General features: G+C 40.2%; 4 protein-coding genes across 4 annotated transcripts; 1 reads left to right on the plus strand and 3 right to left on the minus strand.

Moving 5' to 3' along the window:
* Positions 1-34,876: 34,876 nt before the first annotated feature.
* On the minus strand, positions 34,877-37,519 carry LLPH (LLP homolog, long-term synaptic facilitation factor). Its single transcript, XM_042816081.1, has 3 exons — positions 37,463-37,519; positions 37,201-37,384; positions 34,877-35,406 (listed from the first exon to the last, which is right to left on the minus strand). The coding sequence occupies exons 2-3, from the start codon at positions 37,379-37,381 to the stop codon at positions 35,243-35,245; spliced, it is 345 nt and encodes a 114-aa protein (XP_042672015.1). The 5' UTR covers positions 37,382-37,384; positions 37,463-37,519; the 3' UTR covers positions 34,877-35,242.
* A 485-nt stretch (positions 37,520-38,004) lies between these two features.
* On the minus strand, positions 38,005-45,789 carry TMBIM4 (transmembrane BAX inhibitor motif containing 4). The gene is made up of 7 exons (XM_042816080.1): positions 45,658-45,789; positions 44,103-44,211; positions 42,784-42,889; positions 41,180-41,213; positions 40,282-40,399; positions 39,416-39,461; positions 38,005-38,864 (listed from the first exon to the last, which is right to left on the minus strand). The coding sequence occupies exons 1-7, from the start codon at positions 45,749-45,751 to the stop codon at positions 38,658-38,660; spliced, it is 714 nt and encodes a 237-aa protein (XP_042672014.1). The 5' UTR covers positions 45,752-45,789; the 3' UTR covers positions 38,005-38,657.
* Positions 45,790-81,866: 36,077 nt separating this feature from the next.
* Positions 81,867-95,761, plus strand: HELB (DNA helicase B). The gene is made up of 13 exons (XM_042815696.1): positions 81,867-82,053; positions 83,557-83,928; positions 85,283-85,506; positions 86,356-87,228; positions 87,909-88,080; positions 88,904-89,045; positions 89,324-89,454; positions 90,222-90,306; positions 91,237-91,296; positions 91,847-92,051; positions 93,390-93,524; positions 93,756-94,187; positions 94,690-95,761. The coding sequence occupies exons 1-13, from the start codon at positions 81,867-81,869 to the stop codon at positions 94,777-94,779; spliced, it is 3,108 nt and encodes a 1,035-aa protein (XP_042671630.1). The 3' UTR covers positions 94,780-95,761.
* Positions 95,615-201,034, minus strand: GRIP1 (glutamate receptor interacting protein 1). The gene is made up of 23 exons (XM_042815873.1): positions 200,926-201,034; positions 197,175-197,255; positions 172,845-172,980; positions 171,773-171,918; positions 168,882-168,965; positions 168,175-168,250; positions 166,675-166,820; positions 142,503-142,650; positions 140,713-140,882; positions 130,424-130,610; positions 129,511-129,656; positions 127,813-127,893; positions 123,103-123,172; positions 122,720-122,865; positions 116,927-117,071; positions 115,727-115,866; positions 115,360-115,548; positions 112,175-112,331; positions 110,765-110,965; positions 108,288-108,399; positions 105,243-105,476; positions 99,581-99,727; positions 95,615-97,347 (listed from the first exon to the last, which is right to left on the minus strand). Exons 1-23 carry the CDS (start codon positions 201,032-201,034, stop codon positions 97,111-97,113), a joined length of 3,288 nt encoding a protein of 1,095 aa, XP_042671807.1. The 3' UTR covers positions 95,615-97,110.
* Between the last annotated feature and the right edge of the window lie 87,324 nt (positions 201,035-288,358).

A 288,358-nucleotide genomic window follows, 5' to 3' on the forward strand; every position in this document is an offset into this window, starting at 1 on the left:
TTCCATAGCTTCTGTTGCACCTCCCATTCATGTGGTCAACACTAATTTTAGTTAAGTACAGCAGAGTGGAGGGGGCACTGATGTCTTTTGCAGATAACAAGAGATCAGATTCTCTGTGGTACCAAATCTTCATTCCCAGATTTCCCCATTTTCCCCATTGGCACACTTTTCTGAGTGTGCTCATGCTGTCACAGCTGAGCATTGTTGGAGTCTCCCATTTCCTTGCTTCTTACAACCACACGGATTGCCCCCTGGTGAGAGGTCCCAAATGAGAGTTTCAGTTATTCCTGCAACATTGCCTTCTTCTGCCAATTGTTTGCTGCCTTCTTCCTCCTATTCTTCCTCCTTCCTCTTCCCCACCACACCTGCCCTCTTTTTCCCTATTCCCCATAGTGCTCTTTCATTTCCATTTTGCTACTCCCTTCCCAAGTAGGTAACCCCCACCATGACAAGGAGAGAAATCAGTGTGGTGTTTGCCACCATCCTGCCCAGCAGACGCCGGAGCCTGTTGAGCCTTGCAAGCTGGGATGAGGTGTCAGTGCTGTGATGCACTAGTATGGGACTCTCTGCAGTCTTCAATTCATGGTGGACACTGGCAGTGAGGTGCCAGGTTGGCTAATAAAGAGGGCTGTGGCCACATCCTGGTGCTGTGTACTTGCATTTCCCACAATCTGAGTGGGACTGTGATTACAAGAGAAGCTTAACTTTAATCCCAGCATTCAAACAGCAACACAGGCACAGCCTCAGGGTCCTGGATGCAAGAGAGCATCCCTCTGGAGGGCTCATCTCATGTGCTGAGAGCGCATGCATCTCTCCACTCATCCCTATGCTTATTGCTGTATCCTCATGTAGACAGTTTGGCTTTAATATCTGTGAAGCACTCTCTTGCCAACAGTTTGGTATAAGTGACAGCACTGTTCTCCAGCCGTACAGTACCAGCTCATGAAATAGCATAAAAATCCCATGTGGAGAGCAAGAGCGAGTCGGTTCCCCCACAGACCAGACTCCCACCGGCCTCAGAGGGTGTGTGGATGCCAAGTCTGCGGGAAGATTAAATGCAGAAAGTGCACAGTATTGATATGCTCTTGCAATATATGCAGTGCAGTGGTATGTCACCCAGCCCGGCTGCACCCCATTATTTATAACTGCCTACGTGGCTGATTCATGTCTCCTGAAAACTTACTGCCACAGCCTTGTTTTGAAAGGAATGCAGTGTCCCACTCCCCCAGCAGCTCCTGCCGGACCTCTCCTTGTCTCATTTATTAATTCATTCCCTGCCAAGAACAGCATGATGATGTCATAACTAAATGTGCTTTGAAATCAACATGATATAAAGGACTTCTGAAAGGCTTCAGGCTGGCAAAGCACTTAAACACACGCGTGACTTTAAGCATACGAGCGGTAGTCCCGTTGGTTTCAACAAAGCTACACATGTGCTTAAGTGCTTTGCTGGACTGGGGCCCACACTTGACAGACAACTCAGGTTATGCTTTAAACAAAGGACCCCTTTGACACAGAATTTTCAAAGAAAAACACAAAGTTTCACATAATCCCTCTAACCGAGGGTAGAGCCAATGCTGAGCCCACAGAAGCTGATAGCAAGCCTTCCATTGATTTCAGCAAGGCCAGGCTTGTCCTCCAAGACCTGGAACTGGGCACATGTTGCAGCTGCTCCATCATTCTGAGCAGGGAAAAAAAATGACACCGTTAGTTTTTCTCCAAGAATCGAAAATAGAAATAACAGCTTCCATTGGTTACAGGCCATGGATGTGGTAGCTGGTGTCTGTGCAGGTTTTAACTGTGTTTTTCTTGCCGGAAAACCGAAAGAAGTGATCCTCTTGTCTACAAATATAGACTTGTCAAGGTTGGACAGCTATGTTCAGTGTCACCGTAAGCAAAACTGACATTTTATTTACTCATTTGTTCCACTGGAGTGTCAGCTCAGCAATGATTAAAGCTGTCAGTAGAATCAACAAATAGTGTAAAAACACTGAGCTGCCAGTCCAAGTTTCTGTTTCATTGAACATGTTAGTTTGAGTGAAGGTTTGCCTGAATGTTTTGATGGTTTTGTGGCTTATTTTCACTAATTAATTTGCTTGACAAACAATGTCAATGGAGGCAAACAATGTAATTGACAAATAAAATGTCTCTCATTCATTCATTTCTCCAAAGGAAATCCTATGCAATTGGATGTGAGCTCACAGCTGATCTGCAATTTTGACCAGAACCCTTTCTGTGCTGTTCAAATTTCTCTCAAGGAGCTGAAAGTCATCCATCAAAAGGAGAGATTAATCCAGATCTAATCTCAGGACAATAATGTGCATGAAAGAATCAAACTGCATGGAAGGACATACGTTTCAGAGGTTGTTAGAATAGCAGCTGGCAGATTTTCCTCAGTCTGTACATTAAGAAGGAAGAGAAACGGAAGCAAGAGAGAACAAGGGGAAAAACAACCCTGGGTTTTCAAGCTTAACTGCAAACCTCAGAACTTAGATCAGGTTGGTCTGCAAATTTTATTGCTTTGTTCACACACAAAATTAAGCTCTGGAAGCCCTTAAAAGCCAGGTTCAGAAAAATAATTTGTTTTTGCTGCTGGTAAGAGAAAATAATTTTTTTCCTAGATTACATGGACAAAAGGTGTAGTTCCAGTGAATGCAAGATGTGTGAAAGGACGGATGCAGTGTAATTTCTCAAATTGGGATGCTGGCATAGTATTCCTAGACAAAGAAATAACACTCCAGTCTGTGTACTGTAATAAAATAGCTAAGACTTTCTGTGTGACTAGTTCTAAATCACTTCCTATTGACTTTCTTGACAGAGGAGCCAGCCAACAGAACTAGAGGAATGCCAGGCTTTATACAGAAGAAATGTACTTGCTGCCACACATTTGAGGAGACGTTACTTAGGCAAGCATCATCACAATCAATAAAGCAAGGCAGTCTGCATTCAGGCAGGCCTGATCCTGCAGGGGAGCACCCTTGCATAGGGACACGGCTCTCCTGGCTGCTTCTGTAAGGAAACCTGGATGCTCTGCTCCCCATAGCACCACCAGCATTGGCACTGAGCCTCCTTCGTGTGCCTACACAGGACCTGTCCATTTACTATGAAGCTGATATCAGTCTTGTCAAAAATAAATCATTATTACCATGGACTGTCTGGTGTTCACAGGCTAGTTTCCACTGTAGGAACTGATAAGATTTCTATGATCCCAAAGGGTTGTAATGCATTCTTGCATCATTCACAGACAATCATATGTCTAATGCTTTGAAAAACTCCAGAAGCCATTAAGAATTTAATTTCTTTCTAAGAGTTATCTGAATTCTTTTTTCCATATAAAATACCCTTGCAATTTCTTATAGAACCATAAAATCATAGAATCTACAGAGTTGGAAGAGACCCTTAAAGTCACCTAGTCCGACCCCCATGCAATGAGCAGGGACACCCACAGCTACATCAGGTTACTCAGAGCCTGGTCCAGCCTGGCTTGCAGTGTCTCCAAAGACAGTTCATCCATCATCTCTCCAGGCAACCTGTTCCAGTGCCTTACCACCCTCACTCTAGAAGACTTCTTCCTTATATCTAACCTAAATCCCTATGATTCTATGATTCTATGAGCCTAAATCTCCCCTCTGTTAGTTTGAATCCATTTCCCCTTGTCCTATCACATCAGACCCTGATAAAGAGTGTGTCCCCTTCCTTCTCATAGCTCCCCTTTAGATACTGACAGGATGCCCTCAGATCTTCCTGGAGCTTTCTCTTCTCCAGGGTGAACAGCGTCAGCTCTCTCAACTGTACTGAGGACTCCATATCTGGACACTGTACTCCAGGTGAGCCCATACCAGTACAGAGTAAAGGGGCAGGATCACCTCCCTCAACCTGCTGGCCATGCTAGTAAGCCCCATGCTTATAAGATCTAGAGGAACAAATAAAAGCTATCCACATATTCTAGAACAGAAATCTCCCGTTTTACTTACCAAAGTTTACATAAAATTACTGAATGAAGTTATATCTAAAAATTCTTTCACATTTTGTAATTAAGGATCACTGTTTTATTTGAATTTTTGTCCACAATCCTGCCTCATATTCTTGAATGAGAAAAGTTTCAACAACATTTAAGATAGATAAGTGGTAATTTTGTCTTTACAACTGAGTGTGCAAATATACAGTGGCAGCATCACAGAGTCACAGAATCACAGAATGACCTGGGTTGGAAGGGACCTCAAGAATCATGATTCTCCAAACCACCTGCCACAGGCAGGGCCACCAACCTCCCCATTTAATACCAGACCAGGCTGCCCAGGGCCCCATCCAACCTGGCCTTGAACACCTCCAGGGACGGGGCATCCACAGCCTCTCTGGGCAGCCTGTGCCAGCACCTCACCACTCTCTCTGTGAAGAAGTTCCCCCTGACATCCAACCTAAATCTTCCCTCCCTCAACTTAAAACCATTTCCCCTTGTCCTGCTGTTATCTACCCTTTCCAAGAGTTGATTCCCCTCCTGTTCGTAGGCTCCCTTTAGGTACTGAAAGGCTGCAATGAGGTCACCCTGCAGTACCCCGTGTCACCAAAGGTGTTTCGAAAGTAACTTCGGGTGAAGGCTGAGCACAACATTTTGTTCAAGTTCCTCTTTTAATTCAAAGTTTCATTTTCTTTTACTGAAATAATAACAGCTGTAATTCTTCACTTTGTACAGGCAAGAAAGCAGATAACTGCAGACCAGCTGAAACCATAGCAATCTGGTCACAGCAGTTCATTGTGTCATCTGTCATCAAACCAATGAAATGCCATGGAGCAGACACTGATAAACCTAATTCTCTCATTTAAGTGACACCTATTTGCTTCCAGGACACCTTCTTCTTTAACAGAAAACACCCTCCTAAGCCCATTTAAAAGATATTCTGTCGTGTTCTATATTCTGTGGTGTTCTATATGTGATTCTTCTGCCCTCTTTGTTCTGTTTGTATCACGCTTTTGTGCTGTACAGAATGTGTCTATAACGGCACTGTTCAGCAGAAGCAAAGTCCTCAGCAGATTCCTTCCGTCCTCTAAGTCTTCTTTCTGTAAGAGATCGTGAGTGTGGGTCTGCATTCCTCTCAGAAAAGAACAGGATCCTATTCATATTAAAGAGCCATTTACTAGCATGTCCTTTTTATGTGTACTGTTGTTGTTTTTCTTTAAAGAGACAAAAAAAAGCTGGAGAAATTATTTAGTCTAGCAAACGCTCTAACAGGACACACTCAGCTTTACCTTAGGTGACCACCTACTCAGTAGGTATGTAATGAAGCTGAGGTACTGGGGGAACAACATCTGGCAAGGCTTGTGAATTACAATTTTCTTTTGCAAGTGGAAAACCATATCCTGCACCAGGTCTCAGTGGGGTTTAATGCTGTCAGAGCATACAAGGTTTGTTTTGATCTGTTATGGAGTAACACACATAGCTTTCAGTTCACACTAATAACATCCCCGTGCCTGGGGTATACACCAATCCAGAGGCTACTAATTAAAGGTTAGAATTAACCAAACACAGTTCCTCTACCAAACATATGAAACTTATTAGAACATAAAAGTGACGGCTGGTTCTCAATATAAGCAAAGCAAAGAATGCAGGAGTATCGTGGAGGGTTATTTAAGCACATTTTATTTCAGCATATTAAAAATTTCCTGTGTCTGCCAGTTCAGCACATAACATTTTAATGTTTCATGTGAAAACACAGCAAACTTTTAAAGAATCAATTATCGGTCCTGCATATCATAAAATAAATTCTGTTTTCAGTATCACCATAAAGCTTTTTACGCTGTTTTCATCCAAAAGAGGCTTTATAAGATTCAGGTTTTTAAAAGCGGAGCAGCACAACAGGGTTGTGAGATGTGCTTTATTTAAATGATCAGCCCAACGTTTTGGGACTCACCAGCAAATACGAGGGCTCAAACTTCAAGCTTGCACAGTAGCTATGACAGCCCATGCTACTCTTCCACGAGGAAGCACAACCAGGCACACCAGGCTACAGAACAGTGCTTGATCCACAGGCAGAAAACTTCTTTACAATAAAGGGAGCACTATAACCTTGTAGCCTTTACTTCTTTGCTTCCATAAACCAGTAAAGAGGATATGAGTGCCATGCAATTTATGTGTCCACTACACACTACTATTTACATCTTAAAAATACACCCTCATTAAGCCCTTCAGTGTTATCTGTGATCTTTGAAGCAAATGCTTTGGGTGCTGATACGCTATCTCTGCTGGCAGAGCCTCCTTTCCCCAGTTGTGAGTGTCTCCAACACGTTGCAGCCTGTTTGCTCAGCCTGATAATGTCTTCACATAGGACTTAATGAACTCATTACCCTTAATGCCATTGTAACAAGATAGCTTGTAAATGTACTTATTTTTAATTAGGTCTATTCAGCTGTGCGAATTGAGTTATATAAGACTAATTAATTAATGTAATTGAAGACTGCATAAGGATGGGGTTTTCCAAACCAGCAAAATACATGTTTGCCAAATTGTTCTGTTCCCAGGATTAATTAAGGGAGACCTGGAAATGGCAACTTCAAAGCTGGTAGAAAAACTCAAAATCTGTTCAGGAATAATAGTTACTGTGAAGGCGTTCTCTTTAACAGTGTCTGTCTCACTACTTCACTTCAGTACAAAGAAAATAAAAGGTAAGACTACAAAATCTGCACTTGTAAGTTGTTTAAAATTGGGTTAGGGTCCTATAGCTTCTAATTAAAAGATAAGAGCTGAAATCACTGAACATAGATGTATGTTATTAAACTGTGCACGTGTTGGTTTATAGCCAACACAAACCTTCCTCCCACAGGCTGCTTTTTTTTGATCAAGCTGAGACATTATAAAGATCCCACCGCAGCACATTTGTGCAGCTCTGAGCACAACAGGGCTGTGCTGCACAGCCAGGACTCCTGGGCACTACAGCTAACCTGAGAGTCCACAGGAACAAATGCTCTTAAACTGACTTGTGTTTCCAGACCTGGCCCCTAAAGCCCATGGCTACAGAGCCCTGAGGCAGACCACAAACATATTGAGCTTTGGTGTAATTTAGGTGGTATTGCATACATACAGTAACATACACTGTGAGGTTGGATATTAGGAAAAATTTCTTCTCAGAAAGAGTGGTGAGGCATGGGAAGGGAGGTGCTGCCCAGGGAGGTGGCACGGTCACCATTCATGGAGGTGTTCAAGGAATGTGTAGATGTGACACTGAGGGACACGGTTAGTGGAAATGGTGGTGATGGGACTAGGTGATCTTAGTGGTCTTTTCCAACCTTAATTGTTCTATGATTATTTGTTTGTTGCTTATTGATAATTATCCTCATTTCGCCTGTAAGAGTGTTTTTCAGAAGAAGGTCTGTGCTTAGGGCAGTTTATGCCCAAGTAGGACGTAGGAGAGAGAGAAGGAAGGTGAGGATCCTGTAGCCGTGCCCCTTCTCTTTCCTTCCCACTCCCAGTTCAACACAGGGACACCTCGCCACCTGTTCTGACATCACCTCATCCTTCAGATCAAGCCTCTGTCTCACCCTGGGTAATAAAATGTCACTGAGGTCATTGTCTAATTGGGCGCGCATTGCCAGCTGATTCCTGGAGACTGCTGATAGCCATCTCCTAGATGGACTGCGGACAAAGTGTTGTGTGACTGAGGAGCAAGTTTCATCATTTTAAAGAAAGTGGCAATATAAAAAGCCATTTTGAAAGTGAGTCCTACAGGCATGAGCAGAGTTCTAAGGTCTTCTGCTTCTGGCTTTCAGAAGGACACAGATACTGTTCCCATTGTATACCTACTGTAAATTAATATTCATATGATGTTGCAGATATGATTTTGTGCACATACATCTTAGTATCACATATATGTAGTGGGCTGGAAATTAGTGCAGAGCTCTGATGAATGACTGCTCAGTTTCTTGAGCCCATCTCACCTTTGAGAGCCACGCAGAACATGAGTTTCAGCTCTCTTAGCTAGAAAACAGACACTGTATTGTGTTAGAAAACATCAGGAATACACAGCTCTGGAAGCTTTGATTACCACAGCAGGGAAAGCCTAGTTCCCAAGTGAGATGCTGCAGACAGTGCACACCTGGGGTGCTCTGGCCAAGCACAAAGTATTTGGCACAAGGCTTCCCTGGGCACCATGTTGTGGTGATGGTTTGGGTGGCTTTTCTGATCAAAGTGCCCAAAATAACAAGCATCCAGTACTGTAGCCTGCCAGACTTGTTTTTGCAGCAAGACATAAGGATGTGTCCAGTTGCAATCCCATGGCATCATAGGAGGGTGCATGGAGATGTGTTCAAAGGTTCAAAGTTTCCTTTGATACCCCTATGTGAAAGAAGCAATTCTGGCTAAATAAACTCAGTGAGATTTGGATAGGTGAGAGTCTGACACAGTGACAAAATACTGGGCTCTGTATTAAGTTCTGCCATTTTCCCCACTTACGCCTTCTTGTATTCCAAAATGTCTTAGTGGGGCTGAGTACAGAGTACAAGGTTTGTTTTCTTCTCCGTCCTCAGCAAAGAAAAGAGAGGTTTATATATGAAGTATTAGTTATTATATTGCCAAATTTTTAAGTGCAAGCAATTGATCACCTGAAGGTTAAACCCTGTAATAGGTAATAGAAGCTGAGAACCCAGTCAGGGTCTTTCTAGTAATGGATCAGTCATTTTTACCTGCAGTGAGTTTCACGAGGTTCCCTCCCAGATGCTGTCAATTACGTTCTGGGAAAGTAGCAGGCGTGTGTGGTAAAAAATATGTCCTTTCTGCACCCGAAAAAAAAAAAAAAAAGAAGAGTATTATGATAAAACAAATGCCTTCTTAGCCCATATAAAATCCAATTAAAAATTGTTATGCAACAGCATTCTAAGCCACCATAACATGAAGCAAACTACAAGGTAAGGTAATGGTGCCTTGCTCCCTTTCAGTCAACACTCTTTCTCTGCCAAATATTTAAATGTCGCAGGAATGTAGTTCATGTGTTTCACAGATTATGAGCTACTTTTCCCACTGCTTTGACCACCAGACACAACAGCATCCAAATGCAACACAATGGTAATTCAAACAAGACTGCACTTCCTTTTACTCTATAGGTATAACACCAGAGTGGGAACAAAATGGATGTGTGACCCCTGCACTAGTCCAAAAACCACTGTAATGATTTTTACCATAGGGAAAAAAAAAAAAAAAAAATCCAGGCTGGAGGAAATAAAGTAGCAAGATAAAAGGGAAAGACAATTAGCAGGGCTGAGCCTCAAATCCCCCCTGATGGATGTAGCTTATCTTCAGGATGGGCTCTAGATGCCCAGCTGAGTACACAGTCTGTAAGTCGTCTGTCATTTTGATTACTTTGCAGACAAGGATGCCAAAACCTCGTAAAAATTTCATCTGTAGAAAGGACACTTCTAGCTGAAGCTACAGGCTACATGAGCTTCATGGTATCTCCCCCGGAAAATCAGTGACGGAAGAAAACTGGCTACAGACACGGCTTTCCTGCAGACCTGCAGTGCACTGTGATTACTCTGGCCACCCTCCAGGAAGAGCACATGGACAAATGCTTTCCTTATTATCACAGATAGTTCCAAACATGCTTTTCAATCACTCCCGTAATGCAGAAAATACCCTTAGCTAGAATTATAGACACAAAATACCCTCTTCTGGGATTGTATACACAAATTTTAAATCAACGCAATTTACCACACAGACACCCAACCAATCATGGGAGAGAACATCCTTCAGACACTAATAATAAAGACCGCAAAAATTATTTTTCCCTTCCATATCTTTATCCTGATTGTAAACTTTCCACTTCTAAATGTGAATTTCTTGCCCTTCTGTTTTCTATGAAGTGCACTTCGAACCAGATCTTGAGCTGCAAACACATAAAAAGTTTTTTGTCAGAAAGGGCTTACCCAAATGTCTCTGGATTTAATGTAAGCTTGCCTGCTTAACCTCCTAGAGGTCAAGATGTTTTGTAATAGCTAGATTTCAGCACGAAGAAGAGGTTGGGTACAATGAGGACCTCAGGATAAAATCTCTAATATCGTACAGTGCTCAAGGGACGGGGAGAGAGGGTAAAAAGACAAGCTCGGGTACTTCCAGGATGAGCTCTAAATTCTGCAGTGCTGTAACTCACACTGCTCTCTATTTAAAACAGTGTTATAATGGCTGCTACCAGGAAACACTGGAAAATATCCAAACATTTAAAGAAAGTGAAATGAAAGTTATGAAGTAGAAAGCTCTTGTGGTCACTTTTGCATCGCAGGAAATAGCAATCATTTCACTACACTGAAGTCATGAAAGTAACTGGTATCATTTAAAAGATGTACTTGCTGATACACAGATCAGTGATACACGGATCAGTGGGAGACAATGAATGTGGGCTTGATTCTGCTTTGTCTGGAGAATCCCATGGGTCTCCTCCAGAGGAGGAGCTCCACCAGGCCACTACACAAGGGTGCTATCCCAACACTTACTTCTCTGGGTGGCCCAGAGTCCATCCCTGACTATCATCTTGGCACACTTCATTCCTCTGCCATGGAGTTAAGAACTTACTTACTCCCAGCTTTCAGAGAGTCTGGCACTGCAAGATTTCCTGAGGTGTCCAGGGTGGCACACAGCAGAGTGCACATCTCAATTTCTCCTCACCAAGGCTGTTTGGACTTAAGGAGATGAAGATATGTCCTCTTGTCTACTTTCCTGACCTTTTGCTGGTAGCTCAAGGCAGCTCAGTAGATGCAGTGGGGATTGGTGAAAGAAAGGAGTTAAGTTAAGGTCCCTGGCTCTGCTCCCCATTTTGTTTTTATTTTTATCCACAGATTGAAATAAGTTTATAAACATTCCTGGAAGCAGGGACCAGACCAGCAGGAACCCTCAGTTCCAGTACAGACCTTTAACTGAAAAATTAAGGAAATAAGTTCTCTTCAACAGGATCTTCTTCCATATCCATGAGTTATGCATATCTCTGTGCACCTTCAGCAGGATTCTTTGTTCTATAATAGCCCAAAACTGGTGCCCAAAGCACTTGCCAGCTGAAGTTCCTCAAATGAAGGAGCACCTGGAGCACAAATCTTGCTCCTTCCTAGGAAAGCCTCTGAGCCACGCTGCCAAGAGGGACGAAGAACACCAGGGCTTCCAAAGAAATCTGTGATTATTTCAGAGCTTATCCCTAAAAAGTTGATCACTTCTGCAAACGCGTGTGAGCACATCACCAAGAGAGGTGCCAGCATATTTGCAAGAGAAAAAAATTCAAGCTCTCCTCCCCCTTTTGGCATTTTCCACAGTCAGCAAGTTCATTGCCACAGCTGTGGTCTGGTCACCCATAGCCGCCTTCTTTTCCCTTTTCTGGGTAACTACTGTGGTGCCCACCTCAGCATCATGATGGCTTCGCCTACTGCACAGACATTTCACCATGATGCCAAATTGACAGCCTGCATGAGTTCCCAAAACAGGACCATGCCAGAAAAAAAATTGAGGCTTTAGATGTTCACTGGAGTTGGGGAGCAAGGAGAAGTTGTCACGGATGTAATCAGCACATCAGCTCCTAGACTCATGCCTTCTAACTTCAGTGCTTAACTGTGGTGCCTAAGTTATGAGCCCTGTCTCTTCAGGGTCCCTTGACAGCCCCCAGAGAGAGAGGGAAAAGGTGTGTAGGGGGCTGCAGATGTTTTTCTCTGGTCAATGGCTGTGGGGGCCAGAGGGCTCTGCCTTCCATGTTTGGGAGCCACCATGCCCCTGTTCAAGGAAAAGCATCATGAAGGTGATTCTTGGAACCCCTCTGAGCCCAGCATCCCCACTCCCATGCTCCCCCAGCCCTTCAAGCTGAAGATCCCTACCCCACAAATAATCTTGTTTTCTTCAAAGGAAACTTTTCTTGGGATAACAGATGCTTCCAAGTAAGTTAAGTTAGTTAAATTCAATTCCAGTGAATAAGGGTATGCTCTCTTTGGGGGACAATCAGACTGTTCTTCTAGGGAAAGGTGCACAGACAGGCTTTCCGCAACACTCTGCCTCTCTGCAAAAGTCTGGCTGAAGAGGACCCAAACTTCCACAACCCAAAACATTCAGATAATTATTCAGGGTTTCCACCAAGGCCCTACAGGGTGGCGGCCCACCACAATTTCATTTTTTACCCCTACACATTTCCTTCCCAGGAAGCCTCCACCCACCATTAACTTTGTCTAAGATAATGCCAAAAGAAACAAAGTTGTCTTTTTTTTATATATAAAACATTCAAGCTTCTACCACAGAAACCACCTGATGGCTCAATTTTCACTCTTCCTTAAAAATCCTGTGTGTAACTCGTGGTAAATACAAAGGCAAGAAATACTGACTACTACATATAGAAGACACGGATCCTGTAGATTTGCCTTGAACTGGCTGTTTTCTGTCACTACTATTTTCTAAGGAAAACAGCACAAACAGGTTAAAACAAGGAAGATTTTTGCTGGTGGTAGAAATTCTGAGTGGAGGATGAGCAAACTCCTACCAGCTACTGAAAATAAGCAGAGCTTTCTCAGCTCTGGCTTAGTGCAGGGAGTGGGTGTAGGTGGAGAATCAGAGGGAAGTAGCGTAATAGCCGGTAGTGTATTAGTAATATGTACTTAGAAATCATAATAAGGCTGAATCACAAGTTACTCAGCACTTTACCCATTTATAATCTTGAAAGCTTGTTATGACTAATGCAATAGGCACTGACCTGGCTCAGCATATAGCTCTTTAAACAAACACAGACATTTCGGGGCTAAATCACCACGTGCCAGGGCTCGCACCACCTAATTTGAGATGCCTGTTGTGGATGTGGGAGTCTAGACCCTTTCCCTGGGTGCTGAGCTGCAGCATATGGGGGGAGCTGGAGGTTTTTGGAGGTGCTCCAGAAAAAAAAAACAACACAGAACTGCTTTTTGAGAAGAGAGGGCTTAAGAGGTGTGTGCCACGGCTCCTTCTCTTTTAATCTCGGAGGACTGACCCTCCTCTTCCAGGCAGAGCAAACCTGCTTTCTTACGCCCTTAAAAGCCAAGAGGTAAGGGCAGATGTGCCTTTTTATAAAACATTGCAATGGCAGAAGCACTCATCATATGGGAGGCCTGATTTCCCAGGCTCATACCCCTCTGTACATGGAGAAGCCTTTAGGTAGGCCATATAATCAGACAAGATGGGGCAAAAGCCTGGATTCCTCCCTTCTGAGGAGCACTAGGATGTACCAACTCCTTCTGCTAGACATAAATTTCTGCTGTGATACAAAAGAGGAAGAAGAAACAGGAAAGCAAATGCACTACAATTACAATTAATAACTAAAAGATTCATTTAATTTCAGTTGATGCACTTGCAGGAGAAGGGAATGAATGTTGTAGTCTAAGCATACTCTTCTCATGGAAAAATAAATAGGAATTTCTGTGCTTTGCCACACACACACTTAGCAGTTCAGTGGACACAAGCTGAATCTATTTCTACCACATTCGTTGCTAATACTTCATTAATATTTCATTGCTAATACATGCACAGTCTGTACTAGTGGAGGCATTGGCTCCAACAAAAAGACCGCAAGGAACCATTTGTAGTGCACAACTTCAAAGAGGAAGGAAAGATGCTAAAATTAACCTAGTTCTCTAAGAATTTACATTGTCTACACCATCATAGCACCTGAACAAGAAACAGACGAATTTTTTTGTTGTTCTCATAACATCCTTATGGGGTCAGGAAGTTCTATTATCCTCTTTTTTGACCAAGTTTCCTTAGGAAACTAGTTTAATGCATCCACGCTGTCTATCAATCTGTCAGTCTACCTACAAACAACTTTTGGCCAATTTCAACCAAATTTTACCATACAACCTGTAGGTAACCTTTGCTTCAATTGGCACCATGTCCAGAGATAAGATGCATTTTTGGGAGTGACTGAGGCCCAGGAGTCTAAAGACTGTGGACAATCAGCACAATCTTTCTCCACAGCTTGACTAAAGACTGCAACTAAGCATAGCCTTGCATCCACAAAATGTAAGTGTAAAAAGAGTTCAGTGTGTGCAGGTGAATGCAGGCATACCAGCATCTCAAGCAGTGAGTGCCATGAAACGGAAGATACTTGTAGCAGAACTAGGAACTGAGCCCACTTTTTAGCATTTCTGATCAGTGGCTGAACCGCAAGCTCAAATTGTTTCTACTTTTATACACTGGAAATCAAATAAAAAGACGATGATAAAATGATTTTCTGTGGGGACATCTTTTTATGCTTCATGTGCTTAGAAATCATCGTGTACTTGGTACACAAAGCACCAAAAGGAGTAGAATGTCTACATGCAGCTATTTAGAAAATAACATCAAAAAATATTCAACCTTCAAGATGTTCATTGCTTAAGTCCTCAAAACTTCCACACTGAGAAGTGGTGTATCTCCACTAGATCTTACTGCTCCTCACAATCAAAAAGCACGCATAACTATTTATGGATGCTACTTTCACCTGTTAAATGGTACAACACTTCTCATGAAGTCGCCAAAAATATGCAACGATACACCTCTAGGATGTACTCAAAAATGAAGCCTTTCTTCCTACCTTATTTCCTCATGATAGCATGGCTAACATGCACTACAAAAGTATTCTCTATCCTAGCATATGGATAAAAAGAAGCAAATGTTTTGACTCCTTTTGGAGCTCCACCATGTTGTGACTATGAGTTTTCTGCTAACAATCGTCTGAAGATTAATTCCCCTCTTTTGTCAAGAGAGTGCTAACTTGACCTGATGGAAGGGAGGGGAAGATCAGACCTCCTGAAGAAGGAAATTGGTGAGCCATAAACTAGGAAGAGGCTTAAGTGTGAGTCTAATTGGTACATATGTGGGAAGATACATAGATTGTAAAATTGCTAAGCGTTTGTTTATAGTAAATGAGTGCTTAAACATGTTGTGTTTATGGAAAAACAGTTTTCTTACATTTTCTTGTATCACATACTATAGCTTTTGTGTAGTTTAAAGCAATTCACTCATACTTACTCAGAAATCAATAAGCTTCTAGCTGGGGGTCTCAGAAAAAAAAAAAAGTCATTTTTTAACTTTGCATTTTCTATTTTCTTAAGAGCTTAAATGTATTTAAACAGTCAAGAAAGGAAGTGGAGTCTGAACTTGTTAGAACATATTTCCACTTAATGCAAATAAATAATACTTTAAAATATTCCATTTGTTTTCCATTAGGAACTGACCCATTTGGTTTTATGGGATGATTCAGTTATAACTCACAAAACATACCAGTACATTCAGATTTTATTTTGAAGTAGGAATGGCCTCTAAAATATGGTCCTTTCTATGGCTTGCTTGTAACTTTTTTCCTTTCTTTTTTTTTGCAGACTGCTTAGAGTTTCTTAAAATATCTACTGAAAAGCTTCCCCCCCACACACAAAAAGGAAAAGCCCTAAAGATTTGGTTATATCTTTAACATCAGGAAATGCATGTAGTAAGAGCATAATAAGTAATAAAATCAGTGTTGATAGAAAAATAAATATAGAACTTTTGCCTGGGTTAAATGTCAGATGTAAGGAAGTGCTGAGCATCTTTACTTCCTATAGAATCACTCATCCTTCCTCTACTGAGGCTGTTTCCAAAAAGGCTGTTATTAAGTCTGGGAAAGGATGTGGCAGCAAAAGATGGTAAAACACTTGAACACGTGTGCACTGTAGGTCTTTCTACAATGAGCAGTATTTATTCAACAAAAAGAGCAAAAACAATGCTTGATAAAGAAAAGTAACCCACAGATTTCCATAACCGTAGCAGGGCTTAGGTAATGCACTATGCGGCGTTTGATTTAAAATGTTAAAATATTAGAAGAAGTTTTCTATAGCATGGTGTTCCTATCAAAGTGAAATGACTCATAAGAATGCTAAATTCAAACCAGATGGGCATAAACACTCACTGAAAAAAATCAGATATTTAGAGGTCAGCATGGGTCTTCATAAAAATGAAGACTTTGTCTGAGTTACTGAAAAATGAACTTCAGTGATAAAAAAGAAAACAAGAAAAAATATTAGTGATTTTATTTTAATTATACAAGCCACTGCCAATTAGGAGAACTAACATTTACAAAACTTTACATTGCCATTTTAATTTGAAAAAGATGACTGTGGCAGTTTCAGACTTCACATAAACAGCACTGCACTGTCTCTCAAGAAGAAAGGGAGGGCAGGATGCATGAGTTTGGAGTGCCACAATGATAGCCTGTAAGAGTCCCCTTGCTTCCCACTGAGGAGAAACCTCAAAGTACAGAGTTATACGGCATAGAAATCTTCCATCACAGCTTGGCAGCTTCATGCCGGCCTTAGCTTCCCTGTGAACCAGACCAGAGATATGGAAAGCGTCTCATTCCTGCTATCATACCAAAAAAGTTTAACAACGCTGCTCTGTTGTTAAAAGTGAATGTTGTTTTGGGTTTTTTTCCCCATTTTCATTCCCATTGCTCTCTCCCATTTACAGACTGTTTTCAGCATTTACTTATTTTAAACTTCTATACCCTACTAGAAGAAAAATATGTAGGCTCAAAATTAATATTGTTTTTGACTTACGGTGAAATTCCAGTAATGTTTAACTTGGATCACTAGACCTGTGCATTTTACAGAGAGCAGAAAAGAATACTCCTTCAGCCAAAATGTGTAAAGGGAGTTCCCTACTGTTTTGTTGCCGGGATCTTGGACAACAAGAAAAATGATGAGCACGTAACTTTTTCCTTTTGAAAGACACAGACCAACTGAGTGGAGAAAACAAAGATTCTACCCATGCCCTAAGCTGTGAAGGCATGTATCTCTGTGAAGGTTTGTATCTCTGCTCCCTGATTAATTTGCTAACCGCTACCATTCAACCTCCTAATAAAAAATGGTTGTTCAGTATATATTACTGTCAACGATTTTACATTCCAAACCATAATCTCTTGAGACACAAGTCAGCACAAGACACGTGTGGCTTCCATCGAGTGGAAGCCCATACAATGTCATGGAAACTAATGTCTCCGGGCTTCTGGGGCCTCCTGTGAAAGGACCATGATTTTACTCTGCAGAAAAGTTGTCTATGTTTCACTACCATTAGAAGCATGCTATGACTGAAGGTAATGGGTGAAACTTGGCCCCAGCAGCAGCAACATCATCCAGAGCTTTGCTGGTGGCTTTTTAGAAGTCAGCATTGCCTACAACGTGTACAGTGGGGCTGCACAGGGCAAGCTACAGAGAGTCATAGTATCATAGAATCAAAGAATGGCCTGGGTTGAAAAGGACCACAATGATTACCTAGTGTCAACACCCCTGCTGTGTGCAGGGTTGCCAACCACCAGACCAGGCTGCCCAGAGCCACATCCAGCCTGGCCTTGAATGCCTCCAGGGATGGGGCATCCACAACCTCCTTGGGCAGCCTTGGGCAACCTCCCTCAGCGGACCCTACAGCATTCTGAAGGCTGCAAAACACAGATATTGTGTGTTTTCTTCGGTGGCTTTTTATGATTGATTCTTTATTTGACAGTGACTAAAAACACTGGAGATTGGACTTTATTAGGCTTTCCTGGACACACCTAATAAGGGACTTCACCTTTGAAATGCTTGAGGTTCTAGTAGGTCTCTCCAAAGCTGTGCTGAATGCTCCAAAGGAGCACAGAGCCAGCATTCACAAAAAAAAAAAAAAAAGGACGTACCTTAATACTGTATGCTGAAATCTTGCAACAGCGAACTGCAAAGCTGGAGGAAAACTGTCGTACTCTGAGCAGCCACTGGAGTGTTCTTTGAGGTCTGAGAGACTGTACTCATCTTCTTCAGAACTATTATTCTGCAAAGAGGCCCGTGTGTGCAACTGTCATGGATGCAGTGTTTCCTGTATTTGATCTTAGAAAATGTTTTTGAATGTTTCTGTGACACTGGATATTGTTTGCATTTTCTTGCTGCAAACTTAAGGGAGACAGTCCTCATTCCCCAACATTCACCATGCGATTACCCATTTATTTCCTAAGGCTCAGCTCATCTACATGCTGCTTATAGTCCAAAACTATTAGCCACTTCCTATCAATATTATTACTATGGTTTAGAACAATTATTGGCAAATGTTTTTTAGCATCCATGTCCTTTCCCCACCACAGAGTATAGACTATCAGAATGACAACAAAGGAGCCCTCAGCTCTGAGCAGTTGTGGTGCCAAGAGAAACCACAGGTCTTTTGGCAGTGCCTAAAAACCAGACATCGTGTGTTCGCTTCACTATGTCTCACTGCTGGTTTCTCAGCTAGTACACAAGCACATATGCCTATATGCATATGAATACATATGTGTGCACCCTGCTGTAATGAATACTCTCTTTCAGCATCTGAGATGAAGAGGCAGGGATGCAGGGGTAACATCCAGGAAGAAAAGACGTCAGCACTGAAGAGGGAGAAGTGCTGAGAACTCCAGTGCCAGAGGAGAAACTTGGGGTGGACCTGCTCATCAGGTGTGACAAAGCTCACACAATGCAGGGAGAAGCCTGCAGCACAAACAGCTGTGGGAAACTGCACTGAAGCATAAAATCCCAGTCCAGCCCTGGGAAAATGCTAGAAGAGCACTCTTCTGTCACCAAAGATTATTTCCTCCATTTCTAGAAGAGGAGCTCCTTGGAAGGCATTCAGAAAAACACTGTGATATAGAAAGTTAAGGAAAAGTTTGTACAAGTTGAAATACCTGGACATCATCAAGTGCAGTACATAATCATTGCCCTGAATGAGAATTAGAGCATGCAAGGTATCTTCTTGGAGCAATGCTGAAAGCCACTAGAGTCAATCAGAGCAAAGTTGACCATAATGATGCTGAAAAGATAGAGAGAAGAGCGTATTAGGGAACGGCTGGTGAAGCTGGCCCACCACAGTCCTAGCAGGACCAGGAGGAGTCTCACACAGGCTTCAGTGCTCCAGAGAACAAAGACAACTTCCAAGGAGACAGGCTTTAGTGGCCCCACAATGTTGGGCATTTCTTAGCAACAGCTGGGAAGAGCCAGCCAGATTATGGATACTGAGTACTGAGATGGCTGCAAACTGTAGTAGTTTGGGTACAACCACTTAAAAATCTCCATTAAAAACCCAAGCCACTACACAAAACAGAGGCAGAGGAGTTGCAGGACTCATAGCAAATGGAACAGCGACAGATTTAGCGCTGTACTGGAGACAAAACCAATGACACATGGAGAGTCTTGTAGGAGATATGCAGCACATCTGAACACACAAAGAAAGGCAGATTTACAGATGGCCCCTGCCACCTCCCATCGTGGTGCAGAAGAGATAGGAGATATGGGTGGTATGAAATTATGGGAGAGCCAAGTGGGAAGACAAAATCAGAATGAACCTGCAGCACCAACGTGGCACAGAAGAGGCAGGGACAAGCAGGGAGTGGTTGGTGGGGAACTGGTCCTGTCTGGTCCCAGAGAAGACACAACCAAGAATGATGGTATAAGAGAGATGTAATAACCTGGCAGTAAAGTGCGGGTTGCAGGAGGGAGGAGATACCAGGAAATCAGCCTGTTTGCAGAAGACTAGCAAGTCAGCTATGCTGGCAGTATCTTCATAAATATTTATCTTAATGCTGAAGAAGTTTAGTTTTATAAGCATGGGATCCTCTCATGTGGTTACTGAGTATGAATCAAAGACGGTTGTGGCTCGACACTGCCTTGTTTTTCATTTGTTTTCCTGAACATCCTGGGATTGCACAGACCTGCAAGCACAGCAGGGGTGTTGGCTGGGGCACTCTCCCTTCCTTTCAGTCCCTGATGCCCAGAGCACCAGAAATACCCCCAGAAAGTGGAATTTGAGGAATAGGATGAAGACCATAGAGGTCTTCCTCTGGGGGATGCAGGTAGAGGAAAAGGCCACAGCATTTGGGCTCAGCAAGGATGGGATACTGATGGTATCCTTTCCTCAGCCCCTTGTCTGCCCGGCCCCCTGCAGAGGCACCGCCCTTCACTTTGCACCAGTCATCCTCCTGCTTCTCATCATCATCCTCATGTTCCAAAATGCCAGGAGCACAGCTACGAAAAGGGAAGGCTGGCAGGGCATACCCAAAGGACCGTGGGGACAATGCCTGAGTGAAGAGCATCAGCTCTGGGACAAGCAGAAAAGAGAGAACATCTGCTCTGTCTGATTCAGAAAGGTAAATAATGAAAGCAGGCCATTCATTTTTACTTATGTATCTGTCTGGTTTCATTTTCTAGTGCTCCTGCCACAATTTTTGAGCTACAACTAACGGGGATTTTCCAAACCAAACAAAACAAGCGAACCAAACAAAACAGCCCTGCAAGATTACCACAATAGGCAAGGGAGGAGAGGCAGCCTTGTGAAAGGGAAAGAGCTGGTCTGCAAGTGCACTGCTTTTACCTGCTCTACTGCAAGATGATTTTAACTCTTTTTTTTCTTTCTTCCTTCTTTTTAGGGTGGAAAATGGAATACAAAATAGATTTGAGGATGGGCTTATTTCTCAGTTCAGGTTGCCAACAAGTAGCAAAGAACTCTCCAGTTACTGTGACCAGTGTGGTAGAGCAGGATGTGATCAGGAAAACATTGGGGTCCCCGAGGTGAGATAGGTTTTGCTTTGCCCCAGTGCAGCTGTGTCCAGAACTATGTATTACACTTAGAATCATAGACTCATAGAATTACTAAGGCTGGAAAAGATCTACTAAGATCATCTATGCCAACAATTAATCCATCACTACCAAACCACTAAATCACGTCCCTCAGTGCCACATCTACTCTTTTCTTGAACACCTCCAGGGACAGTGGCTCCGACCACCTCCCTAGGCAGCCTGTGCCAGTGCCTCACTGCCCTTTCTGAGAAGAAATTGTTCCTGATATCCAACCTAAATCTTCCCTGGCACAACTTAAATGCATTATCTCTTGTCCTGTCACTGTTACCTTGGGGAAGAGGCTGACCTCAACCTTGCCATAACCTCCTTTCAGGTAGCTAGCTGAAAGCAGTAAGGTGTTCCCTGAGCCACCTCTTCTCCTGAACAATCTCAGTTCCCTCAGCTGCTCCCCATAAGACTTGGGCTCCAGACCTCTCACAGCTCCGCTGATGTCTTCTCTGGATGCACTCCAAGGCCTCAGTGCCTTTCTTATAGTGAAGGGCCCCAAACTGAACAGAGTACTTGAAGTGCGTCCCTCCACGGCTGAATACAGAGGGATGATCACCTCCCTGGTCCTGCTAACTACACTATTTCTGATACAAGTCAGGACGTCGTTAACATTCTTGGCCACCTGGACACACTGCTGGCTCATGTTCAGCCAGCTGTAACCCAGAACCTTTTCCTCCATGCAACTCTGCCCTAAAACTGTAGCAATGCACGGGATTGTTGTGGCCAAAGTGCAGGACCCAGCACCTAGTCTTGCCAAAGCTCACACAAATGGCCTCTGTCAATCGATACAGCCTCTCCAGATCCCACTGCATGGCCTTCCTACTCTCAAGCAGATTGACACACCCTCCCAGCTTGGTGTCATCTGCAAACTTACCGAGGGTACATTCAGTCCCCTCAAGCCTAGGGAAAAAAGATGCTCCAGGCCAGGCTGCATCACTTGGGCAGATGCTCTGCCATCCTTCCAGAGGACGGGAGAGCCATGCTGGTGGGACAGGCTGCCACCCCACACATGCTTGTCATCGCGCCCTCTGCCAGATGTTATTGCTGCCCCAGACCTGCAGCAGGGCCGCTCGCATGAATGCTCCCTAACCTCTGTCAGTCAGAGGGAGACACTTAACATAAACAGTTTGAACAGGGGCTTGGTGCAAGATTAGCTCGGGGGACTGGGGCTGCCTGTCAGCAGAGCGCTTGCCTTGCCTTGCCCTCAGAGTAGATGCACCAGCTCACCCTGCAGCAAGCATTGGCCCTGCACATCCAACAAAGTTCCTGTGGTGCTCAGGCCCTCCCCACCGCTGTGTTGGCAGCAGAAAGAAGGACTTACCTGGAAAACTCCAGGCCACACAGCCTCTGCAATGAAGTCCTGGCCCTGGCAAAGCCCACACGTGGTGGGGCTCTGTACAGCATCGGTGGAGACTGAGGTTAAACCATCCAGAAAAAGTGCTAGATAAAGTTCAGTACATGTCTTTGTGTGATTTCAGATCATTTTTAATGTGCCTTATGAAAGTGAATTGCCTTCTAAAAAAAGCATTTGTACATTTCACACCTTTGTGCCTGTGTGTGTGTATACGTGTCTTCTGTTATTTAGACTCTACAGATGGAAAAGCCCCATTATAGGCCATCCCATGCTCCCTGCCAGCACTATGTTGTTCTCCAGCAAGCATTTATTATGGCCTTGTTTAGACTAGCTTCACATGCTCCAAACAATGAGCTTTCTGCCACTTCCCAAGGGAGAGCAGTCAGCAAGTTAGCACTGCTTGCTTTTCTCTTGGTTTTCTTCTCCATCAAGCTGAGGGACTGTGCAAGCTGCCAGTGCAGCCCCTGCATTCCCCCAGGCTACCTGGCTGAGCATTCTCCTCCGTACACTGACTTCCCCCTTCTGACTCTCTCTTCCCTGAACAATTCTCCTGCTTGACCACAGCTTTCTGTTAATCCCTTGCCTGGAACACAAAAGCGATATTGCAGGTGCGGTCATACAAGGAAAGAATTACTTCCTCTGCTCATATGTTCACTGCCTCTTTAAATAGAAACCGAAATTGCAAAGGGAGTTGTGCCGTCATAGCACACAATAGATTCACATCTCATTTACTGCCAACTGTCTCCACAAATAGTCCCTTGATGTTCCTGTTTTCTGTACTTCTACAGCCCATGGAACGTGCTTCAGATTATTTCTGCCCATGTCATTACTTGGGTTTTTCTAACATAGTATGGGTTATAACTTTAAAATTTTAAAACTAAAAATCAAGTTGTCTTTAATTGCTTTATTTATTGCCTGTAACAAGCAGTGAGCTGAGAAGCAAATGAGTCCTACATAGATAAAACAAGAGTCTATAAATGTGAGTGCAGGCCAAAGAGTGTAGTTTCTTCTTTATCACATTTGAGATTTCCCAACAGTGGACAAATAAGATAGATTCTATTAAAAAAGTCATCTTGAGTGTCAAACTATAGAAGTTTGCATTCTTCAGTTTATGTTACGGAAAGTGGTGCCTGCTGTTCAGAGTGGAAAGGGGATGGAAAAAAGAGTGGCAAGAAAATTAAGCACTTCTCCATCAAATTGAAATATAATTAGTGAATCTGCACTGAATAAGACATCGCTTTTCATGATATGCACTGCACATGTTAGCACAAGAAAAATGTAAGAAAAACATAAAGAAATCATTTTCTTTGTTTCACAACAAATTACGCAGAGCTGCACTCCTTGGTAGTACTATTTATAAAGGAAAATAACACAAAGTCAAAGCTGGCAAATTGAGAATACAGGGAAATTAAGACAAAAGCTAGACCAGTAACCACAAATGGAAGGGATCATCTCGTCAATCGAGAAGAAACATGAGCAATGTGAATAACATTTTTTTCCCTAAATGCTGAATGCCAATGGCTCCATCGTGCTTTAATTCTTTATACTTACACATGCCCTGCTCCACACACTTCCAGCATACTTTCACTTAATTTCAAAGTGCAGTTTCTCTCTGAAACAGCACTGTAAACATTTCATTGTGGGGTCCCACGCTTGACGTCTGTCAGTGATTTCCAAATGCAAAAACATCAGTTCACAAGTTAAAAAACAGATTTGTTTTTGTTAATTTCCTGTACGCCACTCTGCAGTACAAGAAGCAAACCCAGCTCTTCCTCATTCACACACCACCCAGGGGAAGGTCTGGTGTCTGGGGAAGGGCTTGTGGGTGAAGGAGGGGCTCGGTAAGAATCTGGCTGCTTTGCCCACTCTCTACAGTCACCACAGCTAACAGCTGAGCTTCTGTGCCACTGACCTCCAGCTGCTGAGCTGCACCTTGATATGAAGTGATCATCTATGGAGCTCTGCTGGCAAAGCAGTAGTTTCAGCATTCACCAATCCACTTTTATGCAAAATCTACCAGGTTAGCTTAGTTGGCTTCAATTGAATTAGCCTTGCTGCTGTTGCCTAAAGATCAGGCTTATATCATTTCTCCAGATAGAAAGCATAGTTGAGAGTGTCAGAGTACAGTAGTACTCATGTCAGCAGTCATGGAGAGACCCAGAAATCATCACCCTGAAGTCTTAGCTTTTGATATGTCAGGCTGCAGCACCCAGCTGGATAGCCCTCCTCTACTTGTCTCCTCATTCCTACAACATCGCTGTCCCCATATCTCCTGTGAATATTCCAGACTTCAGTGACAGGAACGAATTTGGAGAAGAATCAGGAAACTAAAACCCAGAGAAAGAAGGACATGTGGCCCATGGCCACATACTTGACAGAGCTAAGCTGTCAAGGACCAATACTTCCCATCACAGCAATACTACTCACAAGTCTGGCCAGCTGTTAAATAATTGGTGTCCTGACTGTTCTCCAAGACAAACAGCTATCCCGAGTGTAGAAAGGGAGAGGAGAAATCACAATGTGGAGGAAATGGCAGCTACTGGTAGAGAAAGAAGGTCAGAGAAAGCCTTTCTGTGATGGTGCCATTCTGCATTCTTGATAAAGTTGTCTGCAAGGCAAACAGACTGATGTTAGTCTTTATCCAGCTACTCGAGCATTTGCTCCTATGAACTCAGTTTAAACATATGCTTACAGAACTCACTGAATGAAGTCCTGACTTTCAAAGCACTTCGGCTGCAATTCACTACGTAACTTAAAACACGCTCCCAAGCATTGCGGAGTCAGGGTCTATGGTGGACTTGGGCTTGTGATGAAGTACTGTGCTGAACCAGAAAATAATAGTATTACATGTCATAGTGTTTTATAATGAGAAATTGTGTAACATGATGCAAAAATTAAAGACGAGGAAGGAATTGAAAAGCTTACCTCTCTAATAAGGAGTGATGTTGCTGGTATTAAGGTAGATGCTTCCACCTAGTGTCTTATAGCAGTAGCTTATAGATTTCTGCTTTAGGAGGCTGGACGGCAGCTGCAGCAGAAAATAGAAGTATAGAAAATACCATCAATCATCTGTAGCCAAGAAGAGATGCAGAAACCTACATTACAAAGAGGTTCTGTACATTCTGACACCAACAACACTCAGAGCCTTCTTTCTGCAGATGACACTAACCCAGCACATGCACTGTGGTTCACCTCTGGACAGATGGACACCCCACTACTCCTGGATGCACCACTTATCTTCCTGTCCCCTTCAAGCTGATATATGGCAGAGCAGGAAGGATGTCCCTGTTGTGAGGGGGTGTTGCTGATGTCCTAGCAGTAGCATGGTCATGAGAGTTGGGACTCCATCAAAGGTATTGCCAAACTTTCCTTTCAACTCTGAAACATGAGAGCTGTAGTTTCTTGTATCCCTCAGCTGTGCAAGTGCACGTGTCCTAGGTCTGCTTGCTCATGTATTAGCAGCAGCTTCAGAGCCCCTTGTTGTTATCTTTCTCCTCTGTACCTCCATATTCCTGAGGCTTCATATGCACCTGCACATGCAGAAGTTACTGTCTTGAGCCCTTTCAGCAACAAAAGAACTCCGAAGTAAAGAATCCCTTGGCATTAAGCTCCAGGATCTGAGACTTCAGCAGCAATCGTTCAGTTTGGAATGTCCAAAGACTCTACACAGTAAATGAGTCAGATTCTGCTGAACAGGAAATTGTCTAAAACCAATCCCTTCCACATCAAGGTGCATCCTGAATCTTGTCCCTCCCTGAAATATCCAGAGATAACAGGAGGTGTCTGCTCATCCAGAACTCACAGTCTGAGAAGCTCTCAAGAATGTTGGCTGCCAGTTACGTCCTGCCTCCCAAAAGTTCATACTGTTGTATTTTCAGGCATGGATAGAGGAGCAGATCTAGCAATAGTTTTCAAGGCTGATGCTAAGGATAAACAAGCTCTGATTAAATTGACTGACCTAAAAAATCCGAAGTCAGAACAAGAGAATGCTGCTCTTGCTCCCAACCGTGCTTAAGGATGTCCTACTAGAAGCATGGATATAGGCATTTGTATTATATGTATACATCAATTGCAATTATAGCAGAAGTGAACACTAGTGCTCAAGAAAGAAACACGGAGGAAGTTTTGGGGACAAATAGTGGATCCTTTAACATTTTGAAGCCCTAACTTCATAAATTTTTTCCTCAGTATTCCTGATTTCTATTGAATCTCATTTTTCTTTGGCTCTGGCTTTACTCCCCATGGTAATTATGGACTGACCTGCAAGGCAGTGAGTAATCCATGCTGAGTAGATAAGTACAACCTTATCTCGAAACTTGTGGTTTACCCCTTTGAAGTTAAGTAAGTATCTGTGTATTTAGCTGTCTCAAGACCTAAAATAGCCAGTGCATGGCATTGACAGCAGAACAAAATAACCTCCACTCCCCTGGGAAAGAAATTGAGGCACAATGGCAAAGAGAACAGCTAAAAACTGCTCAAAAATAATAATAAAAAATTTAAAAAATAAAGCATGAAATTAGTGGTGTGCCCAGAAATATGGCAAATTTTAAAAAGAAAACAGATTTACTTGCTTTGTCAGTGATGTGATATAGCTTCAGTTCTCACAAACTTCTCCAACAAAGATAATTCCCTTGTGAGAAGGTTTGGTACACTCCTACCATTTTAGTGTATTTCCTATTCTCTTACCGTATGGCTGTGGTAGTCACAGTGTTTATACTCTTGTTTCTATGTTCTTTCTCATTAATTCTTTACTGATCAGACATATTTATTAACTTCTGATTTGTTAACTAACTCTGACAGCTCAGTTGCTGCTCTAGATCTAGTGGAAGATGAAAATAAGGGAAAACACCTTATCAGCTGACAACTCAGAGCTATTTCATGGAAATGGATTGTTAATCTCAAGAAGTAAAATAAAGCAAAACAAAGCAAACCCCAACCAAATAAATACATACTGCCATCAAGCACAGGCAGCTTAGCACAAGTGTACTTAATTCAGATTCTTATCATTAATTTCTAATTCAGCTGGGAGACAGGAAAACCTTCTATCAACCATGTAGGTAAGCAAGGGCTCTGGTCATCTCCTCTCCAATAGCTTTAAAAGACCCTATATCTATAACCTCAATCTTCTGAACTACCCAGCAGCTGTGAAGCCAGCTGGAGTCATGGCACTGACCCCATCACCAGCAGGTTGTGCCATTCAAGTGACTCCTGAGGAAGAGATGAAGCATTTCCCCGAAGCCCTCATTCTCCCAGGTTTAGAATTTTATGCTATAATTTTAGCTACACACAACGAAATCTCCATATTTCATTGAAGTAAAATGTTTTAGTTGATACTACTGTGCAGGTACACACACATGTGCACTCACACGAGCACAGGCAAACATGTGCTGTTGCAATTTTTACGCAAATCTCTAAAAACAACATTTAATTTATTGAAGTGCAGAAGCCCAATTTTCCCGTCTCTGACAGTTTCTCTCTCGCCCACATGGTTTATATGAATGATATTTATAACGGACTTGGTTTGATCTGATATAGCCTCAGTGAATTTACTGCTGCTTCTACCCCACTGTGACTGAAACTGACAAGAACCAGAAGAATCCGCAGTTTTATTTTGGGCTTTATAGGTTTTCCCTCACTCCCTTTTCTCATGCCTGGATGGGGTCAGTGGCTGAATGAGCCCCTCGCGTTCTGCACTGACGGGTAGCAGCGAGGCTGCATGGTGAGGTGAATTGTTCCTTTGATCAAAGAGTCAATCTCTGCCAACTCATAGTTGTCTTGTCAAGAAAAAAAAGATGCAGAACAACAGAATTTTTTGTTTACAAAAGAAACATAATCTTTCCCTGCATGTAATTAATAGTTGAGTGTTCACAAATACCATATGCAGCACATAATCACTAGCCTTGCTACACTGAATACACTGCTGTATTTTCCAAGAGTTTATAGGGGTTTGAAGAGGGATGAGCGTTTCCTCCTTGTTGAGACAAACGTGTGTTTCTGTTCCTGTTTGCATTTTCTCCCTTGCTTTACATATGAAAACAAAAGGACTGCCCAAGAGCTCTGACTGGTTCAGAGGAAAGATAAATGGGATTTAGATCTCATCCCGCTGCAGAGGAAAGCCATTCAGGCACCCACCTGATGACTGAAGTTGCTATTTTAAGGTAAGCACTTGGTAGTTACAATCAAATATAAAACCACCTCTTATGGTTTTGCTTTTGATCTTCTCACAAGTATTTTTACTTGCTTAATACATATTTGTTGATTGCAATCAAACACAATCCTATTGCATGGAGAATTGCAACAGAACCAAAACAAAAAAAAAAAAAAAAAACAAAAAAAAACCCCACACTAATGGAAAGCTTATGCCATACACGTTCCTTTTTATTAAGTTTTAAGGTGCTCCAAATTCAGCTTTACTGTAGTGCATGAATGAAACTGCAAGAAACTCCCAGTAATTCATACTCAATCCAAATACAAGTTCTTTTTCAGAAAGCATCCACGTTTATTAGCAGTCGCCAGATGGGATCTCACTGTAACCTCAGGGAAGAAAACTAATGGCTTTCCCATCGAGTCATATTTGGACACGATCCAGTCACTGTTAACATATCCCAATTCATTAGTAGCCACTGAATCCCAACCCTGTCTAATGCAAAGAGATACTTGGGAAAGATCATTTTGGAAATTATTTAATTTCCTTCCACAGCAAATTCGCATTATGTCTGAAAGCAAATGAAAGCTGTGGGTCCTCTGTTTCTCATGAAACCACCTCTGAGGAGCTCTGGGCAGAGCGGAGGCTGCGTTCGTTGGTTGCTCTTTGTGTTAATGACTCCTCTGACAGAAACTAGATCCTGAAATGTAAAGATTGGAAATGAAAGGGGACACAATCTAAAAAATTTTTGTTTCGAATGTATGTCAAAATTGGATTTACATTTCAAAAATCTGTGCCAAAACTCTTTTGTACTTTTTATTTTCATTTGTCATTTAATGAGAGAGGGTTCCGTTGGGCTGTTGGGGATTTTAAAGCTTGAATTGTTGTTTCCAGGCAAACCAACAGCAAAATCTCCATTTGTTGAGATGCACCAGTTTAGATACAATATCAATTTAATTTTTTTGTATTGATTTTTGCAAATCAAATCTAAATGTACCCTACTTTTTCAAAAGTGAATGCATTTCTCCAAATGAAGCAGCATTTCTTTTCTTACAACATAAGAAATATTTTTCAATTTCATATGTTCACCCATAACTTTACATCTCAATCCATCAGTTAGCTCAACTGAATCCTTGTGTATTTGTCTGAAGAATGACTGCTTATACGAAATTCCTTCTCCAAGTTGTTATTAAAAGTGAATCTCATACTTTTAGAACGTATCTCTGATACGATGCTAACTTGTTTACGTCTTACTCCTGAAATCACTAACACAATTTTATTTTCCCTCTGCTCCTCCAATAGCTGCAGGAAGAGGAGCATTTGTTGCAGCAGGTTTTGTTGGTGTAAGAACAGAAATCGATTTGTATGCTTTCCTAAAAATAAATGCACTTTTTGTGTGTGTGTGTGAACATATACGAAACACCTTTCAAAAACTTCTTCTAACCCACCACACACCGTTATACTTTTTGGTGTTTCTCGACTCAATTATAGAATAGTTTTTAAATCCAATTAATTTTTAAGCGTGGAAAACTGCTGTTTTAAATTACAGCACGTCGTTATGTTTGGGCAATGCAAACAACAGAGGCATTTTCCCTTGTCTCTGCTCAGCCTCACTGCTGGGTTCCCTGACACAGCGCCCCGGCTGGGACCTCCACGTGGAGATGTTAAGTCCAAAGAAAGCAGCACATAGAAAACAATGCTCTTTCTCTGAGTTCCCGTATTTTGCATTGTTGGTTGATACGGGGTTTACGAGAACCTTCCTTGGAAAATTAAAAACAAACAAAAAACACAACATCAAGAAGAAATTGGTTTATTTATGCTCTTCTCTGGAAAAAAAAAAGTAGTAATAATAATGGGAAAAAAGTGTGAGAAAAACAATAGATTGGGGAAGCATTCACATCGAGGGGTAATTTCAGTGCATTTTTCAAAGATAAGCGATTTTTTTGTTAGCAACGTTAAGCGACTTTGCATATTTAAGTGATGCTCTTTATTGGCACCAAATACCCGACAACAATTCCAATGGTTTTCCTGACGGTCAGGAAAACGCTGAGCCTGGCAGGGCTGGGAATACCCCTGCAAAAACCCCACGGCAACTAGAAAACGCGCCGATATGTATATATTTAATTTTAATTTGTCTTATTGAATGCGGTGGTATCGCACGGGACGTTTCAACGCCATTCCCTACAGCGACGCCTGAGCCGGCAGTGCTCCGAGGGGGCCCCGCTCCCCCCTCCCGCAACGCGGGGCTGCCCCCGCCCGACACCCGCTGCCCGCTGTCCGAGCTGCCCCTCTGCTGGACGGCAGCTGCCACTGCAGGGAAAGAAACCTCCCAGCACCTCCCTCAGCCCGAAGTGATCAGGATGGGGACGGCGGGCTAGCAAAGAGAACAGAAACATGAAGTATTGGGTGCTTGAAGGGTTAGCAGTTAGCATTCGTTTTAAATAGCAAGCAAAATTTAAAAAGAAAAAAGAAATCCACATGCAATTTTCTCCCTCGAGATGGAAAAAAATCTAATGCTTCACATTATCTCATGTCTTTACTGTAATGTGTCTGTGTGGATACGCTCTACCCTGCATTGGAGTAATGGTTGCAAAAGGTCTTGGATCAACAGATCGACCTACAACCTTTCCCATGGGCTGTTTCACACCATGGATTTACACTAAATGAATTCAAAGTTATTTTCTATTCAACACAGCAAGCACTGACGCTACGATGAGCAGTGCAGGGAACTCATCTGCCCACAGACTACAGTTTGTAGCAGTTGCTCTACAGCGAGCTTGTGTGATCTTCCCACTTTTTACAAGAGCTCACTCAGCCCTCACAACTTTTAAGAGACAAAAAGGAACCAAGGTGTCTGAGAGCACTGGGCTGGTGCATGGGCAGCCAGCACTCAGCTCCACTACCATGAAGTTTTTCCACAACGCAGTTCCATTGCCTGTTGTCCATATAACCTGGCACAACCCAGCCTCTGGCTTTGTCCTTCCTTCCAGCACAACCTTTGCTGGCAGCACAAGAAGCTTAGGAAAAGGAATGTATTGGGGTTAGCCTTTTTTTTTTTTCTTTCCTATACAATATCTACATTAGACAAACTAACTTTAATTTTGGGGTAGGGGTGTTAAGTAGCAAAAACAGTGATCATGATCCACAACTGAGTCTCTATGAGTGGGTAGCAATTGATACACAGCTCTCCCTCTAATCCTTCATAGAAATGTTCTGTATCCAACTGTGAAACAGACTGTGGCTCTGATCTGCTTTGCACTGAATTCTGTCCCATTCTGCAGAAGCAACACCAACAAAAATTAACTGTAAGACACCAGGCAGGAAGCGCAGTCAATAGATCTGAACATTTCTTGCATTGTACATATGGTCATAAGGATTTTTGTGTGGTCCTGTGTAAAGCCAGGAGTTGGACTCGATGATCCTAAAGGGGCCCTTCCAACTCAGAATATTCTATTATTCTATTAATGTGTACGTTTACCATCAAAGCTAAATTTACAGTATATTTGCTATTAAACTAATGCAAAGACTCCAGGTAAGAAACCATAGCATGAAATATCTGTTGCAACTATACATTATGAATTGGTCAGTTTTCGACAAAGATGCATTGTATTTGTTTCAAGCAACAACTACTGGTATGTAGCAGAAGGGTCAGTTGCCCACAGTTGAGTGAATAGTACTGAAACAACAAATGTGCCTTTGCTTTCTGAAATACTGTCCACAAACCACATTTCTGGTAAAAGGGAAAAGTTACAACAAAAAACAACAAGCAAACAATACTATCAAATCTACATTCAGACTTCAGAAGCCTTGCAAGAAAATTTAAGTGCAAATAGAGAAAAGATGCAAAATAATATTTTTTGCTAACCAGAATATAGTTTATAACCTCAGCCTCCCTGAACTACACTGAAGTCAGAGGAAAACAAGCCAGTCATTGATTCTTGATACAAACCTCTGCCTCCTTGCACACTTGTGCACTCTGTTAATATTTCAGACCTTTTATATCAATATATGGGCAAAATATAATAGAGTGGGAGATCTGTGAGAGGGAGGTTGAAGTGATTGGGAAGTACTTGGGAAGGAGGAAGAACAGTGCAAAAGTCATCCCCTTCCATTTCTGCCTTTTCATTCCCTTTGAATAGTGCAGCTGTTGACAAGTGAAAGTTGGAATCAGATTGTTGAAAGAGCACAAGGAGGAAAGCAGATGGTGGGAAGAAGGGGGTTGTCACAACTGCATACTGTTTATTAAATGGAAGAACGCTGTACATTCTCTCTCCGACTTTTAGCTCTGAAGAAAAAAAAAAAAAAAAGAAAGGAAAAAGGAAAATCCCAGTAACTATTTCCCCCAGAGCAGTAAATAATAAATTGGGTAGTGCAGCTGGAGAGGGGAGGTAGAAAAGTTGAAAGAAGAGCAGACATGCCGCTTCCTGCAGCAGCGAGCTATCAGATGGCTCAGTCCTCCCCTGGAAACTCACCCTGAGATAAGTTAAAATTGATGGCAAAAACCTGGCCTGGACAGAGGAATCCGTGGCTGTTCCAGGCTCTCATCATCCCCACAGCTGCTGCAGGCTCCGTTGGGATCGTGCCACCCAGAGGAGCAGATTGCTTTGTATCCCTCACATTTCTGCCACGCTAGGGCTGCTGTCATTAATACCAGGTAAGTTCATGCTACAGCTCTGATGCAAATCAGACACCCATCAAATTTAGTAGAACCCATGTGAGTCTTCAGGCTGCAGGAGTATAAGTTAGAATAGTAAAAACAGATATACAGTACAAGGATTTTGTATAGAAAGGGAGTTACTTTTATTTGAAAACAAACTACCACCCTGTTCCCAGTCTTGTATTGCCTCCTGCTGACAATGGTTTCTGAACAGTACAACTGTAGACTGTCCCAGATGGAAGAGAAATTCAGAATACCTTAGCTAGATTAGCTTCCCAATCCATCTGACTACACAGTGTAGAAAAGAAGTCCCACAGCAGGAATGAGTGACCAGGAAAGCCCAGCAGCTGCACTACCACCACTTGCGCAGTGTGAGGCATCTAAAATCGTTCACTTCAAAACCACACTGTGCGTGTTTGCACACTGTGTCAAGAAGCATAGACCTTGTCAGGAGACTGCCAATAACCTATGGGACATTCAGCAATTTGCTAATGATGTTTTTATACTGCACACACACACACACACACTTAGTGCAGTTTCAATACAACATCACTTGTTATTTTGGAGAAAAGGCTGACCCCTACCTCGTCACAACCTCCTTTCAGGCAGCTGTAGAGAACAATAATGTCTCCCCCGAGTCTCCTCCAGACTGAACAATCCCAGCTCCCTCAGCTGCTCCCCATAAGAGTTGTGCTCCAGACCCCTCACAGCCGCATTGCCCTCCTCTGGACACACTCCAGGGCCTCGATGTCTTTCTTGCAGTGATGGGCTGGGTTATACGTCCGCTGCACTTTCAGCCAGATTCCTGCCATGTGCTCATGAGTGAGCCTTCAGTCCAGATTATGGATCCCACCCAGCCTGGCTCTCCAAATCCATCTGGTGCAGAGACAGTTCTGCTGCACCACTGAGCTACGCAGAAGTACACAGGCAGTACGTTTATTCCTTTCTTGTCACCTCTCTCTGTTCAAAAATCAAACTGGATATTTTAAAATACCTGGAGCTTAAGTGAGCCTGTTTGACTTTATCCTCAACACGTTTGACTTTATCCTCAACGTGAAGGAAACACCTCACACAAGCAGTATCATCTCAGCTGGTAGGAAGCAAATGCTAAATAAAAGATGACCATGGGTTCTGCTGTCTCTCATGTAAAAGTCAAATCTCCAATCTGGTCACAAAAGTAGTAGACTAATACATTTCTACAGCAAAATTCAGAGCTGGGTCATAAAAGCAGAAATGTAGAAAGTATTCAGTTGCACAGATCATTTTCTCTTAGAGAGGAAAAGAGCAGAGGCAGAAGAACGAGTCCAGAGAGAGGAGAGCATAAGGCAAGTACAGAAGTGGCAGGCTTGATTAAGACGAAAGACTATGGTCGTGCACCTAGAAAAACAAAATAAACCAGCCTGGCCATGAACAAAGTCATACATTTAATAGAAGCACTTTGTCAGTTTGATCATCTCCACTCAGGAAAAATAGTGGATGAAGCCACACAAACGGCACCTCAACAGACAGCACCCTGCAGGACTGGTAATGTACTTACTTGCAACCTTGAAATGAGAGACTTTTTAAAAATAGGTTTTCTGGTAACTAATTCTTTGATCTCTCTTCATGTTGTTGCCAAGTGACACACAACCAGCTGTAGCCACTCACACATAAGTGGCATCTGCTACACTATCATGTCTCCTATGCCCACACTATAAAGCATGATAAATTAGTGCCATTTTATAAGAAATATAAAGCTATTAGCAATACATACAGAAAAGTAAATTCACATTTGCTTCAAAAGGAACTTGGGTAACATCTTAAATAAAACTTTTTCCTCAATCTGTATATCTGCATATGCTCAGATTAAAAGAACCAAATGTAGTTTTGAAGAACCATTATGCTGTTCCTACAGTCAGGTGAATGAGGAAGTGAAGAACTTCATTTCAACAGCTTTCTCCTTGGTCATGTTGACATCTTTTGAGTTTTACTTACAGAAAATCTCATGAAGCTGGGGTGTTGATTTCAGTGTGTAATCCCTGAAATTACATATTATGTGCTCATTTTCATTAATCACCAAATGTTAAAGACAACATAGATTAGCAAGACGAGTCATTGTACAGAATTTAAAAAATGCACTGAATTTACAGACTCCTTTGGTAAAATTTACTATAGAAGAGATACACTGACAAAGTACAAGATGGCTTACACAGCATCCACAAAATAAAACACGAACAGCCCCTTCTCCATCCTCCCTCCCCCAAAGAAAATTGATGAGCAGACATTCCGTCCATTCAAAGGCACTCAGCTTGCTTTTCTGCTGTTTGGTTGTTAAGTTTGGCAGATAGCGACTTGCTACTGCTTTCATCACTTGCTGGCCAAGCAATCTCTTCAAAGGTTTACTTAACACAATAAATCATACACCGTGGTGAAGCACAAAAATATACATAGCTGGTACAGAATATTTATTTTGAAAAGTGAAATATTCACAACCTCACAAAATTTGAATCTACCAGGCTAGGCCTTTGGCTAACTTTGATTTTTTCTTTCCTTTCAAGCGCTGTGCCTTAAGCTTCTTTCTCTGCCTGGAATTCATCCATATTGGGTACTGTCCATGTTGGTCTAGGAGAGTTTTTTTATTTCTTTTATTATCTATGTCCATTTTGCAGTCATCTGAAAAAGAAAGGCATTTATAGTCAGTAAAACGCATGAAAAGCTTCACAGAAGCTATTTTCTTCAAGATTCACAAACATGATGAGATCTCCATAAACAACACTATTTGTACAGGAAAAGCAGAAGGCTTCATACATTGAAAGCCCTTTGCAAACCAATATAACTGCAACCCAGGAACTTCAACGGCTGATAGTAAATACGAAGAATTTCTCCTAAAGGCCCACAGCTGGGCAAAGCAAACTTATTCTACAGTCTGCCTTATGTTCTAATATCGCATCTAAAAACATTGCCTGTGGTCTCCACCATAAGCTACAAGCTTAGAGGAAACCAGTGGCTTACTACAACATAAGTTCAATTAAACACTTTGAAGTATAATGCTTGAGATACAACTCATTGAGATACAACAACATACAACTCTAAAAGCTTTATCAGAAGCTTAACTGAGTGGAAGAAGATTTTTTTAATGTTGTGTTTGTTTAATGTTGGAAAATGAAGTTCACGAGGAAAAGGCCAACATACTGCTTCAGTAGTTGAAGAATGCTGACAGTCTACAGGGATCTGCACCACAGAGGTGTGTTTAGGTGCCCTAAAGCTGGGATAGGAATACACGTAGCCTGCAGAAAACCAGCACAGGGGGCTACTGTCTGCAAAGGTGGGCACACAAAAAGGGCCCAGTCCCAAAGACTTCTCAAGACATCAAAGAAACACAAAGTCTTCATAACAGCATGGTTTTCCAAGTGTCATAGCTGGTCTGTCCCAGACCAAAGATCCAGATGTTGTGAGCAACAGCTAAAATATGGAGGGGAGAAAAGTTTCCACAGACCTGGAGAATGCAGAAACAGGCAACGAGAACTGCTACTGCTCACATAAACTGCTATTGCTTGGCAGTGCAGAGATATAGCATCACTTTTTTTTTATTACTACTTCTCTGAAAGAGTGGTCAGGCACTGGAATGGGCTGCCCAGGGAGGTGGTGGAGTCACTGACCCTGGAGGTGTTCAAGGAACGTTTGGATTTTGTGTTGAGGTTTAGTGATTGGTGGATGGTCAGACTGGATGATACTGTAGGTCTTTTCCAACCTTGGTGTTTCTGTGGGTTTGTTTTTTCCTCTAGTTACAACAGGAAAAAGAAAATACCCATAGTACCAAGCAGTACACAAGTAACGTCTTGTAAAAATCTGCTGCATGTAAGTCAAGGAATAAAGCAGAGCTATTTGATATCCAAACTTTCCAAAAAAAGTAAAAACCACAGAAATAAAGCTACAAAATAGCTTGTTTACAATTTGGTTTGACTTTGCTGTCAAACAAGTAATTCCTAATTTCACACATCATTAGGCTGACTTTAAAAGAAGTCCTTGAACGCTATCTCTGAATATGTGTATTTTTTACATAGCCTCTATTTCCAACTTTAAGATGGCTTACAGGTTCTGCTACTCAAACGTATAACCCTCCTCTGTCTTTCCTAAGCCGATAGCACTGCCTGTGTGGCTGACAATCACTACTGGCAGTATTTCAGATCCTCGCTGCGTCCATGGCAACACGCAGTTAGCGCCACGTTAGGCTGTCAGGAAAAGGGGGTACGGTTTAGTTTGGATTGCAACTTCGTTAAGATGCCTGACCACTTCCCAACATGCAAAATCTTCGTTCCCGCTTCCTGTTACTGATTGCAGCCCCGGAGCCGACGCGCAGGCGGCTCACGCCACGAGGAAGGCGGGCAGGGGCGGGGAAGCGGGCCGGCCGGAGCTCCGAGGGCGGGCTGTGGGCAACCGGGGGCCGGCGGCACCTGTCCGACTCACCCTGCTTCTCCAGGACCTCCTGGGCGGGCAGCACGGTCGCCACCTCCTTGACCTCCTCCATGACGACGTCCGCGCCAGTCCGCAGGATGCTCTTCAGTCTCTCCAGCTCCTTGGGAGCGTTCTTCTTCCTCTTCTCCGCCCGCATCTTCCTCTTCCATTTGCTCCTCAGGCTCTTGGCCATGTCCTGAAGGAGGAAAGAAGCGGGGAGCGGTAAGGCTGACGCCGCGAGGACGCCGCTAAAGCCCCAAGGCCCACGGCTCGCCTCAGCCCCGCGCCAGCACCACGCTCTGCCCCACGCGGCGCTGCTCTCGCCGTCTGCGCAGGCGCGGAGGAGAGTCACGTGATGCGGAAGTCCCGCCTCTTCGCGGGTTCTACCGTAAGTCTGCGAGTGCGGTGGCAGCAAGAAACTCACGGGCGCAAGGAGAATAGTCGGGATTTTATTTGGGCTACTTCTACACATTTCTTAATCTGTAAGACAGAAAAATCATCCCGCTCGCCCGTTATCGCTATACTTAGCAATATTCTAAGCAAAGTGCCAGCATGGAAAGCACCCGCTGTCCTTGCTGCTGGTAGGAAATGGAATGCTTCTTAGGCGTCTGGGAATCTTTCTGCCAGCACCTCACGGGATTCCAATGCTTCGACACTGAGCAAGAAGAAAGAAAAGACTTCAAAGCTGTTACGCTGCCAGCTGCTCCAGGGCTCCAGCAGCTCTGTATGGTGCCCACGTGCCGCTGCCTCACCCCAGCTGCAAGAAGTGGCCTAGCAGTGGGAATTACGTCTTCCATCCATGCTCGGCTGCAAGAATTGACAGAAGATTTTCTAATTTTTTTATTGAGAGACCATTAACCTTAGCATACACAAGAATCCATCTTCAAATGATTTTCCAAAACACTGAAAGATAGGCAATAAATCATCCTTAATGAATGCAGAACATTCCCATGAAGCGACCTCATGATCTCCCAGCTCACATAAGGGCTCAATATAGAGAGCAGAACCTCCCTTTCACAGACAGCATTCCATTTTACCAAACCAAGACTAGAAGAAATTTTAACTTAGTAAAACACTGCACAAACATCACTTCCATCTGCCTTTATGCTGCTTACTCTGCCAATCACAGAGGAAATATTTCCAGCAGCTACTGAATTACAGCCAGAGACTTTCCAAGCATGCTCTGGAGCAATCAGAAATTGGCAAACATTTTAATCATGAATTACATCAAGTGCAAATTGAGTAAATAAAAAATGGAGTGTAATTAATTGGATACACGACATCAACTAAACAAAATACATATTCTAGAGAAGAACTTAGACTGAGAGCTTCCCCCTCACCTCAAAGGAGGGATGAGTACCCATGTAATGAAAGAGAAATAAAGATTCAGTCTCTAAAAGATGAGAGCACACAGTTTGTAGATCATCCAAGCCAACACTATTCAGGTTCTTCAATCACATCCCTGTTTATTACTTTTTATTAAATGCCTCCAGTAAGCGTAGCAGGTTGAGGAACAGATTGATGATGTCCAGGTAAAGGTTGATTGCAGCCAGTATGTATTCTTCAGGGGATAACTTGTGCATCAGCAAGTGAGTATCATAAATAATAAATCCACAGAAGAGAAGCGCTCCAGAAGCAGCAAACACCAGCTCCATTATTTCACTATGAAAGAACAGCTGAAGACAAAAAGTAAATTTCATTTTCTTCTTAATATTAAAATTTTGCATTGAGATATGCCACACTTGAAACATAGATACAAACTGTCCTTTCACTGCTATGCATACACACAAATAGAGTAGTAAAATGACATTACAATATTCTTATGTCATATAGTTCCCAGTCATACAGTCTCTTTAACTAAGTGAAAAGTGTCTTAAGAGAAACCAAACTCTGTTCTCCAGAATAGTAACAACAAAAGACAAATTAAAAAAAATAATCTGATTGAGACTCAATTCTCCTTCCCCTTTCCTCAGAGCAGTAGTGCATCTCAACTGACAACACTGTCAATCAGCTCAACCACCACTTTAATATCAGCGAGACCAGCATCCACCAAAAATATGAATTGGAAATGAATAGTTAAAAGATTACCAGCATAATATAAAACAGCAATGGATTTACCTGGGAAATTTTTACAAGAAAATATTTTTAAAATATTTTAGTTATAGTAGAAGTTAGTACAGGATTTAAGCGAAATAATATTTTTAACTTTGATCAGAAGGTATCTTACCATCAAGAAACATGAGAAGATTAAAATCCACAAGCAAGCAAAGAGCCTGAAAAAAAAATAATATCTGTGAGCAATAACAATACCTTTTGTTTTAAATTTTATTTGAAGTCTCTTCTAGTAATTAAAAGGATCTTATAAGTAAGAGGGAAATCAACTTTTTACACGGATAGGTAGCGACAGAACAAGGGAGGGATGGTTTAAAACTAAAAAAACAGGGAGATTTAGATTAGATGTTAGGGGGAAATTTTTCACTTAGAGAGTGGTTGAGGCACTGGCACAGGCTGCCCAGAGGAGCTGTGGTGCCCCATCACTGGAGGTGCTAAAGGCCAGGCTGGATGGGGCCCTGGGCAGCCTGAGCTGGTGGGGGGCAGCCTGTCCACTGTAGGGAGTTGGAACTGGGTCCCTTCCAACTCAAGTGCCATTCTATGACTCTCCTCCCATAAAACCAACCTTACAACATATTTGGTAAATGTCCAAAATTCTTAGATGCCAACTGTTCATTGGCATTAGCTGTAGAACTCTGTTTTATAGAGCTCTCAAAAATTATCTCCTAAATGTACTGTTAAATTTGAAACAGCTCCATTCTGTATTGGTGAAAAATACAGCTAATCTGGTTTTCTAGTGTAAATATTATGGTTACAAGAATCATAATAATTGTAAGTGTGCTACACTAAAAAAAAAATAATTATTCAAAAGAACAGAGCCAAATAAAACTAATAAATTAAGATGATTAACACCCTCACCATTCTCTTTCACAGGTTAGCTACTGACCTGTATTCTTTACTAAATCTGCAAAGCTTGCTTTAAAAAGGAAAAAAAAACAAGCTTAATAAAAAAATAAAAATCTCATTGCTAAGAGAACATACCCTGCTCCAAATTTGCTGAAGTCTCTCTTTGACTGCAAGGTGTACACAGTCAGCCCAAGAAATACAGCGGTCGTAAGAATGAAGGCTTGCAAGACGATGGACACGTCATAGAAACTCACTATAAACAAAAAAAGCAAACTGTCATTTAGAGAACACTACCCTATGCATTTGCTAAGTTATCTCAGCAGTGGAACTACTGAATTATTTCTTTTCATCCTGTGATTGTTTGCATTGTCCGAGCAGGAAGTGTAAATTATGCCTCAACTTGGTTTTCTGCTTCAGGTGACCACATGATTCACAGACCCTTGCACTAGTTATGGCATTTATAGCATAGTTGTAACTTCTTAAATAAAGATAACAGATCTTCTGTACTCACAAAAGAAAGGGTAACAAAAATTATTTTGTATACTGCAGAGTGACATCTTAAGTAAAAAGCTAGCTGAACTTTTCATTGTATTCAAAAAAACAAGTTACAAAACAGTCCTCCAAAAAAACTCCTAAGCATTATGACAAGGAAGTAAGAGGGAAAAGATAAGAAGTGGTTGGATCTTTTTCTTTCCTGCCTTCCTTTTTTAAGTACATTTCCACAAATGATATTCTTATTTTTGCCACTAGCAAGTCAGCTCTGCTGAAAGATGCTTTATAGGGAAGCACTGCTAGTTACTCCAAAAGAATGGATGGAAGTTTATTCAAGTTCATACAGCTTCAGTCCTGGGCCAGAACCCAAATTTCCTATTCTGATATACCCGGGTTTTTACTAGATTCATATCATCATCATTTAAAATTTTTAATCATCTTAATATCTCACTGAGGAATCTCACATGACAATTAGTATAATATAATGGATTCCTTTTCCAGTTTATTTAAGGAATCAGAGAACAGGATGGCTATCATTTACCTGTAATGGCAACTGTAAGTGCTTCCAGGAGGGTCTACAAAAAGTAAAAACAAAAAATTACATGAGTAAAATAAAACACCACCACCACTTGCACGGAGACTTCACACACACTAAGATCTATTCTGCTACATAATCCCAATATGTATAACACAGATCTCCTGATAATTTCTATGCATGATAACATGCTTCATTTTCACCAAGGAAATGACAACTGTATCGTCTTACTATTCTGGATGTTGCTATGATATGTAACAAGAATTAAATACAAACTGAAAATGAATGCATGACAACAATTGTGGAAAACTGCCATCCAGGTTTTCTATTCAGAGCATACAGCATTCTTACCACAATCCTTACAATCTGTTCAAGGGGGCCTGAAGATTTCTCAGAACTGCTATTAGAAATGAACTGTTGCCACCTTTCTGTATACTTTTCAATATTCAAAATACTTCCATCAAACACTCTCAGTATCTTACTTCACAGCTTAGTGTCAAGTTCTTCCCCTCCTCACTCATTAAGCTAACTTAAAATCAAACATATTAGTGATGCCTGGACCAAAGACTGCCACGACTCCTGAATTTTCCTAAAAGGTAATTTCAGTTTAAGTTTCATTACAAGAAAATAGGAGAAAGTATCTGTGGCATGAACTAAAAGATCAGAAACAACAGCACTTTTCACTCAATTTATCACATGCAATTTTTAATCTTCCTGTCCCTGTACAATGTCGTGCTTCAACTGCCATGCCACAAACTGCCACACCACATTTCCTGAAACTCTTACAGCACTCCCCCTTACAGTTGCAACCATTTAAATTTGTTTTTTCTATTTAAATAATAAAACAATAATTTTAAAAAAAATTACTCTCCGGAAAGAGATCAGACTTCAGGAAGAACACAAACCTGATATAACTAATCCCCCTATAAACTTACACAGAAAATCTATCTTCCCATTGTATGCAGATAAAATTTAGGCAGCCTCTAAAGCATCAAATTCTGGTGATGGTGCTGCTGTGACTTCTTTTCAGCAGACTGATTTGCTCCACAGTCCAAGATGTTCAGGAGCAACAGTTAGCCTACACCTACCATCTGCAGGCAGGAGACTGAAATCTGAGGATAGCTTTGTTTGACTTGCTTGTGTTGGTTAAGAATTAAGCATTAACACATACAGCTGGCTTATATGGTCCTCTGCTGGAGGCTGCCCACTAAGCAAATAAGGCAAGCTTTCTTCTTCACTACTGAGCATACTGAGCAGTGTCTTAGAAACTGATAGGAACAGAACAGTGAGGGTAGCAAGATAAATACAGATATATAAACAGGAACACACATAGACAAAAATAAATCTTGTCCATCTGATTTCAAACCCTAACTCTGTTCCTGAAAAAAAAAAAAAAAAAAAAAAAAGTGGTAGCCTCTAATTCAGGTTTCTTGTACCTAAGAACAACCTATAAATATAATCTCAAAACCAAAATACCCTACATATTCATAAAGGTCTGAGTTGTTTTCAAGGAATACGTGAAAAATAAAACAGCTACTTGATACAAGAAGTTCACTTGGAAAGCAGATATTCTATAGACTATTAACAACTGAATTTATAGCAATACTTACAAATCCAAAGAGCAGGTATAAGTTAACAGGATGCTGGTGTCTGTAGAGGGCCAGTGCAAAGCTTATAGCCAAACATCCAAACACAGATATCAAAAGCAAGGCAGGCCTGTAAAGTGCCATATGAAAAGGTCATCAAAATTAAAATACCCATTTGACTACAAAGCAGTTTATATAAAACCAATCTCTTCAGTGACCACCTAAATGGAGACTGCTCTGTAGATTCAAAATACAGTGAATTTTAAAATAAAACTGTTCCAAAGCATATAAACATAGAAAATCAGTTGTAAATGGTACAAGTAAAGGCACTTTTTTAATGCTGTAAATTGCCCAAGAACCCAGCATCTATATGAAGAGAAAATCCATCTGAACTTGAGTACTATTTTCAAAGTATACAAAGTATTTTGTCACATCCAGAGGGAATTCTGCTATGTTTTAATTTCTTTATCATAAGCACCTGAAAGCAACAAACATGGGCACTAACTGTACCAAAGAAAATCAGTACTGCCCAGTAAACATTGCCATAATTAAATCATTCAAGAAGCCATCCAAGCAAAAATTAGACTAAAAGCAAACACAAAAGCACAGTGGTTCTAAATGACCAGAACAGTTTTTAAAAAGCAGATGTAATTACAAAACTGCTTTTATAATATCTACCGCAAACAAGATAGCTTATACAGAAACTCATCTAGTGGTTGATTCTCCTTTTATATAAGGGGTATGAAGTGAAAATAAATGCAAAGTTTGGAAGTGCACTGGGGAGAAAACTAAAACTGGACTCAGTGGTCTCCTCCATTCCCCATTTGCTCTTCTTCCCTACTGTTCACTGCAGTTTGGAGACTTTGTTTTTCACAGGGCAATCTGAGAGGCAAAGAGAAACAAACCCACAGAATTCAGAGAAGTCTGATTTTCAGGAAAAAAAAAAAAAGGACAACGAAGAGAAGATGGGGAAGGAGGGAGAAGAGTATGAAATGACCCAGCTCTCTGGAACAGACACGCAGGAACAACAGCATTCCAAACAAGAAATGTCAATAATTCAGATGTTCTGCAGCTGATACTGTAAATAGGTAATCATACTGTAAACATTTAAATAAAAACTATTAGTGAAGTATTGATTAAAATATACTTTAATGACTGTAATTATAATAAATTAAACTGTGATTTGAAAATGATTTCCTAAAATGATTTCCTAATCACTTGCAAAGTTTCTATTACAGAATCAAAACACAGTGCACGATTAGGAATACAGAAGTGCTCCAGAACAACTATACAAGCTATACTTAACACAGCAATGAACAGTGCTGTTTCATTATGGTGCTTACCTTTCATGAACAAATGCCTGTACTCCAGTGGAGTACAGAAAAATTGCAGATGTGACTGTGGTCAAGAGAACCTGAATAGACAGAATGCTGTAAACTTTTCGTAGAAAGGCTAGAATAAAGAAAATAAAAATTGAATCAGTTTTCAGTTGCACCTCGAAAGCCCAATACTAAATCAGACAGAATTTTTTTTCTTTGAAATAGACCATTGGAAACTCCTTATTCACTGAAACAGCACAGATCAAAATGGTAATAAGCCATTTTTCCTTAAGACATTGATAGAGTAGTCCAACAAAATTACACGTTTTTCTTGCTCACTGTTAAATAAGCAATGATGACAAAATAAACATTTAGGAGGAATTCACTTCAGACTCTTGGCAAGAAGTGCATCTAACTCACTAGAAAATTACTAAAAGTATGCATTTTACATCAAGTTATTGGTATCCAATGGAGCCAATAAAGAATAATTACCTTGGAGGTTGTATGGAGACAGAAAGAGCTATATATTTTTTTTCAAGGCAATTTCTTTTTGTTATTTTTTTTTTTTTTTTCAATAAAAATGTATTTCATTAACCTTTTGCTATATTAGATATCATTTATCATCATTTCCAACTTGCATTGTGCTGGGTGGATCTCTACAGATACAAGCTGCTAAAAGGAATTCCTCAAGTAAGCTAACAGGCTTCATAATTCCTGAGAGTGGTTCAGGACTCTATGATACAATATATCATACAGATAGCCCTGTTGTGAACGGAAGGAGATCAAATCCAGTAGGTAAAAAACTCTGCAAGGAAGAATAAGCTTCCAGTGAGAAGCAGCCCGTCTTTAATAACACAGTTTAAACAAGCGTAAGACCACATGCTAAGAGAAACTGAGTTAAATTTGGCAGCTCAACCTGCCAGATGGAGCAGTTAAAGATCTTTGTAAGGCACGAGGGAGGGGATCCCACTTTGTTGCAGCAGAACAAACCCAGGAGCAGCCTGCTGGCCGGCACAGCCTTCCTTTCCCCATTACGAAATGCATCAGCAGCTTTGCTAATGGTGGTAGCTCCCTCATATTTTTGCTTTTGCTTCCAATCAAAACTGTGCTTTTTATGGAAAGAGATCTCCTGTTTGACAGGAATGGCTAATAAAAAAATCTGGCTAATAAAAAAATCCACAGCATGCAGCTGTTTTTGCTTTCAGGTGTATCCAACAACAGATTTCAGCCAGAATTACCGATGAAGATACCTCCTGCAACGCAGGGCGTATAAGACGTGCGCATTAACAGCAAAGCAATATTCCACAGCTGCTCAGGCACCCAAGGGCTTACGCCGGGGGACAATGTTCTGATACCTCTCAGAAGACATTAAACCCCTCCAATCCCATCGGATGAACTACTGTCATCACGGGCACCGATGTTAACATCCATACACGTAAAAGCAATTCATTTGGGCTTCAAAAGGCCCAGCCCAGCAGGGGTTAACAGCAACGGGGGGACCCAGGGGAGGAGGAGGAGGCGGCGGAGGCGGCAGCGCTGGCTGCGGGCACCCGGGGGCCCTCACCCACCCCAGCCCTACCCATGCGGATGTGGACGCTGGCCGAGGCCACGTTGCTGCCGTAGTTGAAGTCATCCTCGATAGAGCTCCGCGGATACAGCTGCTCCGCCGCCATCGCCGCCGCTTCGCAGCACTCGCTCCGCTTCCGGGCTCCGCAGCGCCCCGCAGGGCTCCCAGCCGAGCGGCCGAGCGCCTCGATGGCGGCAGCTGCCTGCCCGCGGCCGCTGTGGGGCGGCGCTGTGTCCATCGCTCCCGGCTGCGGCGGGCTAGTGCCGTTGGCTGCCCCTCTGAGGGCCGCGTCGCTCGAGCCCTTCCAGAACGGCCCAGTTCCACTGTGCCTCACAGAAGAGCCTTCGGGCGCTTGTGTTCATTGGCTCTGCCACCTGTAGCTTACATAAATGCTTCACGCAAAATCGAATTTTGTTAGGCTTTCCCCTGATTATACCATGTGTCCCTCAGTGTAAATTGACTTTATTTCAGTAGACCGCAAAGATGTTGGATATTTCCCCCACGTTACCAAGGATTTTGAACAATTCACCTTTGTAGGCGTGGAATCGCCCCAACAAAATTACCCAAGGTGGTAATTCCTATGCAGGAATCCACAAATGATACGAGTTTGGGTTGTGGGGCAGAATGCAAAGTGATATTTTTTGACTTGTGAATGTTATCCAAAGTGTTCTGAAAAACTGAAGAGCTAGATAGACGCTTCAGAAGTGTGTGTAATAGATTTGACTCAAAGTGCTTTTAAATCTGGAACATTGCGGCCTCTACTGTGCTCAGATCCTCAAGGGATGAGTAAATAAATTATATCATTCTGTGATGAAATAATTTGGAGCAAAGATCTTCTGCTGGGCTGACCTCAGATACTAAGTGGCAGATAGAAAGAATTATGAATGTTACTTTATATTCTGGGAAGAATTTATGATTTTCATAATGCCCTTTCGCATTTTTAATTGCTGTAGAGTGGAATCTGCCAGCTTTAATCCTGAATTTGGAGATTTATGCATTGTTTGCATTGCTGAATAGCAACTGTTTTTGAAATAATTATGCTGTCTGCTCTTTTGTGTCTGCCTTTGTTCTTCCAGCATTTTCTCAGTGCTGGATATTAGAATCATAGAATGGCCCGGATTGAAAAGGACCTCAATGATCATCAAGTTTCAACCCCCCCGCTATGTGCACCAACCACCAGACCAGGCTGCCCAGAGCCACATCCAGTCCGGCCTTGAATGCCTCCAGGGATGGGGCATCCACAGCCTCCTTGGGCAATCTGTTCCAGTGCGTCACCACCCTCTGGGTGAAAAACTTCCCCCTAATATCTAACCTAAACCTCCCCTGTCTTAGTTTAAAACCATTCCTCCTTGTCCTATCACTATCCACCCTTGTAAACAGCCATTCCCCTTCCTGTTTATATGCTCTCTGGCCAGTGAAATCAGAGCTGCATGGCACAGGTCCTCACAGGAACCGTCACCTGCTGGAGCTCTGCCAGCTGGGCCTTGGCTGTCACCTGCAGCTCTCTGGTCACTTCACAGGCACTGAGAAAGCTGTGAGGAACATGGTCTTGAATGTGTGCATGCAGCTAAACACTTAGGTGATTAGGCCTAATTAAACAGTAGTAAGCTAGAGTCAGCTGAGAATTACTATTGTGGAATGTTTTCTTCAGTAATAAAAATGAACTTTTGCTATCAAGACAAGGATGAGCTTCACTGGAGCTGCAATTCCCCCTTTTGATCTGAGAGGCTTTTTATTCCCTGCTTCTGTGAATTAAAAGGGCTCTTCCTTCTGTATTTAGATAACAAAGAATATTTGCCTTTCAATATCTTGAGTAACTACTACAGACAGCATGCTTTTTTTCCAGCTAAGGCTGGAAAAAGGTGCCTCTTTATAATGAAGTTGGAAACTGCTGTGTGCTGTCTTAACGATAATTACTATTTGAAAGTCTCATGAAAATGATAGATGGCCTCAGTTCTGCACAAGGAACAGAAAATTTCAGAGTATCACAGTGGAAAGGGCTTGAGCAAATTTGCAATTAGTCTGAGCCTAGTGGAGACTAAAAGAGAGACATAATAGTCTTTAAATACTTTATAAAGGCCATAAAAGGGTTGCAATTCTCCAGCTGTGGAAAAGTATCAAATAGGAAGCAGTGTTGTTTAAACTGCAGTAAGGAAGATTCAGAATGAAAAGTTGAGAACTTTTTTTAGGAGTAATCAGAATAAAGTGAAGAATAAATCAAGCTGTTAAATAGCCTGGCATTTAGGCACAGGAGAGAGGAGGTTGCAGGAAACTGACACGTGCACCTTTGCACTTTTGACCACCAACTTTCTGTGTGGAAGATGTTAGTCTGTTAGTCTGTGTGGAAGATGTTAGCCAGCAAGAAGCAGCAATGGGCTTATTCAGATAGAAAAGAAACAAATGATTCATTGATGCTGCAGTCTGCCAGGGTTGTCGCAGATGGCAGAGGAAAATTACTTACATCTGCAGAACTGATAAATGCTGCAATTTTCATCCCAAAGAGAGCATCGTACTGATGACCCTTCTGCTGCTTACATGCACAATGCGCTGGGCATGAGCAGTGCTTTGGAGTGGAGCGGCTGTCCTGAACTCTGTTTAGTAACGCTGAGCCTCTGCCTGCTGAATGCCTTCAATGTCTTTGCAATTTTCCATCCCTCACTTGGGAAAGTATACCTTATAAAATGCTAAGTATGTGTTATAAAAAGCAAAGTATGCTTTACATTGTCTTTCTTCTTGTATTTGATGTTTCCATAAACATACCCCCATTCACAGTACTTTTATTTGAAACCAGTCCCATGGTGACTTGCTTAGGACTGGCTGGACACTTCCATTCTGCATGCATGCAGGGGTCAAAGAGCTTTCTATTCTCCAGGCTCTTGTGTGAACTCCTAGATGGGGAAAGGAAGGTCTTTCTCACTGAGCCCATTGCTGCTTCTTGCTGACTAACATCTTCCACACTAGAGCCCTGGTTAAGGACCATGGACTCCTTTGTGCCTTTTGACTGTTTTACATAATCAGTGGCCCTGCTGGAAAAATTCCATCTGGTGCTCAGAGGTACTTGGGAAAGGTACTAGGAACATTATCAGGATTCTGCTTCTATCCAGAGGTTTTGTTTTAAGCAATTATGCCAGAGTCCCTTTGCTGCAGCTTCGAGCAGTGTTCCCACAGTGACCCCTCTCAGCATCACTTTGATACACATCCGTTTATCTTCACACAATCATGCCTGTTGTGAAGTGGGACGAATTGCAAAGTCTGTGACCCCTGCATGGCTCTGCACAGACAAGACATGACTACTATCCTGTTGCTTGAAGGCAAGGTGTGCAGGCTCTGGGATGCATGTTCACACCCCTGTGACTGCCTGCCAGTGTTCCAGCAAGGATGTAGCATTCGGTTGGGTTGTGTGCAGGATACCACTGTGTAAAGCATGGTTGTAAAGCACTGTGGGACAGCGAAGGAGAGATGTTTGGTCAGGTAGGTGCATCTGTCTACCTATTAACCGTTAATTTATCCCCAAATGAACCTTATTCTCTTAATTTCAAAATAGATGGCCTATTTCTATGGGGTAGAAAAATAGTTTTATCCAGTGATGAAGAGAAAACTTAATTTGAAGAACTATATGTTACTGTGAAATCATCCTTATGTTCAAGAAATGAAGTTCTCCTTGATAAGTAGAGACAACCTCACAGTTGCAGAGTTCTTCCAAATTAAATTTCTAATTGTTCTAGTAGCTATAAAATGTCATGATGTTCTTAGAAGGGAGGAAAACAACAAAGAATCTCAAGGACATCTCCATCTGTTGCTCTAAAATCCCTAGTGGTGGATCAAGGAAAGATAGTTTATCTTCTTTAATACTTACAGTTTCTCTAAAAAGGCTTCACTCTATCAAGCATGTCGCCAGGCTAAACTTTCATTATTCCATGATGAAAAACCTATCTGAATGTCCCTGCAATTTCCTAGAACCCTCATCTTTGCCATACAATCCATATTTTTTTCCTAACAAATCCCATCTGTGTTCTTTTTTGTTTGTTTGTTTGTTTGTTTGTTATACCTTACTGTATTGTAATTTGTCTCCTTTTTGTGCATGTGCAATGTTGATAAGACACACTAGGTTAGTTGTGGGTTTTGGAATCCTAAAACTCAGTTGCAATAAGGAGTGGGTTGGCGAGCAGGAACTGAGATTTTTCTGGCACTTGTCCATAGAGATCTGGGGAAGGGACACAGTGTGGGAGTTAACTGAGTGCACTGGCTGGACACTTATTCTTAGGACTGTTAACAGCTCTTAAGCAGACTTGTTGGTTTGAATAATGCAATTTGGTGAGAGGTTTTGAGTAGTGTCAGAGGGAGAATGTTTCCTTTTGAGTACAAGACTTCAAGATCAACATATCTCTGCAGTTAATGGATCTGTGCTGATAGTTAATAAATTAATCCTAGCATTAGGACTGTAAGGCTACTTGCAAACTCCTGTAATCCCCCAGACAAGGTCATGGAAAATAAACCTGAGATGTTCAGTGTCTTTTTGCATCTTTAGACAAAAGTGCTAAGATTAGCAAAGGGATTTGGGGCCTTAAGGTGCTGTTGCCCATGAAGGAGCCTCCCTCCTTTTCTTCTCCCTCTTTCTCTTCCAGGTCCAGAAAAGAAAATAGGGACTGTGTGGGCAGACAAGCAGCAGGCTGAGCCTGGGAGCACGGGTGGAGAAATGTGTGTCACATAGTGTCTGTGAGAAAGGACTGCTCTGCTCAGATTTACCTGCCTCTTCAGATGGACATTTGAGACCTGCAGATGAGGACGGGGAGCTCCAGGGCCTGTACGCTGCGTTAATGAATGGGAAGTGGATGCAAACTGTCTCCCTTCAGTACAAAAATTGAGTCCAACTGCCAGCATGCATTCAATTTCCAGTGAAATACATGGCTTTCTGTTGTATGCGGTTTGGCTTTACTCTCATTGAACTCGAAAGGATGGTCTCAAATTGTCCTTTGCCCCAAGGACAGCCTTGCAACCCTTAGTTTTCCTACTTTTGTTTTCCAAGCAGAACAATTTTCAAGACACTTGCTGATGCTTTACAGTATTGAAAAATACAGAGAGAACTGCCAAGGTGATGTGAGAGGTTTATTCTGGTTCTGCTGGAACAAGACTGTTGGCAGCCTCATGCAGCTCTTTCGAAAGTGGGTCAGTGGCAAATCCTTTACTTACTCAAAAGATTAATTATTTAGTTGTGTGAAGCAGATCAGCATTAAGTCTCAGGATACATATGCCAAATATACAGTTATTGCTTATTTTGCATGAGGCGGGAACAAAGCTTCACATTCCAAACATAGCAAAGCAATTCCATGGTCACATAAAGCTACTTTTCTGTAATAGCAATTCAGAAAAGTTTACTAGAGAGCCCTAAACACCATTCTTGGTCCAGGCTATTGCAGCAGATGAGGAAAGAGCTAAAGGCAGGTCTCTCACCTGAGAGTTTTCTAGCGTTAATTAATATTTAAACACCATTTTTATTTTAAGATCGTTAGTAAGTCTCACGTAGTCTTGACATTCTCACAGACTAGCAGGAAGAATGGTGGTGGTTTACCAGTCAGCCAGAGATTTGGATGAACACTACTGAATTTTCAGCTGGATATTCCTTTTAAAAATTGGTTTTGGAGACGTGCCTCAGAACTGCTGTTCATGCATATGTGGTACCTTTGCAGAGATTATGATCTGGACAGTGATCTCTGTTGACTCTAGCATTTTTTTCGGCACTCTTGTCAGCATCATCTCCATTCATCCTGGTGAAGATGTTTGGACTTTGCCCCCTTTAAAGGGCAGAAGTTTGCATCCAGTCCCCTTTGAAAAAACTGCTCAGCTGTTTCTTGAAGTGGAATTTCCAGTACTTTTAGGGTTGAAATGTGTTAATGCTAATGTTAATACTGTGGCTTGACAATCAGAAACATCTCTATACCTGCAGCAACAAAGCAGCTCAGAAACCCCTTCTCAGTTAAGAAGAATGGATTATATATTTTCTCTGTGTCCAGCTTTTGCCTATAAGGACTGCTTAGTATTGTTATTAGTAGCTTTACCTCAATAAAATATTTGTTGCTGATAATGGTCTGCGGTGCGGCCTACTTCAGAAGAATGTCTGCACTAAGAGATGAACAGATGGGAGAGTGGATTTGCAGCAGTGATTTCTGCGGTGGCTGCCATCAGGGAGCAAAACGTCCGCACTTTGATTAAAAACAGCCAATTTCAGGAGATGAGCTGGCTGAGTTGGCTATGGCATTTGGGCTCAGGGTCAGTCAAATCTCCTCTGCTAAGACACTTGAGCCCTGTCTCTCCTAAACTGAGACAGCTAAGTTCTGTAGCAAGGGAAGGGGCGAGTCCATATTAAGACACACCCTAAATGTCTTTTACGCGTCTGCAGGAGAGCACAACCATATTAAACTGATAGGTCGAGTACATTTATTTAATCTATTTGAACATATCTTTTACAGCAGCACTGACTTTTAAGCCTGTTTCAGAGATGGGTGATACTGAGTATGCAGAAAAGCAGCTAGAGCAATATAGCCCTTATGCTAAGAAATTGAGTGAAGCAGATAAATTTCCAGTTTAAATCCCTAAGCTTGTTCTATTGTCATCTTTGTGAGATCTTACTGATCGTGTTCTTAGCATAAATCATTGGAAGCACATCTGCATTATATTACATCCTACTACACTTATGCAATACTGATTTTTACGGATCCTTGCTCAAGAAAAATATATTTTATAATGATTTTAAAAGATAGTTTCCTCTACATCTTAATGAGTCAACCATTAAAGTGACTGATTCATTAAATATAATCACAGAATCACAGAATCAGAGAATCTTCCTGGTTGGAAGGGACCTCAAGGATCATGTAGTTCCAACCCCCCTGCCTAGCAGGGCCACCAAACACACACATTCAGATCAGGTTGCCCAGGACCCCGTCCAACCTGGCCTTAAACACATCCAAGGACGGGGCATCCACATAATACTTGGTATTAGATACCTAATGTTATTAGAAATCTAATCTCTCTGTTAAAACATGGAACATATTCATTAGCACCTGCCAAAAAAATAATTGTAATTATAATTGAACCCTTTCTATAGTGTCTTCTTGTTTCCTGGCCAAAATAACACAACTGTTCTGCTGTTACTTTCAAGCACTATAGCAATATTTTAAATCTTAGCACTTAATGTGAAAATCAATGCTGAGGTAGAATTCTGCTTAAATTTGGGAAGGAAAAGACAGATGTATCTGTCAAAGTATCACTATAATTATAGCTATTTATTAGTCTTCTTGTAACCTTAAGTTTGGGGAAAACTAGCCCCTTATACTCAAACCTTCATTTCTCCTCTTTCAAAGATAAGTTTAGCAAGGAGAGAGTAATCTGTCAGCTGGCTTCCAAAGCATCCGTGCCAAGATTCCAAGGCATTTTCTAAGGACTGGAACTCAGTCTGAAGGCTCTTATGCTCGGTATATAGTCAGACTGAAATGTCTGCATTTATGTGGCTGTGATACAAGTCATTCCAGGCAATAATTCCAAAAACGGTGACAGGCAAATTGTAAGCTCTCCAGCAAGTAAAATAAAAAGCTTCTATAGAAAAAAAAATAAAATCAAATAAAAATCAAATATCTTAAAAAAAAAAAAAAAAAAAAAATTTAAATTTTAAGAAAAAAATAATTAAGTATTAATTTTAGAAGATATTGTATGAGCTTGGGACTGAATTATGACTTTCATCTCTTCTAAACTGGTTCTCTTGTTTGATTTCTATGGAATGATTTGTTTACAGCTGAATGTTAGCCTAGGTTAGAAGTAATGTGCGGATGGAAAGTGTAGCACATCATCCTGAAGAACTTCATTTGGGGGTTTTTCCAAGATAGATTTTAACAGACAGACAGACATACTTTGATATAAATTCATGCCAAATAACTTGATGTGTAGATCTTAATTGGCATGAGCTGACCTACATGGGAGCAGCTGTATGGGATCAGAGCAGGAGAACAATGGGAACACCGTGGCTGGTGGGAAGGAGTGGGTTCTGCCTCTTTAGGTGACAGCCTGTGTTCAAGCAGCTCAAGTTAATTATAAAGTCACAGCCTTAAGTAGTATTTGACCTGTTTCCATTGTGGATATTGCTTTAAAATGTTATTTGGAACAAAAATTAGTCTCATTAGATCCTTAGCAGTAGAACTGGAGTTATGACACGTGCCAGGGTGTTTGTAATCAGTCAGGTCCTAGCATAACAGTCTGTGGCTCAAGGTACACTGCAGGACCAAATGCTCCCAGCTATGCTGTGCCACCTGTTTGAGTATTGCTTTTCCAGACTCGGAAGTATGTGTTGTGTTATCAGTAAGTTGTTGCTGACGTTTTGTATTGGCTTCTTGGTTTTGCCCAGAGATAAAAATTCAGATTCAACATCTGAATGCTTTGTCTACATTGAGTGGATGGCAGAGGTTAGGATTGTGATTTCTCCCTTAAGCTTTCTCCAGAATTGCATTGCTTTGCTACTATATTCAAATGTGCATTTACTTGGCAGGTTGCACTGCTGATTTTGTGCTAGGTAAGCACTTAGGAAGCAGTTGAACATCTCAGTTCTGTCTGAGAAAATGTTGGGGAAGAAATCCCAGAGCAGAGCTCCTCCATCTAAATACACATCTGGAACATTTTCAAAAGGATATGATTTTACTGAAGAACTAAAGAGACCAAAAATCTCTGACCTTATCATGGTTTTGTCTTTATAAAGAGTAAATTTTGCAGTCTGGAAAGTGCTACCTAAGCATTCTCTGTACCCTGTGTTCCAGGAAGTAGAGTGCACTATTGTTCTAATTTAAGTTCGTGTTAATGGCACGTTACAGCAATTCAGTTCTTAGAGAATGTTCTTATATTCTACAAGGCACTGTGGAGATACAGTATCTGCATAAACTAGACCAAATATTCTGCTCTGTGCGTAGAGATCAGTAGAGACAGAGGTCGGGGCAATGGAAGTTCTGAATGAGGTACCATTCGTAGCAGAGGTTACAGTGACCTGGCTGCTTGTAGACAAGAGCTTTCCAGAGGCCAATTTGTAATGTACACCTTTTTTTTTATTATTATTATTATTTTTTTCATCGGTTCTGCTGTGCTGAGTTTTGTAGAGGGATTAGAACACTGAGGTAAGCTATGAAGCTCCAACAATGTGCTGATAAACATACATGAAACTCAGTCGTTTGTTTTCTCCTTTTCTTTTGGGAAGCAATTAGCGCAGGATGCACCCTGAATCTCATCATTAAGGTAAAAAACATTCAAATATGCTTTGATTGATGGTTTCTAGCAGCCCTGATGTGGGAAAAGATGTTTTTCTTCAGCCCCACATATAATTATAATTCTCATTGAAATTCTTTCTGTAAATAGGCTGATGCTGGGAATATAGTTTGAGACGCTCACATGCTTTCCTGAAATTTATGTTTCCCATGATGACAATAAATTACAAAACTCATGTTAAGTGCCTTCTGGTTCTCAGAATGCAAATGTAGATTTTTCCTTCAGACACTTACTGTCATTTTGCATCTGTGAAATTTGCTACTTGAATGAATAGCAGAAAACTGCAGCATTTTTGTAATTTTGTACATTTTAATTCATCGATGACCTAGCAATATGGAGATACCATTTATGGTAGCACTCTTGTTATTTCTACATACAGCCTAACTTTAGCACAGTTTTGTTTTGGCTGTGAAACTAGATTTTCATCTCTCAGGCTCCATCAGCCCAAGAAATAGATGCATACAACTCTGTTCCATCGCACTGATACCACTATCTTGAAGTAACAAAGGATCAAACTTCCACTTTAATCTAGTAAAAAAAAGTAAATCTCTGTGACTGTGTTTTCCTGTGACACAAAACTCTTTTGTGTGAGAAGTTCTTGATTAATAAAACCTCAGCCAGTTTTCTGACAATGAAGTGGTTTTGTGTATCAAAAACTATTGCTTTCAAATGCAAAATATTTTAAAATTAATATGGAATAATCACACAGGTTTTAAATAGAAAAAAAAAAAAAGAAAAAAAAAAGATTTTCCTTTCCTTGACAAGTCCATTGCCAGCTCAGCAACATCACTTTTGTGACAAGGGGGGGAAACTGGCTGCAATAAATCTTTGTGGATCCACGCCCAAGAGACAGAAAATCATCCACTGTACCTCTGGTGACATAAAAAATTAAACAGCAATAATGCTAGTTTGCTTACATTACCTTATTACTTAACATTCAATTATTTCTAAAAAATGCATTACCAATTCATCATTACGATTCAATTTTGTCTTAAACCTTGTTTCAGCCTTAGGAGAGATTGAAGAAGCATTTTTTGCTGCTAGAACTCTGCACTTTCTGACAAACCATAGTTTGACACCATCATCACTGGAGGTATCTTGGGATGGTTAAAGAGATTAGAAATGAAGTAATACTCAAGCTGACACATTAGGCTTTGCACCCTGATAGGGAGGGAGATTTCCTTCATGCAGAACTGCAGGAGCAATGCCAAGCTGTCAAGTCCCCAGAACACATTTTCTCATGGACAGACTGTGCAATGAGTGGGAAGAAAATGGAAAAACAGAACTTTCCTCCAGCTACTGTCTATTTGCTCCAACCCTCAATAGGCCATGAGAAAAGTGAACATCAGAGCACCTCTGAACCTGATCTCCTTGGGGGTAGAGGTTTACAGAGAGTTCCAAAATGTGAAGAATACAGAAGATGCTTAAAGTTTCCTGTATGTCTTCAACCATATTCCTGCTGCACTGCCAACTCTGGAGCACGGCGTTGCTGTTCTGAGTGATGGCATCTGAAGAGCAGGAAAATCCCCACAAGATTCTCATATTTCTCTCTGCTGCCTGGATCCCAGAGACTAGATGTTATTATTCAGCATCCTCATATCCCCCAGTTTTCAATTCTTAGCTTTAATTCTGTGGACACAGCAGCGTAGAGATCAATATTCAGGAAAATCTTTGTAGTTAAAGAGGAAAATTTCTCTGATGCCCACAAAATTGTACTTAGAATCAAACATTTGTTTTGTTTTGTTTTGTTTTTGAAGAAGTTGTAGTCTAAAAGTAATGCTGCTGTATGAAAGCAAGATATTTGCTGTACTAAAGTCTTACCCAATATTTCTTTATCTTCTATGTTGAAACAGTCTCAGCTTTCTCAGGAAATGCATGTAGCAGATGGATAAGCCAGGGCTTCCAAGGAATGGCTTAGTGCTTGAAGGTGTTGATGAGATATTGTGTTGTTTCTGGCAGCACATTTGATCTGTACTATACCTTTGCAATTTTCAAAGATTTCACACAGAAATTTCCATTATATGTAACATTGAGTTGTGGCAATAGAGTCCAAAGTGTGTAAAAAAAATACCAATTTATATAACTGAAATTGTTGTAAAGCTGAATTTACATTTAATGTTGACACACTTTATTATACTTTTTAATGATGGGTATGTGCATATCACTGCTGAGTTTCTCTCCTCCTTGATGTCCAAAACATGCATTTTTTTGCTCATTTCCATTCAGGAAATACATGTTTTTTTCTAACTTTCTCTATTTGTCAGTGCTTAAGAGTACAGAAGCCTACAGATTGACCTTACTTATAATTCAAAATATGTTAAGGAGCAGCTTGAACATCTTGGAAACAGTATATGTTTGAGCTATATTGTTTCAAACATCCTGGTCATGTTGAGGTTTGATCTGAGAACGCTTTAAATAACAGTTGTTTTCCTGAAGGTCTGGCTGAAAGGAAACATCCTGAGCAGGGCGATATTAAATAATACAACTTTTCTGAAATTTTGGGTAAATGTATCTATCAATAAATACAAATAAACAAAGAGACTTTGAATCTGCTCTGTCCGTCCTGTGTGGAGACTGAGATCATTAAACAGAAATCAGTAGAGAGATGCCCTCATATTCCACTGTGTGTCTGTGCAATGTTTGGGTGAGAGTAGTGGCTATCCCTCCAGTCCCCTCACCACCTTCATTGTCTTTCTCTGAAAATGCTCCAGAACCTCAATGTCTTTCTTGAAGTGAGGGGCCCAAAGCCAAACGCTGTACTTAATGTGTGGCCTCACCAGTGCTGATTACAGGGGACAATCATTTCCCTGCTCCTGGCAACCTGTTTCTGATACAAGCCAGGATGCTATTGGCCTTCTTGTCCACCTGGGCACATTGCTGGCTCATATTCAGCTGAGTATTGACCAACACCCCCAGGTTCTCCATGCAGTCTTCCAGCCATTCTGCCCCAGGCCTGTAGCGTTGCCTCAGTTTGTTGTGGTCGAAGAGCAGGACCTGGCACTTGCTCTTTTTGAGCCTCATCTCATCGGTCTCAGCCCAGCAATCCAAACTGCCCAGATCCCTCACTAGGACCTTCCTACCACCAGGCGGATTGACACTAAAGAACAGAACAGAAGAAGAAAGGAAAATTAACTTGTCAAGGATGTTACTAATAATTAATTGGATAGTGATATAAAGACATCAGAAATTATGGAAGGTGTCTGCACATGGTTTTATTTGATTTATGCACATATGGTAACACTATAATAATTTTCTTGTGTTCTGTTATGCAGTGTTATCTATTACAGTTTCACAGTCATGACTAGGAAGCCAAGCTCCCTGCTACTGAAGCTGAGGAGGCATAAACTATTTGTGTGCTTTTTCGTGGCTAGACTTTCTGTCAGTCTGACTTCTGTTGAAGATCAAGCTCTAATTAATATGTAACTGTGGAAGAAGTGCTACTAATTATCATGTGTGTTTTCCCATGGCATGTAGATTATTAGGATACAAAGCTGCAGAGCAGCACTCTCCTTTAAATTCAATTTCCTTTCATTATGGTCAAGAGTGTGCATTGGATCTCTTACAGCGGTGCTGGAAACTCTCCAAACACAAAGTTCTCCTGGGACCCAGTGCTTGTCTACAAGAGAAGGGAAAGGAAAAGTCTTTGGTGTCTTCAGTGTCATATGCTTATTCTTACCTTTAATTCTGACAGACACACCACTTCCTAAGCATTTCTTCCTGGCCTGAGTACTGCATGTAAGTGAAGTAAATGACTTTGCATTCTCCTTTTATGATAGAGGAGTTGCATCCTACATTATGAAGTTTTAAGAATATATGTGCACTGTAACTCACATATTGATTATATATGTTTCCTGGCTAGTATATAGGCAAAACATATGAAGAAACTGTGGAAACTCCTTCATTCAGAACTTGAAGCTTTGCAGTTGTGAGTTGATTTTATGTTTCAGCTTTTCCTTTTCACATTAACTTCTTGCCAAGCTGCATGTAAACCTTCTTTGTCTAGAAAATGTAACCTTTTCAAGAGTAAAATATTCCAGGGGTTAGCTGAAACTGGTCTTAACAGTGCTGTTCTCCTGGCTTCGTGCCTATGAAAGTGGTTAATGGTTGGAATTTATGTCACAGAACACATAATAATTTGTTAGAAGAAACTGGATTCAGTCACAGCACAGGCATTTTTCTCTTCCTGTCATTATATTTTGTGAGGACTTACTTATTTCCTGCAATTCTAGCTCGTGTGAAGAAGAGAATGATAAAATTTCTGAATATTTTTTTTTTTTTTTCTGAGAATACATTTATACTCCAGATGACCTTTGGAGTAAATTTGAACTATTAGATTTTCCCACATATTTATAGCTGTGGCCATGCATCTTTGCCAGCAAATCTTACAGATTTTATCCACCAAATATTTATTTACAGTTAAAAGAAACAATTTGGATTTGGAACACTACAGAAAAATATGAAAGCTGTTACATTTCAAGTTAAGCTTTCTTTTATAGATTTATTTTCTTGTGCTCTCATGAGCCAGTGTTGTATTTGTTTAATTCCTTTCTGTGCTACTAACTATCATCTGTGAAAGTGATTCTTCTAAGACTGTACTGGCATATGTAAAGTGCTGTGCTATTTCTTTCTACTGAGAAATCACAAATTCAAAATATGTCTTACGCCTAAGTTTCTTCCTCCGAGCTGATTTGAACTGGATGGATATGTTTTGGAGATGTGTTGTTCTGCTTGGTGTGGCTTTTTGTAATGTGCCTTTTTTGAATAAACATCGATTTGTAGGTCACTGTACAATGATAATTACTCTGATAATGAGTGCTCAATGTTAAGAAAAAACAATGAGGAAAAAACAATGAGGAAATCTTACGTTACAAGTAAGTGCAGGCAATTCCATTTTGTATCAGATTTTATCCGAATGTTTGCTTTTGGTACACATGATATCCTATTCTTGACTACATTAAAATGTACTCCCAAGTAAAAGTGTTTGCTGGTGAAATGTGACCAGAAAGAACTCTTGGTCTGAGAATTTGATCTGTGTTTGTGCTTGGGGTTTTCTGTCACCGGTTGGGGCTACACATTTATGGAGCTAAGTGCTCAGCACATATTGCTGTGCCATGGGGCTCCAGGCCTATCCCATGCATACTGCATGACTTCCACCCTGGACAACATCCATGTAAGCCAGTTCTGGGCGGATGTTACCACATTATGATCCCAAGGAAAGCTAGAACATGGAAGAAGCAGGACCACTTGTGTAAGTGCCTTCCTTGGGCAAAGTGTGAGCATTTGAGGAATTGAAGGGCACACTCAATACCACAGCTGTGTGCAGGGCACTCAGGCAGAGGAAGTGCTGCTCTCCATAGGTCTGCATGAACTCACGGCTTCCCTGGGCAATGACCATGAAAGTACTAAGGTCCCAATTCACTACTCCCATTAATAACTGTTCGTTTTTAAACATGCCTTTAAATCTGGTCACAAAATATACATTTAAGTGCTTTGCTGAACTGGGGATTAAGTGTAACACCTTTATTATCTTTTACACTGGGTTTATACTCCACAGGCATTCAAGAGGGTCAAATGGGAGATCGTTAATCCTAATTACTGTGATGTAAGAGGAGCAGAATGCAGTAGAGAGGCAAAAAATCTTTAATCCTGCTATGTGTAGAACAAAAGCATATTTAATACCCTTTCAAAATGTGTGATGGTGTATAAATTCCCAGGTCTCTGTCAATTCTTTTTATAACCATGCTGAAAATGGATTTGCCCTGTCAACATTAGCTGAGAAACCCTCGTTGCCAATAATTGAAACATGAAATAGCAATAGATTTTTTATAAGAATAAATGGGCTTTGAGATCCTTCAGTATAATTCAGTGTAAAATAGTCTCTATTATCTGCTGATGTTTTTACCAGTCCTATTGCCTCAAAGTCTGTTTTAAGCATTTCTACTTTATAAAAGTAAGAAAAAGAGTACACTGAGTGTCTTGGTACTGCAAACATATTTAGAAAGTGACTGCACTATAGACTACAGCACTGCAATTCTGTTAAAATGTTTTCATTCTCAAAAGTTTGGGTAATAAATAATTTCCTGAATATTGCCTATTTGGCTGCGTTTGTGAAGAATTCCTAGCAATCCTAAAGGTGTTGAAGTGACCTGGGGCTGCAGTGGGGGACCCCAGTTCAGGTCAGTGGAAGTCATGGTGTACTTGTGTATGATTCATTGCAAAATAAAAAAGTGAATTTTGTAGTTTCATCCATGACTGAAACTTCATGGCTAATTTGAGTTACGTGAATTTAAGAATGGAGCTAGATTTCACAGTCATCACTTCTGTCTTCTTTACGTAATGTGAATCCAGGTGAATAGATTTTACAGGAAATAATGTATGAGGCAATGTATTTGGAAATAAAGGCCTGAAAAGATTTTGATTTTAGAAGCTGCAATCAGATGAAGAGAGAATTGAAAATGGAAACAACTATTTAGGATACATTAGCAACTCACTACAAGTAATAAATACTGAAGAGTGCTGTTTGGCACTGACCCAGTGTATGCTTACTTTAAGCACCGGCTCATATTGAAAAAAAAATTAAGAAATCTAACAGACAGTGATAGAGTTTTTCAGCTTGTTTTTTCAGCGCATACATAAAGGAGATTGCTTCACTAGACCTATATGCATGGTAAAATATTCATCTAATGAAAAGGAAGAATGTGATGCATTTGAAAAATGTAAGCATTGAACTTCCTTCCCCTGAATTTCCACCCTCCTTTCCACACTTCTCAAGCCCTTCTCCTATCTTTTCATGTAGCTGTGTCTTTACCTGACTGTCTCATGGTGAAGAAGCTTTTCCATGTAGCCAGTGTGAACCTATTCTTTCAGCTTACGCATGTTGTTCCCTGTCCTCTCACTGTGTAATGCAAGGAAAAGCCTCTTTGTCTTCTTGATAGCCTTCTCTGATGTACTTGCAAGCTGCTATGATATCCCCTAAAGCCACCTTTTTCTCATGCTGGAAAGGCCCCATGTTCCTCAGCCTCTTCTTATGGGGTAAGTGTTCCAGGCCTGACCATCATGGTGGCCCTCTGCTAAACCCACTGCAAATCCTTAATACCACCTTGCATTGGGGACCCCCAAAATAGGCACAGAATTCTAGAGGCAATCCAAAAAGCATTTGGTTTCAGCTGGATCTCTTGGACTGTGTCAGCTGAAGAATGAAGAAGCACTTGAGCAACACTTGGCAGCACTACCCCAGGAAGGCAGCAAGGAGGACCAGCCTGTGCTTGTTGGGTTTTTGCAGCGTGCCCTGAATCCACCTTACACCATTAGTGTTCAGTGGCACAGCTGGAAAAGATGTCTGAGCTGTTTACTCAAGGCTGTCCACAAGTTCAGTTTCTTCTTGCATTGGTAGTGCTCTTCAGGAACTTATGAGCTTCAAGTTCCCTTTTCCACCTATGCTCCAGTTTTTGAGCAACCCCTTCAACACTGGGGTTGTATTTCCATAAGAAAACCTCAGGTGGCAGCAGCATCACAGCTTTTGTAACCATTCTTGGTATTCACACAATTCTTATTTGTTCCATCGGTTATTATCACTTGTTAACTTGTGCTTTGTGCTTAACAACATTATAAGCAAATCATCAGCCCGTGGCAGAGTGAAAATGTTCATTTCTGGCTGATTTAGTGGCGTGCACATCTCGTTTGGAAGTCCTTCTGTATCCTTGTTCTATACATTCATGCAAATGATGCATATGTTTATGTATTTGTGTTAAATCAATGCACATTATTGGCTCTTGCTAGGAGCCAGACATGATTGTAACTAATTATTTTGGGCTGATAATGTGATTGAGCTGAGAAACATATGAAAGTCCTCTCTGAGATTTTGTGCTTCTCTTTGTCTGGATAATGGTAAACTTGCTGTTACCATATGTAACCAAAAAGGATTGAGAAAGATACTCAAAGGATCCCTATAAAGGCAGTAGGAAAATAGGGAGCAAAAAAAAGCAGCAAAATTTAAAAGGAATCATTACAAATGATGTTGAAAATCAGACAGAAGTTGCAGAAGGGAGGAGAAACCTTGAGTCTGACCCACAGCCCTTTTCAGGACTCTTGAACACCTGCACCTTCCCTGCTTGTGTTTTAAGACACAGCGTACTATAAAGATTATCTTTGAGATTTTTTTTAATTCCCACTTTGTCTCTCAGTCTTATCATTTTTTAGGCACAGGATGCTAAAGTATTCTCTCTATACTTTGAGTTTCACTGCCATTCAGCCAATATCCTTAAACTCTTTCACACTGTTTCCTCCTTCAGCCCTCTTCACTGAAGTATACTTGTAGAAAATGATACTCACCATGACTTTCTCTTCTCTCCTCCAAAACACGTAAGTGAACAACATTTCAGCAGCAGGACAGAAAAAGGAAATAGCTTAAGGATCAGCAGATCATATTGGTTAGGCAACTAAAGGTCTGAGAAAGTGGCAGTCCTGCTATCTGCTGCTGTGTTGTTGCAGCACAGCAATAGTGGGTGGAGTAGAGAGCTCCAGCCCCGTCTGTATTCTCTGTGTTTAGGTGGGAAATAGGAGAATGGTTTGCATCCACATATACCAGCTCTTATTGTATGGGAATGGGTTGTAGACTGCATGCTTTGGTGCTGCTGTTTTAGGGGCTGCAGCCAAGTGTGGGCAATGCTGCAGCTCAGCAGAGTCCATTCAGGAAGCAGAGAAATTAAGATGATGTGATGCTGTGTGGTGTTGAGATGCTGATGGCACCTCAAGCCTGGCTCATTTTTCAGGGTGATGGCTGGTCTCCCAAGTCAGCATCTTGCAAACACCACATCTCATCATGCAATAGAAGAGCAAGTGAGCAAGGTCAAATGCAAGGGATGCTCTTGGAGCAAGGATCATCTACATTGTGCTGTGTGCTTTCTCTTGTTTGCCAGAAGCAAGATCTCATACTCAATCGATGTCATTCCCAAGCAGCTTGGATCCTTGCTGCTCGGAGAGCCAGGCTTTGACCAGTGAGAGATCTCACAGACATCTGTCCCAGGGCACAGCACAACCTGGTCTGGACCAGGGCTGCTGAACCTCGGTGCTAGGCAGAGCAGGGCCTAGCTGCAGTGCCCACTGCTGAGGCTGTCCTCCCTGAGCACACCAGCGTTATTGTCACAGCTGTCTCACTAGAACCACCTGTGGTGGTGTATAATACATATTGTCCTTGGACAAGGTAGAAGGTGATTTCATATCACTGGCTCATTATATAAGGCTCCAGTCATATCAACGCTGGGAAGAATGAAATGAAGAGATTAAAACCTTCCACTAGAACTTCTACCATAGTAACAGTTTTCTAAAAACTTCAGAGTTATTTCCAAGTATTATACATATAAAATAGCCCTTTTAAAATTAATTATTCACCAAGGATGATTTTATGCCATTTAATGAATCCACAACCTAATTAAAATACAATTGCTGGTCTATTAAATATGTGATTTACCTATGTTTCTTTGTGTTTTATTACCACAAAGCACAGCATTTTCAACTGTGAGTTGACTTCAGCACAGGATTTATATTAATGTATAATTGTTACTTTTACTTATGCCTGTGAGGAGCATTCTGATATTTCCCTGGACAGATTAACAGGTATTTTGTATAAACTGCTTGTCTGCAGTGTTAAGCTTACATATCTTCTTCCAGTTTTGGAAGAAATAATTGCAAAGCTTCTGAAAATGTATGCACTCATTAGATGTGAACTGGCACTTTTATTCAATTTGGGAGTCATGTGAAGCGGTCTGTGCTCCCACACCCTGTATCCTGTTCTTGCATACTTTGAAGGAATGTTGCTGTAAAGCATTAAATGAGTCACTGTAAAATATGAGTCAGTCTACACAGGCTTGGGAGTTTTCGGAAGCGGGGGAAGAACTTACCTTCCAACAAGAAAGCTAAACTGATTAGAATATAGAAAAGAGAAGAAATTGCTGGTTGAAGTGACTAAAATTGAGTTCTGGCAGGTTTTTTTCTGTAGCTGTGGGAGGACTTTGGAGTCACAAATGAATGTAAAAATAGGAGCCTACAGCAAAAGTTGTTTCCTTGTGACAAGTAATGGGAAAGATGGGTGAGGAAGATCAACACTTCAGGCTTTTCTTCAGCGAAAAGTTTCCACACCACCTTAGCAATGTGGAAACTGCATTTGTGCTTAAAAGGGAGCAAGCATTGCTGCAGACAGACTTCAGGTGCTTTTACATTACATCGTGGAAGTCTGCCCAAATCAAGTCCCTTTGTCCAGCAATCCAAATCTGCTCTGCTTCGGGCTCCAACAAAAGGTACTTCAAAGGGGAAAAAAATAGAGAATCCATACTGTCTGATGCAGAAAGCCCATGAGACACTGGGGGAACTGCCAGGAGTTAGGTGTGTGATCAGCTCACATTTAAACAGCAGATACAGTGTAAATGAACCTTCAGGCCAGTATGACCTAAGAAACCACACGGCCAATTCCAAACATGTAATTTCTGATTTCAGCAAGGCTTTGCATGAGATTCATGTTCCGAATGTGTCTTAAGTGTATGTCGATGTCACAAAATTCTGTGAGCTTGACATCTCATGTATGGCTGATTTGTGAAAGAAGTGTTGGAATGGCCAAGTGGTTGAGTAGGCTCTACTTTTCCATCCTCTTTCCTGCGGGGAAAGGAAACATTTCTCTCCAAGCAGATGTGGGTGTATAGTCTATATTTCAGTAGTGGTTGGAATGAAGCAATAATGCACACATATACATGCATTTTTCCCCGATTTCTACAGTTATGCTTAATTTTTATAAATATGCAGAGAAACAGTGAAACTGCAGTAATACAGCACAGAAAAATAAATGTGTCATACAAAAAATGAAGCACTGTGAACCTGAGCCTAAAATAAGGGGTTGCTACCAGCATGGAATTTCATGAAGATTGCACATACATTCTTTGCAAGACAGGATTTTAAATAGGATGCAGTGGGAGGGGATCTGGTGGAAAGGAAGACATAAGGAAAAAAATCCACAATAAATTAGAACAAAAATTAGCACAGCACAGAGATCGCTGTGTGGTAGAACAATCTATAAGAGAGAAGAGAGTCAGCATGTCAACATGTGACAGTTACAAAAAAACACTGGGGAAAAAATAGGACCTTTCTGAAACCTGCAGATATTGGAAGATATTGGTGAAGCTTTCACTAGCTGCAAAAGTGAAGTGGACATAAATGCTGGCAAGGGCTTCATTGTACAGGACATGTTGTGGACAAAGACTCTCAAAGCACAGTGCTTCAGAGAGTTTACAGCCTAAATAACATAAGCCAAATGTTAGAAAGCAGTCTCTGGACCACTGAAATTAATACAGGTTTTGCACTGGTTTCAGAGAGGCTGAATATCAGCCAGGTTCTCCAAGCACTGAGATTAGCAGATCTGAAGCCCAGATGAGGCCTGAAGGCCACTGTGTTATCTGTGTCTTCTTCGTAGTGCAAGATTTAGGAGTTCTCTAAACCCTTCCTTTAAAACCCATTAGCTGCTATTGACCTGATGTGTAACTTTTGACAAGTGGCCGTTTTTAATACCTACACTTCTAATGGTAAAGAACTCAATGCATTCCTTAGTCTGTTCAACAGAATGTTCCCAGTTTCCATCTTGAAGTCAACAAGTGGTTAGGCCATTTAATGCATGGCACTGGCATCTCTTTAGCTGCTCAGCCAAAAACGTTAGGCTAGGTTATAAGTCATACAGATATTTACATATATTACTTTAATAATTATTAAAAAAAAAAAAAAAAAAAAAAAGATAATCTGTAAGATTTAGAAAGAGTGTTTTTTTCCTAACGTCCATTTTGATTGCACTGACAGTGGTATCTTGCAAATCAAGAGCCAAAAGTTGGTTCATTGTTATGAAAGGCCAAGCAACCTGCAGACCAACATTACTTCTTGAGGTCTTAGAATGTCATTTAACAATTATAGTATCTTCTGCCAAACACTGATAAAATCTACCAAAATCAACAGAAAATCCTTTTGATCCCAAGCACCTAGGATGCTTTTTGACAAAGAGTGCAGGAAGAAACCACCAAACCAATTTTAACCCTACATGAGGAAAGGTTGTGGATCAGAAAGTTATCAAGAAAGTCAGTCGCTTTGACTTTCAGAATGTCAGCATTGACAGTGGAGCCCTGGAGAGTTTGCCGAGGACAAGACTTACAAATGATGCTGTTCCAGAGCAAGAGAGACATGGAAAAAAAAAAAATCAAAATCTCAGACTGGAAATCGTATGATGTCAAAGTGACTCAATAAAAAATAAAATTTATCTTGATAAAAGATAAAGAATGATGACATTTCAGAATTCAGAAGAAACTTCAAATTAATTGTGTGCGTTTGATTCCATATCAGATCCAGGCACAGAAGATGAGCTGGCACTGCTGGATATGCCTAAACCGTGCAATTGAAGAGTGCAACTCTTTGAGGATTGTCTTTCAAGCTGAGAAATCCAGCTTAGATTCAATCCATAGTAGCTCCAATCTTTGTGTCTAGTGTGGGGAACTCACTAGCAAATCTGTAACAGACTTAGGTCTGTGCATGCCTGAATGTCTGTCTTATACTACAATAGAGGTTTAAGAGGATACATACAAACTAAGAATATTATATGTCATTTACTATTAAGATTAGATAACTCTTCCCATCTAATGTGTGAAAAAAAAAAAAAAAGATTCAGCTCAACTGAAAACCAATGAAGAAAGAAGCCCAAAATAATCCCTAGAGAAATGCTATGGCAGTGTGACAGAAGACTGAGAAATCATCCATTTGCAGTCCCAGCACCCAAAGATCAAACAGAAATGGTGCATACTGGAGTAGATAATGTGAATAACAAATGTAGCTGGTGAGCCATGACTCGCATGCTCTCCATGCATGGCTGGGGCTTGGCTCATGTGTGCTGCTGAGCCTAATGCTGAGGCAAAATGCTCCCATCTTCCCCCCTCACTATCCATCACCACACCCTGGAAGTTTCAGGACTTTTAAGATTTTTGCTGTCCTTGTTTATTGGCAGTCATGATGCATCTCCACAGCTCAACTCAGGGGACTGCTGGAGGTCCTCATTTTACATCAAGAGCATCTGTGAAGAGTTCAACACAGCCTCCGTATCTTCATTTTGAATGAAATACTGGACTTTTATGCTACCATATTACCCCTGCATTCAGTTAATAGGTGACTAATGCTTTTCAAAAGCTACTTCAGATGTTTTTACACAGGTAAAAGAGCTCTGTAAAGGCACTCATTTCTGCCTCTTTCCTGAGGTAGATACCACCATACTAAAAGAAGATGACTTTGAAAATTGCAGTTATTTTCCCTTTGTGCTGCCTGTGGTGTGCATTTGAATTTCAAAGCAACATTTTATGCAGCCACTTATAAATTACCTTTCCTTTGCCAACACCTTGGTCAAAATGAAGTCCATTTACATGTTAATATTTTCTTGTAATAAGCATTTTGCAGTTCTTTGATGAGATATTGTATCATAGATTAATATACTGTCATTACCTTGAAAAACCCGTAGCAGCTACAATGGCATATTAAATAGCTATAAACAGGTAATATCCAGCTGGCCACAAAACCACCAGAACTATCATGGAAAATGAGCAAACAGAAGGTACTGCACCAGAGATCTGGATTCCTACCAAGGTGATGTTATGGTTATAGGATTATTGATGGTTATATGGTTATACTGATGGTGTTACGGTTGTACAGTTACATGATGTGTTGGTGACATGTTGGCTAATGATTAATGCCAGCCATCTTCTAGTCACAGCTGGTGAGAGTAGCACCCAAACGTCACAACCTGTTGTCTCTCCTTTTTGTAGCGAGTCACAGGATCACATCAGAAACAGGGTAGAAATGCATTTGCGTACCATGAATTTTGACTTTTCTTTTCAAGTTTTGGTGAGGAAACGTGTGAGAAAGTTATGGTCAGTGTTTATCTTTGCTGATCTAAGGGCACAAGGATGTTCCAGCACAAAAGACAAAGGATTTGGAAGGAAATGATGAAATGGAAGGACATTGGGATCTACCAGGGGTCATGGGCCTTGGTTTTGAGTGCAAGTTATATGATAGAGAGGACTTCAAATAGCAAATGAGTGTGCGTAGTAGAATCAGACACAGATGGAAGATGTCTCTTTGATCCAGAGGTGTGGCTTTCTGCTGTTTTGTTTTGTTTTGGTCTGTTTTTGTTTTGTTTTATTTGTTTGTTTTAACAGAGCATTCTCTGACAAGAACCTGAAATTTCTATCACAGCAGATCATGTGAACCATTAGTAACATTGTAGTAATCCTACGGAGTTGATAACATGTTCAAGACCATGTATCACACTTCTGTGAATGTATATTCATTGGCAGAGCAACGATAAAAATAGGATTCTGAGCTGGGATGTCAATGCTGGACTGCGTATTACTGTGGGCAGTAGTTAGGGCTGTAGAGATCAGGCACATATCAGGATCTACTCTGTGAGGTGCAGATCTTGCCTATACAACAGAATCATTCCCCCAGAAGGAGCCCTCTGCAACCATGGTGGTTGGTATCCATCCATCCTGACAGCCCCAAAGAAGGAACCTGAACAAGTTTCCTTCTTGTGAACCAGAAGATACAGAATAAAGAAATGCATGTATGCATTATTATCAGACTGGAAGGTAGATGTAATATTTGTCACATTCCAGGGAGCTTGTAGATGCTTTGCGGAGCTGAGAGGTATTTCTATGACTGCTCGCTGTCCTAAATGTTGAGTGTGCTGAGAATCATTTCTAATATCACATTGTTCTTATATGTGTATAAATATTCTTTGGCTTTGGCCACTTCACCACACAGGAAGACAATCCATGCTTCCCTTCCCCCACTTTCCCCTCTCTCATCTCTACCAGCACAGCAGATTCCAATAATAAACTCATCACTGTGAGAGCCGGGTGTCATCCAAGATCATTTGCTGCAGAGTTTGATCTGTCTACTGGTTTAAGATACAGGTTTCAGAATATTTATGAGAAGAGCTTCATAGCTTTGTATCACCAAGGTATTCTGCAGCATTTTATGAGCTGCATCTTATAAATTTTCATCCAATTTTATATCTTTATAAAATACAGAATATTTTAGCAGCAATCCATTCTTTAGGAGCGCAACCCCAGTACAAACTTGCATACGTATGGAATTGCACAGAGAAAATGAGAGTGCCCTCAAAACACTGTTAACCTTCCAAGGGGCCTTTGCTGGGTTATTTGTTTTGTGATGGTACTTCTGTAGTCCACAGTAAAGATTTAAAGGGATTTATGGCAGAGGCTACTATGGCTATTTACCTTTACAAAGCAGAAATGTCTCCGCTTATTTAGTATCCTCAGCACTGCAGAGCATTTCAGGAAGGCCCACGTGCTGAACAGTATCACCTCCTCCTCGCTGGGCTCCCATCTGCCTTTCTGAACAAGCATCTTCTCTGTTTCAGGTCCTCTTAAGCACTAGGCATCCCCCGTTTGGCAGATGGATTGTATAGGTACAGCTCCTGTTCTGCATTTGCAGTTTGTCTTCCAAAATCACACACTTGCTATGCTAGACAAAGCACACTGCATACTACCAGAACCATGGAACCCACAATCCCCCCACAGTTTTCAGGCATCTTCAAGGTACCAAAGAGCTCGTTCTACCAGGGATCAGGGCATCAAACAGTTAACAACCCCCACAGGGAGCAATAAATTCAGAAGAGGCACCTGAGAACTGAGGGAAACAATTTTTGCCATGGAAAAGGAACAAAAAAAAATGTAATTTGTTTCAGTTTGTATCTAAATCTGTGCACAGGTACAATGCTTATCAGTTTCTCATGGCCAAGGAAGAGAAGGGAAGGGTGCTGTAGGGTCCCCTGCATTCACACAGAACAGGGCCAGGTGCTGAAGGGTGGAGCACCTCTCTGAACCAAGTAGTATGGTTGGGTCAGAAATGGATAGACTTTCCTGCCAGGAGGCCCACAGGTCACTACCACCTCTGTTCTCCTGTCTGTGTCTGCTCATCCACACAGAATCACAGAATCATAGAATCATTAAGGCTGGATAAGACCACTAAGACCATCCAGTTCAACCACCAGCCCATCACTATCTTGACCAACAATCATGTCTCTCAGTGCCACATCTACGTCATTCTTGAATGCGTCCAGGGGCAGTGACTCCACCATCTCCCTGGGCAGCCTGTGGCACTGCCTCACCACGATTTCTCTTCCCATGTGTTTGGATCGAAAGTGTTAGTTGTGACTCCCCAGCAAAGCAAATAGCAATCACTCAAGTGCACTTCAAACCAGGAGCAAAGAGGCCCTGTGCAGCTGCAGGTGGGCATCTGGGACAGCACATCTCTGCCTGCCACTTGGGCCACGTCCTGCACAGCTTAATGCAGGAGATTGCCTGGGTCCATTTTGTAAAGTCTCTATGAAATATTAACTCTATGTTTAATTTTTTAAGTCACTTGTCATTTGTTTAATGGAAGCTGAAACAGTGCCACAACTGTTGGAGCTACAGTGCCTTGCCAGATCTTTTTGGAGTTACAGAAAATGACAATTTTCGTACTTGCATTAAAGCAGCAGAAAATAAAATTGAACATGGCATTTGTGTTTATCAGATGGAAATTCAGATCACTGAAGAAAATACAAAAGTTATGTAGGGCCCTAACATTTTATACTTACTTTACTTCGCTGGTGGTGTGCCATGCCAGCTGTTTTAAAGGATGTGCCCTCTTAAGAAAGAGAAAAATATCTGAAGAATAAAATCTATGTGCTCCAAAAGAAAGTTAACAACAAGAAAGCCACATCAGAAACACAAGAAAACATTTCCTCTGTTAACCAAGGGAAAACAAAACAAATGAAACACCTCAGGCTATTTTTTAGATCATTTATTCCTAAATTGTTTCCTGTCTGTTATTTGTAGAGTTACTGCTTTGGTAACTTCTTTTTTTTTTTTTTTCTCAGGCATCCATTCACTACTTAATTGTGTCAATGAAACATGGAGACCTCGAGCAATACATACTCCTGTTGAAACACAATATAACAAGCCTTCTTTTCTAATAGCAGAAAATCATAAACTGTGTAACAGGAAACCGAAAATAAAAACTGCACTGCATTAAATGTATGGTTTAGGTAGTCATCATATTTCAAGCAGAGATCTACTCTGAGATCTGCTGTGCTTACAGAGGTCTGATGAATTTTGAATTTTGCTCATCTTCACAGCCCTTGAAAATTTCAGGAGCAATTGTCACTGAGATAGCAGAAGTCTGAGGAAAGAGTTTGAAAAAAACCAACATTTCTGATTTATTAATATATCAAAGTGAGGCTGATGGCTTAAATAAAAGAACAGCTCTGACAGCTGCTGAGCTCTTACAACCACTATTTTAAATTAAAGAGGGAGTAAAACTACACATGAACTCAGTGACAAGTAGGAATCTGTAAAGTTGGGTGTGAGAACAGAGTAAAAGTGACACATTACTGGGAAGAAAGGCAAGAAGGAGCAAATCACTGTTACACATAAGGATGAATGTGTGATATCATGCTTTTCACAATACGTGAATGGAGAGTTAACGCTGATTTAGGTAGGACAACAATCCCAGTACCGTTAGGCTTCTGTTGCTTACACCATTCTCAGTTTTATATGAATATTTAATCTTCATTAGGCTTTTTGATTGTGTGCCAGTAGTCACCAAAGGAAAATAGGCAGTCAACACATTCCAGGAGCATACCAACTCTAGTAGGTCTGGTCATCAACTGGAGGGTTCTGCAGAGAAATTTGTGCTGTGCGTCCAGCTGGCAGTGGGGCAGAGCTCTAATGCCTGCTTCCTTTGTGTTATTGCAGAAGCTGTCTCAGTGCCATTAACACCATAGGCCTTTCCTTACTCCAGCTGAGAAACAAACATAAGGGACAGTCAGCATTCTGAGGAGGCAGCCAGTGAGGGCCATCCAACAGGGCTGCTCAAAGGCCATGACACCCACATAGATCAGCTTGGAGCTCAGGAAAGAGACTTCAGAAGCTGATCAGGCATTAAATAGCCACTGAAGGAGGTGTCTGTGGAGACCTTGGTGCTAGGCTGAGATCCCAAGACCTCACTTCCTTGGACCAACCAGCCTGCAGCACCAGGCTTTGGTCCTGCTCCTTTTCCTTTCTGCCTGCTAATTGTCATTTAATTGTACTGGCATTTGGGAAGCAGATTTCATGCTGGATTTAGGCAACTTCCATCTCTGGATCCTCACTGGCCTTTGGGCTATTCAGATCAGGGCTGTGTGCAGAGACTTGGAAAGCTTTGCAGTAAATGAGTTAGCTACCCAGGGAGTTTCAATTCTTACAGAATAAGGGAATTACAGAAGAGTTTTCAGTTGTAATTTTAGTTTTATGGGCCTAATCTCTGCTTAAATTCAGGTGCCTTCAAATTTTTGTAATTTAATTTGAACCACACAGCTGTGAGCTCTTTCCTCACTGTCAGCTGAAAACCAAGGGCTCTGGGAAGTTATCTAGGGAAAGGTAAATCTTTTCTATCACACTGAGCTACTGTAGATGCCAAATAGAATGAAGCAGCTTTAAAGGATTTTCCCAGGTCAGCTCAGAAAAAGTGATTATATAGGATTTATGAACCAGCTTCTCATAAATTTAATAATGACTCATGATTTCCTTCTCTTGCTGGATTGCTTAGCACTGATTTCAATGCAGTGATAGAGAAGTATTAATAAGAAGCTGTGTGATTTACCTTAAGATGGTATTTCATCTTCTGGAGATAGTTCAGATCTCTGATGTCAGAATGAGAGAAAATAAAGCTTGCATAACAGAAGTTAGAAATATGGCATGGTCAATAAATACATTTAAATTGATTTTCTCAGATTTGTTTCAAATGAATTGAGTTTCTCCCCTACCTCTTATGACTACCCAGAAGACAGGCAAAATGTTCTGAGCTTAGACCCAAATCAGGCAGTCTTTCTAAGGTGAGAGCATTTAGGAAGGTTTCACCTCCAAACTATTCTGTCTGCTCTCCTCATCATGATTAGTGTGACTGCACTTCATCTGTGTCATTACAAAACCAGGCAATTTAGCTTAAACTGCTGATGAAGCTTGCTAAACAGATCTCTTCTGCTTTGCACAGGAGTAGAGGAGTGTTCTTGATTCACCTGGATGGATACTGGCAGAGCAGGAGAAATAAATGGGCAGTGGTAACACCTGGCCTGCCTGCATGCAGCCTGAATTCTTTGCTCCAACTTTTTTCCAAATTACCTTCATGCAACTGGACGAATGTGTGTCTTACCAAGATGCAGAATTGTGACACAAGAAGCATATCAATGTATTGTATACTTCTTTCCTCTCTTTTTCTTTTGACTGTTTGCATCTTCCCCCATACTTCCTAATATGCTATCTCCAAATATTCTTGGGCTTGCAGTTCAGGTAAGGTTTGCCTGTGTTGGCTCCATCGCTCCAGTTCTGCATGCTGTTGGGGCACAGCACCACTGGAGCTGCTGGAAGGAGATTCCTGCATGATGCAACCACCAGTGCAAAACTTCCATCATTTATGAGAGAAATCTTAGCTCAGATGCATACAGTAGAGCTTCACAGCAGACTCAGTCTTCTGTTTCATCATAGTCTCTTTGCTATATGTCAGGTTACATTTTATGCTTCAAAATAAATGGAAACTTCATTGCAGAACTACAGCAAACAAAAATTGGGAAACAGCTCTGCAAGAAAACTGCAACTCACTACCTGTTCACATTCCTGTGTGTCTACAAAAGGGGCACAATTGTGTTAGTAGAGAAAACAGGTTCCAGAGTCAGGGTCGGGAAGAAATTGTTACATTCAGTCAAGAGTGAAATATATTTTAAGTTTTCATCTTATTATGTCATTTCTCACATATGACAAAGTCCTGGCCTGCAGTAATCACTAAAGACCAAATACATTTCCAAAGGAAAAGGATATTAGCTGCAGCTCTATATCAATCCCAAAACACTTAGTGCATTTCTGCCAGTTCATAATGACTCTGACATTTTGGTCTGGAAAACTTAATTTTCACTCTATGTGAAGACCCCAAAGGGAGCTTTATTCTTTATTATTTCTCTCTCTCTTATTTTAAAATAAAAAGGGGGTTGAGAAATCTGTCTGCCGTATGTTCATTTTCCAGGAGTATCTTCTGATGCATACTGGAAGCATGACCCAGCAGAGTATTATATGAGCATTTGAACATTTTATTAAGTTCAGAGTAGCTATATCACTCTTGCCAGAACTACTTCCATTCTCCGGGTGTTTAGTCATTTTGGTTGGTTGGTTGGTTTTATTTGTTTGTGTTTTTTTTTAAATGATGAAAGCTTGTCACAAAGAAAAGTGATTATTTTCATTCTCTCCCAATGGATTTTTAGTTCTCCTGAACACTGTTTTCATTGCTGCTTGACAACATCTATCAACAAGATCTTTACCACTTGTCTCGTCTTTCATTCACAGAACCTTCATATCAGAATGCCTTACACAACAACAAAAGGGTTGTAGTCTGTAATTATTTACGCAAAAATAAAAGCAGTTGCAAGATGAGTGAGAAAACTGTGAACTTCTTTCCTGTAATGCTGGACTCTTAGTGTCCCTCCTCTGCTCCTGCCCCTTTCCTTCTCTGCAAATCCACCTTGGTACCCATGCTTTTCCAATAGGAATACCTATTGGGAATGGCTGTTGGAGGAAATCAGAAGAAGGAAAGTTAGTGAGAAGATAATTTTTGTGTTCATTAATTTTGTTTCTACAAGAGATGAACACTTGCATTTAAGCAGTATTTAGCTGTAATCCTAACATTTCCATCTGGTCATTCTGCTTGTAAGACCACCTGAAGAATACTGCATGAAATTCTTTACCAGGAAAGTACACAAAAGTTAGAGGAGCAGTAACATGAAGGGTTAGTGCACAATAGTGATTTACTTATGAAGGAAGATTAATAGCTAAACTCAGGAGCCCAGCTGAAGGAAAATAATTGGGAAAGCTCTCAAAGGAGCCTGTGGAAACTGGCTCAGCCTCAGACTATGAAAGTCCTTACTCATTTTTATTTAGTCCTCCTTCAAGAAAAGTTCCAGTTTAAAATTAAACAGTGGGAAAGTGGCTACAAATATTTTCCAGATCTCAGTATCAGGCAAGGCTTTATTTAGTTGATGTGAGCAGAGGTCTTTGGTGGCATACAGCTGGAAAGCAGAACTGTTTGTAGGTAAACGGCTTGTCTTGGGAAGCTCTAGTGGTTACCTCTAAACTAGAGAAGATAACATCTGGTCCTGAAGATAAACTGTGAGAAGGGAGGGGAACACATGCAGGATCTGGGCATCTTCTGGAACGGTGCTTGTTTGTACAGAGCTAAACATGCCAGAGTGCACACAGCTGAGTAGCGTGGGTGATGGCACATCTCTGCTTCAGCTGCTATTCTAATGCTGATTAACTTGCACATGATGTAAACAGAGCCCAGTAGGACATCCCACCAGTCACACAGCCATCGTGCTGGCACGAGGGTGTCTCTTCTGCTTAGGAAAATAGCAAAAAATTACCTTTTAGGGCTGAATATACAAAATCATTAGTGAAATCCTGAAGGAAACATGCCCTCCTTTCATTTTTCACTGTTCAGACAAATAGTCTCAGAAAGCAAAAATGAACAAGTATGTAAGTGCTGAAAAAAATATTTACTATTTTTTATATTTACATTTTTTATTTACATCCTTCTGTATGATTTAATCAAAAGAGGCCTCTCTTTTTTAAAAATATATTTTGATTTGATTTGATTAACTAGGTCTTTGCTGTTTTATTCACTAGAAGTGTAGAGATGATCATACCATTACAGAACAACATAGCTCTGTATGCTACAAGCATGAATGAACAGTCTTAGATTCTCCTGCAAAAAAAAAACCAACAACCCAGGTTTCTGCAGTTCACAAACCATTTCTCCTCCAAACCATTCATTGTGACAGGACCCTCAAGAAAAAAAGCTGAACAAAACATTATCCCATGGTCATTATCACCAACTTTCATTACAAGCAGCACTGGGGGATTTCAGGAATTCCATAGGAAGGCTGTTCTTTCATTTTCAGTGATTTTTTTTTTTTTTTTTTTTTTTTTTTGCTTTCTCCTTTTCCTTCTGTTTTTCTTCAGCTTTTTCATTAATGGAACACACTGGAATAATGTGGATTTTTTTAATAAGCTACCAAGATACAGCTGTTTGAGAAACAGCGCTGCAAAGTATTATCCACAACAAAATGCTGTAAAGGAGGTTTTATCTGTTCCTGGAGAACTGTATAACAGTTTCAGAACTCTCTCATGAGAGATGCAAACCTGTAAGCATGGCAAGGAGTCTGCTGAATGAATGGAGTATATTCAAGCAAAAGTCTTTGTAGAGATACATTTAATTACAAAAATAGACTTTTTTATGTCTGTAGTAACAACCATTCTATCCAGAAATTTTTTCTTGTCTGTTAAGGGGGCTCTTTTTCTCCTGTCAGACGGAAAAAAAAGAAAACAATACCAGCTTTTAATGCTCTGCAACAGAGTGCACATACGTTACAGGGTAGATGATGGCAGGACAAGGGGAAATGGTTTCAAGTTGAAGGAGGAAAGATTCAGGTTGGTTGTCAGAAGGAAGTTCTTTACTATGACAGTGGTGAGGTGCTGGCACAGGCTGCCCAGAGAGGCTGTGGATGCCCCTGGAGGTGTTCAAGGCCAGGTTGATGGGCCCCTGGGCAGCCTGGTCTACTATTAAATGGGGAGGTTGGTGGCCCTGCCTGTGGTGGCTGGGCTGGAGATTCATGGTTCTTGGGGTCCCTTCCAACCCAGGCTGTTCTGTGATTCTGTGAAGAGGCCTTCTTTCTGTACAGATGTGCCAGGAGTGGCCAACATTTTGTGGCCTTAGGGAGAAAGAGGAAAGAGACCTCTCTTCTTTTTTATTTGATATGGTGATTCTGGCTTTTATTTTAAACCTCATGTCCCCCTGAGGAGATGCTGAGAGACAGCACAAAGTTATGAAAAGAAGCCAAAGCACAAAAATAGTAATTGCTGAACTTTTAAAAAGGGATTTCTTTATGGAGCATTAAATGGAGGACTAAATGGACTGTAGACTTTATGACATTACTAACCATGTTTGCTTCTCCTCTACTTTTTAGGAATAGATCTTTCAAAGTAGGATTTTAAGGTATCTATTTCAAAGCATTTGCTCTGCACGTGGCATCAAGGCTTTATCTGTGTTCTGGAAAATGAGAAGATTGTTTTCATTTTTAGATTTTTCTGAAGCCTTTAATAGGCAGTGGTCCTATCCCTGCACATTGAATTAAATGTAAAGAACTTGTTTTGCTTCCTAAAGCTCTGTCATGCCAGGCAAGTTTTCCAAGCAAAGTTGAATACTATTACTAATGGTATGGCTTATGCTGGCATATTTTCAAGTCAAAACACTGTATCTGCCCTGGGCAACAAGACCTGTCCTACAGTCCTCAAGTTTTCTGAAAGCCTCTTTTCTGTATGATAATTAAGCATGCTGTAATACAAAATTCTTTTAACAGTCCTATTTTTTCCCCTGATGTTACATATGACTCAAGCCCTGCTACCTCAATTCATAACACAGCCCGTGAGACAAATATAGCTCATTTGCGGACTTTTTTGATATCTTCTGAATTTCCTTGTCTGTGAAAAAGAACAATGTCTGTGGCAGATGTGAAGAGAATTCACATGAGAAACACTGTTAATTAGCAACTTCAATGTATCTGCAGAAAGCTAAGAGCCACTTCCCACAAGCTACCATCCACCAGAAGCTCCTGTATGTTGGCATCTGTTTAAGGGAGCCCTGTGTCCCAAAATCCACCTACAGTTAGATCATTATAATAGTAGCTGACAACTTCTGGGATTCCTGTTGTCTTCCAGGGAGCTCATTACTAAAAGCATGAATGACTCAGTGTTGATCGAGCACTTGAATCAGCATCTCAAAAGGCAGCTGCTCTGCTGTCTGTAATTGCCCTTCCTCAAAAATATTGATGTAGGGATATTTCCTCTATGGCATTCTGACAAAATAGAGGGAAAAAATGAAACCCTTCCATCCCATGAGGAATGAAAGTTCAAACCTCTCTCTGCTCCTCCTCCCTCCTACTTTCACACACCACATTCTTTCATGTGAAGTCTTGCAGATGCTTCTGGATGGTAAACACTTAGGAAACCTTCTCACGTGATTCCAGACACTGGCATTAACAAAAACATTCACTACGCACTCCATCAGCTAAATAGAACCTTAGAATCCTAACTCAGAGTGGCAGAAAGACTTCCACAGACTATTAGTCAACATAGTCAGTGGCTTCTGGTGAGTGATTTAACTCACGCTGTATCAAGTACCAGGGCTCAACTCATTTGCCTGTAATTAGGTGCCTAATCATGTCTCAGATTGCTTAGAGGGTTTCCAAGTTAGACTGGCAAACAAAATACAGAGTCCAAGGGAAGACTATGCCTTTTGGAATTATTATCAAGAGGTAAGGTGGGGTGGATTGACTTTTTACACAGTCTGATAGTGATAGGACATGGGGTCTGGCTCCAAACTAAATGAGGAGAGATTAAGGTTAGATGTCAGGAATAAAATTTTTATTCAGAGGGTGGTGACACACTGGAACAGAGAGGTTCCATTGCACAGAGAGGTTAAAGGATGCCCCATCTCTGGAGGCATTCAAAGGTCACTGGGCAGTCTGATCCAGCAACTGGCAACCCTGCCTATGACTACCCTCCAACTAATAGCTGTTCTAAGATTCTATATAAATACTATGAATGTCACCTACCAGAATGTTCTGAAAATCATTTTCAGAGTGGAATTTCGTGTATCTATTTAAAGGATGAGGGTTTATATGTGCATTCTTTTGATTAAGGGAAAACTTGCTACTGTATGTCAGGACATGAAGTAGGAAGGGGCAGCACAATGGTCTCTCCTTGTTCATTGTGGCTGCTTTGGTGACGGAGACCAGCTCAAGACTTGGGGCTTTGGATTTTTTCCTGCTGAACGCAGCAATATTGAATTCAAATTTATAAATATATCTTTCCCCATGGAGGGAAGAGTAATAACCTCTTTAGTGTCATGTCAGATTATGCTCTGAGAGTCATGAATTATCATGGCAGTGATATTACAGTGCATTAGGAGGTAAATTCATAGGGCTGTCAAAGCGTGCTTTCCTTTTACTATATATTCTTGGCTTTTGGAGTAGAATTTAAAGTGAGACATAATGGAGGGATAGCCAGACCCAAAGCTGATCTAAGATTTCAAATATTTTTCAAATCATTTTTTCAAATGATTCAAAACCTTCACAACAGAGTAATTTTTGACTGAATTTCCTGGTCTTACACTCACCTAGTTTTTATTGCCAAATGCACATAGATGTAAATGTCTACATCTATACAACTGCTCCCTGATTTTTATATTTTTCAGTCTTGCAATAGGACTTTCTGGAGTGAAATCCTTCTTGTACCATTGAGTTCATAACATAAAGAATTTACTCTAGTTTCTGTCTCTTACTGCACAGGCAGCAGTATTGAGTAAGGGGAGGAATGAGAACCAAACAGATGTGGACCTTAGCTTGGCTTCACCATGAACAAAATTATTTTGTCCCAAATTTTCCAAAAGATCCTTTGATTCTGAGCGCTTCAGCAAAACTGATCTCATTTCACCTAAGCAGCAAATAGTTACAGTTTCAAAAATCAAGGCTGACATATCCAAAGCTGGGTAATGGTATTTCCATTAGTCAGGGCACTCAGACATGCAGTTTCACTTTCACAAACATAGAGCTGATTGTTTTTTCCACAGGAAAGAAGTATTTTAAACCACCAATGTATCACTGTATAACACTGCTAAGCACTTCCCTGAGCTAATGCTTAGAATTGTTTAAAGGAACTTGAATGTGACTGTCCTGACCACATAGGTCACTTTTTCTCAGCCTGCCAAATAATGGAGTAATTTCATTACCTGTGAATTTAGGCTGGATAAAGAACACTATTGTTTAAAGTTGACTTGGACAGAAATCAGAAAGGACTATTTCAAGACAACTTGCTGGTTTTCAAAATCTGGAGTCTTGTTTACAGATCTCTTTCTTTTCTTAGACAGTACTTGGCACAGTAACATAGGCAGTGTTTCCAGAAATGGGGAAGAGGCAGAGAACCACAGAGGGACAGCGTGTGATGGAGCTGGAGGCTCCTCCGTTTTCTACAGAGGAAGAAAGCAAGGAGCTTGTTGGCTGGTTGTGCTGGTTCCAAACCACTGTTTTAAGCAAACTCAGTGTAACTCTGATGAAAACACCTATTCACTGGATGAGGTGAGCAGGCAGTAGTGAAAGGATGGGGCTGCTGTTAAAGAAGGTGTGCTACATAATAACCTAGCACAGATAAACATATTAACTAGTAAGTAGTGGTAGTTTGCTTAGAACATCATACACCAGCTGCTTCCAGCAGGGAATAGGGGGATTTTCTGCCGGTATATAGGACCTGTGTGACCTGTGGTAGGGACCATGCTTTAGCAGTGGGTTGGATTCGATAGTGTCTTGAGGTCCCTGTGATTCTGTGGTCCTGTTAGATCGATGGTGAACGTGTTATGGCTCGGGATTTTCCTCCACGACGTGCAACGAGCTGCTCTTCGGCGAAGTTTCAGGAAACACAAAGATCTGCGTTAAAAGTGAAAGCGAAACCTGGAGCCGCCATGTATCCCGGGCTGCACCACAGGGACGTGCAGGTGGCTTTAAGCGAGGATCTCATGAAAAACTCGCACATCGGTTATGCAAAACATTATCCTGCGTGGGGGAGGGGTGCAGCGAGGTGAAATGTATCGGATACGGTGGAGATCTCAGGTGAAGACCCGGCGGTTCCGCGAGTTCCACCGCCGCAGGGAGGGGAGCGGGGCCGCGCACCCCGCACTGCCCGCCGTCCCCGCCCCGTTCCTTTCCGCGGCGCGACATGGCAGGCACGGGGCGCGGGGCGCCTGCGGAGCTGTGGGGGGTGCTGCTGCCTCCGCGGCGGGCGGCCGAGGGCTCGGAGGACGAGGAGGACGAAGAGGTCGAGGAGGAGCCGCACTTGGCGGAGGCCGCGCTGCTGGAGGCTTCCGGGAGGGAGCTGGCGGCCGCCCTGCCCCCGCGCCGAGCCGGTGAGGGGAAGCGGGAGGGAGAGCGGGAGCGCCGGGCTGCCGGCACGGAGCTCTGGGCGATGGAACGGCAGGCCCTGCTCCGGCATGGCGGCGGCGCGGAGCCTGAGCGGGCAGCCGTGCTGCTTGGGCCGGGCTTTGTGGTGACTGCTAGCTATCACCTGGAAAGGTAGCCCGTCCGGGCTCACTGTCCTTCCCCGGTTTCTGATTTCGTAAGGAGGCACAGTGCCTTTTGCACTCGTGTGGGCCTGTGCTGCACATAACGGCCAATTAATTAATTACCGTAATGACGTGGAGGAGTGATATAGGATCGTTTGAGTCGGAAGGGACCCTTAAAGGCCATCGACCGCCCTGCAGTGAGCGGGGACACCTGCGCGCCATGGCACGCCCAGAGCCCCCCCAGCATGACTAACCATAGTTGGCCTAAGGTCTGCTCCTCCTACAGGTGGACGTCAGAGCAACTCCTTCCCATTAGACACTTATGCCTATACTGTTTGAAACGTTGCTAAATTCTTCTGAGCAGCAGGGAGGGGAAATAAATGGAAATGTTGTCTTGGAGTCGAGTTCTGATGCTGTGGCTGAACGAGGAAGAGTTCCTGCTGAGGGAGTGAGGGTGGAGAGAGGAGCGCAGCGAGTGGTGAAGAATGCCACGGTTGTTTTAAGCTGGTGCTTGCATGCGTTTTGGTTGGCTCACATGCAGGAAGTATTTGGCATGCAAATACATGAAAAGAGCATGCAGGCATTGTGGTATGTAGAACCATAGGATCACCAAGGTTGGAAAAGACCTCCAAGATCACCCCGTCCCATAGCCATCTACCACCAGTATTTCTCACTAAACCATGTCCCTCAGTACAACGTCTGAAAGTTTCTCCAACACTTCCAGGGTCGGTGACTCCACCATTTTCCTTGAGCTGCCCATTCGGCACCTGGCTACTCTATCAGAGAAGAAGTATTTCCTAACGTCCAACCTGAATCTCCCCTGGCACAGCTTGAGGCCATTCCCTCCAGTCCTGTTGCTCTACGGTGCTTTGTGACAAAGCTTGTCCAGAATTTCAAACTGTCTTGGTATATATGGTATAAGCTAGATGTTAAACTATATGTTAACATCTTTAACTGATTAGAAAAATATTCTTGCACTTAATTTTGTAGTTCTCACACTTAGAGAAGCCGTTTTAGTTCTTGTTTCTCAGGTTGGTTGTAATTTCATTTTTAAATACTACCGACAAGACTGACATTAGGATTTTCATGAAAACTTGTGTTTCTTTCCTTTTATTGCTGTAATTTACTGTACAAAAGATAAAAATAATCTTCCTGGACAGCTTGATCTAGTGTCTGATTTAGTGGGTGGCAACCCTGCCTGCAGCAGGGGGTTGGAAGTAGATGTTCTTTGAGGTCCCTTCCAAGCCAAGATGTTCAATAATAACCAAAACTCTCCCAACTAAAGTAAACTTTTATTTTTTACGGCTAGCAGTAACAGTGCATTTATTTTTCTTCTTGATGTTTCAGCTATTATACAAGAGAGCTCCAAAAAGGAATATGAAGTAGTTGGACGTTTTCCATTAGTTGGCCCCTGGTGGACAGTTAATGTTAAAGTTAAAAAAGGGGGGTCAAAGTATTTCGTTCAGGGATATCCATCCTATTTTCTTCGAACCAATATAGAAGACAACAACCGAGAAGTCTTCTCACTTTTTCTCAAGGAATGTGGAGTTCCTGAGTATTTTAAGAAGTTGTTTTTTGCCTGGCTACCTGCAAAATCTACACTAAGTTTTGAAAATCTTGAAGAAAAACTAAAACATTTCCAAGTTGCGCACTTATCGACAGGGAAGAAACAAGGAGACACTAAGGATTTTGATATCTTATACTACGTTTGGAAATCAGGTAGGTATATCATGTGATATTTTGAGTTTTATGAGCTAATGGGTGAATTTGAACTCCTCCCATCAGCAGGCTGGGGAGCAAAGTGGGGAAACACTGGAGTGTCTCCACATGGAGACATTTCAGGCGTACTGAGGATCCTGGTGGGAATGATGATGTTGTGAGTGTATGAGTGTTAGTGACTGAGTCAGTTGTGTGCTTCTGAAGCAAGCATCTATTCTGTTCCTTCTGATACTGTGATTCAACTTCAGTGTTCTATCTGCACACATAAAATATGCAAACCACTAACAGGCATTCGGTGTGTGGGACCAGACTATAAATGAGATCTTCCACTACTTACTTGGTTACTGGACTACAGGTTGGAGGTTACAGTTCTGGAAGTCAGGTCGTGTGAGATAAGAGAGTTCATAGCTTCTGTTAGATCTGAGCTGACTTTCCTCCAAATCATGTACGTGAGGAAAATTTTCACAATTCTGTGGACTTTTTATTCTGTTTTTGTGATGATAGACAAATTCTTAGTACTGCTTACAGACTTCACATCTTTCCATGACTTTGAAGATATTGGCCTGTGTACTGATAGGAGCTCTGGTCTGATTTCTGATCATAGAGCTCTGATCTAGAACTCTACATGAGTTGTCATGGGATATATGGATCACTTCTGATTGTTTAATATGTTGGTACTTACTTGTGAAAAAGATTGCGCAGTGAGCATAAGTATGCTGTTCTCTGTTTTTGCAGTTGGCAGATTTTTCCCTAATATCCGACTTAAATTAGTTTGTTACTAATTAAACTTTATTTTTTCTCTATATTTGGGCAACAGAAACAACTACTGCCCCACTCCATAGGTCATGTTGCTACTATTGTAGTTCATTCTTCAAGCCGTGAAGTGATTACTTAAGTTTGGGGTCATTGAGAAAACTGTTCCCCACTGCCTTTCCCCACTGGCTTTCCTAAGTTTCTGTGCTGATCTGATATTACAAACTTAGAAGCCTGTTTTCTTGTTCTGGATTTTAAACATTCTTCTGTACACGTGTATGAAAATTGCCCAATGAGGTCTGAAAGGACTTTCTACAAGATGCCATTGAGCGTGTAGTTTAAACCAAATGTATGATGCGCATTTTCCAAACGAGTACATTGAGCTGTAGTTTTTATCTGTTCACTTTTTTTCCAAAAGCAGTTCAGAGAGAACAGACTTAAAAAAGAATTTGAAAGGGCTTACGAAGAGTGAGAAACTGCAAGAAATTAGAGATGCTTTGGATATATGGGAGGCAGAAGGATAAAAGCCAGAGTCACTTTAATCTATCTTTGCAAATATTTTTGGATATTGCTTCAAATTTATGGTTTATGGTGCCTACAGTTGCAGGGAAGGCAGTGTTGGTAGCCCTGACTTACCCTATGATACTGGAATTCTTGCCTACTCTTCTGCCGCGCCATTTTTGCTCTCTTTTGGATACGGTGTGCTGGCAAAGAAGGACTGAAAATGATGATACGGATGGTGAGACGGTACATTTTGAAGATGAGATACTAACAAAGTTGGATGAAATATTAAAAAACGAGCCATGGAAGCTTGGATTCAGCAGGGTAAGTAATGTTAAGAAGGGTAAAAAATGCGGTGTTTGCTACATTACATCTTCTTTAGAACACAGTATCCTTTTGATGATGTTCAGTTTATTAGCTGGGCATTTCTGGGAGCTAAGCTTAGTTCATTTTGAACTGCATGATTTACTGTGCTCAGTTTGAGCAGTTTTTTTTTTCCAGTTGTTCTGTGGTTAATCAATCTGAAAAGATTTAAAAATCTATTATGTTGCAATGTTTTGCTTAGTCCTTCCAATAGGAAATAGAAAATTAAGTCAGGCCGAAAGTGAGAACTTTAAGAACAATTTAAAATTCACAAATCTGCTTTCCAAGTTTATACCAGCAAGTGGAGTTTTTCTGTTCTTAATGCATAGAACAAGAGCATGCTTTCATAGCAAAGGTAGATAAGTTACACTTTAAGAGATCATCTGGTTTGTGGTACTCTTCTTTTTAATATTATGGGACTTGTGGTCACCTCTTACATTCTTGGTGTCCTTCACTGGCACCAACTGCACTTGCTGTGCTACTTTGCCGCTGCGCCTTGCCTTAGTGCACATCTACTTTAGATGTGAACTAAAGCTGAGTAGTTAAGAAATGTGACTTGTTAATCTCTGCTTCAGCCCCACAAGCTTTTGCTCACATCTGTTCTGACTTGTCTCTAGAAACCTCCAGTTTCAGAGACTCAGCTACCTATCCAGTCTATTTCAGTGTGTCACATCCTTTCCACCAAGAGGTTTTACTGATGCCCACTTTGATTGTTTTGCAAGTTGCGTATACTCAGAGGAATGGTAATCAGCAAGAGTGAAAGTAATATATCTGAAATAAATGTTTGCTTTGATTCTTTTGGGGGAGAAGATTACTTACAGGGAACTGAATCTTTCTTACTGTGAGGCAACGTGGGATGCCTTCCGTCAGTGTGAACACCTCCTCTGGAAGATTCCTGACTTGCAGAAGAATGCTTTGATTCTGTATAATAAACTCAAGAAACACTGCAGAGAAATGGGACACACTTACGAGGATCAGGATGAATTAACTCGTTTTGTATCGGAAGATATGTCCATTGAGGGTGCTTGGCAATCTCTGGAATTTCTGAAAGATGAGAATATAGTGATTAGGGAGAAGACACTGGTGTTTCTGCCTCATCTTTACAAATCTGAAAAAGACATTGCGATGTGTATAGGTGATCTTCTGTCAAAATGCTCCTGGCAACTAGATGTTGATGTGAGAAAAATACTTAACGCTTCTGAGATGTCAAGAGAAGTTGTAGACAGCAAAACGAAGGGTATCCAGGCTCATGAAGTGGAACATCTGAAGGAAGATAATCCAGACAATCATCACTGTGAAAATCAGTTCCCTGAAAGGGAAGCGGCATCTACATCTGGTACCCAAAGTAAAGCAGAGGTAGACCTAGATCAGGTGATCGCTATAGAAAAGATTTGTTCTAATCCTGTCACAATCATAAGTGGGAAAGGAGGCTGTGGGAAGAGTACAATTGTTAGCAGCCTTTTTCGGCACTTAAAGCAGATAGAAAAAGAAGTGGAAGCTGCTTCTAAGGACTTTGAAGAAGACCTGGATGTGTCTGAGGAGTGGGATACTTTTGATCGTCGTTGGGAGTCAGAGGACACTTGCTCAAAAAATCCCTTGAATGTTCTGTTTACTGCACCCACAGGGAGGGCAGCAAGCCTTTTGAGTGAGAAAACCAAGCTTCCTGCATACACTCTGCATCAGGTGAGGATCTTTTCCTCTTTTTTAACAACGTCACAACAGACCTATAGACACTGTTGATTCTTGTTTTGGAAGAAAGCTTTTTACTGAAGTTTCCTTAAGAGTTTTTAGCTATTAGTGATGATGTTTAGGTACAGCTGGCCAGCATCTGAATATCAGTGTAACATTTTGGGAAACCATAAATGAGGCATTTGGAATACATTGTTTGCTGTAACTTTTTTCTCTTTTACATGTATCAAATATGTGCCTTTCTAGGGTATCTGGTCTTTTTAGCTCCTTGTTTTATCATACAGTTTTATAGTCTGTTTCAGATGTAAGAACAGAAATACCTCCTTAGCTGGCAAAGCTGTTTCCCAATTGCAAGCAATCCTATTAATACCTGCACATATGTGAGGAGATGAGCAGCCTGGGGTTGGATGATGAGATGAATTTCATTTACACCGTTTTCTTACTTACAGATATGTACCGTAAAACTTTATTTTTATTTTTTAGAAAGCCAACTGTTTGTTAATAAATTTAAGTCTCTGTTGTCCAAGCTCACGACAGGTACCAAAAAGTTCATTTCAGAACTGAAGGCAATAGCTCTAAATACAAGATTAGAATATACCACACTATGGCTATCTTTATAAGACAGTTCACAGCTGATTAGTGCCAGAGCATGATTTATTTCAATTTGTTTCTAGATCATCTATAGTTTTAAATCATGGAGGCAGACTGAAAAAGAAGTGCCATGGAAGTTTTCTACTGTGACAGTTCTGATTGTGGATGAAGGAAGCTTGGTGTCTGTACACATTCTTAGCTTAGTTTTAAAGCTGTTATGTGAGCATGCTCAGCTTGCCAAACTTATTATTCTAGGTAAGTGGAAAAACTAAACAATTAGGAATAGACAATATTTAATATAATTTAATAACGTACAAAATACAGTAGAACTATCAGAGCTGAAACTAATCTTGCTGACTCTTTAAAAGCCCAGAAGGTTACACTGTTCTCTCCTTGGCTATTTCTGCTCGTGCATGAAGTCGAGTTAGAACAATCAGACCCCAACAGTTTTCCAACTCAACTGTCAGTACGAAAGGATCGGTGTCTCTGTTATCTGTTTAGCAGTCTTTTGTCTGATTCTGAAAGTATTGTGACTTCTATGTGGTGGCTTATCACACCTTGCAGCAGGGTGCAAGAGTTGTAAAGAATTGAAAGAATTGAAAGAAGATAGTAGGAATCAGATGTTAGGAGACAAGTTCCATAGGGTCCTTAACACTAGCATCAATTTGTTTTGATTCAGAAGGAAAACAAGTATAAAATGACAATTTTCTTCTTTCTTACAGTGCTTTTTTTGGTGGTCATTTTTAAATAGGTAACTTTCAAAATGTGTCTGGACAAGATGTGATCATGGTCATAATCAAACGTGCTCCTTTGGCATTGCTGAATGGGGAAAATGTAAGGTTTAAATTACACCACAGTCTGATTCCCCAGGCATGAGGTTCTTGGATTCATTTCATGTGAACTGTGGACACTTGGATTCCAAAGTGTCACACTATGTTGAGGGCTGAGTCTTTGAGTGCTTCTCTGGTTGTTTCTTTCCAATACCATAGGTTTTTTTCCTGTTTATTTTTGCTTGTTTGGTGGTTCTGTAGATGTTCTATTGATACTCCTCACAAATACTAACTCACATTCTGTTTAGGTGATACTAGGCAGCTACCAAGCATTGACCCTGGCAACATGCTAGCTGATATCTTTAATAGTTTAAAATCAAGAGGCTTTTCTGTGGAACTGCGAACTAATCACAGAGCTGAATCCCAACTCATTGTAGATAATGCAACAAGGTAGGATTTCCTTGTGGATGTAAGCTTTCTTGTAGTAGAGCTGGTCCTTTAACTGCACTCAAGTGCCTAAAGAATCTGTAGCACTGTTTCTGTTGCAGTTTCTCACTGAAAATTAGTATCTATATCCATATGTGCTGCATGCATTAGGATTTATTCCACATCCCTATGTATTGTATGGCATGTGGGCTAAAATTTATAAATGATGAACTTCAGGCCAGAGGAATACTTCAACTGGAAATAATATTTCTTTTCTATTTTCCCTCCTTTCTGCTGTCCAGAATCTCTCTCCGGAAGCTTCCTGAATTTGATGAAGTGCTGAAATTTTCTGGTTGGAATAAAGAGCTGGCAATGCCAAGCCCTGAGAAGAAATTCATTTTTATTGCTTTGCCTTCTGGTGGGGGTTCTGATAGTACGTGTGTACATTTTGGTTGTGATCTTGACTTTCCCTTTGGTAAAACACTGGCTGTTAGGCTGGAATGAACGTTTTGGGGAGATTTTAGTCTTGTTTAGCTTTGTGTATGGTGTAAAGGCTAGATTCATACTTTGAAGTTTGCCTTCTGTAAGTGCACACAGCAAAACTCATGGGTGCAAAGGATCTGCTGTAGAGCTCCAGTTCACCAGTTGGGTTTCAAATTGGGTGTAATGCAGCTTCCACACTGACCCTTATTGGGTAAGTGGCATGAAGGCCTTCCACTTGATACACATAAAAAATCTTCAGTTTGCGATTTGGAAAAAAAAAAATAGTGGGGAAAAAAAACCAAAAACACCTCATCTTGCTTTAGTCACTTCCTCAGCTAACAGAGTACTAAACATACATTTCTTCTGTGAAACTGAAATCTATAGTGCCCTGGTTTTAAGATGTTCTATCCACACCTCTCTTATGCACTGTATAAAAACATGATTTTGCATGAAATACCATGTATGCAACTACTTTCTAGAAGAATAAGATTTTATCTGTTGTGTCACTCCTGTCTCCCATTTTTGGGATAACTGCATGATGCTTTTTGAGAAGATATGTGTGTGTGTGAGTGTATGTAAATACAATTTAAACATTGTGCATTCAAACAAGTAGAAATGAGGCTGAAACAAGAAATGAGCAAAGGCAATTTCATACTGAATTATGTTTTTCTTAAACTGTTTGTTCTTCATCTTTATCTTTTATGTCTTCTAAATCAGACTTGCAAGCTGCCATAAAGGCTTTGCTTAAAGAAGGACCAGGATTGCAGGATGCCACGCAGTCACAGTTCCTTGCTTTCAGAAGGTAAATGGGCACATAGGCAAACACTGAAAAATCCTTGCTAGCAGCCACAATCTAAAAATAGCTGAATGTGTTGAGCTGGAAAGACTGGTGGTAATGTCATAGAAAGTGTTAGAAAAACAGACCTGTGTCTTTTCTTAAGCTTCTTGCCCCCAGTCTCTTCATGGAGATCTGCTAGATTTTCCTACAAGCTTCACATTGTTTTACACCACACTTTTTGCTTTTATGTTTGTCACAAGGACAGACACAAGCAGTGACGTTTTGCAGTGGATCCTATGAGACCCTGGCTGTGATGCTGGCAACGAGGCAGTGTTCTTTTGTTTTAATGAAGTATTGAATTGAATTAATGAAGTACCTTTTCTCAGCAATTAAAAATACTATTTGCAGGTTGCCAGTGTGCAAATAAACTGATTTGAGCATTTCAGCTAGTTCACCTGTTGCCAACATCGAATAACTCTGGAATCAGTTGTATCTCTCCAGTCTGCATTCAAGTAGGAGACTATTATTAATGATTCTTCTGTAATATATTTTTAAGTACTTAATCTGTGTTTAAAAGTTAAAATTCCAGGTCTCTAAATGGCAAATATATAAAATGAGCAAATCTCCTGGCTAGCTATAATACACCCACCACCAAAAATATTTTACCTGGCTTTAGTTTTTCTTCAGTTTCATCTGAACAGTGAATCACGCTAATCTAGGTATGCATTAAAAGACATCACTTTTTTTATTTGGAAGAAACTGTACTGTTACTATTTTATCTTTAGACTCTGAATCAGTGATTGTTTTCAGTTGATGGTGGAAGATCACAGCTGAGATGGACTTTCTCCATTGCTTTTTAATTATAACGTTAACGTGGTGTTGCATGTAATTGCTGTGTGTTTCCTGTCCTTTAAGTACATCATGATTTTTCCGTGTTCTTGTTTTGCATGGTAGGCAAGATTGTGATCTAATAAATGAACTTTGCTGCCAACACTATTCGAACCATTTAACCAGGTAAGCCACTGCTTGGCAGTTTTCATCTCACTTTGTTTTTGTGTCACAACAGGCCACAACCTGAAAGAAAATTCTGAAGCATTTTAAACATTTTTGTTTGTCTCTAGACCTGATTATTTATGGTAGAGGTCGTTATATTTCTTTGATAGGTCTTTTAATTTTCGTCCTGGACTTTGAAAAGGGAGAGGATAAATTGTTTGCCTGTTGTTTAAATTGTCAGTGACTTCCAAGGTTTTGAGTGAGTGATTAAGTAGATAAAATTGACATAAAAACAACTCTGAAGAAAAACGTTAATTATTCTTCATGTTGTGTTATTTCTAGATCAATACTGAAATGTATTGATTTGGGAGCAGCATTTTGGTGTTTGTTTGTTTGTTTGCTTGAAAGAAGTTTGAGAAACGCCTTTTAGATGTGAGTTGTGTTCACTGTTTTGAGTGTAAGTCAGATCTGTATTCTGACTCAGGTACAGAGAGGAGAAGGAGTAGAAATACTGACTGATGATAAATGCATATGTAGTAAATATGTCTCACTTTTTCTTTCTCTGACCCAGAGATCATAAAAGACGACTTTTATTTCAAGTTGATGACAAGATTTCCTGCATGAGAAATACGTACCTCAAGGATCTCTTACCAGACCCTGGTATTGGACAGGATCCTGACCACCAGAAATACAGAAATGGAGAAACCACCCTCAGTACAGAGACTACTGAGGAGGGCAAACGACTGTGCAATGGAGATATATTTTTCATAACACATGTAAATTGTTGCTGCAGGAATGTGTGCAAATAAATAATGGTATCCGATCCACTCCTTTTTGAGTCCCCAGAGCAGTGCAATTTTTACTTGAAAAGTTCAGTCTATAATAGATACCTGATGGTCCTGATAAACTGTTGTGAAATGCTACCTTCTTACGAGAAAGAGGCAAACTTGCAATGGAATTGCAGAAGTATCTCTGTCATTTTTGTAAAATGTTTTTCAGTTGGTTTCTTTTGTTCAGCACTGCGAGTTCATTTTTTTGTTCTAAATTCTATAAATATACATTGTGAATGCATTGTAAATGAAATGCAGTCTTCTTGATGTAGGTAGAAACAGTCTTAGGTAAAGAATAAGGCTAATGTTGCTGCTTGAGTTCCCAGCAGAAAACTAAGCTGCCAAATAAACATACCAACACAAAGCCCATGTATTTTTCTCCTGGATTGTGAGTTGAGTTGACTCAGCAAAAGGGGCACTGGAAGCATCAGTGTTTGTGCATAGGAAGCAAGGACTGTGCAGGATTGGTGGAAGAAAGCAAGCTTGTCTCCATTTCTGGTAGCAAATGGTTAAGAGGGCTTACTGGTAACGTTTCATGCTGTCCTGGGATAATCTTAGTTTTCTGGGTATTAAAACTTCATATATAGGATTTTTTCTTTTGCACTTAACAGGACTCAGGGTAGGCCCTGTACAGTGCAAGCATTTTCCTTGAATGTGGTCAGTGGAAGATAGTGATCTCTTGGGCTTAGTGTCTTCTGAAACTGTTTCATTTGGTTGACATTGCAGCTACCTTAGTTTTGGAGAAATACAGACTACAGACACACACACAGGTACACAAGTTAATCAAGATGATCAGAGGGCTGGAGCAACTCTCCTGTGAAGAAAGGTTGAGGGAACTGGGCTTGTTTAGCTTGGAGAAGAGAAGGCTCCAGGGAGACCTCATTGTGGCCTTTCAATATTTGAAGGGAGTGTATAAACAGGAGGGAGAATGACTGTTTATGAGGGTGGATAGTGATAGGACAAGAGGGAATGGTTTTAAACTGAGACGGGGGGGGGGGGTTAGGTTAGATATTAGGAGGAAGTTTTTCACTCAGGGTGGTCAATCACTGGGAACAGATTGCCCAAGGAGGCTGTGGATGCCCCATCCCTGGAGGCATTCAAGGCCAGGCTGGATGTGGCTCTGGGCAGCCTGGTCTGCTGGTTGGTGACCTTGCACACAGCAACTGTTGAAACTGGATGATCATTGTGGTCCTTTTCAACCCAGGCCATTCTATGATTTTATGGTTCTGTGATCAAACTGATAATACAGGCTTACCACTGAGTGTTGTTATGCTATTTCTTTAGGATGTAGAAATTAATAAGCAGCGCTTACTGACCATCAGCAGCACATACGGCTCCACGTACACTGTGAACTATAAGGCTCTGAAGAAGCTCTGTCATATAAAACATGCATGGGCCAGAACTATTCACACATTTCAGGTAAAAAAAAAAAAAGACAAAGCAAAACAAAGCTATCAGGTGGTAAAACTTTCTCATGCTTTTCTTCGTGGCAAGGCACTTAATTTTCACTTGAAAGTCTCAAAGCAACTCAAATTCTTTGGATGCAGGATAAGTATCTCCAAGTTCCCCGTTGTTGGAAGCTATCCTTTTTATTTTTTTATTCCTTGATGGAGATGTTCATTTGCTAAGGCATTCTTAAATGCATTTCAGGGTTCTGAGGAGAAAACAGTTGTCTATGTGGTTGGCAATCCAGGCCGTCAGCACTGGCAGCACGTGTACACAGCTGTGACCAGAGGACGCTGCCGTGTCTACGTTATTGCTGAAGAGATGCACCTCAGGAAAGCAGTCACTAACAATAACTTTCCCAGAAAAACTCGCTTACAGAGGTTTTTGAGAGAGGCAATTGCAAATACAAACAACTGCCTGACACAAACACCCTCTCCTCTGAAAACGAGCTGGCCAGGTCAAGAGCCTGGGACCCAGCCTGTTTCTTTAATTCGAGATGTTCCTGATCCACCTGAACCTGGAACTGACAGGATTCAGCTAAAGAGCTCAGCAGATCTCAATAAGGAGCACGTGGGTAATTCGCAGCAGATAAGTCCATGTAAGAGACAACAAAGCCACGCAGAGGATTCAGAGGATGTAAGTATCTCCTTACTTTTGAATGTATTTGAAGTTCAAATATTGGAAAGCTTAAAACAAACTCTTGTGTTGTCTTTCACCGCTGCAATTAGCCTGGATACTGTTACGATGGTTCTGCTATTTATAATTTCCAACATGGGCAGAGTAATATGTGGCTAGTGAGGAGAAAGAAGTTATCATCTAATAGCAGCCAGCTTATGGATCGTGTTGCTGACTGCAACGATCTTTTGGGGAGCTTTATCCTTCCTGCACAGAAGTCAGCTGTTAGGAGCTGACCTGCTGCGATACATTTATATACAGTGCCATCAGTGAAGTAGGCACATTTCAAATTGTCAAATATTTTAATGGGCAAAATACACGCTTATCAGTTTTTTTTAATCTTCCTGTATCTAATTTCTGGGAGCTGTCATGGGTGCAGACCTTTCGTTTTTTTGAAGCTGTTTTTGGTTACTGTATTTTAGTTCTGGTTCAAACTCTGATGATGTGTTTTTTCCTTTGACAGCCATTAGGAAAAGACTCCCCACTTGGGACTGCCAGACTCAGGAGCCTAACTTTGGAGCAAGTAACTCCCAGGAAGCTTTTCAAAAGCTGACCTACAATTAACTGTCCTCTTCATGAGTACATCTGTTTTGTTTAAGGTTTCTGGAAAGGAGAAGCTGGGTATGCAGATGACTTTCAAAAACCTTCCTGTAACTGCATTTTCTCTTCGGAAAAATGCATTTTAAAGCGAGCCTTTTATATTTTCAGTGTTTAGTAGAAGATTCCTTGGTGTCAGTCCTCAAAAATCATTACAGTCTTTTATTTTCCTAAAGAAGGAGCTCTCAGGATCCAGAGGTTCACCTGAATAATACACGGGCATTCTTTTGTTTGAGCACTCCAGGCACAGCTATCGGTTTTATCTGTATCTCCTAAAGCTGCAGTACTGATTAGAATCTATGGCTGTGCCAAAAGCTGCAATTTGCTTTTCAGCCAAATAATAAGTTTGCAAACAGGAATTCACATTTCTCTAATGTGGCAGAACTATGGGCATTAAGCTTTGATGGTTTACGAATTTTAATCTTGTTAAAATGAGAAACAGAAAATGCAATCAGTGACACAGCTACTTTTTCCCACTCGGTACTTGAAAGCAATGCAGAACTTGCTGCTGTTGCTTCCCACCTGCTAACGTTCTTGGAAGTAACATTCCAAGTCAGAACCCAAATAACGTCGCCACTTCCTTTTTGTTGTACTGCATGACTTGAGCAACTGTCATGGCTGTGATTAAATGAGCTGAACATTTACTCACACTTCAGACAGACTTTACTAAAATTTGGAGGGTTTGCTTATTACTCTTGATATTTTCTTCTCACATCAGGAAAGAACAAAGCAGACCAATACTACCTTTTTTAACGCCCTTAAATCACAGTTTATTTCAATTTATACAGTTTTTTTCCATACAAATATTTGCAACAGTTTGAATTTCAAAAAAACATACATAGACGATAAATATCATGCTATTAAAGTATTAAATTTGTACAAAAATACTTTACAGTTTAATACTTATTTGTTACAAATAAAAATACGTATTTAAGTGACTTATGGACTTTTTTTTTTTTTACATGACTCAGCATTGAATGTTCCTCTGACCTTTTGTGGCAGTGCTGCAATATAAATGAGACAGTTGTGTGCGGGGGGCAGGTGAGCTCGTTCATGGATTGGAAACAGCAATAGGGATACAGATAACAGTTTAAAATGACCAGAAACAGTTCCGTAGGGTGATTGCTTGGATGTGGTGACTCTACAAATGTACAAACCCAGTATCTTTATATTCACCAAGAACAATAATTACCAATAACAACTTGAATACTGGAATAAACCAAAGCAGCTGCTGGTGGGCATATAAAGCAACTGGCAGTATTTTATTGCTTGAGGGGAGTGGAGGGAATCTGTGATGTTTGTAAAATATATTTACAGTTTTAAAGTCTAAAAACGTGTTGTAGGGGGATGTTTATCATAAAGAAGGCTGAGAACAAAGCATTTTAAATGGGACGCTGGTCCCCCCAAGAAATCGTTTGGCTTAAAAAGCTCATGTAGAACAGTAGAAGTTGATAGGTTTATGGATCATTAAAGAACTTTTGTATCAATCTTCCACTGCTATTGTTTTAAAAAATCAATTTTCTTTTAAAACCTTTCTAATTTGTCTGAACATTTCAGTTTTACTCGTCAGTAATCCTCCTTCAGAGGTTTTTAATCCCGCTAAAAAAGTCTCTACTTAAAAAGCCTTGCAGGCTGCAAGACCTGCCATTAAATATGTCATTGCATAGGGAATAATAACATATGATCTAATAAAATTTATCCCAGTTGTTGGGGAGCAGTGTTCACCACATGCCGCAGCTTCCTACAAGCATTCTGTTCAAACATCTAACCCGTGCTTTGTCTACAGAGTGTCCCCTGCTTGCCAGCAGGACGCAGGTCCCCAGAATGACAATGCTGGGCAGCTAACGAGAGCACGGGCTGCAGCACAGCATTCTTCCTCAGCCAGCTGACACTGACTTCCTGATCAAATGCTTTTAAAAATCATGTAACCTGGACACCGCTGTTAGGAGTTAACTGCCCTTTTCCCCTCACACAGCTGCTGCTGCTAAAGGGAAAGGACTGTTTCGTTTATACCATGTATAAACATCTCCCCAGTTTCCTGTATGGGGGGGGAAAGGCCCTGACGTTCCGTTGCTAATGGTAGATTGTTTAGAATGGAATGATTTAACAAAGAATTAAACTTCTAAAAAAGTGATCGTGAATTAATATAAGCCTTGAGACGGACAGACTGACCTCCTGTGCTTTTTAGTGCTATGTTGTATCTGAGCTTACCCTCAGAGAAATCCTAAAGGGATTTAGCACCATAATTGTCTTTCATTACCAAATGTCCCACTAAAATGATTTTCTGCTATAAAGTGTTTGTGGGATCCCGTGTCTCTGTATTCATGTTACCATGCTCGGTCTGTTGAAGAAAGGCATTATTCTGCTTGCTCCACTCCCCGCTCACTGAAGGCTGTTGGTCTGAGCTTCCTTTCTGAGATGCCAGTGGGTTTCTGCTGATGACCAGTTCCAGCTTATTGCCAGATTCTGCGATCAGGGGCACAACCAGACAGCAGTCAAAGTCCCTGGTACGAACGTGGTTTACCTGAGCAATTAGAAGATTGATTTTAGGTAGGGTTTTAAGGAAAAGGAGACCACAAGAGAAACAGATTCATCTATGAGACAATGAAGGCTGATTTAAATACTCTTGGTAGAGAACAGCCCAGTACAAGACTACTTAACCATAGCATCTGATCTGAGGGTACAGGTGAAGTTTTCTACCATTGCTTTAACAGAATGAGGCCGAAGCAGGCTTATTTGCCCTGCTTATAGTGGTTAGCACTGCTTACAATGTCTGCTCCATAAACGATACTTAACAGCACATTGTTTTTCCCACTTTCACAGCTTTCATAGTATTCACTGAATGAAATGCCATAGCCCACAACTAAAATTTCAATTCAGGTTTTCTCTTGTGTTAATACAAAAACATTTTAATAGACTAGCTGACCAAAAAAAAAAAAAGTTTTTTCCTCCCAGTCCAACTTGGCACTGCACAGATGTGGTCTATAAATGCAACATTACAGAGAAAATCTGCCTTTAGTTCTACTGCATAAAAGCCCAGATCATCATGAGCTGCTGCATTTTCCTACCCAGTGCCCTAAAGGATTTATTTGGCGAGTGGCACAGAGAATTAAGATCATTTTTCCCCTTTTTCCCATTTCCCCCACATCCTTTCCCAGTAGGTACACAAAATAACAACACTGCTTCTCACTGAAAATACAGTAAGCCCCGTAGAGTGTTTGGTCTGTAAGTAATGCCTCCTATTTATTTCCATGGAAACTACAGCAGATATGAAGAGCCCAGTAACACTGTTTGATTGAGCAGATTCACATCAGCTACAAAACGCTATTTTTCAATGTAGTCACCACCATTAGCTATGCATTTTTGCCAGTGATGAACAAGAGCCTGCATGCCACTCTTGTAAAAGTCTGTACCAGAAGTGACCCACTGTCTCATGGCTGCTATGACAGCACTGCTGCTAGGAAAGGTTGCCTGTGCAATCCATCTTTCTTCAGCCCAAACAGATGGAAGTCAGATGGTACCAAATCTGGTAGTGTGGTAGGACAGTCCAGCCAAGACTGGCAATGTGCTCCACGGTCTTCAAACTAGCATGGGGCCTGGTGTTACCATGTTGCAATAGAAAGGTTCTTCTCTGGCCTGACTGGAAATTGGAGCCTTCAGCTTAGTTAGCATCATGATGTAGCGGTCAGAATTGGTGGTTTGTCTGGGATCCAAGAAATCCAGAAGGATCACTCCTTTCCAATCCCAAAAGACCCATCACTCTACCCACCGACTCTTGAACATTTTCACTGATTGAGAATTCATGTTGCTACTCCATGGACTGCCATTTATGAGTCCAACTTGGAGTGGTGTCGTCACATCTTGTCCCCAGTAACATTGCGATCCAGGAAACTGTCACCTTCAGCTCTAGTTCAATATTAGTTCACACTAATATTAGTATGTTCATACTAATATTAGTTCAACTAATACTAGTATTAGTATTAGTTCAAAACACCCTGACAAACTTGAATATAGTGCTCTTGCTGTTCTTCTGTGAGCATTCATGGGACCCACCTGGCTCAAAGTTTGTGATATTGCAACACTGTCATCATAGTTTCCAACGCACTGAAGCCAATACTCAGCTCTGTACACAGTTCTCTGGTCACAATCCACTGATTTGTGCAGATGAGCTTATCAAGATGCTCTTCATTTCATGGTGCAACAGTTGTGCATGGCCATTCAGATTGTGGCTTGCCTTTCATGTTGCTGTCACCACTGTTGAAATGCACCACCCCCTGCCTATCTACACTCACACCCACTGTTTGCTCTCTATAAACATTCAGCAAGTGTTGCTGAATGTCAGTGGGTGCCATTTTTTCCACATGGAGGAATTCAGTTTCACACCTTTGTTCTATCCACACTTCCATGTCAGACACCGTTGTGTCAGACTGTCCCTCTGCTGCCATCTGTCACACAGCAACAGCATGTAGCAATACTGGCAGGAAGGTTCAGCCCCTACTGCCATACCACCAACATCTGTCTCAGATGTCATGGACCAACATAATAAAATAGGAGGCATTACTTTCAGAGTGGCCCTCATAGACAATAAAGCTGTTCCAATTGAGTGCTAACACAATTTTATGCATTTTTGTGCCCACACATCTGTGTACACAGATGACACCCAAACACCATGCAGTCTGGTTACAAAACTTTTTACAGAATGGACTTTTTATGTCATGTCCATTCACAATAAACCTGAGTGGTGACAAAAACATTACCTGTAGAAGTCTGTCATATGGTTTCAAACCACCCAGATCACCAGGGCCAGCTGGTCGAATGTTTTTAACGTACACTCCTTTTTCTAATAAACCATCTGAGACACTGAACCCAAAGTCTTCTCCATCAGAGTCCTTGTACAAAGTTACCTGTGGAGGTAATTGACATAATGATACGGTGGGGAAAAAAAGTTTGTTCTCATCTCTACAAGCAGTAGGCAGATCTCCTTCCTACGTTTATTTCACATTACAGCAATCACTTATTTACCTACTACTTGGTACTTCTACTGTATGGGAGTTGGCCCCATTTTTATGATGATGATCTTTATGATGATCTTAATGGTCTCAGCGTGACTGGGAATTGATTAATTAACTGTCACCAAGAATCTCAACTCAACTGCAAGGCTGTGAGAGCTGTTAACAAGACTTGGCATTTCTACGGTGAAGGCCAATATGCAGTGACAAAGAAAGACTTGTCCTAAACTAAACCTGTGTCATATCTTCCAAAATACCACTTGCAACTTGAGCCACATCAGCCTTCTTTCTCACCAGGTAGTGGTCAACCCTGTAAGGTCCAGTCCCAACAGTGCTCAGTATAAGAGTTACAATGCAACCTTCTAAGAACACACAAACACAGCTCCTACATAAAGACACTGCAGGAAGGGTATTTTGAAGACAAGCAATTGTGTGATGCCAGCATAGATACGTTAGTTACACAGGCAAGAGACAGCCATTCGAAAGTAGGACATGGATGCTAACTGTGTTAGGAGAATGAGGTTTTCTATATGTTCAGAGAATTAGTACTGTGAGAATAGTTCTGTGAGTTCAGTTATTTGCTAGAAAAGGATTCAGAGACCTCTTTGTAGATGTGCCATGTGTAGCTTTTGATTTCTTAAGGTTATTTTTTAATTTTTCTTGCTTTGCTTCTCTCTTACATTGGGCAAGCAGACCTATGCAAGAAAATGGCATGGCCTCTGATTGACATGTCAGTGCTGCCAGAAAGTGTGTGCTAATACAGACACATACCCAAAATCATGCTCTTACTAATATCGTTCATTTCACTTCAGGTTCAAAATTCTGCTTCAAATTATATCTTGGCTGATGAAATGACAGCATGGAGTGCTCTCTAATTTTATCATGGCTTGATACAAGCGAGCTCCAAGTACTGCAACCACTCGCATGTGCCAGCCACTAATGCCATGCCTAGTGGGAAGCAGGTTCTGACCCCTTTGACCACTCCTGGTCTGGAGCCATCTCCATAACATTGAATTCATCTCTGGTGTCTCTGAATCACAGAATCCTTCCAATTAGAGGGGATACTGGAGGCCTCCAGCTCAGTCTCCTGCTTAAGGCAGGGTCAGGACTGAGCTCAGAAGAGGCTCCAGCACTCAGCCGGTGTTTCACAGACGAATGCCAAGGCACAGCAGGGTTGGGCACCATGATAGTTGATGCTGTTCCAGAAAGCTTCTGAGACTCTGCCTTAAAAACCATTGTGGAAAGATAAGCAAGGAAAAAATTGCCTCAAAACAGAAGTAAAAGATTTGGTCAGACAAACAAATGGCACAGATGGTTGTGTTTTTCTTTTCAAGCTCTCTGCACTTTTCTTGAATTTACTCTGCTTCAGTGGTATATTAACGGTGCTTTAACCAGGGTGAGAACAGACATCTGGTTGTCAGATCACAGCATGTCTAACATGGGTTTGATCTGAGGTATCCCTGAAAGTGCCATAAGGCTAACAATACAGGAAGATGAAAACCAAAAGCAACAACCAAAAAAAAACCAAAAAAAAACCAAACAGAAACCAATATCAAACTCTCCAGGAAAACTAAAGCAGAGAGATTTATTTAATTTATTAATAGTTGTGTGCACTTCCTGACAAGACTAAAAACTAATTAGCATTGCACCAAGACACAAATCTTCTTTTAAATAACCTTTTCTCCACACTCTCACAAAGATAGGAGGGCTTCTCTTAACTGCTTCTTAAAGAAGCCTTGAAAAGCAAATGTGGAAACATGATACAAAGCCTGAGGGGAGATGAGATGTAAAATACTGTGCTGTTCTGGAAGAGATGTTACATTTTTTAAAAGGAACTTCCCACTCATTCCATTTATCTTTCTTTCCTTTTCCTTAAGGCACAGGCATTAAGTGGAGCAGGATTCAACCTCTGATGAACAACTTCTAGACCATATGAAACTGGGGTTCTCTGCAGCCATTTAGGCTGCACTCTTGCCCTAAGTTTTTTTGGGTCAAACTGCAGCTAACCCATTTCTGAGCGATCTGTCCTGCTTCTTGAAATCTCCAGTGAAGGACACTCCACACTCCATTAAAGTAATCGCTGCCAGTGCTTCAGCTATTTCCCCCATGTTGAAACCAAATCTCCCTTGCTGAGACTTAAGTTTGCTGCTATCCACAAAGAACAAGGAGAGTACTTTATTCTCTCTTTGCAGCTATGTGAAACAAGGACTGTTTCTCTATAAAGTATACTCTGCAGGACAATGCCCTTCCTTACCTTTCAGACCCCAAACTGGGCAGTTTGTCCTACAGTCCAGACCTTACCAAAGCCGTGGCAGAGCAGACAAGATGTGATTCCAGAAGGGTATGTATCAGAATACTACCTAATTTCTCTGGTTCTTCAGGTCTACAGATCATAAAAGAGTTTTTAGAAATGGTTTCCCTCACGGCTGTATTTTTTTTTACTTTCGACTAGTTTAACAGGAATTTGGAAATTAACGAAACTGACAGCTATTTATTCAAGGGATGAGGTTGCAATTGAACACTGCTGTGTCTCTGACAGCTGTCTCATCTGCAGAGAGCATATTACAGGTCATAATATTAGAGCCACCTCCTTTTAGGGCAGCATATATTTCCAAAAGAAAATCCTCAAGTAAAATCAGTGCCTGATTGTTATTTAATAGTGGGTAATGGCAAAGCTTTCCCACACGGGTTTTTCATCCTCACTTGCCACTAATGCAGCCTGTCTGAAGGGTGTGAGATTGTAGGCAATCCACACAATACCTAAATCATGCCATCTTATTTGTACTTGTCATCACACCTGTTTGGAAGTTTTGATCTCAGTAGAAAAATCTTGCCTGTAAATGATTTGTTAGACTTTTAAATTTGCATCAGAAGCCTAAGGGAAAAAGAAAGCTGAAACGGAAATTTAATGCATATTTCATAAGCAATTAAATAGTTACAAATTTTGAACAGAGGCTTACAGGTTTTGAGTTTGTTTCTGTGTCTCCCCTCCCTCTCAGATATATGGGAAAATGTTTCATTTAAATTCATACATTGTGCACAGATTAGCTATTGAGAGATTTTAACCAACGGCAATGTGAGGCTAATGCTGACATGCAGTAATACTGATGTAAAATTATTTTGTGTCTGGTGTATATTTTTGTTCTCAGAGGAACGCTTGCTCTGGGAAACTTTTCAAATTGGTCTGCTATGATTTTAAGAAAAATATTAATCTATTCACTTACCTAAGTAGATAAAATCAATTAAAGGCATAAATTTAATTTGGATACCAATACAGCAACATAATACCCAGCTAAATTAAATATTACTGATTAAACCATCTAGAACAAACACTGTGACAGATCTGTATGACACTTATCTCAATCCTAGCTTTCTCAGAACAAAAACAGAATAAGTATTTGATGAAATCAATGCAGTTAAGCAAGAAATAGCAGTGAGTTCACATTAACTTGCTGCAAAGTTTGCAGCATTAAGCAAAATAATTCTCAGGGCTGTGTTACTTTTTTACAGAGAACCATGTGAGAAGGACAAAGCTGGTAATGTCAGCTGCTCACCCTGCTGCTCCCCTACAGTTACTCATTTGCGTTTGTAGCCTGAGGACTTTTATCCAGCCTTTTTCTCTCTGACCCGACATAGTGGGACATTCGCCTGCAGAGGGCAGAGCACATTTGCCAGCAAGCCCTGCTACAAAAAGTACTAAAGGAATTCCTTTGGCAGTGAATCCAGAGTCACTCGTAAGGCACTGCAGCTGTTTTGGAAAACTCTAATTGGACAAGTTTTCCTGAGAAATAGAAACTGAACAGGTTATTCATGTTAAACTAGAGGTCTAACATGAACAGTAAGGAGGGGAGAGAAAGTAACAGACACATTTCTACAGAAGAACCAATCGGAACTTACTAAGATTGGCATGAATACAAAACCAGCCCTTGATGCTTGGGTTAACGTGCATAGAAGCATAAAAATTTTAGAGTTGGAAGGGACTTTTAAAGGTCATCTAGTCCAACTCCCCTGCAATGAACAGGTATATAAGCATATTTTGGTGAGCTGGACCATAAGATCCAGGCACTGATAGCTATTTTTCTTAAAAGATGGCTTTTTTTTACTGCCTAGTCTTAAGAGCTAGCAGCTGTAAAACAATACTGATTCATTAGCAGAAGTCTGACTCTTCCTGTCCAGCAAAGCATTTGCTTTATCAGTCAACACAGACTTGTTTTATAATCCATAGAAGAAAAACAGTATCTTTGCTAGGTGTGAGCACACCATGAAGTGCCTGCTGGCGTAGATTTGTCTTCTATCTCACAATTAATTTCCTCTCAGGAAAATGGAGCACAGCAACCAACCCCATTAATCTCTTCATATCAAGATGGAAATACAAGTAGCTTTAAACTATCACAACACGTCCTATTGACTGCTTACACAGGCAGTTTATTCCCTGTCCGTATGTAAGACCCACTCTCCAGTATCTTCTAGAAGTACTCACTTAGCACATACTTGGTGAGACCTTACCTCACCACATGGAAAGAGTTATGAACTGAGCCCAGTCAGAGCCACAGTGAACGGAAAACAAACCAACTACCCTGAGATGGACAACATGCGACCTCTTACAGAAATTTCTCCATGCTTTCGGCCCCTTCCTGGGCAAATCTCAGACCTTGGGGAGGAAAAAGGTGTACAAGATGGGACGTTCATTCCCATCAAGGAGAACAGCACTGCAACACTCCCCAGAGTTCTGGAAACTGGTTGCTGTCATGGCCTTTTGGGATTTGAGACTTCAACCAGCACGGTGTTTCCTGTGCAGATAAGAAGTTGCTTTACCCGTGACTGCCTTGGGGTGTAAAGCCACCTTAATATTAGCCTGTGTTTTCAACAAGTCTTGAGCAGTGAAGCTGCATAGACTGTACATTTTATATCCTTTTTAGAAAAAAGGAATTACAAAGAGAAGTGAAGCAATAGTTAATTTGAAGGATTCTGTATTGTGTACATTGAGTATCATATATTTGATTCAAAATTAGTGTTAATTTGAAGAAGGACTACTGGGAGCCCAAATCTCTCCTGAGTAATTTTCTAAAGAAATGTATTTTCTAGAAATTAAACTTTGGTTTCTTAATGGACACATTTTGCAGAGATGAGTTATTGGTATTGTCAATTCAAATTAACAGTGGTTCCTCCTTGCAAAAGAACAGTCCCTTTTGAGAATTTGTTGTAAAAGAAAACAGTAGACAAGGATGCATCTTATTTGTTTGCTTTCCCCATAAGGATACATCATTAATGTCTTTCTAGGAACTAATATGCACGGCCCCAGAATTACATCTGTGGAGTCATTATAAAAAGTGCTTACTGTATTGCCATATAATTAGATTCCCTACACTGAATATATTATTTCAAAACTGTCAGAAGAAAAATTACAGACCTTGTGTAACTCCACAGGAGTTGGTGACATGATTTCTTTCATTTCTTGCTTAATTTTTCTCATAACCATGGACTTTCTCCCCACATCTGATGGCAATGTGTTGCTACGAGAAGCTTGACTGTAATGTGGCCTTACAGTGCTTCTTTCCTGGAAGCTGGCTTGTCTTCCCAGCTGGCTACGAGGCTGTGGGTTTTCATGATTCAAACTCAGTGTACTTCCTGACATAATTGTGGCCTAGAGCATTAATGAACAGGTTAATTTTTAACACAGAATGTGGTTTAAGTAAGCGGTTAATTCACAGCAGTAGGAAAAACTTATCTATTCTTTGTTAAAACACAATCACTCAGGGCACAGCAAAAGGCAAGAGGACAGATGTTCAATCTGCTTGCAAGTCACTATAAAATAAAGGACCACAACGAAACACAACAAGAATAACAGAACCCCATAGGGAAACGTTTTCAGATGGCATTTTCAACTAAAATACTGAGCACTGGAATGGCTGTGCTGGTCAGCTAGTCCCCTGGCAGACTGGACTGAAGAGTGTCTAGTATAAATGTTCACTTCAAATATATTTTACATGTAAATAAAATGATGTTTAAGTTGCAGCCTAATTACATTTGTTGGAATTGGATCTATAGGAAGGTATTTCTATAGTCACAAAGTCACAAGACAGACTGTGAGAGCGAGGTTTATTAAAAAAACAGTGAAGTCAGCAGAACGTGAAGGTAGCTCTAGAGCCAGAGCTGGCAGAGCCACTGCCTGGACACTGTCCCAGCCTGGGAGAAAATCAATGCAGGTACACTCACTGCTTGAAAGAAATTATGCATAACGTGCACACTGCAAGAGCAACTACCTTAACCAGCACTAGTACTTCAGAGATACCAGCCTCTGTCTCACTGCTGGTTTTAGTCTCAGTAAAAGCTAGACTTTATGTTAGATGAAAGAATGCTCAAAGCATGAAATCTCAGAATCACAGAATAACTTGGGTTGGGAGGGGCCTTAAAGCTCACTCAGTTCTAAGCTCCCGCCGTGGGCAGTGCTGCTACCCACTAGATCACATTGCCCAGGGCCCCATCCATCCTGGCCTTGAGAGCCTCCAGAGGTGGGGTGTTGAAAGAAGACAATAGAAGTCACCTCATCCACTGGGTGCAATGTACTGACACCAAAAGTACCCACTGTGAAAGAATTCCTTCTTCAGAGAATGGGAGGTAAAGAGTGCTTTGGTACAGTCACCACACAGGAGTGCAGCCTGCTGCTGGGATAGGATGCACTGAATTTCCTGTTTATTCTCCCTGGTACTGATGGACATGCAAAACTGGAAACTACGAGTTCAGGCCACAAGCTGAAATCTGACTGGGACAGGATGCAGACAGCCTGCTTGAAAATGAGAAAAAAAGGAAAAAAGGGGAAGAAAAAGGCAAATGAAAGTTTGCTTCTGTGTCTACTGACCATACTTGTCACACTCGTCTTTCTCCCAACTCCAGCACTACTTTCACTATGAGATAATCTAGTGTACTTTAATAGTTTCTCTTGTGCTCACTGACTGCTATTCGTCTCTGATGGAGCAAAGCAGCTGGAGGACTTGGCAAACAACAGGTTTTTTGCTGTTTGGCTGAAGACCTTGGAATGAAAAATGAGAAGGAGTCCTTGGCTATGCGATGGTACTTCATAAAATAGAGGCATCGCCATTCTCAGCTCCCTGTCATGCTAGATGAGTCTTGCTTTCTTTTCAGATCTGCGAGCTGTGCAAGGAAGAGATGCTATAAATGTTACAGCATCTATGGCTCTGAATTTCACTTTTGTAAAATGGAGGTGGCTGTTTTTGTAAAAGGCTGAGGAAAACTCAACGTGTTGAAGTAACTGAATTCTGAATGATCTATTTCCATTTCTGAATTACTTACTTCCATCTCCTTTTATTGTGCTCTGAATATTGAAACTACACGAGAAGCCTGCAGTACCAAACTATATCTAACTATGGAATTAAACCCATATAACATGTTCTCCTTCTTTTCTCTGGTTTGCAATAACAAATACACGAGAATCACATTTTGCTATCCATACATGCAATACAGAAGCTGTAAATCTGAAGGAGTAAATTAATCTAGGCTGAAAAACTTTCACTCAGTTATGCCATTCACATTCCTCCTGGCTGCTAAAGGTCTTCAATGACATAAAAATGAAAATGAGATTCTGCCAGTTTTGCAGCTCCAGGAATTTAAAAGAACATAAAAGAAAATATTTTAGGACCTTTCGTTCCTCAACTTTCAGCATCAGCATAATTTTAACTGTTCCAATTAGAGAACTTACAGTAAAGGTGATTAGAAAAATAGACTCAAAGTTACTCTGCCTCTGTCCCTTTGCTTCACCCCCACACAACCTGCCATGAAGTTAGATTTGCAATTAATTTCAGGATAAAATATGTTGCACAGTGGAGAAATTGCTGTACAACCAACATTTCTCATGTTAGCAGGGTTTTTTTTTGTTTTTTTTCTTTTCAGAGTGGTAAGGCTGAATTCAATATCTCGATAACATTATTTTCTTTTATGTTCATCTTAATCACATTAAGTTTCAATTTAAAAGACAACCTACAGCATGCTGAGAAAAGCTGCATCAAGCGGCTGCAAGAGAATGGGATGCGCTGCCGCAGGGAGGCTATGCCCACTGAGGAAGTTCTGCACCATTTGCTGCCTGTGCAAACAGCATCAATGGGACGCACAGCAGAAGCTACAAGTCAAAAGCTCTGGGGCGAACACGTTCATAGAATTTCAGTTGCATTGAGTAAAAGAAAATAGCTCTGGTTAGGGGTGGGGGAGGCAGCTGCACAAGCAAAAAGATAAACGTAAAGGGTAGGTACCAAGAGAGTCATGTTTCTCAAACACAGACGCCTGTCAGCCTTGTCCTGTGGAGAGGGGTTAAAGCTTTTAAATGAATTGGTGCGATTAGTGCAAATTAAAAGAAAAAAAAGGAGAAAATAAAATGAATGTAAACCAAACCAAAACCATTATATTTCTCTATAATCGGAAAGAAAGGTTAAGATCGTTCTACCTCTAGTTCCCTCAGAATTCCTGACTGGCCACAGGTCTCTAAATCCTCCAGAGCCTGAGACCAGAAGTTTTCCTCCTGGTCAGCCTCGGTGTTATCATGGGTACCTGTGAAGCTAGATTTACAATGAGAGGTTAAAAAAGATGGATTGTTTTCCCTTGAAAATATATTTTACACATGTGCCTTGCCACAGATTGCAAGTTGAACGACAGAACTTTACATTAGGTAGGCAGGAGTGGGGAGGTCGCCGGTCGGGAGAGGCCGGATGGGCATGCAGAGCACATGGCAGCCAGGTCTTCAATCACCTGGCGGTCACGAGCAGCTGGCAGGATCTGAGCAGGGTGTTGTTCAGGAAGGAGACACATGGATTTCAAGAACAGTTGAATATACATTTCTACTGATCTGAAACTGGGTCCTCCCTATGCAGATTAACGAATCAACCAGGGAAGAGCTGCTCTGTGCAGCAAAATGTTTGTAATAAAACCTTTCAACCTCACAGACTTCTTTCAGGGAAATATGAACAGCTCTCATTTTGGCAAACAGCATTTTGCAAAGGAGGGATAATGGTGTTTTCACTGATTCCTTCAAACTAAGCTGCACTTATTATCAATTTAACCCCACCTGAGTGCCATAATAGAAACTGCTCCAGTAATTTTATACACAAACACAGAGAAACCTTCAGAGATGCAACTGGCTTGCATGGAGACCTAGATCTCTGAAGTTTCATAAAAACACTGAAGCATTATTACTAGCACTCCAAAGCAAGCTGTTAGGGACAGTGATGCTTAGGAAGGTTGCCCAGTAAGAAAGGTCAGACCAAAATGCCAACAATGACTGCAGAAACACAGCCCAAAGCAACACTGCCACTGTGTGTGTGTGTGAGGGCAGAAAGCAGGAGTTCTTTGCTGCCTTAGCAAAGGAGGTCAGCTCAATGAAGGTTCACACAAGCGTCAAAGCAGCTGCAAGGGAGGGGGCTGCTGAAAGGCTGAGGGGGAAGATGAGGGAAGGAAAGAATGAGAATTAGGCCTTTTGGTGGCAGCAAGCTGTTACTTTGGAGCAGCTACCCATGGACTGCAGCTAGTGGTGTTTAACATCACATAAACAGAGCAAACAGTATAATGGAAGCATCTGAGGCCTTGCTTGACAAACAGTGTTACTGAGAATAGCATGAATGTAACACGGTTAATGTGATAGCTTTTAAATGGGGGAACTGCCCAGCACAACCGATGATAGCTTGAATGCTTCACACGCAGGATACTCTGCCTCAGAGATGCTTTCTTACAACTACTATCAGTCAAGCAGACAATGGTCAGCCATTTCAAACTCCTATTGCAATGATTCTCCATCTAGCATCAGTGTCTCCTTTAAGATATTGCAATAGATACAGCAGTGGTGAGAATACCTACTCAGATCACAGATGCAATTCCTCTCAGGCAAGATAAGAAAGTATTTAAAACATGATTTTAGAAAGATCCTTGATGTCTGAAATTAGCTCTTTCAGTCAACCTAGGTAGTTATTCTAATGGCTAATGTTGAACATCAACTACTTTATCCAATACCTTTCTTTATATTGGATAGTAATACTGTATTGTAAAAGAGAACCCGAGTTAATGAACAGGTTTATATGTCTATCCAGCAAAGACTGGATTTACTAGAACAGGAGGTCCATTCCTTCTCTAACTCCTATGAAATCTGAAATTATAATGCTTGTAAGTCTGGACATCTTTTTGGCCAGAACAATTCTTCTCTCTGCCCTCACCTCCTCTTTTGCTTTTTCTGAATCTTATCTCCTGGCATGTGAAATGCTCAACATTTTCACCTCCATTATAGCCACATTAATAAGCGGATTTGTAGCCAAGCAACTGCATCAGAAAAAAGAGCTTCCAAAAACATTTCTCATCTATCTTTTTTTCCTGAAACAAATCTGAGAGATTGGTTTTATGTCACATGAAATACTATTTGAGCTGAAGCAAATAAATCTGTCTTTCTGATGCTCATTCAAAGAGCCATCAGGAATTCAGAAATACAAACATGCCGAGGGTACCGGGACAGATATGAAGCCACAAGTGCCTATGGTTTGGCTCTTGTTGCTATAGAAGAGAGCAGATCCTCTCTCTGTGTTCCCCTCCCTTTTTTTTATCTCTATCAGGAAGTGATAGGATGCTCCAGGATCTGGCAGACTCATTCCTGTATATAAAATCCTAATGTGCAAAAACTTTCTTTGGAGTGGGAGCTGTAACTGATTTATTCTGTCTGTCAGTGGTAGGTAGAAACAAGGCTACGGAGCAGCTTATGCTCTCTGGTTTCACTCACTTCCAGCTGTAATGTTATCATCACTCAGTGGCATATTAGTGACGTGCTTTCTGCTTTTACCCATTTTTCTCCTCTTTCTCATTTTAACTGTTTTTACTTTCTTTCCTCCCTCCCTCCTCCTCAGCCCAAGCCCAGTCAGGTCTCACTCCTGTGCACAGTTTTCCTACCTGGAAGTATTCCACTCTTCCAGCTGTCCCCCACCTTTCCTCTGCCCACCAGAGGCACCTTTCCACAGCTTGCCCTCTTTCTTCATGCTCCTGATATTCTCTCCCCCTGACCTTTCTACAGAAGTTTGCTTTAAGTGATTTTCTTGATTCTCTCCCAATGTCTCAGTCTCCTTCTGTTGCCACATGTTCTTGGAAGCTGTGCTACACAAAAGAAAGGTAAGAAAAATTACTTTTTAGCGTAGAGAGAAGACAGAGTGCTTAGCTAGAAGCATAGAGGTTCTGGAGTTATCTTTCACAGGCTGGAAGAACAGATACATCCTTCTCTAATACTCTAGCACTTGGCACAGGAGCACTATGAGGTCTGGCATAATTCATTTTACAAATACAATATTAAAATAACCATTATTTTAATTTCTGCTGTATCTCTCAGGTGTAAGTAGAACAAGCCACTTTAATGTGCATACTTTTTTTGAACTGTGCTTTAAATTGGTAGCGGAATACATGCTTGTAATGTAGAATATTCTGCATTTTACAGTCTGGCTTTCTGGTTCACTGCTCATCAACTTTTTCAACCTATTACTTATGTAATTGTAAAACAGCAGGTGATCTGGAATCTGAGGCTGCACCTTATCTGGGAACCAAAAGATGAGCTTTTAATGTGGATAAAAATACTGCTCTCACATTAAAGACAGCACACTTAATAAAAATGGGAAGGAAACAATTATTTCCTTTATTAAATGGTTTCCATTAATAGCCTATGAAAACTTCTAGCATATTTCTGGCCAGGGACCAGAGGAGCTGGACAGAGGCTGAGTATTCACACTTGTATCATCCTGACAGACTTGTCCCCATATAAAATGCCATTGGGCAATCTGCTGTATCGGAGGATTTATCAGTCAGCTTCTGAAAAGCTGCACAGTCATCTAAACCCTGCTTTGATTTACATTTCAAAGCTAACTGATTTAAAACTTACGGATTTACTTATCCAGCAGGCTTATAGAGGAAAGATTTTCTGCTGTACTAAACTATAAACTGAGACTTCAGGCTCACTGTGATACTACACAATGTGCAGTATCTCTAGAATGTGTGTATTTCTAGTGAAGGATGTGCAAGTCCTGACCAACAGGTACAATGAGTACTGAAATCTTTGTTTTGTTCTGTTTCTGTTTGTTTGTTTTTAAGTAACTGAAAATAAATATGTGCCTTGTTTTTGGCATCATAATCTTCCACAAACACCATTTATATACTCTGATAAGTTTCATTAATCATAAATACTATAACTCATATTTAGGGAATGAGCTGCTATAGATGAGTTAGAAAATAATAATTTCATTCTATACAATAAACGTCCTTATTTGAGGCATTAATGCAGCTGAAGATAAGAAAAGAAAAACTTGAACAAGAGCTTACCTGCTTGCCGCAGGTCGGTCCCATTCATCATCGCTCAGTGCTGTGTCATGAAATGGGTGGTTTCGTGGTCTGCTTGGAGGGGACAAACTGCCCCTCTGTTTAGGACTCCTCCATTCATAGGCATTGAAGTTGTATCCTGAAGCCTGATAGCTGGGTCCTAAAAAGATGAATTGTATATTCATGACACTGTATATATTGTAAGGACAAAAAAGTAGACCTTTAAAACTAGGTTTTGTAGAACTTGAACGTGGGCTGATAATTATTGCTATTGTAGTAGTAGCAGTAGTAGCAGCAGTAGCAGCCAGATATTTAGCATAATAAATTACCTCATTTGTTCCCCAAATTAGCAGTGCTCTAAAGCTTCTTCTGTGAAAGTTATCAAAAACAAAATCTTAAATATATCCAACTCAGATTTTCTATCCTTTGTCTCATCTTCTTCCAACACTTTGTGCAGGACATTTCCACAAGTTTATCAGTTTCCAATTTGACTTGACTTTGAATATTAGCGAATAAGTTACGAATGTCCACCATGTGTTAACTTGATCATGTATGAAATATCCAAAACTTAATCTATTAAGGAAAAAATACTTCAGATCTATTAAATGGAGTTTGAAAGGATTCATTAAAAGAAACATACAAACTTGAATTCTTGGAGGACAAGCAAGACAGTTTTTTCTTCTTAGTAACTTCCTCAAATTTGGAAGCAATGCAGCCAAAAATTAGGGACGTATTAGGATCAATTTTGCACACTGCTGATCTGCATTATGGCTATTTAGATGCAAAAGTTGGTATGGCACAGAGGCTGGATTAAGTGCCCCACCAGGAAGGAGGTTGATGGGGCAAGGGATCAGTAACACAGGTGTAGGACTGTGCTGTCACAGCCGTCACAACTCTGTGTAGCTGTGCTGCTTTGAGAAAAGACTCAACATGCACGACCTACACAGCACGACCCTTTAGGCAGAGGGGACTTGCTCTTGTCAGGGCTGTTGCTTTTCACTAGGAAAGCTGAGGAAAGGCCCGTCTCAGGAGATGTGCACCTGGGAACAATAAACACCCTTGGAAAGCTCAACTTGCAGAAAGAGACTTTTCTCTCAGCTATTTCCAAGTGTTTCAAGGCTGTGCAAGTGGCATTAGACAGCCTCGGTATATGAAGAGTTTTTTCTGCATGCTTTTATCTTAAAAGCAACATTAGTGGTAGCTGAATAGCTTTTCTTTTACTGAATTAATTCTAATTTAAATTGCAAGTAGGAAGCCAATGGAGTCCAGCTTTTAAGCAACATATTAAAAAGAACATATGGATTAGCTTGTCACAATCTGATGGTGATCCGGTACACAAATTGCAGTACAGTAGAACTGCTGTACATACATATTTCACCTTGACAAATTCCTTTTTCAGTCTCTGTAGTTGGCATTTTCTGATGTGTGTTGTGTATTAGAAAATTCTGTTTTGTTGATGGCTAACCCATACCACTGCTGTCACCTCTCTAAGGAGGGCAATTCACTTCCATATATCAGTCCAGACCGGTCTCCCTTAAATCCCAGGCAACCACAGAATTGTGTGCTTTTTTCCAGCTAACTGACAAACATTAACGGACTCCTAATTTCTATGAAGGGTTTTGAATGTGAAAATGTGACTGTTGTGTGGGGAATCCTCCAGATTACTAAGGCACACATAGCAGACAATGGTACAAAACAGGGTGTCAATTCAAGGAGAAAAAGGATGTCTCACCAGCACTGAATTAGCAACTAATAGGATAAAGCATTATCTGGAGCTCCAGAAACATTCCCCAAACTCCTCATTTTGCTTTGCCTGTACTTACTCCAAAAAAGGTTTGGAAAGAAGCCAAACAACTTGACAGGTCAACACAGAATGAACTTTAATAGAAATGTGGGTCACAGTAGAACCACAGCAAGAGAGTTGCACACAGTAAAGTGCAACTCTGATTACACACAGGCTGCTTAAGAGAAGTACTGTGGACCCAGCCAAGCATGGGGTGATTTACTTAAGGGAGACATGAAAAACATTTTGAGACAGTGGTTTAATTTTTGGTATAGAGTCTGAATGACCGGGATTTAAGAGAGCACTCTGGACCTCAGTTCTTTCCACACTTGAATAATTTGCCTCAGATGTAATCAATTCAAATACAAAATGAGAGCCATCATGTTCTCACTTTCTCAGAAATATATTCCCTACAACTTTAAACAAAACAAACAAGCAACAACAACAACAAAAACAAACAGAAGAAACTCTAACATGATGTGTTAAGCTAGCCAGAACAGTTAAAAACAAAAAAGGCAACAAATTCATTCCAATTCTAACTCCAGTGAAATACAAATTACACAGGAGGAGATCAGCTCATTACATTGGGTATAAAATAAAATGTTATGTGTAACAGTAAGTTAAAAGTAAAACGTAGAAAACAGGAGTTGTAATTAAGAGTATTGAGACCATCCCGTGGAAAGGAAAGTTTATGACAAAATACGTGCAGTAAGGCTAAGAAATATTTAAAAGTTAAAGAACAAAAAAAAATAGACATTAGCAGTAACATCAGCTACTTCTTGACCTTGTTTCAAACAAACCATTCTTATTTAAAAAAAAATACTGAAAATCTTATTGAAACAAGTCAAACAGAAGTATAAAACTTAGTATAAAATCATGTCTTTCAACTGAAAAATAGTTTTTGAGGGCTGAAAGTTAATTGTCCATACTGCAGTAATGAGGGAGAAGCAAATTTTACAAATCATGAGCAATGTTTAAATTTCTCCCTTCAGCATTTTATAATAAATCTGTTGTCTGTTAAAAATTACTGCCTGTGGGTATCAAATTCATGAACACCTTTAGAGTGATCTGTGCTTTGCATTGATCTATATTTGAAGGATAAACTCATTTAGTTGTGTCTGAGCTATGGACTGGGCTATTCAGATGTCAGAAAAGCTAACAAAAGCCTGTTAATGTATTGATAAATGCTTCATAACACAGCACATCGTCATAAAAGAATGTATTTGAGGCCAGCCACGCATAAGAAATCATGTTGCCTGCCAAGGTGTGTGGTTATAACACTCCACCGCATTACAAAGTAAAAGGTTTAAACTTAGTACAAGCAAGGTTGTCTTCAGGGCAAAGGAAGGTCAACCAGGAAGACAATAATTTCCACTTTAAACACTGATAGCACTCTTGATAGTACCTTGATTTCCAAAGCTGGTATCAATACCAGAGCCATCCCATGACTCTACAGCGCTGTCAACACTGGGGACTGTAGCAGAATAGATGTCTGAGAGTTTGCCAGATTTCTGTGTAGCAGAGGTTTCATCTTCAGCATCACTCAGTTCAGTTATATGACCCACAGGGACAGAAAACTTCTTGGGACTGGTAGCTGAACAGGATTATTAAAAAACAAAAAACAAAAGGGTGGGGGGTGGTCATTAATGCAGTTCTAAGAGCATGCTTTTTCTGCTACTGACCTGACATCTTCTCCGGAGACAGCCTAAACGCTTCGTAATCTGTAAAAACAACTCATTAAAGATCACTGATGCTACTTTGGCCATACTTACCATCTGTCTGCTTCTTGATTTTCAAGGTGACAGTTTCTCCTGCCATCTGTAATAAATGAATGGCTTCACTCAAAGGCTTTCCTTTTAGGCTGCTACTATTTATTGCTAGGATTCTGTCGCCTATGTGGATTGCCCCAGTTCTACAGCAAGAGAGAAATTAAACATTAGAAGAGCAGCAAAAAAAAACCCAACCAAACAAACAAACAAACAAACAAACAAAAAAAAAAAAAAAAAAGAGACCATTTCTTTGCATATTTGGAGGCATTAAACTCTCATCTTTCTCTTGTTTTGCATTCATAGTAATTCTATTGTTAGAAACGCTTGAAGCAAGTCACCTTTGTTGTGGTGACAACAGCAGAGCCGAAGGATGGAGATTCAGATTTCAGTGTTACTGCAGTAGTTAATAAGCTGTGGATGATATTCATTGCAGTCCATCTGAGTAAGAATAATCTCAGACAGTTGGATAGATTTTGAAATTAATGTAATGTTTCTAGAGTCACAGAACAGATAATGGCAGCGAGAGCAAGCAGCCTGCTATTTCACCAATGTGGCTTTCCAGATGGATTGCATCACAGGAAGAAAACAAATTCTCTTTGTGTAAATGCACTCCTGTTCTGGCTGAGCAAAACAATCGTGTTTCGTGTTCTGTAAAACAGTTCTGTTGTGTTTTTTTCTCCGAAACAACCATGAAACATACAAGTTGCAATGGCTCTACCTGTCTTAATGGTGACAGGTGACAGAGGACCTTAGCATTTCAATTACTCTCTATCCATTACTTACCATGAGGAGAGTTTCTGCTCCTCAGATAGCTATGGTATAAGTGAGTGCGTATACAGACACTGCGTGCATACTATGAGAAGAATGTTTTCAGATAAACTTAGATACATTTAGTGCTTTCCTCACCTGTCCTAATACAAAAGGCTACCACCTTTAAAAGAATGTTCCTGTGACTGAGTAGCTTTTCCAATGATATCTGAAATACAGATCACAATTTGCTCTGATTTGCGTAGTATACGCAAGAACATCCTGTTAAGATATTCCTCATGTTCCCAAACTCAGTAAACATCACAAAATGACAGCGAAAATGTTATAAACTCAGATCCAAAGAACTGCTAAAACATGAAAATTAGCATGGTAGGGTCAACAAAATTAATCTTTATCTTGACAAAAAGAATTAAAGTAATTTGCCTTCCAATATACCTTTCAGCTAATCCTCCTTTTGTAAGGCTGGAAATGATTATGGGATCAAAAGGCTCTTCTGTACCAGAGATTGTAATTCCAAGAGGTCCACCATAGCGCTTGAGCTCAACAGTATAAATAATTGCTCCTGAGCTCTCCTGCTCATCTGCAATAAATGCCAAACAGATGCAGTTGGTTTCTTATGAAAGAGGGAATGAAAAAAACAACACATTCAATCTAGTGACTGGTAATCAAAAACATTTTCAGGATTATATTTCAGTACACTTCTTCATCACACTCTACTGGATTATTTAGAAAGAAAACAACCAGCTTGTGCAATTTCTTCTTTATTTCTTCTTTATTTATAAGAACATGCTTATATTGACGTCGCTAAAACAACTCTCCTTACTGTAACAGGACTTTTAAAATCTTAGTATCTTCTTCCTATTAAAATGTGACGTCAGGCTATTTTATTAGAGAAGAAATACTTTACTAATGGCTGAACTGAATGGGAGGTATTTGTAACAAAGGAGACTTCAAAACTTTTTAAAACTAACTTCCTTAAAAAAGTTGTGGGAACGGCCAAAAGTCATCATAAGATGAACATCTGTCTTACTAAGACAACCTGTAATACATCCCCTCTTTTTAATGGAGAAATTTTAAGCTTTCATAATTGAATAAAAAATAGCTTCTGAATTCTGAATTATTTACTGAATGGAATAAGAATTCCATTCAATTTTATTTATTTCCCTATTTGCCTGACTTTTGTATTATTTTGAAATTTTAGTCTCACCAAATAATCATCATAAATGTAAAGAATTTATTTCTGGCTAAGCTAAGTGTATTTTCTGTGAGTGGTACCTAATTGGTGCTGCATCAACAAGAAAGGTTGCTTTATTAATACAGAGCATGTCCTTCACATATTATCTAAGATGTACCACAGTAGGAGAGAAATCCACTGGAGTATCTTTTAATTGTGAATGTATATTTTAAAACTTTAGATGTCAAATTTCTCCTATTTCTCCTCAGGTCAAATGCTCCCTTGCCCATCTTATGATATTGGTATTCAGCCAAGGTGTGTGGCCTGGCAAGCAACATTTTCTAGATCCGTGGGTAATGACATTTTGAATGGTTCAGTAAGTATGGAAAATGTCTAAGATGCACAGTGAGTAAATGTGACTAGAACTAACTTCAGACAAGTCAGAAAATTCAAATGCTCACATTTTTGTTGCAGTCAATGAAAAATTTTAAGAGGAGAAAAAGAAAACTGCGTCACTCCATAGATTCAAAGTATTGCTTCCTTCTAACACTGCATGCGATATTTCAGCAGAGCTGGAGAAACACTAATATCTTTGATGTTAGTTTGCTTCTTCCCAGTTTGCAGAAAATTTAGGTCTAGTTTCCCTCCATCCCAAATCCCCCCTATTTCCCACTTGCTATTGTGAACAGAATCATTCCACAGAGTAATCACAGATTGGTTGGGGTTGGAAAAGACCTCTGGAGATCATCCAATCCAACCTCCCTGCCAAAGCAGATTTTTCTATAGTAGATTGCTCTGGCTTGCCTGTTGGAGTGTTCCTGGGGCAATGACAAATCCTCTGAGACCTGACGCTGATAATGTTTACACAGGTGTGGCATTGACATGTTACAGGACTTCAACAGAAGGATGAAGAGTAATACCCCAAGCTAATTGAAAATGCAATAGCCAGCATCTACTAGGGACTGACACAATGCTAACATTTCTCTTTTACCAATGGCAAGTGGATAAGAAGATATTTATCATGCAGCAGTCCTGCCACATGAGAGTTGGAAGTTTATAGATCTTAGTGACTGACTAGAAAGTAGACCAGTCCATTTTGCCTTTCTTCTGGAGAGCTCTAGTTAAGAAAATTAATGGTCGAATGCAACAAATGTCAAATTGCTACACTACTCTCTTTGGTGTTCTTTCCAGGCAGTACAAATGAAAGCTATTAAAAAAAAAAAAAGGCCTAAAAGTGGCCTGAATTCAGAATAAAGGCCAGTTCTCCCATGAAAGCAAAAAATTCTGATATGCTAAAAAGGCTGGTAGCCATTAGGTTATTCAGGAGATAAAATTATCCTCAGAATTGGAAACTAGCAGGAAAAAAAAAAAGGAAAAATTGCTCTGAAAACATGCTTCTACCTGGGGAGGAAATGCAATCAAATTAAGATGCTGGGGAGTCTTATGCTTTTGAGAATTTCCTTCTTTCTTTTCCTGTAGTGATGCAATTGTGGATAATTCTTTGAATATTTCTCATATCTTTTCTCATTATCATTTCATATATATTTCATATTCTCATATCATTTCTCATATCATTTCTATATCTAAAATGATCTACAGAAAGGTGGAGTATAGAGAGAGCAAAGAAAACCAAGAGTAGACAGGAGTAGACAGCTAGAAGCTACAAATACGTTAAATGAATACCAGAAGAAGGTAATACTAGAAAGACAGAGGGGAAACAAGAACCTAGGGAGGAAGAACTACTCCTCCCTGCTTTCCTCTCCTCAAAAAAGCACATGTGGGAGGTTAGCAAGAAATCTGTCTTTGTTTTGCACTGGTCATATTGAGATGAAACGATCTGCTTTCAAAAGCAGCTGAAGGAGAAGAGCATTCTGTGACAGAGGCTGCCAGACCTTGTGTGTCCCACAAACTACTACCCACTGCTGCTGTTTCACATAGGCACCAGTGACACTACTGTTAGTAACCTGAAGAATATCAAGAGGGACTACAAGGAGTGGGAGCAGCAGTGAATATTAAAAAAAAGATTGCATTTCTGTGTCAGCCTACACCTACCAGTAAGCATTTAAAGTGGCTGAAAGGGTTTGCATTAGTCCCAATGCCAGTGCTAAATGCCTGTTTTTGTAAAAGCGAGAGAACAGATATTTTTTTAGATTATGATAAAGTAAAATGTAATGGGCAGCATTCTAACATAAACCTGCTTTCTTTACTTTATTACAAAGTACTGAATGATAACAGCAATCAGAATGGAAAAGATAGCAAAAAGTGCAAGAATGACAGCAGCACACACTTGGTCATTCTGTGACCATTGTGTCCTTGTGGTTTGCACAGTGTCCTTTTTGGTGCTTGTTGATGATTCAGTCCTCTGAGAGATGAATAGCACTGGTGAGCTGTAGGGGCCTATCAGGACCTGGCACTATCTTGGCACTGGCAAATGGCACATACATGAAAACAATATTCATAGTTCAGCTGGAGGCCTGGGTATTGGAATGATACTTCAAGGCAGCTGGAACAGATTTGGGAGTGAAGAACAGGGGAGCACAGGGAATCTTCTCATCAGTGCTCCTGGTTAGGGGAATGGGAAGGGAAAGGGCTGATAGAATTAAAAAAAATCAATGGTTAAATGGTTAAGGGGACGGTGTCATGAACAGGAATTTGGCTACTTATATCATGGAGCCAGTTTTGAGAAATCTGGTCTTCTGGGGTACGATGGGGTTTATCTCTCAGTGAAGGAGAAAATCATCTTTGGCAACAAGCTTTCCAATTTAATCAGGAGGGCTTTAAGCTAGATTTGCTAGGGGGAGGATAATCAAACCATCCCACTTTGAGCCTGGTGATGGTAATGGTTGCCCTGGACCTGGAGTTGGATCACAGGTCAGTACCTAAGGTGCAGGATAAGGGAACTCCAACTGATAAATCAGCCTCAATGGTAGCCCAACTCAAATGCCAGTATATTAACGCATGGAGCATGGGGAACAAGCAAGAAGAGTTATGGGCAGGACTGTGCTGCCATTGGCATCACTGAGACATGAGGGGATAGCTCTCATAACTGGAATGTAGAAATTGATGGTATAAACTCTTTAGGAAAGACAGGCAGGGTAGAAGGAAAGAGGGTTTTGCCCTTTACATCAACAACCAGCTGGAGTTCATAGAGCTCCACCTGGGGATAGATGATAAGCTGACTGAGAGCTTATGGGTTAGGGTTAAAGGGAAAGCAGGGAAAAAAGACATTGTAGTGGGAGACTGCTACAGGCTGCTTGATCAGGAAGACCGAGTGGATCAGGCCCTCTATGAACAGAAAGGACCTGCTTCATATTCACAAAACATGGTTCTCATGAGAGACTTCAACCACCCTGGTATCTGTTGGAAGGACAATACAGCAGGGTACCAGAAATCAAAGAGGTTCCAGGAATATGTTGATGATAACTTCCTCTTTCAAGTGGTACAGAAACCCAAAAGAAAAGGTTCTGTGTTGGACTCTGTCCTCACCAATGATGAGGGGCTAGTGAGTAATGTGAAGCTAAAGGGCAGCCTTGGCTGTGGTGACCATGAAATGTGGAATTTGAAGATCCTTAGGGCATCTAAAAGGGTGCGCAACAAGCTTGCTACTCCGAACTTTAGGGGAGTGGACTTTGAACTCTTCAGGAAACTGCTTGGCAGGGGGATGTGGGATAAAGCCCTGGAGGGAAGAGGAGCCTAAGAAAGCTTGTCAGTATTCAAGGACCATTTCCTGAAAGCCCAGAAGCAGTGCATCCCAAGAAAAAGGAAGGCGGGCAAGAATTCCAGGACATCTCCATGGATCAACAAAGAGCTCCTGAACTTACTTAAGTACAAAAAGAAAGTCTGTAGGGAATGGAAGCAGGAACTAAAGGCTGGTCACTCTCACCTATGTCTCATCTGTGGCAAGATGATGGAAAAGATCCTCCTGAAAGCCCTACTAAGGCTCATGGAAAATAAAGACAGGGTGATTGGAGGTAACCAACATTGCCCCAGTATTGCCCCAACCAAGGGCAAGTCATGTCTGATGTACTTGGTGGCCTTTTAAGATGGAGTTACAGCATCATAGATAAAGGAAGAAAAACTGATGTCATCTACCTGGACTTCTGCAAGCATTTGACACTGTTCCGCACGACATCCTGGTTGCCAAGTTGGAGAAAAATTGATTTGATGGATGGACCACTCCATGGATAAGGAATTGGCTGGATGGTTGCACTCAGAAAGTTGTGATCAATGGCTCAATGTCCAAGTGGAGACTGGTGATGAGTGACCTTCCTTGGGGATCAGTGCTGGGACCAGTGTTATTTAATACTTTTGTAGGTGATACGGGCAGTGGGATCAACTACACCCTCAGTAAATTTGCAGTGACACCAAGCTGAGTGGTGCAGTTGACATTCTAGAGGGAAGGGATGCAATCCAGAGAGACGGGCCCATGCCAACCTCATGGAGTTCAACAAGGCCAAGTGCAAGGACCTGGGTCAGGGCGATCCCAAGCACAGATACAGTCTGGGCAGAGAGTGGCTTGAGAGCAGCCCTGAGAAGGATTTGGGAGTGTCAGTTGATGAAAGATTCAATATGAGCTACAATGTGCTCCCGCAGCCCAGAAGGCCAACTGTATCCTGGGTTGCATTAAGAGAAGCATGACCAGCAGGTCAGTCCTAAAAGTAGAGAAAATTTCAATATACTGATAAGGGAAAGATCAGCTTTCTATGTTTACACCTGAAGGGAAATTGCCTTTGCAGAAAACCAAAGATTTCTTTTTGCAGCTCAGCTTCTGCAGGCAATATACCACTTAGATAATACAAAATTGTGTGTGTGTGTATGTATGTGTATATATAAATATATATGTGTATATATATATATATAAAACTACTACATAATATATAATAAATACTAATGTAATGATAATATAATAAATAATAAATACATATTATATATATATTTCACTTTGGCATTAGCAAAAATCTGCAGTGTTTGGCAAAACCATTTCACTAAAATCTAAATGCAAAAGAGTAAACCTGCAAATACGTAAGAATCTGAAATAGGTTCATTGTTAATACCAGAATTATCTTCATCTTTACGGATCTTTAACTTCACAAGGTCCTCACAGTGCTGAAGGATCTGAACAGCATCTTCCATTGAGCAATTGTCGAGTCGGATGTTATCTATTGCAAGCAACTTATCACCCAGTTCTAATGTCCCGGTCCTGTGAACAAGTAAATAAGATTACATGAAATGCTAGTAATATTAAAGTATTTTAGAAAGTATAAACACTAATAAAGAAACAGTATAGCTTTTTTTTTAAAAAAAATATTTCTTAACACGCTGGACGTTTCACATGTAACTGCTGTGCACTAAATAAAAGCAGAAGGTTCCTACAGGTTTCCTCTGTTTGAGTCTAGCTGGCTATGCAGTGGAAACAGATTTTTACTGGATATCTTACCTGTGAGCAACACTTCCTTTCTTGATATCAGAAATAACTAGAGGGTCCCCTGGTTTTCTACTGGATGGAGCTGTAACAAAGAATAGATACAAGCATCTGTTGTTATTTTTATAAATGCACACAGGCTAAAATTATATCTTGAAATCAATATTTCCTACACATTATTTATCTGCATTGTATTTCTCCCCTTCCTCTATTCTATAGATAGATTAATACAAATGGCAGCAGCATATCACCAAGACTGCAAAGTCTACTTTTTAAAAACTAGAAAATTCCAGAACTAAGGTGACTAGTGCAAAGAGAATTTAATCGGGTATGTCTGAATTCTGGATTAGGCCAGGACTCAACCATGTGAAGATACCATGACACAGCTACATGATACCTCATAAAGTAGCTCCAACATACAAGGGAAGATTGGTGTCAGCAGATCCCAAACAGAGCTGTTCTGGCAAAATTTCTAGATTGGGCTATACCACATTCTTTACGTCTGCTCTTATCTCATTCAGTGTTTACAGCAGAGGCATGAAGATAGCGCTGCCTGGATGAGAAAGTTGCTATCTGCTTTTCAGTGAATCAGATCCTGTGGATAACTGCCACACTTAGGCTGGGCTGACACAGTCACCACATCTACACAGATATAGGTGACACCATGTGGATGCTTGCTTCACGATGGCTCATTGCTTCTTCTGAAATAAATGTGTCCCTTTTGTTGAGTAACATTTCTCCTCTGTGCTGCTGCTGAGCATTAATCATTGAACACTTCTGCCCACTTTGGACAGTGCAATGAACCACTGCAACTCTAGTAATATTCAAGTTAATACCTCACCTCTTCTTAGAAGTGTCTGATGTTATTCTCTATTTGCTGACTGTCCATCATCATTAAAATGATGCTGTGCTCTACAATGCCAGTCACTGCCGTTCTTTAACTACTTGCGCAAAAGCATTTGCCAGGTTTCCCTTGGCAAGTTCTGCAGGCCGTTCACAGTGCAGCTTAGCAATTTCATTTGACTTTTGGATCTCTGGGTTAGCTACCCCAGAGGAAGAAAAGAACAATGACTGACTGCATCCAGAGGACTGATTCTTGGCTCACAGCTTCAGTGAGTGCATTGCTTTGGACAGCTGATGGGATGCAAGCAGTGGGATCAGAAATTGAGAACTGGTGAAAGACACGTCCTTAGAGAACGCTGTGTCAACTGTCAGGATGCACACCACCTAGAGCTGCTGAGGTGAGAAAAGAGTCCACAGCCCGACTCATGATTCTTCTCTTTGGTAGAAAACAGATCCACTTCTACAGCAATCATGAGGTGTATTAATAAAGACATTTCCAAAATAGTGCTCTAACAGATCTTCTTAATGCTGGCTGCCCTGGCTGAGAAAGCCTCTGAACATCCACAAGAATTGTTTAAATACTGGTGATGTGCCATATTTCACATGTAGCATCTTGAAAGTGCAGAAGACAGAAGTCTGAAAAATTTCAAGATCTTTTAGAAACTTCTCTAAAACAGCAGGCTTTCAGGAAAGTGCATATGTTCCAATTTGAGAACAGCAGTTAACTTTTTGCAAGATATCTGACTTTCATAGCTTCTTTCTCACACTTGCATGCCAGAGGTCAAATATGTCTTATATGTCAGTTCTATGATTTACTTGAATACCTTGGGAAAGCCTCCCAGTGGTGTCTCCCAGTTGGTATCTTGTTAAAATTCTGAAATATCTCTTTTGTAAACTTTTTCTTAATACAATGTTTTACCTTCTGTGTTGTTTCATAAATCTCTGAGGTCACGTGCAAGTACAATGCTTGTTCTTTGAGATTTGTGTGTTGAGACACTTTTTATTGAACTGATTTAAAAAATTATCAGTACTAAAGAAAACAGTCCTTTATTGTTCCAAAAAGAGAAAAAAATCAAAAAAGGGCAGAGAGAACACTCAAAATGTGAATCCACAGAGTACATAGGGAGACAAAGGATGAGACGTTGTACACAAACTTATTAAAGTTTCAAACTGAAGCAGCCTGAACCAGCTGCATTTTGTCAGTTACCCTGTAGTATTGTCTAGTGGATGAAAGTCATTTAGCAGGAAGCAAACACAGCTTGGTGTGAAACGAATTCCCCTACGCTGACAAGCCCTTAATAAGCAGCTATATCACACTTTGTAGGTTTGTTCTGGTAGTTCAATGTTCATGACAGACTTAGTACAAACTATTTAAGTTCTGTTGCACAGATAAGATCTTCAGTTGCCTCCTTAACTTTTGTACTGCACATCACTGCTGCCTAAGACTGTTTCCCAAACACTAGCAAATAGACTGTCCCCTGCAAGAAGATTGAGTAGTGTTTTCCTCATTTTATAGATAAGGAAAAGAAGCACAACAAATTTTAAGTCAAAGTACGACCATTTTTCAGTGAGCAATTTGAGATATCCATGCCCTAATTTCTTACAATAGTTTGTATTATGTAACAGTTTCTATGTCCAAAGCCCAACTGCTGGCATTTTCAGCAACAGTTGTAACTGCCCAGCATTTTTTCAAGAGTGACTCCAGGTTCTCCAGTGTTTCTCCACAAAATCAAGTAGTCACGTGTGGAAAAAGTCTTTTTTCTCCCTCTGTCTTTTTCGTTTTCCCTGTGAAATGACTGGCATCACAGCACAGTTCTATCACAAGGAAAAGGAAAAAAATAATTTCTCAAGGGTAGCATAAAACTTTCTTGACCGCGAGATCACCTCCTTTTGCTTTTTGCTGTCTTCTCCTCATTCATTATGCAGCCTTCATCCCCTCTGCTATGCAACAGTTTCATTTCACCCCAGAGAGTGGAGAAGGAAGAACAAGAAAGCAATATTTGACCACTGAATTAAGAAAGGTATCCTCACAAATTAACACAAGATGTTTGAAGTGACACTATATGACCTTAAGCCTCTAGTTTTGTTTCAGTTCAGAGTTACTTTTGATTTTAGAAAGCATTTAAAAACAATCACTATCAAACATCAAACACTATCAAACCTGTACTTGTAAAGACCAAAAGCAGGCATAAAAAAATTGAGATCCAAGTGCAGAATTACATGTGGAAGAGGACAGGATGGAAGAAGATAAATGTGCTGTTACTAGAAAACACTGCAAATTAGGAACCCTGTGGTCTAGTCCTGGGAAGGGCTCCAGTCCCTTGCATAGTTAGTCAGTCTGCTCACAGTCCACATCAGATCCATTTTACTCTTTCTTTCCTTGCCCATGCCAGAGAACAGAATCACAGAATCACAGAATCACAGAATCACCCGGGTTGGAAGGGACCTCAAGGATCATGTAGTTCCAACCCCCCTGCCTAGCAGGGCCACCAAACACACAGAACGAGAAGCCTCATGCATGAATATGCATCTATCTTCCTGACATTACTTTCTTTCCCCTGCTTAACAGCTCCTTGTCACATCTGCTTCTTTTCACTCACCTTACTGCTCACCCACATCCAGCCCTCTTGTTACAGTCCCAGCATCCCCATCCCATTATCACACCTCAATCTCTTCCCTCATCTCTTGTCTCCCTGTTATGGCTCTTCTCAGTTTCTTTCCTTGTCCACCGAAGATCTCACCTTTTCTCCTCTGATCCAGTTCTTAGTCTACTTACTGTTGAACTCCTGTGGAGATCTTACAAAATTTGTGTGATGAACTACAAGAGGACTGAAGAGTGCATAAAATTGTAAATTCATCACTGCAGCTAGAATTTTGATCTTCAGCAAGTTCTCTCTTTATAAATGATTCTGTGATCCCACTTATCAGTCACAGGCCTCTATTCCACTTGTATTGGTAAAGACACACTCAACTTGCCTATTTGTAATTCCTACTTAGATGTAAGTTCAGTGAAACATCATCAGTTTTGTAGATCAGTTTTGTAGTGCCATTATGTTAAAAATTAAAACCTCTTCCTTATTTCACTGTTAACTCAAATAAAAGAATATTGTGACTTAAACACAGACTCTGAGTGGCTTTTCACCCAGCCAAAATCCCTATAATAGGCGCAACCTATCTTCAAGTTTAGCAGTTCTATTAAACTCCAAACAAAAAACATCTTGTCTTGGGACAAAAAATATTTTTTATACAAAGCCACTTACCCACAAGCCTGGTTAAGTGGAATGGAGTGGAGGAGAATGGCTTGGCATGGCATGGCATAGCACAGAATAGAATAGTTCAGCTGGAAGGGACTTTAAAAGATCACCAAGTCCAATTGCCTGATCAAAAGTTATTTAGGCCATTATCCAAATGGCTCTCAAACACTGACAGGCAAGGGGCAGCAACCACTTCACTGGGAAACCTGTTCCAGTGTGTGACCACTGTCACTGTAAACAAATTTTCCCTACTATTCAGTCTGAATGTCCCCTGGTACAGTTCTGTGCCGTTCTCTTGTGCACATACCTAATTTATCTAATTCTACCGACATTTAAAAATTTATTTTACTTTAATGAGATTTACATATATATTACACATGAAGGAATAGGTCAAGCCTTAGGTCTAGCAAACGTATGGCCTCTATAAATGTTGGAGAGGATACAAATCTGTTACAAGATAATATTTCATCTGAGACATGGAACTGCTAACCATCTCATTCTAGGAAAAGAAAAAAGAAGTTTTTTACCAAAACAAGAATGAGCTTATAGCTATCCACAAATCTATAAGGATCTACTGTCTGCATATTATTCCATCACTGTGGTCTTAAAGGCAAGCACTGTCACTTACAGCTGATGGTGATGCCAAGTTCCACGTTATGCTTCTTTGGTAGTTTTACATGAAATGTTCCACTGCTTGGTATAACTGATTCTGTTTAAAAAAAAAAAGGTACAAAAAACAACTTCAAATGTTAAATAATTTATAAGACACAGCAATTCTCATTTCATGGAATGACACATGTAAGTTAATGAAATCACATCAGCATTACGAGTCAGCAGGAAATATGGGTGCTGAAGTGAAGAAAGTAGGACATACAAAGTATGATTTATACCTCTATTGGTAATTTCACAGTAACTCAATTTATTTTCCCAAGGTTTAACTGAATTTATGGAGATTGCACAGACCAGCAGTCAGCTGAGACTGCATGATTTTAGCTGGTATGCAATTTTTGTGAGTGCGCATGAAAATTTTAGGACTGGCAGACAGATTTTAATTAGAAGGAAAGGAGATCAAGTCTTAAGAATTTCAATTCTTTGTTGCTGTAGGTCTAATATATTTTTAACTGTTTGCTAAGGCAACTGCCATGGATTTTACATCCACTGGGAAGAAAGAGATGAAAACATCACTAATGAAGAATCATCTGAAGATGACAGAGCCAAAAAAAAGCCCCACACAGCACTGCATTTGAACTCTGACTTTCTGCGTTACTGCTTCTAAGTCTGGGCCCTTGCTTGAAAAGGAGGTAATTAAAATTACAGCTATGTAGGTATGTAAACATATAGGTTGCAAGAGAGTCTAATCATCAGTCTGTTATGGAGCAAATGGGAAGAACACAAGTCTGGGAACTGAAACACAAACCTTACAGTCCCTGTGACTTCAGGTATACTTAGATGTCATTTTTTTTGTTATTTTGTTTTCTTACTTTTTAGTATTCCAATTCGTATATATACAGAAGCACATGTTGCATTTGGCCTTTTTTTTTTATAGTATACTAAATATACTGAAAAATCACAAGAATTGCTGTAAGGACATTTAGCCTGCTTTTGGCATCATGACTTACAGTATCACTAACAATAACTATACTATGGAAAATACAGCACATCCAACAAGACTTCTAAGGAGCTACTGTCAGACGAGCACATAAGTCTTAAAGTTTTTACTATTTACATAGTGGGATAATGCACATGGACTAAGTGTGCTTGCTTGATTTATACAATTTGTGGTTACACAGGCATATTGTGTGCTTAAACACATTACAGAAAAATGTAAGAAAAATGTAAGAAGTAATAATAAAGGTTCACCAGTAGTATTAACAATGACTTTTCTAGCTTTTACTAATGCAATTTCTACAGTTTTAATTAGATTGTTGATTTAAGATAGTGTTAAGTGAAACTCTCCAGGACTTTCTGCTTACCCATCCTATTATAATACTAGTAACACATTGTCTAGCAACACATTTCATTAGCTGGCCTGTCTTGGCAAAGCAGAATATTTCTACCTCAGGGCAGAAATATATCTGGAAATAACTGAGAGAAGAGACTGTCATCAGATCTTTCTAAGGACTTGTCATTTCTATTTGTGTTCTGAAGTATGTTGCAGGGCTATGTGGAATGAGAAAGCTGCACAAAAAGACATGTTTCAAATAGGTCACTTGAAAACTCAGTGGTGTGTTTGAGAAGTCCCCATCTTTGATACCTAACACTTGCAATATACTTGGGATTTATTCCCATGATTTTCTTGCAAGACAGAATAACAGTACATTCATACCTGCAACATCAAATTCTATTTCCAAAGTGACCTTGTTGGTGATGGAGGAGTCTCTGAGCAGTTGATTGGCCTCATCAAAAGTGCTGTCTTCCGTAGGGATACCGTTTATTGCCACTATTCTGTCTCCAATTTGCAGGACCCCACATCTTGGTACACAATGACAAAACAATCATCAGATGTGCGTGTTACCAGAACCAGAAATAGCAGACACACTCAGCCTAATCTTAAAGAAGAAGTGGCAGAGCAGCACCACAGTCTGCCCAGGCACTGGGAGATACCAGCTGCCACTGCCCTTCTGCATCACGACACTATCAGTACCACCAACAAGGGCTGTGCTTCTCAGGTGTCAGGGCCAGGAGGACGAGCACAGCTTGGTGCCTCCACTCTACCCATGGACATCAGCTCAGGCTCTGCCTCTAGGCTGCAGGTGTTGCAACTCTGCCATGGAGGCTCAGAGCTGCCTATGCAACTCCAATGTTCTGCATGATCTCGTGGAATGATAAACAACATACATAAAAATACAACTGAAATGTTGCAAGGAAATAATTACTCAGACAGAATTTTCTCAGATCTTGTTAGGCAACAAAACTTAACAGAATGGGATATGGCATCTCCTTGTTGCACACTGAATTTTTTTATTTGTCTTTTAATATCTTTTTAGCTTTTGAATGAATACAGCTTCCAGTTTTCTGCTGGAGGGACTCCTCTGGATGATAAAAGCACTAGTGCTTGCCATTCTTCTTATGGCTGATCAAGCATGTGAAATATCACTATCAGAACAGACAGATTGTTACTTGTCGTTCTTCCATTGAGCAAAGCCTTGCAGTTTCTCACAAATTGAAAGCAACAAGCCCAAACCACCCCAAGGAATGCTCACCAAAATGCACTTAGCAGTCATCTAAAAGAACCTCACCTTTCTGCTGGACTGTCAGACTCGATATAGGAAATGAGAGGAGGAGAAGACAAGGTCTCAGTAGCAAACACGCTACCCTGGAGCTGTATCCCAAACCCTACTACAGGGTCAGCTGTCAGCACTACTTCTGTGGTTTCTGTGTGGACGACCTGCCCAGCCAAACCAACAGTGCTAGAGGCTAAAGACACTACAAAAGAGAGCAGACCAGGAGGAAAGACATTCAAACACGGCAGAAATTTCATTGCTCTTCAAAAAAAATTGATGTGTACAATAAATCTAGTCAACAAAATATCCCTTTTAAATTCAATTTAGGCTATGGTTTATACATGACATACAAACAGTTAGGAGTTAAAAAAGAATAGAAAACATCTGGTTATATGTTACAATACAAAAAGATAGTTTATGCACTGAGCAAAATACATTTGTTTGACATTCCCACCCAAAAACCTTATAACACCCCTGAACTCTGGTTGCATTAAGTTTGAGGCATGGAAGAGCGGAGTTTCCACAATCGCTAAGGGATTTGAAGGCACAACCCCAGCTGTTATTTAGGTTGATTCCCATGAGCTCTTTTGAACGTCTCACAGCAATGCAATGTTTTTAGCAACAAGGCACACACTCCAGTCTTGCTTACAAGAAAGGATTCCTTTTTCTTGTACACTTTCTTGTACACATCAACTAACACATGTTTACTACATGTCAGCAATATGCCAGGCTAACTGGGTAATCTAAGCTGAAGTAGCCTCTCTGTTTTAGCAGCACGTAACTCTAAAGAGATTGTGGGGAAAAAAAAAAACAACTTCCATGGGATCTCTCAAAAGGAACTGGGGAACCCTCCACTGAAAAACATGGGCATCTACTTCTATATTTTCAAGATGCCTGTACTCCTTATTAGTCCCTTTCTCTATTCTCATTCTGAATAGGAAGTATTACAGAATAAATCCAAATAAAATTAACATCGAGATTCAATGCAATTATGTATGAAATAAAATTGTTTTTGTTTGTTTGTTTTGCCTCTTCCTAAAAAAGGTCTTGTTTGAATCACTGTTTCAATTCCTCCCGTGACAGAATACTGTCTTTTCAATTTGCCGTACACAAAAAGTTACATTTTCTCCCATTCCTGCTCAGACAGGAACGTTACAGTACTGTAATAACAATCATTAATGCTGAAGAAGATATTTAACCTTCTCATGTTATGAATCTATGCTATCACCTCTCTAATGTTCCTCAAGACCCACCGTTGCCTGTATTAGTTACCAAGAATTACATAAAAGCTTACGTTTCTGCTTTTTTGTTTGGTTCTTTCTTTGTTTTTAAATGTTGTTTTTGTTTTGTTTTGTTTTGTTTTAGGTATGGAAGAAAAATTGTCCTCCTTTTTACATTATAGATAACACTAGCAGAATTATACAAAGATTACAGAGGTTCTGTGAATATTTATTTGGGACTGCAAGTAATGGACTTGCTCTGAAATAGTACCAAGTCTGACTAACGTGGAACAGTCAGCAATGATGACTCCAGAAGTTTCACTTGGCAAAATCTCATGAGTTTCAATCTTCTCCCAGCAAAGCTGCTTTCATTAATACAATTGACTCTGAAACCAACCATCTTTTCCTTACTAAATTACTGTGAATTCTCACATTTCTTATATTATTTTTCCTTGGTAAGAATACTGCATTATTCTTTTTAGTCAATAGTTTTTCCTTTATCTACGCTAAGTAAGATACGCAAAAGAAAATAATAATCTATTCTTAGACATGGCCATTAGGTTTAGCATTTTCTGCATTTGAAAACTAAGTTTATCAAGTCCTCAACGCTGCAATGGCTAAGATATGACTAGAATAGATCAACTGAGAGCTAATAACAATAGGTTCCCTAACCCACCTTCCAGAAATATTGAAATTTAGGGCATTTAAACCAGAAAGTTCCACTCTCCATGTCTTTAAGATTACACACAAATTCCTTATTAGCTGAATCTTTGTTTCCTTTCACTTGTGTGTCCATTTGTCCTCTGCAGTAGGCACATAGATAAAGCTAACTTTCTTGCTCTTTTTCTAGTGCTCTACCAGGAACTTAAAGATCTCATAACTTTCATTGAAACCTTCAGGACAGTTGTTCCAAATTAAATTGTGAAACTAAGTTAATTCCTGTGGGATTTAAAACTCACCCTGACCAATATTTTGGTGATGAGGACACTTGCAAGTGACCTTTAGGAACTCCTCCCTCTCCCAAAGAAAAAGTAATAAAAACAGCAGAGATGAAAACACTCTTCCCAAATCACATAACAAAAGCTATCTTCCAACTCTCCATAGAATGTCACAGATATCCAAAACCACAACTTAAAACTTACTGGAATTTGTAATTCAACAGTGACTGCAGCAAGAAACACTGCCCTGTTTTTTTAGTGCACATGAAGCTTCAGTCACCAGGGAGCTGCCTTTGCCAGGAAACCCAGTGCTTTAAGAATGGTGCATGAACGGGTAAGGGGCTACAGTGCAGCTGTCTGCTAGTGATACAGGGTACATTTTAGCATCTTTGTATCTTTGTGTATTTAGCATATTTGTATCTGATTCTTAGTGACAATTATATGGGCTGGTTTACTGTATCCATAGAATATGTAAATCATAGTCTTTAATGTGAAGATTATGTACTTGTTACTATTATTCCTGCAGCTGTAAGAGAAGCAAACATGTTATCAAAGGTAAGTAAGTATACAGTGTCCTACTCTGAACCTTGGAAAACAGAAGTTGTTACTTGTTCCTCCTCCTAGCAGCTGGCTTAGAAGTGCTGAGAAGTATACGTGCCTAGTAACTATCAAGTAAGTTGTTATAAATTTATGTCTGACTTTCAAGTATTATTACAAATACCTCAGGATTTAAATTTTAACCAAATAATAGTCTAAGCATTTTCACAATGAGTACCATTTAAAATCAAAAAAGCAGAGGAAGAATAAAGATGGGAAACAAGTGGCACAAATAAAGCACATGACAGCAGGGCATGCCTTCAATTTATACAGCCACATAGTTGGAAAGATCTGCATAATTAATGCAATGACTGCAACTCCTGGCTATAAAAGTGCTGTAAGCCTTCTGTACCGTCATGCTTCATCATTATAAATTTTGGGATGATCACATCAATTTATGCAGCTTTTCCTAAATAATTGGCAATGTAAACTTTACAGCACTCTTCATCAATACATCCTTTTCTTCCCAAATGCCATCCAAAAGATTTATTCTTACCTTAAAAAAATCCTCGACTTTTTAACAACAACAACAAAAGGATCACTAAAATTAAGAGAACGTGCTGTTCCTTTTCTATGAAAAGGACAGCAGTCAGTGCTACCTGGCTTTCACGAGTCTCCCGCAAAGGGAGAGGAGTAACGTTTGCCAAGCCTTGTTGATAGGTGGTGGAAAGGAACAGGACCAGTCTTTCTCTGTCATGGTCACTTGTAGCACATTTACTCCACTGAGCATCTCTTAAGCTGGTTGTTATTGCAGGCACAAGTACAGGCAGAAGTCTAGTAACAGCAGTAAGGAATTCCACGTAGGCTGAAAAGCAAGCTCAGACAGGGCAAGCAAGCCTGGGTGGCCAGCCAGTTCCTCTAAAGTTATTTCTGACTCAGGGTTGTTAAGGGAATCACTGCTTACAGTAAAGCACAGTCAGACTCTGCCCAGCCAGTGACAGGGCTAGTTCCACGTATTTCTCAATGCTGCATATTCAGATCTCATGGTCAGGCAGATACAGAATAAACCACTCCACAATAAAGCCTATTCTAAAATGTGCTAGCTAGAGATTTGTTTAATCGTTGCATACTCTCATCTCCAGAGACTTCTAACCTTAAGAACATCTGAGGTGGGCTGCAGTGCTCATATGGCTGTCTCGTTTTAATCTAATGTTATTGGCCTTCCTTTGAGCCTTTGCAGGGCAACAAATTGCAGGGTACCAAATGAAAAATATCTGAAAAATCCAACAACATAAGTAACAGCTGTCTCCAAGATGCATAATATTAAAATCACAGAAGGATTAACAGTCCCTTATTGTAGGCAACTGTTACAATAGAGCACAGGCTAAGAACTGTATTTTTCATCCAGCATTATTTTATCATTCATATAAGTTAGGGTAAGTGAAAAACTACTGCTGTTTCTCATACGAGGACACGTAAGAGCTGGATTTCTACTGATTTCTACTGACTACTCATAGAATGGATGGACATGCTATCTCCCCATGACATCAAAGGATGCATTAGAAGCTATTATGTCAAAATGAGTTGTGATAAATGGCTGATCAGAATAAAATAAAAAATGCAAGTAAATGTAAAGTTATGCAAAAATATTTGCTTTACAAAAGAAATAAGAACAAGCAAACAACAAAAAAATGCAAGAATGCAAAACCTCAGTTCCTCTCTCAAACTCTTCCTCTCATTTCCATAGTGCCTGGGCTTGGTTGGAGACTGCTGTTCTGCTCTGATTTTGCTATGACCATGGGAAATCTTTAGTACAGGGCAGCAGCAGTGTAATGTGCAGTAGTTCAGTTTTTCCACAGTGGATCTGTGAACATTATTAGATGCATCAGATGATTACACAGTATTTTGCACTTCCTTGTTCTGAAGAAACTGAGCTGATATTGATGCTGAAGGTCACAGGTTGACACATAAGCAAAAGGAGAGATGACTTGTACATGGAGCCTGGGAAACTGCGCATTTATACAGCTGTGCTCTTGGCCCAGTGCATGCTTCCAATATATCAAGTGGAACAGACTGACATATATTCATTCTGGCTTGAGAAATCATTGACTCACGGGAAATTCATGCTTTGAATTTCATAGAGTGGCCAGAGACAATTATTTCGTTTTCACTGTTATTTGTCACTCTTTCTCACAAAAATGATTGTACCTGATGTGGTGCAGATGATAACATCAGAACTACCAATAAGGTACAGTGGCAAGCTCTTCTCATTTTGTAATACGATAGCTGAACTTACCAGCAATCTCTTTTTGACTGTTCAGCTATGAATTTTATTCCCCAATGAAAATGGGAAGATTTGAAAAAGGAATTTGAAAATCACTTCAGTAACAACATGACAAAGCATTGCAGGATTGACTGAGGGAAATATTGCTTTATGTATTCCAGATGAGATAGTTCAGCCATATGGCCTCTACTTATCACATTTTAGCTTTGGAAAAATATTTTTATGCTGTCTTTTCCCCACATCTAAAAGAAACACCAATTGTTCTCTTTTCTGCCTAACATAAATTAATTAAAGTACTTTGTACCTTTCTTCTGTATCTTCCCCCTCCTCCACCCATTATTGCACATTTTGAGCAGTTGCTGTTACCACCTACAGGAGCTTTTGAAGTCCTTCTTTTTCATCCTCCGCCTCATCATTGTCCCACGTGGGCTGGTGGAGTAGAGGCTGCGAGGTAAGGTCCCCATGTTCAGGGAACTCAGGCTGTATGCACTCATGGAGGTAGGAGAGAAGGATGAAGACACCAAAGCTGCTGTAAGAAATCAAACACTTGGCAAACAGCACTCAACCTTCACAGAAGAGTGCGGCACATGCCTGTAACTCATCAATGAATCAAACAATGTGTATGATGCACAGGAATGGTTTGTGCACTTCTGATAACAAAAACATTAAACTGCATAGGTGACCCTGGGTAAAAGTACAGGTAGCATACAATGAAAATACCTGCTGAAAGCTAACAAAGATACTGTAGATACAGAAATTACATTCATAATACACATCTTTCTTCAGGAGAAGTATGTTAAATCAAAATTTTCAACACATATCCATGAATTGATGCAGACTACTAGATCTAGATATACTGATGTTAGAAATGTCTTTCTGTAGTAGGTAATTTCTGACAAAAGATTTGTAAGCTATGTTTTGCATGCAAATATTGCATTTTATATATACTACACAAACCTAATAGTCTACTCATAGAGCAGAAGAATGAGTTCATCGAGAATTGTCAAGCCTTTTCATGCCTACAATGGCTGTCTTGTTACAGAAAAGGCATAAAATGTCAGAAATAACCTTAGCATGGCTATGAAAAAGTGTAGCATCCATAAGACTGAGAAGATTTTAGTGCCTGAAATGAGAAAACTATGAGTAAAAGAAGTGAGAAAGGAGAAAGAAGAAGAGGAGAGACTACGTCAGCAGGAAAAGAAGTGGAACATTACGAAGGCTTTTTTGAGGAGACGTTTTCTGGAATTTCAATGCTGGCATCCTGCAATGGTCAGGGTGGTAGGTGTTATAATGGTGGTAGGTGAGAAGACTGCTGTGGCTGTTGGCACACGAATCCCAGGTATGTTGCCTGTTGCTTCTTTCAACCTTCACTGCCCACATGAAGGGATGATGGGAAATCAGAAAACAAAAGGACCAGAGAAGAGGGAAAGGTAACTGAATTACACAAACAAACAAAAAAAGTCCCCAAATGAAAATGAATTGAAAATAAAATAAATGAAATGATTAATAACCTGGTCTTGTCTTCTTACAGGAGATGCTATCTTGGGGAAAAAAAATAACGTTTCCTCTAAGAATAAATACTTCTGATTGTTTTTGCTTGCTTTCTTGTATTCATTTTTAAAAAGATTAGTGTGGAATCAGTTTCTAATTTCCTTCTGGCTTTAGGAGCTAAGGTTGCAAATTTCTTTAGAAAATACTGAAGTATCATCTATGATCACTAACTGGAGATTAGTAAGTCTCTATATTCAGATACCATACTCACACTATGTGACAGTCATTTCAATTTACTGCACTGGCATTTTAATTTTGACAGCATATATTGTTGGCAGTAGACTCTATGAACTCTATGCCACAAAGAAGCTCCTTGGCCCAGCAGCACAAAAACGCTATCCTGGAGCCTCATCAAAAAAGAAAACAAAAATCCAGAGCTCTTATTTATTATTTGGATGTGTAAATTTTTCTTTTAACTTAGTCTTTGAAACATTAAAATACGTTTCTCTGGATAAACAGGTTTTGATTGCTGATTCTAAGTATGGAGAGTCCATACGCCAAAGATGAAGGCCAGTATTTACCAAGAAGACTGGAGGTATTTCAGCTGATGCGTCAAATATTAGAAGAAAATGACTGAAACTCTCCTTCATTAAATACAATCTGGTCATTACTCAACTCGACGTAGTTGTGTTCTTGCCGAACCACAGTGGAGCACTATGAACTGCGAACTGCTCACTGAATTTTTGTCTTTAAAAAAAAAAAAGAAAAAAAAGAGAGGTGCACCCATATGGAGAAATCTAAGCTATCACCTATAAGGCTGCAGGCACACAGCAACCCCATGACAGGCTTTAGCAGTAAACTGCAGTCTGTCAGTTAAGGCTGGAGCCACTTTGTGTTCATGTCTTGCTTCATGACACAGTCAGGGGAAAATGGAAGCTGCAGCAGCAAGCACCACACAGTGCCAGAAGAAAAGCTACAGTTTTGTTTCACTTTATACTGCAGGAGCAACGATTTGTTAACAACCAGAATATGTTAACCATTTGCTGACTGAAAAGCCAGGCCTGACACAACACTGTAGAATATGAGGGAAAGGAGAGCACAGGGGCCCACTCCATCTTCGTGGCTTCATGCCTGGGGCTCCATGGGCCCTGGCATAACATGGCCTAGACCCAGGTCAGGGTGCTCTGCATCCCTCCCTGAGGGTACCCCCTGCTCCCACCCTCCTGGAGCTGCTCTGATACGTGCTTGAAACAAAGGAATGAATATCTTAATATTTATTTTCCTCAACAGGTAACAAATGAGGTGAGGGTGTCCCTACAGGAAGGGATATACGAGACACCTGTGGCATACACCAGCCAGCCTGCCTCTCTGAGTGCCTCATCCTCAAGGACTTCAGGAAATCTCACACGTCAAACAAATCCCAGAAACAGAGGCAGAAGCCTGACGAGGCACTGTGTATCTTACAGGCTTATCATATCTTCTCAAATGAAAATATCTCTCTGATTATGTATACAGGCATCGAGATTGCTGGATTTAACTATGGTATAAAAATTAAAATCTGATAAGAACAACGTGGCCAGGTGGATTTTCATTATTTTCAAGTTGCTGTGAGCCTTGTTTAATTAAAAAGACTGCTTCCAGTAGGAAGTCATCCGGTAGTCTTTGATTTTTTTCATGTTTTATTTTCATACTGAGAATAGAGATAAAAATGTCCTACAAAGCAGTCAGGTACACAAATTCAGTTTGCTCAGCTTGTAGAAGGATAATCCCAGCTCAACAAACGTTCTGTAAAAGGAAATCCTATCTTGTGTAACAGTAGTAATTTACTAGTAATTTGAGCCATTCTAAACCAGGGTTGTATGCAGCCAACATAAAACTAATGGGGCGGCAAGAGAAATGAATATTAGCAGTACAGTGGAAAGGAAAAAAAAAACACACAAAAAAATCTGATATTTTATAGTGCTCTCCATTTTATTTAAGGGCTAAAATTTCAATTTATTTTATATACTGACTTCCCTGCCCATTTTAAATTCCTAACATGTTCCCAGAAGTCCAATAACTGAGCTCAACAGATACAGCCTTAATGACTCAGCTTATCCCAGACACATAAAGGGAGCTTTTCAAATTCTGCAGCATCTAGGCCATACCACACCTGATGAAAGGTTGTTTCCAAAAGTATTCTTGCTTCCATAAACCATATTACCTTCTGAAATTGTTGTGATATTGGAGCAGCACCACCTGGTGAGGGGCTGGAAAGGGCTGTAAAAATTCTAGTTATGTCAGCTTACTTAAGAAAGCATTTTTATTACTGTAGGGAGATTTTTCCCCAAAAGATACACTTATGTCATCTTTGCAGACCCCCTTGATTTGATATTTTTAACAGTTTACACGTCTGGCAAGAGCACTGTTCTATCAAGCATCCTCATTAGTTGAAGACAACTAGCAGGTAAACAGCAACACTTCAAATTTTTGCTAAGAGGCAAAAGGCTTCAGGAAATACAGTCAGCTAAACAAATCTTTGGCCCTAGAACTCATCTTCCCTAAAGAAACCCTATTAAAATGTTTTTCTCATTAGCCCAAGTTTGAACGTGTGCTGTCTTTGCTATAAAAAAGGGAGGATCTGTTTGTAGCATACTATCAAAAGTGAAAAGGAACTATATCACAAAATCTGTTCTCTGTATTCTGCAGTTTCACTCCCTGCTTCCTCACAGGAGCCTAACTGAAAAGGGGAAAGAGATGCAGTTAACTAATGGAATAACATGGTATTGCAAGGGTTACTTTTTGTTCACCCTAGGACAAACTAGAATCTCCTCAACAGTAGCTCAATATCCAGCACTGACAAACCGACTAGAGCATTGTTTTTCCAGGGACAGCCTGGATAGCAGATAGATGTCCAACAATGTTTATCAACACTAAAATTTCTAGGCCTCAGGAATCTTGTGTTGGTCTAGAGGAGGCAGAGGCACAATATTAAAGGCTCAGAAATTGCTATCACTTACTCATGCTTTAACACAGGTACCTATTCTCTGTGTATTTGATAACCTTTGTTACTTCTTTGACATCAATTATTCTGATATTTTACCGTGAACTTATGAATACTGTGAATTATCCACTTTTTCAGGATTAGTTAGAAGACAAGACAGGTAGCTCCCATTTTCAAACTTCAAACACTAAGACATTCTACACATATCTGATTTGAAAATGGAAAGTTATTCTCTTTAAGTATGCTGTTATGAAATAGGCAACATGGTGAAAAAGGGCTGGGATCTCGGGAACTGTTCCCAAACAAATCTTTTTCATAAGAACTGTCAATTCTCCCATGAAGTAATCTCAGAAGTATTTTTAAAAGATGATGGCAATGAATAATATTCCAACAGCAAGAGAAAATAATTATTTTTGAAGCATTTCAAGGGAGAACAAGTAAACTACTGAAGAGGTTATAACAAATTATGAATTCAGTATGCTGAAATCAATCAGTGTCCCTCCCTTCCTTCTCTAATTTGAAGAATCCACTCAGAGAATCATCCACTGAAGCACCTAGTTATCCGCTCAGTGATTGCAACAGTAGAGTCAACAGGTGCCTGTATGTACATTTACAAGTGTGCAGAACCATTTATCTGTAAAACATTTCCTTCTCTATCTGTAGGAACTCAGAAGATACATTAACACTGAGAAGACACAGAGCTGCTCAGAAACTGCAGAAGCATAACCTGGGGAGATGAAGCAACATCTACAGACACGATTGCGATCATAGCTTTCATGGCCATACAGCAAGTGCAGACAAAGTAAAAGACAGGAAAATAAAGTGGAATTTGGTGTTACAGATTCTCTTACCATGCTCTGGGCCTTTCAGTGCTAGCCGTGTCTGGTGGTGAGGAAGGATCTCAAGTTTCACATTATCCGCTGCATTAGCAAGAAACTGCGTTGCCTCTGCCAGCGTACAGTACTCCATGCTGGTGCCATCAATGGACAGAATATGGTCTCCTACATGTAAAGCACCACATCTATACAAAAGGGGAAAAACTCAGTATGATCAGGCATGCTCTCTGCTGGGAAAATGAGTTTTACTGCCTTCAAACTGGTCATGACAACTATGAGCGTTTTCTTTCTTTTTCGAGAGAGATTTGTTTTGTAGGCACTGTCACTGGTGAGACTTAACATCTATTAGTACAAACCTTAAAAACAATTCAGTTAATACAGCATATGCCAAGACATCACTCACAGAACTGCAATGGGGCAGCTGACTACTAAAATATATGCAAATGGCGGCAGAATAAATGAGAAGAACTTAAGGAGACTCAAATAACTTGGTCACATATCCCTCACACAAGCACCCAGTTCATCATTTTTTGAGTTATAATTCAAACATTTATTAGTACAAAAGCTGTAAATGATGATGAAATTATGCAGTAGTCAAACAAATAATGAAACCAGGGCTAGCATGGTGACTTAAGGAGTTGGGTGGGGAGGGGACTATCTGCTAAATTTCGCTGCACTCAAGAGACTGGCTACTGGATGAGTTGAGAAATGCAAACACAGCAGTCAGCATCCCGACGTACCAGTCAAGTGGACAGCTCCTTTAATTGGTTACCCCCTGCGAAATGGGAAAAAACAGAGGGAGAAAATTAAAGCATCCTGCACCATTGAACTGGAGAACACCCCTGGATCAATGGCCGTCACTCTCAAAGTTTCTACTGTAGGGAAAAGCCCACAGAGGAGCTGTAGACTCACTGCTACAAGTGGGTGCTACCCAAAGCACCATTGTCAAAGAGGTGTTACAAGGTAGGGTGACTGGGAACATGCAGGAGGAATTTGCTGAAACGTAATATTTAGGGAATTTTTAGATAGAGGTATGTATATAGAAACATACTGTATATGTAAGAACACACGCACACACACACACGCACAGATAAATAACCCACAGCTCTGCTACAGTTCTAGATCACAAGGGAAAAAATACTTGCATTTTTTCCCCCTCAATTCTATGTACAATCTGAGCTAAACACAGTAGAATGGAGTTTAAATGAAGTTGAAAAATTACAGCAAAATAACTCTGAAATACAGAAACCAGTCTTCTTAATACCTCAATTGTATTCTAAAATGTTAATAAGAAAATCCAGACAGAAGTTCGATTTCACTGTAACACAAGAATAAATGGTATATTCTAAAAGAACACTTCAAGGTTGCAAAGCCTCAAAATTTATTTCCCTTGACAGCTGTTCCATATTGTGAGCTTACTTTATGAATTCCAGTGGTGTATTTATTTCTTTAAAAATATTAATTTCTGCTGCAGCATTATATTTAAGCCAGAACAGACCTCTAAACTTCTGTATTGTACAGAGCAACCAACAGCCATGTATTACATTTGGTCTCGCTTATATAATTGAAAACTCTGAACAAGCTAACGTAAATGGTGCCCTGAAACTCTTAAACTCTGCAGTATGGAATAATGATCTGACAAAGTGCTAATTTTAAGACCTAGCAACCCTGATAACATATGGCTCAGTCAAATTCATCAAAATAAGGAAAAGTTTCTTCAAAACAAAACCAATCAAAGCAAAAGTAGGAAAAAAAAGAAAAAAAGAATGCATGGATCTGCAATGTCAGCTCTATGTCACACTCACCTGTCTGCAATACTTGCAGATTTGATTTTGTCTATGACAATGACCTGTTTGTTGCAGCACATCGAAGTGGACAGTGCAACCCCAAGAGCAGCACCAGGAGTTTTGGCAACTTCAACAAGTAGTGGTCCAGACGCTGTTGAAACTGAATCTGTTAGAATTAGACAACAAAAATTCAGTACAATACCAATGTAGTCTTTATGCCATTTTCATATTTTTTTTCTCTCCAAATAAAATTTCTGTTCATTCTATTTCTCTTATCAGACAATCTGACACACACAAAAAAATTCTGGAATGTCCCCAGTTTAGGCATCAAGAACTGTCATGGGATAAAGTAAGGGTGATGGAGCACTGGAACAGGTTGACCAGAAAGACTGTGAAGTTGCCTTCTCTGGAGATGTTCAAGACCCAACTGGATGCCTACCCTTGCAACCTGGTCTAGGAAGCCTGCTTTGGCAAGGGACATTGAACTAGATGATCTCTAAGGTCCCTTCCTAGAATTCTGTGAATCTGTGAAAGTACCACTTTCCAACAGGTCACCAATAAGTAGATGACCAAACAGTGAAAAAAGAAAGCAGAAAAAACAGGCAGCAACAAAACCAAACCTTAAATCATGATCAAGACTAATGACTGTGTTGAAGAACTATGCTCAAGAGAGACAAGAGCTAGACAGAACGAAGGAAGAAGACAGCAGGCTGCTTCATAAATGTCAAAATAAGGCATTCAGTGATAAGGGTGAAGCGCATTCTGAAGACTGCCTGATAGTACTTACCAGCTGATCCCATCTATCAACAAATGACCTTAGTTACATACAGTAAGTGAAGGGGTCCTGTAAGGATGTAAAAAGACTGAGGCAAATCATAGAAGTAAATGACATCAGAAGACTGAAGATACTTATGATCAGAATAAAAGAAAATGTAGAAGTAGAGACATGCTGGAGTAAAGCTACCAAACGTTCTACTACACGACAGTAGATTTCATATACACAGGGTACTGGAGCCTGCTGTAAGAATGCAAGGAAAATATACACCTGTGACATCTCTCAGAAGCTGTAAAAAAGCTGCAGCTGGAGCATGCAAAAGTTAGGGATCAAGATATTGCATGCAGTCTTGAACCTAAAAAAAGTAGTCCAAAAATGTCATTCTGTCACAGAAGACTGTGAAGCTGTATATTGTTGTACAAATTTAACAAGCTACATATGATGATACAAGAAACGAAATGACATCTTCAACAGTCATGTGAGGTGTTCTTCACAGCTGGAGAGTAATGTAGGTAAACTGGACAGACATGAAGAGAAAAATGTGCTTGGATGGAACATACAATACAAATAAAACATCGGTTAAGAATTACAAAACACAGTTTTCTCCCACAACTTCAGACAATTTTTACAATCCTCGTTTTTTTTCCAGTTAGAAACTTGAGAGCTAGAAAGAGAGACTCAGTGTTTTTCAAAGCACCCATTAATTCTGAGGTATTTACTTTTCAGCTTGTCTGGGACTGACAAAGGCTGAACTTCCACAGATACCATCAAAATAAGGTTCTCTATAAATCTGAACCAAACCTTAAATTATGATCCCAAAAGAGAGTCCACCCAGAAGCACTACTGTCTGGTTCTTCAGATACTAATAGATTTAGAGCTGGGTGAACGGCCCTCTGCTGCTACCTGTCTTCTTCCAGTAATTAAAGAGGAACCCTTATGGCAATCAAACAGATGGCTTAGATGTTTTGGTTTAGTGCCTAAGTTGGGTAGGGTGCATACAGCCAAATAAGCATGTGCAGCAGAGCAGAATTTAAGAATTCCCAATTCCTGTGCTGAGGAAGAGTTTTTTTTCTTCTTCAATATTTCAGCATTTTCTGAAACTACAAACAAGCTCATATTTACAAACATATGGGAAGAGGTCACTAAGCATGCTTGTCATGAGTACTGCGACAAAAGTTTGAACTCAGATGGATCCAGAAAATGATAAAGCTCAGGTTGTTACTGCTCATCACAGGTCTGTTCCATAGCAATTGCCTTGAGGAGAGGGAGGGAAGCTATATATTCAAATATAATCTGTCAAGAATGAATAAATCTTTCAAGATGTCACTACAGAATTATTTGAGAAATGCACCATCAGCTTATGCCCCACCATTATTTCCCAGGTGCCTGTTAAAATGCACTGGGAAGGCAAACGAAGAACGACAGGATGAATAAATAAGATAACTACATTAGAAACCAGAAAAGAAGAAGTGGAGTGTGTCTAACTGTGGATAATAAACACAAGGAAGAGAAATCAGAGGGCAATAATCAAGCACACATTCCCTGACAGAGAGGGATTAGTTCATCATGTTGAAGTAAAGCATAGCTATGAAAAATGAATGATACAGGTATAAATTATTCATGTGTAAGGATGTTTCAGTCATTAAGATATTTACGCCGTGACTGAAGCACTTACAGACTACGTTGATTTATTGGCTATGTAATTACATAAGATATACTGATGAATGTTTGCATGAAAAATGCTCCAGATTTCTGATTTTGTTAATAATTTTTCTCACCTTTGAGCACTGCATCTCAATCAGTACACAAGGCGTGATTAAAACCTCCCATAGGTAGCAGCATTGCCTTCTGCATGCTAATACATTTCTTCTGTTAGCAAGCAGGACATCTTTTTTATTTGCCACGTTTAATCACTGGCAGCAGGAGGTTCTTATGGGATATAAATACGCTATACGATATACAAAAAGTTTTGTATAAAATAAGTGTGACAACCTTTGCTCACCTCAAACAAAAATCACAAATTATTTTGAAGGTTAAAAGAAATTTTTTTTAAAGCCTGATTTCCAGTGGATAGGAAGCACGCTTGGTCACTTTACATATATATGTTCATATACTCAGAAACGTATGCATCTACTAACACTTGTATAGCCTCATGGCTTAATTGTTAAATCCAGTTCAACAGCTGGGAGATGCTGGAGGACAGAAAACCACTTTAGGACTCACACAGTGGGGCAGGCCAAGAAGAGAGAGCTGTCTGCTTGAGGCAACAGAGAAACTACTTGGAGAACAGTGCTTACAAAATGCCCTAAAATAGGAAAAGGCTTCAGGGATAGCTTGCAATCAAAAATGACATAAAATCCACAGGAAATCAAACTCTCTATTCTATTATGACTTTTCTTTTTTGTTTCATTTTTTTTTTCTTCTCCTATAAAGCCCTCTTGTACCTCAGTGTGGGAAGTACTGATGTACAGAGAGCGTGTTCTTGTAGGAACACTGAGTCCTGTTGCTACTGTCTGTGTTACATGTTTCTCTAACTGAAAGATTTCTTATGCCTTCTTTCTTTTTTCAGAAGTCATTCCAAACTACCAATTTTTGGAGTGGCTTTAAAGAGACAGACAAGGAGGCAGTCTGACCTTAAAGAGCTAGCTGAACCAATTGAACCACACATCTCTACAAGACTGCCATTGATCTTGCCTGGATGCTGCTGTATCTTCTAGCAATAACATAAGTGAGAAAAACTGGATGCCTTACTATCTCATACTAATTTCCTTCTTGCTGAGCTTCCTTCCTATGACATGTAGGGCTAATAATCTTTTCACTTTAAAGCTGCGTATAGCAGTTCCATGTAGCCTTCTCTATTGTTGTGATTCTCTGACTGAAAGCAATAAATATTTATATATCACACATATATATATATATGAGCATATAGCAAGTCTGCACTAGTTCACATCAGTAAATAAATGTATAGCTCCTCAAATATCACAACCCTTCCCTTGCAAAGTTTTCATGTTTTTGTAGTAATGCATTAAGAGATCTAAATTTATCTCACTTCTGTCACAAGATAAGCTAATATTTCATTGAAATAATTTGTCTTGATCAAAAAACTGCTCTTTCCTGTCCCTCACATCTTTTTTCATTACCTTCACACGGAACTTTTGCAACCCACAGAAAGCAAATGGAGCATTTTTTCCAGATATGGCTCAATATTTCAGGTGTCAGACATACCATAGGTTTACATCAGGAAGGGCTGAAGTATTTGCCATTCCTTTGGAAAGCTACAGAGCTGAAATGTGAAAATCAAACTCAATACATTTTTTGCAGGGCACTTAAAGTCCACGTCTTGTTGTACAGATTTAAGCCTGGATAAGCAGGCAGAATTTCTAACATGCTGGATGAGTTTTGTTTCTAAGACCTGTGGCTATAGCAGCAACACTTTCCATTGAGACTATTTTGCAAAGCCCTTTACAGCACTTGTTAACTGAGGAGGAAGCAGTGCAAAAAGCATTCAGGGATGCTACATGCGTTCACATCCACTCTCCTTCATTAACCTACAAACTACTCATTACTGTCAAAGAGCATCCTAAGCACTTCATGAAACTTGTCATCTTTCATGTGGTTTGCTTTTTGTATTCCTAAGGACTACTTTTTAAAAATGAACATCATCTCAGAAAGAGCATTTTTTGTGTCCATTAAAACGTCCTCTCTGTAAGACTTAAAGCTGCCCAAACTCCTGACAGTCCAGTGGCACCATCATATCCTATCCATCATATCCTGTCTGTGACAGCAACACTCACAGTAGTCTGTCGTACTGTGACCCCTCTGGTTCCCTTCTCATGCTTTCCCAGTGGGAGGTGGTTGACCTTCTCCAACTGTCTGCCTTTTCCATGGCCTCAAGCAATACAGGAACCAAACGCACCAAGCTCAGAAATGGCTAGTTCTTTGTGGAGCACAAGAGAAAGACTTGCTGAGAGTGGGGAAGCTTTTCTCCACCTCTATCTTCCCTCCATATTTCTCTCCACTAATACCTTTTCATTGTCCATTTTATTGTCCAGTTGGTCATAGGAAGAGATTTTAAAAAAGCCAATTTTGGTACTGTTCTTCATTGCTTGTGTACTGTACCAAGCAACACCAGACCAGTCACGTGCTAGAATACGCCTTAGGCTATCTTGCTATCATTTTTAATTTCCTTCATTGGGGCATTTTCATTTGCTCATGTTTAACACCAGCTAGATGATTACCTAAGTCTCCCTTGCACACATGTTTATTTAAATACTAACATTTCGGAGGTGGGAGACTGCTTATTGGTGTCATCCACTTTCCTTGTACTTTAAAGACAATTTGATCACAACAAATTCATAATACCAATATAAATTTTGCAGGAATATTGATTACATATTTTTTAAAATGGTAACAGAGAGCAGAATCATAGGTCAGTGGTTACAAAAGGGGAAGCAGCAGTGAGGAAGAGAGGTAAGAAGAAAATTTCTGCAGTGTCTGAAAGGCACAGCAGGAACATCCAAGGTGCCCTACAGCTGAGTAGGCCAATTATCGTTCATTCAGAGCAATATCATAATATCATAAGTAAACCACCCACAGCATAGAAGCATACACACACAGTGTTGAAGCACAGTCTTGGCTTCAGAATTCTGTTGTACGAATATTGCATAACATTTGCAGCCTGGCTTTGTTCATGCTTCATTTAGGGGAGTAACCTTTTTTCATCTCAGATCTTATGGGAGAACTAAAATCAGTGCCAGTTAGCAAGCTCTGATAACGATGGCTGAAAAGCTCAAAGTCACTGACAGTGTTTGTAATTCTCTCTGGGTGGCTGGAATACAGAAAATATTAATAAGCTTAATGACATGTGAGACTCTACCCTAAAATATGTTTTGGAAGAGAATAAGCCCGCATTATACACTGCCAGCAATATTCAGGGAGCGAGAGTAGTAGAGAGTGCTAGTTTCTTTAATAATAAAACAACTGTTTAAAAATTAAATAATGTTCTTGTTCAAAGGGTCAGTGGCAGTCTCCAAGGCCTGACTTACTTTACAGTATGCTATAACATATGTGGCTCCTACTTTTCCATTGCCCATGGAGTACCTGCATGTTTCAGGCCACAGAGTGAGCAATAGTTGTTCTTATTTTATCTGGCTCAGCTGGAATTAGAGGGTTAGAGGGACAAGAACAGAAATAAAATAATTAAAAAAAAAATAGTAATGTCTTTCTTTATTGCCAATAACAGCATGGCACTGGAAGCGCTGGGCTACTAATTGGACAAAAGCTCATAGAATTCACAGAGAAAGATGAAACTGCTGTAAAAAATAAGAAAAAAGCTTCTGATGGCATTTTACACACTCACTTTTAGAATAATCAACTTACAAAAGTAAGAAACAGGAATAATTTCAAGAGGATGCTAGCAGAATGAGTGACAATGAAATCAGAGGGACCTCTCAACCTCCAAATGGAAAATGAAGACATGACAGTCTTTAAATGAATGCATTGTCTATCTCCTCTCCAATACACAAGTTATTTCATATTCTTGTTAACTGACTGGCCCAATTTTTTCGTTTTCCTCTTTTCACCTAATTCCTGCAGCTCATTTATCTGCCACTAATGCACTCATGCTCTGCAGATCAAAAGCTTAGGAGCTGCCTCTACCTAATTTCATACTTTGCAACCTTAACTACATCAGCTTTCTCAGCTCAGAGCTGCCTACCAGCCAGCGAGGAACCACCTCTCAAAGTACTCAAAACAGTGTGGGTGGGGATTTACTCACAATCCATGTGTGCACTTTTCTCCTCGGGTTTTCACTCATGTTCAGACTCCAAGGCCTGCCTAAACACTTCTTGCTTAAAAGACTTCCCTCGAGACTTGAGGCACTCTTTCTTCTACTAACACTGTCTCAGGCTCAGACATCTTTCATTTTTAACTAAATCTCTCCTCCACTCAAAAGTTGCATTGAATCCCATTCTCCTCATTTATCTCCATCTTTTTTTTTTCCTTGCACTGTTAATCTAAAACCCGATTTACCTACTACTGAACTTAATCCAGTGAGGGGAAATGGTTGATAGAGCCTGTGCAGATGACCCTGGATCTACCTCTTTGAGGTTAGCCTGAGTTCCAACCAAGTCTGGGCTCTGCCATTTCTTATCTTTGTTACCTGAAAAATGACTACTTCATAATAAATTCAGGTGGCATTGAAAAGAGCTACTGAAAACTCAAATCTCCATCCTCTGGTGTCAGCACAAGGATTCAGAGCTCAGGAGTATATAAACACAATCTGACAGCTTGTTTGGCAACTTGGGCCTTAGACATCCAATTTCTACGGAAAGATGGCTCCTGAAAACTGCCTCAAAACAGCACAACTGTGAAATGTCTGCAGACTTCTGCCTGCATTTCATTCCAGGAATGGAACTCCAGAACAGTAACTTTTAAAACTTATCTCCCAAGATAGGACAGACCCCCAAAACAGTGCAAATAATATGCTAACTCTTCCACAGAGATCCTGCAATACACCATTTTTCCCATTGCACAATACATAGATGCACAGATGCATACATACGCACGTACAGAAGAGCTTCTTATGCTTAGTTTTTCTTGTAGGTAAGGCAGGAAACTAAAATAAAGACTTCTGATTTTTTCCAAAACACTCCAGTTTTTGTACAATTCTGTATCTGACTAACCATAACAAGTAGAACAAATAAAGAAAACATAGCTTGCATCTCTGTCTGCAAACTAAGATACAGCTGTCGTGTCAAACTTTACACATGCTACCCATGAAACCTTGTAAGACACTACTGTGAACTGTTGCAGTACCCACAAATTAAGTCTATTTGCCATAATGACCCTAAGTTTCCTCTTTCAGTAAGAATTAGTAAAAATTAGAGAGGAGCCGGATTCTCTTCAAAGGCCTGCAGAGCAGAAGGACGTTCACTGTCAGCACTTGACAGATGGCAACAAATGGTACAGACATCCAAACTTTATGCTGAGCTGACAGAATTCCTATCTGCTCAGGGATGTAATGTGGTAATGATGTAGCAGATAACCCTAGAAGCTTCTGAGCAAAGGTGTGCCCTGGAGAATTTGGGCGTCTTGATAAAAGAGCTTATGTGCACATGAAGCAGATAAGGCAAACAAGGACATGCCAACATCATGCAATGCAATGCTGTAGTAGTGAGCTCCCTGGCAGGCCCCAGATCCCTGCCCACATGAGCAAGGGGCAGGACTGTGACAACACTTTCTGGTTCTCAGCAGGTAGTTGAGCCATGTGCTGCCATACAGCTGGGCACTCGAGGTGCACGACAAGACTTTGCTCAAGATCTTCTGTTCTGAGCCACAATGCCTTATACACTCATCGCTGCTTTGCACTTGCTAGCCACATCTACACATTTAATAAGCACTGTGCTCTGACTTGCAGAACTGGCTTTGGGTATACTTCTGCTACAATTAAACTGCTTGGTTCAATAGGCAGGAGGTTTCAGACTTGTCTAAAGATCTGCAAGGTCAGTTCAGTGAGTAGAAGAAAACAACAAAAAACCCACACCAATAAACAAAATGAAAACACCTAAAGTGATATTCTACTCCCAAAGAGAGAAGAATTTCTGGTGCTACAAGTAAGCACCATCAATACAATTTTCCCCCAAACTTTTATTTGCTTTCAATAGTCTGTACTTTAGCACAGCTCTATAAATAATTGCTGCATTGGCACAACGACTGTATAAAATGCTGCCATGCAGAAGGATGGAGCTGAGATCTGACCTTGATATCAACTCACCAAGGAGCACAGTGAGAGTTCTGCAACAGTCTGGGTTTGCCAGAAAGGGCACAGAGTATTTTGTCATTTGATGCCAACCACTCATGAAATGAAAATTTGGCAGAATGAGACAGAAAACAGTTTTATTAACTGCTCTCTTTCTACTATAGTATTATCCAAGAGCAATTCAGCAGAATAGTTTAAAACAAAACAAAACAAAAAAAAAAAAAAAAAAAAAAAAAACCCAGAAAAATTCAGGTAATTCACATTCAAACCCAAAACAGAGGCCATAGTTCTGGTTCTGAATCTGATCCCACATTGCAAAAATAATCCAGGATTGCTCACATGCTATCTGCTTATTTCCAATTTTTCCCTCCCCAGCACTTGTTATGAGCTATACAGAAACAGAACTACAGGGGGTATGCATATACTCGAAGTAAAAGAAGGACGTCTGAGTATCTCCTGTTCTCTGCAGCATATATTTCTAGCAGAAAAAATCCAAACCAAACAAAACCAATTCCCCATATCTCTCAAAATCCCAGCCAAGCAATGACTTCCAGATACCCAAGTACCTGATAACTGCCAGAATCCCAGCAGTGAGACACGTATTCCTCCCTGTGCCTCCTCTGCTGGTAGGCTCCCTGCCTGCTGCAGGACCACCTTTGGCAAGGCTTTTTCTTCTCTTCCCTTCTCTTCCTTTTCCTTTTCTTTTTCTTTCTCCTCCCCCTCCCCCTCCCCCCTCTCCTCTCCTCTCCTCTCTTTTCCTCTCCTCTCCTCTCCTCTCTTTTTTTTTTTGACCAGTGAAAATCCACCTCATTTACCTCAGTTGTAAAGACCTCAAGAAATGAGAGGCTGCAGTGCTCAAAGGAAGGTTGTTCTGCTCAACACTGCTGAGCTGACCCTATCAGAAAGACTGTGCTTATGCAAATGGTTAAAAAAATAATAATAAAAAAATCCCAAACTGACACAAACAATTTAGGAGCTGATTAAAATAAGTAAAACACATAAATTATTATAGAAAGGAGCGCATATTAAAAAAAAAAGAAGTCATCTACTTACAAACAGTATAACATTAAAAGGAAAATATTACAGTCACCATGTGGGCACAGAGCACTTCAAATTTAATGAACCCCAGAATGAATATTACCTGGATGAACTTGCTTTTACCTCTCTTCTTTAATTATATACTCACATAATTTTCTCTCTTTGAGAGCCTAATGTAGAAGTGCCTTTTTCACTTGTAGCAACACTTCTACTTTTTTTTGTAATGCTCATGCCTTACTTACAGAATACTCTTCTCATCCTTACCTGTGCAGTACGGGAAGGGGAAACTATTGGATGGTATAGCATTACAACACAAGTTTATTCATGATTTTATCTCATAACCACCCTTCAATGCATAAACAGTGTTTTCCCCACTGTATAGAAAAACAAATGAAGATCAGATAGTTGAAGGTCAAAAGCACCTTTAGTCTGGAGAGACCAATCTGAGACATCCGCACTGGGATTCACTGCACCAAAACGCAAGCATCTGTAGAACAGACCTAAGGGGTAAACGCCCTCTGTAGCCATTGGAGAGAATCTGGCATTTAAAAAGTGCTTCACCTGACCTATTTCAGGCACCAGCAACAGAATGAAACAAGCTGTTCTTTAGACCATTTCTCAGCTGTTTGTCTTTCAAATCACCCAGTATCACATGAGTGACTGATGAAGAAAAAACGTATGCAATAATTACAACTAAAAACAGTATTATAATGCATATGCTCCACAAAGTCTGAGTAAGGTTGCATGGGCATCTTTAACTCTTTCCCATCCCTGAAGAGCTGAGCTGAAAGAAACTTTGCAAAGGCAAGGAAAACCATGCCCCAATATGTGCAAAATCTATTGAGAAAGTCTTCACAAAACACTGCCTCTCCTGAGCACATTGAGCTACACTCCTCCAAAGACATCCAAATACAGAGAGGATGGATGTTCACTGGGATATACAGAAGAAGAGACTTTTCTAAAAAGGGCTTTTTTTCCCTCTACCACTAGGAAAGTGCAGGTCTGTATTCCAGTGCTTCAAAAAGGCTCATCTTCACAAAAAAAAGATTCTCCAACACTCTCATCAAAGGCAAAACAACTTTCTCTAAGCTCATTCCCAGAAATGGCAGAACAATTTTGCCTGGAAATGCTAAAAAGAATAATTCAGATCTGGACAGTTAGCTGGGGGAATTTGGAAGGGGACCAGAAGAAAAATCTTGTCATGAACTGCAGAAGTTTTCATAGCTCTTAAAAATCAGGAGGTTTAACTGTGAGGTGGTTTCAGAAGTCTCAAGCAAACAGTTCCTCCTGCCGAGGATTTCATAAAGAAGCACAGAAAGGACACGTCCTTTCTTTTTTGCTTTTCTTTTGCTGTTGTTTTCTATTTTAAACATAGCAGATAATACTGTCCAACTAAAGAATAGCAGAACGTGTTGAATGAGACAGACCGGCAGCACCAGCGCCTTGCTGGGATTTATAACACTGACCGTTAACACTTGAAATCTGGTCTGTTATGCAGAAACCAAAATGCAAATCAAAATAAATGCATGGTGGTTGTTAATCCAAGTGTTCCTCTTGTAGCCTGTGGGATGGAACGTTTTGTTGTGATCTTATCACAGAACCAGTAACACCATGCATGCTCTGTTCCCATACTAACGTTGAAGTACCAGAAGAGAAAGATCTTTGTCAAGACAGAAAGAGAAAATGGGCCTGGCATGTTCTCTTTTCATGGGTAGAATCATAGAATGGCCTGGGTTGAAAAGGACTACAATGATCATCGAGTTTCAACCCCCCCTCCTATGTGCAGGGTCTCCAACCAGCAGACCAGGCTGCCCAGAGCCACATCCAACCTGGCCTTGAATGCCTCCAAAGATGGAGCATCCACAACTTCCTTGGGCAACCTGTCCCCAGTGCATCACCACCCTGTGTGAAAATATCTAACCGAAACCTCCTCCATCTCAGTTTAAAACCATTCCCCCTTGTCCTATCACTATCCACCCTCATTAACAGCCATTCCCTCTCCTGTTTTATGCTCTCTTCAAGTACTGGAAGGTCATAACGAGGTCTCCCTAGAGCCTTCTCTTTTCCAGGGTAAACAGGCTCAGTTCCCTCAACCTTTCCTCACAGGAGAGGTGCTCCAGCCCTCTGATCATCTTAGTGCCCTCCTCTGGACCCGCTCCAAGAGCTCCACACCCTTCCTGCACTGGGGGCCCCAGGCCTGGACGCAGTACTGCAGATGGGGTGCAGATGGATGCAGATGGATACACGAGCTGAGCAGAGGGGGACAATCACCTCCCTCTCCCTGCCGCGAGAGGACTCAGCAGTACTCGGGTGCAATTAAACAGCGCAAGGAGCACTGTTATTAAACAGTGTGCCTAGAGTTAGCTCCTTATAATACAGGCCTTGTCTACACTGCAGAGTTGAATTCACTATAGAATTCCTAGAGCAGATATTCTCATGCTGGTAGTGAAATCAAAAATAGATTCAGAGGTGCAAACTGTGCTGCAAGTAGAAGCCTTATGCTGTCAGGAGGCATTTTTGATGGTATCAGCTGGGTCTCTATTTCAGGAAAACTAGGGGGAGCGCAAAGAAGCACAGCTCTGCTGTTTATTTCCCTAATGGCAAAGCTCTTCAAATGTAGGACAAGAGGTAGATTTTTCTCTTCTGGGTTCTATTTTAACTGCAAGCTCAAGTCACTGAGAGGCTTTCTACTGAGACAAATGGGCTTGGACCAGGCCTCAGTTAACCTTGTGGAAGGCAGCAGACGGCTCACCTATGGATCAGTACTGCTCTCATCTTGAGCGCCTCAGGGCAGCACTCTGCAGCACTGCTGTAGCTGGGGATTAGATCCAGCTTCATGTGCATGCAAAAGCTGGTCAATTTTGTGGAGCGAATCAGCTGGCAGACTGCATTTAAAAATCAAAACAAAATGCATTTAAGGACATTAAATACCTGAATTAAGATATTTTCTTTTTTTTTTTCAAATGAGTATGTTAACAGTGATTAAGAACAGCAAGTTTTTAAGCTGCTGGTGGACTCCCTGAGACAAAACACGGCAGGAGAAATTGCAGGGATAATTTAGTTTAGATTTTCTTTGCAACTATTGGGAATATCGTGCCAGAACCATATTAATCACAGTGGAGAAACCAAAGGTTCAGTGTGTTTGCAGCTCTGGTTCTTTTTCTTTCTTTTTTTTTTTTCCCTCCTAAGCTGCTTCAGATTTCAATTAAGAACTCGAGCAGGATCAGCAATAGCTTTTGGATACAAAATTAAAGGAGAAAGAAAAACCCATCTAGGAGTTTTTGAAGAAAGTGTGGAGGAATTTTCTAAGCCACATGAAGTAAGTCCCAAAGTTCTTCCTCAAGGTGAACATACGCCATCCTTTTATGCATAAGACTTTCAAATTATATGCTCAAAAAAAAAAAGAAGTGAAATGAACACTGCAATTCAGAGGCAATACGGGTTATTCGTGCTTGTATGTAATGCAAGAGGAAAACACATCCCCGAAAGCTCTTTCTTCCTCATTGTCTTCCCTATCTTTGTTCCTCCACTGTCTGTCTTTTTTATCCTCAGAGACTTATTGCCTCTGATGCCCTACAGTCACTTGTGTCTATTAGCAAAGCCCTACTCTGCCTCCAGTTTCATGCAGGTAACCTGAGGATCTGGGTCAGCACCTGACTTGACTCATTTACAAGAAAGACTATTTCTATACTGGTGGGGTTTCAGGATGTCAAAATACAACTTTGTCAGGGAAGAAATGTCTGGAGGCACAAAAGAGGGAAGACGCAGCCTCCACTTGCCACAGCTTTACCTGCAGCCCTGGGAAGCTGTCTTATCCTTCACTGCTCTCCTCAGGAGGGCTCAGCACCTTTTTTGGCTGCAGTGAGTCATGACTTTCCTGACCGTGTCAGATCTGCTACTAAAGATGAAACTGGTGAATGATTTAGATAAGTACTCTTTCTAAAATCACTTCCAACTCCTCCTGCCCTAAGAAGCAAACAGGTCAGGTGCTTGCCTTTGGTTTATTTGGAATGCGTGTTCACAGAAGCATCGTTTCATTAGAGTCCTCCAGCATCTACACTGTAATAGCAACATGATCAGTCAATAACAGCTGTCAGAATGTTCTGTCCAGTTTCCCTACAAATGAAAGCATGACACTCACAGAAGCTCAAACATCACTAGTCACTAACAAATCCATTAAAAAAAAAAAATCCAATTTTTTTTTTTTTTGGCTGAACACAGGCTAACATATGGAGTATATTTTATTAGCACTGCTTCCTCAAACTACTAAATATTGAGTTCACAGGCTGTGAAATGATCTCTTTAAATGAACTAAGCATGGTAAACATGTATTTAAAAAAAGATGCAAAACGAGGTTATTATGGGTTTTTAGAATTACTGTAGGGGAATGTGATTTGAATAGCAAATACACAGAGTGTAACATTTCACTCATCATACAGTGGAGTAACAGTCTTGGAAGTCTAATCCAGCGCAACAAAATCACTTTGTAAGAAATGCCACTGGTGCAATTATCTTTGAGTATCTTTGCTGATTTCAAGATAAACCATTCAGCTCAGACATTGATTTTTCTCTCTACCTACATTTCCAGCTCACAAGTCTCAGTGCTATCTTTTCTGAGCAGCACACATCTCCCACATGATGAATACTTGATGGTGCAGCCTCAAAGGATCTGCTTCAGATCTCGTTCATACCAGTTTTGCACCAGAATGCCATTAATTAAGACATTCATACTTAGGCAAAATACCTAAGAATATTCATATTTTAAGATCCATCCTTTTTCAGTGTAAGTGTCCTGTAAAATAAAGAATAAACCATGAACCTTAGCGAAGAGGGACGAAAATCTGCCCTACTGCATCCAAATGTGATCCAGGAAATGAATGAAGTGATTCCCAAGCTTTGTCCCCTTGACCTAACCCATCAGCACTGTCTGGATGCATCATGTTGATGACAAAACATCCAGAGGATGGACTAATTTATTTCTGGATTATTTAAACACCTCCCTCACGGAAAGTCTTGGGAGACACACAGTGTTTTTCTCTCCCTGAAATACAAACAAGATTGGTTCCTTTGCTTCTGCAGCTGTTTCCTAACAGATGGGCTTTTTTAGACCCAGCTTCTAGGGTTACAGCCCAAGTTTCCTCTAACATACAGAAAACAGAATCTGTCCTTTATTCCTCAGTCTCTTGGATGACTGCAATGCCACTAAGCCAAACCTAAGGTTGAATTTTTTAATTGGATTTTTTTCTGATTACCGAGTTACTCTTGCATTGAATTGCATAGTACATCCAGAAGATCCTTTAATCTCCAGGAAGCTTAATTATCATCCTCTTTGTAAAACTTTCACACCTGCCCTCTGAATTTAAGTACTTCAGCTACTTGCTCAGTTCTTTTTTTTAACAGCAGTATGAATCAGGTTACGTCATGATTCTGGTTAGACTGCTGTTGACCAGCATACTAAGTAACAGAAAAGCCAACTTAATGAAAGATCTCTCAGCTTCCTTCTGACCAGAGGCATGAGTCTGTAGCAGAGACGGTAATTTTTTCACACAACATTTCATGGCACATCTGTGTAGCCCTCATGCAGTGTGGAAAGACTTGATCAATCCTTTTCTCATCATTAAGCAAATGTACAGTAAAAAGCTTTCTTTGCAACAAACCAGCAAGAAAAACACATACGAGGTTTACTGGCTCCACTTGCAGGATGGTGGAGAAGTCAGCTTGTTTTCCTATTGCTTGTTTTTAATGCTTACTAGAAGAAGCAGAATAGCATTTTCGTTTATATGCAGAGGGGGATTCCTTTTGAGTGCCTGTACTCCTGAATTAACATCTAGAGATTCAGACCACACGCTCTGTGGGGAAATGGCATGACAGATTCAGAAGGCTCTACTTTAATCAGTGTCTGTCATGAAATACATTACGTGTCTCAAACTGATTTTCTGAGTTGTACTTTGTTCTAACAGTACCAACAATATACAAGCATAGGATTCACCTTCTTGACAAGTCTTTGAAGACAGATTTGTCCATTGTCAGTATTCCAGCAAGAAAATGCAGAATAATTTCATACAAGTGGAACTTGGAAGAGAATGCCCCCCAAGCCCTTCTCCTAGCTATTCACAACAATTAAATTGTATTTTCAGTTTTCAGTTATAGAGACATCTCATTTTACCTTTCAAGTTTTTTCTCCTGTACAGAGCAATGTTTATTAAGCTGCTTCTAATGAGTCCATAGTTTCAAAAGCACTAGAGAGAAATGTTAATTGGAGCTGTTACAGTCAGTCATAACTTATATAGTTCTACTAAACTCCATTTATTTGTCTTTAACGATGATCAAGAAGTTTGTAAGGAAAGAAAAATCTGTAAGATTTATAAATGCTTATAAAACATGACTCTCCCTTTATTTCTTTAATCACCTGGTAGGAACACGGCTATCAAACTGCAACAACAAATCATAAGCACTCACAGAAAAGAATGTAAAGAAAAAAAGATAATAGGACAAATATACTTGGGAATTATAGCTCTTCTTAACACTGCCTGACTGTTCTCATTAATTCACCTTGGTTTTAATTGCTTACAGCTTACAATCCAGCCATGGATTAAATGTTTGATATCATTTTTTTCTTATGATGGTTGCCTGTCTCAGACTGCATTTTCTTCTTCCCTAAGTTATTTCAGCTGAAACAGGTTGGCTGTGTCTGAGAGCATCGTTAGGGAAAACTGTATGTTGCCATTCCACACAGAAAATTCTGTGGGCTTCATATGGAAAATTCATGTTCCCGGTGTGTTTTCATTCCCTGACAGATCTGGCACTGAGAATCAAGAGGAAAGCCAGGAGAAGGAGAGACTTGTCCTTCTTGGGCAAGAAGGAGAGGAACTTGGGAAAGAAACTAAGATGAGAAGGTTACCAATCTGAAAAGAAGATATAGTACAAGGAACTTGGGAATGGACTGCTAAAATACAAGGACATCAGAGAATGCTAAAGAGGGATAGGCATGAAAACTGGAAAAGGATTTTATGGAGAAATCAGCAGTGTGAGAATGAGAAATGTGTCAGGAAATTCCTTAGACCTTACTTGGCAAAAGACATGAGAAAACTGGGCTGTAACAAGAGAGCATGTGGGATTTAGGATTTTCTAGAAAAAAACCCTCATATTAGGTTGGTAAGGAAAGGGAAATTCAAGCAGCTGTTGGGAAAAAAAAAGACAGTAAACAACTAAGAACAAGCATAAGAACCAAAAAGACAAAAAACTGTCACATTTGCATGAAATGGACAGCAAAGAGGGATCATGAACCTTCATGCTTCTTTGCTGCCAGCAGCCAGCCAACTTCTAAACCTGCTGGTCTAGGTCTGTCAAGTCTTTTCTTCCTGATCTGCAGAAAGCATGTATGTATTGTGCTGGACAGCTGGTCCCAGCTAACAGGGAGCAGACTGGAACTTAAAATGGCCTCATTCATTTGAGAATCTATTAGGATGCAGATATAACACCACAGAATTTTTCCTTCTTGACTCCTTCCCCACAGAGAAATGGTAAATAAAAATATGTCAGTGCTCTTAAGGATGTAAGCTCACACACATAATAGGAAACAACAAACTGACAGCTTCTTATGCAATACAGTCCATTACATAAACATACATGTGTATATTCTTGCAAGGGCTCATTCCATACCTTTCACTACCTAGCAGTCCTCATGGTGAAAAAAATATCTGACCCATAAGACAAACAGTTTAAGTTTAGAGGAAGTGAGAAATGAATGAGACGAATGGGAGTTAAGTAACGAGTAAAGAGTGAACTGTAAGAAAGGCAAGAAGTCAGTACTCAGTGCTGCTTTGAAGGTGCAAATTCTCATTCTGTCACAATTTCTCTAAAGTTTGAAAAAAACATTTAATCTGAATTGGCCAATTTTCATGTTTTACTATCTGCAGTGAATGGCAGAATCTCCTGATCACACTAAGCACTGGAAAATAAAGAACTGAGATTTGAAGTTGCAAGACTAAAATGATGGCTTTTTTTTGGTTAAACCATAGTAATTATTTATCTTAGGTTTCCACAATATCCACTTATCTCAAGAGGTCTTAAAAATGGTAATATTTTTCTTTTAAACCACGTAAACAGAGTAGATGAAAGCATGTTAAGCAAGCAGGAACTGATGCCTGACTGGCACATATCAGTTTGCTTATAGGCAAAGATGAAACTCAGGGGAGTTAGTATGTATTGTATTTGTAACAGCATGAGATGAAGGGTTTAAGGGGATAACCCACTTACTATTGTGAAAAAGCATTTTTTTAAGTCAGAAAACACAACAGCAGAAAAAAATCACAAATCTCAGATTTCTCCAAAGAAAACCTCTTTTGGTGCCAGGGATAAGTCACATTCCAACATACATATCTTTCTGTAGATGAAACCCTTAAAAGCTACCACAGCTGAGAGAGAACTTTCTTATTGTATGCATGTGTTCATTTCAGATTGGCAGCTCATACTAATGGCCCAAATGTAGGCATCTGGGCACTGACACTACAGAGCACAAATTGTGTATTTGATAAACAAGGAAAGTGCACAGTAAGATAGGAGAATAACATGCCATAGCGTGTAGACCTAAATATGTGCTTACTTTCCACAACATGAACATGAATTGTGTCTTGGCCTCCAAGAGAGACCAAAACCCCAATATGGTTTTCCTAGTGATATGTCACTGGATATTTCTGAAAATGTTGGAGAGAGGGATGCCTATGTCATCTTCCACTTTAAGGAAGAGCCAAGAAATTTAGAATGACCTTGGGACCCTGAGATTTTCTCCTTGAGATCTGCACATGTAGCTGGACATAGACCGAGCAAACAATCTGAGTCCTGATATTTCCAAACTGGCACTCAAATTTTTATCTTCAATCATTGTCTTCTGGCATAATATATGTATGTTTTTGTGCAGCAGTATTTGAAGAATAGTAGTATTTCAGCTACATCTATTATGACCTTTGCTTTGCACACAAATTTTCACTCAATCTGTCTCTAGAGCAACATGAGACAGGAACTGTTCTTTAAAGGTTTAACTAATTTATATTTAGGATTTCAAGGGATGTAGGTTCATCACTCTGTGACAGTCAGGAGACCTGAAGTCACAGTGAAATGCTAAAGCGCAACAACGAAGCGTTCTGCCAAAGACTTGTAAGAGACAAAGGAAATGTTAATTTTAGGTTTATAAAAAATAGAAAGAAAAGGCAGCGTGGAAGACTACAGGCTTCCTGTCTTTTCTCCAGCTTTCAAGGTCTTGCAACATTTACAACATTTATGAGGATCATGAGTCTGCTCTTGGAGTCTCTGGAGCTCCTGTTCTCCGGTCTTGTAAAACTCAATAACACTTAAAGGTCTCCACAGCTCTGGTTATGCTTGAGTTATACTGCTTTATGAAACATAAGGGACAGCCCTTAGAGTTTGTTTTTCTTCAACCTTTCTCATCTTGCAAAAATCAGTCAAAGTCTACACTGGATCACAGATTACATCATCCGACTCTTTTTGTCAGGCATTGAATTTTTGTGATAATTATTGGATGCTGGGGCAGATTTCTGTAAATAGAAGTAAACTGTAAATTGTAGTCACATAAAATTACTGTCCTTTTTTTCTTTTTGAATGGCTGAAGTTAAAGGCAAAAAGCTGGACTGTATCTGTCAAACTGCTGTCATTACTACCAAATGATTGCATGAATAATTCCCATTCTGTGAAGTTGCATCAATGTTCAAAGTGTAGAATTCAGAAAACCAAGGGTGCTGTCCTAGTTAAAAATGAGTGGTTCTGTGTCAGCATGATTCTGGCAATCTAGGAGTGAAATGTCAGTTGAAACCATCTTTGCACAGAACAATTACAGGATGACACATTTCAGTAAATCTTTTCTGGCTCAGACAAGTGCAACATTTGTTAAATAAACCAGATTAACATATGGAATTAGAATGAGCAATATGTTCCTTCATTCCTGAAGATTACAGGCACATGTGGCTTGAACAAAGAAACACTCAGTGAAAAGTGAAAAGATGACATAGAAAGATCTCGTGTCTCTCAGATACAAAAAGTTAACAACAACAAGGCTTATTTTTATGCTGAAGTTCTGGCAATAACCACAGAATCACAGAACTGTAGGGGTTGGAAGGGACCTCCAGAGATCATTGAGTCCAACCCCTTGCCAAAGCAGGTTCCCTACAGCAGGTCGCACAGGTAGGCATCCAGGCAGCTCTTGAACATCTCCAGAGAAGGAGACTCCACCACCTCCCTGGGCAGCCTGTTCCAGTGCTCCGTCACCTCACTGTAAAGAAGTTCTTGCGCACATTTGTGCGGAACTTCCTATGCTGCAGCTTTTGTCCATTTCCCCTTGTCCTGTCTCCACTCACCACTGAAGAGACTGGCCTCACCACTATGACCCCCACACCTCAGATATCTATAAACCTGGATCAGGTCCCCTCTCAGTCTTCTTTTCTCAAGGCTGAACAGACCCAGTTCGCTCAGCCTTTCCTCATAGGAGAGATGCTCCAGGCCCTTCACCATCTTCGTGGCCCTCCGCTGGACTCTTTCCAAGAGATCCCTGTCTTTCTTGTACTGGGGAGCCCAGAACTGCACGCAGTACTCCAGATGAGGCCTTACCAGGGCAGAATAGAGGGGGAGGATCACCTCCCTCTCACCAATAGTGTTGATTAATTACAGGATCCTTAATTCAAAGATTACCCAAACAAGAACATTAAAGATTTAAAAAGCAGATTTCTAAAAGGCTCAACAGCAGCAACTGATGAACTAGAGCTATGCAAAAATGTTATAGGCCAGACTTCAAGCTCAGGACAGCCACTACTTTTGAACCTTCCTGAAGGCTCCCTTTTAGAGTAAACACGGAAGATTAACCAAGGAGATGTCCAAGCAACCTCAATTACAGAGAATACAGACAATCCAGATACATTATGGCAGCTTTTGGAAAATCTGAAGGTAAACTGCATTTTCTCAATTTCCACATGAGTGTAATGATAAGCTTCTTTTTCTCATTTTATAAGGGGACAGTGTGAACCATTGCTTGCAGCTCATTATTACCATCGTAGTCTATGTATAGACTATAAATTAGTCACTCACAGTCACTTCCATATTGGGAAGCCCCAGTTTCTTAGAGAAGTGTGATATAGAGCTTATCCATTCTATGATATAAGACATTATGAGATTCATGCAGCTAACTAAAGTGAAAGATGTCTAAGTTCAGTCCCAAGTTGATAGACATCTACGTCAATGCCAGCAGTTGCTTCAGTATAAGATGGTAATTCTTTATTTACAGTGTTTTTACCTAAAATCAAGTCTGTAACAGGTTTACAGATTTCAGAGAAACTAGATTCTTTGTACACACCCTGTAGAAAATTTCCTCCATCTGTTATTTCAAAAGCCATTTGACTGCATACTTTTCCATACTGAACACGAAGAAAAATTTCTTTACTGTGAGGGTGACAGAGCACTGGAACAGGCTGCCCAGAGAGGCTGTGGAGTCTCCTTCTTAGAAGACTCTCAAAACCCACCTGGATGCTTTCCTGTGCAACCTGCTGTAGGGAACCTGCTTTAGCAGGGGGGTTTAGAGCAATTCATCACACTATTTCCTCTGAACACACTGAAGTATTTTATTATTAAAGCTTCACAGAATTTTAAAAAAATTGCAAGTAGACTCCTCTAATACCTATAAGAAGTAACTAAGCTGCTTATGATTGGAGGAGGTGTTTTAGAAGACAGAAACACATATGGAAGACTACCACAACTGCAAATGTAACTTTCAACTAGTTACAAAAGCTTTCCTCAGAAATTCTGTTTTCCTCTTTTCTCCAGGGACCCAATTTGACAAATATACTTCCTAGGACCCAGTTGAGCAAGATACTTCAGAATATATATAAACAAGCACAACTGCAACCCCAGAGAATTTTGTGGAACTAGCCACATCTCCTACATCATACACAGAACCCCTTGATGCCTTTTTTTTCCCCTCAAATTTGTCTCAGTTCCAGAACCAATAAAGCATACAAGCTTCCCAAGTGACCTCTTGAAGACTTCAAGAGAAGGAACAAAACTTAAAGAAATACAGCACCTTTGAAATGGCTTGTGCTTACAGGAGTATAAATGTCAGCAACACACCACAGAATTGTAGCTGAAAAATAGCTCAGGATTACTTTCTTCATCTTCTGTAACCTTTTCAAATTAAGTTCCAATTTCATGCTATCAGAATATATTTTATGGCTCTTTCCAGTTCTGGTCACACGAAATGTTACTTTACAGGATATAGCCATCTTCTAACAGAAGAGAAGATTTTAAAGCAAATAATGGTACAACTACATCTCTGGGAGTAAGTTGTTCTACTGAAAGTTTATACTGGGAGGATCCTGTAGAATAGAACTTTCGGGTTGTTGCTTTACTCTTAGTAGGCCAGATTATTAAATTTGTTTCAGTCAACACTATTTGATTAGAATAGAATAGGATGAGTGATTTCCACTCTCTGGGACATGGTCTACTCAAAAAGTAACTGCAAATAACAAATAAAGCTTCCAAACAGAAATTGTTACAATACCACTGGAAAACTCCACATGGTATACTCACTGGAAAAAATAATAAAAGAGCTGGGAGATTGATAAAAATCTAAAAAAATCATAACTTATTAGAGAGAGAGCCTAACAGATCCCTCCTTATTTTTCTCACTGACACTGCAGAACACTATCACATACATTTCCCAGTGTGTGGTTCCCTTCTCTTTTTTTCTTTCTGACTTCACAAGTTTCATGCTCTTTCACTTCCTTCAGTTTCCATAGGATAATGGATTAATTATCCTATTAATTACCAGCAAGGTAGGAAGAAAAGAGAAATTTAGATAAGATACCGGGGGCAAATTTTTCATTGAGAGGATGATAAGGCCTTGGCACAGGCTGCCTAGAGAAACTGTGGATGGCCCATCCCTGGAGGCACTCGAGGCCAGGCTGGATGGGGCCATGGGCAGCCTGAGCTGGTGAGGGGCAGCCCTTCCCCTGGAAGGGGATTGGGAGTAGGTGATCTCTGAGGTTCCTTCCAAACCAAGTCATTTCATGATTCTATGATTCTATGAAATGCCCTCAGATGAACAATAAATGAAGATTTGTTACTGAGAACAAAAGAGAGGCAGCAGAATTTATTCAGAGAGAAAATAACATTAAGAGATGAATAGGAAGGTACTGCCTACACAGTTGTAAGCCCACAGTTCCCAGCTAAGACCCTCCTGCATTGAGCTCTATTTGAATATCACAGAAAAGAAGGTTTCTGCCTTGCGCAATGTACTATCTGGAGCACAACAGAGCTTCTCATCAAATGATTTTCTCCTCATGAAACCTGCAAAGATGTCTATAATATCCTCACTGAAACTGAGGCTGTCTCTCTGAGCTATACAAGAGAACGAGGATGGGAGTTTTTTCTGTAATAAAGGCCTAGCTGGGAACTTTGACTGTCTAAAGTCAGGGATTCATTTAAGAAATCTCTCTTTTAGAGAAATTGGAGTTATTAAGAATCTGTTTGAAACTTTGATGATAAATAACATTTGGTAATTCACCACCTTCCAAAGAAAAAGAAGAATCAACTGAAAACACCTGAATTCTAGTCTTCTTCAGGTTACAAGATCACCTGCATTTCATTTTCCACACAGGAAGTTCCTGCCCACATGCAGAGCTCTTACTATGCTTCTGGACGTGAATCTTGCCTGCTAGACATCAAGCAAAACTGTCACTCCATTCTGGGTAGTTGAGTAAACAAATATATGTATTATAACAAAAAAGACCCATGTGTTGGAAAGAGCAAAGAAAGCTGTTCAAGAATAAACAAATATATCATCCTTCTAAGTACTGATGTTTCCCAAGGCTTTGAAGTTCGACAGAGCTGTTTCAGAAATTCCTATGGGGTCAATTTTCTACTAGACTCAAAATCTGACTGTGGAACTGAGGAGGAAAAGAAGAGAAAGATCTCCAACCAGAGAAGAAATGCTTTGGTCTGACTGGTGAGTATTTCTATTTCTTGCTGCCCTTCCTTGCAAAAAAGGAAGGGATGTGATGCTTTCCAAAGTCACACGGAAATAACTAATTCCCGAAACTGAAAAATCATCTGCTCTCCTTCACTTCCCAAAAATCCTCCAATATCATTGGTAAGTTCAACAATAGTTTGTACGAACTGCAAGCTCATTTATCAAGTCACGACTTGCTATCTCTACATTTCTTAACAACTCTTCCCCACTGTGTGGCACTTTAGTGTCTTTTTATCATGCCTTGGCTGCTAACTTGCAATGGCAAAAGGTAAAAGAATTCCTGTAAGGGCAAGTAAACCCTCTTCCACGTGACACAGAAATCCTTACACTTCATTAACCTTTATTGTAAGTTAGTCACTGGAAAAGTTACTTTACTAGAATCCATACTATGGTTTCACTCTACAAACCATGTCAGAATGCTAAATTGCAGTAAAATACTGCTCACCTCTTTATGAACCCAAGATTAATGATACGGCGTGGAAGGGAATATCATTGCTGCTAGGAGCATAATAGGTCACAATCAATTCTAAAATAGCTCACCAAGAACAGGCAGCAAAACAGCACAAGTGGTTCCCACTCCTCAACATACCCATTACTGAAACATCATATTCCACCAGCAGAGTCGCCTCTTGTCCACACTGTTTGAGAATACTCATAGCTTCAGCGTGTGTTGTTCCAAGCAGTCGGATCCCATCAACACTCAGCAATCTGTCCCCAGGTTTGATTGTGCCCTCTCTGAAGGGAAATTAAAAAAAAATGATCTTTATTAATACAAGACAAATTGATTTGGAGATAATACCGTTTATGAAAAGCAATTCTCTCACACCCTCTCTTGACATTCATCCCTCCTAACACTTAACATTTACTCTGACAGTGAGAACGTACAGAGGGCACAGTGGAAAGAAAATTGCTTTAATTGGAAAGTCACCGACTGGAAAACAGCTTAACACATAGCTAAATAATCAAGTCATGTTAAATAACAACCACGTATAGCTTCTGCTTCAGCATATGCTTTGTTTCTGCCTTGTCCACACAAGTCTTCTTTCATACACACACAGACACATATTTTGATATTTTCAGATATTTTCCTAGAAATATATACAAGGTATTACAAACACATGAGAAAAGAAGCAGACTGCAAAATATGAATGTCCATTTTTTTTGATTTTCTTTAAAATATCCCCTACTTGAATAGCTTCATTTTCCTTTTCCTCCTATCCAGAAGAAATTTGTCTATAAATGTTCACTGTCTCCTAGGCTTATAACATACTCAGAATTCTAATGGAAAGTGAAGTACTAATATTGCTAGCTTAAGAATGAGGGAGAAAAACAAGAAGGCAAGGGTGATGAAAGTGGGGAGATAGGGGAGGGATAGAAGACAAAAGCTCACTTGAAACATTTACTTCTCAACTAACGTTTCCAAATGCAAAAATGTCAACATAAGCTATAGAATACCAGGCTACTTTAAAACAACTGCCAATTTCTTTAATGAATTAAGAACACAAATATGATTTTTTGAAAATATGAATCAAACACGAACATAAAGTGAATATTCTTTCTTTACGTAGGTGATATTATACAAAAATACATTCTTTGGGCCAAACCACACATCTGCACTCAGAAGTTTTCCAGGCAAAGTCACGTATGAACTCACATGCAGATATCAACAAGAGTATTAAAACAATAGCACAACAACACCAAAGACATAAAAGTATTTTTCTGGAGTGCAAGAGAAAAAGATTGTGGTGCTCGTGTATAAAAAGCATAATTAAGATCTTCAGCACTTGTTTGAAGGCTGCAAAGATTGTGCTCTGACCTATTACAGAGATTTCTCCTAACAATTTTAGGTTAATTTTTGCATGAGTAGTCTTGGAACATGCAAGATGCTTTGTTAACTTAAGTTCACACCACACTGTGATGTGCTGAGCCACTGTGGTTTTCTATTACTGTTATTACCACTACAACTAAATGCATAGATTTCAAAGGGACAGGTTTGAATACATCTACTTCACATCTTAACTTCTATCCCAAACAATTCACTTTTCTCTATTTCTCTTTCACTTGCGTTACAGGGAAAGATGAATTGTACCTGTCAGCAGGCCCTCCGGGTCTAACACATGTTATTACAACAGGACGAGATTTATTTCTGTCATCGTGTGCTCCACCTAGAAAAAGAAAAGTGAGAGAAAGCACACCTTCATTTTACACATTTTATGAAAGCTCATTTCCAAATGCTAAGGTTTACAGCTTGCACACTTAAATACGGCCTAAAAAGAGCAAAAAGTGATGAAGCAATTAATATGAACCTCCCATGATTTTTATTGGGAAAAAAAAAATCAACCTATTGAATTGTACAGACGATTCTTTATACGATGTTTCTACAGAGTGACTCTTATTAAAGGTATATTACTTTCTTAGAAACTTTACTCTCTAAATTTGATCTCATTGTGAAAAATTAGTGCTCTGTAATGTTTGCTGTGCTGAGAAAAAAATACCCGTACTTCATGTAAGTGTACAGAACAACTTCCTGCAGATTTTGGTGGCAGCAAAACCTGGTGTAAAATGAAGTTGTTCGTGTTCTTGTGGCATAAAGAATTAATTACTGCTGTTCCATAAACAAAAATTAGAGCAGTTCATAAAAGCAGTACATTAATGAATGGAAGAAGTAGTACATGAATCACAGAGATTTTTTTAACAAACTGTAAGTCATAAATCCTGAAATAATTTCTAAGTGCTATGGAATCTTATTGCTTCTTTTGCTGATTTCGAAAATAGTGTTCACATTCAGTAACTCACCTCTTATTACAAACCCAAAAGTGTTCCCCTCTTTATGTAAAGTAACTTCCACAGTTCTGAAGATGACACCTGTTCCTTGTACAGCTAAAAAAAGAAAAAATCCACACTATTAATTATTATTATTATTATTAAGTTTAATTTACACCTTTTCCAAACCAAGCTAGCTGTTTTATTTGTGGCCACACGATTGGATTCTATTACATATCAGTCAGACCAAAGATCTGTCATTAAAACTCACACTTTATTTTGAGATAATTTTGTGCTAGATACTTTACAGGTCAAGATTTTTAATGTGTTTGATAGAATCATAGAATGGTCTGGGTTGGAAGGGACCTCAAAGATCATCTAGTACCAAACTGCACAATGCACAAAGATAGAAACAAAAAACAACAAACTGTATAAAATGAATGCTCTGTGAGGTGCAGAAGTAGTAAAACATCCTGCAATGCCCCAGCCTGCAATAATCCCAGTTTCCAAGGTCCCTGTAACAACTGCCCCTAAGTGCATGCTGACAGCCTATGTGTGGCCCCAAAGACCAGCAGTGCCTTCCTGACTCTTCCTGCCTCTCCCTTGGGATGCTTCCTGCTATGGGATCCTTCTGCCCAAGTGCCTACCTTCACAAAACATGCAAGAATATAGTTTTTTTCTTGGAGTCTTTCAATCCCCATTAAACTTGATTAACCATAACCAGAAAATTTTAAAGTTACTGTAGGGAACCAGAAAAACAAGCCTATGAAATCACATAAATCTCATTTCCTTAGGAAAACAGGAAATGACTCTCCAAAGCACTGCTTTGTCTTGCACTAATTTTTGTTACAACTCAAATATCAGAATGGTGTTATCAACATCCACACAGTTCACTTTCAGCTAGAAACCCTTCATTGATAGAAAAGGATGAAATTATGGAGAGAAGATGACAGCTCTTGCTTTATCCCTATCAACTGAAAGTAGCCCAGTGTACAGCACGAGCTGTATCTTCACTTGCTGTTTGCTTGGTGTGGCTCGTGGCCTCCTCTGGGGAAAGGGAAGCCACGTAGCTCAGCAGTGAGGAAGGGCACACAGCATCCTTCCACCTCAGCAGTGACCACTCAGGCAGCTGTACTTCCACACCAAGCTCAGCTTGAGAGGTGAAAAAAGCCCTTAGCTGTTAGCTACAAGAGGAAGATGCAAGGCAGACAGCTCATGCTCCAGTTTGAAATGCTGAGGTAGCTTGTGCTGAAAATAGAAGCTGGATCCCCCTGTTGTGAGCACTGCCAGCCAGGGAAGGAAGCACTAGGGAGAGTGGGATTACTAGTGCTCAGCCAGATGTAATCCATCATTATTAATGTACTGACATTTCCCCACTCAGAAACCAAAACAGTCCTCTCTCTGAGGGGGAACTGTGACAATAGCAGTAGAACTTCATTATATATGGGGCAGGGAAGGAGGTGCCAGTTCTTCCCCATATGACCTATCAAAAAACTTTTGTTTTTAAGAAGTCACTTTGTCTAGCCTGTTCATCAGATTTAACAGGAACAACTAAACTCCTGATTATCACCAACATTATTAGCCACGCTTGTATGAAGGAATCAGAAGTTCCAAGGACTTAACAAAAAGGTTATGACTACTACTGCAATTTACTGTTGCAAACTCCTGCTTCTGTAGATGAGAGTGGCACATCAGCCAACAGCGGTGAAAATGAAGGAAGCCTACTTAAGTGAGCGCAAAACAAATTATTCTCATATGACAACTACATCTCTAGCAAAATAATTCTCTAGCAAAATAATTCAGTTGAGTTCATCACCTCAAACACTGTGTTTCTGAACAGGAAGTTCCTTTACCACAGGCACACACTAATCAACAGCAAACATTCCAAACATTAAGGCGATTGTCAGGAGGTCATAAAAGCAACCAAATATGTAATTAGACTAACTCTCCAGCTGCTACAAAACAGTGGGGAGTACATTCTCTTCTGAGCACTGATGGATTCTTTGGCTTTTACTGCAATCAAAGTCTTTATTTAAGGATAGAAGAGCTTTCTAGTTGGCTTTGCAGTTTTCTTCTGGCCAAGCACCAGAAAACCTCATCTCCTCCCCTCCAGTGAGCAGCATGAAAGAGCATGCACACTTTTAAAGGTTTTTGGTTCAGCCCCTTGGAGCCACCTGTCATTTACTCTGTCATTTTAGGCCCAGGTTTCCAGCTTACCATTACTCTGGCTTTCATTTAATACCTGAGAGCCTCAATTCCTACTGATTCTCTCCCACTGTGCCAGAGACATAAACATAAAAAGAAAGGGCAAATAAGAGGGAAGGAAGACATTCAACAGCACTCTTTCACTTTGCTGTCAACTTATATTTGCTCTTGAAGACAATCCTGCTCAACAAAAAGTCTTCATTTCACTAATAGAATTCTTGCAGATTTTACCTATCTCTATAGACTACTCCACGGGATCTTCTGTCCCAAAAATAAGATGTTGCCTAAAACTGATGAGAGAAGTGACTGGAAAAATTCCAAAATACGTCATCTGGGAAAGCAGAAGGTGTTGCAAGTGGAGAGAGGGAATAAAGCCAGATATTGATAGGTCTCACCTCAGATCTTACTCTAACATGAAGGATTGTGTTGCCTTAGAATCCACCTAACCTAATTCTCAGTACTAGAAACTGGAAAAAAATAGTGGAAGTTGACAAGACTCAGCTTTGTCATTGGCTGAATTTATGCTCCTAATCTCAGAGCACCTTTGAGAGCATCTCCCTGTACTGCCAACACTTTTTGTATTGTATCCGCATTCTGCAGCCAGAGGAAAAAAATATAAGAAAATCACTAGCAAAAGAAGACCATGACCACATCTACCTCAGTGCTGACAACACATCTGTTATTCTGCATAGGTTTCAGTTTGCTCTGCTTTTACTTACAGACCGGAGGGAGCTCATACTCCACTTCTAAAACAACCCGCTCGCCAACATTCTTCAGCAGACTGATGATCTCATCATGGCGAAATTTGGTCAGGTTGATGCCATTCACAGATTTGATGTAGTCACCTACATCCAGCTGGTCACTCCTAGGAAAAGGTACATATTCTTTTCATTAAAGACAGATCTGGTGGACCAAACCAATTACCTTAAATTATTGTTTAGTAATGGCAAGAAACAGCTTTTTCTATTCACCTAGATTAAAACAAGTTGATCTTTCAAACAGAAAGTAGCCTTTAAGAACTTAATCTAATCTAGTTTGTTAAATATTAAAAGAACATTGTTGCATTATTAATTTCTGATGTACAAAAACAGATGTGCAATATAGGAATTGGATGATTTGGCTGGTTCAGGCAAAGGATATGGGAAAACATCTCCCCATCTTTATCTCTCCCTCTTTGGGATACTTCCAGAACTATTTTTTCAGACAGCAGTAGCCTTCATAGTTAACATCACAGCTACAGGAGACAGGCCACAGCCCAAAAGCATATATTCTGCTCAGTTACTTGGAATGATTCAACTTGACCTTTATCTCCTGACCTGTTTTGCTTATATACAACAGCATTTCATCTTACTCTGTAGTATGCAAGGCAGCTATGACTTTAGTCTTCTTGATAATCTTAAAAGAAGCTAATGAACCACCTTATTTATTATATGACAGTAGAACTAGATTTTCAGTTTTATTTTTATCCTCAATATTTTTTGCTGCTTCTGTCAAGTTTACAAGGACAAAAAATAAAAAAAATTAAAAAAAGGTCAAATTTCTACAATTTAGAAGAAACTTAATTAGTCTCACAATAACTTTTAAATACCTCACTGGTAATACTAGCTTTTGTGAAAGTAGCCTTGAGGGAGGAGGGGGACCAGCTGTTGCCATTTCTGAGATTCTCTGGTCTGATGGCCTACCACTACAGATGCATACAATCAGATATTCGTTAGTGACCTTTCTGATGAAGTACGTATTTCTGAAGCATTCACATCTTATAATGCATTTTGTATCCTGAAATATGGTTACCTAGCAGCGATTCCTCCTTGACGAAGATTAGATACTCTTGGTTTCCCATCCTTGTCGATTCCACCTGATACTGTAAGCCCTAGGGTAGTGCCTTCTTTTTTCATTAATTCAACTATCGTCGAGCCCTTGAATTCCTCTGGTGAAAGAAAATTATTGGCACTATTAAAATTAAATGATGACACAGATGTTGCTTTTCTACAATGTCATCTACTTCCCAAGAAAATAATTGTGTATGTTCATAAGAAATAATATATACGTCTGGAGATTCTTTATGTTACAATTCACAAGTTCTGCTCACAAGGTTTTGCATACAAGTAAATCCAATACACACGTTCTGTAAAAGGTCATTAAAACTACACCAGTATGCCAGTATACTATACAGAGCCAATAAATACAAACCCCAGTAACACTTAAACTAAAGGCAGTTGTTTCACATTTTAGAACATCATCTCCTCTCATTTTCTGTTTCTTCTTCTGAACTTCTATGCTTTAAAAAGCATTTCAGCTTATAACTAAATAGAAGGGTAAAAGACACACTGCTACAATGGGACTAGAAAACTTCAGACTTAATTTAGGCCACTTGAAGACGTCGGTGATAATCAGAAGAATTGAATGTATAAGAATCCAGGTGGAGATTAAATGCATCAGTTTTATTGCTAATTCTTACACAAACAGATTAATGCTCTGATCTCTTAGCTGTGAAGGTCTTCCATAGTCACATGCTATCTGGGATGCCCTCTCTTGCAGTTTGCCCACTTGGCATTCTCTGAAAATGCCAAACTACTGTCATGGAGCTCAACAAATGCTGACCCTCTGGAAGAGACAGCCTGGAGTGCTCAAAAAGAGATGGCCTTATTTCAGGTGGCTGGATACATCAATGTACCTATGCACAGCTGCAGCCATGCTGGAGCCATGAGACACTCATACCTCATGCCTAATGTTTCCAGAGAAGATCCATCAAAACCATCAGCTTCCCAGATATTCTGGGAAAAAGTATATTAAGTCCTAAAGATCAATCCTGAAAATGATGACATTCCAGAAGGATCATCCATCTCTTTGGTTCCTTCTCAGTGTAAATGTGCAGCTTCTAGGTCAGATACAAACAGCACCAAGCACACACTGCAACTACGCTATATCAGCACTGCAATGAACTAGCAACCTTGCCATGGCAGCATAAGACAAAGAGCAGCCCAAGAAACAAGCAAGTTAATTGTGTACATTTGTATGTTCACCCATAAGCATTAGAAGCACAGAATAAGCACTATACAAATGGCAGCAAGGGTCTTTCAGTATCTTTCCCGTATGACTGAGAAGACCACCTCATATGTCATGACTTCAGGATGAAGAACAGCTGCCCTGAGCAACAACTCCCAGGCCTGAGCAATATAGAAGTAAAACCAGAGGGCAGAGAGATGCATTCAGAGGAGCTAAAGCCCTGGTATTCTGTCAACTTCAGTACTGCTTTAATTGAATCTGTTGCAGACATGGCATCACCCTATGGAGGGTCCCTGCTCCATTCTAGCTGACAGACTCTTCTTTCCATTCTGGCTGGTGATGACCTCACTTCAGTTATTCACAGTTCTACCACTGTACAGTATGACTTAAGTGCTTGGGTAAGAATTTTCCTAAGCTTAAAAACCTCCTACTAAGAAAAACTTCTGCATTGTATTCAGTCAGTAGCAAGGGTTGGTCTAACTTTTAAGCAACTATACCAAAAGTGGAAGATTTATTATAATAAGATAGATGACAAGAGACTGTGAGACTGTTCAAGACGTGTTCCTGCCCATTCAGACTCAGACAGTAGCACAGCTACCTCATGCATACAACTTGCCTGGCAACGGAAGAGTTTCAAGCACCAACTGGAAGCTACTGAGCTTCCACAATAATGTTTGTGCACATCTGGCCATTCTGACAGTTCAAAAAGAACAGATGTGATTATCTGCATATGACCATATAGACAAGTTGCATAGCAGTAAGAGACACTATGGAACAAAACACTGTTTTCAGTTTTACAAAATACCTGCAAGCATTCACAGTGGTTATAGGAGTCACACACTGTACTTACTGTAACCAAAAACACTGCACAGTTGCACCCACGATGCACACTACAACCTCAGGTGCTGGGTAGGTGTGCTCTACTTGTTTATTCTGAGTTTATTTGATTCTGAGATCTGGATTCAGAAGGACAATTCCCCTCCTCCCCTCTCTCCCAATCCAAATCCTCCCTTTAACTTCCCAGTAGTACAATCTAATTCTCAGGACTCTCTAAGAATTTTGTTCAACAAACTTTGCTAAAACATGTATAGAGAATATCAGCAATGCACTGAGCATGCCTAATTTTTTGCCATACCATTACACTGCTGTGTTTTTCAATCTTTTAAATAGGTTCTGAGTTTGCAAACAAATGCTGGGAAATACTCTGCTGCTTGAAGTGACCTATGGAACAGATGATCCACACAGTGGTTTAAACCAGCTAATTATTACACAGTTCCTTCCAACTGCTGGCATGGAAAATAATAGCCAGGCTAGCTCTTTCTCACCATCTATTTTGACAAATCTCTGTATACCTCTGCCAAGAGACAGTGACCTCTAGACACTCTCCCTAGATAGGCAGTAGAGATGGATTAGCACTGCAAAGGAAGGTGGTGAGGAATGCTCACTGCTATCTAACAAACAGATTAGGTCATCTAGGAGTACACAACAGTTTCCTTAGGCTTGTCCCCCTGGAAGGTTCTGTCACTTTTTTTCTTTGTAGCATAATCATTACAGGAACAAATTAATCTGCCTAATCTGTTCTTGTTTATGACAGACTCCTGTCCTGCAAAGAGCTCTTAAACTTGATATCCCAGACTCCATTTTTCATCTCCGCTTTTTTAAATCACACACGATTACTCCCTTTCAAAAGCTATATCTGCACTCATCTTATTATTCTCATACACTCATATTACTCATCTGCACTCCTTCTACATTATTGCTACAGACTAATCCCACAGGAATATTATCAAAATGCCCAATAACAGAACAAGACAAGGACTTTATCTCTATAACCTCCTTTCTAACAAGTAATGGCATCCTTATGTGCTATTCTTTAAACAACACAAGGTCAGTCTCTATTCTCTAGGTAACAAAAAGCTACGTTACTTTTTGTGTGTTAAAACCACAATTCATGTATCAGCTCACTCATAATTCATTACTTGCCAACCAGAAAGCTCCTAATTAGTCAGAAGGCTCTGGGGTCCGCTCTTTCCCACATGCACTCCCACAGCACTCAAGACATTAGCATAGTCAGCATCAGAAGGAAAGGCGAAGAAGCTATTTCCAGATTTCTTATAATTTATAAGGAAAACAGGAGTTTAATTTACAAGACTTTTGTTTAATGGCAAACTAAATAGAAGACATGGGCTTAGGCAACAGTATCTTCCTCCTCCACAACCAGTTCGTGAAGTATCAGATGTAGGAACATCATTCTTGCAACACATCTCTGTGATACCAACCACGTGAATTATTCTAAAATGAAACTGCACTGAGAGAAAACAGTTCCAAGTCTATAAAAAAAAGCCCAAATCAATACCATTTTACACTTCAGTCTGAGAAACACACTTGCAAGCTTCCTCCCCTCCTACCACTACCAACAGCAGTAGCACTCGGTGCGGCACAGCTCCCAGCAGGCTCTGAGCACGGGATGAGACCCTGGGGCTGCCCCAGGAATGCCACTGTCCCTATGGGTGACCCTGGGCACACGCCTGTTCCCACAGTTTTGAGGCTGTCCACCTACCTGTGGCATGGGGCTGGGGAATCCCACCGCGTCCTGGAGATGGGCTCATTATGGGGAGTGCAAACGTGCACGCACACTTGTGCACGCATGCAGACGTAACGTGGAAATGAGTTTCCACTCCAGAGAGCTTAGCGTGTATCTCCAGTCCTATAAGGTGGAGCGTACACTGCAGCTGAACTCTGAAGAAAACATTACGCTCTTGATTTTTTTTCTCTTTGTTCCTCATCTGAATGCTTCTCTTAGTCCGCTGCTGCAGTGGTGTGATTGTGTGTGCCCTGTTACGACAGCTGGTGCAAGAAGACTACGAGCTGCAACCCGGGAGACTACAGGGATCCTCAGTGTGGGACAGGAATGCTTCAAAGATAAGCAAGTGTTCAAATACAGGAATGAGTAAATCTCCCTGTAAGAAGATGAGTAAACAGAATAGCTTGCACGTAAGGAAAATCCAAGAAACATCATGTCAAGTTGTTTTTTCTTCAAGGAGAGTACTTTTCACAATGAAACTCCAAGAATTTTAAATACGATCAGACATTTTGTAATTTCCTGCATTTTGATGTATGTAAATCTCATGTTTTAATGAATAAAAAGCGTGGAAAATAAGTTGACTCATGAGATTTCTGAATATGGAACACATTCACTTTCACAAAAAAAAAGATTTAATACTAGGATTCAGAAAATAATTTCTCCCAGAACAACATTTGAAAGCCAAGAGAACACTTAATCAAAATTTTATCACCTATTTTATATATTCCTGAAGTTTTATATCTTAATTTACATATTAAAGTAAAATAGAAAACCTTTTCCCTTTATTCCAGATGCTGTCTTTTTGTTGTTGTTGCTGTTCCCTTCTGTGAAGTTTTCATTTTTAGATCCAAGAAAATGTCTAAAATCAATGCAATCAGGTCAAGCTCCTGCATCCTCCACCTATTCAATGAGTTTGCTCTGTGCAGCCAGGACAGAGCACAAACAAAACCTAACCTAAACGTGAAAGTAAGGCTTGCTTTTATTGACCATTTCCTACCAAAAGACTTACCTAATCAATAAGTAAGTAATTGGTAAGTCTGTTGAAAATACAGTCAGTGCTGTCCTTGTGTGGATTTTCCCTGTATGTCAGCAGAAATTCTGCAGAGGAAACATTTTGCTTTACATTCCAGCAGGCATCTCATAGCTTAATAGGAAACCACATAAGATAAAGTCAATTCTTACGAAACTGACAGCAGTTTGTTATCCTGGGGACATCACGTCTGCTCAGTGTTTCACGTCCTGTGGGTAGGTGTATTTCTCTCAGTATGACAAGAAGCATGTCGGCAGGTGATGAACACTCTGCTCCTTGTTGCCCTTTTCCTGACTGGCTGTCAATACTGGCTGCTAAAACATCTCAATTTTCATTAAAAAAAGGAAAAAAAAGCAAAAAAAAAAGCAAGCAGACCAAAAACGCAATGAAGAGAATCCGAAAACACAAAGCTGACCTCAACCTACTCTGTGCCATCTCCTGAAGCCTATGGACAGGCAGTGCCCAAATGTTGTACAGCTTCCAGTGAGAACAAGGGAAATGGGTAATGCTCACACACTTACCAAATTTGCCTAAAATAGATTTGGTCTATATTGATAGCTATTTTGGAGGTGTACAAGCCTACAGGACAACTTTGCCACTGTAGAAATACTACCTTAAAAACATATGTCTTCCATCAGCATTCATAAACCAGAAGTAGTCTGACTACTGCCTGGCCTAAGCGTGATGCAGAAAAACAAATGATGATATTTTATGATCCACCACAGGCTGCAGTATATGGGATATGATGATACAACTCAGTGAAAATGCTAAGCCTACAGGACATGGCAGGGCAGCATAGTCTATATCTGGGCTGGTTTGTCTCCCAGCTAAAAAGAGCTTTATTCTTGGATTATTTGGTTCTGGGGATGTTTTTCATATTCTTAGGCATAAAAAAGCAGATACCTCAGCAGCAAGATCTCTCCAAATCAAAACATGGGTAGACAACAGGGATGTTCTTCAATTTAGCATCAAACATAAGCACTAAATTTGAAAACCTGTTTATACACTAAAAAACTCAAAATTAGCATAAACATCCTAAACTTGAAAAATTTGAAAGCCTCTTCATTGAGACATCTCTTCAGTGAGACAAGCCATATTGGTTGGTTAGCAGAACTGTACTGCTATCCAGTATACGCCACAGTCATCGAACCACTCACACAGTAACTTCAGTGATTACATTTCAGGAGTAAAATGTTCAGCAGGACCATAAGAATAAGATTCTTCCTACAAAAATAATTGTTTTCGGTGACAGTGGCTGAAAAAAACCTACAATCAACTGTTGAAGAGCTGTATTTCAGTTCATTTTTGAGAGTGACGAGAGTTAAACCATTATTTCCTTTCTATAGGAGTGGTAGAAAACATTTGTCAGAAAATGCAAAAATAGCCAGGCTTGGGATGGGACCACACATAACTAGTTTTCATATCAATACACTGTGAATACAAAACCATTAACCGGAGTTATCTCAAAAGAAATGATGTCATCTGATTCTTCTAGTAGCTGGAGCTACCGGATTAAAAATGTTTAAAACTGCCATTTGAAGGAGATCATCTTTTTAAGATATCTTTTTGTCATTCTTTGCTCATGTGCTCCTTGTTTTCTGCATTGGTGCAGATGTCTATAAAGGTGGAATGTAATGCAGTCCAGAACATCTGCTTAGAAAGAAATTGGAAACATACAACATCAAAGTTTTACAATCCTCTATTATAAGTAAAGAATCAAATTACAAGCTTGAATTCTTATAAGTATATACAAGAACAATCAATGTATTTTAATTAAAGTGGACTTAGAATGTAAGATATGCTTAAATCTTAAGTATAAAAATGACAGAATTACAATTTATAATCCCTGAGAAAATCTTGGCAGAAAAATCCAATTAGAGAAAAAACGATTGATAAATTTATAAAACAATAGAACATCTGTCTCCAGGAAATAGGAATGCTTTCAAGTATTTCTCTAAGAAGATGCAGATTTAATGGAATCACAATATGCAACTTTTTGTTGTTCTTACCTACAAGAAAGAGGAGCCTAGAGCACCACTTTGTACCATGGTGGGAATAAAGACAGTGTGAGCTGCAAATTCACTCAGCAGTGAATTCTAGTTACAGCGGTGTATACAGCTGTAACAGCAGTGTATACAGCTAGAATACAACAGTGTATTCTAGTTACAGCACATTTATCTTCTGAGTTTGCTGTGAATTTCTAACACTTTTGTTGACAGCATTCCTTGGGAGAGTATGTATGTATATGTCGATATCCACCTGCATTGCTTGAGCCCTTGCAGTGATCTACTTCCTTATCTTTGGTAAGGATCTGTTCCACCTTGAGGCCCACCACACTGTCAAGGCAGAGTTTTCTGAAGCAAGGACAAAGGAGGCTTCAGCACAAAAAGCACAGTGATGAATGACTTAATGGTCTCAACCTTTAACAACCTCTTCAATGCACATTTCAGAGCTTTCCGAAGATAAAATCTGCTTCCACACAATGTCAGTTTTTTTGCTTGGGAAGGTAATGAGTAGAATCACAGAATCGTTAAGATTGGAAAAGATCTCTAAGTCTGACCATCATCCCACCTCCACCATGCCCACTAATCACGTCACTCAGTGCCACATCTATATGGTGACTACACCATCTCCCTTGGTATGCCTGTTCCACTCTTTCTGAGAAGAAACTTTTCCCTAAAATCCAACCCGAACCTCCTCTGGTTCAACAAGCCGTTACCTCTTGTCCTATTGCTGTTATCTGAAAGAAGAGGCCGATGTCCACTCTGCCACAACCTCCTTTCAGGCAGTTAAAACAGAACAATACAGTCTCCGCTGAACTATCTCAACACTAAGCAATCCCTCAGCTTCTCCAGCGGCTTCCCTCAGCTGATTCAGACCCCTCACAGTTCCATTCCCCTTCTCTGGATGTCCTCTAGGGCCTCACTACTTTTCTTGTAGTGAGGGGCCCAAAACTGAACACAGTACTCGAAGTGTGGCCTCACCAGAGCTGAATACAGGGGGACAATCACCTCCCTAGTGCTGCTGACCACACTATTTCTGAAACAAGTAGGAAGTACTTTTGAGCTGGATCTAAAATCCACAGTTACCTAAAATCTGTCTCCCAAAGCAGATAAAACACCTGTCTCTTTTTGAAAATCGGCCCATGTTTTGAAGTGCTTCCCTGAACACATGTGTGCATCACTGCTGGATGCAATTGATGAAGAAAGGACAGACTGCATACCCACAGCTACAGCGTATCTTTCAAAAAGGTATCCAACACAACTTTGAAAGATGGAAAACTGCTATGCACACTGGTAATTTCTATTTGGATTTAAGTAGGTAAGTCTCCAATCCCAAGATCTCGTTATACTCCCGCCATTACATTCAGAATATCCCTGAAGATACATAACCATAAACTCGGATCAAATCACTCTTTAATCTTCTTCCCTTTTTAGATTAAGAGCTGCCCAAATTGCTTAGGTTTTTGACAGTTCAGACATGTTTTCCAGCTTCTTTCAATGTTTTAAATCCTCCTGACCTCTGGCTACTAGGTAAGTTTTAGCAATAGTGTCATTACATCCCATTTTTCCATTTGAGTCACCATTTATTTTTACTAAAGGTAATCTGAGTTGCCTGTAATGGCCTACAGCTGATACATAATTTAACATCATAGTTAATAAGTCATATCAGTTTTCCTTTTTTTTTTCTTTTTGACATGGAACTGAGCTCACTTATATCATGGTAAAATGGAAGCAGAAGGATCAGAAAAGAATGTAGTAGCTGTATCATTCCTTTTTGGATAAATGGTTGTGTAAGCACTCAATGACAGATGCTGAATTTTCAAGTGTATATTGAGACTGCAATTTCCTGTAGCAAAGATACCATTTGGAGGAATGGGCCAGTGCAACATTTCCTAGTACTGGGACTAATAAGCAGATACTCCAAGTTTTTAGGGACCACGTGCCTGTTTGTAGGATACCCAAAGCTGAATGACATGTGCACTCAACCTTTCCATTCTGCAGTGTGGAGGGAGATACAGCATGACAAAATGCTTATCAAAGTCTCTGTGTGGAAGATTAGACAACCCTAGTGGACATTTCCTACAGATTTTACCTGCTGTCCTTTGTGCTCAGTGGCCAATGACATGTTGACGGTCTGCTTACTCTCTACCTTTGTTAAAAGCACAGCTCAGAAATACTGATGTTTGGAAAGCAATAGCTCAAAGATAGGCTGAAAAAATACACAGCTATGAGTATTTTAAAAAAAGATTTGATAATGATTCATCTTTTCTCTATACTTCATTCTGATATAAAACTAAAGTTATAAGAATGGCTAAGGGGTGAATTTAGTATGCAGCAAATGCTGACAAATAGGATGCACTGAAACTTTTCATTTGGTGTTGTACAGAAAGAAGTGCCTGTGACAAAAGGACCATTAACTTACTCGACATTCAGTATGAAGAAAACATACTGTCAAAGCCCAAGAACCAGAGTTAAAGAACTATAAAATAAGCTACTGGCTTATATTAAAATTTGCTGAATCACAGGAATACTGATAACTTTAGCTGCCAATAAGCATTCAAATCCACAAGGATATACTATTTCTGTTAAAGACTTTTGCCAATAGGAAAACAAACAAACAAACCAGGAATAATTCAGGCATTTCTTGGTTGCCAGTCTATTCTCTGTAACTCTCTAATCCATCTCTGTAACTTATTCCTCCAGGTTTAATGTATGCATAATGAACTCATGGCAAAGAGGAATGAAGACAGATGCATTCATTTGCATGAACTAACTTATTACATAGTCAAGGTTGCTGGGGAAATCACTGCAGCAAAACAGTAAAATGCACAGCTGCAAGAATATACCTAAGTGAATTCCTCCTTTCTTTAAATTGCCAGTGTATACCACAATTATCACAGAAAGTGAATGGGCACCGTATGAGCACACATTAATATTGCATGCATTAGACTGTGATCAGGCACCGAGCAGCCACAATTGCCATTATCTCACTTGAGAAGACTGGTACTCAAAATCTTTTTCTTTGTATTATTGTACTGCTCAATTGCTTCGAAAAATTGTGGGAGGTTCAGTCACATGACTAAAGCAATCATGGCTGCATAAATCATACATTGCTTGCATGATCCAAATATAACATCAAATGCATTAACCCAAAACAGTTGGATTCTCTAACATCCATTTCTAGCTTCTTTAATGCAAAAAAAGCACCATGATTTGTATTTTAAGTATAGGGAAAAAAAAAAAAAAAGGAGGGGGAATAGTTTTTTATGTGTCAGATTAACACCTGGACAATAACAAATGATTTAATTCATTTTCTTTTAATTCATTAGTTACTGCCAAATAAACTGACCATAGGCTTAGTTACAGACTCAAATTGTGCAGATATAAAAGTCCTTGGGGATGCTGCTCCAGTCCTTAACTTGCATCAGCTATTCAGATTTAAGAGTTTGTTTTATCCCTAATCAACATCCTATGCTAAAGTTTGGACACACAGATGAAGGATACCATATGCCAAGCATGCAGCCACATTTCATGTTTCTGCGATTTTGACAACATTATTTAACTTAACACAGTTAATTAGAGTGCATCATGCCAATTTTAATGCACCTTATGGGGCTTAGATTTGTGCCAACAAAAATGTTTGCCATGCTAGAATCTGTTTTTACTCGTAAGCATGCAATAATCAGTTCATTACAAGGGACAGTAAGATCAGCAATCATTTATGGGTATAATTTTGGATTTCCCATAATTACACTCATACCCTTTGTAAGAGAGAAGGAGAGTCCAACTGGTGGTGTCTAATATTCTCTAAACTGGAGAAGCCTGAAGAATCACTAAAGGCAAATGTTTCTAGAAAGGTTCTATTGTAATTCCTGTAATTATTCTGAAGGTCACCTCCTCCACAATTTTTGTGACTGAAAGTAAATGTTCCTGAACAGAACTATCCAGTAAGCATATTTGTCCTCTTTTTTTTTAAAAAAAAAAAATATATATATATATATATATTTTTTTGCATTTATAAAATACATTCAACTATTGTATAAATTTTTCTTCTAAGTTTGTTCTGCATAAATGCCTTGTAGGTCCCATCCCCAAAAAGCCTTTTCTGCTAAGGGCAGATTTACATTAAAAAATTTCCCCCAGTGTGTTTATGTGAGTGCGGGTAAAACATCAGACCCTCCTACCAGACATGAAATCATAATGGGAAAAAAGAAACCAATAAAATTCAGACTAATTTATCAAGTTAAAAAAGAGAGAGCATGTGATGTCACCACGCCTGAAGCCTTGCTCATTTAGAAACATTGCAAAATTCACACCTCCAACCAGCCTGGTTTCACCTGGCTGCAACAGCTTCCAGGAAAGTCCTAACTTATACATCCGCAGAACACCTGCAAGAAGAATGTCTGCCCTGGATGTTCTTTCCCTCCTTGTTTTAGCCAAGTCTAGAGCAGGTGATCTTCAGACTATTACAGTTCTGTACAATCCTGGTGTTCTTCCCCAGTGGAGAACCACAATAGATGATAACTTATACATAAGAAGAAGCAGGTCCCAATTATTGGTCAAAGTTATTTTTACAGTGCTGCAAATACATTGAAATGTGCACTGGATCAGCACGTAAAATGTTCTAGACTCAACTTCAACTTTCTCCATATGGAAAACAGGTACAATAAAATCTACTCAGCTTGTCAAAAATATTCGGTCTCCAGGCACCCTTAGCACAGATCAGGGAAAGTGCATCTTACTCTACATTACAGGCATGTTCAGTTATTATCCCAGCTGGCTTACTTAAACAGTTTGCCTATTATTTTCAGTGGCGTGAGGTTAAATAAGTTGAGCTCTGTGATTTTTACTGCATTTCCATCCACTGTCTGTTCTCTGCTGCTCCATTACCTTTAGTTAGCGGTTAAGGAATAAAACTCCTGGATTTTAATGGACTCATTAGAGGTTCCTACCTTAACATAAAGTTACAGAAACACATTACTGGGCATCTGGTTTTGTAGCTACAAGTTTGTAATGACTTTCAAATACACTTGCTACATTTTCAAATTTTCAATTCCAAAACTAATAACATATCACAATCCATTCTGAAAACTTTTTGGAAAAGCAAATGTGTTCACTCCCATGTGAATATACTCCATGTACGCTATTTTAAAAATATTATTTCAATTGCACTGCAGCATCAGCTATTTTTGATAGGTTTGGTCTACATTGCTACAGTCTTGGTTTCATGACAAAATTTTCCTATTCGACCTCTGATCAATTTTTATTTTTCATTCTTGTTTACTGAAGCAATGTTCTTGGCATCAATATTCACAGCACACAATCAAATATGATCACCCCTGGCTTACAGTGATACCTAAAATTCAGCTGCAGCACATGTCCTGCTCTTATCTATAGCATTGGGTTTTTACTACCACTGAGGTCGACGCTCATTTTCTGTATCATTTATCTGACAAGTATTTGGGGTCACAATGTCATTCTAAGAAGGGAAGAAAGTCTTGACAGAATCCTTTCTCACAGTTAACTATTAAGCTGGCCCGGTTTGCTTCACTGATAAAATTAATCAGCGCTGAAAATCGGCACTTGTTCCTGCCTGGATTGATATTCACTGTCCTTCCACCAATGTTTTCTATGGATAGAAGCATTAAAGCACTTTCTGTTTTGGCTTCATTCTTATTTTCTCCTATTAAAATACATCTTTTATTTTTTTTTCTGTTCTCCTTTTGTACTCCCTTCAGCTTGTTAGTAAGTGTGACTTTTCTGAAGAGCCTGCATGTGTTTCTTCACACAACATCAGCAGATTCCCAAGAACGTGCAGATATAAAGTGAGAATGGAATCTGGAATTAGGACAAGGATAATAAATAAACACCTGCATCCCACTAGCTAGTATTTCACCTAGGAAGTTAATAATCTAGCACTCTATTAATATAAAATATGAATAGAAACATGCCAGTAAATAAATTATGAAATTAATGCACACAAATAATCCTGACTGCAATCCTGACCCGTGATCAAAATCCTCAGTGGGCAGAATAATACAAACTATGACCATATAAACAAAGCAGTTTTACACAGATTCCTTAGTACGCCTTTGTATTTAGTGATCATCACTCAGATGCTTTATCTCATTCTTCTGAAAGGATGAGAATATTAATAACCAAAGAGAGGGCAGAAGAATCAGAAAAGACTTTTTTGAATAGTTAAAGAAGCATGCCTGGGAGCAGAAGATTGGAGAAGCACGATCTATTTGCTTTAACAAGGGAAAGATTAAAAGGTGATTTCATAATGAAGTACTTAAAAAGGATGAACAGAATTTTGATGAAAGATGACTCTACCACAAATGAGAGGAAGCAGAAACTACATGTATTCAACCTAAAAAGAAAAGCAGCGAGGTTAAATGATCACAAATGGATAAGATGGATTGCAAGCAACTTTAGTAGAATGGATGTTCCTCCAAAGTGTAATTCAAACACAAGATGAAACAGAAGTAAATTCAGGGAAGTTACATATTTTGTATAGATGGCCACCAAGGTCTCTTCTGGCCAACTGACTCTACCTAAATTCACAGCTAAAGATAAAGATAAGATATAAACTGAAAGGATAAGTGCTTTGTCCTTACCACTGCACTTTAAAATACAAAACAAAACCTAATTTGTAACGATGCTGTAGTTAACTTATGGGCTCACAAAAACAGGAAGTCCAACTCCTATATTCTGTGCCAAGAGGCATAAAAGCATATCTTTGTGATCAGGGAGATGCATAAGTATCAAAATACATTCTCTTCTTTGGATATAAGCTTTTTTTTTTTTTTTTAATAAAAAGCATGAAAATGTTATTAAACAAAAAAAAGAAAATTAGCAGTTGCTTCTCCATCAACATGAAACACATTAAACTACTTCATATTTTGGACATAGAATTTTGCAACAAAAACAGGCAATAAGAGAAAACATTAAATTTTTTTTTCCAAGGAGAGCTTTGACCTACTGATACAGTCAAAAAGAAAAAGCAAGTTATTATCTGGATCTGGGATAGTATATTTTGTTGTCACAGAGCTGTTATCTTAGTAGGTGATATATTATCCCTTCGCTATCTCCATTCCCTGAATTTATAATCACTGCAGAAACTGAATGGGAAATTCAGGGGAAAAAAAAACAAACAGATGAAAAGCACACATTAAATTCTGTGAAGAGGAAAACAAACTAGGAATCAGAATATAAACTAGGAATGTCATTAAAGAGACAGGTTGTCTGTAATGTACAAATAAAATAATCTCACAACTGCAAATGATAAAAAAATATTCTCAACTTCTCTCTGCTGGGTCAGAAAACACCATCTAGTCTTTTCTGTATTGGAAAGCAAGAAAAGGCTGTTCTGTACAGTCCTGTCAGTTCCCCAACACCTGGCACTGTGATAATGGAGACTACACTGCTCCAAGGTGTTAGCAGTAATTATTTGCACACCATTTGCTGATTAATTTGTTTGATTCCTTTTGAATCTGCTGTTTGCTGCTTACTCCCCCTGTCTGGTGATGATTCGGGAGGATCATCTCAAGCAAACAATGCAGATATCAGTTTTTCTGTTGAACCCACCTTTATGCAGTATTGGCTGGATTGGTAATAACTTATAGGACAACATCTTAATACACTTCTACTTAAGTGAAAATGATAATGCATGAAAAATTTCTAACACGTTTCCTAAATTTTGAATATATTGAGGAAGCTGAACATCTTTGCAGACTTTTCTCCTCATATCATATTATTTTTCTTAAGACAATCCCCCTCCATTCCTGCTCCTCTCTAAAACCCCAACCTTGCTATCATGTACAGATACAGTGGTCTTCAAGAAGTCAATATCAAGCTTTAGGTACTCAGTTACCTAAAACAAAGAAACTGGCATCTGCAAATGGCTGTTTCACAAGAGACTGCCAAAGAAAAGTTTCACAACTTTTTGGTGGACAACAAAAATTATTGGGATTGATGAGCTTTGTGTTCAGCCACTGACTGTGATCAGTTACACAAGCACACGAGCAGAGATCTCACTGTCTTCATCCCCTCTTACCATGACTTTTAAGGAGCACATGGCTTTCTACCTGTTTGGCTTTTCCTGGTTTCTGTCTCCTCACAAGGCTTCTACAGCCTGCTCTCTCTTCCAACTGAAGCCTTTAAGTGAGAATAAATTTTTCAACAGACATCACCAACCTTCTGAGTAAAGCGAACGAAGTCAGGCATCACAAGGATGCTTTTCCTGTGTGGATTCAGAAAGCAAGCTGAAGTCATGCAGGAAAACAACCAGGAGATGGCACTCCCAACCCCGGGAGATGCCCTGAAGCTCCCCAACATATTTTCAGTCAGAAACAGGTAATGGTCTCAAGTTACAGCGGGAGAGGTTCAGGTTGGATATTAGAAAACAAATTTTCTCAGAATGAGTGGTGAGGCATTGGCACAGGCTGCCCAGAATGGTGATGGAGTCAACGATCCTGGAGGTGTTCAAGCAACATAGAGATGTGGCACTGAGGGATATGGTTTTGTGAGCCTGGTGGTGTTGGGCTGAGGGTTGGACTAGATGAACACACTGTTTTTTTCCAACCTTAATGACTCTATGATTCAACTAACAAATGGCTAGTAGAGCACATGCAAAGGATGGTGCAGAGACACATTTGCTGAATATAGAACTACTCTCTCAAAGTTGCCATCTCTACGCCCTGTTGCAGTAAGTAGAGTATATGCACAGAGCCCAAGAGTGGTGAGAGTTATTTACAGTGTTCTTACAGACACTATATTGGGTTTTATCTTTATCATACTACAAATAGCTAAAAAAAAAAAGCTGAGAAAAAACTGTTGCAGGAATAATGGAGTAAATTATATTTTGAAAGCCTTAAGTTTGGTAAAATTACACACAACTAAACCCAAATATGCATAAATGAAGGTGTCCGGTACCATCAGCTACAAAACTGTTACTGACTGCACCCATAGTATAAATTTATAAAACTGAAAATATTTTGAAGATATTTATCTTCTCAGACATTATCATAGTGGTCTCGTATCAGCTGGATACTTTCAAAAGTGCATTTTTCTAATTATTGCTACTAATGCACTTTCTTTCTCGTTTATCATGAGATGAATGAAATTAGATCTCTCTTCTAATCCCTTTCAGTATTGAAAAGCATTAGTGTGGTAATGTAACTGTTTCTCAGTAAACAAATTTTATAAATAAATCAACAGAAATCTTGTTTAGGTAAGAACTCAGTGGGCTTTTTTCATTTTCTGTGACAGAGATTTCTTTTGAGTTTATCCATGTATGAAACATTTACACGATCCACATGTATGAAACCCATTCCAACAAAGTTATTTTGGTGGAAGGAAGGAGGGGCAAGGAAGAAGACTCCTCTTTTTCAATATTAAATGTAAAAACAAATTCAGAAATTTCCAGTAGAGAGGAGAAGCAAAAAAGATGTAGCTCTGCAGATGCTGCACAGCCCATTTGATAAACCTCCAGCAGGTTAAACAAACACTCTGCAAACAGGCAAGACTATAAATGATACAGCAACTGCAGTCTCTCATCAAACATGAAAATCAGCAAATGACTTTGCAGATATAATAAACACCTCAAGTGCAGAAAAGCTTACTAGTCTGTGATCTGCATTTCACAGGTCAAAGCACTTGCTTCTCCTAGGAAATGACCCACAGTACTAACCATAATATTTGTGACTACAAAGGTCATAGTTAATGGATTTCTAAATGTTAAAAATACCTTCAGTGACAAACCTGAGTTTTCTGTGCCGATTCTAAAAAGCACACAGTAAATGTGTCTACGAAACAAATGCAAATGGAGGAAAAAGTGCTTCTGTAGATGCATACTTCAACTTCCTAGCTCTGCATCTACTGATAAATAGATGCACATGCACTTTATTTTCAGGTTTTACTTCTGTAATGAGCTCTTTTTTTCTACAATGAGAACTACAAAAAAGGAAGGGGATGATTTTGTGGTGATTTCCCCAGGCAAAATATGCTTTTTATCTACAAAACCAGTTAGCCAGAAAACTACTTAACATTCTGGTAAGGAACAAAGGATTAGGCAGATAAGGCTGCATCTGTGAAACCTGAGTGCTTACAAAATCTGAAGTGAAAGGCAAGACCGGTTGTGATGAGGCTGAGGAAGGTGATGGGGGTTACACAGTGTTGCTGGAGAAGGTGGCAGTCCCAAAGCAAACCTCTCCAAGAGACCGACTGAAGTCAGCAGAACCGCATTGGAAGGAAGACAGGATCACTTTCATCACACTTCCACGTGGCTTCCCTGGCACTGGAGCCTGGAGGGCTCCTACAGAAGGAATGGGACGGGGTAAATGTAGGCATGAGAACAGCTGATCTGGAACATACATTGTCTTGTCTATGCCATCCTAATCACAGGGGAAAACAGAACTCTGAAGATGGGTCTGCATGCAGAAAAACCTCCGCCAATGGAGACAGATCATCTGTCCGTCACCTGTGTTGATGATCACTGTGCAACTGGCTCAGACTGCAACAGCTGGGCTACAGCCAGAAAAACCTGAGAGCCGTCTTCTGTCCTGAACAATGGCATTAATGACACTTTTATCCTCATATCACATCACAGGTTTGAATTTTTTATTTAATCCACATGGATTTCTTTTTCATTTCCTCCTATCTCCCTGTATTACTTTTCATATTTCTGTATTATTTCTAGGATTATCTTGTAAAAGAAAAATAATACACAATGTCTAGTCTGCTATTACATTACACTGTACAGACCTTTTTCTCACTTAAATTGTAACATATCACACACACACATTATATTCAGATAGTGCAGTTTTGTATTAGCAGCTCAAGCAAGGGATCACATGTTCTGGCTCTACCTAACCTACACTGGATCCTGGAATTACATATAATTTAACACAATTAATGTTTTTTTCTTATAGCAAGGTATTCTTATTTTCAGGGTTAAGCTGGTATTTCTGCGTGTTACCACAGAACTAAAACCATACCAAGGAAAGTCCTGAGGTCTGTCAAATTCTTTGGTTTCCAGCTGACCTACATCTGAGCTGATGGGTTGAGGGCAGCAGACAAACCCCTCAAGAGAGCCACATTTGGTATAGCCTGAGACACGACGTGAACATTCTGCTGCACAGCAGGCTGGGGGTCAGGGAGGAGGAACATGGGCAGTCTTCTGTGTTTTTATGAACAGATGATGGGATCTGAAAGTGTTCAGAGCCAACGGACAGAAGAAAACTGTGTTCCTCCTTTCGTCTACAACACATATTGTATATCTGACCATCACAGCGGCTGAAAATTCTCAGGGTGTTGATTACTGTTATTACTACAATAATTTATTATGTCATTATTTCTCCTAGGATTATTTTGTGTCCTAAGCCATTACAGAGGATGCTACATCATACAATAATTCTCTTTTTTTTTTTGTTGATAGCAACTCTGTAAATATCATCCTTGCAAGGCATTTTATAATTTTTTTGCTTGCATGTGCTCCATTCCAGCTCAGTAGTTCACAATTCACTAAAATTAAATTTGTTAACATTTCATTTTTATATTAATATTCTGTCACCAAAATCCTCAAAAATGAGGCTGCAAGACTGATAATAATGGTGATAGCAGAGCTGGAGCTGTGGATGCTCTCAGGCTGCGCATCCATTCTGTGTTTCCCCTTGAGCTGGATGGTGAGTTCTGTTTTTAAGATCAAACACAGCCCCAAAATAGGAAAGCTGTACTATAGCATGCTTCAAAGAATCAGGTACACTGGCAAGAGGGTGCACTACTCATGTATGTACAAAGGAACTGAAAAATCTGGTCAGTTTAATTTCAGGCTTCAAAGTCTTGACAATTTTCCTTCAGAGTAGAGTGACCTACTTTAACAACCGAGCCGTTAATACAACTGTGCAACTGCGTACAAAACATGCAAATGATTAATAATAATCATCGTATCTCAGAGAGGAACACAGCCTCCCATGGTGGAAAAAACGTCAGTGGAATACTTTATAACACCCAGTTGGACTTTCCTGCAGGGTTGGCATGAACTCTTGCTATAAAAGCAATCTGCCTGTTCAGCAGATCAGACATCGCTGTGGGTAGGAGGATGCTGGGCGAGCTGCGGGTGGGTTCAGCAGCTCCGGGGATCTCAAGGCTGGCTGAGCTGGAGCATGAGGGCTTTGTGGGATCAAAGGCAGTGTGGTTAGGGCTGAGACATGAAGGAGCACTGGCTGGGGATGTAAGCAGTGCAGGAGGCAGGCAGCTGTGCTGCTCTTCTGTCTCAGAAAAACAGAAACTTCCTCTGCTTGAGAAATACTCCCACTGTGTCTTCTCGTTATTTGGTGCAGATTCACTGAACAGGAATTTTGTGCAGAGAGTGAGAGCTCCAGGTGTGCTCTCCCAGCTAGGCCCTAACTCTGGATTCACTGCGAGTTCCAATGGCCATCCCAGAGCACAACGTGCACTGAGGCCGTTCTGAGCCCCTGAACTCTCCACACCTTTGGAACTCTTCCATAGTGCAGAGGTCTGCATCAATCGATGCAAGAAGTAAGAATTTTTTTTTTCTATTTTGTGTCAAATAGATGGGGCAAAAATAAGCTCTTCCCTTAAAAATACTCTTCTGACCCAAACAAAACTATTCGGAAAATTTAACTGAAACTTCTCATAATTTCAGCCAGAAATAAAACACAGAGAAGTCAGAACACTTCAGCTCTTTTTTTTTTTTTCCCTAATAAAAATTCTATAGAATCAATAAAATCAATAAAAAGTGCTTTCAGAATTGAGCTAAAACCAAAAATCCCTCTTGCTTTAGGTTAAACAAAATATTTTAATCAGCCTCAAATCTGCAGTGTCCTTTTTTCTAACACATAATTATTTTCATGCCTGTGTGATTCTGCTCTAGGTTTCAGCAAGTGAATTGAAAACAGACAAATAAATTAAGCAAGCAATTTACACGGCATTAGTGTCGACAGATTTCTCCATGTTGTTTCAACAGATAAGAAGGCATTGGATTTCAGTCTGGAAAGCGTGGGAACAGCTCTCTCCTGGCCTGCCTGCATTCAGCACCCAGCTAAGGCTCATCTTTAGCTTACGTTTCAAAATGTCTCCTTCACAGCGTCATCAGGTTTTGACACTGTGTCACTGCTGCTGGAGTATTTGCTGCTCCCCATAAAGCTCTCACAGGGGTAGGCAACCACAGAAAAAACATCTTTGACTCAAGTGCTATTGATCCCGAACTTGCTCTGTGCCACGCACACATTTGCTCTCAGGCGTACCAGTGGTAGCCTAGAAACCCATGGGAACCTCAGCCATCTAAACCTAGAGATCAGCCAATGAGAGCACTAGATACTTCAGCTTCAAATGGCAGATGCTTCCAACTGCATCTGTGATGTTGAGGGAAGGGTCTCACCCATGAGCTTAGAGACACATTCATTGCATTTATGTGTCTAACACCAGTTTGGCAATGATAGCTTCCTGGGTGAGCTACAGCATGCAGCCCCACTGCCTCTGTAGTCTACTATATGGGCAGAGTAACAACAGGGGTTCATTATATGAGGGCTGCTTTGAAATTAATGATGATGAGAACACTGAAAAACAGTGTTTTGTGCCTGAGAATTTGCTCTATCAAATAGTGTTATCACGCTCTTTGTATCATTGTAGTTTCCACGGAAATAAATGGGAACTTTCAGACAACCCTATGCACACCAGTTAAGTCTAAATTTCAAGGTTCAGAGAAAAAAATACATTTGTTTCTTATTTTGCACAAGACTGCTTGTCATGTTGATGCTAACTTAAGCCTTTCTTTTACAATTAAGAAATCCTGCTGGCAAAACTAAAACGTTTTGAACAATCATTTATATATAATTACAACACCTACACATCTTCAACATTAAGTCCAGGCCTCAAACTGCAATTATATGAATGCCCATAATTTAAATTAACTATAATTTCATCAATTCCGTAAATCCCTTTGAACAGATCTGCTGCTTGTTGATTTTGTGCCATGTGAAGACATGATAAATATGACATGTACCCTCATCACATGAATAATGTATTATGCATCTTAAGTAAGCCAGTTCTGCTCCAGAGAGAAGCTTAATCCATTCCCTGCTTCTGGGGATGAAAGGAATTAAACTCAGTGCACTGATTTTACAGTTTGTGCTCATTTGACTTTAATTATAAAATGATTATTTCAACCTTTTTTTTCCTGTAAAATAAACCAAGTCTGAGATTCATGTAACCTCTACAGAATTACAGTACTTCTTTGTGCATTTGGTCTTTGCTCATCAACACTGCGCTTTCATTACAGTTAAATGGGAAAGGATAAAAACAACATACTGGGGTTTACAGTTGATACAGCAGTTTCACACCCCACAGTGATGAAAGGTCTTTTTTTTTTTTCATATCTGGTCAAAGAGAGGAACAAAGAAAGGAATCCCCTTAAGTGAATATGCATGTTACAAGAAGGAACCTTCAACAGGCACAGGGAGATGTCACAGTCTTGTGTTACACTGGAAGATTTAGATCATGGATCCTAGAAATATGTATTTACATGCATCTTTTCACAGACTAAACCTGTGGAAAGCAAAGGATAGGATCATTTACCTTTCTTTAAAAAAAGGAGAAATAATAAAAAGAAGATTTCTCCTGGCTGTAATGGCCAGAACATTCCTTGGGAATAAGATGGGACATGTACAGTCCACGTCTCAGGAATGACAGAGCATCAAGTGGCTTGGACAGCTATGCTGTCAAAGGTACTGCCAGGCCTCAAGCTTGAAAATAAGTGCCTTGGGAATGTAATATTGTATCAAGCATATGTCTGGAGGAAATAGCACCGAATGCTTTCCATACAGCATACGCCCTCTTGATTACTGACATTAACTCCTGCTGACATCTCTCCATCCAAGTTTAGAAGAATTTACCAGAGTCACTGTATTGCACCTTCCCTTCCCAAAGTTGTTTAGAGCTGACCTACATACTGTCAGAAGTCAGATCCTGACCCCAAGCAAAACCAAAAGCAGCTGCAATACATTCTGTCTCAACCTAGTGTTACTAGGGAACACAACTGATAGTCCTCTTGCTACCAAAACACTTTGCTGAGATGTGTCTGCATCTGTGGCAAGAGAACCAACAGTGTGGATAGACTGCCCACAGACAAGTAAGAGTAGATGCTATTTAGAAGGCCAAATTTTCTAAGTGCCAGAAAGGATATAAAAGTTCAGGGGATGTTTCCACAAACTTCAGTTAAAACTCCTGAATGTTGGTTACTTCACAAAATACTGCTTAGTTTTATAAAGGTATTCATGCACCTAAATTCACAATATTCCTTGCACTAGAACAGCTACTTGTCAAGACATGAAAACATTATTATTATTATTATTATTATTATTATTTACTATTCCATCACCTCAATGCCATTTATACTTTGGGCTCCTAAGGCAGGGAGTTGCAACAAGGTGTGAAGACAAATGTCTTCACACTACTGAAAAGTGAACGCACAGAAGAACACACAAAACGACAAACAGTGTACCTCACCAAATGCTTGTCAGTGCTGACACTCTGACGTAACTCTGACTCACACACAGCACACACAGAATCACAGAATGGTTTGGGTTGGAAGAGTCCTTTAAGATCCTCCTAGCTCTTACTCCCTGCTACAGGCAGGGACACCTCCCACTAGACCAGGTTGCTCACAGCCCAATCCAGCCTGGCCTCAAGTGCTTTCAGGGAGAGAGCATCCACAACGTCTCTGGGCAACCTGTTCCAGTGTCTCACCATCCTCACAGTAAAGAATTTCTTCCTAATATCTAGTCTAAATCTACCCTCTTCCAAATTAAAACAATTTCCCCTCATCCTGTTGCTACCTGCTCTTGTAAAAAGTCCCCTCCTGGCTTTCCTGCAGGCCCCCTTCAGGTACTATAAGGCCGCTATAAGGTTTCCTTGGAGCCTTCTTTTATACACATATACACTAAAATTCCAGAATGTACAGTTAGTTTTTTAAGAACCCAAAATAAATGGTCACAATGACTATGGAGCATTAGACATTCCTACTCTTATCAAATGGCCTAAAGTAAATTCAACCCATTCAACTTTTATCAAACCTTTTCTTCAAAGAATATGACTGAAAATCTTCAGTTCTCTGTTATCTAAAACCATGAACTTCAGTTTATATTCAGACCACAGCACAAACTATCTATAAATACAGTAACCATACCATAAATGTCAACTATTATGTTCAAGGTGAAAAAATTAACAAGATTGTTATTTTCTTTAATGAAGAGATTTAGTATGCTAAATATTAGTGACGTGATCTACAGAATTATCTGAAGAGGTATCCATATAGACAGTTTAATTCACTGAACAACAATGAACCTTCGTTAGTACTGACTTGAATACAGAAATCTGGTTGGTGTTTATATAATCCTCATAACAATGAATGCACACTGAACACTGTCGTAGATTTTTCTCACAACAATTTTGATTTTCATGATTCGACTGTGAAAATAGCAATCTTTAAATCACAAGGATATTTTATGCAGTCAAAAATATTAATTTTGAGCAATAGTACATCATCAAAACTCTCTAACTCTCTCACTCACGTACACATATATACATTTGCACATAGGGCATCCACACAATCTGTACTTTGGCCCTTCATAAACAATTCAGTTACTGTGATGAGATCTGAGACTGGCAATGATAGAAGTCTGAGCGCCATCCCTTGTATCTATAACCTCTGAGAAGGATGTGTGACTTTGTTCAATAATAAGGCCACAGAGTGCACAGAATATGATGATTATTCATTAGAAGGTGGGCGACATGACCTTAGTTTCTGATTTCTGTTGCCATACATCTTCCCTTCCATTCAGAGGTTACTGCTCTTGAGGTGAGAATGGCAACATCAGTTATTCCGCCTGTGCACAACCTTTGTCAGTGTTCATTTGTTCTCATTAGCTGATCCCTAAATTTTACTTGAGGTGAAAACTCCCTTACATTGCTGCACAGTATATATAATATTGCTGTTCATGGGCATATTGTGCAGATTCATTAGAAGTAATTATAAGACACAGAGGTTTGAATATTCCATTGATCAGCTGGGTTCAGCTCTGTGTGACTGGATGACAGAATCCACAAGGATGATGTATGTATGGCAGAAAACCACACACAGATGTGACTTCTGACAGCATTCAGGATTGGAAGTGTGAGCCAAGCTCCCTATACCATTGAAGACAAATAAAAGAACAGATTTCTCAGGGCCTTTGATGAAAGGGCTGTTGTGATCAACATGTGAAATCTGCTGCAAAAGGCAGATGCAGAGACGTTCCTCATACTAAAGCCCCAGGGAATCTAACTGTAAACTCCTTGCAGTTCCAGTGGAATCTTCCTTACAAATTACCTGTTGGCACATACACTTCATTTGCTTTTTATAACGAGTTTAATTTTGATTAGTATTATCTTGCTGTTCACAAATCACATGTTATAAAAAGCAAAGCAAGTCTTACCTGGAATACTCTGTCTCCTCACAGACAGTGCTCCATCAGGTGTCCTTGTCTGGTTTGCAGACTTTGTGTAAGGACTCTCATCTAAACAGAAACAAGCAAAGTTGCAGTTACTGATAAATACAGTGTTAAAAACAACAGAATTCTTTTTAATCTAATTACTGTGAACTAACAATGCAGATAACAAGAGCTAGATGAGGATGGATATTTCTGAATTCGGACTCAATGCTCAAAGCCATGTCTAGCCTAAAAGATAATGGCTCTGAATAACAGAGCTGAAAAGGATGAGGTAAAGCTCAGATCAGAGATAATGGTTTGTTGATGACAGGCTAGATATACAAAGTATACAAAGCCCTTTTCAGTTTTGAAGTAAATGTAGAAACTTTCATTTTCCTCACGTTAAGTAGCTTCATGTGTCAAAGACTCCAGTGAGAGAGGGACCTTCCCTATTCAGAAGTATTTCCAGAACCTTTTGGATATTGTGACTGTAGAGATGCTCTCCTTTTCTTTTGGGATCTGCCACAGGACTCTTCATTTTCCATAGTTAACAACTGATTGGAGAGAACATCAGAAAGCAGCTGCCCAATAGGCCAAGCACACTTACACTGAAGTACAGCACTGCGGCTGCCCGTGTTTAAGCAGGGAGGCTCTGTTCACCAAATGGTCAACATGGAGGCATCAGAGGATGCTGTTGGTGGGCCAAGCTGTCTATTACAGACAGAAGTGAGACACTTGTGCATCCCTCCTGGGAGCAGGGTGACATAGTCACATAGTAGCTTTAAAAATGACAAGCTATAAGCTTGGTAAAGAAATGCGCATTCAAGAGAAGAAACAGTAGCGTAGATTTTATTACTTCAGCCAAAGGAAAGGAATCGCAAGAAATTAGGCTCTGTCTTGCTTGTGCTTTAATCAAGCACTCAAACACTTTAAAGCACTATCACATCCTTCTATTTACTTATTTTTCCTTCATGGACCAATCAGTTTACAGCATGTGCACGAATGTGGATATAGTAACAAGAAAGCTGAATGAGGTTTTTGTTTTATTTTAAAGGCAAAACATTTTTGCAAGGCCACATACGTTGACATAAATGCAGCAAGCAATGAAGATCATATACTGGTGAAATATCTCAAGAGACGTATCATTGTCTTTTCTACAAAAAATGAACTGCCATTGCTTTGGGATTATATTGTTACAAGGAGAGAGCTAACAGGCTTGGCTATACTGCATGTTAATACAAGCTTGAAGAAAATAAAGCTGTCAGCTACCTGATGTATAGAAGAATGAAAGAATATTAGCACAGACACAGCACACAAGTTAAGAAAAAGGCAGACATCTAAATGGAAAATCTAATACTGTAACATATGCAGTATATATATATCCTTATGGAAGTTAGAAAGAGAAAGAAAAAATGAAAGAAGCGAACAAGAGCTTCTAAAGGAAGCAGGATCATCTCTTTTTTGCCACAGAAGAGGCACAGCTGAGCTAAAACTCAAGCTAGGGTCTCCAAATAGTGTTACTAGCTCCTATCAATACCAAAAATTGAGATCATCAATAACACGACTGAGATGTCACATGTATTATTATTCATTCACAAGCTCTGAACGTGACAGCAGATATTGTAAGACATGCATTTTTCTGTTCAAAAAAGGGGCAGGAAACATAATCTAATTTCTCAGTAACTGATGGATGGTGATGATTTTTGGGCCCTATTTGCATGTGTGCCCTCCTTGTGAAAAATCTATCAGCTCATGGAACAAACAGCTTTCTCCTAGTCAGACTTTGTACATTTGCATTATTTTTGTCAGATTGGAGAGAGGGTAGAAAGGAGAGATGCACATCCACAACTAGACCTTTTTCACTGAATCTTTGTCAGAAGCAAATGAATAAATCAGCTGCAATCTTTTGCTGGAATAGAATTTTCCCCAAATTGTACTACACTGCGAGTATACGCGGTTGTCCCGAGTTCACAAAAAAGGACAAGCCTGCAAATCTTTCTGGTTAATGGCACCAGGGAGGGCAGATGAGTGTGCATTCAAATTACTTGCAAGGGAGCAGGCACAAAAGTCTAGTATTTTGCACTGGCAGGTACAAAAGATAGCTGAGACTTTGTTTGAGGCCACTAGCATTTAGGTTTAGCATTGAAAACTTGTCAGGTATTCCTGTGGTTTATGTGCTGTTAGATACTGTAGGGATGTAATTATGTTACATTTTTTAACCTGTCTATAGATTTTCACAGCAAACAAAGAGGCATAAAAGATTGCTTCATAAACTTTTGAACCCCATTAACACAAAATATGTCCAATTATTATAGAGCATAAATGAGTCATTGCCTCACTGGTGGATGGGGAAGTTTCATTTTCTGGAATTCCCCAAGACAGGAAAGAATCATCTTTCAATGCCCATCTAAGAGTAAAATCACACTGTCAAATAATGGGAAATCACTGTACAGAACTCGCAGGAACAAAGGAAAACAAATATAACCACCTGAAGAAGGAACAAAAGCAGCACCATTATTTGAGGCAGAAGAGTAATATGAATACAGATGCAGAAGTAGATACCATCGTAAAGAACAGAATATAGTAAAGAGACAACAAAGCTTTGGTAGCCCTGAAATGCCAGACACCATCACGCTGTCAGGAAAGGAAGAAATCTGTTAGTCTGCATTAGCAAAGTTGTTTGTATGGCAACAAGAATTTACAAATCAAATCATAATTTATGCCCCATCTGTGGAGGGAACAGTCTTTGGCAGGGAGGATTTTTGCAAACATGCAAAAATGTCTCCTGGTATCACTGCTTAGAGGGATTTCTTCGAGTGCTTTGTAATTCCAGCTTCACCCTCTACAGCACGGACTCCCTGGAGAAGAAACTCAACCCAGTAAGCCAACACACTAAAAAAGCAAAGGAGAACAGCAACTTGGAATTAGGTAAAGGTGAGATACATGTAAGAAGCCACCTATACAAAGCGAGGAGGAAATAGGATACATTCAAAAGCATAAATCTCAGCTAGCTACACCCCTAGTACTAAAATAACCTGATCACCAGTGGGGAGAGGGCTACAGTCTGTGACAAACCTTCAGGCTGAGCAGCCTTTCTGCTGGATGCCAAAGCCCTGGCTGGGGCCAGCACATGGAAAACTCTCCATGTCTGCCCGCTCCTACAGGAATTGCACAGCCGGGGTCTGTGCTTTCAATCTTGCAAACAGCATAACTATGTGGATACAGTCTTGGAACTGCATTAGTTACACCACTCACTTTTTTTCTCCCCATTTCTTTTGCCTAAGGAATTAAACAGGCCAGAGTAACCAATTCCTAGTAGTCAGTCAGTCATATCAAGAAGACTGCTATGCCAGCAGATCTCTTTGCCTAGTGACTGCAGGAAAACAAACCTTCTCACCCTGCTATCAGGTGAGCTCATTTTCCCCTACAATTCCTAGTTCGTGTATTTTCTGTAGTTGTAAATGTACAATAGTGAACAAGTTGCCTGCTGTGCTGATTCCCCCAGTTCCTGCTGCAATGCCTTCCAGTTACTGAGATCCTGAACCAGAAAAGTGAAATCTTCACCCTGGTTTCTCTTTATGCTCATCCTCATGAATGCAACAGCTCCAACTACAAGTAACAGTGGCTAACATATTATATTATCTTTCCAAAGCTCCACACACAGTTCTTCTAATTAAAGACTGTAAAGATAACGATCAGGTGAATAGATAAGCAGTTCCATTGCTTGCAGTTACTTCTATAGGCTTACTGCTTTTACCTACTGCCTGTGAGGCAGATAAACAACTCTTTGCGCTTTCCTGCCTGTTTTTAACCAGCTGGCACCTCTCCTCATAATTGAATGATTCATTCTTCAAGTTAGGGACCATGCCGTGACCTCTTTATACCATTCTGCATTGCTCCTACTGCACAGGGGGACCTCTATCTAAGACTAAGGAATCTATACACTGTAGCAAACCCACAGTAATGTAATCCTATAAAGATGATATATGTGTGCATTGTCCAATGTATAAGTGCTTGGGGCTGCGCTAGTAAAACGACCATTTGTAATCTTTAGATATTTGCTATATTCAGTTTAATATCCCTTGAACGATATTAACTGGGGACACATAAGAGGGAACAAGGAAAGTCTAAAGATATTTCCTCATGAGCCAAGTCCAGGCATTCAGTGTATCAGGAGGTTTATGATCACTGGAACATTTGCGTGTCCCTCAAGAGGGCTGTGAAAGCTATCGACACAAGAATGCTGTTTACAATTGTGGTAGAGGCTACAAGCACTCTCCCTGTGCCGATCTCACAACTGCTTGGAGGACTGGAGGAGGCACATCCAGGCGGTAACAACTGTACCCAAAAAACATGCCCACATCATCTGCTGCATAATTCTCATTTTTCAACAACTTTCTTATTTATGTCATGTTATGAGATAAGCTGTACTTCGGCCAAGGAAGAACTGTTTTTAGAGTTTAACCATGGGTTTCATAAGCAGATTTCAGAACTCAAGCAAGTAAAACGTGAGATGCTGCATATATGCTCCTCATTGTTCCTTTTTTAAGCATCTGCAATTAATGTGAGTCCCAAGACTTGACAAGAAAGTACACTACACCTTCAGCTTGCTCAGTGTACTGGAGAAGTATGATTGCCTACATGAGTTGTTGCTTGCACTCCTTATGATAGCAGAGATCTACACTAGCAAAGAATCACGTACCTACCCAGAGGATGGCAACATACCAAGTTGTAAAGATGATGATTATGGCTGAGAGAACATCCTTGAGATTAGTTTATCAAAAATTAAAGTACCAGTGTCCCATGTACTGCTTCAGGCATTCCTACATCTGCAATACCACATTCACACTTGAATCTTCCGTATAAAGAAATTACTATATCCACTTCTGAATAAAGAATAATATTTTTCATTAAAAGCAATATATATATAATATATAATATATTATATATAATATAATATTATATATATAATATATAATACATAATATATGAACCCTGCTTGTACAGCAGAAATTATCTTAGGTTCCCATACTTTAGGTATCTGAAACATAACCTAAATGCCACCTTTAAATGGTATAAGCCTAGCATTCTCTAAAAGCATTATTTCTGGCTTAGCATCATACCTGTGATAGCTGGTAAATTCTGAGTTGCAGCATTCTTTGCTATCCCCACATTTTGCAGCTGGAAGCTTTCACAGATAAAAATAAACACATAGCCACTGATGTCTGTAGTTGATAGAAGTTTAAAATTTGAGAGGCATTCATAGAATCATTCTTCTAAACTCAGATGTTGGAATAAAGACTCAAGTCCCAGTCTCACACTTACAGATGAGTACCCAAGTTCCCAGCTTCACTATCATTCCATCTCTCTCTCTCTCTGATGAGTATTTTAAGTATGTCACATGAAGTAAACGTAAAAACTCTTCCACAATCAATTTGGAGACTTGTAGTGGATGAGGCAGAAGAGAAAATCTGAACTCAAGATCCCCTCAGTAGCCCAATCGCTAAAAAGGTATAAAAAGCAAAGTCACCAGGATCATTCGAAGAACACCTTTGATCTCACATAAGCTCATCTCTTCAATCTCAGTTCTTTGTTTCCGGCAAAAATGCTTAAATATATTTTTTCTGTTCTGCTAAAAATTCTGGAAAATGTAAATTTTCAGGTAAATCTACAGCAATGGGAAGGAAAAAAAAAAAATCATAAGGGAAGCTGGAACTTAGTCAACAAGTTCTACTATTCACATTGCCCCATGGCTTCCAATCACAGTTAGAAGATAAATACCAATACGAAATTCTTTGAAAAAATTAACTGACAATATCTGGCAGCTGAATTATATGAAGAATAATACTACTTCAAGCACAAAAGGTCACTGAGTGTCCCAAAACTCTGATGAGTTTTACAGCAAATTGAGGTATAATTTTGTTCTAAGTTGAACACGCTTGAGAGGATAAAGCAAACAAAATTTTCTAGAAAGGGGAGAGCACTGGAATTTTCCTTTGGCTCTGATGGGAGATCTAGCACAAATACTTTTCGCTTGGTGTAACGTCATCCTTAGAAACTGCTATTGACAACAACTGAGAAAAAATATATTGGAATGTGTCTTTTCCTGTAAATGAAGAACATTCTAAAAGATGTGCTTTTACCTGATGCAAAAGTCTAAAGAAAAATTAACATCCTGGAATGTTCACGGTTACCAGGATGTCGCTCCTGCTGCATCAAAGTGGAATGGACTACTAACAGTTGCAAAAAGAGAGAAAATTAGCTAAGTTCTTTCAGTACATGTATAATGCACGGATTTTGAATGCATACGCTTCATGAAACATCAAAATGTCAACAATCTTCTTTGCCCGTATGCTAATCCTTGCATACTTATTACGGGAGCTCCAACCATGAAAGAAAGCATTAATTGCTTCTACTGGTGCAGAGGAATAACAATTTTTCAAGTTCCTTTTACAGCTATGGCTTCAGTCACTGCCAATGAGACTGGATATTTCAAATGGCAATGCCACTTTCCAAAGTAATGATTAGAAATATTGAAAATTTCCTACGAGCTGTATGTAACAGTCATTAACAAACTAGGCTCCAAGTAGGACAAATATGAATGTATTTAATCTTAATCCTTTCTAATCAAACTCTCTGCTCAGTGCACTCCAGCACTCTTTATTAAGAAAACATAGGGTTTCAAGTGATTCCGTAAGTAGCACAGAATTATGAGAAGGATGAGTTATTATTGCTGCTCTGGTAATTTCCTTTCCTATACTTAGACGACTATCCCTTCATTTTCCCACAAACTTAATTTAACAGTTATAGCAACCAATGAATGAGTGTGTTGTCTCTCTGAAGTGAAAATTTATTCAATTTTATTATACTTTATGTAAATCTAATTATCTGTTTTCTGAATTATACAATTACTTATCATAGCAGCAGCTCAGTTTTAATCTAGAAGCAGAAGTAGGGCGCTGTAACTGTGCATAACTGTGAAACCATTTCCTCAAGATATTTACAACACCTCATCAAGCTTGATGGCTTGAAAAATGATCTAAATATCCTCTAAGTTTGCTTGTCTGCAGTTAATTTCCTAAGCCTGTGCTTAGATACCTGAGCGGAAATACTCAGTCTCCTAACTGGCATCCAAAACACACAATATCTGCGTACTGCTGAAAATGTGTCCCTAGAGATATTAGCACATGGTGAGATTCACTTCAGTGGATTGTCAAATGAAGAATTCAATGTAAACAATACCTCAACCACAAACTACTTCAAATCTGACAAGTATGTCTTTTTGTTTATACAGCACCAAGTATTTGTTCAGGGACTAAATGGAACGCCATTAAGCAATCATTACTGAATCATTATGTGATTTTAGGATTCAGTGCAAGTTTCTTTCATTGTCTTGAGCTTCTGTTTATTGTTTATGGAAATTGTATCGTCATTACACATTGGTGAAATGCGGGTGGCTTAATCAGAGCTGATAGAAACTGAAAAAGTTGAAAAATTTTAAAGGCTTGAAGAAAATAAGGAAATTACTTCAGCTCTGAGACAGCTCAGGATTTTTCTGTGCATATAACTTTTGTAGATACTCTTACGCTACATGATGGGGCTGTAAGCCGTTCCATTTAAGAGGAGCAGATCCAAAGCGATGCAGATCTTGCTGACAGGGAATGCTTCCAGATATTCAAGCTACACTTTCTGTTCTGAACATCTCATGGTTCGCTGAGAGTGGCATCTTGGCTCTAGAAAGGTTTTCTGGTCCTTTCTGTTTGTGCGGTTGGGAGCATCAAATCTCACCGCATGCTGGCATTGTGTGAAGCAGATCAAAACATATCAACTCTCTGGAAAAACATATCTGAAAACTTTTCTTCATGATTATTAAGATATTAGATTACTTTGTTTAATTTAGTGATAAATTTAATTACATTGTTCAGAAATGCTAAATCAGCATCCCTTATAAATCTGCACCAAATCTCAGAGAGAAGCACCAATGCCAAATAGATGATAAAAATTCTCACAGGTCTCCTTGAGAAGGGGGTTGGGTAAAGGAGTATGACCTGGACCAAGGCCAAAGGCCAGAAAACCAGACTGCATTAAGGACACACCTCACAGGAAACTTTTAAGAACATATACTTTTGAAGCATAACAGTGACCTTAATGCTACCTTTTAGCCTCTGCCCTTGATTCAGCTACCCTTGCACACAGGGTTTTATTGCGCTGGGAAGCCAGTAAATGCTGATTGCAGGGAAAAGGGCCATGCCTTGTGTCTCTGTGCTAATGCCCTGCAGCTCAGACACCATGCTCCTGGCTGCTGTAGTTGTCCGCTGCCATACCTCTCACAGAGAAGGGGCAACCAGCTTCCTGGCAGGCAGCACTGCATATTAACCAAAGATGACATGTGGCATGATCTGCTATTACATCTGTGGATAAATTCAACCAGAAAAAAATATTTACTGGTCATTTGAACTGTGTATATCCTGTATGACATGACCACTCTGCCAGCAGATGTAACAGTAACTTTCTGGTTCATCAGCTGTCCCCGTGCTTCCTTAGTCTTGGCAGAGGTCTTCCCTTCAAACTGACTGCTTGAAACTTAAAAAAAAGAAGTTATGTTTGGAACTGCTATTAGATCCTTTTGAAGCTTTCTGACTTTTTTTCCCTTGAGGGAAATAAAATGTTATATTCCTTCTTTGCATCAGTACATATATGGATAATAATCTTCTAGGTGTACTCACAGGAAACATACCTACCACCTTCTACCCATGCAGACCACAGTGTAAAGCAGAAGAGAAATAGCTGTGCAGGCTGCCAGCACTGCAGTGGTCTGAGATGGCTGGGAAACAAGGATATCAGCAAGGACCTTCTACACTGTGGATGCAGAAGCTAGTTGTGTCTGTTTAAAGGGGAAGGCAATGACACAAGTAATAGCTGAGACAGCAGAGACTGTCACTCGAGTTGCATAAAAAGTAAGTGAAATACATTACACTTCAGACAGAAAGGGAATTTAGTTTGCTTCTCAAAAAATAGGAATGAGCAAAGTCACAACACTGTGTTCAAAGAACAGCATGATATTCACAGACAAGTTAGAAACGGTAATTTCTTTTCATGAGGTTACTTACCTTGCTTTCTTTCCAGGGCTGTACTAATGTTATTAGCAGTAAATTCTATCATATGTTTTTCAGCCTACTTGTGACTGTAAATATCTCTAGTGATGAGATCTCCATTACTTTCTTTTCCTGACTGCTCCACAGGATCTATCAGCTCTCACAGCTGGAAAATATTTCCCTCTGTCAGTCTACAATTTTCTTCCCTTGGTTTAACTGCCATTCTATTACTCCCAATTACACTCTTCTCCTCTTCAGAAGACCTCATATAAACCACTCTCAAGTACTGCTTATTCTCCCAGAGATCACACAGATTAGTGCACTGACTGCTGCTGGCCAGGATCCTACCAATTCTTACTGGGGATGGAACACCACAAAGATTGACTGCTCTCGTCACAGAAGCGTTGGTGCACACAGTGATTTTACACTGAAATATCCATTTGGTGAAGAATAAAATTTGATACATTAAATAATTCTAACACTGCCATTATAAACATGACACCACTACCAACATATTCATACTGGCATGCTACTGGGATTGCCCCCACTTTATTTGCAGTTCAAATGGCACATTTTAGTCCAAACTGGCGTTGCTTGGGTTTTGTGGAAATCTGATCTTCCACAATGCACTTCTTTTAGGAGCCAGGCTATAAATCTGTCACCATCTTTCTACTTCTGTGAAATAATCAGCTTTCAGCCTCCTGCCCTGGAAGAGTTTATTCTCGATTTCTACAATGATTTTGTAGTAGCTTTGACTAAGTTTAGTCATCAGCAAAACTCTGCTGGTTTTGGAAACTGTGACAAGTCTGAACACAGAGTAGGAAAAGTCTTTTGAAATAAAGTGCTGTGTACTTTTAGGAGTGGGAACAAAGCAGACTAACAAAAGGGATGTCAGCTTGACAAATCAATATATATATGCACATTTGTTTTGCACAAAGCTCACATTAAGCCTCAGTCACCTTCTGTGCTCTATCCACGCACTCAGTTCCTGAAGACAAGTCTTTTAACCTGTCAGATAGCACGTATTTGTCAGCGTCTCCTGAACCCTATTAAATGGTAAAACCTATTTGGGGCACTCAGATGATTGTTTGCTGTATTCTTCAAATTCTGGAAAATGGTAATTATTGGAATTGCTTGCTCATACTTTGCCTGCACGTAAAAAAACCTCAGTTCTTGCTTGAGCTTTCTGTAATTCTACAGAAAACACAGCAATCGAGAAACAGATACATATGGATATGTGATATTCATCAAAAATTAAACTCCCATAACCTTCAAGAAGTCAGGCAAGTAATTTTTAATCTTTCTATGCACCAATCTTCCAAACTGTTTAACCAACACTGTTTCTCCTTTAGGAATTCACAGCTATACATTCCCTCTGGTTTTGGCTCTTAGAAATGAAGGCAGCATCAACCTATGCGTGCCACAAGTGCAGAGAAATAAAGGGCATGGATTTAACTTTCTTGTTCTTCATCTGCTCAAACACTAAGGTAACACTGTGGTACTTCCTAAATCTTTTTCTATACCACCAGTGGATTGCTAGCACTTTCAGATCCACCATAACATTGTGTGGGTGTGCAAAGGGGTGTACACATGTGTTTAATTTTAATGATTTTGTAGTAGCTTTGACTAAGTTTAGTCATCAGCAATTCTATTTGTAAAATAATATCAAAACGGAGAGAAGAAACCAATTAAAAATAACAGGAAACCTTACACATCAAAAATAGCTCAAACAAGCAGGACAACATCAGATAAAGGACTGTAGAGAAACACGCTATTTGAGGCAGATGCTCAAACAAACTGATGGGATCTGCCACTTTCTGAAGGTCAAATAAGCCTCCGTTTTGGCAGACCAACAATGGGATGATTGCCAGAGTCTAGATCACTCCATCTCAGACTGTCTATGCCCTGTCCAGGTCATTATGATGAAGGATTGAGGGAATTCAAGCTGATTTTAGAAACTGGATTGGAATACAGGCAATTACTAGGACATGGTGTATGAGACTTCAGACCCAAGCAAGTACTAAATGTATTAATATTTGTAAACACCATGTAGGCAGTGAAACACATCTGTATTCCCCCCCCCAAAAAAGATAAGCCAAAAGGCCACACTGCTATTTCACAAATGTGATACATTCTTCATTATCTAAAATCTCTAAAAAGAGAAGCAGGTGCAGAATACAGCACAAATTCACGTCAACTGCCATTGGGAAGGAAGAAAGAAACATTCAAGGCAAGAAATGACAGAAAATATCACAACTACAATTTCTAAGCAAGAATAGAGCAAGTTGTTTTCAGCTTCTTGCTGCAGCTTGGAGATTCAGAGCAGTAATGTCTCATTGACCCTGTAAGGATGCATCTGTATAGCAGTATCACCACTCTTATCAACCAGATGATACAACTGCTTCCACAGCTGGAAATTAAATGCCCAGATCAATGAGGAAACACAAATAAGCAGGGCAAGAAAGACATCTGACAGATGACAGTAACAGCTTGACCTTTAAAGTATTTTTAAAAATTACCAGTATTTTTTTAAAAGTCCCAAAGATTCTAAGCTATGATTTCTGTATTGCATGAAACAAGCAGTGTGAAAGGTTTGAGCCCACTCATGAAGACCACAAGAACAGCAAAGCAAGTCACTGAGATCCACAGAAATTGCTAGCTAACAGTGGCTTTTAATCTGCTGTCAATCAAGCCCTGGAAGATCAGGTGCAGCATCTCTTGGAAAGTTCTGAAGAAAAAAGACCATTTAGGACAATCTAATTATTGAAAGCATCCATCAACGTGTGCAATGCCACTAATTATCTAAAACAGAGAAGAATGAAGCCATTAGGACCGATAGGCACAGCCAGCTGTCCAGGGCTACCCTGAGAGCCCACAGCTTTTGTGCCCCACAGCAAGCACATCTGGCCTCCAGGTCTGATGACACCTGGAAGATGTGCAGTGCTTTTGGTTGGACAGAAATGTCAATATTTCCAAAAACATTTCATAAGAGGAGATAGGACAAGGACTGTTAAGAGCAAGTATTATCAACTCTTCTGATGGCTGTGAGAGGCAGCTGCCATGCTGTGGTTCCAGCCTACCATGTACGCCTTGTGAAAGGAGGTGCTGCCCTTGGTTGGACAGGAGCATTGCTTCTGGTGCAGGAGAGTACATATAGAGCAGGAAACATCATCGGGGCAGGGTGCAGTGCATGAAAGAAGAAAGCAAGGGTCGATGGTGGGAGTCAGCGATGAACACGTGGCACAGGCACAGAATAGAGAAAGAGCCTCCTGGGGACCCAGAGAAGCCCTAGCACAGTTTACAATCAATCCATCAATAACTAAATACAACCTGTTTGGTTCAAAAATCTTGCTTGGTAGGAGAGAAGACCACTCACTGAAAGTTAAAGGCTTAGGCAGGTTTATGTTAAAACACCCAGGCTCCATCAGTCAGTTCTAAAAATAACCCTGAAAATTATATTCCAAAAGAAGTTTTTCAGCAGAAAAAAAATTGTCTTTCAATAACCATAATATAGGACTTGCCTAAATTTCTTTTGTGAGGCTTATAAAACATCTCACTAACAATTCCCTTGTCTCCTACACTCCACAAAAATTCCATTACCATTCCTATTTTCTTGTCTTAAGGAAATAAATAATAAGTTCACTGTCTGCAATGTCTATGAGTTTTCAAGGTTGCTGATCACCTGACATTTCCATGCAAAGTATAAACCCCAGCAGAATCATTCCTGGGGAGCTGTAGGGCAGCTGAGCTGGTGGTAGAGACCCTAGGCTATCTGCACCCATAGTGGCTCAGGATTTATCCTAAAAAGGCTGCTCCTTCTCACCAAACAGCCACAATCAAGCAGCGCCTGCACCTCGTACTCTTGCAGTCTCAGCCTGCAGGCAAGGGAGGGCTGCAACAAAGCTGCAGTAGCACAATTCTACATACAAAGAAAGAGCTAAAAGGAAGATGAGGCCTGGAAAAATGCATAGCAGGTAGTAAGGGCATCCAATGCACAGGATGCCATGTGCAAGATGAGGAAAAGGTAGAGGAGAGGCAAACAAAACAAATTGTGTTGGAAAGGAAGGGAAGGGGAAGAGAAAGGAAAAAGGGGGGAAGGGAGGGGAGGCAAACAGTGTGGCAGAATGAGTGGGAAGAGACCAATCCCACTTCTCAATTCTCCCTCAATTCCCTCCCAAGCTCCTATAAGAAGCTGTATTTCCTTTGTTAAATACATAAGGCCATATCCATCGGCGACATCTTGGCATAGCAGAATTAATTGTCCTGATCTGAAATTAAGTAGAAGCTGAAAGTCTTCACCTTTCAAAATTTGCCAAATTTGCCTCCTAATGGCAAAAATCCAAATTTAAAAGCACTGGAAAGAGTGATTTGACAAAAGACATCAACACATGGGCACAACAGCAGGAATGAACACTCAGCCACTGTAGGCACTGCTCCCCCCCCCAGCAGCCTCCCTGCTCTCAGGCTAATGGATGAAGTCCATCAGACGTGTGAGAGTAGGGCAGAAAGGGAGAGTTGATGTGTTTTCTGTCAGTCACAAAACCCTGACAGAAATCTCAAAGTGAGGAATAACTGAAAAGGGGTATGGGCTCCAGGGAATAAGATTTTAAATTCTTTTTCAAAGAGGCAAGAATTCTTGGCTCAGATATTTCTTTAGTGCTCTGCTTAGCAGAGGAGCACAGGTAACAGTGGCAGTGGTACACTCAGCATTACGTGGATGGAATAAAAATGTAGAGGCATCAATGACAACCTGAAGACAAAAGAAAGGGAAGATAAAGCCTTGCCACAGAAACTATTGATTTAGCTACCAGTATTCTGAGCATTTCTTCATTTGTAATGTAATTTTTTTTTAGGGATTACATTAGCCTCAGGATTGTTCCCATCACTCCCAGTATAAAATAGAAATGTATTGAGACTTGCAAGTAAAAACTAATTAAAAGCTGAATAAAATGACTAAGAGATCAAACAATGTCCATTCCTTAGCTTCATGTAAGATCCATATGCATGTAACTTTTCATGTGAACAGTATGTAACCTTATGTTCTTTCCATTAAAATGGTGCTAAAGAATCAGACGTTCCCATCACCCTTTTGTAACAGATTTATTCAAAGTGAATCAGAGCTTAAAACAAGTTAAACACAAAAAGATTATTACACCCATTGACGTTGCCAGGATAATCTCTCTGTTCAGTCAGATGAGCTATTATATCAATAGTTAAAGCCATAATTTTTGTTAAGCCCCTGCTCTAAAATGTATGTCAATTTAAGGGATCATTTTTGCATAGTAAAGCCCAATGAAAAGCAGTGGAGTTTAAAATCAGTAGGATTCTTTAAATTTCAACATGGGTTGGGTTGCTTTCCTGAGGGGGAATTACATGTCCAGGTTTTGCAGAAATTCCAGCACATGTTGTTATTATTGCTTTGCTAAGTGCGTTGCAAAAAATCAAGCTGTACTCACCATGAATAAGGTTTCCTGCAGTGCTATATCACACTGTGATTTCTCAATGTAATAATAAAAAAAATATGTAAAAATCCATCACAAAACACACACCGTCATTTCTGACCACCTTTATAGAGCCCAGAACTCAATACTGAGTTCCTAAATGAACCTATGGCTAACCAGGTCACCAGTGTAATGAATTTCCACTGGCTGACTGCAAGTCTAGCAAGTTCCATGAAAGAATCCCCAAAAGGATACTGAAAGTTGTCCATTCATTATTTCAGTTGACTTCAGAAATAATTCTGTACCATTTCTTCTCATAAAACTCACAAAAATAAACATTCCTAACACAGAAAATGACGAGACAACACAACATCCATCTCAGAATAATAGCAGTTTGATACAGAAAGGCCATGGAAGATCATCCAGCATTTTGATAGAAAGATAAATATTAGTTTGAAATTCCCAAATTTGTAGGCTACCATCCCTTCTTTGGAAGATATTGCTTGCTGTGTGTTCATACAGACTTTCAAATAGATGTGTTGAAGTGCACTGAAGTCCTGAATTAAAAGACGTTGCAATCCACACACAGAGGCACGGATATCAGTACTTAGAAACACTTCATTTAGAAAAACTTTATTTTCTTAATTTCATATTTTTGCCCAAATTTACAGTAACATTTAGATTTCCCCAAAGATGTATGGATTCTTTGCAATTCATCTTCATTTTCACAGAATATTAGTCTTTTCTAGCGTACTAAAAAAACCAACTAATCTGTGAATTGATAAACGGTAGGGTAGTTCACATTCACAGCAGCATAGGTATGGATTTGACTGATTCTTCAGCTAAATGAACAGAAAAAAAAAGCCATCCAGACCTTTAATTACAGCTATAGTTAATAATTTTAGCCAATCCCATTTCTTTATACTGCTAGTTTAGTTTGCAAAAAACCCACCCCACCCTGGCAGTTTCCTAGATCCCCATACGACTTATAATAGCCCTACTTCATTCCAATTTTTTCTTCCCCTTCCAATTCAAATCAGTACTTTGAACAGCACTCCACAAAGTGAAATGTTTTACACCTGACAAAAGATCAAGGATGGAGAAGGAAATTTTAATTTAGCTGGTGGGTTCAGTACTCAGATTTTTGGCAGGCGTGACACACTGCCCATATCTGCACTCCTATTTGTACCACCTCCAGTCTTCTAAACAATTAACTTGAGCAAACTGTCCAAGGCCATGAAATACCATGGAGTAAGACACAGCAGTCAACCTACCCACAGGACAGTATGATTAGCACTTACAATGCAACTCTGTGAACCTGTACCATTAATTTAATGACATTTTATGTGCTAATCTTAAATGTAACAGCTGCTTTTATCTAGTTCCAGGCACAGGATTTTGCTAAAGATAGCCTTTGACATTACGGTCTAAATTCAGTAAGATTATATAGAAACAGAAGCACTCATATTAGCTATGTAGTAAACAGAACGTGGTGGTTCTTTTTTTTCTTTTCTTTATCAGCTGGTGGATATAAAGAAAAAAATGGTGGTACCAGCAGTGGCACAAAAGCCAAATAAACACGAAACCAAACTGTTCAAATAATAAAGCATCCTACAGAGCCACATTCAGAGTTCAAATCCACATTTTTCCCTGAGAAAGGACTAGATAGGTAATTCCAGTTACGAGACACTGCACTTAAAATTGAAGCGATAAAGTCCCAGGGTGAAATACTTCATTGCTTTAGCTGGCCTCCAAAATGCCCTCAGAACAATTCATCTCTTGACCTGTCACCAAGGTCTTATGAAACAACAATTTCTCTCTTCCTTCCTTTCTTCAGTATTGTGCAGGGAAAGTAGTTTGATTTCTATAAAAGATATTTTTAAACTGGAGTTTATCAACAGTTTTTCAAGGAATTGATCATGAACTTAGCAAGGGAAAGCTGCCTGGGGTATGCCAACCCCTAGGTGGATATTATACAAAGTGCAGCCTCTGACCACTTCCAATTCTGGTAGGAGCAAGTGCACTTACTCCAGCTTCCATTCATAACCTGATGGCCATCCCCACCTGTGCTCTGATCATCATTAAGCATTTTGCTGCTGTCAGGTAGGTACAGTCAGTGAAGGAGAAAAGGTCCTGCAGCAATTACAGTTGTCCTCCCAGAAGGGCTCTGAACAGGAGAGGGATCTTGAACTACACGAAAGAGAAGACCCCATGCAGAACGAAGCATGGCTTCACAGTAACCCATGGTGCAACTGGATTGCTGCATTTTGTGCCATTTGAATGTTTAATTTATTAATTTTAATACATACAACCACATAAACCCAAGCAAAAGATCAAGTTTATGGCTTACTGGGACTGGAAATGCAACTGTAATCCAGAAGCACCATGTTTCCTCCTAAGACAAGTGATGCTACCCTTCCCCGTGGGCACATTTTCAGTCACATCTATCTAAGGTATTCAGTAAAAAGACCAGAAATTCTCAAGGCTTCGGGGACAAACTGACACTCTGCAGGTGATTTCTGTTGCTTGAGAATGTTTTTAGGAAAAAAAGGTATTTCAAATCTTCCATTTTGCAGCTACCAGAGATAACTCTATCTCTGACTTCCCTCCAGTCTCTTCAAATATACTCATTAGTCTGCCTTCACTTCTGACATTGAGTTATCACCTCTCCCCAGGAACAAGAGCATGAAGGAGGAAGGGTGGCTGTCTCAGTTCCCTGGGCTGGCTTTTGAAGGCAGCTCCCCAGTTAATCACACTAACTACTGTTCACACTAGACCATAAAATCAAATTTTAGTAACTGAATGCTAGATAACTTTCAAAAAGGTGATATTAATAGATTTGTATTATTAGATCTTTCTTTAACAGGACCAGCCTACGTCTGTTGTATTTCTCTACTTTTCATCTCCAACAACCGTCTCAGTAAGGAGCACCCACGAATCTAGCCTGACTGCAGACACAGGGAGCTGTGTCTGTCTACAAGCTGGCTGTAAATTTATGCAGTTGGTTGTTAGCAACACACACCTTTGACAGCAAAATGGGGCCCTGCCCAGATAGGCTGTGCCAGCATCACAGTGAGCACTGTGCTAGGTGCTGCCTGAGCACATGGGACTACATTCAGGGAAGACCTGAGCCCTGCTCTACTTCTGAGCAACTGACACCAAGAGTTTGGGAGGTAGCAAGAGGAGGAGGAACAGGATTTCACTGTCAGCAAATGAGAAGTGCTCATTCTTCAAGTCATCCAAGGCAAGACTCTGACCTTGTCCTAGGGTACTGTGCAGAAGGAAACCTGCTGGAAGTTGACCTGTGGCATTAGGTCAACCTGCTGATTTCTGTACCAGCATTGTACAAAGTCATTAAGTTTAAGCTTCCACTTGTTATAACTGTGGGGTACAACTAAATGTTTTCATGGTTAATTGAGAAATCAGCCTGAAGTTTGTTTGTAAAAAAATTAATAAAAGACAAACACAGAAAGCCTACAGCTATCCACAGTTGCTGCCTCTTCCTGCCTTTTACTGCTTCCCTTTTCCTGCAGTCTCAGCAATTTAAACCCTCCCCCCTGCAATTTCACAGATTTTCAGGTGTTTTAAGGTTTCAGAAAGCACATTGCACAGATGTCAGTCACCTTCTCCATTCCCTAGCTGCACTGCATGGGGACATCTGATTTTATCTCCTGCCAGAGAGGTGGCTGTACCCTAGACTTGCTCCCAGGCCATATGGATGGGTTGTAAACAGGCGTGTTCTCAAAGGCTGAGCCATTCTTTCGGCTTCAGATAGCATTAGATCTTCAAACTAAAGCCAGCAAGACACATTACAGATTAAAATAGGCAGGAAAAGATACAAAAAGATCATCACTTTTTTAATGAAAAAAAATTTAGCCATTCAAAACTGCCTTCTCTGAAGCAAAAATAAATTAAATTTCCATAAAGCTCTTTTGAGCTGTGGGCTCCAGCCTGTGCTCAAGTCACTGTTATTGAGGGCACAGAGGTTGCTGAGCCAAGGTTAACGCAGCTGCAAGAGGAAGCAGCATGATCACTAAGATCTGCAGCTGTTTTTATTCCGTGCTTCTGCTTTACGCTGTGGCCCTGGCCTGTGCCACTGTGTGGAGCCCACGACTCCTTGAGACTGGGAGCTGAATGGTCAGCAGCATCCTCAGGTAGAAATGTATGTTTTTATGGTTCCTTCTTTGCTGTTTCTGAGTACCAGTGCACCAGGGTGCCTTTATGGGTGATCTCCAGCCCTCTGGACTGAGAGTTTTGCCTCTGAAGAGACCTAGGCCATCATTCCCTTCATCCCTGGCCTGCTCTGCCCATGGACAGGAAGGTTCAGCAGCACATCTCCTTCAGTCAGTAAATAAAGATTTTCTTGGAATTGGAAACTATGACAAAAATACATTACTTGCCTCAGAGGAAACTCCAGCATACTCAAGACTTTTAAGGGGTAGAGAGAGACTCTCTGTAGGAAAGTAAAAGAACCATTCAAAAGCTCTGATAGAGCGGTAGAATTTGCAGTGATTGGGAGATTTTAATAAAAACTCCCTGTAGCTGGAAATTGCCATCTGCTCACACGCAACACAGACCTGCATGGGAGCTCTCACTGATGTCATGCAAAACTTGGCTCTATAGAAGCAAACAACCTGAACCCCAGGAAGCAGCAACTGAGCTCTGACCTTCTCATTCTGGGTCCAAGCAGTACAAAATGCAGTGTCTGCCCACATGTAGACAATTTGATGCCTGTTTTTTTTTAATTTTTTATTCATGGGTGAGGAGGTCCCCTCGCTTTGTTCCCATGGCTAGGATGAAAACATGGAAGCCCCTAAGGGCAGCAGAAACAAGCGATCTGCATGGGCAGGGTTGGTGACATACTGCAGCGCTCCAAAGGCCATGAGGCAGCACAGCTCTCATCTCACCTGGTCCCTACCCCTCCTAGGCCCCAAAGCCCCGCAGACTTGTCAGTAATGGCCCAGCTCCCAGTCCTGGCTCTGGAGGGTACCCCATTCCCACCAGGCCTGGGCTGCCATGCCTCTGGCATGACGAGATACACTGCCTCTAATCCACATTCAACACTTTTGTTCTCTACTCTGACAAATGTCTGGCAGAGATGAGCACCCAGATAACAGCCAGCTGGCGTGAGCCCAACTCAGATAAACTGGAAATGTTGGCCAGCACAGGGAGGCACTGGGAAGGATATCCGAACATCTGTTCCCTATTGCACATCCACCCAAATTGCCACAGATCTTGAAACATTATCAGGATTCCCTCTGGTCCAAGATTACCCTGGCAAACAGCCAGTGTTGTAATCTTCAAAGACTGAAGGGTACAGTGTGAGTGTGAGACTACTGACCATCTTCTCAAGGAAAGATAGCAGTAACTCAGCAGAAGAGGAGCCAATCTTGCAAGAAATAGGTCAGTCGGGATAATGATAGGATGCTAAAAGTAGTAACAGAGAACTGCCAGAGAGAATAAGTGAATATATATGTAGCACAAAAATCAGATTTGGAAAACAAATTGAAATTCCTGAAGATGGGAAGAGAAGAACTACTGCATCAAAACTACATACCTGAGTGGTAGACAGTAGATGCCAGAACAATTCATGGGAAAAATTCAAGCTGATAATAAAAAATATTAGGATGGGAAGAACAGCATGATTAGATAATTAAAATGCATAATTTGGTAAATAGAAACATGAGCCAGAGCAGGCTAGAGGACAACACACCATCAAGAAATCCTGTTACTAGTTTATAAACTACTGATAGGGAAGAAAGCAGAAGTAGGTGGTGAAGCAAAGAAACTATAAACTATCAGCTACAGATAACTTCCATAAGAAGCAAAAGGATTCAGTAAAAACTTTCATTAGTAAAATTTACTAATTAGTAAAATCAATAAAAAAGAAAAAAAACCCAAACATCTCTGCAATATTTTAGGAAAAAAGAATCAGGATTGCCATATGCATCACTAACTTCAATGCACAAAAATCCACACGGTATTTCTGTTCTATTGTTGAGAAAATACTGAATGACATATAGCATGCCATGAGGATGATGATAACAGCATGTTTCTATTCCAACAATAACTTATAACAACGTTAAACAGTGTTAGCAAGTAAAGCAGTTCCATATCAGCAGGCCTGGATGACTTTGATTCAAAAGCTAGCCAGACAGCTCCCTGGATCATTAATATTGACTTCCAGCAATATTTTTGTAAGAACGCCAGTTTTTCATTACTATAACTTTTAAAACCAAGATCAATATTTATCTACAGGCTGCTCAAGTTTAAATAGGATTAATTCTTTCGTTTAGGGAAATGGGAGGCTTACATTACACAAGTCATGCTGCAGGATCACAGCAGATGAATTTTTTCTTGTGTTTGACTGCTATGTTAAAGGTAACCATAGCAAAGAGTGACAAACAGTAACTTTAACTGAAACCACATTGTCAGTTCCAGGGAGACACAAAGGAAACAACCCATGAAAAAAACCTGAAAGGTGCCCAGAAGTACCCATGGCTGTTGAACAGTAGAGCCACAGATGAACAATGGTGCAATACAGAAACCACCAGAATGCCCAGAAAAAACATTGAAGAGCTGAAGGCAGTACCCAAAGGCACAAGTCCCAGAGCACTGTGCAGCAGCTCAGCCATGCTGCAGGGTGCCAGGGAGCAGCATGGAGGCAAGCCACCCTTCTAAGGGGCAGATGGACAGACAGACAGAAAGGGGAGATGGGCAGAAAGAGGCAATGCTTGAGACTTGAGGTAATCCACTATGCTGAGTCCTGCCCAGAGAAGCAGACAGGCACTGATGTCTCCGCCTCAGTACCAGCGCAGAGAGGCACCAAGTTGGCACTGTGGAGATGAACCATTAGATTCATGGGATGGAGAGAGCATGGGCTGAGTCTCTTATCGGGTACCAAAGGAGTAGATGAGTTGTGTGTAAAAGAGATTTGGCCGGAGAGGTGTTGGAGTTATCACAACAGAGGTATCAAATATTGGCGCAAAAGGGACACGCATCTCAGTGTATGAAAAGACAGACTGCTTGTTCAGCCAGGAGCCAGCCCAACGAGCAAAGACAGTAATTAGTAGTACAGGAAAAAAGAGAATCACGGGAGACTTTCCAAAAATCCCCAGAAGCCCATATAAAGTTCCAACTAATCATAGGCGAAAATTTATCCTAAAGATGTCCTCTTTTATGGTCAGGACCTTTATAATCACAAGTCATTCCTGCACTCTCACTGCAGGCAGATATGAGATATGAAACAGGTGCTGTATTTGCTATACGTGCCACACTTTTATAACAGACACAGGGCTATGCCAGCTGGCTATGGAATACGAATGGTTGTGTGTGTAATTGTCATGCAGTACACGAGAATCATAGAATGCCTTGGGTTGGAAGGGACCTTAAAGATCATCCAGTTCCAACCCCTTGCTGTGGGGAGGGACGCCTAGACCTAGGAACCCACCAGCTCAGGCTGCCCAGGGCCCCATCCAACCTGTCCTTGAACATATCCAGAGATGGGGCACCCACAGTTTCTCTGGGCAGCCTGTGCCAGCGCCCAGATATCACTGAGGAATGAACTGTCAGTGTCTTTCCTTGTGAACCTGCAAATAAGGAAAAGAGCCATGACAACAGCCAGAGACAGAGCCAGAAGGAGAGGATGGCTGCAAGAAGCTGGCTTTGCCTCTGCAACAAGGGAAGAAGCACTGGAAACATGAGCACCCAGGCAAGGAAGCTCAGGGTTAGCCAAAGGCAGACATAGGTAAGGGAAACTGACTTTCCTTGTCTTTTGACAACCAACCTGGCCTAAGCAGGGAGCAGGTAGATGTTTGATCCTGCCACCTTCAGGGAAATACAAAACATAGCAGGAGCTCCATGTTCCCCGGAGCTTGGAAATGAGCTGACAGGGTGGCAGAAATGACAGCATGTGCAGTGTGTTCATCTTTTGCTGCTAAACTGAACAACCACTATTACAACTGTATTGGGGCACAGCTTATTGAGAGGCCACGGCAGAGCATTTTTGTGTTTCCCCCCCCATGAGTTTCTCAGACATTTCCATTTCTAACAGAATCAAGTTGTGTGACAGAGTCCGGCCCCGGGCACGCATAGCAAAGTTGCACAGGACAGGCAAGTACAAAGCCTCACATTAAAGCTTGACGTGCAACTATTTCTGTTTCAGGGAATTTATTTCTGTAGGTGGTAGAAGTTTCTCAAGCTCGTCAGAATATCATGAAATATTTACTATACCTCTGCTTTTCTTAACTGCAAAAAATAAACAACCCGTGTCATCCCTTCAGTATGCACTACCTGCTTCCTGTGCCTGGGAGCTGAAAATGAAAACATGGAGTTTGAAACATAGGCATTACATCCTGGGATACGAGATGGCAGATGAAAGTACAGCGGGGCAAGAACACAAACTGCACTGCTCACAATGTCGCTCACTGGCATTCCCCAAACATGTACAGTTGGTCAATGGGCAGATAACTAATTGCTATGCTATAGTATGTTTTTCCTTGCCCTTCTTATTCCCCCCCTCCCCTGCCTCCTATTTTTAGATTTTCTCATGTTCTCTGTTGCAGAATTGAGATGTAAGTGCAAAAGATTGTGTGAGACAACAGGAAAGCAGAATAAGCAGCAAAATTCATCTGAAATGTACCCAGTAACAGCTTCACTTGCCCATTCCCTTAGGAGATCTGAGCTATTTTGTGTGCAGAGGCTGTTAAACTGGAAAATTATTTATTGGAAAGTTAATGCAGTGTGGTTAGAAACATTTTGCATGGGCTGGCTAGGTATGCAAGGACCTCTGCGTGTCAGAAGAAAATCTATGTCCAGTGAATCAAAAAGCTGGGAGAATCAAACAGCTAGGAGAAATCCTGACAGCTTCAGTAGGTAATAGTGAAGAGGTTTAACCAAGGCAGGCACACCCATGCCTGCCTTGCTCACAACAGCTCTGAGGATGCTCTCAGATGCAGGAAGAGCTCACTGAGGACAGGGAAGGAAGCACTCAGCTGAGCATTCTCTGTAGTGCGGGCCATCATACAGACCTGTGTACACCAACAGCCCCTTTTCCTCCAGAGGCTCTGATCAGAAGGGACACAATTAAAGCTGAAAGTCAATGTGCTCATTTTAACCTTCAGAATTACTGCTCTATCAAATGAATGCAGGCTGATCTGTAGCAGATCAAAGCAATTATTTCAGCTTTCATTCAAGATTAACGTGGCCAATTCATTTTCCTTGAGACCAGAAAGGCCAAGAGACTTCACAAGTCCCCACCTGGCTCAGCAGCAGGATGCTGCATGGAAAGGAATTGGATATACTGTCACATAAGGCTGTGCTTACACCTTTCGTTCACCTATGTATCATCTTGCTAAAGAAAGATAAGGCTGGATTACATAGAGTAAGGAGTATAAATATCACATATCTGCCTACAACAGCAGCAAATTTCCTTAAGTTTAACTCTTTCCTGTCAACTGGATTTTAAAGAATTCTTCCTCTTGTATTGTGAGCAATGCCTCTACTGTAATATGCTGTCCACTCTAAAGGCAGTATAGCAAAACCAAAGAACACAGAAGTCCTCTCCTTTTCAAAACCCTCCAGCTACAAAGCTGCCTGCTGCCCACCTCTTGTGATGCTGCCTGTGTCCTCCCTGCATTGGCCTGATAGCCATTCCTGCCCAGAGCTCAGCTCAACAGCACATTTGCAGCATTGCTGGCCCCATCCCTCAGCCTTGAGAAATGCAAGTTTGGATCACTAATCTGTGGTTTGCAGCTCTCACTGGGAAACTGTAGGAAGCGATGAATCTTCTCTCATATCTGACTTTTATAGAATGTGTTTATAAAGCTGCCAACACAAAACAGCTGTTTGGTGAAGTGTAATATTCCCATAACATATTCTGATGGGATTGTCTGCTTTATGTGGAGATACGGTACATACTCTGACACATAAATTACGCACATTTTGTTGGAAACTTCCATGTGAAGTTTCATAGAAACTCTAGATTAGATTTGAGTTAATGATGCATTGGAGCATTCAGAGTAAATAAAATAAGTTATAAGTTGGGGGAGAGACGGGATGTTGAATTTAAATAAAATAGATATTGCTGGGAGGTAGTAAAATAACACAAATAATAAATCTCAGTTTGTGTGAACCTGAAACATTACCTTTTCTCTCCAACCAGTGAGAGTTTTTTAAAGCAAAAGGCTCCCAAATATTTTGAAGCAAAAGAACTGAAGATCTAGTTTTGAAAAAGCTGAAACAAGACACTGAGATATCTGGGGAAACTATCTTTCTTTTTTCATTCAAAATTATTGGTAATAATCACCCTTGAAAATGCAAACACTTCTGTTCCCCATCAAACTCTACTTCTCAGGAAGTGTATGACTTGTCAAAAAAAGACTTTTCCCAGCTTTATTCACAACATCTGAGATATTTATCTCTTTTTCGGCCAATATGAGAGTTGCCTGTGTAGTTAATCATGCCAGCAGGAATTAAAAGAAGCAGCTTGTATAACTCTTACATTTATCCCAGTGAATTATAAATAGTAGTAGAGCATCACTTCCACTAGTAGCAATGTAATCCCTCCCTGCAAATCTAAGTGAAACAAAGAAATTGTACCTGATCCGCGAACTTCCAAAGAAGAAGGAACAAAATATCTTGTTTTCCACCAACAAACATAAGGTCGTCTTTTGCAACCCCATTAATAATCTGACAGTCAGTACGATGTCCCAATCAATGACAATCTGGATGATGCAGCCAAGGGGGTAACAGTTTTATTTTGTCATTTTCTGTTTTCTGTCATATTCTGTCATTGTCTGTTTTCAGGCAATCTGACCTCAATCACTTAAATGCCATAGTTGGCGAACGTGGTATTTTCCAGATGGCTAATTTGAAAGGACTGCCACAAACATGTGCATCGGAGGAACGGTTTTCCATAAATGTTGAGCATCGGTGATGCCCAATGAAATGACCTGCAAGTACTCAGTGCCTTTGCAAAGACGTAAAAAGAGGCTGATTAATACTTTCAGGCAGGGGCTCCTTCATACCCACCGAGAAAGACAGCTGCTGACTCCCAATAAGTGCAAATTTCACTTCTGTTTAGTTCACATCATGCATGCAAAGGGAAACTAACTAATAGTTACAATTTTTCAACTCAAAGAAAACATGCTGTATTTAATAAATATAAAACATACACAGATTTCCTCCTCTTTTCATTTGGTTTGAGCTTATTACAGCTTTGACATTATTTCCATTCACCACTACAGACAGGGTTAGAAACATACACTCCCTATGCTCTGCAGTATCAAATGGCAAGTCAAATGACACCTCCACCTACTGGATTCTGTGACACCTGTGTTGACACACCTACAATATGAGAAGATGGCCAGCTGCTGTTCCAGTAATACTCATAAGACAGTTTAAATGGTGTTCGTATACTCCATCTGTTTGTGAATACTAAGAGGTAAAGGAGATACTTTTCCACCCAGGAACGCATGCATCAAAAAGTTCTGGTTATTAGGGTACATTGTTTACTACTCTCCTTTTTTTTTTTTTTTCCTAACACAGGTTTATCCTCTTTTGAGGATACTGTCTGTTAATAAAATATATTATGGTGAAAATGATAACTGTCTAACCACAACTTAAGTCTCCAACACTCATATAAGTTAGAGAGTGATGAGGTCAGAAAAGCCTCTGCAGAGCTAACTTCCCTTTTCCACTGAAACATCTCAGAATCTAACAGAGCCATAAAATGGTAGCTACATAGGTATTATTTCCAAAGGAAGTAGTTGAGGAATTTCAACTAAGTCAGCTGAGTCAGTGAAATGCAAAACTCAGCTAAGTCAGTGAGATGCACGAAGCATAAACTTTAGTTCTGTGTTCCTAAATGAGACCCTGAATTGGAGGAGAGGTCAAAATTCCGTTTATGAATACTAACTGTAAAACATCACAGCTAAATGATTTCAAAAAACATTATTTATAAACACTTCTATCTCCCATTATGCAAATATATGCTCAGAAGTGCCTTGCAAGAATTGTTGAACTGGCAAGAACACAATTTCCATTATACCTTATCCCAGACAGCCGAATGTTAGTAGTTAAACATCCACATAACATTTACACAGACAAAAAACAATGAACTTCAAAGCTTTGAGAGATGCAGTTTGCATCTGCCATGTTCTATAAAGACAAATGCCAATTCAAGCCACATTTGTTTTTACTGCACCACAGAATATAAAATACCACCGATAAGATAAAAAACAGCCTAAGGGATAGATTCAGCAACAAAAGCAGGTACCCACTTCAAGAACTCATAATGGCTTTTAGGTCCTAGATTCCCATAATGTGCCCCTCACAATCCTTGCTCTACTTGCACCTATCTCTGAAGGCATAACATGCTCCATGAAGACAGCAAGACATAACTTCTGTTTTAAGAAAGGTCCTCTAATATCTGAAAGAGGTGCTAATTAAAATATAGCAGTTTCTTAAAGATTCAACATGGCATGTTTTTGTAACAGAGTATTTATTAGAGTGAATGGAAATCAAAATTATCTTACAAGGAGGAGAGAGGCCTCAAGTTAATCTGTCAAATGCAAGCTTGGTTGGTGCATCTGGATGAAAACCCAAAAGCTGTTAAAATGAATTATTAATTAAACATGATATGGAATATGGAAACAGTTTCATCATTGCCATTTCTTTATCACCAGAACTCCCGGAGACTTACACTAGAAGAGACTCAAAACCAGAGCACAGTCTCATGGTTTATAGTTTTTGCAAATAAGTATCCTCTCTGCACATAAATCTTTGGAAAACTCTGAATCATTGAAAAATTATTAAGAATCTCATCTAGCTCATACAAAAAAGAAATAAATAATGAAACCATTGCTTAAAAAGAGGATAGGTGACAGCTTGTTTTTGCATTCACGAAGCCATCATTCTCAAATAAGTGCAAATTAGAAATCTTACAATATGCAGCATTACCTACCTTCCTGAAGTTTTGCAGAGAAGAGAGATAAGTGTCAAACTTGAGGTCTTTTGAGAAAAAGGTTTTGAAAAACTGAGTTCACTAGAATCACTAAAATAGTAAAATTCCTCCAAATTTGCTTCAAGAAAGTGGGAAAAGCCAAAACCATGGAATATTTGCAAGCGAAAGGATGACTTGCAGAAACTCCTAATAGCAACTTTATTAAATTTCAAACCATAAGAAAATACTTTTTCCTCTGATCTATAGAAATCGGTATTGTTTTTCTACTGCATAACCCTGAAATGTAGCAGGGTCTGAGTGATTGGATGCACACACCTAAATGTGGGAGGGGGATTCCTGAGGGCTGACAAATACAACACTTGCAATATGCCAGATATTGGCCTAGTGCTCAATGCATGCTTCTGTAAAAGCAGCCCAAGAGTGTAATGAATGTCATAAAGTTTTTCATAGAATCACAGAACGGTCTGGGTTGGAAGGGACCTCAAGGATCATGAAGCTCCAACCTCCCTGCCACAGGCAGGGCCACCAACCTCCCCATTTAATACCAGATCAGGCTGCCCAGGGCCCCATCCAGTCTGGTCTCAAACACCTCCAGGGACGGGGCATCCGCAACCTCTCTGGGCAGCCTGTGCCAGCACCTCACCACTCTCTCTGTAAAGAACTTCCCCCTGACATCCACCCTAAATCTTCCCTCCCTCAACTTAAAACCATTTCCTCGTCTTGCAGTTACCTACCCTTTCCAAGAGTTGATTCCTCTCTTGTTTGTAGGCTCCCTTATGGTACTGAAAGGCTGCAATTAGGTCATCCCACAGCCTTCTCTTCTCCAGACTGAACAAGCCCAGCTCCCTCAGCCTGTCTTCCCCCTTCAGGGGAGGTGCTCCAGTCCCCTGATCATCCTCGTGGCCCTCCTCTGCATCCTCTCCAACAGCTCCCCTGTCTATCTTGTTCTGGGGGCTCCAGACTTGGACACAGTACTCCAGATGGGGCCTCACAAGAGCAGAGCAGAGGGGGACAATCACCTCCCTGTCCCTGCTGGCCAGCCCTCTTCTGATGGAGCCCAGGATACCATTTGCTTTCCAAGCTGCAAGAGCACACTGCTGCCTCATGTTAAGCTTTTCCTCTATCAAGACCCCCAGGTCCTTCTCCACAGAGCTGCTCTCAAGGAGAGAGCTGCTCTCCTTCCAGTCTGTACGGATGCCTGGGATTCTATCATCCCAAGTGCAAAACTCTGCACTTTGCCATGTTGAACCTCATCATGTTCACCCGGGCCCACCTTTCCAGCCTGTCGAGGTCCCTCTGAATGGCATCCCTTCCTTCCACCGTGTCAACCACACCACTCAGCTTGGTGTCGTCAGCAAACTTGCTGAGGGTGCGCTCGATTCTGTCATCGATGTCATTGATAAAGATATTAAATCTTTAATTAAATGGTGGAGGACCATGTCAAAGGCCTTGCTCAAGTCCAGGTAAATGACATCGGTCGCCTTCCCTTGTCCACTGATGCCGTCTCTCCATCACAGCGGGCCACCAGATTGGTTAAGCATGACCTCCTCCTGGTGGAGCTGTGCTGGCTGTCTCGGGTCACATGCTCATTCCTCATGTGATTAGGCATGTCATCCAGGAGGATCTGATCCATGATCTTCTCAGGCACAGAGGTGAGACTCACCAGCCTGTAGTTCCCCGGGTCCTCCTTGCTCCCTTTCTTTTAAATGGGAGCTTTCAAGTTCTTTCATTGTAGTTTGATTCACTTGCAGCTAATTTTGCCTTTAACTAGTTCTGTCTCTCAGATGCTCAGATCAGAGCATCTCTCAAGATGCTCAGAAACATGCTACAATTAATATGTGTGTACATCCTGGTTTGTGTGTTTATGTATATTCACATGTCTGAGCAACAGGTGCATGTTCACTGTTTTAATATCCACATAAATATGGTAGACAGGTTTTCAACAAATATAAAATACAGCCATAGTGTGTGTACGCAAAATGCTGCAAAGCCATAGAAAAGACAAAGGCAGAATGCATAATGAAGAGCTTCTTCTTCCTGCCAGTAATTACATTTGCATGAGAACAATGTCAACCACTCTCATTAATCATTTCTGGCAATGGAGATCTACGGTTCTGTGGTTACATATTCTATCAGACTGAGAGCCCCACTGCAGCATTAGAAATGTTTGCTTTAGCCTATTAGAATATCCTTGAGAAATCTTCAAGAATTATTAAACACACGGCTACAACTCTTGCAGTACTTCATAATTTACCATGCACAGAAGACTGACAGGCAGTAAGGATGCAACTGGCTGCCAGCCTAATCTCCGTAATGACCTGCATTTCACAGTTGTTAACACAGTCGTCAGATTCACACTACCAACATCACTCTGAAGAAGCCAAGTGCAAAATGCTTTTTTGAAAAAAGTCAAAATTTAGCCTTTCATGATAGCATTCTCAGTACCCATTTTCATGAGATTTTTCTCCCAACAAGTTCTGCTATTTCTGTTAAATGTAAATATTTTAAAGGGGATGCATTTTTTCAAGTTCTTATGGAGCCACTTCCAGAATCAAACCCTACATGACTAACAAGTGGGTGCAAAATTCAGATATAATTATTCATTTCAAAATCAACTTTTGAAATAATTAACATATGCAAATGTATAGGGTGGCTACATTTGCTCATGCTACTACACAGAAGATAATTGAAACATAGATATATGAAGAAAAACTCATTAAAAATCAACTTAAACCAAGTCTGAAGCTGAATGTGACCTTGTTTCAAATCTTTCACCTAAACCTTTGAAAGGTCACTCCTTTGTAAGGCCAGGGAGTATCTTATTGCAGCTCAGATTGCACCCGAAAGCCTTACACACAACAGTCCTTCACCCGCTGCATAGCAGAAATTTCTGTTAAAAAAGGTTGGCAATCTTTACCTAAAAGTAAAATGTCATAACTTATAATTGCATAGGAACTTCTTTCAAAGTGACTGTAGTATTCAATTTGTGCCCAAGAACCCCTTATGCATGCACAGAAATATTTTTTCAATTAGCTTCCAGTAAATTTCACAGAAGTAGAAATATCTTCCAGTGCTGAGCCCTGTGCCAACACCTGGCTGGTAGAGAGACTGACCCCCACGTAGTAGTTCACCTACTGTGCTGTGCACTCTGAAGTTAAATTCAAAGTTTAAAAGGAGGGCGGCATTGAGTGAATTTATCAAGGTTCTTCCTTCATTCTTGGAATGATTTTGCCTTTAATGGATTTGTTTGTTTGTCTTTTAATTTATCATGATACTCAGAAACACACAGTTCCTTTAATAATGGTCTGTACTAAATTATACCCATATCCATCTGAAGAATGCTGCTTTATTTTTGATACCTACACACAATGAGACTGGGAGGCTATGAAAAATCTTTCCAAGTCTTTGCTTTCTGGACAGTCTGATTTGCCAGCCATCTTTCAACTCACATTGTTCTGTGACACTCTCCCCACTTCACTGCCTGTTTCTCAAGTAACAGAAGAAAGGTCACTGTCACCTTGAAATAAAATACAAAAGCATGCATTAACTTGACATGCTTCCTGTCTTTCAGATATTACAGAAATATGGTTGATGTTTCCCACTCTTCACAGAAACCTATTTTTCAACAGTGAGAAACAAAACTATTTCAGTGAATAACTGATGATTAATCACGATCAACTGTCACACCTAATTTAACTCTGATTCTATGAAAAGGCTTTCTAGACAATCCAAGGTGAGAATTTACATTTTAATGCGCAGATGAAGAAAGTTCAACAGCATAACCAGCTTCAAGAAGCTTTCCACCGAGAAAATAATTTTACAGGATTACAGCTATTAAACAATTGCTGCTCTTTATGAACTAACTTACTAAACTATGCAGAATACAAACATATTCAGCAGTATTTTTCAATTATCTTCATTTATTTCTTTTTCTTCTTCTTCCTTTTTTTAATAAATCCTAGCAATTTACGGTGTTGTATTTAGTATCTTAATTAAGAGGCTGCATTGTTGGGAAGAATTTATCGGATACATTTCCACTCTGCATGTAACAGATCAGATACATACACAAAGCTGAGCTTATCTCAAAACAAAACAACAAAAAACCAGGATTTGATACTTTTGAAGGAGGAGCTTGCTGCCATTCTGAATGTATGTAAAAAGAAAAACACCAAAGACAGGACAAACTGACAGAGGCAATCCTAGCACCACAACAAAGTGAGAAATAATGAAGAGAATTGCACTTTGGCACTAGTCTATTAAACTGATAGAGCAGTGTATGCATCCTTTTAGAAATGGTGGAATTACTAACAGGGTGTAAGTTAATGTGTGTCTTTCCTATTAACCTAATTTGCACTTACGTTTCTTTTTCACATCTGTCCTTATAAAGATTATTGCAGCAATATGGTACTTGTAGTCATTCTTCTTTCAACCTCTGGCTTAAGCATCCTCCACAGTTCCCAAAGTTGGCACTGGATAAGAATTGTACACTACTGAGCAGAGAATTAGGAGGCAGAAAATAAATAAAAAACGCAGTTTGAAGTTCTGGGGTGATACAAAGATAACTGCATATTCTCCAGGAAAGTAAAGATATTCCCAACTACTTGATTGCACTTATACCACGATTTGACAAAAAGCAATGAAAATCCATACTAGTGCTTAATGATACATTTAAGAAAACAACTTTGGCTCAATCCTCTTGTGAAAAGATATGATTAAAAATGCTCTTCTCTTGAATGGAACTTTGAAATTTATATATGAAAAATGAACTATTCCACAAATGTGAGAAAAGCACATTATTTTATACTATGTCACATGTAGATATGGAACAGCTATTCACAACTGCAACTATGCTTTAGCTCCTAAAACAGTGAGTGCATCTTCCACAGAAAAACCTATCAGGTGAAAAGAAACTACTTAAGGGAAGTCAAAACCAAACTCAATGGCAAATAAAATCCTGAAATGAAACCATGGCACCCCAGGTCAAATGCAAACTGCTAAGTAGGGTAATGTTTCCTCCCTTCTATTATCCAAGGCTCCAAGAAAAAAATTACAAGGAAGACAAGCATAAAAGGATTTTTGCAACGCTCTGCCCTATGGTTGTATCCATATGTTTGTCTGTAATGTCTGTAGAGACCAGAAAAAAAGAGACTGGAAAGAAGCTCAGAATCTATGGGAACTGATGAGAATGAAGTGGATGTGACTTGACTACAACTGCTCATGCTTTCCTTGGATTTTGTCCAATACATAAAGAATTACAGTACACATATCTAAATAAGACCTGCCAAAGGTTATCTTGAGAAGGGAGAAAATCTCCACAGAGAAGAAATGAGCATGTGATGCACAGGGAAGCTATCATCTTAACTTCTTTAATATGTATCTGTATTTGCCTTAAGGGAAAAGCATCAACCAGTTTTATACTAAAAAATAGTATGTGTTAATTTGAGATTGCCTGCACAGCAATCAAGAAAGAAAAAATGCTGGTATCTACACACACACACACAAAAATCACTGGCATTTCCTATTTTAAATTAATTACTACTATGACATTACTTTAGGATTTAGGGAATCAATTACAAGATACATTTTACTCTGAAGAGATTCCCTTGAGTAACAAAGGAGCATGTAATAAGAAAAAAAATTATCTTGAAAGAAGTTAACAGAAAAGATCTCCGATACACAAAGAAGAAACAGAATCACCAAGTGCTAAAACATCAAAAAACCCCAAGAGCTCTCTGCCAAATAACTGAGTAACAAAATATGCAGCAGTAAGTGATGTTAGGCAGTCCTGATGGGACATGGTCACAGAAATACTTCCAAGCAGATCAGAAGGTTCTTGTCCATTCCCATACAAGTCATTGCTACAGTTCTCCTAACTGGTCCTCTCTCAAAACAAAGTGTTACAGTTCGCTGTTATGAAGAAAATGAAAAATACATACTCACAAAGACAAAAAAAATCACCATGATTCTCTCACTATTCTCTGTCCTTATCCTTACTCTTTTTTCATTTTTCCCATAGATAAGAACAAAGTGAAGAATGTGTTAGAGGATGTAACACTGAGTAAAATTTATTTTTGTCAAGGGATCTGTAAAATCATGTCTGCAGAGAAAATACATTCAATTCAGAAGAACATGAGGAGTATGGCTATGGATCCATCCCAAAAAAATGAAGTTACCAATTTTCTGTAATGAAAGACTTTCAGTCAAAAGAGTATGACATCAGCCAGAAAACACATCACAAGAGAATGATAAACTCTACGTAATAATTCCAGTGCATAAAGTGATGAGCATCAGTTCTCACTGGAATCCCGAATTATTGCCTTGTAAAAACATTATCAATCTGAAATACATCTATCTGAAAGTGCCGGAAGATGTTCCAAATAAAAATAGATGGAAAAATATAACTGCTAAAGTTTGAAAACTGACAGTTTAAGAGTTCAGTCAGAAAGGTACTTGATTTGTGTAGAATAAAAGAATACATGTGTATAAATTTATATATATATATATATTTATTTATATTTATATTTATATTTATATTTATATTTATATTTATATGTACATATAAATGTTTTACAGCAGCCAGGCAGCAGAGGTAGGAATGGCATGGATTCTGTTTCACAGTATCTTTCACTCCTGAAAATAACATACTGCAGTATGAAGTGGTTGAAGCTAGGCATCATTTGCTAGAACATAAACTCAGAAATTAAATTATCATAGAAACAAAAAACCTGAGTTGGAAGGGACCCACGGGGATCACTGAGTCCAACTTCAGCTCCACACACCACCACCCAACATCAAACCCTGCATCGGAGAGCATCTGAGAGTCCAAACTCTCCTTGAGCTCCAGCACTCGGGGCCATGACCACCACCCTGGACAGCCCCACTGCTTTCTGGTGCAGACCCTGTCCCCAGCCCCCAGCTCCCTCCCCTGACACAGCCCCATGCCGTTCCCTCGGGCCCTGTCGCTGTCACACAGAGCAGAGCTCAGCGCTGCCCTCCGCTCCCTGTGAGGAGCTGCAGCCGCCATCAGGCCTCCCCTCAGCTCCTCTGCTCTGTGCTGAGCACAACAAGGAACCTCAGCTGCTCCTCATACATCTTGCCCTCCAGCCCCTTCTCCATCTCTGCAGCCCTCCTTTGGATGTTCTCTAACATTTAAATGTCCTTCTCATATTGTAATGCCTAAAGCAGCACGCAGTGCTCAAGGTGAAGCTGTGCAGCTCAGAACAGGGTGGGACAACTCCTCTCTTTGCCCAGCTGGCAGCGCTGGGCCTGGTGCACCCCAGAGTAGGGTTGGCCCTTTTGGCTGCAGGGCACCCTGCTGATTCCAACTTGCCATCAACCAGATGCCTTTCTGCAGGGCTGCTCTCCAGCCACTTCTCCCTTAGTCTGCACTTAAGTCCAGATTCTGCATTTGGGATGGAGAAAGCCCTCTAGGCTACCAAGATTTCTCTCCAAGGCTCCTCTACCCTCAAAGGAGTCAACAGCTCCTCCTAGTTTTGTATCACCTGTGAACTTAGGATACATTGAAGTCCTACACTCACATCATTTATAAAAACACTGAAGAAAACTGACGCTAAAATGGGGAACTCCACTAAAAAGAAAATATTGAAGTCAACATTAATTGAAGTCAACATTAATTTTGCAGATAACATTTTAACTAAGTTTCTCAAACAGTCAAGTAATGCAACTTTACAATCAAAAGCCGTAGAATTCCAATACAAAGAACGCCTTATAAAAAGGGCTTCAAAAAAAAAAACCCCAAAAGAGCAAAACTGGAGGTCATACCTCATGCTATGGCACTACTTATACTTACTTTTTAAGACTTATTTGACAGATATCTGTCGCATCAGTAAAAAATGCTTGAAAGCATTACCAAACATTGTTACAAATAAACTTGCTGACCCAAGATCTATGTAGCCATATATTAAAAACTTGTTAAAATATCCACTAATAATTTATTAAACCTTAATAAATTACAGCCAGGTATAGCAGTGACCTTTCATAATGTGACATGTTAAAGAACAGAGAGGCATTAAAAGACAAAGGACAGCAGATCACTTAAAGAATTTAGACTACTGAATACACTGTAAAACCCAGTGCGTTTCTCCAGCTAAAGCTGTATGATGAATTACCACGTCTATTTTATACTGTTACCTGCAGCATTACAGCTGGAAATGACCTAGGTATCATCCAGAGAAAAAGTGAGTCAATCACTACCTCCCCAAAATCCAAGCTATTATTTTTGACCTATACTAAATGCAAAAGGTTCAATAGGAACAGCTGAAATGTTCTCCCACCTTTAACCATCAGGCAGCTGCTCACTCCCCAGCCTATTTCCATTGCAGATAATGATGCTGCTCTCCAGTACAAAATATTACTGAGGGTCAGATCCATTTCAAATGGGAAACAGTGGCTCTAAATCCCTTCTGATTCTCACCCAGCCCCTCTGTCCTCTAGAAAGGCTGCAGCTCTCTGTCAGATCCACTTACACCACCAAATCCAGATAATGATTTCCAATGCAATCCTGAAGGAACTGCTGCAGAAATATTTTGTCCATGATTTTACCCACAGTTTAAACCTTGTTTCAGAAGTACACAGAATGCTTTCAAAATCAATCTCTGAGCCAGTAAGATCAGAAACAGAGAAAGATCTGGATGCAGTCATTGGCATAGAAACTGTGAGAGAAGCGGTTGAAAAGGAGGCCAAGAACAAAGCCTCTATGTGGCTCACAATTCAAGAAGGTGGCATTAGATGAGCAAATGCTCCAGTAACGTGCCGAATCCATCAGTAACTCCAAATCAGACAGACACTCCCTGTGGATGCGAGTCACAAAACCTACATTTACAGGAAGACTATTCCCCTTTGCAGGAGAGGCTTACCAAGAATAAAAATCCCTGTAATGAAAACCAGCAGAGAGAATAAATTACCATAAATTCTTTGTATGTCAGCTGAACAGATAAAAACACGGGCAGGAGCTTCACACTCGGCACAAAAATATTCTTGAATAATCCTGATGATATCCTCGTCATAAAGGAGGACAAAGAAGCTTTAATCCGACCATGCCTTCCCTTTTTTTTCACACAAGCTATGTTATTTATTCTTCCAAAATCAAAGTTGATTTTGAAATAGTGGATTTGATTTTGTTCATCTTCACACCTGGCTAAGGAGAGCATTACCATCATTGTCTTTAAGATATTTACAGAGTGATTGCAACTTTATTCATCTTCTGCTGGATACCATGTAAACTACTCTACCTATTTCATATTTATTATCTACACTGGAACAATGGCATTTTGTTCTTTATTCTTCAAACTTCAGATCTTACATGAAAGTCAGGAACTTGAGACTGACTATTTGAGTGTGCTAATACACTCTTCCTGATACTGTAGTATTTCCTTTAAAATTATGCATTGATCAATGTATTAAAAATTCATCTTTCTTTATTCAGGTATGCAATAATGCAAATGTGATCGGTTGCAGAAGACACTACGAGAATACTGAAGTTCTAGATTGTAGATTTACCTCATTCTCTTAAGGAAATTACAATTTAGAATTATTCCTGAGTGTATTCTGCAAATCTCTTTAAAACAAACAAACAAGCAAACAGAAAACAGTTATTACTTGGGATCTGAACTACCATATTACTTTGAATCAGGGAGGGAAGATTTAGGTTGGATATCAGGGGGAAGTTCTTCACTATGAGAGTGGTGAGGTGCTGGCACAGGCTGCCCAGAGAGGTTGTGGATGCCCCGTCCCTGGAGGTGCTTGAGACCAGGTTGTGGGGCCCTGGGCAGCCTGGTCTGGTATTAAATGGGGAGGTTGGTGGCCCTTCCTGTGGTGTGGGTGTTAGAGATTCGTGATCCTTGAGGTCCCTTCCAACCCTGGCCATTCTGTGATTCTGTGCAAATGTAATAGCTTTTGTGTGCATATATCTGCAGATGTCTGTACTTATAAGCACACACATATACAGAAACACACACTTCCTCAATTTTTTTAAAAACGATTTATGGAGCTTTATTGTTTTCCACAATAATGAAAATTAATGCTGAATTTGAACTTGATTTTCTTGATTTCTTTCTGATTCCTCATGCTATTCAGAGTCCATGGACCACATGTTGAGTCACATTAGTTCAGCCTGAAGCTTACATAAGCTACTTTAACTGAGAATACTTTAACTCATTTTAACTATTCAGATATCTAAATCTAGATTTAGTTTCATAAGTTATTGTAGCTTTGCAAAGCTGACATTTTTCATGTCATTCAACTTACACAAAGAATATTTCCACTGTCACTACCCATCACATAATTAAGTTCTGGTGGAATCACGTAGAGATTTTCCCTTTGAGTTTGTAAATAGTTCATGACAATTTTGCAAGAGTCAGTTGGTAGTACATCCTCAGCTTTGTAGTTAACCTACATTTGTCAATCCTAAAGTTATTTGAACAATAACCATCTTTAGTCCATATTCTGCCCCAATTTGTTAAGGCATCAGCTCCAGATATTGTAGCTGTATCTGTCTCAAAAGACAAAGAGGTGCAACACATTAGATTAGATAATATTTTGTTTGCAATAAGCAACACAATTATCTTAGTTTAAATTACTGTGTTTTTTTCTTCTTTCTTCACAGTCAATCACAGTGAACTACCCCAGACCTCGTAGCCAAGCAGGAAAAGTAAATCCCAGCATGTTTCTCAAACTTGGGCACATTGCTAAATCTCTGCCAACAACTGGGAAAAAAGGAAAAACAAAAACAAAAACAAAAAGCAACAACTACTGATCACCTGGAAAAAAAACCCAGCAAATTGTATTGATAAAGAAAATCTGAAAATTCTTTCAGATAACCATAAATTGCTCAACAGTAAAAATTGCTCAACAGCAGACTAATGGAAAACAATTGATCAGTGCACAGCTTAGACAGACAGATACAATCGTATGAGTGCCAATACTTATAAATAACACACAAAAAGTCACTGTGGGACAAACCAGGGAAATGAAGAGTACAGGCTTCTCTACAGCCTCCAGTAATTTTTATTAGTAGTTTAGTGGTCACTGTGTATCTCTTAATTGCTAAATTCTTCAGTGAGGAAATAATGAAAAAAAGAAAAAGAAAAGCCACAGTAAAACTAGGATTTTAATTTCTAGCAGTTCCAACAAAAAGATGTCGATATGCTGAAGAGCCCCAACTCTCTTTAGGGAGACCTTATAGCTGCCTTCCAGTACCTGAAGGGGGTCTACAGTAAAGCTGGGGAGGGACTTCTGAAAAAGTCATGTAGTGATAGTAAGAGGGGAAATGACTTTAAACTGAAAGAGGGTAGATGTAGATTAAATATCAGGAAGAAATTCTTTACTGTGAGGGTGGTGAGACACTGGGACTGGTTGCCCAGCAAGGCTGTGAATGCCCCCTCCCTGGAAGCATTCAAGGCCAGGCAGGATGGAGCTTTGAGAACCTGGTCTAGTAGGGGGTGTCCCTGCTCACAGTAAGGACATCAGAACTAGATGATTTTAAAGGTCTCTTCTAACCCAAACTATTCTATGTTCTGAAGCATCAAGAAAACTTCAGAATCTAGCATGTGATCATGAATATCGCTGGCCTATGAAAGCCTTTCCCACTCTAACGATTAGCACTCAGGGATATATTCCTCTTCTTTGCTGTCTACCTTGCCTTATTCTTTATTTTGAAACCAAAACAATGGAGTCTTTTTCCCAGAAGCTGACACTGACAGCAGCACTTGCTGTGAAAAGGATCAGAGGAAATTGCATTAACTTCATTGCTCTAAGACTAATTATGTTTAAATGTAAGTGGAGAGGGAGCTCATTACAGTAATTTTTGGCTCCAGAGTAATTCCTGAGCAATACTTGAAGCAGAGAAACAAGTCAAGCAGTGAATGAGCATGCACATGGAAGCACAGTGGTGTTGGGTGGCACCTTCTGTGGGACAATTCAGTGGAAATTACCTGGCCCATTTCTTCCTTGCAGCTATCCATCATCTTTCAGGAGCATCAAGAGCAATTCTGACTAGACAGAAAAGGACTGGATTCTTTTATTCACAAAGGCTATTTAGCTACTGGGCTCTCAACCATCTAAAGTAAAAAACACTGTGTACTGGTATATTTTTCCTCTTCACACACCTGACCCCGAAAAAAAAAACCCCACAACTTTCTTCTTGACATAACCAACTATAAAATTCTGTATTTTAAAAGCAAATGCAGCAGAAAGACAAATCTGTCAAATTAACATCAGAGTTGCCGAAACACACTTGGTGTCCCATGGATGCGCTTCAGTCACCTTTTTTGCTCCCCAAGGCTTCACCTGAACTACTGACAAACTCAGCCATTGCTTCTGCACACTGACCTGGAGTTCTCAAGCTGACATATGCACACCACCACCATTCACAACACTTCAAAATGTTACACAGCCTTTCTGGCTGATGCTAGAATAAAGAAGACCCAACCTCCTCTGCTGTCCAGTGACAAAAATCATTAAAGGAAAGTTCCTAAACTACAGAGAACTGTGAAAAAGAAACAGCCTGGATCTACTTCTTATCACCTTTGTGACCTCTTCTGTCTATCTGCTTATTTGCAAATGTACAGGTGTTTTGTTTGACAGCCAGAATAAAACACAACAAAATACGACAAAAAGAAGTGCAGAACAATACAGGAGATCTGAAATGTGCACCTGAAGTTAAACTGATTGGCTAGAACCATTAAATACCATTAAATACCATTTGACTTATGGCTTAAATTGAGAAGCATATCAGATTTCTTTGAGACAGTAACAAAGCTGTACTGAGTATATTGCATCACAGCCCAAACAGTCCGAGCTCTCAGTCTGTGTAAGTTGGGAAGGTGTAAATCCCATGAAGAATAAGGACAAACAATTCATGCTTTTGTAGGAACTAAGTGAAAAGAGGCTGTAGGGTTGTAGATTACAGTGGACAAAGAAAATCTCCACGCAGAGAAGCAATGAAGAGAAGTCAGCCTTATTCCCTCGGGCTAACGCTACTACCTCAATGCAGCTGTCAGCCAACACAGAGCAGCTGTGATGCAACATTACATAGCATATGTGCCTAAGATTTGAATCTGCAGAATCTCCAGCTGCTGGTGGTTTGATGGCCTTACCCAAACTACCCTGACATAGACCACATCGGAAGCATAGGGAACTGCGTTCTTCTACAAAGACAGCTTCAAAGCTTCCCAAGGTGTAACTTAACTTCCACTTGCTTCTGCTGGCACTTGGAAGGGCTCCCTGCTGCCTTGAGAGTTCCATAACATTATGTAGATGTGGCAGCCAGACACTTCTACCACTGTATTACAGAGCTCTAGAGTGACAGTGGACACAAGATGTACCTGGATAATCTTCTGGACTGCTAAACATCCCAGGAAACTCCTCACCAAGTTCCACCTTCCTTCCTCACCAAAATCACACTTCTCTGTGACACTTAAAAACTGATAAAACAAAACTTTACATAGAATTACTTTTTTCTCTAATCCTTTTTATTTTTTGAGAAAATAACAATTATTTTCAACATTTATGTGCATTTCTTTCTCAAGTACACAATGCATTTGCAAGAATTTTTTTGGTCTGTTTTCTCCCAGTTACTAACTAAACATAAGTCAGTGGAACAAGGACTGCTGATAATTTGTTCATCAGAATGGACTCCTAATGTACAGGTGCTGCAACAACATCAAAATATCTTTGGCCTACACAAGTTTATGTACATGTACACAAGCATGTTACTGAAGGACAGAAACATTCACTCTGTCTTGAGAAAACTTAAAATGCATACTCAAAAATTTCCCCCCTTTTGACTGCTGAGGAGAAGACAGTGATATATCAACTAAAGCCTCACTATGTGAAATGAAATTTTACTCTTGTTATCGATGACTGGCTGTGATATACAGAACCACCTTGCCCATAATACCTACTCAAAGCTTCACTGGTCTCACAACACACACCCGATGTAGGAAAAAGAAATCTAGATATCAGAAATGTTTTCTATCAGGGTTTCAGAGCTGTTGAATTCTAGCTCATTAAAGGAATTTTTTCCTTCAGAAGTATTGGGGATTTAAGTTGTATTTTATTGGCAACATTGACCAACAGTCACTTGAATAGCTAGTATTTCTTTGCCAAACATCTTTCCCTGTTCAACAGAGAAGCTAAGGCACAGTAAGCCTACTAGATGATACCTTATTTTCCAGAAACATTTCTTCCTGACAAAAATTATATCTAGTCTTTTTAATCACTATGGCGCAACTTTTCTGCTACAAATAAGGAAGCCTCTTTTTTGACTGAAGACGCCATTCCCAAAAGCATTAATAAAAACTAAGATAAGTAGTTCAAGGGATGGGAGGTAGAGGTTGCAATGGAGTCTTACATAAGACTGCCCCTCTGAAACCTGAATGTCTTCCCTTAGGCTGAAGCTTTCTTTCAGCCTTTGCCCTGGGCTGAATATGTTGAAGCTAAAGTCTTAAAAGGCTCTTAAATATTTGAGGAGTGATATTCTACAACAACATTCCAAAAGAAGAACAGAGACAAAAAAGACAGGCATCTTTAAAACAGCACCTGATACATTCGCAAGAAAGAGAGAATTACATAGTGTCTGTGGTAACATGAGATGCACAAGGTTCCATCCACTTACACTCCTAATAATTCTGAAAGACTCTAATTTATATACTTGTACTTTCTTCCAAAGTTTCATTTTGCTCAAAACTCACATGAACTTAACACTTCTGGACAATCTTCTGGTAGTTTAACTCCCAGAGCACAAGGAGGGAGAAGCCCAGCCCGCTCTCACCACTTTGCCTGTACTTCCACCTGTTCAGAGGGATGATATAAGCTGCACAGGTGGAAAAAACCTCATCCTCTGACATGAAGAGCCTACAATCAAACTTTCCAGCAGCAAAAGCATGTCAGCACTGCCACAACAGTGGAGGGGAATCAAATACCAACAGGGCACAGCTCCCTGGAGTCACAATTGGGAGCTTGAGTCTCTGCTGTCTGAAATCTGCTAGAACTATTTGAAAAAATGATGGCACTGAAGATGAAATCATCAAACATGTTCAGTGAACTTCTGAGTCATTTCTTTACAGTCTCTCTATAGCTGTGCTGCTGCTCTAAACAACATCTGTGATGCCATTCAAGAGCCAACACAGGATTCCACCATCTACCACTCAAATGGGTTGCTTGTGTTTATATTGCAGCTGGATCCACTCATTAATAAACTACTTTTTGAATACCTTCAATTATTATTTGGAATATTTGGAAAGCCTAGAAATTGCCACATAATAATATGTATATTTTTTTCTTTTTTTTCAGAATATTTTTGTGAGAAGTTCTGTCACATCCATCATACAGGTAGGGCCAAGGCACAAAGCCAAGGACACTTGTCAAACTGCCCCTGAAGAAGTTCAGCAAGAAGAAGCCAAGAATTTGCGTGACTGACCCAATTCCTGCAAACCCAAACATATTTGGAAAAATATCCAAACCATCTCCACTTCTTATACACGCAACAGATGTCACAGCTGTCATATCAGATATCAGCTGCAAATATCTGATACATATCAGATAGCTAACGGGCTGTTATCATCTCTTTTTATAATTGGTTGGGGCTTTCTTTTCACATCTCACAGGCATCTACATGCAATTATGTCAGCTTATCTAAAAAAGAGAATTTCTCCCCAGAGCTCCTGCCACACACATCCCCAGACCATCGGGACTGCAGCAGTGCTACTGCTGTAAGGAACATGTGCTTGGTTTGGGAAGTAACTTCATGGCTGTCTTTTCCGTCAGAGTTCCACACAGCTTGGTTAGTATGCTGCTGTACTTTAGATCATCCTGAATAATTAATAAACAGTTTGCCATTTCTTGAATATATTAGGAGTGAAGAAATATTGCTTGAACTTGTGAACTGCCATCAGCTTGCTGAAGAAGAGAAAACCTTTTTTTCTCCCTTCTCCTTGTAATTGCATGTTCGAAGAATTCTTTTGAACAAAAAGACAATATTGCAAACAACCAGCACTCACTGAATGTAATAAAATTGGTTCTTTTGTTCTACACGTACACTGCATTGGAAAAACTCAACAGCAATTACAAAAGAAACATCTTAAAAATTAATCTCTTCCCCTTTCCTTCAGAGATCATAATGAAGAGACTTATCCTTTCAAAGATCCTTAAAACAATCCTGGCTAAAGGCACTCTCAAGTGCAAATAAGAATTAGGACGGGTGAAAAATCTAGAAGGGAAACAACCATGCAGCCTGCTCTGCTCCATCATAGCCTCTATCCAACTCCAGCATCCATAGCTGCAATGATGCAGGAAAAGGAGCAAGGAGGCCTGGCTTTTACCCAAGACTGCCACTGACCTGCGGGTCATGTGGAAACGCTTTGCCTACATTTTCTTATCTTAAAAACAGTCTTTCAGTAGAAAAAGTGAAGTCCAAGTTTTGTTGTTGTTGCTGTTGTTCTCAACTTGACTTTAAATACTAAGAGAGACATCATCAACAAAACTTCTCTTACTGACAGACTCGGCTATGAGTCTCCCCTCCGGCTCCTTCTCCTGCAGCACGTGCTGACAGTGGCATCGCTGAGGATGGGCTGAGACGCTGGAGCTGGCCCTGAAGTTCCCCACATGTGAGCAAACATGAAAGCTTCCAGATTTTGCTTTCACTCTTTATTGTTTCTGCACAGTTTGTTGACTCAGTCAGAACAAACACAGAAGGCACTTTTAGAAACATAGTAGAAGAAAATTTGAAATGGAGACATGGATAAGCATTAAAAAAAAACACATTTCCAAAATCCCATCTCCAAAATGTGAGATGTGAATGCATAAAGCTACCAAATCTACACTTACTGCCAATTTACAGAACTTCTCAGCACATTTAAGTTTTCCACATTTTCTGAACTAATTCTAGAAAGACAGGGAACAAAACCATATTCAGAAGTCCTTAGAGATATTGATACTTGTGATTCGTTCAATGCCAGCTATTGACTTAGTGTTATTACTGTGAATTAGTATTTTTAAATGTCACGCTATGACAATAAGATACACATCGTTCAGATTGCTACTAAAAACAATGTACAGGCTGGTAATTTGCTGTCACAACTAAGGCATCTTCATTCTCTGGAACACTAAAAAGTTAGTAAAAATGTACTGCGCAACTACCTTTTTAAGTCCCTAGCATCATTTTAATTTAAGCTTTAAATAGAAGTTCTGAGTTTCTTCTCCCTGTAGTTGCTTGTGCACAAAACATATTCTAACCTAAACCAAGTTGGTTACCTTCAGAATTCATCCCTCAATGCCTTAAGTCAGTTTTTACATAACTGATCATCTTGTAGATCGGAGTGCATCATCCTGCCTTTTGGGCTGCTTTATCTCACTGTATTGGAAACATATTGGGAGCATAAAAATCTATGTCTGCCGAAAGGATCTGTATGTGCAGCGGGGATAATTCATCTTGAAGATGCAGTATAAAGCTGTGCTGGCTGAAAGGCAGACCACTCAGCTCCTTATATTGCAAGCTATGTAACAGCAGCTGACATCTTTATCAGTGCTCCCGTACAGTTTCCATTATAATAATATCTAGAATAACTTCACTCATCTGAGTACTTTAAAAAAACGCATCCCTGCCTCTAATAGGAGGCACTTTTCTTAAAGCAACTTTAAGCAGTAGATAGAGTGAGGAACAGAGCTTCCTAAATGACCTGTTCTTGGGCATAATAAAGGAAAAACCAAACTTGTCCACACATAAATTAATGCCAAGACTTCGTAATGCGCCGCTTGAAGGGCAATTTTAAAACTATAAAGTGGCTAATTTAGCTGTAAACCTGACTGGCTTACATATTTCTGCAACTTTTTACTGTTGTACTACACTGTTATACTTCATTACTGTAAATCATGCAATTTTGATTTACCACATATATTCAATGTAAGTGATTACCACAGACTCTTCAGTATGCATAGCATACTTCTCAGCATCCAAGGTACTAGAGAACTAATTCTGGGGGAAAAAAAAAACCACTCCACAATTCCAGCAGCTATACTAAGACCAGATGCATGGTTGAGCTCACGACTTAAAACTGGCATTTCTTATATTTCACTGCTCTAAGGATAAGCTACTATTCTCCCTCTGTCCAATATTTTTCACAGGGAGATCTACTAAAATGGCTACTACTTCATAATCTTAATATAGCTGTTAGCTTACCTTGCTCTTTTGGGATGGGAAAGAGACAAAAAAGAATGAAAGAATATATACAAATTGAAAAAAAAAAAACCTCACTGCAAACCTTAGTAGTATGATAGAGAAGATACTTTTCAGAACCACTTAACCACTTCTACTTTAACGTTGCTTAATATATACACATATATTATCTCTAAATAGTTAATCTCCATGCAGATATTATCTATAATCTCCATATTATCTCCATATAGATAATCACTACTAAAAAGAGACCAAGCCAACAGCAGTTCATCTCAAAGGTAAATGTATCACAGATTTAGGCATGAAGGAGAACAGGTAACAGCAGCACAAATTCCCAGTCACCATAAACATTTTAACATTTTATATTAACATATAAAAAAGAAATCTTGTAACTGAAAAGTAGCATAGAAACATCACACTTCTGCAGAAAATGGATTGATTTTTGTTAAGCAGATAGACTAGATCTAAATTCAATCACATCTTAGCACATATGTGATCACTGTCTCACACAGTATTCTTCTTGAAAATTACATCAACAAATTAAACTTCTCCTCCACTTCTCCTCGCTTGTTAATAGATACAAATACGGAGCTTCACCTAATGTATCATTTCATTACTGAAAATGTACTGAGTTTCAAAGTAATGGCTCACAAAGCTGAGGTACTGAAAAGAGTACTACTAATCTAAGGGAACTAATCTCTCAGTGTTTTAAATTTTCTGGATAAAGCACATTGTGTACTCCTGCCACGTATTTTTTCCCTAAGAAGGGGGAGATGATGCAATAGAGATACGGGAAGAGATTTGATGCACAGCAACCTCGGCAGAGACAGTGGTTCTTGTAACCACAGGGGCAACACAGCACGGGCCTATGGTTGTGGGGAAGAGGGATCAGGAAGGAAACCAATGATGTTTATTCACTGGAAAATAGTAAGGAAAAAATGAAGCAGACTTTAAGTATGGCTGCGGACCAGCTGACTTTGAATGGAAGGGGTTGCCTGATGAGGGGAAATCGAGAGCAGGGGAGTGGTGGCATGGTCAGCCCTGGTCTCTGTCATGCTGTGTAATGTTGGCCCATGGAGAGCAATGTGGGGCAGGAGCTGAAGCAGCAGCTCCTCGGGTTGAGGCTGCCACTGAGGAAAGGAGGAGATGAAGACAGGGCTGAAGTAAGAAACTGCTGTGTTAAGGCTGTGCCATTGTGTCTATGGCATCCCAGACTTGGTGTAGGTTCGAGGGCAGAGGATGGAAGAAACAAAACGTTCACATCAATGTGATCTTGAAGATTGGGACCATAGAGGTCGGTGCTTTTACACTGGGGGGTCTGGCTCTCAATTCTACAGGATGGAGAAGAAGCTGTGGGTCACAGGTCAGGTTTCAGAAAGTGCTGCACTGCTCACAGCTATGGGGTATTTCTGCTTTGGAATTCACTCAGCACAATTCAAGACACTACTTTCAGAGATCTTTAAATTAAAAATTAAGCATGTGGAACAATCCAAAGAGACACAGCTCTGCCTTTTCCTTTGAAAGGTTAAGATGAAGCACAGGAAAAGGGGAGTGTAATTGTTGTAAAACACAATATTGCCTGAACATCTCCCTGTTGGGAAGAATTGCTTTTGGAGAGTCTCCAGCTGCCCAGATGAGACATTTCAGTTTACATCCTTATCTTCTGAAAGAACAAGAAATGAAGTTGCAAGTTTACATCGTCAAGACAGGCATGAAAAATGACATGCACAATAAATGAAAGCAGATATTTCTGCTTTTTGATGTACAATTAACTGCATATATAACTTTTGGTAAAAACATAAAGCTTATCAAGTATCCTACTGCTTATCTATTTATTTTCCTGCAGCAGGATCCAAAAGATAGCAAAGAATTTTTCGGGGCAACTGCACAAAAATACAGGATTTGCCTAAATGAAAAGACACCAGCAGATATAAGCTGGGGGGAAAGTACTGAAGAAGTACACTAAACCAAGGAAGACTGCCTTCAGAGTAAATCCCAAGATGAGGAAGGAAGGGGTTCTCCCAGTTGATAAGGAGATGGCAGGCTGTAGGCAAGAGTGTTTCCTCCACGCTAACAATGCAAAAGTCCAACACTGTCCATTGACATCCTGACTACATTGAGCAGTGCCTGGCTGAAGCCAGAGATGCAAAAGCCAAGGCATACAGAGGAGTTCTCCAAAAGAACAAAGGTTTTACTCAAAATGGTGAAAATTCAGGCAGCTGTCAATTAAGACAATTTAGATCTGGCATGCTTTAAGCTTACAGAAGAATATACGAACGTTGCCCTAGATTGTTTGGGGTTTGTATGGACTATCAGTAGCAAGGCAAGCATAAGGCAAACTTCTAAAGCAAAAAAATTCAATGGTACCCCACCATCCTTCAGGAGTGGGAGGACTGAGGAGTCTCAAAGGACTCTAAGATCATTTCAAAGGGAAAAACCACCAGCCTGAGTTCTGCTGAATGACGGAAGTGTGAAAGAATTAAGATGGATATGATGTAGAGGAATATTGATTATTCCAGGGAAACTGTATCTAAGTGGAGAAACAACTCTCATCAGTGAGAGAGTGAATTAAAGTCCACATCTGTCTTATATAGACATCAGATTCCTCTCCTCGAATCAGGAAAAGAAAAAACACTTACTTGCAGCTTGATAAATGTATAATAAAACTATCAGAATAGAAACATCCATAACATGTGAGGAAAAAGAGACATTAGCCACCATAGATTTGAAAGAGGAACAAATCTACAGAGGAAGGGATGATTAATAAATATTTTATTTCATGTTTTCAACGATATGGTGGCCCCATACAGCAATCTAAAGAGCAGGAAATACAAATTTGATTAATATATTCTTCTTTTTCCCCATTACAGACCTCACTGTTATTAGCATGCTACTCTTTCATGCTTCTGTAAAAGAAAATACTAATCGATTCTGAGCTATATTGATTAATACTCACAGATTTCTGAATTTTCAAGCTAGGCTGATGCAAACAGTTTCTTTTACATATGGATGTGATTACAGCTGCACAGAAATGGGCACTGTTTCACAGTAGCAAAGCTAAAAACCAAAAGGTTCTGATTTGCACACAGAACGTTACTACAATGTTTGGAGTTTATAAGCACATGGAGGAAAAAAAAAAAGCCAAAACCCCCCAAAAAACAATATTACCTTTTTAAACAGAGGAGGAAAGGATTATTTACTATAGCAAGCTTTAAAATAGTTATTTTTTAAAATTCTCTTATTTCTGAAGAGGTAAAGTGCCTTATCCAGACAGGTTTTTAAGAGAGCTGCTCCAATAATCATTTGGGACTCACAGTGAGATTCAAGGAGTATATTAAAGTTCTGAGTGATAAAACTGGAGATGACAAAGATTTACAGTAACAGCAAACATACACTACTAAACAGGCAAATTAACTTCCTAAGCGTGACCTGCTGGTGCAGTCCTGAAGAAACCACGCACTGTGCTATTTGTACTCATTTCATGCAACATTTTTTGGCTCAGCGTACACAGAAATAGCTTAGGAAAGGCAAGAAATGACAGAAAGTCATCCTGGATACAGTCTTGAATCCCACTGCTAGTTGTTCAAGGTAAGACAGAGCATGCACCAAGATACTCCTCTGAGAGGTTAGCAGAAATAGAAAACAATTACATCCCATAATAACTTTAGCACTTGTCTTAGGGAAAAAATCTGCTGTCAGCAATTGAAAACAGAGAAGAGAGGAAACATGAACCCATTCTGCTGACAGGAACACAGCATGGGACATTTGAGGATTTCAGCTGAAAGAGCTCCTGCACCTCCGTATCCGGAGTTCTTTGTTGCCTGACAGTAAATTGTAAGGACAGTCATATTAAGAAGTACAAACATTAGGCTGTGTGTAGCCGGAGCCACCGAACGAATAACAAGGAAAGCACATTACCTTTAGTCAGTCTCCTCAGAATTTGGCAGCGGCATTTGAAAGAGACAGCTATCATTCCTGCTCGCTGCCTTCTCTGGCACAGCGCACGCGGGGCTCTGCTCTGCTGAATGCAGCAGCAGCAGCGTATGAATTTCTCACGCACATACCAGGAGAAAGGTAGCCCCAGCGGGGAGTGACAGAGCTTAATTCCTCCTGATGCACAGATCAACCCAGTGGCATCCGGCACGGCTGTGCCGCTCGCTGCAACCACCGCCACCACCTGCACAGCGAGCTCCCTGACTGACACAGCAGCATTGCTCTAAAAGCTGCAGAGCATCCCGCTGCACGCAACACTGGGATCCTGGGAGCTGATTCCCATGTTCCCCTCCATGTGCAGAGTCGTGGGGATCTGTGCCAGGCAAAGGGCCGCAAATTTCAGCAGATGTGGCACATTTTCCATTTTCTTGTATCTGTCAGCTCCCTCACAGTTGCTTCTGAGTAAACAGAGGAAAATCCCTAGAAATCCTAGATCTGAGTGAGAAGGAACCTATTTAACATGCAAAATATTCTGATCAATGCACACTAAAGATACAGTCTTGCAGATGAGAAGAAGAAAAGAAAAAAAAAAAGGCTTTTTTATCACCAGAAAACCTTTTTGACGGTCATAGAGAAGTATATTAGAACAGCTGAAGCATGGATCACAGGGGGAGGGAGAGAGCAGAGGGAAAATGATGAATTGTTGTGTGAGGGCAGGACTGTGAGGCATTTGATCGCACCAAAATAAATAAAATGCTGCTGCACGGAAAGCACACCGTGAATCAGGTCTTTCCCCATTCCTAGAGAACACACCAGCTTTTAGTGCACCTTCAAATTTATTTTGTAATTAATTGCACCAAACGTTGCACCATTTGTAACATGCTGAAAGATTTCTTCAGCCCACCTGGAGCTTTACATTCTCCAACATCTAGCCAGACAGCAAATTAACCTGCCTTCAACAATTCATTCCGAAAATAATGAAGTGGAACGCAAAGCTTAAGCGAGAGTTCCATCCCATCGTTACTCATGGACCAAAATCCTCATTGATTCTAAAAACAAAGCAAACAAACCAAAAGAAGCTGTGTACAGTTTGCCAGCTCAGACTCACGCACAAAATCCAAGTGCCTGATCAGGTAATTTCCTTTAAAATAACCAATAACTATTTGTTTGCCAAGACTTCTGTTTCATGTGAACCATACACTTAACACCGTGTTCATACGCTTTCTGTCCCATTCAGTTGCCTCCGTTTCAAAACGGGACAGTTTATTTCCTGACATCTTCTATCCCTCGCTCTATTTAATACCATCACCCTGTGTTAGGGTGCACATTTTCTGCTGTCAGCTGTCGACAGCCAGCAGCAGCACAGGGCTGTTCCATACTCAGAGCAGCTCCTTGCTCCCTGCTGCACAGCACCAGCAGCTCCGCTCTCAGCGTTGTCCTACGAACAACTACAGTAATTGTTTTCCTTATTTTTGTTTTATTGGTTATAGCAGCAGACGTATTTCAAAGGTAAAGGTGAGACACTCCATCAGCACAATTGCAATTGCCTAGATAGGCCCAGTGAAAATTGATTTCATTTTGTTGTCATTAAAACCAGATAGGGGTAATCGAGTTATTTGTTCTCCAACCTTGTTATCGCTTCTCGTGGTGCCCCTTGTGCCAAGCAGCTGCAAAATCCAACCAGCGTGAAAATCAGATGCACCTGCAGCATGGGCTGGTGGCTCTGGGCCTGTATTGCAGCCCCATAACACAGCCCTGCTGCTACAGGATGGACTGGGCAAGCAACAGCAGGGAGAACAGGGGAGGAGGTGGAGATGTAAACCAGTACAATTCAAAAGGCCAAGAAGAAAATGGAAGAGCTTGGACTATCACACAGGAAGAGGAAGAGGAGATGTCTATTCTTGTCCTCTCCGTAAGGATGAAACCAAGAAAAGAGCAAGCGGCTCACTCTGCCTGCATCGTCAATACACTTCTTGAAGAGAAACTCTGCCACCGTTACCTCTTGCTACTTCCCGCTCAGGTACCAGGACTGAACACAATTAATACCACTAACTCCCAAAACCTGTTTCCTTTCTTTTTTCCCCGTGCTAAAGTTGATACAGTGACAAAGCTACGACCTCAGCACACAGCCTCTCTCACAGCTCTTTCAGGTTTGTGATGCAGAAGCAGTTCTGAGCCCACCGCACCCCTCTGCAGGCCAGCTTCTGTATTACTGCCTTTTTCACCTGCCAGATGCCTGTCCTCGATGCCGTGAATCAACCCCTTTAAACAGCTCCTTTTAGCTCAAGAGTAACCAGAAGTTATTGCAGGATGGTACTCAGTTGCCTTAATATTTGTTGATTTTTCCAAGACAGCACAGATGAGGAGGACTGTGAAGTTGGACACCTACACAGGTCTCCACCTCTTCGGAAGCCAAGCCTGCAAACACCTGCCAGCAGCTGCCGGGAACCCCAGAGCTCCTCCTGCCCTGAGGAAAAAGGCATCTTCAGAGAGCAGCTCTCAGCTTGAGAACCCATAGAACTCCAGAATATCTCAAGTTGGAGGGGAGCTACAAGTATCAAGTTTAACTCCTGGTTCCATGCAGAACCACCCAAAATTCAAACCATACTTCTAAAAGCATCATCCAAACACTTCTTGAACTTCCTCAAGGACCTCCCAAAATAAACTATTACTTTTGTTCTTTCACCTAGAAAATTATTTAATGTGAGATCACAGCCTATTTCCACTTTGGTCTTTTCTCCCTCAGAGCACAATTTTGAGATCCTTGAGGATTTCAGCTGTGAAGAGAACGGCAAGAGGTCGCACCTACACTGCGAGAAAGAAATTGCTCACTGCTTGCCTCTGTGATGCCGTGACCTGTGCTGCTTCAGCCTCCTCAGCACAGGAGGTGAAAGAGGGCACATCCATAGAACTGCACAGTCACAGGGGACACGCTTCATGCAGGAAGAATTTCAAGCTTCTGCATAAATACTGAGTTCAAATCTGATTATTTAAATATGTATAAAACTATAGAAACAATACAGAAATTGTGACACGTACACTAAAACAGCTGCAGACCTGGTCACATAAGGTTTAGTAACAGAGAAAAGATGTGGTCCTTGATCCAAAAAGCTTATTATATCGTTTACTACTGCTTCTAGAGTCGTGACACATATGTTAAATAGCCTATAAAACACAGCAATAGCTACTTGCAACCAAGTCAATATGATTATTTTTGCTCATGCTTCTTTAGACAGTTTTTCTGTCCTTACCAAAGGAGGTCACACATAGATTTGAATTCCTCAAGCAGATTTCATAACATAAAGATTTTGCACTTTGAGTATAACACTGAATGTAACAATATGTTGTATTTACTACAGTTTTCTTTCCTATCTTTTGTTAGTTCAAGAAAAGTAATCCAGTTATAGGAAAAAGCTCTTAAATATTCACTCATGGTTTTACTGCTTGTTTCCAGTTTGGATCATGAGGATTGCCGGAATGGTACTTTCCCAAAGTCCTGATTCTGAAATTACTTTAAGTACATCTCATGTATTCTTAACTGTCCAGGTGTCTTGTTGTTGCTGTTCTTATTGTTGTTTGGGGTTTTTTTTTAACCCAATTAAGGATTTTGTTGAATTTTTCAAATGTCAGACAGCATTTTATGAGATATCAGTCATTCAGTTCCAGAGATGGACTCAGCTGGTTGCTCAGGAGGAAGAAGGAAGGTATGTTGGGGGGAAGGGCAGCAGCATAATAAGGAAATCAAAAACCTCTGAGCATATGGAAAACTTACTTATATTCCTCACAGCACAGTTAAAAGTCTTTACTAATTACATCTCTTCCTTATTTATTACCGAGCTGCAAAATTTGCTACCATTTTCTCAAGGTTTATTGCAAAAATCTCTTTCTTCATTTCAATCCTTTTGGACAGCAACATGTATTTGTGCCACTTTTACTGCTGCACTCATTCCTTTCTTTAGCAGACTGTAAGGTTATTTATAAGCTCTAGGATATATATTATACACAAATGTTTTCTCAACTGAATTTATATTCATAAGTACTCAGTAGAAGGTCACTAGATGAAAGAAGCTTATTTCTCTATGATAAGACAGGCAGTATAATATTCAGCTTTTATCTAACAACATCTTCTGGCTGAGATCTACCAGATCATGTTAGCGGTAAAGAATGACTCATAGAGAAAAAAAACTATTGAGCTCTCCAGTAGGACACAAAAAGAAAAAAAATCAATATGAAAGTTATCTGAATTAAATTTTAAAAAATAAAATCACCTTTACACAGCGTGAGACTTAGATGCACTCACTATACGTGTCTGAAAATACAGTATTTAATCAAGAATATAAATTTTGCAGGATAGCAACTTCTGATCTCAAAAAAAAAATTAAGTTGCAAAAAATGTTTTTTTTTTTTAATTTGGGAAATTTAGGTCCAATAATTACCTTTTCTACTCATTGGAATACAAACCTAGGATATACGTCTTGCTTAAATTCCATTCCACACTCCATGAAATATGTCTTTTCACACACTGACTGAGCAGCACCTCAAAACCAGTGACATCCCTCCCTACACTTTTACTTTACAGGCGATTTTCTCCTGTGAGCTGCCACTATTGTTTTTGGATGTTGCACACTCATATTTTTCTTTATGGGTCAAGCTTTTATGTCACCATCTTGAGGGCAATGCACTGCGCTGATGGAGTACCTCTGATGGTCAAAGCCATGGATGCACACCAAGGACCTACTCCTTTGAGAAAGCCAACGTGGTGGGTTCAGTGAAGTCAAGCATGTACTCAGACTACACCCTCAATAAAACATTGCAGCACCTGTGAAGATGTACAGGTATAAAACATTTAATATATCGGGAAGAAACAAAATAGTTTGGAATCTGAATTCATGATAGTTTTATACAACTGAATATCTTGCTCCATCATTTTAAGATACCACTGGCACCAACCACATCACTCAAATGAAAAGTCAGATTTTTATGCAAAAAGAAAATTAATTAAGTTCTGAAAATAACAAATGTCCAGATAGATGCTCCTGTTCTGAAAACTGAAGTGTTTTCTCTAGTACATTTTATGCATTCTTATATCAATCAAGAACTAGCAACAAAGAATCTCAGTTTTAACAAAACAAAATTTGACTATTTTTCATCTCAAAGATGAGAAACGTATTCCCATGCAGCAGCAGACCCAGTTAATCAAGTGTTTTGCAATGGATGCTGTTTCATTACAAAGACTCCACTTTGCTACAGAATGAGAGAATAAAAAGGAAAGAGCAATAAATCATCCTGTAGTTTCCCAGTGCTCACATTATCAACAAAGACAATTTGTCACCTTCACATAATTTGGAGAGTATTTCAAATTTACATTTTTATTAAATCAACTACAGGTATTTGCAACAGTGTTGGACAATTTCCCACAGACATTGCAGCAGAAGTTCTTACGGATCATTAAAAATAGTAAAATGTGTGCTGGCTTCAGAGAGACATTGCTGGAGAACACTTCATGCAAAGCATGGAGATAAGTACACTGCAAGTGTTAACAGATGATGAGAAAAAAATATGCTGAAGATCTGACTTAAGGCCCAAGCACCTCTGCTGTGGCATAATGTGGCAACCTGATTGGCCATGAATAGATTCATTAAAAAAAAAAAATAATAATCATTTTAGGTCTTTCTGGATAGAAAAGTCTTACTTTTTCAGCTGCAGGCAATGTTAGCCGCTTTGGATCAGCAGGTACTAAAGAACTGGCTGTAGAATCAGTACTGCCACACTCTGGGATGGCTATTTACAATATAGTCTACACAATTTAATTCTTTAAAGAAGTCTGACTTAATGACATTCTATAAAATGTATAATATAGCATTAAAGAAAACAAAACATATATATTTTCTACATGAAAATAACTCTCCAGTACACACTACCCTCTAGCGTAGAAAAGACAGCACAAGGAACAGCATTCCCTATGCTATCCTTCACAGCAACCACAAAAATGCATGCAGTATTCACTAGTACATATGAATCACTGGCAAAAAAATTAAAACTGTCCTTTCCAGTGAAACTGTATTGATACTCAAAGGTTGAGAGCTGTCTAATAACAGAGACATTGTCCTCAAAGGACCTCTGAGATGAATACAGCAACTCTGACTTTCTATTCCTAGCTTCATTTCGGTTGCTGGGAAAGCAGGCTGTTGAGCTTTTCTCAGGATTTCCTAGCTGCAAATCTTTGTTTAAAAATAATTAGGGACTTAAGAGAATCATAAAATATGAAGATACTGTGTGTACTAGAAAAATGAGAATCTTTCAGTAGCACAAGTACATTACAGTCTCTCAAAGGCAATTTCCAGCATACCCACGAAGTAGTTGATTTTTAATTCAGAAAGATGCCTTTTCAATAAGCCGATGGCTTGTGAGCCATTTCAGATACAACTCCCTTTTCCAGAAGGTACACAAGTCAATGTACCATTTCTTTGATTTGACCTACGATGATGGAAAAGAGTTTTTTCTTTTGGAAACATTACTAAATATTTGTCTTTGTATCTCTGAACTGACAGTTAAGAATAATTTTGCAAAATATGAGATAAACCACCAAGAATGGTCCGTGTGTCCTCCAAGTGGAAGAATTAGTGAAAGGAATAGGCATTAAAACTGCACTGTGTTTTCTTGGCTGCTTGCAGATCTCATGGAGAGAAACAACCAATAATGACCCCGTTCAATGAACACAATCAGCCCAGCGTGGGCTCCTGCCAGCAACATGCATATAATTACAGTCTCCAGGATTTAATGTAATCTCAGAACTAAAGGATGACTGTCTTACAAGCAGTTTCCACATGCTGCAGTACATGGTTAAAGACTCTTGTAATTACAAATTCTAGAAGGCTTTGTACTTTGTAGAGGCTTTTCCAATTAGTCAAAACGATGACGTTCCTATTGCTACCTCAGTCTTCTAACGAAATGCAGTTAAGCATTTCCTCAAAATTACCATACTGCACGCAGCGACAAGCTCCTACGCTTAGTAGAAAACAACTGTTTTTACTCTCATTAAAAAACAAAAACATTATGAGTCTACCGAAAACACTTGAACAAAAGTGGAATGATTATACTGCTCTCTAGCTATACAGCTTTCTTTCCATGTCTTTATTGACTTATTTAGCAGCCATGAAGTTGGAATATCACATTAGAAAATACAATGTGTATTTGGAGGGATGAGATCGGAATATAACAAAAGGTTATTTAATCTGCCATAGGAGAATTTGGGTAATTAACTCAGAAACTTACTGTGGGCTAGCTCTACAGATGCTGCACAAGAAGAGACAGCGCCAGCAGAGACAATAACCTGTGGCCTCCAAGTCATCCAGGCTTTGAAGTATGGAGGGAAATATCAATTCACTGGTGCAACTGCATTCCTGCTATGTGCAAGCTGCAAGAAGACATGGTAGCAGCTTCTTTTCCAAAAGACAGTGAATTTCTATACTGAAATTAGGCCACATGCTGAATGTCTGTCTACGGTAAGGGCAACAGCCAGACAGTTGGTACTGACCACTGCATTTCCCCAAGCTATATCAAATGCCACCATATTACACCCAAACATCAGCTTTGGTGTGCCTGAAAACAAAGATAATGAAAAACAAGGAAAAACTGATCAAGTATGCAGGATAGGGAAAAACAAACAGAAAAAAAAAAAAAAAAAAAAAAAAAAAAAAATAAAAAAAAAAAGGAAAAAAAAAAAAAAAGGGTAAAAAAAAAAAATTCCACTTCAAAAAATGATGCTGACTCTTCTGACCATAACATGTTTGTCGGATAGAGCTGTTAGCTTGCTAGCATGTTCTCATTTTACTCTAATCATCAAGTCTGGAAACCATTGTTCTCTCCCCAGCCAAGCCAGGGTACAAAATAACACCAGATACACAAGGAGGTACCAAACTAGAAGCAGACAAGTAGGTATGAGCATTTTTTGGATGCAGTTTGACAATTCTGTAAGAGGAACTGTGTGATGAGATCCTAGTGAAAACGTAGGCTCATGATACAACCTTGCATTTGTTGATGAATGCTACGTTGCATTATCAATGCAATCAATGAAAGCTGCAATATACTTGCGTGCTACCATGCGCATCCCGGATTTCTGCTGCTTCCCAGCCAGCATTTTTTCATTCTATTACACAAAAACTGACTCCTTTGGAAATTTTGCCATCTTCTGAGAACTAACAATTGTTCACCACTGAGGGATAACAAAAACCACAACCATCTGTTTCTGTAGTCTGTTTAAACATACAAGGACCATAATAGACTTGGGGTGAAGGACGCTTTCCTGCCAAGTGAAAAGAAGAACTTTTTACGCCTCCCTGGGCCCTTCTATTGCATGAATACCCTGTGCTGCCCTAGGATTACCTGGGAGCACCTTCCCAGTGCTTTGCTGTGCATGATGGCATTTTACAAGATTGGTGCCACGTTCAGTAATGTCAGTAAGACAGAGACAGCTCTAAACTCCGTTTTTACTAAATGATGGCCTGTGATTCATTGACCAAGGTACCTCCACTGGCTCAGTGCTCTGATTCAAAATTTGTGATGAGAACTTCAGCTGACCTTAAACTGGAAGCCTAAAACACAAACCAGGTCTTCTTTGGCATGTTCTAAAACAATGCACCAATTTGAGAAGGCACAGATCTGAGAAGGAGAAATTTATATCAGGCATCAGGAGGAAATTCTTTACTCAGAGGGTGATGAGGTGCTGGCACAGGCTGCCCAGAGAAGCTGTGGCTGCCCCTTCCCTGGAAGTATTAGAGAACATGCTAGGTGGGACCCAGGGTGGCAATTCTGCCCACAGCAGGGGGTTGGAATTAGATGACCTGTGAGGTCTCTTCCAGCCCACATCTTTCCATGATATCTCAAGTTTCTATGCAAACTCATTAATGTTTGGAGTCTCAGGAAGAGTGCCATAATGTTGTACATCAGCATATCACAGAACAGGGCCACTGTCACTGACACTTCAGTACAGCCTCTGGAGCCCAATCCTTTGTTTTAGGTGAGTCTTGATTTTACAACTGAACTAAACAGAACTGAGACATCTTCAATCACCAAATTAACTGTAACCATTTAAAAGGCATTTAAACCTCTGATCTACAATCAAAAATAAATAATAAGAACAGAGATCTATAGAGATTGGTGCTCTGTTTCACGGCAGACTTTTACATCATGCCAGGGACTGTTGCACCACACAACACAGCACACTTTGAATTCATCAGTCTAGCTTAAGGCACAGAAATGGAGTGAGTGAGTGTAAATGAATTCTGTATTGCTGTGACCAGGCTGTCTGGCAGCCAAACATGAGCTGGTGTGGTTATCTCTCAATACTGCCCACTGTAAAAGTATCAGTGTGTATTACCATACACTTTCATCATAATTGTTCAGTGAAAAGTTACACAGTTTAGCCTGTGTGTTTGCTGTGAGGAGCAAACCAAGCAGGAGCATCCAAATACAATGTATAAGAACAAAGAACACGGACTGTGCCTGCAGTACCAAGGAGAGTATCCTGGAATACAATGACTCTAAAACTGACTGAGTGGATTACAAAAGACGAGTAAGTGAGTGGCAAGAGTGACAGCAGGCTTAATGAGATCACTGTGTGTTGAAAGATTGAGGGCCAATGCAGACAAGATTGCTACCTGCCTTGTGTAAGAAAGCTTAGAACTCAACGTGCAACTTCAGTGTCTACGCTGGACACTTATTTGGTTTGGATTTTTTTGCATTTGTTTTTAAAGGCTGAAAAATAGGAAGCGTGCAGAGAAGAGCACCAAGAGTGGTCTGAGCAATGCCTCATGCAGTGGAAAGGCTAGCAAGTACAGCATCTTCTCCAAAGAGCTTAGACTGTGACTTGATTACACAAAGCTGTTATAAAAGGATGTGTTGCGTGATCAGAAGTTTTCCATCAAGGAAGGGGAATAAAATCCACTCAAGAAAAGGGCACAGCTGGAACTTGAAACCAGTAAAACTCAAACTAATCACAACTTTCTCACAGGGAGATTGGCTAACAGATAAAGGGGTCAAAATTGTTCCCCAAAGAGCCACTGTCTGCCTTTCTGGAATAGGCATTTTACATCAGTTGCTGGACTTGATGCAACAATAACAGGATGGATGTTACATGGGGGATAACCAAACATCCCACTTGCTTCTTCTTGCCTTAGAAAGTATATGAAGCAAAAGATGATATCACAAATGTGTCCTGCTGTCCATAGCTACTTTACTGACTTTAAGCTACTTTAAACAGAAGATATGGACTTCATTGAAAAACAGAGGGAAGCGCCTTCAGGTTATTTTCATCCTTCAAATACTAATTAGTTTTGCATGACTGTGAAAGCTACATAAATAAAATATTATTAAAATATAGGATTAGCTATACAACGTTTTTTTCTTTTTCAAGCATGTTACCCATATACAAGTATTTTCATAATTAAAATTCCTAATTTGTTAGAAAAAACATCCCCAAACTTCCCTTTCTTCTCAAAATGCCAACACTTCAAGGGCAGGCAGGCTGTTTTGTGCACCCAACTCCAACCTCACATACCCTGTCCCTTTTGAAGAAAGAATCGGGATCCACAACAACAACGTGGATAAGTGCATGTGCAAAGCAGCACAAAGCACATTATTTACATCAAGAAAAGAGGATGTCTGTAACGGGCATGACTAAAAATAAATTATCACCATGTTTTGTTATCTGGAAACAGTTAACAAAACAAATGAAGGACAGGTTCCTAGACAAGAGGTTGAAGTATTTGTAACATAAGTCTCAAAAGTGAAAGGCAGATAACCTCAAGCTTGTTTCAGTGTCATTCCTCCATGGATGATCAGTGCTTTAGTGGTGTCACACTGCCATTTATCACATTTTTAATAGCTCCTTCTAAATGAAATATTCTTCAAAAACTTTGAGGCCTGGCCAGATAAAATTAACACTTAAAAGTCCACATTGGGTTTGTTGTTTTTTTTTTTTTGTTTTTTGTTTTTTTTTTTTTTTTGTTAGCCAAAACCACCATCTTCTGGGGGAGAGATTACATGCATGAATTTTTTCAGATGGATTTTGTGACAAGCTGAGGGATGCTGCAGTCAGCCGCAGCCCAGGGGCAGCCAGCCTGCAGCAGGGAGGCCAGCAGAGCTGCATGAGGGCTGCCACCTCTGTCCCTTGGCCACATGCAGTAATCTTCACCTTTACATTTCTGTACATCTCAGCAAAAAATGCTTAAAATGGCTCAATCTATTCTCCCTCAATTTTCCACTCTTTTCTGGCCTTGCAAAATCTTCCTTAAAATTCACTGGTATCCTCTGCAGCTCCGGGAGCTGAAGAGAGAGGCTCTCCTACTAATTATCAGTTGGAATACTGCACACACATTTATCTTTTCTCATGACCCAGAGTCCTGAAATACATCTGATGCTTTTCACCCATCCTTTTCTGTTTGTTCTTGTATTTCAAGGAGAAAAGCAGCCACCCTTAATTTAATGGCCTCTAACAGGCCTCCAAGTGTAGGCTGTCACTTCCCTGTGCCTGTGACATGCTGTTTCTTAGTACAGCATCAGTAACTCCTTTGCGAGTGGCACTGCTATTTCTGCAGAGCAAGATTAGCTGCTGTTTGCTCACACTTGCTGGTCTCTCTTGCAACTCTGCTTTTGCAGAGTTTTTTTTTTTCCATTCATACTGTATCATCGTATTTTCAATTACTCCCCCATAGATGTAGGAACATAGCAAGTCAAAAGGTGTTCTTCTGAATATATGTATTTCTACCTGTTTTAAAGACCGAACACATCTCCACTCCTATTAGTACACATGCCTCTCTACCTAATTTTATCTGCAGTTAGTGAGATCATTCAGTCACTGCTGCCTTTATTACCCCTGAGTGGATGTCTGGGGGTGTTTTCATCCAACCCCTTTTGAGATATTTTCTTTTGTTATATCACAAGTGTCTCAAATTTACCAAATTCCAAGCAGGACTCACAAACATCCCAAAGTATCGCATCAACAACTACGACTACTTCTATTAACTCTGCATTGTTTTCTAAATGGTGGTAGAGTTTACAGTATACAAATCTATGCTGCCTATTCACTTCGGCTGCATTATTGTCAAAAACTGAAATCCCTTTCTCTCTTTAATACTTAACTCAATATTTATTGCATTACTGAATTTTCACAGAAAGCAGTGCTAGGTTAAAGTGAAGAGAGCAGCAAAATGCACTTTTCTCTTCTCCCCTCTGCTTAAGCGTACGTATTAACATATTGCATAGCATGTACATAGCTTTCAGATCAAACTAAAGGTCAGTCCCTACCTGCATGAGCACAAACAGGCTGCATTCATGCTACCAGAGGACAAAAAGCATGTTCACAGCCTAAATCGGAAAGCTGGCAATACTGTAAGGCTGAATTTCTTTGTATTTGTTCATGTGTCACAGCCTTTATGAAAACCGGCTTGTGCAGAAATTGCTGTAAAGTACTTGTTTTTTTTTTTCCTAATGTACATTTAAGTCTGCATCATGACAGCTGCTGCATTTCAGCAGGAAAATAGAGCTGGTGCCACAAAGAGAAGGCTGTGCACAGATTCTCGCTATGAACTTACTTGGAAAGAGCTACATAAACCTAATTGATCAAAAGGGAGTCACAAAAGGATGAAATATTTTGCAGAGGCATATGCTAATGGTACTGCACCAACCTCCAAGACCCGCTGTCTTACAGAAAGGGTCCATAAAACTGTTGAGGTGATGGAAACACTCCTGAGCTGCTGCTTGGAATGCAGAGACGGGATGGTAACAGTACCATTTATTTATTTATTTTATAAATAAGGCAAGGAGAGAGGGGCCCTGGTGATTTAACAGGAAATTAGAAAGCTGGCCGATATAAATTCACCACCTATCATGGCTTTAACAGCCCAGGCTCCCTTCCCCCTTCACCCTAGTCTAGATCTCTCAGCTTCATCTGAATGCTCACAGCACTGCTAATGAATAAAAATGGAAACAAATGTATGCAACAAATCACAGCATGCGCCTCCGCCAGCTCCCCCCTCTGATTCATCATACCCAGAACTTCATTCTGCTGCTACACATTAAAATCAATGTTCTGCCTCTTCATTATTGTCATTATTTCTCTCTCACTTCAGAAGTTTCTTTTCCTTGAGATTGCTGCCTGACCAGCTTGTCAGGACGTATTTAAATCAATATTTTGTGCGTATGCGTGTGTGTGCCGTGCATCTGGATGCCATCTCATTACCATCTGAATCCCTATTATTTCTGTTGGGGCACAAAAACACAGGGGTGAAAATCATGTCAAATGACAGGAGATTACAGCCATCTATCTCTATCATTTAAAAAAATGAAGTAACTGCAGATTTTGCCATCAGCTCATTTCACACCTGATAAGAAAACCCAAATAAAGATTGAATGCAGCACTTTCCACGATGCATGAAAACGCAATGCAGCTCAAGCAGAAGGCATTAAAGATTCATCCTACACTTGGCCAGAACCGGGGTTCAAGCTGCTCGTGTCAACATCCCCTACTGCACCTGCAGCTCACGTCCCAGGTCACAGAGGAAAACCCCAGCGGTGCAGGCTGTTAATAGGTAATTCAGACATTTAGAGTCAGGTGTGGCAGAGCTGCTCTTTGGGAGGCAGAAGCCTTACTGCCAGCAAAAACGCTGGAGGCAGCCTGTGCTTACTGAGCAGCTGCTGTTGCTGGCCCAGCTCCAGGCCAAGCAGCAATGCTGGGTCAGCATCGTGGGGCCGGTTCCTGCAGCACAGCCGAACAAGGCTGCAGGAAGATCGGGCTCATGACACTGATACAGTCTGGGGAAATAAAGATGTATAAATAGCAGATCTCAGCTTGTTTTCATTTGGATGCAAAAAGTATTCACTAGAAGGAAATGCCTTCTTTAAGTCAGGTCATAATGAAGGCGTTTCCAAAGCAAGAAGTCTTCATGTTTTCTTTCAGTTATGCCAACTCATGCCTCACTGACATTGCACTGAGCCTAGAGCTAGTGACATCATTTTCACTTGAGCCTTCAAGAAGGATTGTAAATTTTCTCCAAAACAAGTGTAAAAACCACAAATAGTAATAATCCACATGTCCTAACTTACCCCACACAGGCAGAACGTTCTCCACTGGTGTGCTCACTTCAGGCTGTGCACTTTAATTCTGTGTACCCACAAAAAGATGATGACCCATGGACACATTGCTCAGGGGGTCTCTGAGCAGTGCATACGCACAGTGCTACACTGCCCTGCTCTATTTAAAGCAAGAGATTTGGGATGTGTCTGAGGTACAGACAGATCCTTTCCTTGCCTTTTGCAAAAGGTGAAACAGACATTATGAGAGCTGCTTGGAATCCTGAAACCTGAATTTCCCACCAGAAGATGCCACCACCAAAAGCAGAGAGGAAAACTAAGCAGTTTTCATAAAGTTCGGATTGCTTTACTTATATTCATTTCATCTGTTCATTCATAGTCAGTTTTCACTTATTCTGATAAACATAATTAATAAACCTCAAATGTAAAATGCAAAACTCTGTAAATAAAGCATTTGGGCTCCCATCAGCACTGAACATATAATTTTTATTTTTTCTTTAAATAAAACCTTACATTGACTGTATCCCTTTAGGATCTCACCAAAGATAAATTCAAGTTCCATTCCCCACTTACCATTACTGGAACTAAGAGCCCTGCTCTTTGACAGAACATCTGGAAATCTGTAAGAATAGATATATTCACTGATGTTCTCCCTTAAAGGCCTGAACTGAACTAAAGCTGTAATATAAAAAGCTTCAGCATGGAGATGACCAGAAACACATCAGATGTCTCACTCAGAATTCTTAAGTCTTACCATACTTCCAAGTTATAATGACTACAGAGACCTTGGGGGCACCTGGAGAAGTGCCTTTAAAAGCAAAAGAAAACTCCTTCCATGCAAGAAGGGGCAGAAAAGGATTCAAAAGTGATTCTGTGTGCCTCTTGAGGTGTTCAGGGCTGGGCAGCATCTACCAGAGAGCCCTACAAATCCCAACCCAAGCACAGCATGGCTCCACATTGAGCTCCTGAGTGGGACTTTGGCACCTTGCTCAGACTGTCAGGGGGTACAAATCACATCCCTGCTCCTCCAAAAGCTGTACAGATGAATCAGCCATCCTCATCCTGAGGCCGTCCCGCCATGACCTCAAGACCTCCTCGGCTGGATCCAGGACACGAGGACCCCATTTGCTGCTGTTGTTCTGTTAGCTTAAGAGGAGCTGTAACAGGGGCAAGAACTCATTGAAATGCCTGGAGCTCAACCCTATGGAGAACTACACACCCAAAGAAGAGTATCCAGATACTTTGAGCAGAAACAAAGACAGAAGAGAAAAAGGTATAAATGATTGTAAAGGTCTGTTTTCTCACCAGTACCATTAATATTCAGCTTATTCCACATGAAACATTTGTCTCAAGGGACCGAATGGCTCAGAAGATTGACTTTGATTTTTGGAGGCTTTCATTCGTGAGCTGTCAGTCTGGATCCAGCTGAGGGAAGTGCTGATGGATGGTTTCTAATATCTAAGAGTTGCTTAGCAGCACATGACAAATGACACAGCAGCCCACAAGTGAGTTGTGCAGTGAGTCAGCAGGCCCTTCCCAGGAGGTTCAATACTAATTAAGAGGCCATTTTACACTTTTGTGTAAGGCTGCTTGAAAACTTACGCCCAAGTATCAGAAACAAATTCCAACTAAACACCTTCCACGTGGAAATAAATAGCAGCTGTACAGTTACATCACACTGCATCCTTCAGTACACCCGTTACACGTACTTACTGGAGCAGAACATTTAGCAGAGTTATACGATGCCTGGCTAACAAAAAGCCAGTTTGTTAGCTCAGAAACAAGTCCGTCTTTCACTTAAAACAGCACTTAAGTGGACAGGCTCCCTTTCAAGCACATCAATCCCAGCCTGACAAGTGCAGCCATACACAGAGCAGGAGCTCCCATGAGAAGGCCCTGAGCTGTGTTAGAGCCCCTCACACCACTTCCCAGCTTCCCAGCAGGGCTGCTGGGGCTGTGAGAGAGCCCCATCTCTGGCTCTGGATGAAAGCCGTGCCATATAATGTCACGCTGAGACGAAAAAGCTCATTTCAATTACATTCAGCAGAAGGACTGAAACTGCCAAGACAGAAAAAGGGGTTTTCTCTCCCTTTTCCTTCTGAGTTACACTGGTTGCATGGAGGCCCCCACAGTTCACTCTCAGCCTCTCGGAGAGCCTTCTCTTTTCAGCCCATGCCAGCTCTGCCCCAGCCACAGCCTCTTTGCTTTTAGTGCTCAAAGCGCTGCCAAATCCTGCCCTGAGGGACGTCACCTTCTGATCCTTGTTTTTTACAGAACATGAAAGTCCTGTAGAAGGACTTGTGTAACTCATGCTGTGATTTACCAGCACAAAGAAAACTATATTTCAGGGATGGGGCATACCTAATTACAAAGAAATAAATGAGTTACAGCCAAATGGTAATAAAAACTCAGGTAATAAAAGACAGGTTCGATTAAAAGTTACAATAACAGTGCAAGGAAAGATACAATACGATGCACATTAATAGCCTGCTCAAAGCTTGAGCACTGAGCCATGTTAGACATAGGATGTCATCTCCTGAAAAAGCCACTGAATCACACTATTAACAAGGAAAGGCTGCGCTGTTGATCAGTGGGATCCAAGTATTAGATTTAAGCAGACCACCCATATTATATACATTCCATGAAAGGATACCGTGGAAATAATATTGTTTTAAAATAATATGCAAAGAGTGTTTTGTTTTGACTGCTTTTTCCATTTTGACGATCGGTATTCCATTCTTCGCATAACATTCACAACTTCCTCCTGACATGGGTAACAAAATCTACAATTTATTTTTCTCCAGCTGATTGGGAACCATGTAACCACTGATATTTCATTCATGAGTGGGGAGAACAAATGAGTCAAGTCAATAATGAACCAGTTTAAGCAAGGAAAGGAGGGGAAAAAAAAGGAGATAATGGCAGCCACAAAAAAAAACCTGAGAAACTCAAACACTAAAAAAAAAAAATAAATCCAACTACTGGGGGAATTAAAAGTAGCTCTTGCAAATTTTACCATACTGGGGGAATTAAAAGTAGCTCTTGCAAATTTTACCATACCGAAAAAATAATCATTTAAAACTTGGTCACTCAAAAAAGCGTGTTTTTTCTTCCTAAAAATTATTAATGAAAACATATTTTTTCTGGGAGTTTTACACCGTGTCACTATGGGAGAGTTGTAACGGTTCACAACTCGGGAGAAAAAGCCATTCAGTGGATTGTTAAACTTGTCACCGCATAAATCCTTTTCACAGCATTTTTTCCAAGCTGATTTTCAAGGTTAAGAGCCATTTCCCATGTTCCTCTGCTACACCTGGTTATTAAACAAGTGCCATAAAAGAAGGCTTTGATTTTTTTACAAGTTTCCCTTCCCTCAGCTCTCGCTATGCTACAGCACCAATACAACATCAGAGCAATGGTGAGCCTGCCGCACTGGCAATGCAGACGCTTCCATGGGGGGTGGAGGAGGCGGCCTTCCAGAGGAGTCAGCCCTATTTCATTTCATGCATCACAACACCTTTGGAAGGTGTTCGCTTTCTGTGAACAGAAGTGAGAAAGGAAGAAAACAGACCATATTGTGCTAAAACCCCGGATATTGCCAGAATTGGAGAAAAAACACAAGGTTTTTTTGTTTTGTTTTGTTTTGTTTTTTTGCTTGCTGTATCTGTAACTATCTACAGATCTATCTGCACCTGTTCCAACTCTCCCTTTTTAACAAGGGGGGGAGTCACAAACTCTTAAAAAACGGGGGAAATTTTGAAGGATTCTTTCCTCTTTTTTTTTTTTTTAATTTATACAGAAATACAAATGCCTATGAGGATTTTCCGGAGAGAACACGCGTTCCCTCGCAACGTGAGGGAGCACGGAGGCGGAGGGCACGGGGCAGGCAGGCACCGAGCGCAGCCCCACATCGCCGTTCGCCCACTCCCTCTACTGGCCAGAGCGGGCTCTCTCCTGTTCAAAAACAAACCCTGACTTTGCTGACTAGAACTGCCACAACTTGGAAATTAGCCTCAGGCTTTTCAGTCCGTTTTGAAAAACGAAGGGGGGGAAAAAAAAGACATAAAAACAGTAAATTCAATAAGACGCACCCAGCAAATCAGACTGATTGCTTTGCAGTGCAAATTTGCCACTGAGGTCACTCAAAATCTAAGAAATTTCCTAACAAATTCCAGATAAGCCTAAAACATTTTAACTGTAGTTTGCATGTTGAGGTTTGTGGAAGTGAAATTGGGCTGTTGCTGCTTTTTGTTACATATGAACAGATTTCAGATTTTATTATTAAAGTCGGCGTTAAATAATGTAAGATTCGCAACACAGTGCACTGAGTTTCATTTAAAATATTGATGGAGCCCTCTCCAAAGATAAATCAGCACTTGAGTTTTCCTCAGAAATCTGAGAAAGAAGAGTTATGCATGAGTGAGAGCCAGATACAGCAGCAGCTCTGCTGGCCCTATCTCACCCACCTGCATCAGGGCTGGAGGGGACCGACTGCTGCATTGTGATGCACTGCACCGCACTGTGGGCTGTTTGGGTAGCAGGAACAGCCCCATTGCTTACCTTGACTTCACTGCCCAGCAAAGTGGTTCTTTCACAGCCTGCCTCTCAATCAATCTTTCACAGACTGATGTAAAATACAAATTTGTAATTAGTAGTTTGACCAAATATAGTAAATCTGGTTCCTCTTCTCTACGGGGACAGGTTGAAAGAGCTGGGCCTCTTCAGCCCAGAGAAGAGAAGGCTTCAAGGAAACCTTATAAGTGTCCTTACAGTACCTGAAAGGGGCCTACAAGGAAGCTGAGGAGGGACTTTTTAGAAAGTCACATAGCAACAGGACAATGGGAAATGGCTTTAAACTGGAACAGGGTAGGTATCAGGAAGAAATTCTTTACTGTGGAAGGGGTGAGACACTGAACAGGTTGCCCAGAAAGGCTGTGGATGCCTCCTCCCTGGAAGCGCTCAAGGCCAGGCTGGATGGGGCTTTGAGCAACAAAGGGTCTGGAGGGAGGTGCGCTTTTTTGCTTTATTAAGTTAGTTTCAGAAATGCCTGTTTAATGTTTTATAGAACATTGAGCGTTTCCTCATAAAGGCCTTTATCAGAAGAAAAAAATTTTTAGGAAAAAGGAAAAAGGAAAAAGGAAAAAGGAAAAAGGAAAAAGGAAAAAGGAAAAAGGAAAAAGGAAAAAGGAAAAAGGAAAAGGACAGGACTTTATACAATTTCTAATACTCCAGAAGGTGTTATATAGAGAACAAAATGTTGGTGTGCTGATTGTTCAGGCAAACACGGCACATGCGAAATCCGTAACAGCTGCTACTAGCATGAACTGACTTCCTTGTGAAAGCATATTGGCTACCATGTTGAGGAGACCTTCAAATTGCTTTCTGAAAGTACAAAGGGCTCTCTAATTGCTATAGGGATAGATGCTACAGGTGGTAAGTTATCCTAGGGGAACTCCACACAGAAAGAGTGACTGTAATACTCCACTACAACCTGAGCAAGTAGTGTAAAAACACAAATCATCTTAAAGTAGGGTTTTAAAAAGATGTTGCAAAGGGGCTTGTGAAACAGGATGGAATTTCTGAGCTACACCGAGGCCACAACATGCTTTGCCTTGATTTTCCTGAAGTGCTGAAGAGACAGAGAAGCAAAGCACATTTCTTGAATTCTGTAAGCAGAGGGCAGCATGCTCCAGTTATCAGCACCCTCTCAACGTGGCGTGCAGTTTTAATTAAAATCTCACTGTCGCTAAGAGAACATCTCTGTGTAACGGTGACTCTTAGACCTGACAATACTTAGTCATTTAAGGAGGAAGCTGACTGCTTCCATGTTTCTAATCGCAAAAACAGTTTCTATTACAGACAGCATCAACTGTGTAGCATTAAAGAAATTAGAATGTGGGCCCAGTAAATGTTAATCTTCTCAAGTCAATAAAAACTCTGCACCAAAATGTCACTGCAGCTTTGCAGAAGGTACACATAGGAATGATGAAAATCAAGAGTGTGGGGAAAACAGAACATGCATTATAAATGACAACTTGTCTCGTCTAGCTCAATCATCTTGTAAATCCAATACATATATTGCCAAAATGATTCATACTTAAGGAACTGAAAAAGCCTGAAAAATTTAATCTTGAGCAGATAATATTTTTAATTGACTCTATAAGGCCATGTGCGCGACTCTGACATTTACATAGAATGATAATGCCTATTAGGCAGTAATTACCACGGACTTTTCTTTAATTATAAGTGATAATGCAAATAAATCCTATGTTCCTACATTGAAGAATGTAATTAAGTCAGAATAGTTCAGGGGGAAAGAGACGCAAACATTGATTTCAAAATCAGGAGAATAAAACCCTACACCAAAATTCCCTTCCTCTTTTTGCTCATGTCAAAGGGTGTAAGAAATCCATTCTCTCTAATGGAAATGAAATTATTAACCCTGCTTTGCCCTCTGAATAACAACGCGAAGTAATTTCTCACAGAGCTTTATCCAGGATTTGAAAAGTCCACTTGCTCACAAAGAATAGAAACCATCCTCATTTTGACATGTCAGCACTGCAAAACCTCTGAAGGCTTTGTGAACATCATCAAGCAAATGGAAGATTATTAATGAATAGAGAAAGGCAAATTAGGACTGGGAACATGAGGGAGGGAACCTAAAGGTGCTGGTGAGATCATCCGAGATTCAAGAAATCTTCTTAATTTAATTTCAGTTCAGGGAGATAACTTATCAACTAGTAGCCACGAGGGCTGCTCCAAAAGTAATACCTCCTGTTTTTTTATGCTGGCCCATGGCGTCAGAGGCGGATGTTGATGATACAGCAATAGAGGCTGAACCTTCCCATCGATATCCCGTTCCATGTTGCTGCTGTGTGACAGATGGCAGCAGAGGGGCACTCTGACACAATGCCGTCTGACATGAAAGTGCATATGAAGCAAAGATGTGTCACTGAATTCCTCCATGTGGAAAACATCACTGCTACTGTCACTCATTGATGCTTTGCTGAATGTTTATGGAAACCAAGCAGCGGATGTGAGCACAGAGAGGTGGTGGGCGGTGCGTTTCAGCAAAGGCAACAGTGACAGTGGGGCACCTCCGCTGGTGCAGATTTTGACAAGTGCAACATGCAGGTTCTTGTTCATTGCTGGTGAAAATGCAGAGCTAATGGTGGTAACTATGTTGAAAAACAGTGTTTTGTAGCTGAGAATTTGCTCTATGAAATAGTGTTATTGTGCTCTTTGTAGCTGCTGTAGTTTCCATGGAAATAAATAGGAAGCATTACTTTTGGAGTAAACTATGTATTCTAGATTACATAATTAAATGCAATAATTTTTGACTGCACAGAGTGAAAGCTGTCACCTTTCACACAGAGGCAAGGACTAGCTCTGAAAGGAACATCACCAAACTACAAGAAGAAATCAAAGTCTGAGGATAAATTTAAGAGACAGTGACATGAAGTGTTGATTAAAAGCAAGCCCAAAAACCACCACAAAGCAATACAAGGAATGCATCAACTTGGCCACAAAGACTTGAAAGAAATTGACTCACCTTTTCAAACAGTCAGTTATATGAAGCAAGAAGCTCTAGCACTATGAAAAAAAAAGTTCTGCATAGGCAGCGTGGAGTGAACTTTCAACATTTCAGCCACGTCATTCCCAGAGGCCCTCCTAAGCTGGTGGTCCATCAGTTTGACATTCCCAGTGCAAGCACTCCAGAGGACCTTGGGTTTGAAAGTTCAAGCTTTACGTTTAGGCCTAGCTGGTATGGGAAACACTGGCAGGAGAAGTTCAATGTTTCTGTTGAGAGGCTGCTTAGCAGGGCTGGGGCCTCAGTCCCTCCCGGAGGAAGACACCAAGAAAGGCAAAGGTGATCCCACAGAATGCACTCACCTTCAACTTATACTAACGCAGCTCAGCAGGAGCACAAAGAAGCAGAACAGAAGAAGGGGATTTTTAAGGGAAGAATTTTCATGGAAACCCCCACCTTGAGATTAAAAGCCCACAGCTCTACCGCAGGGAGCCTTCAGCAGCGCCCCTGTCTGACCTTTGCAGCTCCTTCTACATCAAAGGATCTGGAGAAGCCTTGCTACAAAGAGGGCTCACACTGTACAGGAAACAGCTCACACTTAGTGCTTGTGCTCTGATGCCAAGGGACAGACCCTCCTGAGTTAGACATTTGGGAGGAAGACTCAGGAGCAGACTGCCTGAACACATAAAACCTAAAGAAACAGGACTGCAACTCTGCATATAGTGATCTGAAAAAATCTGATCTATGAGGGAAAAGAAAATTCTGTGCAATGCTACTATTTTATTAGAAAAGTACCTTGCCATTAGTTACAATAAACTACATTGGTAAACAAGCATCCCAAGGGCAGCTTAAGCAGCATAAGACATTTGTCAAATGAGACTCAATTTAAGTGCATATTGTGAAATGGACTATAAAATTATTGCTTCTCCATTTCTGAGTCTCCAATATGATCATTTTCCTTTGTATTTTAGGTTTGTGGACAGGGCTTCCCCCCTTCCCTCCTGTCCAGTGCAGTCAGCAATGGGATCCTCCAGGCCCCACACGATGGCACGAGGCCTGCCACAGCCCTCACACCTGAGCAACAGTACCTGGCCGCAGTGCAGGGAACCACATCATGTACAGCTCTAGGAAGCATCGGTTTGTATCACATGGGTCTACCAACACAGTTTGCAGAAAGTTCTCTTCAAAGGAAAACAGTCTCTCCTCCGGGTGAAGACAACGGGACCTACACAGCTGTATAGGCAGCTCCGCAATGTAAGGAGCCTCAGAGGTTGCTTTCATGCTGTGTACATCCCACACAGGTTAGTCATCTGCACAACATGGCCAAGAGACAACCTGCTCAAAAACCCAGCTTGTCCTCACCTCAACCAGCGCGCTTTCAGAGAAAAAGGGTTGGCAGAGTGAACACATAAACCCTCCATTGTGCTTTTCTGCACTTCTCATGCATGTAGCACTCAGTAAGAGCTCTCTACCTCCACGCCTCCCAGGATCAGGAGATTGCTGGTTCAGAAACACCTCTTTGGATGCTGTAAACATATGAAACATTCAGGCTTGTGATCTGTCACAGAGTCTGTGACTATAGCATGTAATCAGACTGTAGCCATATCAGGACTACAAAATGTGCCACAGCTATTTCATACACAGAAAGGTATTGTTTGGAATGGAACTAGAAATTCTGCAAATAGTCAACTCTAAAGCTCCAAAGTGATAGATTTTACATGGAATACTAGGGAAAGATCTGCTTTGATCTTACACTGTATAGAGACATTCATTTTGTCCTTTCAAATCATTAGCCATTCCATTTATTTCCTGCTAGATCCACTTACAGTTTCCACTATACACTATTGGTCCCTAAATCAACAAAGGAGATCGGGCAGTCTCACCAACAGAAAAGCTGGCTGCTGACCTCACATCCACAGTCCGGGCCCTTGGCTCAGGCAGGTGAAGCCCAAGGCTTCCAGAGCAAACAAGAGAATGAAAGGAAAAGCAGCGCGTCAGACAAAACCTTAAGAGCATCTGTGGTAGAAAACCACTCATGACCAACTCATTTGGGGTTTTGCCTGCAAACAAGTGTAATCAGAGCACACAGAGTACATACAGTTCTTTGGGCAGAAGCAGCATGTCTGAATCTGCAGGCACACAAAGAAATGGATGCATTAATACAGCCTGGGGGCTCACACGGTGCATGGGATGAGAACTGCCTGGTAAGAGGCACCTCTACTGCAAAGCTTACACAGTTCCAGGGCTTGGCTCATCTGTGCCTACTCATGACTCCATGACTCCATGACTCACAACGTATGAGATCAGCTCCAAAGAACATCAACAAGATGGCAGCTTGGGGGAATCTGAGGATTTCTTCCTACAAGAAGCAGTGAAAATACACAAAACGTGGAGATGGAAAGAAGTTAGGCGTCTGGTGGGAGTATAAAAGGCTGAGACTGGCTCCTCTAGAAGAGCACGGGAAGGCAACACAACATCAACTTATGGGAGAGTCTTGAAAGCAAACTCTGTCTGACATCATAATTAGGGGTTGTTTAAATAGCAAGGTTATGTGCAGTGCAATTAATTCCAGTGGGGGAGAAGTAGTAGGAGTAGCAGTGCTGGATTAAGAATTTAAATTCCCTTGCTAAGAGAACAGTCAAACCCCATAGCTCTTCAAAGTTTTTACATTAACTGTATAGCTCTTTGAAGTACTTGTTGTTTTGCTCAGCTTCATAGACTGTAATTTCAGACGGTACTAATTCTGTCTCTCCTCGGATCTGGTCCAGCAGCTCTGGAAATGCTGTATGATTTGATTTGAGCAATGGAATATCAGATGAATCAATGAGTTCAAAAATAAAAGAATTCCTAAACTCAGGTAAAAAAAAAAACAAAATTCTTTCAAACCTCCATCTCTAAAGCAATCCTTCCTGCTCCTGCATTCAGTTTGCATGCCTCTTTATTAGTGTGGTGCCTAAATACTGCAGACAGCATCCACAGTGGCCTCACCTGGGGCACAGAGTCCTTATAACGCGCAGTAAGACACACACTCCTCTCAATGGCATCACACTGCTAAGCTGCTTAATTTGTCAGCCACTATAAATGAGAACTGACTCTGCAGCGCAGCTGCTTAGCTTATTATTTCCTCTTTTACATTTGTACATTTGATTTTCCCTTCCCAGCTGTGGCTTCCACACTTAACTGAATTCTATCTTACTCATTTCAGACCCTTATCCTAACTGATGCAGAATATTTTCAATTCTGATCCTGTCCTATCTCCAAAAGATTCACAATCCCTTTCAGTTGAATTTCATCCATAATTTTTGTAAATGTACTCAAATTCATCATGTGGATCATTAAAAGAAATACAAAAGGAAAAAAGAAAACAAGGTGCATGACAGAGCCCTTCAGAAAGGGTTCATCACCACACAGCCTATCAAGTCATTGATAACCAAACCTCAACTGCATCCTTTCCACAACTTCAGTTGCTTTAGAAACTGTTGCTTTAGAAAGGTCTCATTTAGACTACTTCTCTGGTTTACAGAGTACCTTGTCAACTGCAATAGTGTCAAAAGCCTTACCGAAGTCAGATGGGATCACATCTAATACTTTTCTTAGCATTTTCACTGGTTATTCTGTCAAAGTTGGAAATCAGACTAGTTTGACACAGTTCTTTCTTGACAAATCCATTTGGGTATTCCCTAGCTACCCTGTAGGCACTTGGAAATTCTTTAATAATTTAGGCTGGTTTTTTTCACATCTGGTCTGTAACTCTCAAAATCCTCTCCTCTGTCCCTCGTAGAGACAATGTTCATTTCTGCCCCTCCCTATTCCCCCACCTCCCCTAAAAAACAAAACATGAGTGATTCAAGGAGTCCTTCAACTTATTCCTTAAGTACTCTGAAGTGAATTTCAACAGACACCACTGGCTTGAAAGCACCTATGTCTTTGACTTGTTCTTTTTTCACTCCTATCCACACTTTTGGTTCCCTTCCTGATCCTCAAAAGTAGGTTCTGATAACAATCGTGCCAACAGTCCTGAAGAAACACGCACAGCAGAAAACATACCAACCAGAAAGTCTTGAACACTGACCTGTGAGCTCCCCACCTTCACTTCTCTCTTTCTCTCTCCCCATAACCCTCTTCCTAAATAAAAACCTTTACAACAGTGATAGATCATGTCTCACCATAAACTGTGGTTTTGGCTGGTGCACTCTACCTTGCTAAATTACAAAGACATTTTGTGATCATGGCACAAAGTGGGAAGAAAGGCTGAAAACTGCTCATTTTCCCAGCAGCTGAATGGAGCTGGAGGGGGAGGAATCCCTCCCTGGGGAAGGGTAGCAGTGAAAACCTTCCCGCGGGGAGTGAGTAGGTGTCCATAAACTCTGTATCAGCACATCACCCATGTCCCCAGCCAGGCACTTCTGCAGATGTTTGTGCTCTTCTGGAAGGGCCCAAGGGATGCAGCCAGCCCCTGGCAGCACAAACTTGGCACTGAGGTGGCAACAGAAGCAACATTATGTTTTAGAAGCAATATCACATATTGAGTACAGTACTATCTTCACTGTTAAATCAGTTTCAAGATCACATGAAAACCAGTTTGCATGGCCCTCTTATGAATGGAAATGAGAATCAGAAAAAACACAGTCAATGGAGCTACAGCTGTGTGCAATTGGTGTAAATGACTGAATAACTGAGCCTGCAGCCTTGTATTCAAAGACCTTGTGCTGTCTGAGTTACAAAACAGCAATGAAGAAAACCTAATTCTCAAAGTGCCTTTACTATCAGTCTAACATCAGTGGCCAGTGGTTTTCTTAAAAGCTACTGAAAATAGGTAATTTTATATTGTTTCAGTTCATTCACTCAAGTGCATGAGCCACACAAACAGACTGCTGAATGAGGGTAAATGCATTCAGTTTCTCTCTCAAGTTAAAGTTAAAAAAAAAAAAAAAAAAAAAAAAAAAAAGACTGACATAAAAGAAAATGTGTATATTCAATCATACATGCCCTGATTGAGCCAAGTTCCAGTTACCAACAAAGCTCTCTCTTGTTTGAGCAAAGCAAAGACTTCAGCTCCTAGCAGCTGTAGGGAGCTACTTCACCACTGTGTGCTTCTGAGGATACTTCCCAGCCGAGCGGGTCAGAGGAGCCATCTATTGCCTGAGCTGGGATTTATGAGGCAGGAGCAAAGCTAATCACGTAAAAGCTTCACTTGGGTAAAATATTTCTCTAACAGGGACCACCTGCTATTTATGCCTGGCAAAGAGCAAAAAGCCACGCTGCAGGTGCAGAAAGCCAACACTGACTTGTGACAAACCTTCTGCAGACATTTGAAAGCCCCAGTGCAGCAATGCACATTTTTCATCTCTTTGGAAAGAAGACAAAGGGAATGATTAGGTGATGACCTATATGCCAGCTCAAGAGCAATTAGCCTGGGAACTGCGGCGCTTACACCATTCCAGTAAGTGTGCTGGAGGACACTCTGAGAGAAGCTTGCAGCGCTGGTTAAGTCCTCTCAGGCTGGAAGGGCCAAAACAGGAAGAGAGGGAAGAACAGAAGTGATATGAATGAGAAATTATTATTCAACGAGCAAGCATGATGCATATTAAGATCCTAAGATGGAGTGCAATAAAACCTCTTTTATCTTTGAGGCAAATTCTTATTACCGTACTTAAGGTCGTATCAGCATTTTCATTTTTATCTCTCTATATAACCCAACTCTAAAAAATCTGTCTGCGGTGAAAGCTGGCACACAAGTCTCAGCCTGAAAGAATCTTTTTATTTTTGTCAATAACTTCATTTATCAGTCTGAATAAAACAGCAGTAATAAAAAAAAATAAAACGTAAAACTCCAGGTATGCATTCTTTTTCTTCCAGGTCTTACATATAACCAAAATGCACTCAACTTACACATAACAGAAACTTATTTCATGTTTTCTTTTTGTAATGTAACTTTTCTTTCATTACTTTCATCTCCGGTACTGTGTGCTTCCTTTCTTTTCATCACATCCTTTCCTTTGTGAATCGAGCAAGGATTTCTCAGATTATTTCTTTCCAATTCTCTTCACCACGCTCACCTCTCTCTGAAATACACTTTCTTTTCTCATCTTTTCCCCCCAAATCATCCTATCTCTCCTTTCTCTAAATCTACACCACGCCTCCCTTGTTCATCATGACGGCCAAACCAAAACCAGCAGTGGTTTATTAGGGTCAAAGGAAGAAGGAATTATCTTTCTATGTGAAAACACAACTGTCATAGTATTCTATAAAACTGATACAAGAGATCAGTAAAAGGTTATTGGAGATAGTCACCTGAAAGCCCATGCCAATCTTAAAATAACTGAGCAGCTGTAAAAAGTCAGGCAGACTTTTCATACACTCAGATAGTGATATGACAAGGCAGAAGAGTTTCAAACTAAAGGAGGGGAGATTTAGATTAGATGTTATGAGGAAATTCTTTACTCAGTGGGCAGTGAGGTTCTGGTGCAGCTGCCCAGAGAAGCTGTGGGTGCCCCATCCCTGGAGACACTCCAGGCCAGGCTGGATGGGGCTCTGGGCAGCCTGAGCTGGTCACAGTGGGGTTGGAACTGGATCCCTTTCGACCTGAGCCATTCTGCGATTCTATGATTCTATAAATATTTAGTTTTTCAGCACGAAGGACAGAATTAGAAAGAAAACTCCCAGTATAAAACAAACGAACAAACAAACAAAAAAAAAAAACAGAAGAAAATGTAATTCTTGGGATTAACATTCCAAAACAGCTCAATTGTTTTCATACTGCTGACACTGCAAGTATGCTCTATTTACTTCCTTGAAAATATGGATACACACTGTGAACTAGCCCAGTATCATTTGGATTGGAACTATCACCACACATCATAAACAAAATCTTATCCTACACTGTGAGACCTTGGAAAAGACAGTATTTCATACATCTGCTGAAATATGTGAACTGTGGATATACTTTCACTTCTGAGACAATCTGTATTTATTGTCTTCATTCAGCTCTGAATCTGCTGCCCGGCAGCTTTCAGATGACTCTGGAGATGGTACTCTGCCATCTAAAATGAAGGATTCCTGTTCACAGCATAAATAAAATGCACACTCATTCTTCGTTTACAAGGGTTTTACTAATGCACTGCCCTCCATACAAAAAAATGTGGAGCTCCTGAGGCACAGTTCAGATGCCACTGACTGCTCCAGCTATTGTGGTGCCTATGCCCAGTCATTCGGAGCCAACTCTAACTCCATGGAGCTGCCATATCCTCTTTTCTTGTGAAGTCTCCTTCTCTGGAGATATTCAAGACCCGCCTGGATGCCTACCTGTGCAATCTGGTCTAAGGAGCCTGCTCTGGCAGGGGGGTTGGACTAGTTGATCTCTAGAGAACCGCTCCAGACCCTACAATTCTGCGATTCTCTCTCTAATGCATCTATGACTTCATTTCTGGTTTTCTTCTCTCAGCCTAAATTTGGTTTGTGCTGATTCCTCCAGTTCCCGAAGTCGATATGAATTTCCGCTCATTTCCGTAACATCAAAGCCAAATGAGTAAGATTCTTCAGTTGATAGAGCTTTATTCCTGCACCCGCAGCTGTGTGACCCCTACCACATCACTTCGAAACAGCTAAAAGATATAATGATACATTCTGCTAGAAAAAAAATCGCATCAGCCCACTCGTGACAGCTGCATTTCTGGTAGGCTCTATACCCACTGCCCCAGGATGTCCTCCCAAAACACACGGGCAGCCCTGGTGGTGAGAGCCTGGTCAGACTCATGCAGCACTGCCAAGTCACTTCTCAGAAAGAGAGCAGGGATTCATAGGAAGGTCAGTTGTGGGAAGCCACACCTGAAGGCTGAATGCACCTGACAAAATGACACTACCATTTAAAATCATTAATTATTGCTAACTGTAGTACTTAAGAAGCCAAATTATGTTTCAGAGCCTATTACAATGAAAATACAGAGAGCGTATGCAAGTCCCAACAAGCCTCCTGGGTAACGTGAGGCAAGAGGCAGCAAACAGATAACCCAGGGATGGGCAGAAAGAGCAAAGAAGCCACCAGGCAATGCTGGGCCCAGTTTGTCCGCAGCCCAAGCACTTTGGAAAGCTCACCAACCTCTGAATGCACCGCACCAGGAACATCACGTTGCAGAACTAAACTAAAGCAAGGGTTTAAATCCTGTTTCCACTTTTGTCTAACATGATCTAGATAATAAGAAGGCAAATCAGCTAGCAAATACCACTGAAAGACCACTGTTAAGTTTTGAATAAATTTCTAGCTGCAAATTTCTCCATCTTTCTACAAAACTGTAGCAGCACACCCGTTGCTGTCTTCTCATATTTTCTAAAGTATTTAATTGCATAGTGCGTATCCAACAGCAAATCTTTTTTTAAAGGCATTCAGTGCTTTCAAAATTCTGTAACTGAGCATAACTAAGTTACCAAAGATCCCTTTCCTTTAGATATGTGTTTTCTTAATGGCTTTTTTCCTCTCTCTCTCTTTGGCTATTAATAAGGTTGTTTCTTTTATAGTTAAAATATAAAAACAAAGCATCTCACTTCCACAAAAAGATGAGATAAAAAAGGGCTTCACTTCAAAGATAAGCACACCGAAGAACTGACTTAATTCCACAGTAAAAGAAAGCAATGACATGCAGATCTCCAGCAATGACTCTTAAGATAACACTAAATTGTAAAGAGTGTTGACAACCACCATAATACACATACTTTTACTGCAATGACAGTGAATTAAAATCCAGAAACACGCTAATATTTTTGAGCTGACTGGCAGGATGTTTTAAAAAAATTAATGCAGTCATTTCATCAGGGCGACCTGTGTATATGGGAAACAGGATGAGTTCTAAGTAAAGCAAGTACATTACAAACACACAATCTGTATTACGCTACTCACAGTGCAGCAGTAGCTGTTGAGACTAAACAAACCCTAAAAATAGGGGAGGAGAGAGAAAGATGAAAGAAGATGAAAACTTGGAGCTGACTGAAACAGGGAAAGGATTCACCTGTTATAAAGAGAAAACAATCGACACAAAATGTTTAGCAGCTTTTGGCCTGATAAAAACTATTAGTTGCTATGAATAAAAACAATTCAACAGAACCTTTTAAATTAGCAAGCATGAGCAGGCAGCGCTAAAGGAGAGATCTGGCGAAGTTTCTGTAGGTCTGAGGAACCAAAAACTGTAGAAGGCATGGTGAAAACTGAATGCATGAGGTGAAATGTGCTACTTTTTGCTGTTTTCCAGTTATTTTCTAAAATATGGAAGTTTCCATATATTTTTGCTTGTCAAAGATGACTCAGACACAAACTGTTACCTGAACACACCAATGCCTCATGACAGCATCATCTACAAAACATGCTGGTCCAGTTAATGGCTGTGGGGTGACCCAAAAAAAGAGCAAATTCATTAAAATATAAAAGCATTTGCATACGAATAGTTAATTAACACAACAGCAAAACTGGCAAACACGTAACAGCATAATGAAATAACAAGCAGTAAAAAATGGACAAACAAAACCACTGCGAGGCAAAGCAGAACACTGACCGACAAGCACAACACTCCTCATCGTGACAGAAAGAAATGCAGTTATTTCATGTCTGAACTGGGAGCCTACATAACTCAATGAAGCATGTTATTTCTTTATTTTTTCTCTCAGAGAAACAAATAACATGAACACTGTATTAAGAGTTATGAGATACTCAAAATGAAAATCAAATGAACTGTTGTATCTATACATAAGTGAGTAGGGAAAACAAACAAATAGGGAAAACCAAGCATAACTCATGTATGGCATGACAGAATAGAAGGAGAAGAAGAACAAAAGAAAAAACCCTGCCAACTTCTTCAGTATTACCTGACCTTCATCGTATTTTTGAAGTTTTGGTGAGAAAGCCTCTTAGCTCAAAACTGTACAGAACCGAAAATCCCAACTTACCATCAATTTTGTAAGCTAAATTTCTGTGGTGTTTCTCTGAAAGCTTTTTTTAATATCTTTAATTGTTATAAATGGTTATTCTCTGGTAAAATGAGGTCTTTAAAGACTTCATCATTTGTCTAAACATGCTGCTAAGCCTAAAATGGTTTTCAATTGCTTAGATTAAATGACTTTCTACTGTGCTGAATAACAACAAACAAAAATGAAATGCCTTATCACTGTGAGCTTTTTGCAATTGCTTCAGGAAAATAAGCTTTGCATTTAAAGTCATGTTAACTTTGCTTTATGCACAGTAGAGCTCTATGATGGCTCTTCTAAGCCAGAAGACTGGTTAGTCAAACTGAAGGCTTTCCAGGTTCAGAATTCCTTTTTCAAACAACTACATCTTTCTTTTTAACTACTGCTTCCTGTCATCACTAGTGAATTTTGTTCTAAAAATTAAGAGTTCAGAAGGATATTTGTGCACTACAAAAACCTACCGAAAGTCTGAATGTACAGATTAAATCCAAGAAATACATTTTGCTGCTTCCATTCAGCCTACCCTCATCTTGCTCCTTCTCATCCTTCCTACTTGACCTGTACCCTTGAACAAGAAGTCTGCAGGGGAATGTGGGCAATGCGGAAAGCTTCCTGAACCATGGGATCACCCCCCATGCCACAGCTCACACTAACCAAACTCTGTATCACTGGGGCTTGGTACAGCCTTGTGAACTAGTTTCAGTTCACAGACTGACTTGCTATCTGTGGTTGGCACAAATGAATAGAATCATAGAATCATTAAGATGGGAAAATTCCACTAGGATCATTTAGTCCAACCACCAACCCACCCCCTCCATGCCCACTGACCACGTCCCTCAGTGCCACATCCCCACCGCTCCTGAACACCTCCAGGACGGTGACTCCCCCACCTCCCTGGGCAGCCTGTGCCAGTGCCCCAACACTCCTTCTGAGAAGACATTTTTCCTAATATCCAAGCTGAACCTGAAGATGAGTTCATATACAGGAATACCTAATCACATAAAAGCAGTACATCTTATCAACAGCAGCCCCTTTACTCTCTCCCAGGAGACAGCAGGTGAACAGTGTGCCTTTTCCATGCCCTTCAGCAGAAGCAATCCATAAGAAGTGCACCAGAGCCAACGGCTTACTCAGCAAGGGCAGAGGAGGAGAGGAAGCCCATCCATTTCAGACAATGGGAAAAATAGGGCACAGGGGAACGTTGTGCCAAGGAGAGGTTTCATTTTATTATCAGCTCCCATTAAAATGTTGTTATTATTCAGAAGTATTTACTGGAAAGAAATTAAAATAAGGACAAGGATTTCAATAAAGAAATACTATCTGAATCGTCAGTTTCTGTTTGGGGTGACTAGAATTGGGTGTTAAATCTAGCTGCCAAAGCCTAAGTGCCTGGATTTCAAAGACACTGAGAATCTTCAGTTAAAGTAGATTCTCATGACATTGGGATAGGCTGGGCCACAGATTTTACAGCAGTAATTGTGCTGATGCGTTAGGAGAAAATATTTAGGAAAAAAAAAACAAAAACCCTCACATTTCCTATGGAAACAAAAAATTAGGAAGAGTTTGTTCATAAATGGTATCAGTTAAATTTCTGTCTCCAATCAAAGGCTTTACTGATGGACATCTAAGGCTATAAGTGGCTGTACCAGAGTTTGCTCAGCAGTTTTGCTACAAAAATAAAAAGGCTAGATAAAGTTTGACTGTCAGTACAATTATAATTAAGGACAGTTAAGTTCACAGGCAGCCTTCACCAGCAGTTCTGCAATAACATTTGCAGAACCCAACATCCTCATGAAACGATGCAATCATGGTCTGAACTACATCCTTCACCACAAGAGCAGCAACCCATGGAATTGGTGAATTAGAATTCCTTCTTTTGCCTAAGAGGAGCTTTTTTTGATGTCTGTTTTACCTGTTATTTTCTTTTCTGTTTGTTTGTTTTTTGTATTTGTTACTCAAAATGATTGCTTTTGTGCAATGCACATTGTATTTGCATTCATATGACAACACACTGGCACACATTTCTACTTCTCAGGAGAAAGAACCCTCAGTATGATCTTTTACTTCTGATAATGTTTTCAGTACCTGTTTGTACACACGAACAATGATGGCACATAATTATGGTCTGCTGTGATCTTCAATAACAGCAGCATTTTTCCTTCCAATAGACCCAAAGAAAAGACAGATGAATGATTCTGCTGGTTATTCAAGCATGTTGTTATATGGCCTGATAATGAAGAAAACACGCACAATGATCTTTCAGGCAATTGCTTACAACAGTTTTCTAGATAGAAAATACCAAGCACCAACTGTTTGTCTAAAAGACATGAAAATATCTTCTTCATGTAGGTAGGATAGATACAATTCTCCCTCCAGCACAAAGCCTTACCGCTCTTGTTTGCAGGTGGTTGTCAAGAGGCTTTTACATGGGATGGTTCTGATAAATCCATTCTATACAAAGGCAATAGTTTACTCCCACACACTCAAAAGTTATAGAGCAATTCCTTTCTTTCTTTCTTTTTTTAAGAAACTACTGTTATTCCATTAAACATGAACTGCTTATGCCTCCAAGAAATCCAATTACTATTCCAGTAAAGCAAAACATTAGTGATAAAAGGTAAGTAAAGGTAGTAATGACTGTAATAAATGTTGTCAAGCAAAGACTCCAGTAATTGAGATTATGCAATAATAGGAGTTACTGCTCCTGGGGTGACAATACTGAAGTCAATAGGGTTTTGTCATAAATGGATATAATCCTGCTCCTAAACAGCCACAATACAAATAGGTGTTTATCACAATTTTTAAATAGCCATGTGAATTCAGAACTGCAGACACATTAAAGAGTACTGCATAGTTTAACACATGGATGAACAAGTAATTAGACTTATTTGCTTGCAGATTAAATGCCTGCAAAATAAAAGGCCTTTGTTCAGCCTAAGAAGAAAAAAAAACAACAAAACACACTCTAAACTGTTTTCTCAAATTTGCATTCAATGCTGCAAAAAATGAAGAAGAATGAGATCAAGCTTTAACTTCCACAAGAACCATGCCTGGAGGATTTGGAGAACCTTACAAGAGAATAAGAAAACAGCAAACCACAAGAGAAAGCATACTGGATTGTATTTTCAGGAGCCTCTTGAAGTCTGGGAAAACTTACACATCATTTATAGTTAGGAGGAGGTTTGCCCTCTGTTTCTTCACTGGAAAGAAGAATATATGGCACATCACATTGGAACTGTGAAATCTTATTGCCAGTTCATGCGAAAATATTAATGAGCAGAGGGAAAGGTAGCACTCTGTGGCTCTTCTTGAAAAGAAAAATATGTTCTGAGACCACGCGTGAGCTACAACAACTCTTGCTTAATCCCTATTGACAGAAGAGCTATCAACACCAATGGAAAAATTTCAGCACTCAATAACAGTTAAGAGACACAACCTCCAAGCCCTCATTTTTTAAATTCCAGTAAGCAATGGGCAATGTTTCCAGTTACGTTCCAATGAAAGGGAGAAGTCCTTATTTTCTCCCAGGCTCTGTGACTCAAATTCAGCCATAAGTAAAAATGGATGTAGGTCTCATGCCATGGAGAATAAATTCCCAAGGACTACAAAGGACAGACAAAGAGACAAGGGGAAAAGGAAGGATACTAAACAAGGGAGGAATAAAGAGAAAATTAATTTTAATATTTCAGGTTTTAATATTGTTACATTTATTTTACAGGGCTACAGCGCATATATCTGTATGAGTATCTGTCTCAAATAAAATATTTAATCAAAACAGGATGATAAAGAACATGAGCAGAGAATTAGAAACACTGCAGGTGAAATCTCCATCATCCATCTACGTTCCATCTTGTGCGTTTTGCTATATTAGTATTTCAACCAGATGAGTAAGTTTAAATATTATTTATTCATAGAAATTCCCCAAATAGCATCTGACTGGAGACAGAGGAACGCTCTCGATACACAGAATTTATGACATGGAGGAAAAAGCAGGTAACCCAGGTGACAACAGAGGAAAACATTACACACTGTGCTCGTGTGTCACACGTGCAGTGCACCCCAAGTCCCCCCAGCAGTCTGACCAATTAGCATCTTGTAAGAAGGCAAACAGTATCGCAAGGCTCCCGAAAAACACCATTTGGATGATTTCAGCTGAGTGAGTCATTTTATCAGCTCATATTCTGAAAGTAATGAAGCTATTTTAGCTCAGCTTCAAGTGAATAAATCTTTAACTACCCCCAAACAATCTTTTGCATTTCTAGAATAAACTGCAAAGATGATTTAACCGTTCCTATCAAAAGCATAAAGCTTCTGTTGCTGCACTCTTTCCAGATAGGTTTAATAAACTACTTTCTGAATCACGCTACTTGAAAAAGAAGCATCTGTCTGCCTGCCTGCCCACCAGTAAGGAAAGCACACGGCGATTTGGCAAAGAAGAGGCAGGGAAGACGAGGCTGGCTGCCTCGCCACACGCTAAATGGCACTCAGCTCACAATGGATCCCCATGCTATACTTTTCCTTTGTGTTATGAGGACAACTTCAGAAAGCACGACAACATAATAAAGCTAGGGAAAGACAACCCCATTATTACTGCTGCAGAAAATAAAACACAGATTAATGTCGCTAACGCACACGTCAAAAGAGATAATAATGATGCATACAAATGAATCTTCTCATCAGGAGCAAGGAACATAAGCACCACCTAAAACTGAATAATAATTACATACAAATCAAAAACGACATCGCCATCTGCTAAGCACACATTATTCTCTCAGATTACCAAAGGGTTTGTTTTCCATTTTTCCCTAAAACTTGCTAAGTCTTCCTTTTCTATTCATGTGACATAAATTATAAAGTAGTACAGCAGGCGCTTACATTCCCTAACAAGACAAATGCTGGCTCTGATGGGTAGCTTGCTACTTAGAGCTTTAACTACTCATTGTGCCAAGATGAAGGCTCAGATGTGCAATGGCGGCTGGAAACAGAAAATGGCTTTTCTGCTTTTCCAATTCAAACAACAGAAACCAGTTAGAAGTTAAAATAGATGCTCAGTTTCCATTCTTTGAAGCATTTACACATTTTTCACATCTGTTTCTTAAGCTTTGCAGTTATGGATATTCTGACCACTGCTGTTGTACCAGGATTCAAATGCAGGCGAGTCACGTCCAACAGCGAGATGTAAGTCATACCCTCCTGACCTCAGGCAAGAAGAGCTTGCCATGTGAAATCCTGTTTTTGTTGTGTTCTTCTGATTCTATCTTCTAAAGACAGAATGTAGGACTACACTAACGTAATACTACAATCACACACTTTTTGTACAAATTATTTCTTTTTACTCATTTTTATTTGATATCTTGAGATATCAAAATAAAGAAAAGTACCAGGCAGCTGCCACAGTAAGCTATTTACCAAAGGAATATAATTAAAAATCTAACATGATAAAGACATGACACAATGCAGAAATGTAAAGCATCAAGCAATGTTAACATGTTCTGATGTTATATACTTCATACAGGAGTTTATCAACTGCCTCCAGTCTGTCATCTAGAAGAGACAAGATTTTGTTACTGCAGGGACACTATAAAAAAGAGTTTCTGTTAAGCAGTCAAGACACCAGAAAAAGACAGACCACTTTATGACTTGGACTAAGGAATTCTGAACAATTGCTTTTTCCTCCATGTCTTCACTTGGAAATTGCTACAGTTGTTTTTGTAGTCTGTGGGGATGGCGTTACATTAATCTTTCTTCTACACATTTTATTGCACAAGACCTAAAAATTATTTCCTCTGTCGCAAAGTTTACAACCTTCCTATCTATATTATAACACAATAATAATTCAGAAGCACATATATACTATTTAATAGAAAACCTTATGTTAAGCAAAAATAATCAGCGCAAATAAAAATTAAGTAATAATTAGAGCAACAACTAAGTATATATATGTAATTTACAACAGCCAACTGAAAAATGACAGTTTGGGTCAGATTTCAGTACTCTTTCTGCTAGCAACACACACAAGCACATGATACCTCCATTTACTTCAGTCATAAGATTGCTGAATTTTATATTCTTCCAGACAGTACTAAGGATGTAATCATTCCCTTTTTTTTTGACAAACACTGATAAAATAATGATGATAGAAATTGGCACAACAGCAAAATGGAAGGAAAAAAAAAGTCAACCCATTTTCTGCTGAGCATTTCTTTTCAGTTGAGTTTATAAAACCAAGATCAATTTGCTACTTACAATGATTAATAACTTCCTTGTCCTTGACAAAGCACTCTATAAATTGTTACAGGCACAACTGTACATAGAGATGCCATTAAAGTGTCTACTTACTGTGTATCTTTTAATATTTTATTATGGCAATCTCTCACTGCTACTTGAGAAACATTTTTCTTTCTTTTAAGTGGAGTTTTCCTATTTTGCTCCATTCCCACTGCCCTTGGTTACCAGGCATCACTGAGAAGAGCCTGGCTCCAACTTCTTCATTTCCCTCTCATCAGGTACTTACACACATTAGTAAGATCATCCTGATACTTCTCCAGGCTGAACAGCCCCAGCTCTCTCAGCCTCTCCTCATAGGTGAGATTCTCTGACCCTTCACCACTTTTGTGGCTATTTGTTGGTCTCTCCTTAGTATGTCTATGTCTCTCTCATAATGAGGAGCCCAGCACTCCAGGTGCAGCTCACTGGAGTAGAGCTGAGTAGAGAGAAAGGAAGATTATCTCTTTCAGACTGCAGGCTGTAGTCTTCCTTCTGCAGCCTTCTTTGCCACAAGGCACATCGGTGGCTTACATTCACTTTAGTGTCCAGCAGGACCCCCAGACCCTTTTCTACCAGGCAGCTAACCAGCTAGCCAGCTTCACTGCATGCTGGTGTCTGTCATTACTCCTCTCCAGGCACATGACTTTGCCCCTCCCCTTGCTGAACTTCTAGACATTCCTTTTTTTTTGCTAATTCCTCCAACCTGCTAAGGTCCCTCTAAAGGAAGGACAACCACATGGCATACTTACCACTCCTCCCAGCCTTCTGTCATCAGCAAACTCGCTGAGCACGCGCTCTGACCCTACACTAAGTACGTTAAATAGTATTGGCCCCTATATAAATTCCATGGGTATATCATTTATGGCTGACCCCCAGCTGGATTTGCTACTGATAACTACAACTCCTCGCTTGATGGTTCAGCCAGTTTTCAATCCACCTTGCAGGCTTTTTACCTACCTCATACTTCAGTGGCATCTCTGTGAGATCCCCATTGACTCATGTATAACCAATTCATTTAAATGTTTCTTTATTTGATTCTACTCCATGAACAGTTTCTCTTCCCTTGCCTGAGACTTTCTCACTGGTCTCAGTCGCCTGGAATTCTTGAAGGCAGGAACAATCCTGAACTCCACCATCTCATGGTCATTGCAGCCCCCGGCCTTCACATCCCTGACAAGTTCTTCCTTCTTTGTAAGTAAGAGTTCCAAAAAATAGCCTGTCATTATCATCTCATCAACCACCTCAGCAAAGAAGTTATCATCAGTGCAGTCCAGAAACCTCCTGGATTGCTTGTGTACTGCTGTTGCTCCCTTGCAGCAGACATCAAAGTAGCTGAAGTTCCCTAAGGACCATAACCTGCAAATATAAGGCTTTTTCCAGCTGTTTAAAGAAGGCATCATCTACTAATTCTTACTCAGGCAGTGTGTAGCAGACATCTATAACATCACCCACATAGGTCTGAGCAACAACCCTCTTCCACGAGTTTTCAACTGACTGAACATCTCTCCAAAGGCAGAGCTCCATTCATCCCTGTTGCTTTCTCTCATGAAGAGCAACAGCCTCTCCTCGCCTTTCCTGTCTGTATCCATTTGTAACTGCATAATCATTTATGCAGTGATAAATTAATCCCAAATGCATTTCATCTGGAATACTTAATAAATTAGCAATCTAAGTATTCTTGTGACACTGGTAGATACTTCAGCATTAGTCACTGAGTCGTAGCTAATACCTTTAATGGGCTTTAAAGCAACAGTGCTTTAGCATCAAGTGAGAACGGGGCTAACCTCACAAAAGATAGGAGTAGCTTGACCTCCCTTCTCTGAAAGAAAAGCAAGTGCTAACTGGACAGAACATTTTAGGGAACTGACAAGTAGTTTGAGCAGCTGAGATAATAGGTGTTCCAATTACTGTCACGCCTCCTTCTGTCAATGTCAGAAGGGCAGGTTTTTATTTGTATCACAAATAAGACAGACAGCCTATTCTGATGTTCCCAGTTCTCATCTCCCTCTGAGTAACAACATGTTACAAGTGACACCCTATATACAAAATCATACTTTGTTTTAGTGAGTATTTCCCTTTTTGTTATTGGTTTCTCTTATTGGTTAACTTATTTTGGAGCCATTTTCCTGGTGCGGTGATTGTAAGAAGTTAGTGAACTACTACTGAGGTGCCTGGCAGAGCCCTGAGAAGGGCCTCTCTCAGTCTAAAGTTTTTGACTAAGATGGTCCAAAAGGACACAGCAGTTAATACCTGTACAGTCACATTTCACATTTGTCATGAGGGTTTTTGGACAGAGATACTCAGAAACAGGTTTGGATCCTTCCTCATCAAAAGTATTCAAAACATGGATATTTCTCAACTGCTAGGCAGTATAGAAAGCATCATAAACTTTTCATGATTTTAGGAGATGCTCCAATGTTTGTATAAACATGTGGATTTCCATGCAATTTGCTTGTCAGCTGCAGAATACAGCTCCTGCATCCAGTGACTAGGAAGATCATATATGTTGGACATCAAGGAGAATAGAAGTCCACATTATGCGCCACCTTTGTATGCAAGGTTTCAAAGGTGAGGTAATTATTACTTCGACTAAAAAGAGTTATTGGATAAAAACCCACAAGCTTCCACACTTCTAACTCTGTCAGCTACAATAATAATTTTATGGTGGTTTTGACAGACAACCTGAAGTGTCACGTCACACGAACTTTCTTCTGAACTCTAAATATAACGTTACCTTTATTTGTTCTTGGATTTCACTAAGACAGTTCTACTGGGAATACCTGAAGGATTTTTTTCTACTGGATTCTTTTAAAAGCTAAAATCCACTGGGTTGCAACAGCTTTGTCTTGAAATTTAATGCGTGGAGACAGCAAACCTGCAGGAGTTTCTTTTGACAACAGCAGCAGACCTATTACTTGCACTGCATTTTTTAGCCTCAAACAGGAAGATGATACAGTAAGCACAAACTCACATACATCATCCTGGAAATACAGCGTATGTCAGACTCCCATTCAGTATCATCTGCTTCAAAATCATCTAATTCCAGGCACAGACCAGTCCATCACTTGGCTAGCCTAAGAAAAATCCAAGTGCTTTTCAATGCATGAAAACAGCTTGAGTCCTGCAAGCATCTGAAGTATGAAGGTCATTTGAGCAGCCCAGATGAGAGCTCTATTTAAGAAGTTTACCTATTCTGACAAACTCAGCAAACTGGGCAAAGCATACAGTCCTATTTCCAGGCCAACAAACCACAGTAGGAGGTGCATACAGGATAGCTACTTTCAAAAATGCCTGGGAAATCCTTTGCCTAGTTCATGGCACCATTTATTGTGATTCTCTGTGTCAACTCAAAATGCCAAATTTCTTTCGAGACTACAGCTGTGCAATTTTTTTTCTCCCACCACCTTGTCAAAGTGCTGGCTTGCATTACTTCCTGAAAATAAAAGTTAGAAAGAATTCAGCTGATACATTCCTCACTTTCCCCCCTTACAAACAGCTTTACCATCTTAAATATCAGCAGGACTGAGTGCACAGCTGGAGGAATAGGAAGTGACTACTACTCATGACAGACTTTTTCTTCTACGTGGATGACTGACACATATCTTCTGCAATATCCAGCTATGGACTTACACTTAAAAGTGAGCGGTCGTGGTCTTTTATCTGTTTGTCACAGGTTAGCAAGTTAGGGAGAAAGATACGGATGGGGAAAACACTGAAGAGTAGG

This window comes from Centrocercus urophasianus, unplaced genomic scaffold, assembly GCF_019232065.1.
Source record: "Centrocercus urophasianus isolate 14NV4802_14NV808 unplaced genomic scaffold, USGS_Curo_1.0 seq_15, whole genome shotgun sequence".
NCBI classification, from domain to species: domain Eukaryota; kingdom Metazoa; phylum Chordata; class Aves; order Galliformes; family Phasianidae; genus Centrocercus; species Centrocercus urophasianus.

What these genes read in the sequence shown, in the direction of transcription:
- LLPH (XM_042816081.1), bottom strand. Translation starts at nt 37,381, where the DNA reads ATGGCCAAGAGCCTGAGGAGCAAATGGAAGAGGAAGATGCGGGCGGAG. An exon ending in GGAGGTCCTGGAGAAGCAGG is followed by an intron (nt 35,407 to 37,200) that starts GTGAGTCGGACA and finishes TTTCTTTTTCAG; the next exon opens with ATGACTGCAAAATGGACATA.
- TMBIM4 (XM_042816080.1), bottom strand. Translation starts at nt 45,751, where the DNA reads ATGGCGGCGGAGCAGCTGTATCCGCGGAGCTCTATCGAGGATGACTTC. An exon ending in CAGCGTCCACATCCGCATGG is followed by an intron (nt 44,212 to 45,657) that starts GTAGGGCTGGGG and finishes TCTTTATTCTAG; the next exon opens with CCTTTCTACGAAAAGTTTAC. An exon ending in TTCAGCAAATTTGGAGCAGG is followed by an intron (nt 39,462 to 40,281) that starts GTATGTTCTCTT and finishes TTTTTTTTTCAG; the next exon opens with GCTCTTTGCTTGCTTGTGGA.
- HELB (XM_042815696.1), top strand. Translation starts at nt 81,867, where the DNA reads ATGGCAGGCACGGGGCGCGGGGCGCCTGCGGAGCTGTGGGGGGTGCTG. An exon ending in GGAAGCTTGGATTCAGCAGG is followed by an intron (nt 85,507 to 86,355) that starts GTAAGTAATGTT and finishes TTGGGGGAGAAG; the next exon opens with ATTACTTACAGGGAACTGAA. An exon ending in CAGTTCCTTGCTTTCAGAAG is followed by an intron (nt 90,307 to 91,236) that starts GTAAATGGGCAC and finishes TTTGCATGGTAG; the next exon opens with GCAAGATTGTGATCTAATAA.
- GRIP1 (XM_042815873.1), bottom strand. Translation starts at nt 201,034, where the DNA reads ATGGTCCCTAACTTGAAGAATGAATCATTCAATTATGAGGAGAGGTGC. An exon ending in AATAGAATTTGATGTTGCAG is followed by an intron (nt 127,894 to 129,510) that starts GTATGAATGTAC and finishes TTTTTTAAACAG; the next exon opens with AATCAGTTATACCAAGCAGT. An exon ending in ACTTGGCATCACCATCAGCT is followed by an intron (nt 123,173 to 127,812) that starts GTAAGTGACAGT and finishes TCTTTGTTACAG; the next exon opens with CTCCATCCAGTAGAAAACCA.